Genomic DNA, 288,358 nt, shown 5'->3' on the forward strand with positions numbered 1-288,358 from the left:
AGTTCTGCAGATATGGCCCAGGGCTGTGCTTTCTCCAGGTTTCTGCCCCTACGCTGGGCCCTGGGTCAGGCTTAGTATAGGCTGAGGCTGAGGTACCCAGAAGCTGTGGGCATAGATGGGTACAGGAGGGAGCAAGGCCATTTCCCAGCTGGAGGTGAGGTCTAGAGGTAAGGGACTCTGTATTTCCTGCAGGACCCTGGCATCCAGCACAGTGCTAACCCCTGTGGTTGCTCAAGAGATGTCAATTTACTACAAAGTAAAAGTAACAAAGATTCTAAACATGGGAAAGCATAGAATTGAAGGCTGAACCCCTGAGGGGCAGGGAGAACCAGGGAGACCAGCGCCTGCTTCCTGCAGCGGGGAGAATGGGCACAGCCCAGGGCAGCCAGAGGAGACCACACAAGGCAAGTCTGTACGCGTTCCAGCACGCACAGCTGCAGGTGTGTGTGTACCTGTGTGTACAGATGAGGAGAGTGGCCCCATCTCACTTAGTCAGAGAGGGAGACAGCCAGAGCCAGGGCCAGAGCGGGGCAGGGGAGTCAGGGCAAAGACTGGAGAGATGCTGAAGAGATGGGACCCCATACTAGTCAGAACAAAGGTCGGGGAACAGTAACTAAGATCTGTCAGGGCCACGAGAGAAACAAGCAAGAGGTAACTATGCAGCTGCCTTCAGAGAAGTAAGGCAGGGGTTCGCCTGAACAGTACGTGCATTGGAGAATAATAGCAGTTTAGACGGTCTGCGCGGCTTTGGAGGAGTGAGGAGGCAGGGGGTGTGGTTTGCACGTGTCCTTAAGAAATAAGGCCAAAGGAAGGTTCACGTGTGAGATCGCTGGAGAAACAAGGCCACTGGATGACTCTGGAGGAACGCTGAGGTGGAATGGTCTGTGTGTCACGTCCATAAGAAAGAAGGCCGCGGGAAGGTTCATCTATCGTGTCATTGGAGAAATAAGGCTGCGGGATGATGGGAATTAAGTCCATCGGAGAAATAAGGCTGTGGGTGGCCTGTGTACCACATCCTTTGAAGCATGGGTAGATCTGCAGAGCAGGACCCATTCCTTGGGGGCGGGGCTCACGTTGAGGCTCCACATAGCCACAGAGTGGGTCCCCAACCTGGAAAGGGCAGCATCTCCCAGTCAGGCTATTTCTTGTCCATCATCTGCATTTCATAGTAGGATGAAAGGAAAAGGGGGGTAGGGGGAAATGCATTAGAGGCTAGAATATCTACTCCTGGGGTATTATATCAGAAATCACATATCCAGTTGGGAGTGTGCACCCTAATAATCATAGTGACCCTGGAGGCTAATATGTACACAGGACATGTAGAGCTAAGGAGTGTGACTCCTTACACTGCTATCCCAGAGGCCAATGTGCACATAGGAGCCAGGTGGGAGAGTGAGTCCTCTCACCCTACACACTCCCTCCTGCTGGCCTACTTGGTCCATCTGACTCACCCTTCAAGGCCTGGCCCAATTCCGGCCTCTGGCAGGGTGCCCCTTCCCACTCTTACGACCTGAAGAGTCACGCTGCAGGAAACCCTCTCCCTCTGACTTTGCCTCCCTACTGAAGAACATCCAAATCTGACACCCTTGGCCCTGCTCCATGTCCCAGCTTTGCACTAGCAGTTTAGAAGGCCTTGGACATGTGTGGCCCTGCTCTTCTCTTCTCCCTTGGGTTCTGTCTGCCCTCAGGAAAGGAGCTGTCATAGCCCGCCTCTGTAGTCATCTATCTTGGACACAGAGTAGAGGACAGGATGCCTCTCTGGGGAGCAGGGAAGCCCAGTGCATCCCCTATAGAGCTACATACAACTCCCTTCGGACACCCAGCTGACATTTTTCATCAGCGGGGCGTCATTCTCCAGTGCTTACTGCTTGCCAACGACTGACTGCCGACTGCGACTGACTGACCAGCCACCTCCTATGAAAGCTACCTTCCTAGCCTCAGCCTGAGGAACAGGTCACATGACTAGGTTCTGCCCAATGGGATGTATCTAAAGTGACAGGAGCTATTCTTGGCCAAGCCCTAGAAAGATGTTCCGTGCCCTCCTTCTCATCCCTTGCCTCTGGAGGGGGCATGGCAGCCACAGCCACCCCTTGGACCCAGGGATGGCGTGGCAGGGAACAGAATCCAGGCTCCAGGCTCCCTGCAGCTTTAAGACTATCAGACGGGAGAGGTAGAAATGCCTGGCGCGGGTGAGCCTGGGTAGGACATCTGGGTCCTATTGGAGCAGCTGGAACCCAGGCTCCTCGACCATCTCACCTGGAGGTGAGCGGACACTGACACAGGTCAGCAGCAGGAGGGTGATGGCAGCCTCCCACCCCACCCCCAGCTTCCTATACAGACACACAAAGACACACACATCCCATTTCAGGCAATACATACATACATACATACATACGTACATCTTTACCTTCTTTGTTTTCAGAGTGTTTCAGAGGCCGCAGAGCTGGGAAAAAAAAAAAAAAAAAGGAAGTGTTTGATAAGAGAAGACCCCTAGGGAGGCAGGCAGAGGGAGAAGGAAGGGTGGGGATGCAGAGGGATGAGTGGGGATGGGCAGTGCCAGGGGAGATGTCCCAGAGCTATCCCAAGCCTCATTTCACAAGTCCCACCTCCACCCCCTCTGAATAAGTCCCATGTGTCTCCTTCTCTGAATCTCAGGTTCCTATTACTATAGAACGGGGACAAGGACCTGTCCCTAAACAAGCTGGCAACACGGCAGCACACACAGCCCAGGCCACAAATGAGGACCGAGGGGGAGGGGGCTGGCATGGTTGCAGAGGCCCCCAGAGGCCCAGGATCACGTGGCCTAGAGGCTGACTGACTCTCCAGGGCACCCTCCCACCCTCCCTCCCTCCGACATCTGCCTCTGAGAATGAGAAATGAGGCCTGATCCCAGCCCCATCTCCATGCCGGCCACACAGGCACCAACAGGTGGAGAGTTAATTGGCATGATTTATAGCAGTCCCCAGGCTTCAGTCTCCTGCTCTTCCTTCTGTGGGGGTGGGGAGGGAGCTGTTGTCAACTGGAACAGTCCAACAGGGCTCCTGGGAAACCTGCCTTTCTCAGCCTGGTCACTCTTGGTCCTGCCACTGTGGGACACCAGGACCTCAGCACACACCCTAAGACCGGATCTCAGCAACTGCTTTCCTAGGCTCTGGAGAGGGCTCCAGAACAGCCCTCAGGTACCGTTAATGGCATTTCACAGGTGAGACACGGAAGCCCAGAGGCGCAAAGCGCTTGGCCAATGTCACACAGGCTCTAAGGGGAGCAGGACTAACCATAGTTGTCTGCTCTGTGACAACAGCTGCCACCGTAAGCTCTCCCCACCCAACCCCTGCCCCACCCCAAGACAGGGTTTCTCTGTGTACCCTTGGCTGTCCTAGACTCACTTTGTAGACCAGGCTGGCCTCAAACTCACAGCAATCTGCCTGACTCTGCCTCCCAAGTGCTGGGATTAAAGGCCTGCGCCACCATGCCCAGCGCCACCATAAGCTCTTAAGTAGACACCAAGCACAGAACTGTCCTCTATATAGACTCATTTAACCCAGCGCAGAAAGACCTAGAAACCTGTTGTTCTCACACCCATTTACATATGTGTGTGTGTGTGTGTGTGTGTGTGTGTGTGTGTGTGTGTGTGTGTATGGGAAAATAGGCCAAAGAGACACAGGTATTTGCCGAAGGTTCCTTTGTTTATAAGAGACTTCCTCTCTCCAGAAGCCCTCCTCCCACCCCTGGGAAGCCCTCAGTTGGTACAGTCCTGATGGACAGCTCAAGATAGACTCCTGAGTGGTAGTCTGGGATCTGCCTCCAGACCCTGGGTTGGGGACTTCCATCAGAGGGTACTTCATTCAAACCTCAGAGCATGACGTCTTGTCTCCTGGACCACACTCACCTGTCTTGGCTCCTTCTCCATCCCCATCCTGGTCCTCAGCGCCTAGAAGAGGAACAACAGACTTCATCAGTGCTTCCAGTCCTGCCCTTCCGCCCTTGCTGGCTGAACAGATTCCACTTCTGGTCTGAATGCTGGATTCAAGGCTGGAGCCTGAGACCAGAGCGGAGTCAAACCTGGGATATAATGGGAGGGCTGCAGCAGGAAGCCCAACTCTTACCTGTCCAGGGCCCACTCACCCCCACTTTCCACCCAGCCTGTAACTCCACACACCCACTCACTCACAACCCAGTCAACATCACCACATCTGGACCACATGTGTGTGTGTGTGTGTGTGTGTATGTGTGTGTGTGTGTGTTGTGGGTATGTGCATGTGTGTGTGCATGCAGATGAAAGTCAGATGATGACATCAGGTATCTTCTTCAATTGACTCTCCACTTTATTGGAGACAGGGCTCCTCACCGAACATGGAGCTCACCGATTCAGCTAGAGTGGCTGGCCAGTGAACTTTAGGGATCTTTCTGTCTCCTTAAACCCCAGTGTGACAGAAGCAAGCTGCCACACCAGGCTTTACACGGGTGCTGGAGATCTAAACTCAAGTCCTCATCTTTGCACAGCAGCCCCTTTACCGACAGTCATCTCCCCAGTCCCTCTGTACCCCCACGTCAGCCTGTTCACCAATTCCCTACCAACCCACTTAACCATCTATGACAAATCATCACTTACCCACAATCCCCAAACTCTCCTCACTTCTTCCTCATACCTAGCCATCTTCCAGCCTCCATTGCCTGTCTGCTCTCGTACCTCAGTTTACCCATGTGACTCCCACCAAGGTGGACTCACCCATCTACCATCACCAATACCAACCAATCCCCACAACCACCAGATGATGTCATTGTGAGGCTCTGCACACTCCGCATGCCAAGGAAGGCACACAGTCTTTCCAGTGACACACAAACTAAATGTTCACAAGGATTCAAGGCTGGAGCCTGAGACCAGAGCGGAGCTGAACCTAGGATATAATGGGAGGGCTACAGCAGGAAGCCCAACACTTACCTGGCCAGGCTCACTTATCCAGACACACTCATGAGACTTACACGTTCAGGTTCACACTTGTGTCCACAGACACTCATTCCTTGTAGCCTTATACGCCCACCACCTTTATGACACATTACACTCTCGTTTACACCCATTTGCCATGCTCACACACCGACAGGCAGGTCCACACATAGGACGTTAGTTAGCCCTGAGGTCTAAGGCTGGGCCCCTCTGTGTATACCAGCTCCTCCCGTTCACTCTGTCACAGACACAGCACCTGCCGTGTTTGAATGTCTCTTCCCTCTCAGATGCACACTGAAATTAGCTGTCACCAAACAGTGTCAAAGGGTGGGACTTCTGGGCTGGAAAGATGGCTCGGTAGTTAAAGAGCACTGTCTGCTCTTGCAGAAAAACAAGGCAGTAGGAAGCCTCAGTATCCACAAGGCGACTAATAATCATCTGTAACTCCAGTTCCAGACACACATGCAGGCAAAACATCCATTCACAGAACTTTAATTTGAAACTAAAAATTTAAATTTTAATTTTAAATTTTAAAATAATTTTTTTCTTTCTTTCTTCTTTTCTTTTTTTGTTTTTTGTTGTTGTTATTGTTTATTTTTTTGTTTTGTTTTGTTTTCTGAGACAGAGTTTCTCTGTGTAGTCCTGGCTGACCTGGACTCACTTTACAGACCAGGTTGGCCTCAAACTCACAGCGATCCACCTTCCTCTGCCTCCTGAGTGCGGGGATTAAAGGTGTGCACCACCATGCCGGCTTAATTTTTTTTTTCTAAAGAGGTGACACTTCTAAGGGGTGGTTAGGCTCTGAGAGCTCCACCCTTGCAGATGGCGCTGTGGCCTTCTGCCCTTTGACTTCCCACCATCTAAAGATGAGCAAAGCCTCCTCAGATGCTGATGCCCGGATATGGCACTGCCTTATTTGTTTTGTGCATATGTCTGAATGTGTGGCATTCGTGCGAGTGCGCATGCCTGCTTACATGTGTGTGGGTGCACTTGTATGTAGAGGCCCGAGGCTGATGTCATCAGTCCTCCTTGGACACTCTCCATGTTATTCATTAACGCAAGGTCTCTCGGTTCAGCCCGGGGCTCACTGATGCGCCTAGTCTAACCGATCAGTTTGTTCTGGGGAAGGTTTCCTCCTTCTATGAGTTGAAATCGCAGAGAAGCCTGCCAAGCCTACAAGGCATCTCTGTGGATGCTGGAGCCCCAAACTCCAGCCTTCATTCTTCTGTGGCTAGTGTTTTCTCTGCCAGCCCTGCTGCTTAGGTATGGTTCTTCCAGTTTGAAAAGCACAAGCTTCTTTACATGACCCTGCCTCAGGTAGTCTCCTCAACTGCACTAAGTAAACTAAAACAGTGGCATGCCCCAGGATGTATGTACAACACACACACACACACACACACACACACACACACACACACACACACACGCAGAGTCACTGTCACTCACCCGCATTCTCCTCCTCACAGCTCTGCTTGATCTTTCTCCAGCACACGAAGGCCAAGGCCACCAGCAGTACCACAAGACAGACAGAGAGCCCCACAGTCACCCACAGAGCCTCCGGGGGGAAGGTCATGGGCTGCCCTAGAAGAAAAATAAAGAAGAATGAGACCATCTTGTTCCAAGGTGTGAACAGGGGCTCCCGGTCTCACTGTGCCCCGCCGAGATGAATGAAGCTCACTCAGGCCCCCATGGCCATAGCTCATTCATCCCATCAAACCCTTCCATTGTGGCTATGGGTGACAGAGGCGGTGCAGTGCGTCAGAAGGGAGTGGGAGGAGCTAAGAAGCCAAGGGTGACTAACAATCATGGGTAGGGCCTCATGGCCTCGGAGAATCTTTCTGTCTTCTAAGAGTGGCTCAAGATCTCTAAGCTGACCCAGCTTCTAGCCTCCCAGCTTTTCTGTCTAATGTCACCGCAGGAAGTCCCATTTCAGTCATTCTCTACAGAGGCCCTGTCTCCTTCCAGGCTCTACACTGTCACTGTCATTTTCCCTTCCTAGTAGGGTCTCCCAAATTTCCCCGCCTATCTTAGGAGTCACCTCTCCAGAGGCCTCCCTGATGGTTCCACTCCCACCTGGTTTACATCAGCTAGCTACAGCCTGTGAGCCACATTGTGGCCAGTTTTTACAACCCATGAGCTAGTATTAGCTCTTATTTCTGTAAAGGGCTACAAAAAGAAAGGAGAAAAAGAAAAGAAGGAAAGAACATGAAGAAAAGCTACAGTACTCTGGAGATGTAACTCAGTAGGCAGACCAACTGTCTAGAGCACATGAAGTTCTGGGTTCGATTCCCGGCACCAGATGAACTAGGCATCCCACACCACTGTGATCCCAGAACTAAGGAGGCTGAGATGGAAGGATAGAAAACTCAAGGCCATCTTCATTACAAAATGAGTTCAAGGTCAACTGAGACCAAGAGCTGCCAGCAGAGAGACGGCACGTGGCCCACAACATAGCTATTCTCTGTCTCTTCACAGAAAGTGTGCCTTAGTTCTAACTAAACACAGACGAGGGCCTGGAGTGGGCGTCTAAGTCTCTCAGGGATTCATGCAGATCTGGGGGAGCCTCACAGTGGGAACGATCACGTGCAACCCCGAGGCTCCACCTGTTAGATACCTCAAGTCAAAAGGGTGAGGGGATGTTGAGGAGCTCAAGGCGGGCTTGAAGCCAGCAGCTGTTCTGAGCACACCCGCCACATGGCTCCAGCACAGACACCACCCTCAGCCTAGTGCTACACTGGGTCCAGGGCAGAGCCTTGGAGGAGGTAAAGGAAAACACACACACACACACACACACACACACACACACACACACACACACATACATACACACACACACACACACACACACACACACACACACGATTCCTTCCACTCTCTAGAGACAACATGCAGCCAGGGCGGCAGCAGCCTCTATGGAATACATAGGTAGCAGGCCCAGCATCCTGCACCCTGCAGAGGCCCAGGCTCAGGGAACTGGGATAGTTCCTTGCAGTAGATATGCTTTCCACGGGCACACTGCCGCTCTGGACCCTGGAATCAGAAGAAGCCAGCATAGGAGCAGAAGGCCACAGCTGAGGTAGTGGCTAGATGGTCAGTCTGGGACACATGGAAGAGGCCTCTGGAAATTTCTAAGATGGGGCTTGCGAAGCAGTGGACAGGGCAGAACAGAAGAAATACTCAAGGGACTCCAACCCGCCCTGAGGAACTACAGGCAGCTAATGCTTGCTAGGGGAAGGAGAGACATTCTCTTCAGGGATATGGTCACTTGACAAAATGCCCAGGCTCCTGTAATCGGCCCCTCACTTGCGCTCCTATAAGCCGTCCTAATGAAAGCCACTGTGTCACAAAAAAATAAAGAGACATTAAATGGGAGGGGGACCCCAAGATGAATCCACTGGTAAAAGACTCTGTAGCCTGAATTCCAGCCCCAGAGCCTATGGTGGAAAGAGAACCAACTCCTGAAAGTTGTCCTCTCACCTGTGTGTACACACACACACACACACACACACGGTTTTAAAATAATGAAAATAGGAGGGGACTATTTGGGCAGAGGAAGGGGATCAGCAGAAATGATATGGGGACATGAAAGTGGTATTAGGGCTAAATATGATCAAAATGCATTATATACATATATAAAATATCACAATGAATCTATTTGATGTAAATTAATATAAGCTAATTAAAAAAAAAAACTCAAAAAGAAATACTCAAAGGGAAAGACTCCCTGTGTTCGCCCCGATGCTGCGCCTGAAACACAGTCAGACTTCCTTCATTCTCCCGGCAAAGGACACAGTCGGCTGGGGCTCAGCCCTCTATCTCCAGCTTTTCTTCTAGAAAGCTCTCTCCACAGAGGCCTGGCACAGCACACGCAACATCACTAACCCCCATCAGGTGGAGGGGGACCAGAGGACTGAGCATCGAAATCCCAGAATGCTGTACAAAGCAGATCTGCCCGAAGCAAACTGCAGGCCAAGGGCTCCAAGGTAAGCCAGCTCTCCTCTAATGAAAACAGGAGGCCAGCCTGCGGGGAGGAGGGAAAGTGGGCTAAGAGGCCAAGGCTGGATTCAGCTCCTGGTTCATCTGCTTGCTGCAGAATGCGGCAGAAGGGTTCCGGGCATCCTCAGATAGAGTTTAGAGAAGCTGGGAACCGTCTAAGCTATAGCTATGGTCAAGCCATTGCCTTTATCACTTGTCAAGTTTCAAAGTAGTGCCTGGCCCTGAAAACATCTGGAGCTGCTGCATTAGCCTGCAGTCTTGGGGGAGTCACTTTTCACTAGAGCCTCGGTCTCTTCTCTGAACTATGCTTGACAACACTGGCCCAAACGAAATCCCTTTCCGTCAGTGCTGGCTCCTGAGGCATAAAGAATGTTCTCTGACGTGGGGCAAATGTTCTTTCCACATACAAGCCCTTGCTTCACAGCGTCAGTACTACAGATGTCCCAGCCCATCTGGTACAGGATGGCCGTGAGCCCTCTGTCCTCCCTGCCAACCTCCACACCTCTGTCCATCTCAACCCACATCCCTTGGTCGTATTTGTAAAAAGACTGCTTTTCCTTTTTTAGAAAGAGATTTGTTGTGTGTATTTGCACATGTATGTGAGAGTACCCACAGGGGCCAGCAGAGGGCATCAGATCCCTTGGAGATGAAATCATAGGTGGTTGCAAGCCACCTGACATGGCTGCTGGAATGTGAACTCTGGTCTTCATGATGAAGCAGCAATTCTTAATCACTGAGCCATCTCTCCAGCGCCAGTGAACCATGGCTTTCCTACGGGGCTCTCTGCAAGATCACAGTGGTACCTCAGAACACGCGAGAGCCGAGGAAAAGGCTCCCTTAGAGGAGGCATGGACCGGCTCTCCACAGAGAAGGTACGTACAGTCTTGGGGAGGTCTGGGCGATGCCTTGAAGACAGGCAAGCATGAATAGTGAACACTGTCCTGAGTTAGTCCACCATGAGGGAAGACCACATAAGGCCCAGTGGGAGAGGTAGGCTGCAGGGAAGTGTAAGAGCTACACAGAAACTGGCAACCACTGGAAGTAGAAAGTGGAGAGGGTTGGGGGATGTCAGGCTGACTTTGTGGAAAGAGAAAAGACAAGGCCCAACATCAGACAACTTGCTGTCCTGATCTCAGAGACGGAGGAGGCCCCTGGGAAAGTGTGCATACAACCCAGAGCTAGGCACTGGGAAACTAAACCTAGCACACGGGCCTCCCAAAGGACTGAACAGAGACATGTCAAGGCCAAACACAGAGGGCGGCTTTCTGCCTTGGCATAAACATGAGCCTGTGCCCTCTTTACACCCTCAAGTATTGAAGGTGCCTACTGGGTCTAGTGGTGACCTGGAAACCAGAGATTAAGTGATTACTCACGTAAGAGATGCAATCTACTATTTGACCACATGGGGGCAGTAGAGACAATCCTGGCCAATGCAACTGCGGTGCTCTAGTCTGCGTGGAGAAGCACTGCCCTCCACCGATGTGAGTGGGATCCACCCGCGAGCATCCCAGGGCTTCACAGTTGGACAAGGCAACTCCTTCACACCAAAGAGGTCCCCACTGGGAAGCACCCCTTCATTCACCAAGTCTCTTAGCAAGCCTTGTGTCTGCCCCAGAATTCTACCCACCCCTCTAAGATTCCAGGAAGGTACTTTGTGGTCCCTGTAAGAGCTATAAAGTACTATGGAAAGCAAATATTACAAATGATTTGTCAGCTCAAGAAAAAAAAAGTCCCGGGGCTGGAGAGATGGCTCAGAGGTTAAGAGCACTAGCTGCTCTTCCAAAGGTCCTGAGTTCAATTCCCAGCAACCATATGGTGGCTCACAACCATCTATAGTGAGATCTTCTGGTGTGGAGGTGTACACACAGGCAAAACATTATAAACATAACAAATAAATAAATCTTTGGGGAAAAAAGTCCCTTAAAAACTTCCCACTGGGGAGGCTCTGGAGTGCATGAAATCTATATGAAAAGGAGTGTTTTTATTCGGCTATTCCAGTTTAGGCGGTATCTGCTCCCTTATGCCTTCTTCAGCTGACCATCTCCCCTTACCTGTGATGGTGACTGAGCCATGAGCATCTTGCTGCAATACCGGGTTGCGTACCAAGCAGCTATAGGTGCCATTAGCACCCAGCACCACCCTCAGCACGCTGTGAACATCAAACAAGCCCCGTTCGTTGGCCATCTGGGATGTTGTCACATTGTCAGTCAAGGGCAATCCCTGTCCATCCTTCCAGAAGACCTCAGCTTCGGGATAGCCCTGGTAGCTGGAGCACGTGATGGTCAGCCTGTCCCCTGGACGCAGGTCCTTGTTGGGCTCCAGAGTCATGCTGGGCTTCGAGTAGGGGGCTGAAGGGTGGCAGAGGGCAGAGATCAGTGACAGCCAGCACAGCAGATACAGTGGAAGAAAGGATACATGAGGCTAAGAGTTGGGAGTCAGCTACAGGCCTTTCTTTGACAGTGAGATCGGCAGTGGGACACTGGATGGGCTGCATGCAGTCTGGGCCAGGAGGGGAAAATGTTCCCACCTGTAATTCAACTGCCACCTGCAGGCTGGCAGCAGCACTGCAAAAGCCCCGGATGCTCACAAAGCCAGTGACTACAGAAGGCACTGCCCTGTGCCAGGTGGGCAGGGTAGAGTGCTGTGCTGCTGATATGGCCCTGCCCTGGTCCCAGCCCTCGAGGAAGCTGCACACCAGCTATTTGGTGTCTATCAATTGCCAGATGAAGTTAAACTGTGTCAGGCTGAAGCCAGGTTTGGGAGAGGAGCAGCATAGGGTGGTGTCTCTGTCCACCGGGGTCACCACAGGGTCTTCAGAGACCTGGATCTCCATGCTTCCTGGGTCAGGATCATAGAGACAAAGAGAAGGACAGAGTGTCTGTAGCTGCTCCACAGGCTCTTCTCCCATCAAAACGCAGGCCTTGCTCCTTCTCTTTCTCTCTAAGACACACTGAGTCTCAAATCTGATTTTCACAGTGGGCTGGTCTTGTCTGATGAGAGCCGTCCCTAAGGTCAAGGCTTAGGGCAATAGGATGGTCAAGAGCTCCCGCAAGAACAAACCCCTTCCCCAGCAGAGCTCCTCTCCGACTCCCACCCTGGCTTTCCTGCTGACTCAGATGCATCTCCATCTTTCCAGAAGATGTCTATAGCCTTGGGGTCTGGGGAGTCAGAGATTCCACACTACCTGGAGTCCCCTGTCCCGTCACTGTCTTATCACTATCAAGCATCTCACTTGTCTGGGAGACTAAAGATAGAGAGCTTTAACTTCAAGTGCAACTGATAGAATGGTAACCTTCCCTGTATAGTGCCATTTAAGAGTCAAAAATAAATAAATAAATAAAAATAAAAACCCGTGGGGCTTCTGTGGGCTGTGATGGTGATTGAGCCATGCACATCCTACTGAGTGCCAGGCATCTGTAGGTGCCATTAGCACCCTGGACCACCCTAAGCATGCTGTGCACACCAAGCAAGCCCTGCTCCTTGGCCTTATAAGATGTGGTCACATGGCCAGTCAAGGGTGAGCCTTGCCAGAACACTGAAGCCACAGGGTAGCCCTGGAAGCTGAAGCACATGATGTCACCTTGTCCCCAGGTGGTCGTTGGGCTCCAGGGTCATGCCAGGCTTTGAGTAGAAGGCTGGAGGGTGGCAGAGGACAGGGGTCACCAACACCATCAGTGAAGGAAAGAGTGGAAGAGAGGACACATGTGGCTGTTAGTGCAGGAGTCGCCTTTCTCCATGGTGCAGCAGTGCGTGAGAGGCCGCAGGCAGAAGGGGAGAAGCAGAGGGTGACTCTCTCCACACTCACCGGCCACCTGCAGGCTAACCGCAGCGCTGCCAAAGTCCCGGATGCTCACAAAGCAGGTGTAGCTGCCTTCGTCAGTTACTCGGACACGCTGCAGCCTCAAGGATGCGTTGCCCTGCACCAATAAGTCGGGGAAGAGTGCTGTGCGGTTGGCATAGGCACTGCCTTGGTCCCGGCCCTCAGTGAAGCTGTGAACCAGCTGTTTGGTGTCTGTCAGCTGCCAGATGAGGTTGAGCTGTGCCAGACTGAAGCCAGGCTCTAGGGAAAAGGAGCAGCGTAGGGTGGCATCGGTGTCCACCAGGGCTACCACAGGGTCTTCAGAGACCTGGACCTCCACAGCTCCTGGGGGTGAGTCGGAGGGGGCAGGGTAGTTAGGACAGGTGGGGTTTTTCAGGGTCTCTCTCCCTCCCCAGTTACCTCTAGGCTCTGCACCCTTCCTTTGGTGTCTGGGGCTCAAAGTAAATTCCTATCTATCTGTGCTGCTCATTGAGAGTAGCTTTGTGCCACCATGAATTAGGAATGCAACAAGGGCAAGGAGATGCCCTAGAGCTCATTAACATCACAATGGAAGACAGAGGCAGTTTGTGATGAACAGGGCTGCTCATGAGCTTGTGATTAGACTGTGGGAGAGAAAAACAGGCCGCGGATGTGGCTCTGTGTTAGAGCACTGGCCCAGCTTTGGGTCCACTCTGGTCCAAAAAAATGAGAAAGAGAAGGAGAGAAGGAGGGAAGAGGAAAGAGGAGGAGGAGGAAGTGGAGGAAGAAGAGGAGGAGGAGAAAGGGGAAATTACTATGAAAGAAAAGGAAGGAAGGAAGGGAGAGAGAGAAAAAGCAAGCAAGCAAAAGAAGCCAGTGACTCTAAAGCAAAGAGGCAGCTTTCAAGCCTGGCAGGTATTCTCCACCTACCAGGTCATTTGCATTTTCCCACAAATACACACTATTTGTATAATTAGGAAGGGGTGCCCACAAAAAGTATGTGCCCAATGTTCATAGTGATTTTCTTTGAGTGAGGGAACCTCATGGGTGCTTTTTCTTTCCTTCTCTTCCTAAATAATCATTAACTCCTATACAAGAAAGAATGCCCATGCCTATAAATAAGGTGTGAGGCATGAGCCCCATGAAACGGAAAGCCCCATAAATGGGTGTGCCCGGGAGAGGGCCCAGCAGGTAGAAAGGCTCTGAGGCAAGGGCCAGTGAAAGCAAATGGGACAGTAACCCAGTGGGAAACTCCCCTGGAAGTGAGCCAGACAGGGCTTTAAAAGGTGCTGGAAGAAACCTGGGTTTCCCACCTTTGTGGGGACGTCATTAAGGAGAGCACTAATTATTAGACGTAATCTGGGTAGCAAGGCATGAAGTTCACCTTGGCACCTCTATAAAGGGAGACTGTATTGTACAGGAGTAAGAGGGCGAGTAGTTGGAAGTCCTTGTAAGACGTGATGGTGAGACAGCAGAGGAAAGGACATTGAGGCCATTAGCACAGGAGTCAGGTTTTAATCCCAGCACTCAGAAGACAAGAGGCAGAAGGATCTCTGCATAAATTTGAAGCCAGCCTGGACAACATAGAAAGTCTAGGCCAGCCAGGGCTACATAGTGAGACCCTGTCCAAAGAAAGAAAAGGAGAAGAAGAAGAAGAAGAAGAAGAAGAAGAAGAAGAAGAAGAAGAAGAAGAAGAAGAAGAAGAAGAAAGTGAAGAGTAGCTGTAGAGATTAAAAGAACCAGCCAGATCTGAGATGCACTCAGGAGAATTATCAGTTTGCTGATTGATGAGCAGGAAGGGATGTATGGTGGTTTGAATCAGAAAGCTCCTCATAGACTCATATGTTTGAATGCTTCGTCCCAAGTTGGTGAAACTATTTGGGAAGGATTAGGAGGTGTGGCCTTGTTAGAGAAGATGTGTCATTGGGGTGGGCTTTGAGGTTTCAAAAGCCCATGTCCCCCCTAACACACACACACACACACACACACACACACACACACACACACACCTATCTCTGCTTTGTGCTTGTGGATCAGATATAAGCTCTCAGCTGCTGTTCCAGTGCCATGCCTACCTACCTGCTGTCACATTCCCCACTGTGATGGTCAAGAACTCACCCTCTGACACTGTAAGCACCCCCCCCCCAATAAAATGCTTTCTTTTTTTATAAGTTATAAGAAAGGAGGCCCTGGAACAGGGTCCTCTGCTGCCATCTGTGCCCTCTATCCAATGAACTTCCTGGCAGCCTCCCTGCCACCTCTGCCTGCACTTCATCTTTCCATCAAAATCTCTGAACAGTCAGGAAGGGTTTGGGGAGTCTGCTGTGCTTGGTCACAGTGATTAAGTGAGAGAGCTACTAGGCACCAGCACAGACAGGAGGTACACTCAAAATAGGTAAATCAGTCTCTAAATGAAGCTAACTGAATACAGCACCCACAGGTGGCTTAGAAAACTGTTTTGTGGTTTTACTGTGAATTCTATACAGATTCTTTCTAAGTATGTGATGTCTAAAGGCTGAAGCTGGTCCTGGATGTCTTTCAATAATCCCATGAAAACTCAGACCAGTTCTCATCTTTGCCAACTATACTGGGGACATCTAGGATATGGAACTTAGTCACCCAAAGTCCTTCTTTCTAAAGACGTTAGAACCAGGTCGGTGTGCTGGCACAGATCTTTAATCCCACTACTCAGGAGGCAGAGACAGTTGGATCTCTGTGAGTTTGAGGCCAGCCTGTCTACATAGTGAGTTCCAGGACAGCCAGAGGTGCATAGTGAGAGCCTGTCTCAAGCAAACACAGAGAGAGAGAGAGAGAGAGAGAGAGAAAGGGGAGAGAAGAGGAGGAAGGGAGAGGGAGGGAGGGAGGGAGGGAGGAGGGAGAGAGAGAGGAGAGAGAGAGAGAGAGAGAGAAGAGGAGAGGAGAGAGAGAGAGAGAGAGAGAGAGAGAGAGAGAGAGAGAGAGAGAGAGAGAGGCAGGCAGGCAGAGACAGAGAAAGACAGAGACAGAGACAGAGACAGAGACAGAGAAGTCAGAAGCCCATCAGTAGAGATGGTATTGCCTGTGGTGACCACTAGATGGCACCAGACACTCGGCTTTGCTTTCTCCACGGGGTGGCTGACTATCCAAACAGGAAGTTTATTTAGCAGCGCTAAGTGGAAAGGACCTCCATTTATCCATCATGAGGATTGAGCACTGACTACATAGCAAGCATCCATCTTGTCTCTGAGGATAGACAGCCCCCTCCCATCTTCAGCAGGCAATAAACAAAGGAACCCTATGTCAAGTGAAGGTAACTGCTAGGAAGAACCCAGAGCAGCTGGAGGATGGGGAGGGAAGAGGCGAGCTATGCTGTTTTCTACAAAGTAGCCAAGGAAGCATGCTGAGGAGCTGCCATTTGGACAAAGGCTTGCAACAAAATAAAAAGTTGAATCCTGCGTGTGTCTGAGGACAGGAAGTTCTGCCAGGGTCCTGAGGAGGGTTCACACAGTATGCTCAGGAACCTGCATTATCATCCTACACATTTGCTGAAGTCCCATTTTACAGATGGGTTGCCTGTGGAGCCCAGAGATGGAGACCAATATGACTCTTCAAGACAGAAGCAGCCTGACAGGAGCCCAAGAAGGAGTAGGCAGCCCCACACACCACCATGACCACGACACTTCCCTCACCTGTAAGGCAGAGGCAAAGCAGTCCCAGCGCCATGTGCCAACACACACCCACACCGGGGCCGCCCCATCGGCAGTGCAGCATCTTCCTGTGAGGCAGCTGACAGCTGGGCTCTCCGTGGCGGAAGGCTGCTCCTGCCTGTGGAAGAGGAAGCGGGACCTTTGTCTCCAAAGTTCCTCCTAAATCCTCAGGACAGGAAGAGGCGGGGTAGCCAGACAGGCAAGGCTGATGAGCTTGGAGTCCAGGCTGTGCCCAGGTCGTGTTGGCTGATGGGAGAGTAGAAAGGCAGGCTGTAGGCAGACTCAGGGTTTGGCTTGAAAAGTATACTCTACCCGCCGGGCATAGTGGCACATGCCTTTAATCCCAGCACTCAGGAGGCAGAGGCAGGCGGATCGCTATGAGTTCCAGGCCAGCCTGGTCTACAAAGGGAGTCCAGGACAGCCAAAGTTACACAGAGAAACATGTCTCAAAAAACAAAAAGAAAGAAAAATGAAAAGAAAAGTATACTCTACCCTAAAGGTAGCCGAGAGCCATGGAGAGTTTTGGGATAAAGAAACAGCATTGTCAGGAATTGAACTCAGGACCTTTGGAAAAGCAGCTGGTGCTCTTAACCTCTGAGCCATTCCCAGCAACCACATGGTGGCTCACAACCATCTATCATGAGATCTGGTGCTCTCTTCTGATGTGCAGGTGTGCATGCAGGCAGAACATTGTATACATAATAAATAAATAAATCTTTAAAAAAAAAAAAAAGAAAAGAAAAGAAACAGCATTGTCAGGGCTAATTTGATTGCATCTGCAGAATAAACAAGAGAAGCCAGCCAAGTGACAAAACAGGTGTGGGTAAGAGTGACAGCATTTGAAAGTGTAGGAAATGAAGGAGGGAACATTCAGGGCAGTTAGTTCTGAGCCCTGGTCACTGGGGCAGGAAATGTGGAACATGTGGTCTAAGGCATGTTAGGTTATAGGCTTGTGTGAAGAAACCCCAGGGCATAGTTCTAGAAGCAGGCGAATATAAGAATGTGGAGTTTGGGAGAGACATCTGCTAGTTTAATATGTGTGTACCAAGCTACCAAGACCCAGCAGAAAGAAATAAAAGAGTCCAGAAGAAACAGAGTTGGTGTCAGCATCAGACCTGAACAGGGTTGGATCTGCTGCAACATATGGGCCAGAGGGGTCCCAGACTTCCCTGGGTTCAGCCTGCAGTCTGGCTTCAGACTGCATACACTACTTGTGTCCCTCGCTATTGCCTGCTCAAGCCATGTGATGACCCCATGTCCATCTGTCCTACCTAACAATGATTAGCAAGGATGTGAACATTTCATATCCTCACGACCACCCCCAGAGACAGATTGTATGTCTTGGTCACATTTAGCAGGAGAAACAAATACATAAACAAACCCAAACACAAGAGTGTCTTAATGGTACGTCATTTTCACTGAGCAGAGCTGAAAAGAGCCCAATTGGACAGCAATCCCTTTCGACCCTTATGGAGCAAAATCCTACCTACAGCCAACCACTTTATCTAGTGTCAGGTACCCAGGGCAGCCCTTCCACCCTTTTCCCCACCCCCTATGCCAGGCAGCTGTACAGAGGGAGTCCCTCAGGCAAACCCTGCATTCTGGCCAGCCACCCATTTCCCTGGCTGTGGGAAGCCATGGCTCACTGTGGGGAAGCCCTGGGCAGCCACTTCCTTTCCAGATGCTTCCGGTCCAAAGTCTGGTGGCCGCAAAGTCTCGCTGTCTGGGTGCTGAGTCAGCAGTTCCAATTCATAGAGGCATCCTTGGGGGACACCACTTCCTGCCCAACAAGGGCATCGTCAGCCTGCAGGAAAACCTAGCAGGCAGCTGCCTGTACTACTGGCTGTGTGCCACAGGAAGCTAAAGCCCACAGAGCTGCCAGCTTCTAAATCTTCTGTCCTCTTTTACCCCTAGACAGAAGCAACGCCTGGGAGCTGGGAGACGGCTCAGTTGGTAGAGGGCTCGTCTAGCAAGTACGGAGCTCCGGTTCAACCTCTAGCCCCTCATAAGCCAGGGGTGGTGGTACATGCCAGTAATCTGAGCACTCCCGGGTGGAGGCAAGAAGATCGGGAGGTTCAGGGTCATCCTTAGCTACATAGTGAGTGCAAGGCCAGCCTGGGCTACAAGAGACCCTGTCTCTTGTGCAGGTGCCCAGAGTCTAGAAGAGGATGTCAGATCCCCTGAAGGGGTGCTGCAGACAGCTGCGAGCCACAATATGGGTGCTGGAAACCAAACTCGAGGTTACCGACAAGAGCAAAGCATGCTCCTAACCACAGAACCATCTCTCCATCCCCACCTCATAGTCTACCGCACACCTCCTGACCTCCCACCAAAAGGACTAAGGTGAGAGAGTCACAGAGCTCTGAGAAATATCAGCTAAGTTCCTGAATCCAGATATGCCTGGTGCAAGATGCAAACCCAGAAGGGCCAATCTTTTTCCAGCTAAGTATCTGCCATGCGCAACTGAAGGAGTCCTTGCATACGGTAGATTCATCTGTGTGCTGGACAATTCCTTTAACAATTCACAGAATACCTGGAGGGGAGGCCATGGGGACAAAGGTGACTAATCCGTGTGCATGTTCTCAAGTAGCAGACCCCAGTACAGAAGGTAGATATAACTCCAATTCCTCTGACCATTCTAAATGCCAATGGGCCCAACTAGGTAACGCCAAGCTGACCTTGAGTTCCCTATCAGGCTCCGGGTTATGTATAGGTAAAGTTATTCCCTCCTATCAACATCTTTGTAAGATAACCATCACAGAGATATCTTCCCTTTCTGACTATATCCTTCCCAGTAATAACACCTGGTGGGCCTCTAACAATGGCCTCACTCCCCACATATACTCCCCCCATTTAAAAGCCAGTAAGACCACTTTTTGTATCCTTATTCAATTAGTTCCCCACTTAATTTATTATACTGAGAAACAGTTTTCTCACTACTGGGATCCTGTTACGGATCAAGCCCTGCTTAAAATCAAACATGAACCTATAACTGCAATTACCTTGGCTGTCCTTGGGTTGGGAGCTACGGGTACTGAGGTGGGCATAACCTCTCTTGTTCTTTCCAACAAATATTATTCAGATATCCACCTGTCAATTAATGAAAACTTGGAATGAATGGAAACTGCCATATCCCACCTTGAAAAATCCTTGTCCTCCCTCGCCAAGGTCATTCTACAAAATAGGAGAGGTCTAGACTTGCTGCATCTTCAGCAAAGGGGACTCTGTGCTGCCCTCAAAGAAGAGTGCTGCTTTTATATGGACCACTCTGTGATGGTCAAAAATAACATCACCAAAGTTAGAGAAGGCTTTAAAAAAAAAAAAAAAAAAAAAACAAGAACAGGAACAGAGTTGGTTCCGTAACTTGTTCTCCACCTTCCCTTGGCTTACTACCTTGTTGCCCTCCATTCTGGGCCCCCTGGTAGGATTTCTCCTCCTTATCTCTTTTGGCCCCTGGGCTTTTAGACGCCTCACTGCCTTTGTAAAACAACAGCTAAATGTTCAAGCAATACAGGCGCATTATCGTAGACTTGACTTGGCAGACCAAGGCCATGATGAGCTTGAACACTGATGTGTTTCTGTTCTCCCTTCCTTGGCATGGTGAGAATAGCATATACTCAGATATTGCCTGCCATAAGGCATGGGCACCTGCAAGGGATATGGGACAAGGTACCACAGGGGAAAGACCCGATCATCCAACTCTGAATTCCATGAGAAGTAAACCTGATTACCTAGAGGTTGATGTCAAAAAACTGTCTTGTTCACTGTATGTTGGAGATGCCCACAGACAACAGATCAGGAGCTCGCTCTCCTCCTCAAAAAGACATCTTGACAGGCCAATCTGGCCCTAGGAGGATCAGGTCAATGCTTCCCCCCTCTAGTTAATGCCTGCTCTCTCAGGGGACCAACGCTCTCCATATATAATAGATCCATCTACCTCCTCTTTTAATAAAGAAAGGGAGAAGGTTGACCCTCATAGGCTCATAGTTGAGAACTTGGTCTCCAGCTAGTGGCTGTTCAGGAAGATTAGCAGGTGTGGCTCTGTTGGAGGAGAGGAGTCACTAAGGGCAGGCTTGAAGTTTCAAAAGATTGAGACCATTCCCAGTGTGCTCTCTGCCTCCTGCTTGCAGCTCAAGATGCAAGCTCTCAGCCAAATCTTCACTCTGTCATCATGGACTTTAAACCCCTGGAACTGTAAGCCCAATTAAACTCTTTCTTTTATAGGTCGCCTTGGTCATGGTGTTTTATCATAATAATAATAATAAAAACAATGACAACCCCCACCTTTCTTTTAAAAACAAAACACAGGCCTGGAGAGGTGGTTCAGTGGTTAAGCACACTTGCTGCTCTTGTAGGAGACCCAGGCTCTGTTCCCGGCACCCATATGGTGGGTCACAATCATCCATAACTCCTGTTCCAGGAGATCTTTCCCCCTTCTTCTGGCTTCCTCTGATACCAGAACACACATGATGCACATACATACATGCAGGCAAAACATTCATACACATAAAATAAATGAATCCTTTAAAAAAATTGTAATTATTTGCATCCATTTATTGTGTGCATTTAAGTGCATGGCATAGCACATGTACGGAGGTGAGAGGACAACTTGTATGAGTCAGTTCTCTTCTTTCACCACGTGGGTCCTGGAGATTGAACTCAGGTCATCAGGCTGAGAAACAGGCACCTTGCCTGCTCACCTTCCTCTAAGTTCAGTGTTTCTAGAAGAAAAACTGTGCCAAATCTAATGGCCCTCCTTCAATATTTTAATCCTTATGGTGTACTATCACATAAGTCACATTGAAATGCATACAGCCATGTTACCACAGAAGCCGCCAATTGTTCCCTTAAATCTGTTCTCTCCTTCTGCAGCGTTATTAGTCAGGCATGGGGCTACTCTGCTAAAAACTACAGATCCCAGACTCCCTTTCAGCTGGGTGTGGCCACATGATCATTTTCTGGCTAATAAGATTTCAAAGGAACTAAAATGTACAGTTTCTGGGTCATGTCCTTAACAATGGAGGGCACAGTCTTTTTCCCCTCCCCCCTTCCAACGCATGGAGCCCAGATGTAAGAAGCCTTGTAGGACCACAATGCCAGGACAACACCCTAAGCATTGCAAAGCAGCAAGTCAGAGGATCCCTGGGGCTAGGGCTTCAGCCCTGTATATAGCCAGATGGTCACATGGGTGAGAAATAAGCATCTGTTCTAGCATAAGTCACTGTTATTTTGGTCTTTCTTACAGCATCCGAATGAACTAATTTAGGGAGCCATCCTTCTCTGCTCGTCTCTTCCTTCTCTCTCCACCCTAGGAAAATTGCTAGTGCTCAGAGCCACAGAAGAAACCATCTAAAATAGGCTTCTCAAAATTTGAGCTATAGACAGTCTCAACAATCACCAGTGGATGACAGAGGCCAGCTAGGAGATGTTTCAAGGATGGAAAAGACCCAGGGATTGAATACAAGGAGAAGAGAGTGCTACTTAGAGCAAACGGGTGAATGTGGGGCCACAGAATAGGATGCGGAGATGAGGGAAAGAAGAAAAAAATTATACTGAAATTAAGCCAGGTTCATCCACGCAGAGTGAGAGACAGGGGAAGTCTTTCACACAAAGGTGACCACAGAAACCAAAGAGCTGGGATCCCTGGGGGACACCAACAGAAAATGAGAAGACGCCCCAAGGCAAATTCTGGAGCAACTGCAGAAGCAGATAGCTAAGTGTCAGGACAGGACACCTTCCGCTGGCCTCACTTACCAGCCTGTATACTCTCTGAGAACGAGAAGCAGCTCTCCCCACCCCAGGCAATCTGCTGGCTTTGAGGCAGATCATTGGTGGAAAATGCTTCCTTACCCTGTGCTAAAATCTGTCTCCCAGGACAGCCTATATTGGTCCTCATAAAATCCCTACAATTACACAAAAAGCACTTGCCCTTTCTCATGGCCGTGCAAGTATTTGCCCTTCCTTGACAAGGTCATCAGTGGGCGACTGTGTCACGCAGTTCAACAAAACAATAGATCATCAAATCCGTGGCTCAAAACCGTAAGCCCTTGAACTCAGTGCCACCTTCCCATGCCTAGGTTCCCTGTTTAGCCCTGACAGTTCACTGGGCCCATCCAAGTCCATCCCTCCAACTTCGTGATCGACTAGACCACCTCACCCAGTGCTGAGATGTAGGGTACATCCGTACCTGGCTTTTACTTGGGTTGTGGAGACTCAAACTCAGGTCCTCACGTTTGTAAAGCAAGCACTTAGCCACCTCCTCAGGCCCTAAAGTGCCACATTTTCATAATAAATACAGGGGAAAGGCTTGGGGAACAAATGGATAATCAAAGTATAATACGGCCAGTCTTTTGGTACAGGTGCATACTGGTAATATAAGGATGGTGGATTAGCAATTCCTTGACAACTCTCAGGAAGGCTTAGGAAGGACAGCTCAGAGAGGGGGACATGCCTGCGTCTGGGAGAGGAGGTGGCGGAAAAGATGATGGAGGAGTGAAGGAGTGAACGTCACAGCATATTCTGGGAACACGGCACTCTGGGAGAGAGATGCTGTGGGAAGATGAGGCAGGGGTCACTTAAGGATTCCACGTCGCTTCTGTGCAGTAGGGAGCTGGGGTGCTGGGGCCCACACCCCTACCTCCTCTTCCCGTGTTCTACCCCAGACGGTTTTTGAAATATCCCTGACAGCTACTTGGAGATAGTGACTCTAAGTTGCTCAGCATAAGGACAGCCAATCCCAGAGGCCAGATGCAATTAAAACAGACCACCACTTTCTCACCCGATTTGTTCAGTTCCTCCTGGACATCTGTGCTTTCCCTCCTTGGCAATGGAGCAAAACATGTGCATACACACACACACACACACACACACACACACACACACACACACACACACACACCCCTAAGGGGCTAGCTAGTCTCCACATGGATGCTTATATTCTCCACAATCCTTAATGAACTCCTCTTTCACTCTCAATGGCGTCTTCTGATGCCAGGGATCAGCCTCCTTGTAGGAAATCCACCCATAGGATGCAGGGAGGCCGTGGCTCAACCTCAGGCCTGGGCTTGTGACCAGATCTGACTCAGGGAAGAACCCTTACCCACCCCCAGCTCAGGGATGGGAAGTGGGCCAAGCCATAACCAATGAGAGTCTTTCCCTCAGCTTTTCAGCCGGAACTCTCAGTAAAGCCTTTTTTTTTTAACTGGGAAGGATATGGTCTGGGCTATTAGTAACGAATTTGTCAGCTGTCAGCAATCTAAAGGAACTGAATCGGGGGCCAGGACGATGGCTTAGTGGATAAAGTGAGTGACAGACAAGCGTGAGGCTCTGAGCTTAGAGCCCCCAGCACCTACACCAGTGGTTCTCAATCCGTGGGCCTCGATTCCACGGAGCTACAGATCAGACATTTACATTTTACATTACGATTCCTCCTTTTTCTTTTTTTGGTTTTTCAAGACAAGGTTTCACTGTGTAGCCTTGGTTGTCTTGGACTCGCTTTGTAGATCAAGCTGGCCTCGAACTCACAGCAATCTGCCTGCCTCTGCCTCCCGAGTGCTGGGATTAAAGGTGTGTGCCACCATGCCCAACTACATTATGAGTCCTAACGGTAGCAGAATTATAGCTATGAAGTAGCAATTAAAGAATTTTGTGGCTGGGGGTCACAACAGGAGGACCTGTATTAGGAAGGGTGAGAACCGCTGAACTACATAAAAGCAGGGCATCATGGGATGCCTATGATCCCAGTGCTAGGACAGGGCTAACAGGTGGATTCCCGGGGCTCCCTGGCCAGCCAGACTTACCAAATCAGTGAACTCCAAGGTCAGTAAGAGCTGTCTCAAAAAGGAAGGTGGACCAACCAAGAAAGCCTCCCCTCCTTAGACTTCTGGCTTCCACTTACACACACACACACACACACACACACACACACACACACACACACACTTGTACCTATATGGACACACTCAGGTATGTAGACACACACTCAAAACATGCACTGCATCCAGTCACCCACTTCCTTGGGGAACCCACGCCTGCTCATCCATTTGGAATAACAGCTCAGCTCCCAGGGAGCCCTGTCTGACCTGGCTCCGCCCGCCTCCCCACATTCACTTCCTCTCACTTGGCCCTCATTGCAGGGAGCGGCTGCCAGCTTCTACAGCACAAGAGCCTCTTTCCTAGCTCACAAGGGATATAGATAGGTAGATAGATAGATAGATAGATAGATAGATAGAGATAGAGAGAGAGATATATAGCCACTATAGTCCCTTATTCTGAGAGAACATGGGTAATAATGCCTCTTTACCCTGAAGGTACACTTGACAGCAAAGTCGGAACAAAGTCTGCCACTTGAAAGAGGTCCTTGCTATTCACTGCACCTTGCCTGATGCCTCAGAACCTCCCTGAGTAGCAACCGTTTGTACATGTGTGCTTCCATTAACTCTCACATCCTTAATCCTAGCAAAGGCTTGAGCTCAGTGCTCCCTGCTCCCTGGTGGATGAATGAATGGATAGATGAATGTACCTGTGCTTGGGTAGAGATACGGACAGATGCTTACAAAGGAAGGAAGGATCTAGAAGCTTGATGGTGAGCCCACCCCAGGAACGTGGGAATGAGGGACAAGCCTACTTTCGTCTTCTACTTGATACATTCTGGTGTGTGTGTATGTGTGTGTGTGTGTGTGTGTGTGTGTGTGTGTGTTGGTTTTTGTTTTGTTGTTGTTGTTGTTGTTTACAATGAATGCACAATTCTTTTGCAATAAACAAACAAAAAAGAGAAAATGGCAATACCAAAGATGCATGGCCTTTATATTCCTGGCTCCACTGTTTATGTGCTGGGCCTTTATTCTTACTCCCTAAGAAGGACCTAGGCTGAGAGTATATTTTAGCATACATCCTGACCACTCCTGAGATTATAATGGCATGCTGGGCTGGCCACATCTCTGAAGGGCTGGTGGAAGTGGGCCTTCATGTCTAAGAAGGTAGCTTTGGAGTTGGAGATTCAAATCCACACTCTGCTGTTCCCAAAGTCATGTGGTTTAGGGATAGATGCTGGTCCTCAGTTTGCTCACTCATGCGATGGGACCAGCAAGCCCTGTCCTCCCAGGGGCTGCCCAAGAAAGACAATCTGAATTGACCTAACAAACACTAGGTGCTCTGCAGCAGCTGAGGGACCTGGGCAAGGGAAGAGAAGTCTCTAGAATCTATTCCTTGGGACAGTGCCTCCAAGATGGCTTTCTTTGCCTGACAGCCTGAGTCAGTTCAGGCCTTTTGTGTCTGCGGTTACCCACTTACCCAGCCCTGTGATTCCACCCAACAGAGCAGCCTGACTTCCTCTCAAAAGGACTGTGTGAGTCAGGACTGTGGTAAGGCATCAGAACTGCCTGCAGAGACTGCAGAGTAGCCCAAGGTCTTCCCAGCATCCTCAGGCTATCCCACCCCCACCACCCCCCATGCCTGCAGGAAGCACACAGAAGAGGAAGACAGAACCCAGGAGAGGGTGACTGGCCTCCCACACAGAGGTCAAGGCTCCAAGCGCAAAGGAGGCAAACCACAGGCCTTGGTGGCACGTGAGGCGTGCATGGTGAGGCATGTGCTACGAGGTGCCCCTCTTTTCTCACTCCCTTCTGCTCAGGGAGAGGCCCTCCAGTGAATGAGCATCTTCTAGGGTGCTAGCCGCTAGCAGCCACTTAAAGCAGCACGATGCCATCTTGAACTCAGAGTCACCTGCAGAGGTGAGAAGCTGACCTGGGCACACACAAGGGAACATACACATACATGCACACACACACACACACACACACACACACACACACACACACACACACACCACACACCACACACCATCAGAGGCTCGGGGAGGGTCAGGCAGAATGAACAGAAAGGAAAGGCCAGGAGCATAAGAGCCTAAATCAGAGGGCACGTCCCAGACCAGATGCTGGCAGACCATGAAACGTACACCTGAATTCTCTCAACATCTGTTGAGCTCTGCCAGGTGTCCATTTAAACATGCCTGGACATACCAGCCCAGCCAGAAGTCATGCCAGTCTCCAGCAAGGTCCACTTGCTGAGTCAAAGGCATTCTATTCACTGTTTTCTCTGCCTCTAAACCTTTACTGCTTCTGTCCTGAAAAGAGGCTCTGCCTAACAGAAAATTCCCTCTCTCTCTCTCTCTCTCTCTCTCTCTCTCTCTCTCTCTCTCTCTCTCTCTCTCTTAGGAACATGTCCCATTGGCTCTATGAGGGACAGATCTCAGCAGTGTAACAGGCTCTGCCAGTCCTCAGAGCTGAAATACACCTGGCCTTGGGCCCATGGCCAGGTTCCTGTAAGAATGTGAGCCCAGAAGAGACAGTGCTGCCCTAAGGGCCCACAGCCACCCATCACCAGCAAAAGGTGAGACTAATGAGTTCCACAACTGGCTCATGAACGCCTCCCAGGCCTGGAATTTGCCAGGCTGTTTTAACTGCCCAGGGCACAGCAGAGGCTCAGGAGCAACGCTGGCTTAAAGTCCTGACAGAAACTCTGCTAGAAGCCGGGCATGGTGGCACACGCCTTTAATCCTAGCACTCAGGAGACAAAGGCAGGTGGATCTCTGCGAGTTCAAGGCCATCCTGGTCTACAAAGGGAGCCCAGGATAGCCAAGGCTACGCAGAGAAACCCTGTCTCAGAAAACAAAAAAAAAAAACAAAAGAAGCTCTGCTAGAGCCAGGTGTGGTGGCGCATGCCTTTAATCCCAGCACTCAGGAGTCAAAGATAGGTAGACCTCTGTGAGTTCAAGGTTAGCCTGTTCTACAAAGAGAGTCTAGAACAGCCAGGGCTGTTACACAGAGAAACCTTGTCTCGACAAACCTAAAAAAGAAAGAAACTCTGCTAGAATCACAACCAAATGCCAACAACTATGCCTACCTACTTGAGACTCTCCTATAAAACCAGAGTGACTCCTAACCTACAAAGCTGCTATGAGAAAAACGACAACCAAGATCAATTGAAGTGTCTGATACCAAACCAAAAAAGAGTTCCAGTCCCTGCTGCCCCACTGCCGTCACCCCCAGGTCAGGGCCTCTTCACAAGCAAACAGTCCGTGTTTGCCCAGGAAGGTGCATGTCCAAGGTTATGAAGATTTTGAGGTATCTTTCCCAGAACCATAGAGAAACTGAGGAGCAGGCGGCTGCCAACTAGAGAACTAGTCAGAACTGGAGAGCATAGGAGGCTCTCCTCTCTGGGAGTGGAGAGTACCACACGACAAAGACTAGGCCTCTGGCAGCCCAAGGATGTTCTATCAGGGACCACAAGTCTCTGTGGTCAGGCCTGCCCTCTCCAAGGGCACTGATGGCACATTTGCCAGGGTCCAAACTGAGAAGTCAAACCTAACGCTGCCTCTGGAGTGGCAGAAAGAGCCAGTTCTGAAGGCAGATGATAGAATGCCCTCACCATTTGCCCTTTCTGTGCCTCTGGGTATGTGACCTACCCAGCATGCTCATCCAGCATAACCCCACCCCACGTCCTGATAAATCCAGTGCTCCTATCCCGAACCCTGCAGGAAGGGCTGGTAATCTACAGGTAACGGCAAAGGCTGTAATAACAGACTATGTGGCTCTCTCCCAATGTGTGGTCTATGCGGAGCCCCTCCCCCTAACCAAGGCCCTCCCCCTTTGCTGGTAGATTTCCCTGCTGCTCCAGCCCCAGGGGAAAAGGACTGCAATGAGAAGTCCCCACCCACTCAAAGGATGAGCTTCTGGGCAGTGACATCATCGTCCTTGCCTCTCTTCCATCTTTCCCAGCCCTATGACTCAGACCCACAGCTCAACAGCCCCCATGTGCTCATAATCTCAGAGGATTTGGGGTGTTTTTTTCTGTACACAGCACAACCGAGAAGCATCCGGCTATAGGTCAGACACTCACTCAGGGCTTTCTAGGAGTCTCTGCGAGGATGCAGGAGGCCAACTCACAGCTCTGGGATCCCACTACATCCCAAACTGGATTTCTCACCTTGGTGTCCAACCCAAATCCCACCAAAAAGAGTGAAGGCTTCCTCCTGGAGGTCAGCATTGGAGGAGGGTGGGTCCTGTAGAAAGCTTCATGAGTAGCCTCTCCAGAATAAGAACGCTGGCTCCCCAGAGGACTGTTCTGAAAGGCCACCACTTCTATAACCGTCCTGAAGACAGACATTAAAGCATCCAGCCCAGCTGCCAGGCACCCAGCTGCCAGGCATCTGAGCATCTTGGATATTCAACTGCCCTGTCCCCATCAGGTGCCTGGAGAGAGCTTAAGGGGGACAGGGATAGGAAAGCAAACTGGGACAAAAATCCCAACTCTCCTCTCAAAATAGGCTTCTTCCCTCACAGGATGCAGGGTCTGCCCTCTCGTCCCACAAGTCTGGAGTGCATGAGCAGCACTTTGCAAGCAGGAAGAAGCCACCATGGATGCCAGACAGCACAGAACTCTGTAGACCAGTCATAGGACCAATAAAGTCACCACTGGGGCTACTCTGTTCATGACCCAACATGCTCTCCTCTCTCTCTCTCTCTCTCTCTCTCTCTCTCTCTCTCTCTCTCTCTCTCTCTCTCTCTCCTGTTACCTTGCCTCATGACACTTTGGTAGCAAAACTGATGTTCACAGGCTAACCTAAAGCCATGATGTAATGAAAGCTTTCTTTTTTCCTCTTGACAGACAGAGTCTCTTGTATCCCAGGAGAGCTTTGGATTACACACCCTAGGACGACTTCTATTCCTCCCGCTTCTACCCACAAGCACTGAGGGTACAGGCATGAGCCACTACAGCCAGTGTATATGCATTGCTGGTTGCTGGGGCTCTAACGCAGACTTCACACATGCCAGGCAAGCACTCTACTAACTGAGCCATATGCTAGCCACATGATGAAAATTTCAGTGACATCAGGACACACTGTGTCAGCTACCTGTGATGTATTTGTAACAGCGTGGGGGAGGGACACAATTAGCCAAGTGTTGGTGGCACTCGAGAACTCTAGCTACCAGGAAAATACACACATCCAAAATATTCCCACTGGGCGTGGTGGCGCACATGCCTTTAATCCCAGCACTTGGGAGGCAGAGGCAGGCGGATCACTGTGAATTCAAGGCCAGCCTGGTCTACAAAGTGAGTCCACGACAGCCAAGACAACACAGAGAAACCCTGACTCGAGAAAAACAAAACAAAACAAAAAATCAGGCTGGAGAGATGGCTCAGTGGTTAAGAGCACCACCTGCTCTTCCAGGGTCCTGAGTTCAATTCCCAGCAACCACATGGTGGCTCACAACCATCTGTAATGTGATCTGATGCCCTCTTCTGCAGATAAGGCACTCATATACAAGAAAGAAAGAAAGAAAGAAAGAAAGAAAGAAAGAAAGAAAGAAAGAAAGAAAGAACAAACAAAAAACCCAACAAAATATTCCCATACCCCAGCAAGGTGGAAATATAGGCCACCAGCCACATAAGCTCCCCAACCCTCCACACTTGCTTGTCACTCAATCATCCCAGCCCATAAGGCAGGTTTAGGTTTCAACTTCAAGTACAGACTTCAGATTCACACCCTATTTGCAGGTCCCCAAACTACTCAAAATGCTCTTGCTCAACAGCAGGAGTCCTGGAGATTTCTGAGAGGTCAGAGGAATGAGAAAAGAGGCTCAATTAAATAACTAACTCTCACATAGCGCAAAGAGCTCCGTTAGTTTCTCAAACTGTAAGCAGCTGCTACACACACTTAAAAGAAAAGGATTTGAGCCTGGCATGGTGGTGCGTACCTTTATCCCAGCATTTGGGAGACAGAGGCAGGTGAATTCTATTCAGTGAGACCCTATCTCAAATAAATAAATAAACAACAAACAAACAAATAAGGATTCAGGTTTTAATTTAATCAATACTCATTTATAGGGGCTGGAGAGATGGCTCAGTGGTTAAGAGCACTGGCTGCTCTTCCAGGGTTCCTGAGTTCAATTCGCAGCAACCACATGGTGGCTCACAACCATCTGTAATGGAATCTGATGCCCTCTTCTGGTGTATACAAAAACAGAGCATTCATATACATAAAACAAACAAATAAATCTTTAAAAAACTACTCATTTATGATCATCCACAACCAATTTGAAGAGAAATCGTTTTTTCACAATTAAGTAGGTGTCTTCCCAACACACACACACACACACACACACACACACAAACACACACATACGAACTTCTGATTTAATATTTGCTTAATATTTGGCTTCCATGTTCAGTTTTCAGGTCTGAGTCATCCATCATGCATTACTCATTAGGGCAGGTTTGGCTTACAAATAAAACCCCCTTTCTGCCAGTTCACTGCCTTCAGCTCCCAAATCTGCAATTGGTAGGCTGGGCCGTCGTGAGGAAGCCCCCCCCCCCCCCCGGAACTGGATTCAGTCTTCTATCCGCTGTGTCCCACCCTGGGCCTCCAGCTTCTCCCCCACTTCCTTCGGGTCTCCTCTTCATCCACCTCCACCGAGCTAAGACAGCTCAAACTACCCCATCTCTGTTTCCTCTTCAATCTTCAATTTGGTGTGTGTGTTGGGGGGTGGGGGGGGTAAGGAGGTAGTCTTTAAAGCTGTTCCCAGATCCTGTTCTCTCGTGCTTTTCTGCAGCTTGTAGAAATCCCCCAGAAAAACAGGGGACCACCTAACCTCTTGCTCCCCTCCCCCGCAGCTTCCCCTCTCAAAGCTGGCATTCATAGTGTTTTCCTCCTCAAAGTCGGGAGACTATTTCCCTCCCAATCTTGGCTAGCAACTTCCTTAAGCTTCAAGAACCATCAACGCAGTGACCTACCTGCCTGCATGCCCACTCCACACCCAAGGCCTGAACAATCAGTCGCCCACCCTGATTCCGGCCCCACAAGTCCCAGACACCCGGTGTCTTCAGCTCCCACAGATCCCAACGGGTCTCCACTCCCAAGGAAAGAGCGGATAATCAGGGGTGCTCCCAGCTCTTCCTGGTCCTAGAGCCCTAGCGGTGTCCGAGGATCTGGGTACTGGTGCCCCGCGAGAAAGGGCCGCGGGTTCCAGCTCCATGCGCCCGGCTCCTGAGCGCGTGCGGTCCAGGCGCGGCTACACACAAAGGCGGCCCCAGCCCCTGCCGCCCTGCGCCACGCAAGTACTCACCGCGCCGCGCCGACTCCCAGGACTCAGGGACGCGGCGGGGCGCAGCCCAATCGCTGTCACTGTAGGTGCCGCCGCCGCGAGGCCCGGCCAGACTGGGGCGGGAGGTGGGAGTGCGAGGGGCGGGACGGCCGGAGGAAGCTGCGGCCCGGAAAGGCCGTCCCGGTGCGCCCTTAAGGCTGGATTGGCCCCGCGGCGGAGATCCGAGGACGAAGCCTGAGCCCGCCTGCTGGGCAGGGCCCCGAGCCTGGACCCGCCCCCGACCCGGACCCTAGTTCGACCCCGGAGCTGGAAGACCGGGTACGTCCCAGAGGACTGGGTGTTGGCTACTCGCTGCCCATCCCCCACACGGATCCTCACACTTCCAAGATCCGAAGTTTCTTTTTCGGCGAGAGAGGACAGGTGACCGCCCATTGACCACTCCCACCCTCCGAGCTGCTGGCGCCAAGCCCTGCAGCAATATCCAGCTGTCCCATCCTAGTCCTGAATTTCTCCCCTCGACACTAGGCCGGCACCGAGGCTCAGAAAGGGTTAACTCGACAGCGAAGAATTCCGAGCTGCTGAGAGCTCTCTATAAATACAGTGTCGTGGGCGCCTGAGCCAACCGCAGGGCAATTTCCACTGAGATGGTTTTCCTCTTTTTCTTACACCCACAGCAACCGGACTAACCCTGCCTCCAGCCCCATGCCATCTGTTTGGTCAGCCCAGGTTCCGAATGGAAGAAGAGTAAGGCTGGCTGCCCCCAACCCCGACCCCTTTCTTTGCCACCTATCTATTCCCACCCCCTTGGACTATGTCCTTAAAAGATCTAGCTCCTGCCTGCGACAAGAGGACAGCAGAGGGGTGTTTAAGCCTGTCTGGAATTTGCCAACATCACTACACCTGTGCTTGTGTCTGTCCACCATCACAGACAGGAAACAGCGGCAGCGTACAAGGGCCTTCTGTGGGCTCAAGTCTAGGTAGAACGCCTTCCACGCTGGCCTCCATAGATCTTCTCAAGGGTCCCACCGGCAAGATATTACTTCTATTTTGCAGATTAAAAAAAAAAAACAACAACAACTGAGACTCAAGGGATGAAGGGACTGCAACTTTGTACTGCTGTCAGACTTAGCACTAAGTGACAGCAGCTATCAGAGAGGGCTTAGGAAATATGCATGAATCCATGTGGGTCTCTGCTTGTGTCAGCTACTATTTTAAGCTCTTCACAATTTATCTCTTTTAATCCTCAAAATTCAGTGAAGTGAACGCTGTTATTCTCATTTTTTCAGAAAAAACAATTCAGATGCAAAGAGATTGTATAGTAACTCACCTGAGGACATCCACCCAGTAAGGGAAAAGCCAGTTATTTTACATTCTTGAATTTGTGTGCTGAGGTCAAACATAGCTATGTCTATACTTCTAAATATAAATTTGGCATTTTAAAAAAGTGTGTGCATGCGACTGCCTGTGTGCCCAGCTCCCGTGTGGAGGTCAGAGGATGACCTTGGGTATGAGTCCCTGACTTCCATCTTGCTTAAAACAGCATTGCTTTGCTTTGCCTTGCTGCTTTTTCTTCTTCTTTTTCTTCTTCTTCTTCTTCTTCTTCTTCTTCTTCTTCTTCTTTTTCTTTTTCTTCTTCTTCTTTTCCTTTCTGCTATGTGCACTAGGCTAGCTGGTCCATGAGCTTCCCAACTCAGCCATGCTAGGTGGTAAAGGAACATTTTATACAGGGGAGACTTTTCTTACCCTTGCTCAAGAGCACAATCCAAGAGGGAAGAAAATAATTAGCATTGGTTCTCAGTTCAAGGAGCTCTGATACCCTCAGGAAAGGGAAACAGCTTGAACAAGGCATAGACAGTGTGTCTAAAGGACCATTCAGCTGAGATTCAGTCCCTTGGCTACTGACATAGAAAGCTAGGGTGACCATTCTAGCACACAAGAGCCTCTTAGTTTAGAAGATGTTGGTCTGGTATTTCTGGGAAGTTGACAGTGGGGACGTTTTTTTCAGCAGAGTCCCATCTGAAGCAGAGGTGTTGGGAATGGAGGTGTTGGGGATGGAGGGTGTTCCCCACATGTTCTGTCTGGACAAGGGTCTTCCCACTCCTCTCCTCTGTTTCCTGGACCAGAATTGTGGTAGTTTAAATGAGACTTGCCCCTACTGCTCACGTGTTTGGATGCTTGGTCCCAGATTAGTGAAATTGTTTGGGAAGGGATTAGGCGATGTGGTTGGCTGGTTGGTCTTTTTGAGACAGTGTCTCAAATAGCCCAAGCTGGCCTCAAACTTGCTATGTAGCCAACGATGGCTGTTAATTTCTGGTCCTTCTGAAGGCTAGGATTACAGGCATGTGCCACCATGCCCAGTTTTATTCAGAGCTAGAGATCAAACCTAGGGCTTTGTGCATGCAGGAAAAGCACATACATCCCAACCCCAAAACAGCTCATCTTTAGAAAGCATCTCAGAGACATTGGATGCCTCACTTGAGAACAATACTCAAAATCTGTTCATTTTATCTGCTTGGATAAGAAAGAAAAATCAGGCCTTGGTAATGCCAGAAAACAAAGCACAGTTTGGGGATTTTTCTAGAGAATCACTGATACTTAGCCAATACCTTGGCACTGGCCTCCAAGCTCGGCCTGGAGCTGTTTACATTTTCAGGCCCCACGTCCTTGGAGTTTTGGCAAGGGCCACCACCCCACGCTGCCCACTCATTTAGGGTTCACAGGCCTGCCATCCAACATCCAACCCAGACTGAGGCAACTGCGTTTCCCCAAATGGCCAGGACCAATGCAGGGCTGGAAACAGTAAGTGGTGGCCACTTCAGGCTCCTTCTTTCTGGCTTCCCATTCCTGGAAATTGAGTCTTGGAACAGGCAGGCTTTGTGTATCTACATCCAAATGTTTCCAGCTGAAAGCAGCTGGAAGGCAGAATAGCAGAAGCAACCTCAAGAACGAACTGATCACCCAAAGAGACTCCTCTGAGAGGCTGCACTCCTCCTCAGCACGTACACTCACAACAAACTATAACCCAGCTGTACAGCTACCTGCCTTCATCTGACCCACTATCTCTTGTTCTTCCTCCATCACCCTCTTCCACATCTGTCCCCCTTCCCATCCTTGATGAAACCATTTGGTCCCCTCTTTCTTCCCCACAAGAGCTTTCTGGAGCCCAGGCTGACAACATTCCACATACCAGGAATCTAATTTAGACTTCTTTTTTTTGGGGGGGGGGTGCGGTTTGGCCACTGGAGGTTTATGGCATCCTCCAAATCAGAGGCCAAAGACAGTTTTTAAAAAGCAAAAGAACAGGGGTTGGGGAGATGGCTCATCTGGCTCAGTTTGCTGTGCAAACACTAAGATTTGGGCTCAATCCCCAGCACCTACATAAAATTCAGGGACAACACTGTATACCTGTAACCTCAGTGATGAGGAGGTAGAAACAGAAGGACCCCTGGGGCATGGTGAGCATCCAATCTAGCCTAATCACCGAGCTCCAGATTAAACAGGAGGCTCAGTTTCAAAATACAAAGTTGGAAGCCAGACAAGGTGGAACACTCCTTTAAACCCAGCATTGGAAAAGCACGGGCAAGCAGATCTCTGTGAGATCAAGACCACCCTGGTCTACATAGTGAATTCCCAACCAGCTAAGGCTATATAGTGAGACCCTATCTCAGAATAACAATAGAAAGATACTGATATTGATCCTTGGTCTCCACAGGCATGCGCACAGCCACATGTACAAGCATACGTATGCAAACATGTACACACACAAATACAACCAGAACAAATGAAGTCCATACTCTGGTGCAAGGGTGAAGCTTCCATCTTCCTATTGTCAGTTTCTATTAGCTTCCATGTGTGAATACTGAGTTTCTCACTTGTGCTGTCCTGAGAGTGAGCGCCTTCCTTGATTTTGCATTCTGTGGGGGGTGGGGGGGGGGGTGCCCCACTTCACAGTAGTCCTGACCTTTCTCTTAGGTTTGCTCCATGACAGGATCCAAGAAGACAGCACAATACAAGACAAGACTAAGAACAAGTGGCCTGGAGAACAGAGCTCTAGTATGTGATATCTGCAGTGGTGACCCTCTTACTGAGGTCAGTGGATAAATCACAAGAAATTCGGAAATCCTGACCTCCAGCCAGGTGCTGAAGCTAATATTTACAGAGTCACAAGGTCCCTTTCTGTGAGTTGCTTCCTGATAGGTGTGGGATACAGTGCTGGGGCATCTTTGGGCATCTCACCACAGCCTTGACCCTCAAAGGAAGGTACCAGGCTGTCCCAACAGGGACACTATTCCTAGTCCTCCTGGAACACTCCTAACGTTGCCAGTCCTCACACACTCCCCACCCCCCCCAGCCACCACAAGTGGGGCTCTCTGCCCATTGGCCACCGTTACCGGAAGTCACCGCAATAGATGTGGTGCCTTATTGCCTCACAGCTCCTCCCACTTTTGTGGTTAGCAGCTGATAGTGAAGACAATCTTGTGCTTATTTTCTTAAAGCAGAGCTTTCAGCACATTAATGGACTTGGCACGTCTTCCTCTTCCCCCATCCCATGAGGTCATCACAAGCATTCCTTCTAAAGAAAGTCTCACAGTCAGTCTCTCCGAAGAAGCACAGCACTCCTTAGGTGAGCACGGTGCCTCTACCCTCCTAGGGGGAACTTTAACTGGGGCGGACCTTTCTCCACAGTTAAAAATCTCTAAACATCCCCCAATTAGGGAGAAAGGGATGCAGCCTAGCTGGAGGATGGCTCGCATGAAGGCCTGGGTTCAATCCCAAGTACTGGTTAAACAAGAGGGTTAGCACACCTGTAACTTTAGCACTTGGCAGGAGGATCAAAGTTCAGGTCATCCTCAGCTACAAAGCAAATTCAAGGCCAACCCCTTTCATTTAAAAAAACAAAATCTCAGCCGGTCGTGGTGGCGCACGCCTTTAATCCCACCACTCAGGAGGCAGAAGCAGGCGGACTGCTGTGAGTTCGAGGCCAGCTTGGTCTACAAAGCCAGTCCAGGACAGCCAAGGCTAACACAGAGAAACCCTGTCTCGAAAAACAAAGAAACAAAACAAACAAACAAACAAAAAGCCCCTAGTCAGTCCCTCTTGGAGTCGGTATCGCTATCACAATGTGGCTTCTCCATTACCCCTCAACACTCCGACCACACCATAAATAGCACAGTCCACTTCCTCTCCCCAAAGTGAGGAAGTCTATCATTGATAGACTCACTAGTGGGGTAAATCCACTCCCCTCCCAGTCATCAGGGAACAGGTGCTGTCTTAGCTGCTTTTCCATTGCTGTGACAAAACACCAGAACTAACGCAGCTCGTAAAAGAAAGTACTGCACTGGACTTACAGTTTCAGAGGGTTCAGTCCATGATGGCGGAGTAAAGGCATGCTGTAGGAACAGCCCAGAGCTCACATCTTGATCTTTAAGCCAAAGGCAGCAGTCAGGGATGGGGGGAGCACCTCAAAGCCCAACCCCAGCGACACCTCCTCCAACAAGGCCATACCCCCTAATCCTTGCCAAACAGTTCCACCAATTTCATACTCAACACTGAAAGATAGGAGCCTATGGGAGCTGTTCTCATTCAAGCCACCACAGCTGCCAACTTTACCCCTGCTCTGTTCAGGCATGTATTGCCCAGGGTTCTCTGTTCTGTGCTATTCATGTGACTTACCTTTCAGCATTTGTGGGGGGGGGGGGGGAAGGGCAGGGTCGGTGTATATATAGCTCAAGCTGATCTTGAACTCACTAAGTACCCTGAGCTGGCCTCAAACTCACAGTGATCTTACTGCCTCTGACTTTTGAGCACTGGGCTTACAGGCATGTGCCAATATGCCTTTGGGCATCTTAATAATCTCCTGAGGGAACTGGGGCTGGCAGGATGGTTTGGCAGGTAAAGGTGCTTGACTTCAAGACTGACAAGCTGAGTCTGATCTCCTGCTGGATCCACATGGTGTGAGGAAAGAACTGACCCTGGAAAAGTTGTCTTTTGACCACCATATGTGTCATGGCGCGCGCACACACACACACACGCACGCACGCACACTAGTGTACATGCTCAGATCCAAACATGCACACACACACACCACACACTGATAAATACATAAATATTAAGAGAATGAAAACAATTCCCTGAAGGCAGGAACTCTGGCTCATCTCTTCCATGCCCCACACTCCTCCCCCACGGCAGCTGCTCTACCCCTACCTGGTGGAAATGGCATGGAAGGGTGGGTAGTTCAACCAGCTGCAGACAGAGCTGTGAGGCCCCAGCCCCTGCTCTGGAGGAGCTATATGGCCAGGAGAAAGACGTGGCTTGACTGCACTGGGCCCCTGTCTCCTTTTCTTTTGTGCATCTTCCCCAGACTTGCCTGCAGCCTGGTTAGCCACCGACTGTTCCTCTCCAAGAGCACTAGAAGGGTCATTTCCTTGGCCCCATAGCAGAGTACCCAAGAGGCAGGGTAGTGCAGTGGGCAGGCAGCCTTTAAGGACAGGAAGATACTAAGAGTTTGCTTCCAACTTTGCCCCGATGTTCTTGCCAGGGTTGACCAGGGCGCTTGCTCTCGTCAGTTCTCTTGTGGTGACAGGTGGAAACGCAGCTGAAGAGGTTTGTTTTGTTGTTGTTGTTGTCATTTGTTTGTTTTTCTCCCTTGCTTTTCTTTTTTTTTTTTTTTTTTGGTTTTTTGAGACAGGGTTTCTCTGTGTAGCCTTCGCCATCCTGGACTCACTTTGTAGACCAGGCTGGCCTCGAACTCACAGCGATCCGCCTGCCTCTGCCTCCCGAGTGCTGGGATTAAAGGCGTGCGCCACCATGCCCGGCTCTCCCTTGCTTTTCCATTCACCTCAGTGGTGGTTCCTTCTAGTTCCCATGCTGAACCTTTTCTCTCCATAGGCCCTTAATGTTGGAGAAAACCTAGGACTGAGCACTCAGATTTCTTTCCTTGTGGGGTTTTGCCCGCCCTTCTGTCCTCTCGCCGTCTGATGGCTTTGACTGAAACCCATGCTATGGGACTCCTCTAAGGAAAATCTCCAGCTAAGACCAAGCCCTTGAGATTTGCACAGCCAAAGGCTTACTTACAGCCACACTTAACTTTTGTCTCCCAGAACTTTCACAACCCCAACCACAAAACAAAATGAGCCATTTACATAGAGTCTTCCCTGCTGGGTGATGGCAACCCCAATTCTTCCCGCAGCTCAGTCCACTCTGTGCTTACCACTGCTTTTTCTCTTTCTTGGCAACCCCACACTTGCCACTCTCCTGTAGGACTCTTAATAGAGAAAGGGTGTGATGATTAGATATAGGTCATGACCTAGGGCTGGGGAGAACCACTCCTTACATGGGCTAGAGGGAAGGATAGAAGATGGGTGATAGAATGTGAAAAGGGAAATTGATGGATACAACTGGTAATTTCTTTCTTTCTTTCTTTCTTTCTTTCTTTCTTTCTTTCTTTCTTTCTTTCTTTTTTCTCCCCTATTACATACATGGCAAGATAATCATCTATTGGGAGGAAAGAAAACATAGGTTGAGATTGGGAAAACATGAAGATTTTGGGTATTGGTTCTAAGAAGTGGAAGAAATTGACTTCCTGTTACACATAGCAAGTTTGTTTTGTTTTTCTGAGACAGGATCTTACAGTGTAGCCAAGGCTGGCCTCAAATTTACCATTCCCCCACCCAAGTCTTCCAAGTAGCTAGGTTGATAGGCATGTGCCACTGTCCCATCTCATGGCATGGGTGGTTAATTTTTTTTTTCTAGACAGGGTTTCTCTGGGTAGCCTTGGCTGTCCTGGACTTCCTTTTGTAGACCAAGCTGGCCTCGAACTCACAGAGATCTGCCTGCCTCTGCCTCCCAGGTACTGGGATTAAAGACGTGCGCCACCGTGCCCAGCAAAAAAATGTTTTATATGTATGGGTATTTTTCACCACACATTGTGCCTAAGATGGCCTGATTGCTTGCCTAGCATTCAAGGTATGTAATGCCTTGGACTCTGTCTCAGTATTAAAGGAGATGATGGGAGTGGGGGACACTTTGTAATATATGAAGACAAAAAAAAAATACTAGTAATGATAACGAAAAAGGAACATTGTAGGCTGAAACTTGATGACTGCAAGCAGAAGATTAATAGAATTCAGTGCAGCTGAAGTCTGCAAAAGCAAAAACCAATTAGCGGAGATGGCACTGATAAAGATGCATTCACATGCTAAACAGATACAACAGAAGCTTTAAGTTAGACACTCTTTTCTTTGTTCTTAGACTTATTTGTTTTGTATGTCTGAATGTGTTTGCCTGTGTGTGTGCCTGTGCCTGGTACCCATGGAGGTATGAAAACGTCATTAGATTCTCTGGAACTGGGCTTATAGATGGTTGTAAGCTGCCATGTGGGTGCTGGGAAGCTTAGCTGGGTCCTCTGCTGAGCCATTCCACCAGCCCAGATTTCCCTCCCCTCCCCCTATCCCACCCCAAAGAACTTCAAATATCAGTAAAGGCCAGAACCAGGACTAGAACCCTGAGTCATTAATCAGAGATCCACTCTGAAGAGCGGGCCAGCCATCCTCTCTCCTGCCCCTCAGTCTGGTAGCCAGTTGCAAAGTGTGACCAACATCACAGGACCCAGGTATGATTGGCAGTCTCTACTCAGAGTGGAGAATCTGCCTGACTGGCAGTCTCCATCAGCTCCTGAGATCAAAGAAGTTGATCAGGCCTGAGACAATTCCAGGATTTCAAAACATAAGTGGAGGAAAGGGGGAGGGAGGGTGAGAGAGAGAGAGAGAGAGAGAGAGAGAGAGAGAGAGAGAGAGAGAGAGAGAGAGGGAATGAATGACTGGACATTAACTATGAGCCTGGTCTGACACTCATGAAACATATGGGCAAGGACCAGTAAGGAGCTGGTGTGATCATGGCTGTCATTTAGTACCTGGTGAAGCTGAGACAAGTAGATTGACCCAAGTTTGAGACCAGCTTGAATTGCACTGTGAGTTCCAAGGTGTCCTAGGCTACAGTGTAAGGTCCTGTCTCAGAACAACAAAACAAACGAACAAAGAGCAGCAAATAGTTTAAGGTAACCAACAGTCTAAGTGAGAAGAGCCAAGCTGGACAAGTAGGGTGCTTAACCTAGAAAGACCCAGGGAACACAAGAACTTTAAAAGCCATTGTTTTAAAGCTGAGGTTGAAGGTGTAGTTGGCAGACACCTGCTTATCTTGCATGAAGCTTCAGTTTCTAGCAGCAAATAAACCAGATGCAATGGCAGATGCCTGCAATGCCAGCGTTTGGTAGGTAGTCACAGGAGCGTGAGAAGTTCAAGGTCATCCTCAGCTACATATTAAATATGACGTCAACACGATAAACATGAGACTTTGACCTTTAAAAAAAAGTATTTTTAAGAGAATCCGTGTCTTTGCAGAGAGTCAGAGGAGCTTGTTGTTATGAAAAGGTTAGTCATAGGAAAACAGAAGAAATATTGACATTTATAAAATAAATGGCATATTCCTGTAATACCAGAACTTGGGAGGCAGAAAGAGTAGCAGCCAGTCCACACAGCAAGCTACAGACTAGCCAGGACTACATGGTAAGTCTCTTTCAACTCCTTCACCCCCTACAAGTAATTAGTAAAATTTAAGGTTAAATATGAGAGGTCAGTAGTATAATAAGAAGCAGGGCTTGGTGGGGCATACCTATAATCCCACCCAGACTTTGAGAGGTGGAGGCTGTAGATTAGGAATTTCAGGCCAAAACCAACAGATTACAAACAAGCAAGGCAACTGGGCATGGGTTGTAGGCCAATTAAGTGTCTGATGGTAAAACCAAGACATTTGTCAGACAAAGGTCCTGAGTGGCTGGGGAGATGGCTCAGCAGGTAAAGAGCTTCTTACCCAAGCACGAGGCCCTCTCGCAGGCCACACCCTGTTGTTTGTTTGCTTTACATATAAACAATGGAGTTTTATTCAACAATAATGAAGAACAAAATTATGCCATTTTGGGGAGATGGGTGAAACTGGAGATTATCATATTAAATGAAACAACCCAGCCTCAGATACTCAGATATCACATGTTCTCACTGATTTGTGAAATTTAGATTACATATGTGTACATACGCTTTTTTACACACATGTATATGTAAAACTTTTCAAGGCTGATAATGTGTTAGTTCTCACAATGTCATACCATAAAAATGAAAAACAAATCAAACTCAAAATACCCTCTAATTTTATCATATTGTTTTATGAACTATGAGGTATATTTTTTGCTAATGGATATATATGCATACATACATATATAAATAAAGCATATAAATCAATATATATATATATATATACATTTAATGTAAAGATTGGCACGCACCCTTTTTGAGATTTTATTTTTATGTGTATGAGTGTTTTGCCTGCATGCATGTCTGTGCATCATGTGCATCCAATGCCTGAGGAGACCAGAAGAGACTGATGTACGTGCCTAATCTACCACTTATGAGAAGGAAACAGAAACACCAGGAGTTTAAGATTATCTTTGGCTATGTAGCCAGTTTGAGGCCAGACTGCTCTAAATAGTGAGTACCAGCCTAGCTGAGGCTACAAATTAAGATCCTATGTCAAGGGGCTAGGGAGATGGCTCAGCAGTTACTAGTGCTGGCTGCTGTTGCGGAGGACTGGGATTCAATTCCCAACACCAAATATAATGGCTCACAACTGTCTGTAACTCCAGTTCCAGAGGTTCCAATGCCCTCTTCTTGCCTCTGTGGGCTCCAAGCACACACATGGAACACAGATACACATAAAATTAAATTTAAAAAAAGAAAATAATCCATCTCAAAAATAGAAGTCAAGAAAGAGAAAGGGAGGGAAGAAGGAAAAAGAAGAGGAAAAACTCCAAAGAACTGTGTATTCTTTGTTTGTCCCACCCTCCTCCCATTACTCCTCAAGTCCATGAAGTATTATAGGCAAATATTTTCATGACTTCAAAAAAGCAGATAATCAGCCAGGCGTGGTGGCACACCCCTTTAATCCCAGCACTCGGGAGGCAGAGGCAGGCGGATCGCTGTGAGTTCGAGGCCAGCCTGGTCTACAAAGTGAGTCCAGGATGGCCAAGGCTACACAGAGAAACCCTGTCTCGAAAAACCAAAAAAAAAAAAAAAAAAAAAAAAAAAAAAAAAAAGGAGATAATCCCTATACTAATGACTTCCAAACTCAACTACACACCTGATTTATCTGATTGATTCACTGTTTAATTTTTGGTGCTAGGGCTTAAACTCAGAGCTTCTGTATGCTAAGGCATATATATATTCTACCACCTTTTTCTTTTTCTTTTTTCTTTTTTGGTTTTTCGAGACAGGGTTTCTCTGTGTAGCCTTGGCCATCCTGGACTCACTTTGTAGACCAGGCTGGCCTCGAACTCACAGCGATCCGCCTGCCTCTGCCTCCCGAGTGCTGGGATTAAAGGAGTGCACCACCACGCCCGGCTCTACCACCTTTTTCCTAGAAAATGTTTTAAATATATATCTATTTCTTGGCTTCTCAAACTCAGTGAACTAAAAATCTCCAAATGTTGGCCTGGGGATCTTTACCACAGGAGCTTTTATTTTCATTTCAGAAGTTAAATTTAGTGATTACTTTAAAAAAAATTAAACAATGTGAGCTGAGTGGGGGTGGCAAATGCTTTTAATCCCAGCACTAAGGAGGCAGAATAAATTAGATCTTTGAGTTCTGAGTTCAAGGATAGCCTGGTGTACAGGGCAAGTTCCAGAACAGCTAGGGCTATGCAAAGAAACCCTGCTTCAGAAAACCAAAGGGGGGTGGGACAGGGAAGAAAAAATAACAATATGGGTATACACACACACACACACACACACACACACACACACACACACACACAAAGTAAATCCATTTTCTCTCTAATCTCTCTGCTTCTAAGGCATACTGTGTCAATGTTTGTGTAAATGTGTCAATTTATACCTATCCTTTCATATTTGTCCTGTGATTGTACAAAGATGAATGGAATCTATACTTGAAAGATTATTCCCAGATGGCTGTAATGCAATCCTTTCTTGGTCTACTGCTCTGATAACTTTAAGCTATCCCAAAGCCCAAGAAAACATGGAATAAAAGCTAATTCTTCTGTAAGGCTACTATAACCCTGATCTCAAAACCAACAAAAGACTACCATAAAGACTCGGGAGGCAGAGGCAGGCGGATCGCTGTGAGTCCGAGGCCAGCCTGGTCTACAAAGTGACTCCAGGGCAGCCAAGGCTAACACCGAGAGACCTTGTCTTGGAAAAATAAATAAATAAAGTCCACAGAACACTCTAATTTTAAAAGACATATAAAAATTACAAACAAAATATTAACAAATGATGTTGGAGAGATGGCTCAGTCCTTAAGAGCTCCTGCTGCTCTTTCAGAGAAACTGTATTCAGTTCTGAGAACATATGTAGGGTGGGTCACACCTGCCTGTAATTCCAGCTACAGGGGATCCTTCAGTCTCTTCTGGTCACTGCAGGAACCTGCGCTCAGCTGTGTAGTGAGGATTTGTTTTAAACATAAAAATGTTACATGAATATGTTCTTTGTTTTACTCTTAGTTGTGGAATATGAAGCTGCTTCAGATTGTCCCAGCAGCTAACTATGATTTGTCTCATGCTCTGGCAGGGACATGATTTTGTGAGCTGTATATAGTTTACATCTACAGAAGAGTCTAGGGTATATAAATGCCAGAGCCCCAAGAGGGGCAGCTGCTGCTGCTGCTCCTGCCCCTGCTGCATCTGCTGTTATTGCTGGTTGCTGTTTGTTCCTGCTGCTGTTTTTGGTTGCTGGATTGCTGTTTGCTGGTTAGAGACATCCTGACGACAAAGATCAAACACCCCACAAGGAACTTGATGCCCCTAATCAGAGGAAGCAGTCTAACTATATCAACAACTCCTTTCCTCTCTAACTTCTTTTCTCTCCTACATAGTGTTGGAGGGTTGGAAGGTATAGGGATGGTGTAGGGAGCTAGGAGAAAGAACCCAATAAAGCAACCAAAAGTCTGGCTACACAGGTACACACACACACACACACACACACACACACACACACACACACACACACGTACTTGAGAAATAAAAATAATTCTACAGCCAGGAATAGTAGTGCATGCCTTTAATCCCAATACTTGGGAGGCGGAGGCAGGTAGATATCCATGACTTCAAGGCCAGCCCAGTGTCCATAGTGGGCTCCAGCTACAACCGAAGCTACACAGTGAGACCCTGTCTCAAAAAATAAAATAAAATAATAAAAAGAAATCTTTTTAAAAAATAGGAACAAGGGGCTGGAGAGATGGCTCAGAGGTTAAGAGCATTGTCTGCTCTTCCAAAGGTCCTGAGTTCAATTCCCAGCAACCACATGGTGTCTCACAACCATCTATAATGAAATCTAGTGCCCTCTTCTGGTGTGCAGGTGTACATGCATGCAAAACACTGTATGCTTAATAAATGAATAAAAATTTTTCAAAGAAATAAGAACAATTAGGAAAAGGAGGGGGTGGGAGGGAAAAAGAAAAAACAATGGTAAAGAAGGCACAAGTGCTTGTCTCTTCTTTCTTCTGAAACTGCATTAGCATGATAATAAAGTGAATGAACTTAGCACCACAAAGAGAATGCGAATGAAATTAGTATAGGAAGCTGAGAAGGAAGCTGGTACCTACCCACAAAGGCCACAAGTTTGCAGGTGAAGAGAGAGGAGGTACAAAGAGAGAAGAGAGGAAGTGAACATCTTTCCCTAAACATTTTCCTGAGATGTCCCCAGTGGCTGCTGGCCCTTGCTACCTCTTCTTACACAGAGCTCAAGCAGATGGCATTAAGAAAGAAAATCAAGGTCTCTAGGTGGGTGTCCTGGCTTCATTTCTGTTGCTGTGATACAATATCCAGTCAAAAAGCAATTCATGTGAAAAGGGGTTGGTTTGTTTCTTTTACAATCCCAGCTAATAGCCTATCATTGTAAGGAATTCAAGGCAGGAGGCTAATCATATAATATCCAAGAGCCAAAAGAGAATAAATGTATGCACACCCATTTACTTGCCTTCTTCTTTCTTTCTTTTTTCTTTTTCTTTTCTTTTCTTTTTCTTTTTTTCCCCAAGACAGGGTTTCTCTGTGTAGCCTTGGCTGTCCTGGACTCACTTTGTAGACCAGGCTGGCTTCGAACTCACATCGATCCGCCTGCCTCTGCCTCCCAAGTGATGGGATTAAAGGCATGCGCCACCACGCTCGGGCCATTTGCTCGCCTTCCTGTGCTCAGCTAGAATTCTCCACTTGTACACACTCCAGGACCCCTTGCCTAGCTAGGGTGCTGCTCACACCAGGCTGGGTCTTCCCACATCAGTTAGCTTCTCCTCCTGCCCGACAGACAGGCTAACCCAACATAGAAAACGAACACTGCCCATCACAATGGATAACTATACTTCAGAAAGAAGCCTCCTCCTTTATGAGGCATCCCCCGTGGGAAGTATAAGAGGAATGCAGTCTTTTCTTTCAAAGGGTTAGATAAAACAAAGTTCCATTTTAAACAATTGGAGCAGGCTGGAGAGATGGCTCAGGGGTTAATACTTGTTGCTCTTGCCAGGGATCTGATTCAGTTCTCAGCACCGGCATGGCAGCTCACAACTATCTGCACCTCCAGTTCTAGAGGATCAGATGCCCTCTTCTAGCCTTCATGGGCACCAGGCACACACACGGTGCAGATATATACACATAAAATAAAAATAAATAAAACTTCAATAATCTGTGAAGAAGCTACTTTGCAGAAATTCAGGTCTCTCCAGGTTCAGTTCTTCTTGGAATCAAAATGCATTTGCTTCTTTTTTCCCCCTAGAAACTTCACTGTGCTGCATTAGTCGATCACATATGAATGCAAGAATAAGACAAACTCTGACTACTCAATGAGGCACAGGGCAGTTCTCACTGGGAATAAAACCACAGAGGGACCTCTAAGGTGTTTTCTTGCTTGATGGAATGCGGCTGGAACCTTTCTTACACTATCACCATTCACCTCCACTCTCTAAAATACAGTGAACTGGACAGATGTCTCAGTGGTTAAGAGCATTGGCTGTTCTTCCAGAGATTCTGAGTTCAATTCCCTGAATCCACATGGTTGCTCACAACCATCTATAATGTGATCTGATGCCTTCTTCTGGTATACATGAAGACAGTGTATGCATATACATAACAAATAAATAGGTATATATTTTTTTTAAAAAAACAGCAAACCTTGTTCACAGAACCTCTGGCAGCCTTTTCTTTATGGTGACATAAGATAAAAAGAAAGAAAAAAAGAAAGAAAAGAAAAGAAAAATAGACCTTGACTCATAGAACATATAGGGAATGCATACCATTAACTCAGGCAAATCAATATGGTTTCTCTTTAATACATATAAATAGTAAAAGTAGAGACAAACAGAATGACATCATGTTGAAATATTTTTTAAAACTTTTAAGCCAGGCATGGTGGTGCACCCCTGTAATCCCAGCATTCAGGGAGGCAGAGGCAGGTGGATCTCTGAGTTTGAGGCCAGCCTGGTCCCTGGATAGCCAGGGAAATACAGAGAAACCCTGTCTTGGAAAACCAACCAACCGCCAGGTGGTGGTGCACATCTTTAATCCCAGAACTTGGGAGGCAGAGGCAGGCAAATTGCTGTGAGTTCAAGGCCAGCCTGATCTACAAAGTAAGTCCAGGACATCCAAGGCTACACAGAGAAACCTTTACACAGTCTATTTCTAGAAAGATTTTAAAGTGATAACACATCCACAAAATGGGACAAATTGTTCTGATAAAAGAACGGTAATGGAGTAAGAAATTGCTCTTCGAATTTTAAGTATAATTGTTGAAGTTAGAAATGTCAACGAAGAATCGGCAGATAAAGGAAATCTTTTAGAATAAATAAGAAATATGTTAGAGGGATGGGAATTGTGAGATAAAAGATAAAATAGAGAATAGATTCAGAAAATCAAACATTTCAGAAGGAGAACAAAGAACACAGAATGCTAGGATCCATCTTGAGTGTTAGACATTAATTTTCAGATTAAAAGATCCCAGCAGTATTGAGCAGAATAAACGAAAAGATCTGAAGGATAGTCAGGGTAATTTTACTGTTTTTTTGTTTGTTTGTTTGTTTTGTTTTGTTTTGACTTCCTGTGCCTAAGTCATATGTGCCCCAATGTGTGTGTGTGTGTGTGTGTGTGTGTGTGTGTGTAGGGCAGAGGAGAGCTTGCAGGATTTGGTCCTCTCCTCTCACCTTGTGAGTTCTAGAGAATGAGCCTAGGTCTTCAGATGGAGCAACAAGCGCTTTTATCCCCTCAGCCATCTCACTCAAGCAAATTTAAACTTAAAGCAGCTGGCTTCCAGGAAAGACAGAAGCTGCCTCCATGTGGCCCAGTACAGGAGACTTAGAATCATAATATATAAAATAAAGTTTATTCCAAAGAGAGAAAGTGAGGAACAGCTTTATAAATAGCCAAGGTGGTGGGATACCTGGAAAATATGGGAAAATCAGCAGGTGATACACCAAAACGATGTAAACTGAGTCACTTTCAACCCCAGCTGCACACCTCCACAGGGAGGGTGGGAAACAGAGCCTCCTCTGAAAAGTAAAGCCGGCTAGCCTCAGGGAAAAGGGACAGGAAGTCGTAATCACAGGGCAAGCCCACAGCTCTCACCAACCTTAGATCCAGGTTCTGTTCCAACAGGTGGATCGGAATCCTATTTAGTCTTGTTACTCAACATGTCCTGGAGGGTAGTGGTCACGGCCATCTTGCTGGGGAACCTGTTATTTAAAACTGAGCTAGGGGCTGGAGAGATGGCTTAGAGGTTGAGAGAATTGGCTGCTCTTCCAGAGGTCCTGAGTTCAATTCCCAGCGACCACGTGGTGGACACCAACTTATTCTTGCAGGGAAGGCTTGTGATCCCACACAAGGCCTGAGGATTGACTCTCAGCACCACACACCAAGCATGGTGCTCAAACCTGCAGTCCCAGCAACCCCAGCAGTATCAATGCCACTGAGAAACTTGTGGGTTGCCAGGCCCCATCTCACGCCAAGTAAACAGAAACTCAGGGAGTGGGGCCCAGAAATACATCTTTGAACAGTTTTCTATGTAATGCTACTGAAATGTCAAGCAACAGGGGCTGCGGCTGCTGCTCAGTGATAGAGCATTTTCCTAGCATGTGTAAAGCCCTGAGTTTGATCCTTAGCACTGTGTAATGTATTGAAATAATAATGCAAGTTCATTTGAACATCTATTTTCAAATTTGGCTATGGATTGGAGTCTATTAGAGTCCTAAAAAAATAAAAAAGATTTATTTATATATATGGGTGCTTTACTTGCATGTGTGTGCCTGGTACCCATGGAGGTCAAAAGAGGCCACTGAGTCCTCTAGAGCTGGAAGTACAGATGGCTTTGAGGCACCATGTGAATGCTGGGAACAGAACCCAAGTCTTCTGCAAGAGTAGCCAGTGCTCTTAATCACTGAGCCATCTCTCCAGCCACAATTTGGGAGATTTAACAATACACTTCTCTCCAAGGTTCTGATTTAAGGGCTGGAGAGATGGCTTAGAGGTTAAGAGCGCTGATGGCTCATCCAGAGGTCCTGAGTTCAATTCCCAGAAACCACGTGGTGGCTCATAACCATCTATAATGTGATCTAATGCCCTTTTCTGTCATGCAGGCAAGCACTGTATACATAATAAATAAGTAAATCTTGAAAAATATTTTTTAAAAAAGGTTCTGATTTAATTGATAAGGTCTAGGTGTTGAAAATTTTTTTAAGACACAGACACTATTTTATTTATTTGTTTGCTTGTGTTTGTGTGTATGGTATGTTTACATGTATGGTCATTTTCATGTGTGCATGTGCAAAAGCCAGAGGGAGATTTTGGGTGTCCTGTTCTATTACTCAGTCTTATTCCCCTAAGACAGAGTCTCTCACTGAAACTAGAGCTAGGTTGGCAGCAAAAAAGTCCCTCCCATCTCTGCCCCCAACAGGCTAGGGTTCCAGACACACATGCATCCAATGTCTGGCTTCTTGTGTGGATGCTGGGGATTTGAACTCAGATCCTCATGTTTGTGCAGCAAGCGTTCTCACCCACTGAGCTGCAGGCCCCTGTCCCAGGACTGAAATTGTTTAATAGTTCTCTGGTTGTTCTAAGGTGCAGCAAAGCTTGAAACGCAGAACATCTGCACTATAGCGCATTAGAGACTGTTATTTGTGTACGTAAACTGGACCCCACCCCAGACAATGGAATTGAAATCTCCTGAGCCTGAGATCTGAATGTTGGCGTGCCTATCTCTTTTAGTGCTGGCATTTAATTCATATTCCCCAGTTGATTCTAACGTGCAGCCACAGAGGCCTATTTCATTAATGTAATGTTCACAGCTTCTCTTTACTCACTTCTTTCCCTATGGGCTCTAGAGTGAGGTTTCTGGGGAGCCATTGTGGGAAGGAATTGAGCAAGTTTGAGACCTGGCACCCACAGAGGACAGGCAAGCATTTGTTTTTGCTCCTCCCTCAGGCCCTACGTTTCCAAGTAGTAATGGGAAACAGTGTTTTCACTCGCTGCTGGTGCCTGTGTCTGCACATACATGCTGCACTCGGGAGCAACTTGTTTCCAAATTCGTGTGGCTAGTAGACTCCTGGACGTTCTCCAATGTCACCTTTATAAGGGGGTTACCTTCATCTCTATAGGCATACTCATGCCTTTTGTTCAGTTATTTACAAATCTGAGCAGGGATTAACCCCTGAGATCCAACGCCAACTATGGAGAACCAAACTCAGCTGTTAGGTTGCTCTGCCTCATCCCTATGTTAGTCATCAAAGTAGATTGGTACCCAAAGCCTCTGCTAAAGTAATAAGAAGTACCCATGCTACTGCCAAGTGAGCAAGCCCTGTGGTAACCTTAGCAGATACTGCCAAGTGAGCAAGCCCTATGGTAACCTTAGCAGACCCTGAGTGGAGAGCTTGCCCAGGGATTGCTTTACTCAGAAGAGATTCATGCTGCGTGAAGGTCATTCACTGCAAGAGAGTGTCTTCCTCTAGATCAGTGGTTTGCAACCTGTGGGCTGCCTAAGACATCAGAAAAGAGATGTTTACGTTACGAGTCATAACAGTAGCAAAATTACAGTTATGAAGTAGCAACAGAATAAATCTACGGTTGGGGTAACCACAACATGAGGAACTGTATTGAAGAATTGCAGCACTGGGAAGGTGAACCACTGTTCTAGATGATGTCTCTGTTGTCTTCAGTATAATCCTTTTGGCTTCAAAAGGACGTTGATTCAAATTCTGCCTTGGTTGCTTGTCAGGTGGGAGTTGAGAAGTTATTCTCCTTTCTAAGCTCTGGTTGTCTTACGAAAATGGCCATTGTGATAACCACACGGGATAATGTGGGATTTTTTTTTTCCTTTTTTAAAGATTTATTATTAATTATTATGTATACAGTGCTCTGCATGCATGTACACCTGCAGGCCAGAAGAGGGCATCAGATCACATTATAGATGGCTGTGAACCATTATGTGGTCACTAGGAATTGAACTCAGGACCTCTGGAGGAGCAGTCAGTGCTCTTAACCTCTGGCTCTCACAAGCCTCATGGAAATGGTTTCTAAGTTGTGGAAAGGTGCAAGAGATAAGAGGTTGCTAGGGTAACCTTGGTGTTCTAGATGAAGAAGTGGGAATATGTAAAGCTGACCTATATCATTTGTAGCTTGGTACTAGTTTTCTACAGAAGAAGGAGGAAACGCTGAGGGCTGGTAACCTGCCAATCACTAACTTTTTTTTTTTTTTCGAGATAGGGTCTCTCTGTGTAGCCTTGACTGTCCTGGACTCACTTTGTAGACCAGACTGGCTTGGAACTCACAGCAATCTGCCTGCCTCTGCCTTCCAAGTGCTGGGATTAAAAGCGCATGCCACCACCGCCTGGCCCCAATCACTAACATCTTACGCGGAGGCAGGACCATACCTCCCTCCCCTCTGTACTTCATTCCCTGTCCCTGTAGAGACAGCAGCCCTTATATTATGGCCCCAGGAGAGGCGAAAACATGTCTTTTTATGTTTTTTTTTTTTTCAAGACAGGATCTCTCTGTGTAGCCTTGGCTGTCCTGGACTCACTTTGTAGACCAGGCTGGCTTCGAACTCACAGCAATCCGCCTGCCTCTGCCCCCCCACCCCACCCCCGAGTGCTGGGATTAAAGGTGTGCACCACCAAACCCAGCGTCTCTTTATGTTTTAACTCAAGAGACAAAGGTCCCTTCTCTCACTTCCTGGAGACTGAATCTGCAGGAGACAATGAAACAAAAAGCTATTGGGAGAGGCGAGTGGTACTGGAGAAGCACACCAGCTCAGGCTTTCGGAGAGCACATTGAGATTAGTGATGCTTTCTGTTGGGCAGTAGGAGAAGCAAGGCGGTTGGACCTTGGAACTCTGGATCCTAAACCTCCTGTACAGTGTGTCCTCTGTATGTTCTAGGCTGATGCCTTCTCTCACCTGAGACAGGAAGATGGTGACCACAAAGAAGACAGGCCAATCAGCTCCAGGCTGCAACTTACTATGCAATTGTTACATGAATGAGTTGCAGATCCCAGCTGGGAAGAGATAAAAGGGACAATGAGTATGTACATTAGTGGGGCTTAGCTCAGCTAGAGCGGCTGGAAAAGGCCTCTCTGGCTATTAGATTGTCTCATTTTCATTTTTAAAACTGGACACACACACACACACACACACACACACACACACACACACACACACGTCTCCAAGGTAGTTTTGTTAGGGTAGGCACACTATGTGTATAGGGAAGTTCTAGTTTCTGCACATCTCCAATATCACTTGGTATTGCCAGGTTTTAAAACAACTACGTGAATGTACATGACGCATAACCTCATCCAGCGCTAATTTTCATAATAGAAGGAATGACGTGAGGCATATACCTAAAGGATGAGAAGTAGATCAGCTGCTGAAGATGGTGTGGTGTGTCTTCTATGTGAAACAAAAATACAAAACAAAACAAAAAACAAAATACACCAGCAGTAGCCAAAGCTAACAGAAAAAGGAAACCTCAGGGCCAGAGAGGGCGTCGTCAGTGCTTTAGAGCAGTGCTGCCCTTCTACAGGGCCCAGCATGAAAGCCAGGGCCCACGAGGCAGCAGCTCTCAGGCAGCTGTCACTCCAGTCCCAGGAAATCCGATGCTCTTTCCTGGCCTCTGTGGATACTGAGTGCATATGGTGCATAGACATAAATTATGCAAATGGTCCCATATACACAAAATAAAAAGGTAAATGTCCTCTGGACTGCACAAAAGTCAAGGGATAAGCAGGAGTGGTGCTGCATGAATGTAACCCAGCACTTGGGAGGCTGAGACAGGAGGACTGAAAGTTTGAGAGCAGCCCTATGGTGAATTCCAGGCCAACCTGGCCTACAGAGCAAGACGGAATCTTAGAGCTGGGCTCGTGGCACACGCCTTTAATCCCAGCACTCGGGAAGCAGAGGCAGGTGGATCTTTGAGTTCGAGGTCAGCCTGGTCTACAGAATGAGTTCCACGACAGCCAAGGCTACACAGACAAACCGTGTCTCGAAAAACAAAACAAAACAAACCCCAAAACAAACAAACAAGACTGAATCTTAAACAACCAAAATCAAAACAAGACAAATCAAGCCAAACAAACAACAACAAACAACTGACAATTGTAATCCAATTAAACAACCAAATCAAACTAAAACCCAAGAATTTTCTGTTTATCCTGGGAAACAGGGACGAAGGCTCATAGTGACTAAAATATAATCTCTTGTCCACTCAGCAAGCAGATACTCAGAACTGATTATATTTGACTTGGAATGGGGTAGAAAAATAAAGCATTCCTCGCATGTGATCATTGTAGATGCAAATTCAGGCTACTGCATACAGAGTAGGCTTGGTGGAGGAGGGTAATTGCCCTTTGTAGGTATGAGATTGTCCATAGAAAATGAAGTCATTCAGGGTCTGGAAAACAGCTCATCCACTCAGGATACAGAGGTCCTCAGTTTGGTTCTCAGCACCACGTGTTGTTTGGCAATGGTCTATAATCCCAGTTCCCGAGGACCTGATGTCCTCTCCTGGCCTCCATGGGCAGTGCATGGGCTGGAGTGAGGCTCATGGGTTAAGAGCACTGACTGCGCTTCCAGAGGCCCTGAGTTCAATTCCCAGCAACCACATGGCGGCTCACAACAACCATCTGTAATGTGATCTGGTGCCCTCTTCTGGCCTGCAGTGTACATGCAGGCATAGCACTGTATGTGCAATAATAAATAAACCTAAAAAAAAAAAAAGGAACATGAAATCACATTCAGGTGAGGCATGCAACCTCATTCCAGACGTTAGGTTAGTTCTCAGTCAGGCTATGGTTGTCTCAGGAAACTCCTGGAGACTGAGGAGGAAGCGAGTGGCTGTAGTGATGAACCAAACTTGACCAAGAGAGAAAAGCAGAGTGGAACAAAGAGCACTTGCTACGACTGGTGTGCCAGCAGTCTCAACGAGGCTGAGGAATAGAGCAAGTGGGTGACTAGCACCTGGAAATGGAAGGGACTTTTTATTTTTTGGTTTCTGACACAGGGTTTCTCTGTGTAGCCCTGGCTGTTCTGGGCTCACTCTGTAGACCAGGCTGGCCTAGAACCCACAGAGATCCTCCTGAGTGCTGGGATTAAAGGCACGTGCTGCCACCGCTCGGCCCCTTTGAGAGTAGATTATTAAAGTCTTCAAGTCCAACCTTGATTGGTTCCAGTGAGAAGGTTGCTGGAAATGAAAGGAAAAAGAAGTGAGACACCAAAGTACTAAATAGATTGTCAGCGTGGTTGCTGAAATCATACACAGAGTTCAAAGTCAGTGCAAGGAGCTGGAAAGGCAAGGTAAAGAGTATATTGATTGAGAAGGTCAGATGACAGCAATCAAGATGAGTGGGGCAATATATATGAATCGAAAGAGCTTTCAGGTGCAGAGTTCTTTGCAGGATAAAGAGAGAAAAACCATTAGGAAGCTCAAGGTCATCTCTAGGACCCCTACAATTGTATTATTTTGACCAACCTTACAACAGCCAAGTGAACCCTGAACCAGTTCTCATCAAACCTTTTCGTTTGGAATTACAGGCCTTACCACCAGGGGGCGCTATCAACACTGCAAAGAAACCCTCCAAGGGATTCCCAGGAGGCCAGGAAAGTGTGTCAGTCTGAGTTCTGAGGACCCCTAGGGCTCTTCTGATTTATTACAAGACCCTTAACAATCCTTGGGCACATCTGCAGCTGTAATTTTCTTACTGTGCATAAATAATAATTGGTTTTGTTTTAAGACAGGATTTCACTCTCTTGTAGCCTAGGCTCATGACCTGAATCTCACTATGTAGTCTAGCCTGACCTTGAACTTGCAGTGATCCTCTTGACTCAGCGTTGGTGTGAGCTACTACGTCTGGTAAGCCATAAACAACAAAACACCTATATTTCTAAATCCCTTTAACGAAGTTACTGCATCTATAGGAGATTTTAGTTGTGTGTTTTAGCAGCAGGAGGAAACCAACAGTGCTGCCACTGTCATGTGGGACCTGCCGTCATTTTCTCCTAGGTAAAAGAGTTCTTCATAACTGAGTGTTTTGAGAGTTGGATGGTAACAGCACAGTTAAAAAGGTTGTTCCTGACTCTTTTTTTTTTTGGTAATCATGACTTGTACCATTGGGGAGGGCATTGTAGGCTGGAGTCTGAGTTCTGTTTAACGCTGCCCACATACTCACCCAGTTTTTCTTCTTACAGTCCTTTGAGGTTGCAATGACCACTGTCCCTATCTCACAGATAACGTCAGGAGCAATGATTAGGTTGGTTGGTCAAAGATGCACCGATGCTAGCGATATGGTTGGTGTGGATTTGGGTTTCACCATCCCTGATCTAAAGCTAACCAACCAGCGATGGGTGAAGAGGCAGCTCGGCGGCTAAGAACACTTACCTGCTCTTGCAGAGCACCCAGGATCAGTTCCCACTTACCTGCTCTTGCAGAGGACCAAGGATCAGCTCCCAACACCCACATGGAAGCTCACAACCGTTTACAGCTCCAGTCCCAGGAGTCCCAGCATTCCCTTGTGGACTTTACAGGTGTTGCAACACACACAGTGCACATACATACACGCAAGGAGAACATTCATACACAGAAAACGAACATTTCTAAAAGGGGAAAAGAACAAATATCCTTGAATCTCAGCAGATTGACTCAAGAGATGTTATCTGTTCTGTATGGGTGGACTGGAGGGTTCAGTTTCTCATGCTAACTCAAGGATCCGAGTGGTCATATATTTCCTGTTGACAGGTATCATCACTACCATAATCATTACTCATTATTATCAAGGCAAAACAGTTTGAAACCCTAAATAATTGAAAAAAAAAGTATGCATGTCACTTTCCAAACTTCATTGGCTGAGTCTGTCATGCGCCACTCTCAACTTCAAGAGGGCAAGGGGATATACTTCTAAAATAAGCCTAGAAGCAAGTGAACCAGACTGGCATCAGCAACTATGCTTGGAGATGCTGGATAAAACATGCCATCTTCCAGCCTCAGTTTCCCCTTCTACAAATGACAATTTTATAAGGATCCCTCACTGCAAGGATAAAATAGCTATGTTTGTTATGGTTTCTAGGAGGCAGAAGGGTTGCATTCAATTAAAGCTTTCATCAGCTGAGGATGTAGGCAGCCAGGTAGCTGTCCTTGCAGGACGTCGTCAGAATGGCCTTTGTTCAGACAAAAATTCCTCCCAGTCCTTTTAGCACACATACACATTTGGGGTTTCGAACAGCTTTTCCTCTGTGAACATAGGCCAGTTATATCCCTAGAACTTGCTGGAAAGCTCAGTCTGTAGCCATTGGTTGTCTAGTTCCTGGAAAAGCCGGAGAGATTCTCCAAAGTCTCAAAACCCTTTGAATATAGTCAGGTCACCAGGTCAGTTTACTGTTTCTCATTTTCAAGCTGCGGACGGACCCGAAGATGTCTGTTGTTGACTCAGGAGTGAGCTAAGTCACAGGAAACTCCCCTTTGTAAGTGCTAGAGGGGTTACATGAAAAATAAACCAACTTCCCCAAACCCGTGTTTGTGTGTGAGACGGTCGGGCATGCACTTGGAAGGCAGAAGTCAACTCTGGGTATCTCTCTTAACTACCCTCCATTTTAGTTTTTGAGGCAGGGTTTCTCACTGAGCCTGGGGCTCACGGTTTGACTAGGCTGGCTAGCTAGCAAGCTCCAGGTCAGTGGCCCTGGTGGCCATCTTTTTTCTTTTGTGCCGAGGACCTCAGGTCTTCATGCTTGCAAGCATTATTTATGAGCCATGGCATCTCTCCATTACCCACGCCCTGCAAAAGGGGGCATTTCTCACGTTTCCACACAAACACGGCTAACCTCCTTTTTGCCTTTCCTATGGGTCATCTGACTCGTTCGCCATCTCTGATAAAAGACTAGGCTGAACTGTGAACTGAGTGGAAACTATTTTCTTACGGGTTTCTTCTACCAAAGGTTCCATCGTTGGGCACACAGCGACTTCCTGATAGAATTTTATCTATGGCCCCGCAATTAGGCTAGTTAACTTCAGGCCCTCAGAGCCTGTGAAGCTAAAATAAGGCCAAAGGGGGGTGGGGAGGGCATAGGTAGAGAGGAAAAGGAGGACACTCGAAGGCTGAGGGAACAGATGTCCGTGCAGGAAGGCACAGCGAGTGTAACACTGCCTGGGAGGAAAAAACCATCAGGCAGGGAGGCTGTGGCCAGATACCTCTAGCGGTCTCTGGTCAAAGTCCAGAAGGAAAAGAAGAACAGGTTTTTTGATAAGGAACAATGACAGGAAGCTAATAAGCGGGCGTATATCCATTTCTGAACCTTAGAGCGGCAACGCATGAAAGGCAGGATGGGTGGAGGGGAGACATTGTTTTCTCAACGCTTCCTCTAATTTATGAGCGCTAGGACTCCACAGAAGGCAAAGCTGTACTCTCCCGTCCTCCCCCGTGCGAGAGCGAGAGGGTGGAGTCCACGCCTCGGCCCATCACGTGGCCATAAGCGCCCTTTGCACGTGACCGCCCTTGTGCTAGGCCAATCAGTCTCCGCAGGGGCGGGGACTTCGAGCCAGGGCCTCTTCTCGCGAGCCTTGCCACCGGCGCTCCTGGACCGCCCACGGCCGCCCAGCGGAGGTCTCGCGAGGCTTGGGCGCTGCGGCGGTAGGAGGAGGACGGAGAAGGACGGAGCTCGGCCGCGGCTGCCTCCCTCGCTCACTCCCTCGCGCGCTCGCCCGCCCCCTCCCTCCCTCCCCTCCCTTCCCCGGCCCGGGCTCCGGCCCATTCGCTGCGCGTTCTCCGGCTAGGGAGGATGTCGGGCTCGTCGCTCCCCAGCGCCCTGGCCCTCTCGCTCTTGCTGGTCTCTGGCTCGCTCTTCCCAGGGCCAGGCGCTGCTCAGAACGGTAAGCCAAGGGGCCGGGGGCGGGTCGGGCGGGGGCGCCGGGCTCAGGCCTGAGGGGGCTGCGGGAGCCGGGAGCCGGCGGCCCCGCTGAGGCGAAGAGGCGCTTCGTTGAGAGGTGGAGGCGTCGTTGTGGTGCGAGCCCGGGGCGCTGTAGACAGGTCCGCGGCGTGGGGCTCTTCGCGCACCGGGAGCTGGAGTAGCGGGGGCGGCTCTGGAGAAGGCGGCGGGAGACAGGCGTTCGAGTTCGAGCCGGCGGAGGGATGGTGTCGGCGAGAGAACCGGGCTCCGCGGGCGCTGACACCCGGGATTCTACTGGGGCCCCGGAACCCTAGTGACATTCTGCAAAATGGGAGGAGGGAGATGCTGGGGTCAGAAGGATCCTGAGAAACACCTAGGGGGGAGCCGACTACTTGGCGTTTCTAAGGAGAGGGGAACCTTGGATTTGGGGGTAGAGGGAAGGTGGGCGGAAAGATGATGGAGTGGGTTGACTGCAGTAGGGGGACCTGGAAAAGAGAAGCAGCGGAGTCTCCAAACGAGCTGGGGGAAGAGGGCTGGGTTTTGCCAAAGAGGGTGGAGTGCTGGGCATTCTAGGGTAGCGGTTGGGAAAGCAAAAGGGAGTTTCTAAATAAGGAGAGGAAAATGAGCAGAGGATGGGGGCAAAGCATTAAAATTGAGGTAGAGGAAATAATCAGAGAAGTAAAGGGCATAGAAATGGGAGTCGGGGAAAGACGGAAAATAAGGGAAGGGAGTAAAATGCAGGAAGTCGGGGGTGTAATGTTACTTTGCAGCGTGGCAGATACATCAGGGAGGGGAAGAGTTGTGGCAAATGCCGTATGATGTTAGTTCGGCCTTTGGGGAGGGCTGGGACACAGCCACATCTGCAGTGGGGGGATTGAGGGCAGTGAGTGATGATGGCAGGGAGATGGAAGAAGTGGGCTTTTAGAACTAAAAGCTTCAAGACTGCAAAGATGTTATTTATGAGGAATATGAATGTGGCCTCTGGGTCGTGTTTAAGGTACAGTGGAAGTGAAAGAATTGAGTTTTGAACTGAAGCTTTTTAGAAACGATGGTGAAAGATAATAGGCACGGGGGAGCTAAACATGACAGATTTTGCTTGACGGCGTTGGCACAGTCTGTTGTTGAACTGATCTTTCAGAAACCTAAATGGATAATGAACCTATTTCAGCTATTGTGAAAACAACTATTAAGAGGCTTAAAGGCTTGTTTTTTTTTTTTTTTAATATGAAAAAATTATGAGAAATCGGTTAGGGAGCCATACATTAGTTTTAATCTCCGTATTTTTTCATTGCTATGCTAAACAATTAAAATAGCTCTCGTCTGAAATTAAAATGGTTTTCATTAAAACAAAATCAGTCAGAGCCAGTGGAGTTCAGTATTCTGAAGAGAAACTGAGCTTAAAATGCTAGAGGTTACAGTGAAATGTATCAGTGTTGAAAAAAAATCACTTTAAGTATCGAATTGTACTAAGGGAATTTTATGCCCTATGGCTTTATTATTGCGTGGGTCAGAAAGGAAACATTTTTGTTTCTTACGTTGAATATCCTAAGGATGTGGGCACTTTTTTTTTTCTAAGTATGAAGTTATGGAAGGGAAAGGTAGAGTTAGCCTGATTTGCTAGCTCTATCATGTATGTGGTAACAATATAAGTTAAGTCTAATTCTGATTTCACTTATTTGTGGAAACAACACAGTTTCATTTTGCACTATAGGTGAGAGATTCTTGGTCTTAGATGTTTAATCTCTGCTGGCATAACTTGTTTCTGATGATTTATAATATGGTAAATTGCAGTTTCTTAGCAACTAAGGCAAGGTTTTTGGATAGGCCTACAAAGACTCATCTGGCTGCTCTTAGTGATAATATGTTCTAAATACAGCATAGTACAGCCTTTCCCTTGAAATGAGCTTGGATTTAGTCATGTCACATGACTAGTAAAATGATGGGGAGTCCATAGTTGACCTAAATGAATGTAAATTGAATTCAAGAAAAAAATGGTTACTTCTGAGTATATATGGTTAAGAATGCCATTTCAAAGCTTTCTGTAACACGTCTCAGTGATAATATTTAAGCTTTGTGTTGATTATAATCCTGTAATAGTCTGATTTTATGTCTTAAAGGTTTTTTACTTTTTATACAGTGACTCAGAGATACCATGTTCCATGTAGTATTGAAATCTTAGACATACAAGATTATAAAAGTAATGTTTTGGAAAATCAGTAATAGAGTCACTATTTCTGGATTGAGAATGTGGCAGTTTAGATTAGGCAAGTAGAAGTTTTTGAAAAGGCTTCTGTTTTCATTATTCATTAAGTGAAGAACTTGGTCTAGATGACCCACATTATTTCTTTAACTCCAAAAGGAATCTGACTCATTACCATAGGGATTCTAGTAGATTTTATTTTCCATATAAATATGTAAGATCTGTTTCAGGTGAATAATTTTTAAGAATCCCTGTTTTTTGCGGGGGGGGGGGGCTTGGATGTATCACCAACCAGCAATTTAAAACAATTAAGATATTCAAAAGTTTTAAGTTAAAATTGAACATTAAACCAAGCAGTATAATGTGATCTAGACTTGGGACACACTTGGGACACAGACAGAACGGGTGTTTTGTTTTTTGGTGTATGTGTGTGTGTGTTAGTTACTAGGGCTCAAACCTTTGTACATAGGAGGCAAGCTTGCTACTATTGAGCTATGTTTTCCCAAGAACTGGGTTTGAATTCTAATTCTCTTCAACTGAGTGACCTTGAGTAAGGCAAATCTTAGTTTGATCTGTGAAATGGGGATTACAGTGTTAGTCCCATAGGGATGTAAGGATTAAATGAGGTAATGAGGCTAGTTGGATTTCATTCTGGCAATATTGCAAGTCTCAGTGTTAGTTTACCATTACTATTATCCTTTAAAAAAAAGCATGTTAAGGCTTCTGTCATCATGAATACAAGTAAATAGGCCAGTTGAAGTTCCCTTACAGAGATTTGTGCCAACCATGTTGCTGCAATTGAAATTCTGGTGAGGAAATTCATATTTCTATTTTTTTTTTTTGAGACAGGGTTTCTCTGTGTAGCCTTGGCCATCCTGGACTCACTTTGTAGACCAGGCTGGCCTCGAACTCACAGCGATCTGCCTGCCTCTGCCTCCCGAGTGCTGGGATTAAAGGTGTGTGCCACCACGCCTGGCTGAAATTCATATTTCTCATTTGATTGTTTAGAGATTTCATGATATTCATTTCTCCTGGCCACTCCAGCAATGAACACATTTTCTTTTTTTCTTTTTTGTTTTTTTGAGACAGGGTTTCTCTGTGTATCCTTAGCTGTCCTGGACTTGCTTTGTAGACCAGGCTGGCCTCGAACTCTCAGTGATCCACCTGCCTCTGCCTCCTGAGTGCTGGGATTAAAGGCATGTGCCACCATGCCCAGCTCCACATTTTCGTAAGGATCAGGCTTTGTAGAATTGGGAAGATACTCAAGAGTTTTACAGATGTTACCTGAGTGAATGAATGTGGATGGAGTGTAAAAATGTAATATGTTCACCTTGAAACATATCAAATTATTGTGGGGGCAAATAGAATATAATGCATTTTATTGTTAACTGCTTCGTTTTTGCTTAGGTGATTCCAGACAGCTGTGAACATTATGCTCGCAACAATGCCAGTATCTGCACTAGGTGATTCATGAGTCTCTTTGTCAAGTACTGTTTGCTTCAGTTGTTTGGCAGTTTACTATTGGCTGTCTTCCTACTTGAGGTGAACTAAAATGAACAGCAGAAAGTTAAAACCTTATCGGTGGTAGTCATGGCACAAATGATATGACAAATGTCAAGCAACAAATTTAAACATAATTAAGTTATTATTTGACCAGATAAGGAACCTGCCTTTGAATAAAGTCTTTCCTAAGGAGACTGTATGTCTTTAATCTCTTCAGTGACTGAATGGAGCACCAGGCACAAATTTGCAAGGGGTCTTGAAGGGCTATGTGACTACATTAGAACTTATTTCTTGGCTTGTTTTGTAGTTAGAGACCATATTAGAAAGAGAGACAGATTTTATTTTATTTTTTGTATATATGTTGGCAAACACAGAGCTTAACCTATGAGTATGCCAAAGTTTAACAGACAATGAAAGAAAAATTCTTTTTCTTTCTGGTTTTTTTTTTTTCCCCCCCTTTCTTTCTTTTTCTTCTTTTTTGGTTTTTTGAGACAAGGTCTCTCTGTGTAGCCTTGGCTGTCCTAGACTCACTTTGTAGACCAGGCTGGCCTTGAACTCACAGCCATCCACCTGCCTCTGCCTACTGAGTGCTGGGATTGAAAGAAAAATTCTTAAATATAGATATGCTCCACAGTTAATTTACTTGCCACAAATTAAGATTTAATTTCATTGTAGATCAGATTTTACAAGTTGTATATTCTTGAGAAATTAGACTATTACAAGATTTTATTTTTAAAAAAGATTTACTTATTTATTATGTATACAGTATTCTGCTTGCAGGTCAGAAGAGGGCATTGGATCTCATTATAGATGTTTGTGAGCCACCATGTGGTTGCTGGGAATTGAACTCCAGACCTTTGGAAGAGCAGTCAGTGTTGCTAACCTTTGAGCCATCTCTCCAGCCCTTTTTTTGCTTTTTTTTTTTTTTGAGACAGGGTTTCTCTGTGTAGCCTTGGCTGTCCTGGATTCGCTTTGTAGACCAGGCTGGCCTCGAACTCACAGCGATCCGCCTGCCTCTGCCTCCCAAGTGCTGGGATTAAAGGCGTGCGCTACCACGCCCGGCTCCTTTTTTTGCTTTTTAAAGTATAGTTTTGCTATAAAATATTTCCTTGTAGGCTCTAAGGCAGTGGTTTTTGGGTCACAACCCTTTTGGGAGGGGATTAAATGACCCTTTTGTAGGAGTCACATACTATCTTGCATATCAGATATTTACATTGTAATTCATAACAGTAAAATTACAGTTATGAAGTAAAAACAAAAATCATTTTATGGTTGGGTCACTACAACATGAGGAACTGTATTAAAGGGTTGCAGCATTAAGGAAGGTTGGGAACCACTACTATTATTTTAACTTACGAATTTTTTTACAGTGCCGAGATTAAATTTAAGGCGTCTCACATGTTAGGCAAATGCCCTATCATTGAGCTATATCCTTAAACCCTTGGCCTTATTTGTTACTTCTATGTGTATTTTTGTATATGTGAGTGGGTGTTCATTCTTTGGTATGCCTATGTACTTCAGAGGGCCCCTCAGTTTGTTTTCTTCTCCCATGTAGATCTTAGGGGATTGAACTCAGGTTGTCAGGCCTGGTGGTTTGGTGGCAATGTCTTTTACCCTCTGAGTCATTCCTTCAGCCCACTTTTATTTATTTGTTTGTTTGGTGTTTTGGTTTTTGGAGACAGGGTTTCTTTGTATAGCCTTGGCTATTATGGAGTAGGTTAGCCTCCAACGCACAGATACCTGCCTGGCTCTGCCTCCTGAGTGCTGGGATTATAGGTGTGCGCCACCCTGCCTGGCTCTGATTATATTTTTAAAATAAGAATTTAACTAGACCTCAAAGATGACCACATGTGCCTTTTGAAAGTGCTCTGGGGGCTTGTATGTTTTTTTCCCCCACAAATAGGACATTTTATTTGTCACTATTAAAAACCTGGAAATTAAACAAATTCCTGGACTGGTGGTTCATATCCATCAGCTCGTTCGACCTTAGCACCAGTCTCGTCACCAGTTGTTTTTCCAGAACTACCGCCTTCACCATGGAGCTCCATTAGTTTTCCCAATTCAAACTTGGGCTTCTTCAGCATTTTTACTTTTCTAACGAAGATGTCATGAAGAGGGTAGATGGACTGGCAAGCCTTTTCTATGTCTTTTCCAATGCTGTCTGGAATCAACTTATTAACCACTTCCTTCAAGTCATTTGTCTGCACTTCTCGGGTCATGATTTCCATCATCTTCTTCCGGATCTGGCGGACCTGTTGGTGCTGCGCATATGATGTCTTTCGTATTTGGTTGTTGCGTTTTTTTGTGACTCCAACACAGAAAAGACAAGCAAATAACCATTGGTAGTCTTGACATCAACATGAGCTTCAATCATGGTCTGCCACTTTTTGACCATGCAGCACATTTTGTCCCGGGTAAGATCCATGCCGTGGAAGTTAGTCAGACAGTTTTTGCCCTGAACGTCCTCAGTAATTAGCTTGAATTTCCTAAAGGCAACTTCGTCATTCTGCAGATTGGCAAGGCTCACTTCAAACACACGACCCTTGAGGCCATCAGATGCAATTTTGGTTCCTTGAGTCCTCGTGACTAGTGTTTTCCCAATGTTTCTAATATTGAACATGGCTGGAGCTTTGACATCGTACCAGTCTTTCTTGGAAAATGGATCAACCACTTTCTTCTTGGCTCCCTTCTTGCCGCCCTTTATCAGCCGCTTGTTCTTGCCAACCGCCATGGTGCCGCTCCGAGAGCCAAAAGGGCGGCTTGTATGTTGTTAAAGTGCTCTTTGGGATTGGGAGCTATGTAAAATGCTTGTTTTCCCCTTTGTTTCATTTTACTTTTTGAGATAGGTTCTCGCTGAGCAATTCCTGACCTTGAACTTAGTTCTTCATATTTCACCCTCCTAAGTGCTAGGGTGTGTAAAGCCTTTTTCCATATAAAGTGCTATTACCTGTTAAAATGAAATGTATTAAGTGATTGTTTAATAGTTTGATAATAAAATTACACAGAGAAGCTTTAGAAAATGAATTTTGTGCAATAGTTTCTGATGTTTAACTCATTCTGTGTAACTCGTAGTTTACAATGAGCACAATCTGGACAGGATCAAACAACGCATGAGGTTTTGAGAGAACGGGAAAGCCAGAAGATTTCAGTAGGACAAGGACAAAAGTTGGACGTATGAGTAAGGAATGGCTGGATCTTCATTTGGGAAATATCTGGAGGGTCGAAGCTGCTGGAAAGAATAGTAGGATAGGGGCTAGAGGAAATCACTCAGGTGGTTAAGAATGCACACTGCTCTTCCGGAGGACTCTGTAGCTCCCAACTACTTCTGACTCCAGCTCTAGAGGATCCCAAAACCTTTGGTTTCTATGGGCACTTGTAGTTGTGTGCATATACACATATAGACACATAATTAAAAATATAAGGATAATTTTTTAAGAGAATAGTGACTTTTAGTAAATTGACAAATCAGAATTGTAAAAATGGAGCAAGAGTACTTCCTCTGAACAACTTGACTTTGAGAATGACTGAACAAAAACATTTACATATTTGCAAAATGACATTGATACTATAGAGTTTAATTCTAACAATCTTAGATAATACATTTTAAAAATCATTTGTGAGGTCTTTGAAGACTTTTTTGTTTTAAAGATTTGCTTATGTATACAGTGTTCTGCCTGTTTGTACCCCTGCCTGCCAGAAGAGAACATCAGATGGTTGTGAGCCACCATGTGGTTGCAGAGAATTGAACTCAGGACCTCTGGAAGAGCAATCACTGCTCTTAACCTCTGAGCCATCTCTCCAGCCCCCCCCCCCTTGGTTTTTTTAAGACTGGGTTTCCCTGTGTAGCCCTGCCTGTCCTGGACTTGTTTTGCACCAGTCTGGCCTCAAAACTCACAGACAAGATAAACTGTATCTTAAACCTTATTAATTAGAAGTTATTTGAACTGATTGCTCAGGACTTTCAATTGATCTGTGTGGAAATGAAGTTTCCTAATGTTTAAAGAATTTCCCAAGTGTCCACCTTTTTGTCAATTTCATAAGTTAAGGAACAATATTTATTTATGTTCCTTAGATACCTGATGGCTTTTTTCTTTCTTTGTTTACTTTTAAAACTAAAAAAAAAAAGAAGGTCACCGGGTGTGGTGGTGCATGCCTTTAATCCCAGCACTCGGGAGGCAGAGGAAAGTGGATCTCTGTAGGTTGGTCTACAGAGTGAGTCCAGGACTGCCAAGGCTACACAGAGAAACCCTGTCTTGAAACAAACAAACAAACAAAAAACAACAAAAAAACCCCAGAAGGGTCATATCTGGCTTGTTATTTAAAACAGAATATGATTGACTTGATGGTAATGTCCTGTGCTATTCTTTATACTAACAAATACTAAGTGGTATCTTTGTATTTTTGAAACTAATTGTATGTTTTAAAGCTAAACCTTACTGCATAATGTTAATTATTAGTGCTTTATATTTTTCTCAAGACATATATCAATTTGGATATGATTTGCTTTCCTTTGTATAAAATGCCATTTCAAATCATATGAGATGATGTGAAATTATTGTATGTTATATAAGACTATATTATAAACCATTAAGCATCAGATTACACCAACAGTTGTAATCATATCCAAAGTTTTTTTCTTACTTTAAAAATAGTAAACATAAAATGCATCTCAAAACCTCAAGGCCTTTCCTGATAGAATGCTGACCAGGTCAGTGCTGCTCATGCAGGAGAGTTACAAGTAAAACAGAATGCCGTATATTTGGGTTATTGTTATTGACTCTTCTTTCTTTTCCTGTCATATTTTAGATTGGTGGATTTGATGATATTTCAGCTGTCTTCCAGTTCTATAAATGATTTAGTTCTTTGATTTTACAGTATAAGTTCTGCCTCCAGTAGGTTTTTATAAGCTTCTATTTTTATAAACTTTTAGAAACTTATTTTAGGGAACATGATAAATATTAAGATATGTACTGTTTTGAAATTTGACTTTCTCTGAGTATACTTCAAATAGTACTTGCAGTTCTTGTTTTAAGTAAGGCAGAACAGTATCTGTTACAGAGATTGCAGCTCAGTGCCGAGATTGCCAGTATGAATTAGAAACAATTAAGAAATGAACATTTGAGCTGGGCGTGGTGGTGCACACCTTTAATTCTAGCACTTGGGAGGCGGAGGCAGGTGGATCACTGTGAGTTTGAGGCCAGCCTGGTCTACAAAGTGAGTCCAGAACAGTCAAGGCTACACAGAGAGACCCTGTCTCGAAAAACCAGGACTGGGGGAAAAAAAAAAAAAGAAATGAATATTCTTGCCAGGTAGGTATTTTGTATTCTTTTTTGTTGTTGAAGAGACAGTGAAATAACACTTTTTTGTTTTACTTTGTTTTGTTTTTGTTAGACAGTTTCTCTGTGTGTAGCTTTGGCTGTCCTGGAAATTACTTTGTATACTAAGCTGGCCTTAAATTCAGGGAGATCACCCATTTCTGCCTCCTAAGTGCTGGGATTAAAGGTGTATGCCACCACTGCCTGGCAACTATTGTTACTTTTTTAATGTTAACCTTTGAGGAAATCTGTTTTTGTATGTGACTTACTTTCATCAATTATATATCTAAAATAGACTCCAAAACTCTTCGTGGGTGAAGAAGGCAAACCAAATATTACCTGAATTAAATTTGAGGACGTTCCTAAGTTAATACCCCCTAGAAACAACAATTAAAACTAAAAAATTTATTTAGTGTGCATGTACATATGTATATATGTATAATGTGCATGTGTAGGAACTCATGTGTCTCTGTATTTCTTTTGAGGTCAGAGAACAACTTACAGGAATAGAGAAGGAGAGATCCTTTCAGTTCCCAGGTTTGAATTCAGATTGTCAGGCTTGGAACAAGTACATTTACCCATTGATACATCTAACCTGTCCAAATCAAATTTAAAGGACACAATTTATCAGCTTATTTATCATGCTTGTTGGGTCCATTTCTTCTTTTTCATTTTTGTTAGAATAGCATATATACAGTAAATAAACTACATGTGGTAGCACATGCCTGTAACCCTACCAATTGGGAAATGGAGGCAAGAAGATCAGGAGTCTAAAGTTATCCTTGGCTACTACATAATAAGTTAGAGACCAGCCTGGGCTCAAAAAACCAAAATTAAGCCAACAAACAAACCAAAACCAAAAGAAATCATACAATTTCCTATGTACTCATCATCTAGTTTTCAGTAATTGTCAACCACATTTTTGTTGTTTATTAACTGAAAATAACCTAAGAAATGCAATTTTGTGTTACAAACTAGAAATTTTCATTACCTGAAATATAGTTCAAAGAACTTAATTTGTAGTGCAACAGTGTATTTGACTCACAAGATGTTGAAATAACTTTAAGATTATAAGAATTACTGTTGGCAGGCATGTTGGTGTATGTGTGTAATCCTAGAACCTAGGAGGATAAGACAGAAAGGAAAAGAGTTTGAGACTAGCCTAGGTTACATAGCAATACTCTGCCTCCAGAGAGAGAGAGAGAGAGAGAGAGAGAGAGAGAGAGTGTGTGTGTGTGTGTGTGTGTGTGTGTGTGTGTGAGAGTGTGAGAGAGAGAGAGACTGACTCAGATACAATAGTTTATTAGGCCAATGAGATGACTTGATGGGTAAAGTTGCTTGCTACCAAGTCTGGTAACGTGAGTTCAGTTCCCAGAACCAACCTCCTGCAATTTGTTCTCTGACCTCCACATAATGTGCACTGTGGCACACATGCCTCCTCTCTACATGCCTGGACCCACACAAATAGTATAATGCAATATATTTAGCGTTTGGTGTATCAGTATCTTTTAAGAAATTATAGTGACCACTTCAGTTGATTTAACAGTTCATTATCAGGCTGTGATAGTTTGAACATTATCTTTTCAGTAGAAATAGTGACTGCTTGAATATTGTATTTACTTGTACTCTCTCAACACATCAAGATTCCTAATATATTTTAGATTATAATAAAACACAGATGTGAGTTGTATTTAATGAATATTGTATTTGTATCTGTGCATATTAGTTAAAAATCTATAAAGTTCCTGTCTCAAAAAACAAAACAAAAACAAACACAAATCTATAAGGTTTCTAGGGCATTGACTAGATCTTAAGCATTTTTCTAAAATATTTACACAATTATAAATATGATCATCATCATTTCTTTATAATATAAAGAAGTCATAATGAACTGTTCCCAATTAATAGTGGTAGAAGGGTAAACATGCATTTTAAAGACTGTAGACTACATTTTTTTATTGTACCTGTAAAAAAAAAAAAAAAAAAAAAAGAAAAAAAAAAGAAAACTGAAGAGGATTCTAAATATATAGGGTATATGTGCTTTCTCTTCCCTTTTAGAGATTCTCTTCTGAATTCCTTGAAGGAATTTTCTAGAATCTTAGTCTAACCTATTAACAAATGTAGGAGTCCTTTTCCACCTTGAACACTTGCAGTGACTACTTCACAACAGTACATTCACTGTTGAGCAGCTCTGTTAGGAAGGTCTCCCTAATGGAGTTGAAGTCTCCCTCCTGGTAACTTCTGTCCTTGGGGCCAGCTCTGTCCTCTAAGAGAGTGTTGGATTGGCTTCTCTTTCACAAATGTTGACTCCTTTGCTGAACATATTTCCAGAAGGATTCATTAGACACATTTTCTCCACATCTAATGGAAATCTAAGGTGTAGCTATAAAGTATAACAAACTCATCTTTTAATTTATCCTCATGTATGTAGAGAAGGTAGGTCCTGCATCACTATATAAATGAATCTATAACTGAAAGCATTCTTGAGGGGGTTTGTGTGGTTGCTGGCTGACTAGGAAAGCTGTTTCTTTGCTTTGTGGTTGGTTGTTGGTGGCTTGAGCACTCTTTGATGTGCATCTGAAGAAGGAAATTCTGAAGTCTGTCCCCAAAAGGGTTGACCAGTACCAGTATTTGGAATAAATACAGGAGGAAAGCACAACATAAGTTACTTTATAGTTACATACACCTAGTATGGGAAAAGCACTGGAGCTGGTTCTGTGGTAGTTTTATCTTTGCACAGAAGAGTAAAGCCTGTCAGCCTTTAACTTCTACATGAAAAGTGACATCTGAGATACATGTTTTACAGTAATGTCAGCTTTTGCTAAAAAAACAACTTTGGGAAAATAGGTGACCTAGAACAATGTCATTTAGTTCAGGAGATCTCTAAATGTAGCTGTAAATTTGGGGTTAATTTGACTTCCACATTGGATCTTTTAAATTAGCAGTTCACAACCTGTGGGTTGAATATCAGATCTTCTGCATATCATATTTACATTACAATTCATAACAGTAGCAAAATTATAGTTTTGAAATAGCAATTAAATAATCTTATGGTTAGAGGTCACCACAACATGAGGAACTGTATTAAAAACCACTGTTTTAAATAAAGTAAAGTTTTGTTTTTGTTTTTCAAGACAGGGTTTCTCTGTGTAGTCTTGCTGTCCAGGAACTCACTCTGTAGACCAGGCTGGCCTTGACTCACAGAGATCGCCTGCCTTTGCCTCCTGAGTGCTGGGATCAAAGGCGTGCGCTACCACGCCCACCACTGCCCGACTTGAAATAACGTTTTTTTAATAAAAAAAGAAAAGAAAAGTATGTTCAGGTATGGAGTCATTTTAGAATTTATTTACTTATTTTTGAGGCCCTCTCCCCTCCCCTGGTATTTTAGTCTGGCTTGGAACCTTTTATCTTTCTCCTTCCTCACTTCTTTACCTCTCTGCTGGAATTATGCTGCCTTACTCGGCTTTGTGAGTTGGTGGCTTGTTTTGCTTTTTTGTTTTTTCAGACAGCAGGCAGGATGTTGCTGTGTAACCTAGGCTGGCCTCAGACATACAGTGGTCCTTCTGCATTAGCTTCCTGAATGCTAGGATTACATAGGTATCCCTTCATACCTTTATTTATTTTTAAAGATCTTTTATTTCTATTTCATGTGTATATGTATTTTACTTGCATGTATGTCTGTGTATTGTGTTCATGTCTGGTACCCAAAAGAGCGAATTCCCTGGACCTCAAGTAACTGACAGTTGTGAGCTGCCATGTGGATGCTGGGGTCCTCTGCAAGAGCAGTAAGTGCTCTTAACTACTGAGCCATCATCCCAACCTATTTTTATTTTTTGTATGCCATTTTAGTATTGAACAATCTGATGATTTTCACAAGGCATTTATCAGTTCTGTTACTGGTATGTTACTGGCAAAGTCTAGAATTTTAGTGGGGCATGGTGGCCCACACCTTTAAAAAAATTATTATTATTATTATGGTTTTTCGAGACAAGGTTTCTCTGTGTAGCCCTGGCTGTCTTAGACTCACTTTGTAGACCAGGCTGGCCTAGAACTCATAGTGATCCACCTGCCTCTGCTTCCCAAGTGCTGGGATTAAAGGTGTGCGCCACCACGCCCATCCCTTATTTTTTTTTTATTATTTTTTAAAAAGAATTATTTATTTATTATGTACACAGTGTTCTGCCTGCATGCACACTTGTACACCAGAAGAGGGTACCAGATCTCATTATAGATGGTTGTGAGCCACTATGTGGTTGCTGGGAATTGAACTCAGGACCTTTGGGAGAGCAGCCAGTGCTCTTAACCTCTGAGCTATCTGTCCAGTCCAAAGTATAGGGTTTTCACCCTCCTTTCTTTGAACTTTGGATTGAGAGGGTAGTTGTAAAGTGAAGCCACGATACTTCGAGTATTGTCATGAAAACTTTTCTTCTAGTATGTTTAATTGTCCTTAAATTAGGGATTGTGTTCCTTGTTCTCTAGCCCCCCTGCTTTTTTGTTAGTGATTGAGTGCTGCTATCTTCTGAGCTGTGTGCACACTGGGCTGCTGCTGGAGGAAAGGGAGGCCCTTTCAGTTGTCATTGGAGAATCATCTTTTATAAAAGGTCTTTGGTTTTGGTTTTTTGAGACAGAGTTTCTCTGTGTAGACTTGGATGTCCTTGGATTTGCTTTGTAGACCGGGCTGGCCTTGAACTCATAGCGATCCGCCTGCCTCTGCTTCTTGAGTGCTGCGATTAAAGGCCTGCGCCACCATGACCGGACATGAAAGGCCTTTTAAGTACAGGATTGTTTTCATTTTGGGCATTGCTACCTGTAGGGGGAAATACTGTAAGATGTTTTTCCTTTTGTTGGCAGCTGTCAGCAAAATGCTTTTCAATATATAGTTTGAAGGAATATGTTAGCTTTAACTTCATGTTTTAAAATTATACAAGTTTAACAAGTTTGGGGACCATTATAGGGCAGCAGGAAAAAAATAGCACAGCAGTTTCAGCATTGAAATTATATTCATTAATGCTGTATTTCAAGTCTTTCACCAAGGGAGATGAGTAAATGGCCTTAATGCAAACCAGGAAACTGCTACCTGGAAGAGAGCAAGTACAAAGAGGTTTCAAATAGCTGGTGGTGAACTGTCATTGAATTACCCTTAGACAAGCAATATAGTGACCACATAACAAAATGAAGGTACAATATTTTTATCTTATTAAGATTGAACTACAAATAATAAGAATACCTTCTAGCCACATTTAGGAGAGAGTGTGCATAATTCTGCATTGATGGTAGTTTAAGATTCAGGAGCTAAACTTAGGAAAAGGGAGCACTAGGGGGATGTGGTTGTCTATTAATACCTTGAAGGTAGCAGTGTAAATGAAGTAAGGGAATTAGGCAGTCTCCAAAGATGGATGGGCTGCATGAAAGAGCAAAGGCCTAGAGCTTGGGGAAGAAAAACAGAGGTTTAGTATTTGATGGTTTTTTTTTTTTTAAAATGAAACTAGCATAATAGAATTATTTGCCCTTACTGTTGTCATAAGTAGGGCAAAGAGCTGCTTGAAGGGGGCAAAACAAAACAAATATCCCTGTTGCAGGTAGTAGTTGCTTTGGCGCTCAGCAGGAGAACAATAAAAATAAAAGCTATTAATATGAAATTAGCTTTTCCAAAGGGTCAGAAATCATTTCAAATTTTAAAGTTCTACAGCTTTGAAAACTTTATTAGTTGATAGGAAATTGGTAGTAAATAAAACAGGATTTTGTTTAACTATAACCTTAATAAGCAACTTTTTTTTTTCAGTTATGAAGAAACACTAAACTGTTAAATGCACAGAGTGCACAGTAGCATAATCAGTTCACTGGACCTCAGTTGGGAACTACTAACATTTTCTTTTCTTTTTTTAAAAAAATTATTTATTTATTTTTATTTCATGTACATTTGTGTTTTGCCTGTATGTATGTCTGTGTGAGGGTGTAGATTTTGAAGTTACAAACAGTTGTGAACTGCCATGTGGGTGTTGGGAATTGAGCCTGGATCCTCTGAAAGAGAAGTCAGTGCTCTCAACCACTGAGCCATCCCTCCAGCCCCTTACTAACATTTTCTTTCACTGTTAGGAATTAGGTCTTTGTTTTTGTTTGGTAAATATATGCTATTAAGAAAGCTGTACCTGCCGGGCGTGGTGGCGCACGCCTTTAATCCCAGCACTCGGGAGGCAGAGGCAGGCGGATCGCTGTGAGTTCGAGGCCAGCCTGGTCTACAAAGTGAGTCCAGGATGGCCAAGGCTACACAGAGAAACCCTGTCTCGAAAAACCAAAAAAAAAAAAAAAAGAAAGCTGTACCTCTCCACCGTTGAGTGGAGAGTGAGATCTGACTCTCACACGAACTCTGGTGCCCCTTTTCTGACCATGTCCCCCAGATGGGGAGACCTGGTGGCACTCAGAGGAAGGATAGCTAGTTACCAAGAAGAGACTTGATATTCTGAGAGCATATATAGGGGGAGGAGGTCTCCCTCGGTCACGGACATAGGGGAGGGGAGAAGGGGAGAAATGGGAGGGAGGGAAGAATGGGAGGAAACAGGGGAAGGGCTAACAATCAAGATGTAATATGAATAAATTAATAAAAAAAGATGAAAAAAAATTAAAAATGTAAAAGAAAAAAAGAAAAAAAAAAGCTGTACCTACCTGGGCGTGGTGGCGCACGCCTTTAATCCCAGCACTCGAGGCAGAGGCAGATGGATCACTGTGAGTTTGAGGCCAGCCTGGTCTACAAAGTGAGTCTAGGACAGCCAAGGCTACACAGAGAATCCCTGTGTCGGGTGGGAGGGGGAGGATGGGGGAGAGAGAAAACCTAGTAGACTCACCAAAATAGGAACTGTGTATTCTTGAAGGTTGCCAAATACAAATAGCCAAAACATTATGAATGTAACATTAATATAACTCTTGATTGTTTCGTGGTTCTTCTTGTTATATAGAGTTTATTTTATAAATAATATATAATATATTTATCATATATGACATATACTATTACATTATGTAATTATAATATATATCATATAAATATATATGTAAAAAAATAAAATAAAAAAGAAAAGAAAGTAAAGCTGTACCACCAGCAAGGAGAACTTTCATTTTCCTCATAAAACTTTTTTTTTTTTTTTTTTCCCCTCATAAAACTTTTATTAGTCAAAGTCCTGCTGGGTTCTAGCCCCAGCCTGCACTTTAGAAGTAAGTGCTGATGTAACTTTGGGAAGGATAGACACTTACTTGTTGGAGTGGAAGATTGCCAGATAAAATGTTGGATATGATTTTCAGAGAAACAGTGAAGAGTTTGTATTAGCTAAATGTGGTAAGCCTGTTTTTGTTTGTTTGTTTCAGGAGAGGAGTGTGGGCCCAGTCTTACTGTGTAGCCCCGGCTAGCACTGAACTTCTAGCAGTGAGCAAACAAGAAAAACATACAAGACAGACAGAGAGGTAGAGAATGAGCATATGAATATTTTGGTGTTTCCATTTAGTACTTTAAATACATAGAGGCTTGGAGAGGGGGGGCGGAGGGGACAGATGCGCTCTGTAGTCTCAGCAGTTGTAAGGTGGGAACAGGATGATTAGAAGATCAAGGCCGGGCTGCAGAGATGGCTCAGAGGTTAAGAGCACTGGCTGTTCTTTCAGAGGTCCTGAGTTCAATTCCCAGTAACCACAAGGTGACTCACGGCCATCTATAATGAGATCTGGTGACCTCTTCTGGCTTACAGGTGTACATGCAGGCAGAACACTGTGTATGTAATAAATAAATAAATCTTTAAAAAATCAAGGCCATCCTCAATTACATATGTGGAGTTAGAGGCCAGCCTGGTTTACCTGAGGCTCTCAAACAAAATAAAACCAATACAGAAAGCCTTTTAAAGTAGATTAATATGGGCAAAATTATGTTACATTGTATGCTTTGTGTAAGAAAGTACAGCTTAGATGTCATGTGGATTTGAATGAACATGACTGATCACACCCTTTTCCTTCTAATGAGTAATTTTTACTTGATGAAATATACCTCTCTGATCTAAAGAATCAGAGAAAGTACAGCTAGCTCTTGAAAGACCAGGGATGATAAGCTCTTTACAGTTAATCAACAATAAGAGAAACCTTGGTTTCTGAGGGGTTTTGTAGTACTAGGCGTTGAGATTAAGTTCTTATACATGCTGTGCGATGCTGTAAGATTGTTTTCCTGCTGAACTGTATCTCCAGCCCTTAAGAGTTTGGTTAATAAGGTCTTTTGAATAGTGGCATATCACTGTATGTTAGTAATTCAGTTTAGGAGATCTACTCTCCTACGATTCTTCTGGGAGCCAGGGAAAAGATGGTGTGTATAGGAATAAGTAATATAACTTTCCAGGAAGAGTGGAATTAAGTGGAACATGAAGCATAAATCACAGCCGAACTTAACACATTTCTTTTTGGAATCTATTTAATGCAGTTTTAACTATTTAGCTAACGTAGTGCTTTTATGAAACTGGGAAATTACAGTCTAAATTTGTTGTCTAAACTCAGTTGGAGACAGTGTTATAGAATAAATGAATTGATACACTCCATGACCATGAGTAAGAGATCTGTTAAGAAGGATCAACCTGTGAGGCGGTGAGCTTGAGTAGAAAAGGCACCCGGCTTGGTACTTGGTAGGAGTCTGAAAATTTCTTCTTCTACTTTAGTTCCTATGCCAATTAAAAAAATTAGTCTAGCCAGGCGTGGTGGCATATGCCTTAATCCCAGCATGTGGGACACAGAGGCAGGCGATCGCTCTGAGTTCAAGGCCAGCCTAGTCTACAAAGTGAGTCTAGGACAGCTAAGGTTATACAAAGAAACCCTGTCTCAAAAAACCAGAAAAAAAAAAAAAAGGTCTAATTGCTTAGTCTATAAATTTTTGTGAGCGTAAACAATAACATATAGAAAGATACTTAAGCTGGGCATGGTGGCACCCGCCTTTAATCCCAGCACTCGGGAGGCAGAGGCAAGGGGATCACTGTGAGTTTGAGGCCAGCCTGGTCTACACTGTGAGTCCAGGACATCCAAAGTCTTGAAAAACAAAAACAAAAACAAAAAAGAAAGAAAGAAACTCAAACTGCTCTGTGTTGTGAAATGGCATATGTTTCAGGGCCTGGTAGTTATAGCTTTCCCTGAAGTTCACTGCAACACTGATAGTTCAGCAAAAATAGTATATTAATGAAAAGGCCAGATTATTTCATTGTTTTGAGATTGGGTCTCACTATGCTGACCAGGCTGGCCTCAGACTTGCATCTGTTCTGCCTTTGCTGTAGTTAATAGGTATACTCCACCACATCTCTCTCTTTTTTTTTCTTAACCAAATGATGATAGTATAAGGATACACATTTTAGATGGTTGTGAATAGACTAACTTTTTAATTGGATTATCATGAGCTAAGAAAGGTTCTTTGGATTTTAGTTTGTCTTTGAGACAAGATCTCCCTACATAGCTCTGGCTGTTCTGATAATCCCTTTGTAGACCAGGCTGTCCTTGAACTCAGTCTGACTCCCACGTGTTGGGATTAAAGATGTATAGCACCTTGACCCATATGAATTTCTGTAATTTTAAAAGTATGTCTGTTGCTCTTATTTTTGTTATTTTTCTCCCCATATTCCTCTGTCTCCCAGGTATGGATAAGTCAAGCCTCAGGTATTTCTCATTTATCTCTTTTTTAATGGCCAGTTTGTGTATAATTTCCTTTTATTATCATGAAGTGAAATTCATAAATGTTTTATTATACCTATTGATTAAAAGCTCCAAACTATATAAGGGACAATGCTTAAAATATTTAGATCAGTCCTACTTAAATACATATATAGAAAACCAAGATTGTGATAGCAGATGCATCTTAAGTGGTACAGTTGTGCTGTGTGGTGACTTACATTCTACAGGTAGCATTATTGTTAACAGTGTGATTTTTTTTTTTTTTCCCTTTTTTCTTTTTAAAGACAAGATGAGTAGTCCAGGGTAACAGCCAATCCTGCTCTCACGTCACACAGGAGTTTTGTTCCTGGAGAATTGAATGATTATTAAAACCAAGTAAGAATACTTGTGTTTTAAACAGTTAGATTCTAGACCCCAGCAAGTTTTTTGTCGTCTTGTGCTTTCATTGAAGGTTGTCTATAGCTCTTTGCTGTGTAAGACTCTTTGCTGTTTATGCCCCCTTTGTGGCATATTGAAAAATTCTTGAGGACAATTAAAAAAACTAAACAAAACAAAACACCACAAATTTCCAAAATGCCCTATAAAAGGTAGAGTGGTTCTCATCTAGAATAACTATTTTTTCCCTCCATTTCTAAGTATCTGCATATATAAAATCACTGCACTTCGTCCTCTGCACTTCCACTTGTCAGAGCTACACATTTTGTAGGAACAGAAAGACAAGGATAGTTACTTGTCTTTATTCTCTTGGTAAACTGCAGTGAAGTAGGGATTGCAAATTTATTTGCCTTAGGGTCAAAACATAAATGCAATTTGATAGATTTGAAAATGCTTGCTTTGACTCAAACATATTGGTTAGTCCTGATTTTTGACAAATCTCCTAATCTCTTTCAGCTCATTTTCTGTTAAATTTATTAGGCATAATGTACACTTTTATAGGATGGTAAAAATAATATTGTATACATAAAGTACCTGCCACAGTGTTCAACACAAAATGTGCTTGATAGAGTTTCTCTTTGCCACTGACAACACTTTTTTATTTTAATGTTTTAAATGCTGTGTTTTATAGAAATTAAGAAAAATTGAAATTTTAATATAGGGGCTGCTAGTCCTCTTTCCGTTTCAAAAACTAAATTTAGGAGACTTGCTTTTGTAGACATTGTGTTTAAAATTAACAGCAGAATTTTTTCTTATTTTTTTAAAAAGATTTATTTATTTATGTTGTATACAATGCTCTGTCTGCATGTACACCTGCAGGCCAGAAGAGAGCATCAGGTCACGCTATAGCTGGCTGTAAGTCACCATGTGGTTGCTGGGAATTGAACTCAGGACCTCTGAAAGGGCAGTGCTCTTAACCTCTGAGCCATCTCTCCAGCCCAGGTATCTTTTTTTCAAGACAGGGTTTTTTTGGAACTTTTGGTTGTCCTGGATTTGCTTTGTAGACCAAGCTGGCCTTGAACTCAGTGATCTCCCAGCCTCTGCCTCCTGAGTGCTGGGATTAAAGGCGTGGGACACCACACCTGGCCTTTTTCTTATTTTTATTTTAATAAGTAAGACAATGAAATAAATATTAAAAACAATAAAAACTTTTATATTCGTCTTCTTCCACAGTATGAGTTTTGAGCCCTATTAAGGACTTCTCTGTGCCTTAGTTATATGTATATCTTGTTTTTAAAAGCTATTTATTTACTTTATGTATATGGATACTTTGTCTACATGCACTTCTGCACACCAGAAGTCAGCATTAGACAGTTGTGAGCTGTCATGTGGGTGCTGGGAATTGAACTTAGGACCTTCAGAAGAGCAGTGAGTGCTCTTAACCACCACACCCCCATGTATTTCTTATATATATATTTTTTGTTTGTTTGTTTGTTTTTTGAGACAGGGTTTCTCTGTGTAGCCTTGGCTGTCCTAGACTCACTTTGTAGACCAGGCTGGCCTCCAACTCACAGAGATCCACCTGCCTCTGCCTCCTGAGTGCTGGGATTATAGGCGTGCTCTACCACGCCCTGCTATAATGTGTTTTTCAATTTTGATTTTCATACGTAAGTGGTTCTTTTCTGTTATCTTCAGTTCTAGGTAAGCACTTGGAGTTAAACATTTATTTTATTTTTGATTGTTTTAGCTAGAAGGTGACATTGTATTACACTTGTAGCAAATATTTAGTTTACATCTTTGGATGTTTTGAGTAGAAGATGACATTGTATACTTGTAACAAGTGTTTAGTTTACATCATTGGGTGTTTTGAACAGGAATGTTTGGGCATTGGGACTTCACTATATTTTCTATTTTCTAAGGGGTTTTTAATGGTTTATGTTTTTGGTAGATATTTTTCTAACATGCTTTTTAAGTCTTTTAATTCCCACAGGTTCATAATGTTCATATTTCTCATAAACTGTTCAGCTACTGTTCGAGCAGAAACGTAAGAACATCAAGGCAGAAAGAATTCCAGGCACGCTGCTAGAAGTGAATGTTGATTGTGAGCTTTGAGGTCCTTGCTGTGGGCTGGTCAATTTTAGGGTTTTCCTGTAAGGTTGTTAAATGCTGTGCCTGTTAACTCTCTGCATTGGAACATATAGTTGCTCTCTGTGGCAGGCAAATATAAAAATTCAATTATGGGATGGGGTGATACTAGGGAGTAACCCAGTTTTACAGCTGGATGAAGAAAAGGGCAAATTCTGCTTTGTATTAGAGGAAAGAAAAATCCACTTGAGTATACAGAGTGGTACTTCTTGTACAAATAACCAGAGCTAAGAGTTTCTTAGCATTTGTATTTCAGCAGCAAGGATGTGCATTTTAGCTTCTTTTCAAAGCCAGAATGGAAGACTGTATGGGATGTGTTTTAGTGAGGTGTCACTTACTCTTCTGTAACATAATATCTGTTTGTCACTGAAAGAGCTCAAGAACTGTATCAAGTCTTAAACTCTTAAAATAACACCACTGGAAAAACTTGACAAGCTTGGCAGCACTAGATGAGCTTTAGGTAACCAGATACACATGCTTGTCATTAATTTCAGTGCAACTTAAGGGTTTCATCAGGCTTAACTTTTAGAGTAGATGGAACTGGAAATATTAGCAGACAGCAAGGATGAACCCTTTTGCATTGAGTAGTGGTGAAACAAACTTTCAACATGGAATTATTTTTCTTTTCACAACAAAGGGGAGACGTTATTGTATTTCTAAAAATTATTAATGTAAACATGAAAAATTGATCATGGAATTTAACAGGGAGACTTCAGGTGCTTTAAAGTGAAATAACTGAGCTGGGCGTGGTGATGCACACCTTTAATCCCAGCACTCCGGAGTCAGAGGCTGGTGGATCGCTGTGAGTTTGAGGCCAGCCTGGTCTACAAAGTGAGGACAGCCAAGGCTACACAGAGAGACCCTATCTAGAAAAACAAAACAAAACAAAAAATTAATGTCGTCCCTCTCCCTTCCATGAAAATAAACCCTTTTAGTTTGTTGTGTATGCTTTCAAAGCTTGTTCTGTGTAGAAATATGATTTATTTACTGGGATACTTTATATTTGGTAGTATTAGCTATGATACAGTTCATACTGTTATACATAATCTAAGTAGAGAATTGGAGTGACATTTTCATTTATATAAAGTTAGGGTAGCTCTAAAATACATTTGTTATTGTCACTGAAGGGAATATGTTGATAAGTGGATTCTTATACTGAAATTGGCCTACTGACAGGGCCTTTGGTACCCTAAGTAGGAAGGCTTCATTTAGTGGGAAGAACAATGTAGTGCTCTGGGTTTTATTCTTAGTTGTACTTTGAAGCAGAGAATTTGGATGTTCATCCACACATCTAACAGCTTAACTATGTGAATAATTTCTGGGGTATCTGCTAGTTTTTAGCAAAAGCATTCTAGTGTCCATTTTGCTGTCCCTTTTCAAGAGAAACAGTGATATTTTGTTCATACAAATAATATTGGTCAAAAGTTCCTTGGTATTTGTACTTTAGTAGCAAGTATGTGTATATTTTAGCATATCTGGGACACTAGGCAAGTAATAAAACTTGACCCTCCACCTCATTAGAGGTAGATTTTCTGTGTGTGGTGATGAAGTAATGAAGGCCCAAAACAACTGCAAATAAGTAATTATGAAAGAAATTTAGTTGGCTTAGTTTGAGGATTCTCAAAGGGATTGAGGAGGCAGCAGCATGCTTAGTACATTTAGAATATTAGTGAACAAAAGTATTTAGATGCCAGGTAGGGATTTACAGCTAAGCTAGAACCTGAGGACTAAGTTTTCTCTAAACGCTAAACTGTCAGAATGAAAAGTGGTTTTTCTTCTTGATATGAAGTGGAATTATACTTTGTTAATTGGATAAAATTTTAGAGTGAAAAGTTTTTCTTTGTAATACTAAGCAGAATTTTACTTTTATTAAGTAGATAAAAGTATATATGAGGCATTATAGTATTAAAATGTGAGGAGTTGGGTTTTTAAAATAACTTATTTTTATTTTATGTACATTGGTGTTTTGACTGCATGTATGACTGTGTGAGGGTGTCAGATTCCCTGGAACAGGAGTTACAGACAATTGTGGGCCAGCCCGCCAGAAGAGGGCATCCAATCTCATTATAGATGGTTGTGAGCCACTGTGTGGTTGCTGGGAATTGAACCCAGGACCTCTATAAGAGCAGGTGGTGCTCTTAACCTCTGAGCCATCTCTCCAGCCTCAGAAGTCAGATTTTTAAATTGTAGAGATAGACATCAACTTTGGACAAGAATGTTTTGTACCTTTGGTTCTTGATCTGCTCAGTCAGTTTTGATGTCGTTATGGACAGGGCCTTAGGCATATATTTGCAAAATTAGTGATTAAAATGCTTATGTTAATGGATGCACTGAGAACAAAAGGATATGACAAACCCTTTCAAGCTAAGGCAGAATCTGTAAAATAGTATAAAATAATCTCATGTAAATTACTTCTGTACATTTTGTTTTAAATTTTGGTGGTACTGTAAATTTAATTTGAGGCCTTGTACATGCTAGGCAAATACTCCTATACTGCCCTATATACCCCTGCTCCCCCTTTGTGTTTTTTTTTTTTTTTTTTTTTTAAACTTTAAAAACTATTTGGAATGTAAGTTCTTGCTTGAACTTGAACATATGGAAGTCAGAGGCAACCCTATGGATATCTCACTCCTTCCATCTTATTGTGGGTTCTAGGTATTGCATGGTAAGTGATTCTCCCTACTGGGCCACCTATCTGGCTGGCCTTTTTTCTGTTAAGATTGTTTTATACGTATGAAAGTTCTGCTGCATGTATGTATATGCACTGCATATGTGCATTGCTTGAAGAGTGCAGGAGAGGGTGTTGGGTCTCCAGGAACTAAGGAGTGAAAAACAGTTGTAAGCTGCCATGTGGGTGCTAGAATACATTGCCTGTAACTGCTGAGCCATCATTCCAGCCATATTTGTTTTTGAAACAGGACCTCATTTTTAGCCCAGGCTGGTCCCAAATTTACTTTGTATCCCACATTGATGCCTTTGTGTCCTAAGTGCTGGTACTATATGTGTGAGCTATCATGATCATTCTCAGTCCCTATTTTGCCTATTTTTGAGAAAAGGTCTTGGTTAACTACTCAGGCAGGCCTTGACTTTGCTGCCTTTGGCTCCCAAGTAGTTAAGATTTCAGGCCTTTGTTATAGGATTGACCAATATAAATACATGCCATTATAAAGCTTGTCATCCTCTTTATGGGAAAGAACTTACTTGTCTTACCCTGACTTTGAAATCTAAGAATAGCCACATGATTAGAGACTACAGAAGCATACTAATTAGTAAGTCTCTGCTTGGGAAGGGGAAGAAATAATTATTTTTATCCCTTCCTAATGGGAAGAATATCTTTGCCAGTGTAGTTTTAGTTACCTCCTGGGAGATACACCAATAAGAACTAGATGGAGAGCTAACAAGTTTCTAGTTTACTGGCTAGGAGCACTAGTTCAAGAAAATTAGAAATAATCTGTCATGCTAAGTACTCTTTAAACTCTCTGCTTGCATAAGATTTCTGTGTGGAGGCAACCAAGATAGTACTGGATGATGTGTATGGTTCTGAAAAGGAAGCAGTGTACACATGCCAGTTATTCCAAGATTTGGATTTAACCTCTGATAGTTGAATACTATTTAGTTCTAGTTGTCCACAGTAAATACATCATTGCTATCAATCAGGCTAGTATTTGTAAACTCTAGAATTAGACTGTGAGGTTGATCATCCTATCTCTGTAGTATAAGAAAGTACTGTCTTCTGTGCTTCAGTCAGGAACACAAGATGGACATTCTCGGCTTGTCTGAGGAGAATCAGTTCTATTGCTTTAAAACTGGGTTTTCATGTTTCATTTTGTTTATTTGAATTTAATCAGCATACTCTTAAATACAAGTATTTTTTAATTCATGCTTCTTAATTAAAAATATACATTTTTAAAAGAAAGATTTTAGGTTCACAACAAATTGAGAAGGTATACACAATGGCTCTTCCCACCCTTGTTCCTTTACACTAATTGTCTTTCTTACTACAATGTCTCCCAGTAGGTAGGTACATTTATTACAGTTGAGGAATCTCAGTTCATTATCATTAAAAGTTCATAATTGATCTTGGGGTTCATTTAAGTGTTTTGTTTGCTATGGGCTTTTGACATAATTTTTTAAAAAATATTTTATTTTTCAATCTCTCTCTCTCTCTCTCTTTTTCTCTCTCCCTCTTTCTCTCTCTCTCTCTCTCTCTGTGTGTGTGTGTGTGTGTGTGTGTGTGTGTGTGTATGTGCGCCTGTGCCTGTGCCTGTGCCTGTGCCTGTGCCTGTGCCTATGCCTATGCCTATGTGCCATATCTATGTAGGTGCCTGCAGAGGCCAGAAGGTGGCATCTCAACCCTTGGAGCTAGAATTATAGGCAGTTGTGAACTGCCCAGAGTGAGTCTGGGAACCAAACTTCAGTCTTCTTGAAGAGCAGCAAGTTCCCTTAACCATTTAGCCAGCCCCAACATAATGTTTTTAAACGTTAAAACAAAAATTACAGAGATATGTAGTTGCTTCATTCCTGTAACTCCAGAACTCAAGAGGCACAGGCAGGAAGATGATCAGAAGTTCAAGACCAGCCTGGTCTACATCATGAATTTAGGCTCACTAAACTATGTAATAAGGTGTCTTAAATTAAAAAGGGCAGAAAATTAATGAGGGATGGAGAGATAGCTAAGACAGTAAAATGTTTGTCAAGCAAGCATGGGGACCTGAGTTTGAATTACCAGTGATCAGGTGTGTGGCAGCATGCCTCTGTAATCTCAGATTTAGCTCATTTGCCAGTCATCCTAGCTGAATTTAACAGTTCCAGGTTTAGGGAGAGACCCTGTCTCAAATGTTTAAGGGAGAGTGATTGGGACCGGCATCCAGTGTTGACCCCAGGTCTGTATATACATGCACACTTACATATTCACATGTGTATACACCACAAACAAAATAATTAATGAAGACTGTAGCAGTGACATAATTTTTGTTATAATATATTACTGTATATAAAATATATATACTGATTATATATGTATCCGTGTGTGTGTGTCCCTGTCTGTCCAGTATTAGAGTAACAGAGTGCAGGTTCATGGCTCGAAGTCTTCTATACTTTATCTGCATACCTCCCTTCTATTTACCTCTTAGCAGCCTCTCACCTTTTTACTGTCCACATATGTTCATAGTGTCATATAATTGAAATCATTCTGGGTAACAGCCTTTTCAGACTGGCTTCTTCCAGTTAACAGTACACATTTAAGATTTCTCCACGTCTTTTCATGACTTGGTAGCTCATTTCTATTTTGCTAAATAATATTTAATTTTCTATAAGTGTGTTTAATTTGTTTTGTTTTTCAAGACTGGGTTTCTCTGTGTAGCTTTGGCTGTTCTGGACTCCCTTTGTAGACCAGACTGGCCTTGAGCTCACAGAGATCTGTCTGTCTCTGCCTCCCTGAGTGCTGGGATTGCATGCATGTGCAAACATGCCCAGCTGCAAGTGTGTTTAATTTTAAGGAAGTGTTACTGATTGATTTTAGATTTGAATAATAAATTTTGCATGTAGGATCTGTTTAATTCTTTTAACAGTGAGATGAATATATGATAAATTCACGTTTAATGAGGATGAAATTGCTTTATTCAAGCATGACTTACCATGTTACTGAATAGACTGCAATTATATAAATTACTGAGAGTTTGGGAAGAAACACAGCTTTTTATAAATAGTGTACTATACCAAATATTTCTTGGAATCTTGCTTAATTTCACTGTCTAAAAATTGTTGCACTATTACAACTTAAGTTGGTAAAATTTGATATTTTGATATAATTATTAATTTGGTCTTATACATAAAGGAGACACCTTATTTTATAATATTATATTTTATTATGTATTATATTGTGTTTAGAGAAGTCACATGTGTGGAGGTCATAAGACAGCTTTGTTGAGTTGGTTCTTTTCTTTCACCATGGATGATTGAACTTAGGTAGCCAGGCTTGAGTAGTAACCACCTGCCTATATCTGCTGTACCATCTTACTGGCCCATTATAACTTACTTTTAAATGTTCAGAGTAAGCCAGACTAATAATTCCAGCTGAGGCAGGAGGATAGCAATTTCAAGGAAAGGCTGGCCTGCAGAATAAATTTGTGGCCAGGCCAGCCAGGGCAATTTAGTGAGACCCTGCATGAACTTTTTTAAAAAAAGAAGTAACAGGCCTAAGGATTTATACTCCAGTAGCACAGTACTTAACAATGTATGTATGAGGACTTAGCTCCTATCTCCAGTACTATAGTCAGTTAGTATATTAATCATTTTCAAAGTAAAACGTGGTAAAGTCCTGTTACATAGCCTCGGTTTTTAAAATTGAGAGACCATGGGAACCCAGGAGGGGAAAGGAAACTCTTCATTCTGTATTACTGAAATGGAGAGTCTCCTGTTTTCAGTTGTTTGTTTTTTGTCTGGGATGTGTGTTATGCATGTTATGTGTGTGGGGTACACACACACACACACACACACATACATACATATGCAGGTGCATGTGTTTATGCATGCATGTGGAGTCTAGAGGACAACTTGAGGTGTCATTCCTCAGCCACCTTCCATTTAGTTACCTTTTTTTTTTTTTAAAGTCAGAGTCTCCACTAGTTTGGGACTTGCCAAGTAGGATAGGCTGGCTGGTTAGTAAGCCCTAGACATTGACTTGTCTCTATCTTTACAAAGCTAATATTCCAAGCATGTCCCAGCACTCTGTCTTTGTTTTGCTCTTTTGTTTTTTTCTTTAAACATGGATACTGGTTATGAAACTTGGGTCCTCATGATTTCGTAGCATTCAGTTATTTCACCATAACAATTAAGTCATCTCTCCAATTTTCTTTACTTTTGAGATAGAGTTTGTCTAGTCTAGGGTGGCCTTAAACTTGAGATCACCTCTGTCTCTTGAATGCTGGGGTTCCAGGTATGTACCACCATCCCAGCATATCCTGTATTTTTCAAAATCAGATTTAGTCAATCTTTGCAGAAAATGGATGAAGCCAAGAAGGTAGGGAAAAACATAAATATTACAATATCTGATGATATTGATAATAAGTTTATTATTGCAATATAAGATAGAATTTACTGTTTCTCTAGATATTTTTCCCTAGAAATGTCTGGAATATTGTTTCTTTTTAAATACTCTTTACTTCAGAGTGTAGGAAAGAATTTGTTTAGTCTTTGGCTTTAGGCTGAGATTCTATACTTCTTTGTTCTTATAAGTTGAAAAGATTTGCCAGGCATGGTAGCCCATGTCTTGAATCTCAACACTGAGGAAGCAAGAGGCAGGATGATGTCTGTGACTTGAAGGCCGTCATAGTCTATAGCAAGCTCCAGGCCTGCAAGGGCTACATAGCGAGGTTCTATCTTTAAAAAATAAAAAAAGCATTTCCAGAAAGGAAATGGTTTTCTCATTCAGTGTTGTTTCCAGTGTGGTTAATATGTCCTATATCTAAGTCAAGGCACCAGGTACATGAAAAGCAGAAGAAAAAATTTAACTGATGTTCTTAAAAGTGTTGTCTAGAAAGGTAACTCCCAGGTTGAGGCATTTATTTTAGTATAAGTACTTTGTACTTAGTGGTGAGTCTTTGTTTTGGAAAGAATAGTTATATAAAAAGCTCCATTCTCTATGCCTTTATTCCATTTGTTATATTCTACTCGATGACCATCAGGTTCATTTGATTCTGTCTTGTAAACATTTCTCACATTTCTTACCCTTTTTACACCTCCACAGCCACTCTTCACTAGTTGAGACTCATTTTTTTTTTTCATTTGGATTATTGAAGGAGATTCAAAACTTTCCTGACATTCTTTATGTTGCTACCATTCAGTTCAGAATCTTTATTCATAGGAAAGAAACTCTGACTGCTTTTTATAGTCCATAGGATGCTCTTCATTCTTATTTTTCTGAGTAACACCAGCAACTAACAAACAGTTGGGATATAATAGCACTTAACAAATAATGACCCTTTTCCACTTTTATTTAGAACTGCACATCCTTGACTCTTTTTAACACTGCTCATACTGTTATCTCTCTTCAAGATAATTTTACCTTTTCTGACAGGGAAGGCTCCACTCAGATTTTATTACATTTAAAAATTTTAAATCTCATTTTTAATGTATACACTTGTTCTAAAAATGTTCATTGTCATTTGTATTATATTTTGATGAGTACTGTGAAGGTTTTTTTAGTTACTTCACAATTTCATAGATGTGTACAATGTATCTTAATCATATATACCACTAACTCACCTTTTCTACCCTCCTAGCATTGCCCATGTCCTCCTCCTACCTTTATGCTCTTCCCTTTCTTTAAACAATCCTCTAAGTCCAGTTAGTGCTGTCTGCTGGAATGTGGACTAATCTTCTTGGCTTGATTGTGTGGATATGACCAGTGAGTTCATGAATGCAATGGCCATATCATGTCCAGAAGACAGTATTTCTCAGCATTTCTCCTGTCCTCCAACTCAGCCTTTCCATCTTCTCTTCTACAATAGTCTCTGAGAATTTGTGGGTCGTGATAAAGATGTCCCGAGTGAGTTGTGAATCTCATTATTAACTGCTGCTGTTCACTGCAGAGAGAGGATTCTCTGGCCAGTTTAGAGCTTGGCACTAATCTGTGGGTATAAACATAAATATTTAAACGACAGTTTGGCAATATGTCTATTTAGCAAAACAACAGTAGTAGGTACCCTCTGTTCAGAGCCTATGGTCTCTCAGCCATGGGATGTCCAGGTTTACAGTATCAGGTATGAATTCCTTCTTGCGGAGCAGGTTTCAAATTCAATCAGAAGTCAGTTGTTTTCTTCTATAACCTTGTAGCATGCAAGGTTCACCATTGATGGCTTTTCTCCCCCAGCTGCCTGCATAACTCCTAGCACTATGAAAGCTAGTCAGCAGGAAGCAAAATTTCAGGTGAGTTCCAGCTAGATTTCTTTATGTTCTGCAACCAAAGTGTGTTGTGTCTTTAGCAGAAGGATCTTAACCTATCTAGTTTCGGTAAATAACCGAGAACAGTAATAATAATAGCCTGTGTTGTTTTGGAGGCCTCTGGTACCCCATGGTCCTTACCTTGTAGGGTGGTCTTTCACACCTGGCACCGTGATTTCATTTGATGCCTATGTCTATCCATGCAAGGTATTTGTGTTCAAACTCTTTTAAAAGGAAGTGTGTGTGTGTGTGTGTGTGTGTGTGTAATACAATTGTATATTATATATGAATACATTACTGTATATATATATTTAGGTAGTTTGCAAAGTAATAGGCATCCGTAGGATTTTTTCATAGCACCTCCTAGCACTATGAAAATTAGTCAGTAGGGCTGAAACTTCCAGGTAAGTACCAATGTGATTTCTCAAAGTTCTCTTATTCAAGTATCTTCAGCAGTAAGTAGGGTCTTACTATCAGATTCTTGGGTAGCCAAGAGCATTGACATACTCTGTAATGATGAACATTTTTAAGTGTTTCTTAGCCATTTTAAAATATTTATTTTTGAGTTGTTTATTTTTTTTTTGATATTTGGTTTGACTTTTTTTTGTATATTTTAGATACTAATCCTCTGTTCAATATAAAGCTGGCAGAGATTTTTCTCTCATTCTGTAGATTGTCTCTTCACTTGATTGGCCGTTGTCTTTGCTCTACAAAAACATTTTAATTTCATAGTATCCTAATTGTTGATTACTGGCCTTATTTCCTAAGTGGTGTAAGTCATATTCCTAAAGTTCTTACCTGTGCCTGTGTCTTGAAGTGCACTCTCTACTTTTTTTCTTCCTCTAGCAGTGCCAGAGTTTCAGGTCATATGTTGAAGTCCTTGATTCCTTTGGAGTTGACTTTGTGTAAGGTGAGAGAGTTAAGGATTTAATTTCATTCATCTACATGTAGATATTCAGTTTTCCTGGTAACTTTGCCAAAAATCAGGAGGCTGTTGCTGTGTGGCCTTATATCTAGGTTCTTTATTCCATTGATCCATGTGTTTGTGCCTGTACCATGGTATGTCTCTGTAGTAAAACTTGAAATCAGGCATAGTGATATGACCAACAAAATTCTTGCTCAGAATTGCTTTGGCTATCCTGGGTCTCCTGTTTTTTATATGAATTTTAAGATTGATTTCTTTTTCTGTTTTGGTAAGAAAAAGTCACTGGAATTTTGATTAGGATTCTATTGAATCTGTAGATTACTTTTGCTAAAATAGCCATTTTCATATTCTTAATCTGTGATCATGCGAGATCTTTTATTTTTAGAGTCTTCCTCAGTTTTTTTTTTTTTTTTTCAGTGTTTTCATTACAGAGCCTTTCAGATTTTTAGTTAGGTTTATTCCACAACAATTCCACAGTTGTCATCGTTACTGCTTTGGAGGCCATTATGAGTGGATTATTATTATTATTTTTTTTTTTTGGTTTTTCGAGACAGGGTTTCTCTGTGTAGCCTTGGCTGTCCTGGACTCGCATTGTAGACCAGGCTGGCCTTGAACTCACAGGGATCCACCTGCCTCTGCCTCCCGAGTGCTGGGATTAAAGGCATGCGCCACCACTGCCTGGCAAATGGAATATTTTTAAATATAGTTTGTCATTAGTATATAAGAAGGCTACTGATTTTTGTTTGTTAATTTTGTGTCCTGCTTTGTTGTGCAATGTGTTACCAGTTTAATAGTTTTGAGTCTTTAGAATCTCATATGTATGGAATCATACCATCTGCAAATAGAGATGCCCTGATTTTTTTTTCCTTTCCTGTCTGTATCCCTATTGTTTGCTTCTCTTTGTTTGCTATTCCAGCTTAGACTTTCAGAGTGGAGAAAGTAGACATCTGTGCTTTCTTCCTGATTTTAGTGGAAATGCTTTGCGTTTTTCCCCATTTAGTGAAACATTGTCTATAGTCTTGACTTGTATAGCCTTCATTACATCGAAATGTCTTCCTTCTATTCTGAGTTTTTTCAGGACACCCCCACCCCCACCCCATCTGAGACAGGATCTCATTACTTTCCCCTCCTACCCTACCCCCCGCCACCATCCAAGACAGGGTCTCACTATGAGACTCTGTCTGTCTTGGCTCACTATGTAGACCAGCCTGGCCTCAAATTCAGAAATCTGCTTCCCTAGTGCTCGCTGGGATTAATGGTGTATACTACTACACCAGCCTTTTTAGGACTTTGAACAGGATGGAATGCTAGTTTTTGTTGTCCTCCCCGCCCCCCAAATTTTTTTTTCCTGAACATGTCAAGATGCTGTATCTCAGATTGTGAGGAACCAAGTTTAACTGTTCCTATGCACAGTACTTGAAAATAGTTCAGTAAACAAATTAGATTGAAGGTATGTTTCCAGCTTATAGATTAATAAATTGAATAGACAAGACAAACTAGGGAATGGTAGCATTTATTTATAATCCTAGCACTCAGAAGTTTGGGGGAAGAAAATCAGGCTGATGCTGGCTAGATAGGGAGTCTGAGGACCACTTGAGGTGCCTCAGACCCTGCATCAAAACCAACTAAACAAAAAAGTAAAAATACAAAGCAAAAGTCATGGTTTTGCAATATAGTTCACTTTTGACCTTGCAATATAAATTCACCTGCTGAAAGAATCTTTATATGGTTTTAAAAATAACTGGCTATTACTCTCTTAACTTCTGTTTGAAAAACTTGGACACGGACATGGGCCAGGTGTGATGGTATATACCTTTAATCCCAGCACCTAGAGGATCTCTGTGAGTTCCAGGACAGCCAGGGCTATACAGAGAAACCCTGTCTTGAAAAACAAAGCAAAACAAACAAACGAATGAAAAGAAAAAGAAAAATTCGACATGTAGCAGTTTTAGGGTATCTTGGGCATTAGTTGTCAAAGTGTGGTCCCTGGACCAGATTTATTAGCATAGGTATTTGGACACATTCCCAGCAGTCTGTTTTAGTAAGCTTTTCAAATGATTTTGATACATGAAAATGTCCGAGAATCACTGCTTGCAGGTTTTATCATCTAAGGAAAGTTTTGCCTTTGATAATAATTAAATTCCTGCTTTGGAGATAATTCAATAGCTGAAAAGATAACTAATATCATCTAACATTCTGGAATGTGAATAATAAATTTCCCATTGTGCAGTGTAGTTAACTGGTGAATGTTAAAAACAAAACAAAACACAAAAACCAGAGAGAGCATTTAATTCTAGCATTCCAGAGACAGAGGTAGGTGAATCTCTACAAAGCAAGTTCCAGGACATCCAGGGCTTTACATAGAGAGAGACTGTCTCAAAAAACCCCACAAAAACAAAAATTAAAAAAACAAAACCCAACAAACAACAACAGCAAAAACACAGAGAAGGGCATTTGCTACCTCATTGAACTAAAATATTTTCTAGGCTATATTTAAATGATCAGCTTAAAGAACTTGTCTTATGCTCATGGGATATGTCATAATGGAAGAATGAGGTGAATTATGGTATTGGTTGGGTTTTTAAATTGAATTTATTTTTGGTTTTTCAAGACAGGGTTTCTCTTCTACTCCTGGCTGCCCTGGACTTGCTTTAGACCAGGCTGGCCTTGAACTCACAGAGATCTGCTCGCCTCTGCCTCCCTAGTGCTGGGATTAAAGGCATGTGCCACCACATCCAGCTTGTTTTATTTTTGAGGTAAGGTCTCTGTAGCTCCAGCTGGCCTCACAGCAGTCATTCTACCTCAGTCAGCAGAATTCTGGAATTTTAAGTGTAAACCATCAAGCCAATCATAAACTGTTCTTTTTCCTACTTAATTTCCATTGTGAGATAGTGAGTGTATCAGAAGCTACATTGTAGATGGTCATGCTACACAGAAAAGGTAGGTAGAGATTAGCTTTTGTTTTTAATTACTCATAGTCTCTGAGAAATGGTTTTTATTTAATTTAGGGGAAAATTATCTGGTGATATTTGTTGAAGTATGATAAAGAAGATTTGTTCATATAGGAAATGTAGGGACTGCTTCAGTGGCACTTTACTCTAAACAGAGGGTTAAGTTCCACCCTGAATGCAACAGAAACAGGCAGGACTTTATAGCTGAGGTGAAGGATGACGTCAGTGAATGAATGATTCTGGTCAAACCAACCTAACAGACTTTCTTCCCCTGCCTCACCCCCTCTGCCCCAGGGTTTATGTAGCCTCAACTGTTCTGGAACTAGCTCTGTAGACCAGGTTGGCCTTGAATTCAAAGATATGCCACCCTGCCCAGCGTATAACAGAATTCTCATGGGAGGCAGACCAGAGTGATGAGACCTTACTTGCCTGGTAGAGGATACCTGATCATATACTGCAGATACTGAAAATTGGTGAATTTTTGTTAAACTGATTTAGCAGAATTCTTTGCTGAAAGTGAATTTTACAAGGACACACACAGATGAGCTTAGAAAGAGCAGAAACATGAATTAATTTTAGCCAAGCAAACAAATTGTCAGATTGGTATATCCAGCCTTTATAGCATATCATTCACATTTTGCTTTTAATAAAACCTAACCACAAGGCCAGCTGAAGCACATATCTAAAGTGCTCATCTACAGTTTTTTTGTTTTGTTTTAAAATTGCTTTTTTACTCAAAGAGCACCATTTTGGTCCATAGCTATATTTGGTGGTCTTTTTGAATAAAAATGCTTTTATAAGCATTTGCATAAATATTGTGATTGTTTCTACGTTTTGACCCAAAACATCCTTGGCTTACAAACAGATCACAAAACAAGCTCTGCTGGGCCCAGCTTGAGTACTATTTGCTGAATTTAAAAATGAATCACTTTTCTGCCAGATGTACCCACACCTATACTCCTCCCATTCAGCAGGCAGTAAGGATGGTGAGGTCAAGGCCAGTCTGGGCTACATAAAGCAAAACCTAAGAAAGTGGGTTATTTGAAGTGTCCAAAGAAAATTAGCTTGACAACTGTTGTGGCTGCTGCATTTTCCCACCTGGTACTTGTTTTAAAAGGTCAAGCTCAAAGTCAAATAGGGCCTAATTTATATTTGGTCTCCCTTTCTTTGTTCTAATTATTTTGCTCTCTATGTTAAAGAAGAAATGTTTCTTGTCTCTAGGTGTATATTTAATGATGAAACTGTTTACTCGAAAACTGTAAAGGCCTAGACTAAGTGTCTTTGCTGTTTTGATAACTTTTTAGGGAGAGCTGTCTACCTCTTAGAGCCCACACCAAGGCTACTGGATATTGAGGTAGCCCTTGGACTTGCAGTTGTAAGAAAAATATAAGAACTTGCCCCAAGTTTCTGATTCTTTCTTTTGTTATTAAAATCTTCCAGATCAACTAGGTGTAAAACATGCCTTCAATCTCTGTACTTGGGAGGCAGGGGCAGGTGGATTTTTGTGTGTTCAAAATCAGCCAGTATAGCCAGAGTTACATAGAGACCCTGCCTCAGAAAAACAAACAAACAACACAACAGAAACCAAACTAATTCAGTCTGTTTCTTAGATTTGGTGTCAAGTTCTATATTAAGACACATTTATTTTAAAAAGTTTTGCTTGTTTGTTTATTTAGTATACAATGTTATGTGTGCATGTACACCTGCAGGCCAGAAGACATCCAGGGCTTGTGAGATACCATATGATTGCTGGAAATTGAACTCAGGACCTCTGAAAGAGCAGCCAGTGATCTTAACCTCTGCCTTCCTCCCCATTTTAAGACATTTTATTTTATGTATACTAGTGTTTTTTTAATTTTTTTTATTAATTTATTCTTGTTACATCTCAATGTTTATCCCATCCCTTGTATCCTCCCACCCCACCCCCCCCCATTTTCCCATTATTCCCCTCCCCTATGACTGTTCCTGAGGGGGATTACGTCCCCCTATATATTCTCATAGGGTATCAAGTCTCTTCTTGGCTACCTGCTGTCCTTCCTCTGAGTGCCACCAGGTCTCCCCCTCCAGGGGACATGTCAAATGTGAGGCACCATAGTATGTGAGAAAGTCATATCACACTCTCCACTCAACTGTGGAGAATATTCTGACCATTGGCTAGATCTGGGAAGGGGTTTAAAGTTTACCTCCTGTATTGTCCTTGGCTGGTGCCTTAGTTTGAGCGGGACTCCTGGGCCCAAATCTGCCTATCATATTGTTCTACTTGTAGATTTCTAGGACCCTCTGTAAAAACTGTGTAGCCCAGGCTGGCCTCGAACTCGTGATCCTCCTGCCTCTGCCTCCTTCAGCAAATCCTACCGGCGTGTGCCACCACTACCGGCTATACTAGTGTTTTTGCCTCCATGGTTTTCTGTGTGCCTAGTGTCTGTGGAGGTCAGAATTGGGTGTTGGATTTCTTAGAACTGGAGTTATATAGTGTCCAGATGGGCTCTGGAGAATTGAAACAGAGTCCTGGAAGGTCAACCAGCGCTCTTAGCCACAGAGCTATCTCTTCAGCCCTACAAGAACATTTTTTAAAAAAAAAAAGCCAGAATTGATTATAACTTGTTTTTATTTTTACTTACAATTTTTATTTAATGCTGGTCAGTTTCTGTTTGAAACATGTTGGAATTCTTTGTGCTGGTGGCTTTTAATGCTCTTTTGGGAAAATGAAAAATCAGATAGTCAGGCCACTGGGATGGCCCAGCAAGTACATTTGCCACCCAAGCCTAGCAACCCAAATTTGATTCCCAGAGCTGCACAGCTGAAGGAGAGACCTGACCAGTAAAAGTGGTATCTGGCTTCCACACATCAAGGTGTTCACATTCTCAAACACAAAATGAATAAAAGTTAAAAACATTCAAAGCTAGGCACGTTGGTGCATGCCTTTATCTCAGCATGCAGTAGACAGATGGCTCTCTTGAATGATTTTGAGTCCAGTCTTGTAGATACAGTAACCTCCAGGCCAGCTGGGTATAGGGGTGGGGTTAGGGTGGGGAATGCACAGTGAGGATCCTCCAAGGAACAGACTCAGATAGTCTAGATAAATTTTCCCCATCCCCCAATGAATGAGTCTCCTGAATCAAGACTGAATTTTTCCAGCTTCTTTTAAAGTATCTCCACAGAACACTTAGGACTGGTTTGGACTATAAGTTATAGAGAAGAAAGTTTGTATAATATGTATTTTATAATACTGTATTTGTAGCTTCACAGGTTACAGGTATTTTATATACATGGTTCATATGAACGGTACTTTACCATCATGGTTAAGATAGAAATTGTTAACATTTTCCAGATGAGGAGTTTGAGATTGAATAAATGGGAGACTCCCATCTATTTCCTTATAAGGTGAGCTCTTGGCTTTATAGAGAGACTCTTAGATGTCCATTTATCTAACAGTACAGTAGTACAGTGTAGACTGAGGGCGTTAAGCCTTTAATCTGCAACACTACAGAGTACAGGATGGCCTTTTAATCATACTTCTAACTTTTTCTTTGTTAATGGCTTTTAAAAATTAATTTTGACTAAAGGTCTACTGTGTACCCTGGTTGGCCTAGAACTCATTATATAGACCAGATTGGCCTAAGACTTACAGATCTGCTTGCTTTTGTCTTCTTGGTGTTGGATACAGGCCTGCACCAGGCCTGGTTGGTCAATGACCTTTTTTAAGCCCAGAGAGCTCAGAAGATTATGCTTGCTTTGTCAGTGGGAATTGACAGCAAAACTGAAATCAGAATGCTTGTTGAAGATCACTTCTCCCCAGTACTTTTTTTTTTTTTTTTTTCTTTCTTTCCTGGAGTTATTTAACATGTGTATTGCCCTTTACAGTTTAACAGAACTTCCACACATGTTATGTCATCTTTATAGCATCATTCCTGTTTGAAAAAACTATGGTTAAGTGAAGAGAAGTTGTGGAGATACTGACTTAAAGTGTCACACTGTTTTCATGCTGAAGTTAAACTAATTTGACCTGAATAAAAACCCTACAACTCTAATTTTATCTCCCTATTTTTGTGAATGTACAGTTGGCCTAACCAGTATCCAGTGTTTTCCTGTATCTCTATTGTTAAGCCAACTTGTAATTAATAGCCTTGTTCTGAGTTGGTCAGTATGTAAAGGCACTTGCTTCCAGGTCTGATGACCTGAGTTTTAATCCCTGGGACCTACCTTGTAGAAGGACAGAATTGACTGATGCAACTTGTCCTCTGACCTATCACGGCATGTGGCCACTAGTGTGCTCTCTCTCTCCCTCTCTCCTTCCTTCTCCCTTTCTCCCTCTCTCCCTCCCTCCCTCCTCCTTGCTCGTTCTCTCTCTCTCTCACACACAGATAGATAGATAGATAGATAGATAGATAGATAGATAGATGAGGAGGGAGGGGAGGAGGAGACTTTACAAAGTAGACCTATTCTTTCTTTGTAAGAAAATGTACTGCCTCTTTTGTTTTGTTTGTTGTTTTTGAGTCAGGTTTTTATTTGTAGTCTGGGCTGGTCTAGAGTGTTGTACTACCTCTATTTTTGGACTTCCCCCATTGTTCATAATCTCAGTTCAGTGGTGGTTTACAACTCTTAGCAACTGCCAATATCTTGTGTCAACATAAGTGTATCTGTTGTTACTACTCTATCATGTCTAGTTTTCTTTAAAAATTGGAAGAAATGAAGAATTCCCTTGGCATTGTCATGTTATCATTGCTGCAGTGGTCCTCATTTTATTTGAAAAGTTACAGTTAATTTTTTTTTTTTTTTGGTTATCTTTTTAAACTTTGATTCTAAGTTAAACTTATTTTATGTGTGAAGTTCTGTTTCCCAGGCTGTTGTAAAGCAATGCCAAGGGGCGCTGTATGTGGTGTGTTTAACATTTATTTCTGTGGAGACATACAATAATAGGTAACATTATTGAGTGCTTAGTATGTGCCATATGGTGTTTTAACCTCTGTTGTTTTATAGAATGGTGACAATAACCCTCTAAGGAAATTGCTATTATTAGCTCCTTTTTACAGGTTAAGCAGATAAGGCTTAGAGAGGTTAGACCACTTGCCTAAGGTCATGCACTTAGTAGTAGAACCTCATGTGAACCCCAGCAATCTGATTTTATTGTTCATTAAATTTAATCACTAAACTATGCAGACTCTTTTTTTTTTTTTTTAACCTTTTGGCCATTAACTAGATTTCTCTTTTTTCCAAAGCAGAAAATCTAGTTAATTTAAGTTAATCAAAATCCTATTGTTATTTTGGATGGTGAAATTTCAGAATCAAGGGTGGGCTTTGATTTATAATGATACTATTACCCCCACTTTTGATGTGTTTGTTTGATTGAAAGGAGTAGGCTTGAATTTGGAAAATTATTTGCCATGCTGCCATCTCTACCTAGCAGTAGTGATCAGAATAGTCCAGTAGTTCAGCATCATCATCACCCCACCTCCTACCCCTAGCATCTTCTGCTGCTGAGAATATGGTTGCCCAATTTCTACTACCACCAGATTTTCACTACTTTACTTGTGGTTGGTGTTCACTATGGTATTAAAATGTCATCTGTGGACTTTTGACCAGTTTTGATATTTAAGTGATACTACTACTACATGGTCTGTTTAGGTGACAGAAGATAGAGCTATCAGTAGGTCTTGTTTAGTCTTTATTTTTAAGGTAGATGATTTGAATTTGTTTATGTGTGTGTGAGAAAGAGAACAGACATTTTCTTCCATCTTTTGCTGTCATTTCTTTATTTTGAGATATGAAGGAGAGAACAGGATGAGCCCCCTACAGGCTTGAAAGGAGGCCCCCCCCCCCCCCCCCCCCCGTTTCTGTCTCTTTTCTGACTTTGCCAGTAGTCAGCTGAGGAGAGAAGTTAATGTTACTTGTGGTTGCCTTGAAGGCAAGTGAGAATTTGGTGGTAAAAATTCTTTTCCTTAGGGCGTATGTGGAGATAGTTTTCTTGCATTGGGTCCAACTTGCTCTTCTGAGTTCCTCTTTGCACTCTTCATATCTCTTTACACTCTTTTCATATCTACATATCCGTTTTTCCTGCCAGAGAATTCCTCATTTTCCCTGCTGCTAGTTGTCCTCTTCACTTTCCATCCCCTAAACTGAGCTTTGCAATTTTCATTACATTTTTCTGGGTTTTGCTGCCTCCATTTTCACCCTCCTGCACCACCAGTTTCTATTCCCTGCCTCCCCTAAATGTCCTATTATCATTGTTCAAATAAGTACTTCTGGTGGTTCCTAACTTCAATTAGTTGTGTACTTTCATGTCGAGGGCACAGTTTGTTAGAATACCCTTGGTGGTAAAAGGCAGGGCAGTGACTCAGGTTCTAAGCTGCTTCTGAGAGGTGGTTCTTCTGAATTGGAGCTAATTTTGGGTAGATAATGAGGCGGACGATTGCTAATAACCTTCCCTGGCTACTTGTGATTTATTTCACAGTGCTGTATAGAGTCATTCTTTCCCCGATTGGAGGGGAAATGGATCTATTTACATGCTTTTTTTTTTTTTAAATGAGTGTTCAGCTAACAAGAAATTTCAGTTTCTGTAGAGACAGTACAGTTTGTGAGAAAGAGCCTCAAATAAGAATTAAAGACACTTTAGTCCCAAGTACACTCAGGCTTAGACACTTAAGTGATCTTTGTTAAGTTATTATAGTGGAAGATACCTAATGTTTTGTGTCTAAGAATTACCACTTAATTGACTAAATTAAATGATAGCAAAGTATATCTTTAATTTACTTCTAAATGATTATGGTAATTTTTCTAGCCTTGTAAAACACATTGACTGCAGTTGTGGACAGCGTTAAGAGTCCATACTTTGGCTTTGGGTATATTTTGGCTCTAGGATAGACTCTTATGATGATGGACAAAATATCCTTCCACAACTCTCAGTGCTAGGGATTCAAACCCAAGCAAGGGCTTGTGGATATTAGGCAAGCACTCTTAACATTGAGCTACATCCCCAGCTTGTAATACTAGGATTTGTAGCAATAAAGAAGTATTGGGAATGATATATAAAATGCCTGCAATACTGCCTTGGAGATCCTGAGCCTCCATCCCTGGCTGAGGAGCTTTTCAAAGTTAATGACTTCTGGAGAAGAGAGAACTCTTTGAGTTTTTTGTTTGTTTGTTTTAAGAGTGTGGCCCCTGGTTAGCTGGACCACACTGCATTGAATGGCTCAAAGTAGCCTCTCTAAGTTATTTTTAAAAAAGGTAGGGGTGAATCTGGGAGATTTAGGAGATATAGTGAGGAGGGGTAAATATGACTAAAATTCATTGTATAAAAATTTTTAAAAACTAATAAACTATTAAAGGAAACATTGCCTATTAATATGTCAATAAGTTATGATAATAGTAGCTTTAGAATGTAGAATGATATCCCTGTCTATTTTAAGATAGTTTTAGTCCTTTAAAAAATATTTACTTTATGTGTATGGATGGTGTTGCCTGCATGTCTGTACAATATGAATGTGTAGTTCCTGAAGAGGCCAAAATGGGGGAATCAGATTCTTTGGAGTCTCTGGAACTCTAGACCCTTTGGTTCTGAGTTTAAAACACAGGTCTTCTACAAGAACCACTGTGCTCAGAACCATTGAGCAAACTTTCCAATTTCTTTAGTTTTATTTTATTAAGTTTAAATTTGCATCTTCTAATTTACCAATTCAAATAATTTTGGCTTGGTCTTAATTTCATTGATACAGGTAGGTCTTTTTGTTTGTTTTGTTTTGTTTTTTCCTGGGACAGAGTTTCTCTCTGTAGCCCTGGCTGTCTGAAACTAGCTCTGTAGACCACGCTGGCCTCTAACTCCACCTGCCCCTGTCCCCCAAATGCTGGAGTTAAAGGTGTGTGTCTGGCCTAAGCCTGACCTACAGGTGGGCATTTTAACAGAATCAGAATAATGTTTTTTTCCTCTTTGATAGGAAGTCTTGCCTGGGGTGGCAGAACCAGGCTGAGTAATTTTTGTTGTTGTAGTATGCAGTGGGAATCATGTTTAGACCCATTTCTTGATTCCTTTGAGTTGTGTAATAATTGGAATTTGAGGTTGTGCTGGAATTCTGTGGGTTCTGGTTTGGAACATCTTTTTTATATTAGCATGGTCAACAGATTTGTAGGCAAGCTTTTAGTCCAGTAACTACTATCCAGAAAAAAGTAGTAAATAACAAAAGTCCAACTAATGGGATACTAGGACATTGTCAAATTCATAATTATACCATCTGACGGATATAAGCGCCCTACCTTCATGGACAGTATCAGAGTAAAATGTGATTTCTGTTAAGTGGTCAAGAATATGATTAAAACAATCTTCTCAGTGTTTCAAGAATTTACTGATAATTAGTTTTCCCTGGTGATAACACTGATAATCAAAACCAGCTTCCTTAATCTACTATTTCTAAGTGCTGACTTCTTGGCAGTTGGTAGCAGTTTATGTGACTGAGACATGGCCCTTTAGGTCAGCATTTTATTTAGCAGCAAGTTCAGCTCTAAACAGGACCTTGGGGACTCTTTCTGTATTTATTAAACAATTTCTGTGTCTGAGATAGACATTTGTTTGGCTGGTTGGGCTTTGTATTAAATAGTTTCTTACAGGGAATAAATGCTAAATCCAAAGGGGGAAGTTTCAAATAGTATATATTTAAAGTACAACATTTAGTCTAAGCCTGTCGATTACTGTATTTCTTTACTATTCACTCTGAAAGCTAGTTCAAAGGCCAGTGTGAATTTAGAGGTCTTGACCTGTACTTAATATAATAGTCAGTACCTCCTTAGTATTCTTAGATCACAGTGTGGGATTTGTCTCCAAAGGCAGACACCGCTATAGTTATAAACAGGACAATTTCTACTTAGCAATCTCCATTTTCAGTTAGCTAATTACATTTTTGGCTTCTAGACTATAGAAAAACTTGCATCTTGTTCTCCTGTTCTCTGGAGTGTTGTTAAGTTTAATATTGGCAGATTCTGACCTGATAATCTGTTCGCTTTAGGTGAACAGGCTTGATTCATGAGCCAAGCCACTCAGAGTGCCTTCCTTTAAAATCTTGCCTTACACTTCAGGGCATTGCCTAATTAGTAGAAATTTGAAAAAAACCTGGGGAATGAATGAGTAGATGCTTGCACTGTAGTGTCTTTCCCAGTATAGACTTTACTCCAGGTTTTAAAATAAGTCTGGACAGTGATAATTTTTTAAAAAACTCTTTCTGCCATACTGCCTTGCCTTATAGAAACCAAGTTATGGGCAGGTAGAAGTAGGCATCAGCTTTAGTTCTGAGCAGTGCCTAGAATGCAAGTTGAGGCATAACCTTCACCTTGCAGTTTAGTTTAATTAATCAATGTATATTTTTCATCCTCTTTGAATTGACTGCTAATACCCAGGCAATTATTTTTTGTAGGGAGAGCTTGTTAGGAGCTACAATTATTTCAAAGACTGGCTTTAAATGAGATTTTACTAGTAGAATTTATAGGATCATGAAGAACATTGTCTTTTCACTGGCATTGATTGGTTGCTGTTAGTTTTTTTTGTTCAGCTCCTGAGCTAAGCTCAGTAGTTCTCACTATGGTGTCAAGTACAGACTGTGCCTTATTTTTCTGTTCCTGAGGGTCTGTAGTCAGATAAATGCATAGGCAGCTGGGCTGTTTGTTTGCTATGGGCCGAGGGAAGATTAGGAGATCGAAAAGTCTAAACTAAGGATAGTATCCTGCATGTGAGAATTTTGCTGCCCTTCAGCTGAAATTTGTACTGTGAATAACAAGAGAAGGTACCAGTAGATCAGTTAATATTTCGTGTTGAGGCTTAGGAAAGGTACTGCATCTCTAATGAAATACTCACCCATTCAAAAAGATCCTGACTTGGTGTAAAAACCCATTACCACTTCCTGTTATCTTCCATCATTTGCCTGAGTTTGGGAAGGTAATGGTTTTGTGCTCTATGGAAGGATGCTCTTCCCAAGACCAAGGCTTTCTCATTCCTACCAGCTGGGCCCGTTGCTAAAATGCTTTCCAGTGGGCTTGCTTCTGCCTGGCCAGCACCTGGGCTGCCCCAGCTTGTAATTGGCCTGCCTTGCTTCATAAGCTTTCCAGGGTGGTTCTTCTTCTAAAAGCTTGTATGAATTGCTATTACTGTCTCTTTATAGTTTAAAAATGAATCCTTTTTTTGTTCTCTGCAACTCATTTGCTTTTGTCTTTTCTTTTCTTTCCTTTAAATTATTAACACCTGTTGATTCTTTTTTTTTTTTCTGGTTGGCCTGTCACTGCATTCCTGCTCCCCCTCCCTCTAGCTGGGTTTGTCAAGTCGCCCATGTCAGAAACTAAGCTCACGGGGGACGCCTTTGAGCTGTACTGTGACGTGGTCGGGAGCCCCACGCCAGAGATCCAGTGGTGGTACGCAGAAGTCAACCGGGCAGAGTCTTTCAGACAGCTGTGGGACGGTGCTCGGAAGCGCCGTGTCACCGTAAACACCGCCTACGGGTCAAACGGCGTGAGTGTGCTGAGAATAACCCGGCTCACCTTGGAGGACTCTGGGACTTACGAGTGCAGGGCCAGCAACGACCCCAAGAGGAATGACTTGAGGCAAAACCCTTCCATAACATGGATTCGAGCCCAGGCCACCATAAGCGTCCTTCAGAGTGAGTCCAGCACCCTACAGTAGTAGTACTGTAGTCTTTAGAGGTGGCCCAATGACCCTTCCCTCTGCTTCCTTTCCCTCTACCCTAGTATGATCGCTTACCCCACCCCCTTGTCTTTGTTTTTTCAAATCCATGACCCTTATGGTTGTAATGTATGAAAACATTTGTGGCAACTTTTTAAAATTTTTTTTTAATTTGCCGTCCTTTCTATTTCCCTTATCTCCCAACCCTTCTCTGTGTCTTTCTCCTCAGGAACAAAGAACTTGAGGAAATCCATGGCTGCCCAAAGTCAGCTGTGCTGGGAAGAGGTGGGGAGGGAGAACTGGGGAAGGGGAGAAAAAAAAAAAAAAAAAGAATTAAAAGTACAAATGCCAGGCAGCCCTATGAGGTAGTGTTGAAACTGTTTCTTTCCCTCCTCTTTAATTTTGTAGTAGGTTTCCTGCTATCCTTTTGCTGATTGCTTCTCTGGTGCCTTCCTATTTTTGTTTTTCTCCCCACTCTAACTACTTTTTATTTCCCCTGTTCATCTGTTGGAAGCTCTCTGAATATAGCTAGCTGCCTTCACCTCTGTGGTTTTAAGTTTGTGTCTGCCCAGCCTTTTCCCTCACTGTGACTTGGTGTCATCCTGTTCTGTTGATGGGAATGTTGCCATGGTGCAGTGTGGTAGTGTGTGTTCTGTTGGGTGGCACAAAGCTTGGATATTTCCATAGCTCCAGTTCTTTTTCTTTTCTAAAACAGTGGCATGTGCTTCTCTGACAGCAGCCCTCCAATGCAACAGCACAGTTCTTACTGGACCTGTTTTCCTAAAAGCAGCTGCCTGAGATTCTCTCCCTTAGTCTTGCTATCAGGAGCTAAGTGGCCTGAAGCTTAAAATTATGTTGTTTTTAAAACTATCATGCAGCCAGGTATGGTGGTGCACGCATGTAATCCCAGCACTCAGGAGGCAGAGGCGGGTGAATCTCTGTGAGTTCGAGACCAGCCTGGTCTACAATGTGAGTCCAGGACAGCCAAGGCTACACAGAGAAACCCTGTCACAAACCAACCAACCAACCAACCAAAAATTCACACATACAAAAAACTATAACGCTATCATAAAAGTCAGAATTACAAGTTGGTTTTTTTGTTTTTGTTTTTTTATTGTGTATACAATGTTCTGCCAGAATGTATGCCTACACGCCAGAAGAGGGCACCAGCTGTCATTATAAATGGTTGTGAGCCACGATGTGGTTGCTGGGACTTGAACTCAGGACCTTTAGAAGAGCAACCAGTGCTCTTAAGCTCTTAACCCCTGACCTATCTCTCCAGCCCACAACTTGTTTTTATTCATAGACAGCTTGACTTTTATGTTTTCACAAAGTTCCTTATCCTGGTGGATGATAAACTCCAAATTAGTTTGGAAACTATTCACACTGGTTGCTGCTGCTGCTGCTTCCTCCTCCTCCTCCTCCTCCTCCTCCTCCTCCTCTTCTTCTTCTTCTTCTTCTTCTTCTAAAAGATTTATTTATTTATTTTATATAAAAGAGTGCTTTATCTGTGTGTACACCGGCACACCAGAAGAGGGCACCAGATCTCATTATAGATGGTTGTGAGCCGCCATGTGGTTGCTGGGAATTGAACTCAGGACTGCTAGAAGAGGAGACAGTGCTCTTAACCTCTGACCCATCTCTCCAGCCCTGTTTCTTTTTCTTTAAAAGAAAAGAGGGAGGGGGGGGGGAGGAGAAAGTTAAATCCCAATCCTCTTGAGTCCTTTGCCTGTTGTATAAGTTAGGTTTGGGTGACGAGTTCTCTTTTTGAAATCTGTTTGGCAGGAAAGAGCCCACAGCAAATCAATACTCTCACCAGGAAGGGTTCTAGTCCTGCACTGGACTTGGTTATGACTGAGGGACATTCTCAACTTAATGGAGGGGCCTCTTACACTGTTGTATGATTTTGAGTGGATCAGTGAGAGACCTGAGTCATTTAGGAGAATAAAGTTTAAGTAGTAAAATATACTATTTTTGTGAGCAGTTTGGTGATAACACAGTAATTAATGTAAGAGGGACTCTAAATATATATATATATATATATATATATATATATATATATATATATATATATATATATATATATACTTAATGGAAAAATATCAAATTAGTATTTGTTTTGTATCCACTTGGAAAACTTGGGCAGGGGTGTGAAAGGGAGAGGGGAGAGGCTGTTGCAGTTGGCACTGCTGACTCAGAGAACCTGCTTCTGTGAAGGGGAAAAGAAAACCTGTCTATGTGAAAATGGGGAACATTAACCCAGCAATTTTTCTTTCTTTTAACAGTTTTTTTCCCTTGCACGCTTCCTTCTCCTGCCCCCTTGCTCCTTTCCTTAAACAGAAAGCAGAATTATCCAAATGGCCACAAAGGTCTCTAGAAGTTCATAGTCATAGACTGGGCATTTGGTAGCTTTACTTCCAAGCACCTAAACTTTTTAGCTAAAAAGACCATGTCTAGAAAGTATAAGAATTGGGCCTTGGGGTTACCTATGCATCAGTTCCTATGTGCATATAGTACTTCCCCAATTGGCTTAGAAATAAGTTTCTTAAGGGTAGCTGCATGTACTTGAGCTACAGCCTGGCTGGTCAGTCTTTCCCTGGATAGCCACTTCAGTTGGTTAACACAAGGTAGTTGTAATGCCCTGAATTTAACTTTAATTGAATTGTTTTGTGATCTTAGATCTCCCTAGAAACACTGCCTCCATAGGGAGGTGAATTCCTCTAAGAATGACACACCAGTACTTTTCTCCAAAGCTCTTTGAATAATGTAAACCAGAAGAGAAATAGGTCCAGTTATTAGGCTTTCTTATGTTCTTTACATACACATGGTGGTTAGGGTAAGGTCCTACCTGTTGCTTCTAAGTTGAAGTGAGTAATAAGTAAAAATATCTGCATTTCTAAATGTTCATCTCTCTTGGACTTTCACTGGGTAACACTGGGCCACAGAAATAAATGTCTCACCTTCATCCTGGTGTAGAATACAAATGTAGTGCTGCAGGCAAAGAGCTCAGCCTAGCAATAGTTTCATATACAGCAATTACAGGAGTCAGGTTACCCCACACTAGAGTCCTCCTATGGTACAGAATCATATTGAAACCTAATCAACTTACTCCCAGCTTACTTACTCTTTCCTGGATCCTTAATATTTAAGGGAAAAAGTACTTTCTTTTGCCTTCTAAGATTTCTTGGCAGAAAGTCTACCAGATTGCTTTCATCACCTTCTTAATCTCCCTGAGCTGCAATGATCATTTGCATCGTCACAGGTAAGAGTAGCTTTTACTTTGCCTCCTTGTGTATAAACATCTGGAAACTCTTGGCCTCATTCTCAGAGTTCACCCTTTCTCAGTGCAATCTGAGAGGAAGAACCGGGAGATTCCCAAGTGGGACAGAAAATGAAATTGGACAATAAAAATTTAGTGAAAACTTGAAAGTGTGTTTGGGTTTAATGTTGCTTTTGGTATATTTTTAATTTCTCTTCTGTGGAGTACTGGTTTTATCTTTTTCCTCTTCTGTTTTTGCTTGGTTTTAATTTTTCTTGGAATTGTGATGCTTTCTGCTGATGGTGTATGTGCGCCTTCCATTGCAGGGTTTGCAGCTGTTCTGCTCGACTTCTTAAAGCCCAGGGATTTGGCTTCTGTCCAGTGTGTCTTAAAACCATGGGACACTAATGCGCTAACGTGTTTACATGCATCTGCTTTTGTCTTAGTGGCTGCTATGCCTCCATTATTTGTATATAAAGACCCTGTTTGGTGTTACTAAATAGGACCAGTACTGAATGGAAAATAACCATTATCCTGTTGTCAGAATTGGAGATAAATTAGAACCAGTTTGTTAATTGAGGCAATTTCAAGATTTGCTTTATCATAAGATTATAAAGATACTAACTGTATAAGCAGAAATTTTACACTGGTTAGGAAGTCATTAATTCTTTACATTTTCCAAGTATCTCATGACTTCTCCATTCTCTTCCCTTCTCTGAACTAGCAGTGTCAGAAGAGGGAGACTGTTCTATCCTCAGGAATTAGAACTATTCTTCATGAAATGATGAGGGGAACTGCTGTGGAAATATACATTAGAAGTAGCCAGATACAGGGAAGTGGGAAATCAGTCATGGGTGTCTGAGAAGGGGGGTGGGAAGGAGGTACATACCTCACAGTGTGGATGGGGAAAGGTGATTTGGTTGAGACTTCACCTGAAAGAAAACATTTTATCCAAAGTAGAAGACTAAACCTGGCAAAAGATAAAACACAAGCAACATAGTCCTGATTGTAATACGGAAATGAAAATTTAAAGTTCCTTTAAGATAACCCTTCCAGAAATGATTCAATGTGATTTATAATTTTCTGCTTAATGGGTTCTGTTTAGCAAATTGTAGGTTATTTTTGTAGACAAATCCTATCTTAAGTTATCCAAACCCTGATTAGAACCAGAAAGAAAAGTCTTTACCTTATGTTAAGGTGAAAGTTTTTGAGGGCTAGGAGGTGTTTGGAGTTGGGGGGAACAGAGATAGACAATTCAGTGAGTTGTATTTTATAGGGCCATTTTTGCCACTGATAGTAATTTTACCCTTGTACTTCTCATTTCACTTTTCTAGCCCAAAGAAAAGTGTAAACTCTAAGGGCCTTGCAGTTTCTAAGTTTCTAGGAGCCCATATGACAAGACATGTTACACTCTAGTATAATTGTATTGTCTTGCAGTGGAATGTGTTTTAAAGTGCAATTCTGAAAAGGTTGTTTTGGGAATAAATATGGGCTGGAGGAAAAAAAATCAGTGGTTGTTTAAGAAGTTACCCTTCTCAGAATTTTAAAGAATTCAACAGACTTCCAATGGGAAGTTTACTTTTAAATCTAGTACCTTTTCTATATGATGGCAATGGTTGGTTTGCTCTAGGTTTAGCAGATTCTGTTGGGGGAACAACTATACGTGCATGTATTATATGCTGCTTTTCCAAGGCCCAGTTTGCATTTAGAACTGCAAGGCAGAGCTCCATTTTCTTATAGATGCTGAATTGGCTGGTGGTTCTTACTTCATAAAATTGTGGTATTCGGCACTTAGGTGGATTGTTGCCAGTGTAAGCACATGTAATACTCCCATTCTTTCACGTCTAGACCAACTGGTCTTTAGGCTGTTGTCTGCGCTAGTGGTCATTTGCTTATAATCATTGTTTTTCCTTTTTTAACTTCCTCCAAAGTGGTAAAGTGAAAGTCCTAATGTAGTCCTGTCTACCTTCCCTCTTCTTCTAAGTCTCCCCATCCTACCCCATTTAACTCTCAGGCCAGGGCTTCAAACAATGGGAAACTATGGCACTCTGTCATTGTATACTCTAATTACAGAGCCAAGAATTGTCACCAGTGAAGAGGTCATTATTCGAGACAACCTCCTTCCTATCACCCTGCAATGTAACCTCACCTCCAGTTCTCACACCCTTACATACAGCTACTGGACAAGGAATGGAGTAGAGCTCACTGCCACCCGTAAGAATGCCAGCAACATGGAATACAGGTGAGAGGAACAAGGGAGAGAGAATGGATAAGATTACTTGTTTATAGTCCTTATATGTTAACAGTTTACATTTATATAATGTAATTATGAGTATGAAAATGCTACTTAAAGGATACATTGTGGAACTGGTGAGCTGGCTCAGCAGGTAAAAGATGCTTGCCACCAGGCCTGATAACCCAAGTTTAGTCTCTGAAATCGACATTTAAGAACTACCAACTCTGGCAAGTTGTCGTGTGTGTGTGTGTGTGTGTGTGTGTGTGTGTGTGTGTGTGTGTGTGAGAGAGAGAGAGAGAGAGAGAGAGACACACACACACAGAGAGAGATATTTTGACTGATTTATATAGTCTGTAATCATGGTGTCCTGGTACTCTCTGTGTGTTTTCTGTTTAGGCTGAGTCCAGTCTTACACAGACCCTCCTGCCTTCTGCCTCCTGAGTACTGAGTCTCTCCTGGCTAGTCTAGTCTAGTATATCTGAGGCAAGGCCTAGGATTCTGTCAAAGATTGCTAATTGATTCTAGTGGGCAGTCATGTTTGAGAGCCATAGATGAACCTCTAACTGTGATAATTAAGACACTGAGAACAAGAACAAGAGGGAATTATTTGCTCAAGGACTCGGTATTAGTTAATTGCTGAGTCACAGAATGCAGGCCTTTTGACTTACATCAGTAGTTTGAGAAGCAAATTAAAGTCAGCTTTGAAACCTGGGACAAAAGCTCTTTCCTGTGGGTAGATGTCATAACGAATTGTCTTCTAGGAGTAACATCACCATAACCCGATCAATCAGGACGAGTTAGTTGATACAGTGATCTTTAATGATCAGGGGTGAGGTTGGTAGCCTAGAAATACCCTCTGAATAAAGGAGGATATTTGCTGTTCTGAGTTACCTGGAACCCCAATTGACATGGTGCCTTTTAGAGTGTTGAAAACATTTGTCACCTCATCTTTTAGAAAAGTTTGTTTTTGGGTTGCAAAGTGATCAAAGGATCAGCTAATCCTGCTTAGCAGGATAATACAATATAAAGAAATAGTACTGAAAGGAGACCAGGAAAGCCTGTGGACATAGCAGCAAGGACATTCTTCAGTAGGTCACATAACTTAGATTTTTGTGCTCCATATTTAATTGATCTACATGAGTTTGTAAGTCTTCGTCCCCCCCCCCCCCCCTTTTTTTTTTTCAGATGAAGAAGCTAAGGCTTAGCAGTAGGTCTTGGCTGCCTTTAAGGTCAAATACTACAGCATATTTCAGAACTAGTATTAGATCTCACATCTACTTAGAATTGTTTCTGGAATACTTTCCTTCCCAATTGTACCTTATCACTTAGTGGCAACTTAATCTGTTTCCACTGTGGTTTCTTCTGATGCTAACTTGAGAATGTAGCCTCAGCTGTATTTTCAGTTTGGAAAGTGTTAACTAGTTGGAACTGTTGGGTGGTATTTATTTTTACTTCTAGTCTATCCATTCATGTAATAGATTAAAAAAAAAATATATATGTATATGTGACACACACACCCTTTTCAAGAAAGCAGTACATGCACACACATACACACCCTTTTCAAGAAAGCAGGTTCTGGTGGTTTTTGTTGCCCACAGAGCTGTCAGATATAAGTAAATGAAGTTTTTGCCTGACTTTATCAACTGTGTCTTTGCCATTGCTCCCTTTTTGCTTAAATTTACCCGATGGTCTCCAGGCCATGGATTAGAGTTTAGATCTTCTTGGGCTGCTCAGGTAGTCAACCATTGAACCAGCTTCAGAAGCCTGTTCTTCCTTCCCTGTAGGAAATATTTGCTTGCTTCAGTTTCCTTCCCAATAATTAGTCCAAGGGAATGGTTTTGGGAGAAAGTAAACATATAGGCATGTCCTTGAGCTTGGGGTTCCTTTTTTCCCCAAATAAGTTATGACTCTAAGCTATGGGACTTAGAGTCAGCCAAATACTGAAGGTATGGCTGTCACTCATTCCTCAAATTCAGGAATAGCTGATTTGTGTGTTTTGTTTTTGAAAGCATAGATTCAAGGTGGTGGAATATTTGTGTCAAGTTGAGAAGACATCTTGACTGCTTCCTTTAGAATATTATGCTGACATAGATAATGCCAAGTCAGTTCTTATTAGTGGTTTCTTAACTTGTATGTGTGGTTTGTTTGTTTCTTTGTTTTTTGGGTAAATTCATTGGGCCAGTAAGTGGTTAAGCCTAAGAGTTTTTATTAAACTTTAATTTTTACAGTGGAAGTTTAGTTATCTTTTAAATGATGTTTAGAAATATATTTTGAACCCAGCCCTGTATTAGTAGTTATCCTCTAATCTAGGGGCAGTTGAGATTTTGTTTTTGCAGTTGAATGTTTGTCTGTCGCTGCCCCCCCCCCCCCCTAAGTGTGTGTATAAGATGGAGTATATTGAGGCTGTATGAAGTAAGCATCAGCTGTAAGACTTGAGAGGAATTAATGTTTTGGCCACACATTCTTTTTACAATAAGTTTTTAACTTGTGTTGGTCTGTCCATAGTTGTTCGCTCTGACTTTGTATTTGTACATTTATTCACTTGTTTACTCATTTCTTTACTACAGTATGTGTACCAGGTGAGGGCTGAGTGTAGAATTGTGTACCAATTAAACAGTGCCTCCCTGCATAGAACTTGGTCTGTTGCAGAGGCAGATGTCAAACAATATGGTAAATACATGATTGCGCACTGTGGCAAGTGCTATGAGGAACCACAGTGTGAGAGTGAAGGTATGGCGGAAGAAGGCACATGGGGCGGAAGTGAGGTTTGAGTCCAGATCTAACAGAAAGAGACTCAAGTATGCTGAGTGAAAAACAGCAAAACAGGGCTGGAGAGGTGGCTCAGCGGTTAAAGAGCACTGACTGCTCTTCCAGAGGTCCTGAGTTCAGTATCCAGCAACCACATGGTGGCTCACACCATCTACAATGAGATCTGGTGCCCTTTCTGTCCTTTCTGGTGCAAGCAGAGCACTATATACATAATAAATAAATAAATGAATGAATGAATGAATGAATGAATGAATCTTTTTTTTTTTTTTTAAAAGAAAAACAGTAGATTTTGAGATAGAAACAAGTTTGGCACATTGAAACCCTGCAAAGTGCCTAATAGAATTAGAAAATAACATGACTTTTTTTTTTTCTTAAGAAAAAGAAAAGAAAGAAAAGCTAGATCTATGTGGATTAGTGCTCTGTTGGTAGGTTTGGTTGTTTACCTTTTTAAAAGAAAAAAAAACTATGCTTGGGCCTCTTCATGTGCTGGCTTCCTAAAAGGCTGCTACTAAATCAGAACTTCAAAAAAGCTCAGAAAGGCTTGTGAAACACCCCATTCCCTCTGTGTGTCTGGAACCTCCAAGAGAGAAAATTTTAGTTGATGGTTCTTCTATATTTTAATATAAATTGTGCTTGGTGAAGCCCTCTATTTTTGATTGCTAATTTTATAGTTTGTTTTTTCCCCAGTAAACAATAGCATCATAAAATTGAGGAATAGAAGCCCATTCCATTTCTGTTACTGTACCCAGCAGGTATAAGGCATTAATATTTGAGAATATATAAAAGAATGCTTTTAGTGAGGAAGAGGTGAGTTACAACAAAGAGCAGGATTTGGAAAGTATGGTCCCTTCTTGTTGCCTGTTTGATTTGCCTTCTGTTATATTTTGTCCATTCCCAGTTACCTCATTTCATTTTTCTTATCTCTGCAGGATCAATAAGCCAAGAGCTGAGGATTCAGGCGAATACCACTGTGTGTATCATTTTGTCAGCGCTCCTAAAGCAAACGCCACCATTGAAGTAAAAGGTACAGCCTGTCAAAGGCTTCAGTGTTTGTGCCTGCTCCTTCTCAGCGACTACCTTACTCTTCAAAAATGCTTATTTCCATTTGAGAAGCAATGTGATTTATGGCTAAGTTCAGGGGATTACAAGCTTGGCTTCCTGGTTTTAAATCCAAACTCCATTATGTCGTAACTGTATAACTAGGCAAGCTCCTGACTTCTATGCTTCAATCCTTCCCCTTATTTGTAAAGACATCAATAGCACTTACTACATTTGATAGGGGCACTAATTATAGTAGGCTAACTATATGAAATTACTGTTTCACATGTCAAAATGTTTAAGTAGTAACATCTTATATGACCCAGCATTGTGCAAATTATTTTATCATTGTGATTACATAGGTGAAAAGTGGGCCTGGCCACATTTGTGAAAGTACATTGTGAAAGGTTATTATAAAGCTATTTGTTTTAAAGGAAATCTTGTGGGTGAATAGTATCTTAAAGATGAAGCTATAGCAGAGAGTTTCATGAGCAAATAGAACTATACAAGCTACCTAATACTAATTTTAGTTTTTGTGCATTGTTTATAAGGAGAGGCTGAGACTGCCAAAAGTAAAATCATTGTGTCCCTGTAATGAATTTGTGTCAGAACTAGCCAGTGCAGTATTTTTCATTTTGTTTGATGTCTAAGAAGAGGCAGAACAATTGTTTAAGGTCCTACTTATAATTTTAATTTTATTTTGTTGAGAACTATAGAAAGACAAACTTGTGCAGGAAGGACAGATTTGGGAAAAAGAAAGGCCCAAACAGTTACTTAGCTCTTCCTTAAAATATTTAGAAGATAAAAAATGCACATTAAGGGGGCTGGAGAGATGGCTCAGAGGTGAAGAGCACTGCTTGTTCTTCCAAAGGTCCTGAGTTCCATTCCCAGCAACCACATGGTGGCTCATGACCATCTGTAATGAGATCTGGTGCCCTCTTCTGGCCTGCAGACTTACATGCAGGCCAAATGCTGTATAAATAATAAATAAATCTTGTTGCTTAATTTCCTTCTGCTTTCGAAGAGCTCATTCCTGCTGAGCTCTTGGTACTATCCCAAGGGCTGTGGGAAATAATAGGTTTATTTACTTATTTGGGATAATTACACTGAATCACTGCAATTTTTATGTGTTTGGCAGTTGCAATTTATAAGAAACACTTTAAGAATGAAAAAAAATTCCTCTTTGTTTAGCTATCTTAGTTGAAGGGTTCAGGGCTGGTGAGATGACTGAGTAGATAGAAGTGCTTGTTGGGCAAAGCTAGTGGCCTGGTTCAATCCTCAGAACCCACATAAAGTTAGAACACCAGCTCCATGATTATTCTCTGACCTCCACATGCTCACCGTGCTCCCAGTGTTCTGCTGTTTTGAGAAGATGAGGCTCAGTAGTCCCAGAGGAATCCTTCATATTTCCTTCATAGCAGATATGAAGCAGTAGTAAAGAAGGGCAGAATATAGAGGGCCTCTAGTTTAGTTTTTTAGACAGGAGTTACAACTTGTATATTTTGGGGGAGTGGTTCAGTGAAGTGCTTGCTATTACAAGCATGAAGATCTGAGTTTGAGACATGAAAAATAGGCACATGCCCCTGCAGTCCCAGGTCTACAGAGGCAGAAGAGGAGGATCCCTGGGCTTTGATCCTGTCTCAAAAAATAATGTGGAGAACAATTGATGAAGATACCCAATATTGACTTATAGCCTTCACTTGTATGCACACACTTGTATCTGCATGTTATTTCATGTGCTATCATATCATGTTCAAGTTGTTTACTGCACTGTTAACTTTTTTACTGTATTATATCCCTGCAAGGAAAACAGGAACAAATAGTGGTATCCTGGTTTGAATGTCAGAGAAATTCTGTTATACAAAATCCTGAGTCATCATCTGTTATTCTCTTGGCCAGAAAAATGTATAACATATAGTCTATCAGAATTCCTAAGGAGTTTGAGCTTTTGTATTCTCTCCCTTACCATGTGGATAGAAAACAGAGCATGTAATTATCTTGAATCTTTAAGGTTGTTGAAAGTTTGGTCTGGTAAAGATTAAAAACAATGAACTTTTCTATGTTAAGTTCAGAAAACTTTGAATACACCCAGCATCATATTCTAAGATAGCTTCAAGTTGTGGTTGGGTGTGAAAACTGACTTAAATTTAGAGGGAAGTGTGTTCTAAATCTAAGCCACTGTCATGTACAGTATACTACTTCATCAGTGACTTTAGGGTAGAGATAGAGACTGTTGCCATGTTATAGCTGCAGAGATGTGAAAATCTACTTGAAAACTAACAATTTGGGAGAACATAAGTGACCTCTTTGACAGAATCTCCAAGGTTCTTCCTCATGTATAGATTTAACTGAACCAGCTCTTTGGAACATGGAATTCATAAATATTTGTTTACTGAGGTCTATAGTTCCTTTTTGTCACAATAAGAAAGGACAGATGGCAGCTGTCCCAAGCGCTCAGGAGGTAGAGGCAGAGGCAGGTGGATCACTGAGTTCAAGGCCAGCCTGTTCTACAAAATGAGTCCAGGACAACAGCCAAGGCTACACAGAGAAACTCTGGGGGTTGGGGTACAGAAAGAAAGGACATGTGTTTGGGTGACTGTGCTTTCATTCTAGCCTGCAGACTGCTTTTAAGTAACCTGGGCCTGAAATATGCTCAGTGGGTAAGGTGCTTGCTGCGTAAGCACGAGGACCTGAATTTGGATCCCTAAGTACTCACATAAAAAGCTGGGTATGGTAATGTGGACCTGTAACCCTAACACTGGGGGATGGAGACAGAAAAATCCCTTACAACTGGCAATTCTAGCCAGCCAGTGAGCTCTAGATTTAATGAAACACATCCTGCCTCAAAAAAGTGAGGTAGAGTTATAGAAGACAATACTCAGTGCTGACCTCTGAGCACCACACACACATGCTCTTGTGGACATATATTCATGCATAGACATACATTCATACATACGTCCCCCCAAATAATACTTGTTTTCTTCATCCTCCTCTTTTAGGATTTATAACCCAAACTGGCCTTGTGATCCTCCTACCTCAGAATCCCACCACATACCTTTATTTTACAAGCAACCTTAGCATCTGTGGGGACAGAAGAAGGAACAAGACTGGCCAGGAGAGGGGAAAGAGTTGTGATAATGTCCTGAAGCCTTCCCTGAGATTTGCCGAGTTCATTCAGAGGAGAGCACATTTCTCCAGCTTCTTTACTCTAGAGACTTGTGGCTTCCAGGGACTGTACATACAGAGGACTCATTGATACTCTAATAGACACTGAAGTTTTTTTCTTCATAGTTCCTCAGTCCTTTGCCCCTTTCTGTTTTTGACCTACCTTACTTTTCTAATCTGATGTTGTTCTGTCTTTCCTGCTTAGCTTTCGTTACATGTGAATATTTTTTTTAGGATGAAATCCCAGGATTTCTGGAAGAACATGCTCTGCTTCCAGCTGGACAAGATACTGTGTGGTGATGATGATTGTCATTATTGAAAGGAGTAAAGTAACATCATCTCACATTTGTATAGCACCTTGAACAAAAGCAGCATTTTCATGATCATTCATTCAGGAGGCTTCCCAGAAGCATCCTTTAGGCTGCAGCTGATGGTTTTGACTCCAAGTTGGTTTCTACATGAGAAGGCTTTGGAAGCACAATCATAGTATCTCGGGAGCATTAATAAGCGTTATCTTCAGCTCAAATAACTATTCCTTTTATAATAAGAATGGCTAAAATTATATACTTATTGTATACTAGGCTGTGTTTGTTACCTTTAGTCTTCACACATGTATGGAGTAAATATAATTATATCTACTAGTCAGATGAGAATATAGAGGTCTTGTGGGATTAAATGACAGATCTAGTGGAGCCAGATTTTCATCCAGGCACTCTAGCACCATGCTGCAGTGTTCATCACAGGACAAAAGACCTTTGAGAGTAAAATGGATTCTAATCTTGTTCTGTAATTAAGCTTACCATAAGCTTGACCAGTCTACTTTTTGCCTCTGGGCCCCTTTCATTTAGTGTCAGATGATGTAAAATTAAGACAGTAATCCTTAATGTTCCTGTATAGCTCTTAGTCTGTGTTGGACACAGGGGAGAGTTTAACACTGAAAGAATTAGTCTTATTTTTCTCTTGGCAACAACCAGCTTCTCAGGATGGTAAACACTACCTCAGTGTATCTTAGACCTTTACCTGTGTAATTAATGGTTCTTTCTTGCAGTTCCCAATTTCTAACACTGGTTCCAGAAATGGTTTTGTTTTTATTTAATTATTAACTAGGGTGGTAATGGACAGAGTCTCATGTATCCCACACTGGCTTCTAACTTACTGTCTAGTGAAATACAAACTTGAACTTCTGATTCTCCTGCCTCTACCTCCCAAAGTGCTTAGATTACAGGTATGCATCACTGTATCTGGTTTTAGTGTGCTGGCGATTGAATCTAAGAGAGCTTTATGCGTGTGGAACAAGCAGTCTACTGAGCAGTAACTTTATTTTTGGTTTTCTGAGACAAGGTTTTTCTGTGTTGTAGCCTTGCATGCCCTGGGGTCACTTTGTGGACCAGGCTGGCCTCGAACTCAGAGATCCATCTGTCTCTGCCTCTTAAGTGCTGGAGTGAAAGGCCTGTGCTACCACTACCTGGTGGAGTAACTGTTAATAATGGATAGTTAGTGTTCTAAAACTTAATTTAGTTCCTCTGAAATACCTGAACATCAGGCCTTCAAAATCCCACTAAGAAGCGAGTCATAGTAGCACATGGAATCTCAGCTACTTGGAGGCTCAGATAAGAGAGTCACTCAAGTTTACAAGTTTGAGAATATGCTGGGCAACATATTAGACAGTATCTTTAAAAGGAAAAAGAAAAAAGGAAAGGACAAGAAAAAGAAACCAGCTCCCAGAAAACCTAGCACTCAGGTGGTTCTAGTCTATGGCCAAGGTTAGAAATCACTGTCTTGAGTGTGCTATCTCAGTGGTGTCACAGAAGGCCCCTGACTGGTCTGAGTCTTCATACCAATAGTGAGTCTAGTGTAGAAAAGGCTGGTAGGAACATAAAGCCTACATCTTTGCTTCCCTGGAGCCAGTCTCATATTCCTTTTGGGGCTTAGTTATTAGTCTTAAGTTAAAGCTTAACTTTTCCCCTGCCTTCAGACAAGTTTTTATTTGCTTGTGGCTGAGATGGCTCTGTGATTGGATAGGTTGCATAAAGGAAGCAGAAAGATTGTGTAGAAAGAATGTGTTTACTTGGAAACAACTCACTCGTTGACAACATTTAAGAATAGATTTTCTTTGAAAATGAGTTCTTGGTAGGTTAAAAGTTTGTTTTGAAAGGTAAACACCAAAAGGTCCCACATGTGAAGTCTTATACCTTTCTCAGGTCCATTCTGTTAGTTAATGTGCATCTCATTTGAACAATGTTTTCCTTGTCTGAATTGACACTTCTCTAGCCTGCACCCTGACAGAGAAGCTGGTTGTCTTGTTCTAAGAACAGGCAGGTTGGGCAGCAGAAAGTGTGGAGAATGGTGTTGTTAGAGGGCTGAGGCAATAAAATCATGTCAAGTACTCTTGGGGTAAGTAAGTTACTTTTGGAACCCAGTAAGTAGTATGTGATTAGAACATGTGTCTAAGAAGGCAGAGAGCAAGCTAGTTGCTAAGTTGGGTCAGAAAGCTCTTCTAAGGGAGTCTTTGTTGCTTTTTTTCTCCTGATTCTTGCCACTCAATTGTTCTCCCCTGAGGAGGGAAGGGGCTCTTGCTCTGTCACCATATGAAGGTTTAATCAATGCCTCAGACCAACAGGAACTAATTAAGTATTATTAAATGGCAAGCCCATATAAAGTAAGATATTACAATAGGTCATTAATCAATGTAGTTTGTCATTTTCTGTCCCCAGTAAGCTTTAATAGAGCTATAGTGAACGTCCTGTTTATATGAGCAGGTAAAGAGAACACATAAAAACTAGCATTTCATTCTTGCTACTAATAACTTGAAGTCTAAGGCTTGGCTCTTTCCTTCCTGAAATGATAGTCTAACTGATTTTTTTTTTCTGTTGCTTTTTGGTTTTTGTTTATGGAGGCAGTCTCATTATGTACCTTAGTAGCTTGCATCTTACTATGGGACTAGTAAGTACAGTTCTCTTGCATCTGCCTCCCAAGTTTTGTGATTATAGGCATGCACTGTGCCTATCCTTAGTGTTTATTTCTGACTGAGTTCTCACCTTCTGTTAAATTAGTATGGAGATGTGGTTTAATCTTTTTAAGGCCTTTATGAAACAATGTATAGATATTGGTTCCATTTCATAGGAGGCAACACTAAAATTCAAAAGATTTTATTTTGTATTTTTTAATTTTTTAATTCTTCTCTCATATATTACATCCCAACTGCAGTTTTCCCTCCCAGTCTGTCCCTGCTCCACTTCTTTTCTGTTTCTCTTCAGAAAAAGGCAGGGTTCCTATGGATATCAACCAAACATGGCATATCAAATTGCAGTAACACTAGGTACTTCCACTTGCATTAAGGCTGGATGAGGCAACCTAGTAGGAGGAAAAGGGTCCTCAAAAGCAGGCAAAAGAGTCAGAACAGCCTCTGCTTCCATTGTTAGGAGTCCCACAAGAAGATTGAGACACACAACTGTAACATATTGCAGAAGGACTAGGTCAGTCCCATACAGGCTCCCTGGTTGTCAGTTCAGTCTCTTTGAGCCCCTAAGGACACAGGTTAGTTGATCGTGTGGGTTATCTTTTAGTGTCCTTTACCCCTCTGGCTCCTACAACCTTTCCTCCCCCTCTTCTACAGGATTTCCCAAGTTCTGCCTAATTTGTGGCTTTGGGTCTCTGCATCTGTTTTCATCAGTTGCTAGATGAAGTCTCTCTGATGACAACTGGGTAAGATGCCAATTTATGAATATAGCAGAATATCATTAGGAACCATTTCATTGTTGTCGTCTGTGCCGTGCGCGCCCCCCCCCCCCCCAATGGTGTTTGGTTCTATGCTAGGTCTCTGGGTTATCCATCCTTTGGTTCTTGGCCCTCCATGTGGTGTCAGGGGTGAGCTCCCTCTTGTGGCATGGGTCTCAAGCTGGACTAGTCATTGGTTGGCCCCTCCCACACTTTCTGTGTTAACCTTTATACCAAAGCACATCTTGCTGGCAGGACAAATTGTAGGTCAAAGGCATTGCGATTGGGTTGGTGTCCCAATCCTTCCACTGGAAGTCTTACCTGGTTAGAGGAGATGGCCAGTTCAGGTTTCATATCCCAGTTACTAGAAGTCTTAGCTGGGGCCACCCCTATAGATTCCTGGGAGTTTCTATTGTACTAAGTCTCTGTGATACCCTCAATTCCAGTTGTCTCTCCCAGTACTCTTTCCCTCCATCTTCCCCCTCCCCATCCTTCCTCTTCCCATCCCACCCACCTATGACCTGCAGTATCTATTCTATTTCTCCTTCCCAGGGAGATTTCATGTGTTCCCTCTTGAGCCATTCTTGTTACTTAGCTTCTTTGAGTCAGTGATTGTAGCAATCTTTATTTTACAGCTAATAGCAACTTAGAAGAAAGTACAATACCATGTTTGTCTTTCTGGGTCTGGGTTACTCTACTGAGAATGATATTTTTTGTTGTTACATCTATTTGCCTGAAATTTTCATGATTTTTTTTTTTTTAAACAGATGAGTAATACTTCATTGTATAAATCTACCACATTTTCTTCATCCATTCTTTAGTTGGGGGACATCTAGATTGTTTCCAGTTTCTGGCTATTATAAACAAAGCTGTTATAATCATAGCAGAACAAGTGTCCTTGTGGTAGGACAGAACATCCTTTAGATATATGCCCAAGGGTAGTATAGCTGGGTCTTTTTTCTTGTTTTGTTTTTGTGGGTTTTTTGTTTGTTTGTTTGTTTTGTTTTGTTTTTTTGAGACAGGGTTCTCTGTGTAGCCTGGCCTTGTAGACCATGCTGGCTTCTAGCTTGCAACCATCTGTCTAACTCTGCCTCTTTAATGCTGGGCTTAAAGGTGTGTGCCACCATGCCTAGCCTGGCTGGATCTTGAGGTAGATTAATTCTCAGTTTTCTGAGATACTGCCATATTGATTTCTAAAGTGGCTGTACAAGTTTGCACTCCCATCAGGAGCTTGCTCCACATCCTCACCAGCATAAGCTGTTGCTTGAGTTTTTGATCTTAGCCATTCTGATAGGTCATTTTGATTTGCATTTCCCTGATGGCTAAGGATGTTGAACATTTCTTTAAGTGCTTCTTGGCCATTTGAATTTTCTCTGTTGAGAATTCTCTGTTTACATCTGTCCTGCATTTTTAAAATAGATTATTTGGTTTGTTGACATAATTTCTTCCTGGGTGTGGTGGTATACGCCTTTAATCCCAGCACTGGGGAGGCAGAGGCAGAGGCAGGATCTCTGTGATTTTGAGGACAGCCTGGTCTACAAAGAGAGCCCAGGACAGCCAGATCTATTACACAGAGAAACCCTGTCTTAAAAAACCCAAACAAAAAACAAAACATAATTTCTTGAATTCTCTATATATTTTGGGAATTAGCACGGTCATCTCATTAGATGCTAAAAAAGCCTTTGACAGAATCAAACACCCCTTCATAATAAAAGTCTTGGATAGATCAGGGATACAAGGGGCATACCTGAACATAATAAAGGTAATATCTAGCAAGCTGATACCTAACATCAAATTTAATGGAGAGAAACTCAAAGCAATTCCACTAAAATCAGGAACAGGACAAGGCTGCCTACTTTTCTCCATATCAATTCAGTATAGTACTTGAAGTTCTAGCTAGAGTAATAATATAATTGATAGAGATCAAGGGGCTTAAAATTAGAAGGGAATATATATCCAAAGTATCACTATATAGTATATATAAATGACCCCAAAAATTCTACCAGGGAATAAACATCTTCAGTGAAGTGACTGGGTACAAGATTAACTTAAAATAAAACAAAATAGTAGCCCTTCTATATACAAATGATAAATGGGCTGAGAAAGAAATCAGGGGAACAGCACACATCACAAAAACTATAAAACACCTTGGTGTAACTCTAATCAAGCAATTAAAAAACCTGTATGGCAACAACTTTGAAGTAATTGAAGATATTAGAAGATGGAAAGATCTTCCACGCTCATGCATCAGTAGGATTAACATAGTAAAAATGGCCATCTTACCAAAAGCAATCCACAGACTCAGTACAATCCCCATCAAAATTCCAACACGATTCTCGACAGACCTTTAAAGAACAATACTCAATTTCATATGGAAAAAGAAAAAAAAAACCTGGATACATAAAATAAAATTGTATAATAAAAGAACGTCCAGAGGTATCACCATCCCTGATTTCAAGCTGCCACATACCTATAGTAATAAAAATGGCATGGTATTGGCATAAAAACTGACAAGTTGATCAATGTAATTGAATCAAAGACCCAGACATAAATTTACACACCTATGGACACATGATTTTTTCCAAAGAAACCAAAATTATATAATGGGGAAAAAGAAAGCATCTTCAACAAATGGTGCAAGTGGATGTCAGCATGTAGAAGAATGCAAATATGTCTATATATCTATTGCCCTGCACAAAACTCAAGTCCAAATGGATTAAAGACTTCAACATGAAACTAGATAGAACCTGATAGCTGAGAAAGTGGGGTATAGCCTTGAACACTTTGATATAGGAGACAGCTTTCTGAACAGAACACCAAATTGCACAGCATTAAGATTGACAATTAATACATGGGACTTCATGAAACTGAAAGGCTTTTTAAGGCAAAGGACACCACCAATAGTACAAAACTGCACCCCACAGAATGGGAAAAGGATTTAAATGACTGGTGTTAGGTTGCTCAGTTAGTTGATAAACTAATAGAGGCTTGATAGCATGTAGGTATCTTTGATTTCCAAATTCAAAAATTTGCTTTTTATATTATGTGGCATAGTTAAACTCTGAGAGGTTAATAAGTTTAACTTTATGTTTAGAGTATTCCAGCACATACACAAATAAGAATTATGTGTGAGAAATTGGTTTTGCGCTTTTCACTTATTCTGTGCATTTTGCAATGTTTACTATATTGTATATTATAAATGTTTGTACTCTGTTCTGGTTTTTCCCTCAGTAAAGTACAAAATGCATGATCTCTGGAGTCAGTCATGAGTTAGATCCCATCTTTGTCTTTTACTAGCAGCATAATTTGAGACATCAAATAATTTCCAGACTTGCCTTTTCCAATTCATAAAAATGGGGCAATGTATGCTTATTAGTGTAGTTGTTATCTGTTACTTGTTCTGGAGTCACCTGAAGGTCTCACTAAATAAGACTTAAAGATCTGTTCACACAATGTCTCACTGACATTTATTTTCACAGGCCCTCTTCTGAGGGCCACTACACGTGAATGCTCCTCATTATGGCATCACATATACACCCCAAGCATGGCGCTTTTATAAGTAGTTTAATAGAATTTTCTAGTTTTACTTGGTTAGAAGGGAGTCATTAAATCCAGTCCAGCTCAGCAGAAGGGAAATGAAGTTTCATCTCTTGAATGGAAACATCTGAGAACTTGTTTGGGCCTAAAGAGGCTCCTACTGATGCTCTCACTGAGGACTTGTGTATCTTGCTGTAGGTGTATTGTCCTGCCCAACAGGTGAAGCTGTTGAGCTGCTACTATAAAAGATAAAATCTTTTTATTTTAAGATCTGTGTTTTGATCCAAGGCTAAAATGATAATTATCAAAGTAATCGTCTTCAGGGATAGGATAGCTTAGCTTGGATTGTCTTTCTTTCTGCCTAGTGTAGTAGTGATGCTTCTACTCTCCAAAGGATGAATAACCAGGGTCTAATTCTTTGGAATACATTTCTATGCAGTAGTCTTTGATATGATGAGGAGAAAGCAACAGTTGGTCTAACCATTGAACAGTCTTTTTAGTAGGCTTATATTTATAAACATGACCAGTAAAGCATAGTTGGGGTTAACTAAGCTAGTAGTAGCCTTTAAGGTCATGTTTCCATATGTAAATAGAAGCCTCTGTAGAATGCCTTTATTACCAGGTGAATGAAACAGTACAGACTCATTGTACTGAGTCTGGCAGGAGTGAAGACCATTTCTATCCTTTTCTGATGGGACCATATAAGTTTGAGTCCTTTTAGAATCTAAGAGGCCATGGAGCTATATATCAAATCAAATCAACTTTTATCCTTCTAGGTCAGCATTTCCTGCCTAGGATCCCCTTTGGGGATCAAAAGACCCTTACATAGGATTGCATATCATATATCCCACATATCATATTTACATTACTATTCATAATAGTAGCAAAATTACAGTTATGAACTAGCAACAAAAAAAATTTTATTGTTGGGGTTCCACAACATGAGGAACTGTATTGAAGGATCACAGCATTAGGAAGTTGGAGAACCACAGGTCTAGGTGATTTTGACACATACTTTAGAAATGAATTTCTGTGTTAGTTGTTTTTGTGTGGCTGTAACTAGAATATCAGACAAAAACAATGTAAGGGAGGAAGGGTTTATTTTGCTTGTATTTTCAGAGGAATTTCAGTGCATCATGGCAGGGAAATTGGGACAGAATGGTTCTGTCAAGGTTTTTCAAGCTTAAGGTAGAGGCTTGTTCACCTATGACAGACAGGAAACAGTATGTAAGGCCAGAATCATGAGTTGGTAAGTGGGTAAGCCCCACTGCTAGTGACCCATTTCCTTCAGCAGTATGTCCTAAAGGCCCTATAGCCTTCAAAACAGTGTCACAAGCTGGGGACTGAGCATTCAAAACATGGACAACATGGGAATAATTCAGATTCAAACCACAGCAAGCTGAATCACTGAATTCACATAGCTAATGGCATCAGGCAATAATGGTCCAGTGAGGAGGCGAAGTTGAAGAAGAAAAACGAGAAAATGTGTATCCTGATTTCTGACATTTGTCTTAGATCATTCCCATAAGTACAAGAGAAGCCTGCCTGATAACTCAACTTGGATGATATCTATCTTTTAAACACTTTTTATTCTTGAAATCATGGTTTTCATTATCACTGTTGCTTTCTTCCCCAACAGAGCAGCAAACAAGAACAAGTTTTCTATGGACTTCCTAACCATAATAACTGGCAGCTACCTTCTTGGAGTTACTCAGGGTAGAGAGCTTGGAGTCATCCCTGAAGCCTTTTTTCTGATGTCCCATGCCCAGTTATTAACAAAAATATGAACTCAACATATAAACTAAATTAGAGTCTCCTGCCTCTCCTCACTTCATCATGTGAATCCTACTCTTCTTGTCTGGAGGCTGAGTACCCTTCTGATTAGTCATACATGTTCTTGTTTACTCTAAGTTGTAAACTCTTATATGAAACAAGTGCGGACCTGCCTCCGGACCTTTGTCTTTCTCCTGTAGTGTTTTTCCTATAAGATAACTTATGACCTATTCCCCCAATTTTTTTCACAAGTGAGCTAAAATATGCCTAAGCAGAAAGGTCTTGACTTTTGTAAGACATGCCTTGGGCGTGCAGGAGGTACTTAAGTGTGTTGAGTCTGTAAAACACAATTGGAGAAGATGGTAGCTCTTCTGTTCCTTATATATTTTGGTCTCTCTGGTAATATCTTGATTGACCATATATCATATATCTGTAGAACCTTGCATGCCTTGAAATGCTTAACGTTTTTTTCGGGGGGGGGGGGGCAGGAAGGTGGTGGTGGTTGAGACAGAATTTCTCTGTGTAGGTAGCCTTGGCTGTCTTGGACTCACATTGAAGACCAGGCTAGCTTCAAACTCAGAGATCTACCTGTCTTTCCCTCCCGGAATGCTGAGATTACAGCATACGCCACTGGCTTAGATTGTAATTTAATTAAAATATTTCTCCCTTCCCTCCCTTCAAACTCTTCCACATACCCCTCCTTATTTTCCTTCAGATTTATGGTCTCTTTTTTTTTTAATTGATTGTTATTGAAAGCATATATTTATTTGTGTATGGATATATTCCTAAGTAAAACCTGTTTAGTCCACATATTGTTAATTGTATATGTGTTTTTAGGGCTGACACTTTAGCTTTATAAACTCAGTTGCCTGTGGGTCTTTGTGTAGGGTTGAAGCCTTGTGGACTTTTCCCTATCCAATTTGGCATGTTTGCTGGCACCATTTTTGTCCAGTTTGGGCAGTCATGTAGATGAGACTTTACAGTTACAGTTTCTGATGTTACTACAGACTCTCGCAGCCAATTCCCTGACCCTCTGGCTCATTGAATCTTTCCACCCCCTCTTCTACAATGTTCCCTGAACCTTAGGTGTGGGAGTGTTTTTATAGATAGATCGTTTGGAGTTGGGCTCCACAACTCTGTATTTTGATTGGTTGTGGTTTTCTGTAGTACTCTCTGTTGATGGCAAAAAGAGGTTTCCTTGATGAGGGGTGAAGACTACACTTATCAGGCTGTATTCTAGAGGGGTAGATATGTGGGAAGTCTGGGTATGGAGTTGGGGAGTAAAGGCAGCACAATGGGTCTTGTGGGTGGGTGCAAGTCCCTGGGTTTTTTTTTTGTTTTTGTTTTTTTTGACTGAAGACATATCTGAGAAAAAGTGATCAGTAGATCAGAGTAATGGCAGAGTAACTATAGAAAAGTTGCTTTTATGGGAGCAGTAGAGGCAGCTTGATACTCCTTGAGTAGTAAAGAACTTTCCATGTAAAAGCAAAAAGACATTTCCTTAGTAATGTTGAGCCTAGAAAGCTTTTCACAGAGAGGTACTAAAGCAGCCTTGGGTTTGACAGGAACTGATTTAATGTAGCTTGGAGCCCTACCCATTCCATTTCTATCCTAGGTGCTTCTGGCAATTGCTTGCAAGTCTAGTCTGCCTGGGAAGTAGTCTGTTGATTGTAGGACTTTGGATTGTTTTTAGCCAAAGAAGTCAAGTAATTCAAAGGTGGTATGTAGTATCAGACCATGATTTGATACTCTTCTTCAGGATTTTACAGTTTGAGAGAATGTTTGGGCATCTTGCCTACTTATTTAAGAACACTGGCAACTAGGCAGGTGCAAAAATTATCTCCATTTGACACCATGTATAGATCAAAGCACAGAAGAAAGCTCCACTTCAACTGGAATTTGGACCAGTGTCTTTTGATTCTCTTTCCTACCCTGGCCAACAAAGAGATACCTGGCCTATTTTGCATTTCATTGCTTTCAGATGTCTTGTCAAGCCTTAGTGGAAAATATAATTAGGATAAAAGAAGCTTAAATTCAAAGAATTAGCTCCACACCAGGCTTCTTTGATCCTTAAAGTTGTTCTGAAGCAGGCATTGTTTATATCTTAACTGACCCCTAAAAGTGGAGAATAATAGTGTCTAGCATATCTATATCTCGCAATTCTACAATATTGGGCTCTCAGGATTGCCATAAATTGGTTGTATGTGGAAGAGTCATCTCTTTTGTTTGTTTGTTTTGTTTTTGGGTTTTTGTTTTGTTTTTATTTTTTTGAGATGGGGTTTCTCTGTTGTACAGAACCTTGTCTGTCCTGAACTCTCTTTGTAGACCAGACTGGCCTTGATGCCTCTGCCTCCCCAGTGCTGGGATTAAAAGCACGCACCATCATGCCTAGCTTTTTTTTTTTTAAAAAAATTTCCATTTCCCTAATGTGCTCTCATGTAGTTGGGGCTGGCTTCATATCCTTTTTGTCTTTTTTTCCTCCTCTACCTCCTAAATGCTAAGGTTGCAGGCATGAACCATTGGCCCCAGCATTTCCCTCTTTCCTTTCCTTTCTCCAACCAGCCTTCCTTGCTTTCTTTCAAATTCATGCCCTCTTTTTTCATTAATTGTTGTTATATACATGTATGTATGTATACGTGTACATATATACATTCATGTACATATATATATCCTATTCGGTCTGTATAATGTTACCTGTAATATGTTTTCAATCCTGACCATTTGGTTTAACCAGTTGATGTATTTTTCCTGAGAAGGCTATTTCTCTCACTGTCATCATTCCTTAGTTGCCTTTAGTTCTTTGTGTGAGCTTGAGGACTTGGTGGTTATATCTTTTGTTGTCCTCATTCAGCTCATATTTATACGGCCTTGTGGGTGAGACTTTATGGGTAAAGCTTCTGGCATTACTAGGAGATGGAGTCTCAGCAAACTCCCTGATCTTTTGCTCTTGGAATTTTCTGCTTTCTTTTCTGCAACGATTCCTAAGCCTTCAGTGCATGGGTATTTTGTAGATGGGTACCCATTGGTACTGGGCTTCACAGCTTTGCAGTCTCATCAATTGTAGTTTTCTGTAATGGTTTCTATATGTTGCAAAGAGAAGTTTCCTTGATGAGAGGTGAGAACTGCATTTATCTGTAGATAGAAGATCATATATTTAGAGCGTAGTTAGGGCTTATGCTTGTTTAGTAAAATGGTGGTTGTAGGTTCTCCAAGACCCGTGACTTAACTTGCGCTGGGTGGTTGGGCTAGGTTTCTAATTCCAAGTGTGGTGTATATTGTTGAGCGGTTCTTAAGTCTAATCAAAGAGTTTTTGGTTACTGCTTAGTGGTATGTTGTGTGCCACTACTGCACCTACAGTTATCATGCCATTCTGGTGGTTGTTGTGTGTCATTCCCTAGTGGAAAAAAAAAAAAAAAGTCCACAGAATGGGAGCAAATCTACCTAAGCTATACGTCTGGCAAAATTAATATCCAAAATATACTTGAAACAAAAGACTCATTCAAAAAGGGCCTCTGGCCTTGTGTATGAAGTACATGGTATCTTCAGCAACAGTCACATGACTTGTACTTTAGCAGGGCAACCAAGGACAATAGCAATAGCCTGTGTGTTTTGGGAGTCTCTTGAACAACCATAACCAACAAACTCATGTGATAGATGGTCTTTGGCTTTTTGAGGGAGCATTATTCTTAGTTTGAGAATTTGCCACACTGATTTCCAGAGTGACTGCACTATGTTTGTAATCACAACTGTGAATGGGGGCTCCCTCTTTCCCCGACCTCCCCTTCAGAATTTGTTGTAGGTTCGTTTTGCTTATTTTTACCATTCTGACTGGGGTGGAATAAAATTGGAAAGTTGTTTTGATTTGCATTTCCCTAATTGTTAGAGATGGTGAGTATTTTTTGAGCTATTTCTTAGCTGTTTTGTTTTGAGAACTTTCTGTTAGGTCCCAGGTCCATTTTTTGAATGAGTCTTTTGTTTTTGTTTCAAGTATATTTTGGATATTAATTCTACCAGATGTATAGCTGGTAGATTTGCTCTCATTCTGTGGACATCTTTTTCACTAGGTTATTGCTTCTTTAGTTGTGGAGAAACCTTTTTTTTTTTTTTTTTTTAATTTTAGGAATGACCCAAACTTGTCGACTGTTGCCCTTGTTAGGCAAATGGAGTCCTAGTCACAAAGTCCTTTCTTGTCCTGTATCGTGTGTGTGTGTGTGTGTGTGTGTGTGTGTGTGTGTGTGTGTGTGTGTTTATATATCCTGTATCATAAAAAGTATGTTTATATTTTCTTCTAGCAGTTTCAGTGTTTAGGTCTTTGATCCATCGGAGTTAGTTTTTGTTTAAGGTGATAGATGCAGGCCTGACTTCATTCTTCTGCATTCATTTTCACAACTTCATTTGTTGAAGATGCTTTCTTTTCTCTGGCTTATGTTTTAGGTATCTTTACCAATTATTAAATGCCTGAAGTTATATGTACTCTTGGCTCTTCAGTTTTCTTGCATTGGTCTGCATGTCTGTTTTGTGCCAGTACCATATTGCTTTTATTACTATATAATAATTATTAATATATCTTAAGAACTGGATGGAAGCCAGGAGCAGTGGCACACACCTGTAATTCCAGCACTCAAGGAGGCAGAGGTAGGCAGATCACTTTTGAGTTTAAGGCCAGCCTGGTCTACAAAGGGAGTCCAGGACAGCCAAGGCTACGTAGAAACCTTGTCTTGAAAAACAAAACAAAACAAAACAACATAAACAAAAAGATCTGGGATGGCAATTCCTCCAGCGTTCTTTTTGTTTAGGATTATTTTTGCCATCTAGGGTCTTTTGTGGTTCCATATGAGTGGATTTTTTTTTTTTTTTTAAGTGTATGTGTAGGTTGAGGGACAATGTGTGTGCGTTTTATTGTGTGGGTTGCAAGAATCCAGCTGTCAGGCTTGGCAGCCTTGTTTCCTTTTTGGAGATAGGGTCTTGCTGTGTAGTCCTAGGCTGCCCTTGAAATCTCCATTTACTAGTGTCTTCTTTCCAGTAGACATGCCTACACACCTATCTCAAGTTAAGTTTTTGTTTTGTTTTGTTTAAGGCGAGGTTTCTCTTTGTAGCCCTGACTGTCCTGCAACTTTCTCTGTAAACCAGGCTAGCCTCAGACTTACAGAGAACCACCTACCTCTGCCTCCTGAAGGCTTAGATTAAAGGTATGCACCACCACCACCAGGCTTCGAGTCAGGTCTTTATTTTACTTACAAAACCCTTGGGGATGTTAAGTTTGAGATCCCTCCCTGATGATTATTTTCCTCATTGTTAAGCCCAATGGGCTTGATGTTGGTTTTTCTAGAACAACTCTGGCCCTTGGTTTTCAATCAGTAGCTCTTAAAGCATGCATCCATTTTCATATATCTTTTAATAGGCTTGATTTTATGTATCAAGAAACTTTCATTTCTTTGAGAAAATACATGCCATTTGACATGACGCATAGTTATTGAAGGTGTTTGAAGAAAACACCTTGGGACTATGTAAGTGAAGATGCTTCTCTGCGCATGTTTCCTGAGGAAGGTATTTGGGCAGTTAGGACAGTTGAGCTTGTGTGTTTTTTCAGTAGGTTCTACATTAGTAGAAATTCTTATATTAATAACCCTGGTTATTTTCTTGATGCTTTGGTAAGTAAAGGGTAGGGAGTGAAATTGGTCCCTTCCCCTATTCTCACCCACAGGGTTCTTTAGACACGCCTTCATAGTCAGCTTCGATAAAGACTGACAGCATCAGAAGCCAGGCCCTGAGCCCTAGGCCTTTGGTATCCTACTCAGGTGGTAACAGTTTAAAAACCTTTTCACAGCTGCTCCTGACATCACTGGCCATAAACGGAGTGAAAACAAAAATGAAGGGCAGGATGCCATGATGTACTGCAAGTCAGTTGGCTACCCCCATCCAGAATGGATATGGCGCAAGAAGGAGAAGAATGGTGTGTTCCAGGTGAGTAGGAGGTCGCCTTGAACTCAATCCTAGACTCCTGTGCTTACTGGATTTTTCCTGAGGAGGTCCAGACATCTGGACCAGTTACCGCAACATCATTTCTTGTGTAGGCATGGCTTGGCTGTTGTGGAGTGAGTTACAGTTTACACTATGAACATAGAGTTAGTCTCTATTCAGCATTGACTGTGTGTCTATCTGGTAAGGGAGTAGATTGGTTGCCTTCTCAGTAGAGCACAGAGCTAAAGCTAATCTAAATGTTTTGCTATGATTCTGGAATTGGTGGTTTTGTTTGTTCTTCAGAAGGGACCAAAGATAGTATAAGTATATTCCTAGAATTCAGAAAATACTGAACAAAGAGCAGCCATAAGCATTTGTAGTCTGACAATGTTTCCTTTTAAAAAGTCAAAGAACTTTAAAAAAAAAATTTATATTTTTATTGGTGTGTGTTAGTTTGCACATTTGTGTGAAGAGGGAGTCAGATCACTTGGAGGGGGCTACATGTAGTTGTGAGCTGCCCGTTGTGGGTGCTGGGAACTGCATTTCAGTCCTCTGCAAGAGCAGCAAGTTTGAGTAACTGCTGAACCATCTCTGCAGCCCAGAATGATTCTTAAGCTTTATTTTTGTGGGTGTTGGGGTCACCCACCAATGCATATTTGTGGAGGTCAAAGGGGGTGTTAGGTATTGTTCTCAATCAGCGTCCACATATTAGGCAGTGCTTTTCCTTGAGCCTGGGGCTCATGTTTTCTTGGCTAGGCTGGAAGCCAATAGTCCTCCCTTCTTTACCCCTTCTCAGAGCTGGGGTTACAGTTGTGTGTGTGTTCAGAATGCCTAGCTTTTTACATATGCACTGGCATCAGAATTTTAGTTCTCATAATTGCACAGCAAGTGTCTGTAACTGCTGAGCCATCTTCTAGCTCCTGTGGAGCTGTCCTTGGATGGTGTTTAAATAGCACCTTGAAGTTTTTTATTCTCTGACTCGGTTTTCTTTTCTGACAGGGAATTTTCATACATCTGATTCAGCTTTTATGCCCAGGTTATACTTTATAGACACCCATTTTCATTACCAGCCCTCAGAATCTGCAGGACCCCACAGGTCATGTCATCCAGCTTCTTTGGAAGAGTAACATACTAACCAACATAAATTAGTGGCAGAACCAAGGATAATAGTAGTTTTCTTTCTCAGCCTATATATTTTTCACTTTATGACATCTTGACAGCAAAAATAGTTGACTATTAATGACTCTGGTGTCAATAGTGATTTTAGAAATACATTAGTAAAGAGGATCAGGATGAAGAGCTGGGAGGTAAAGATGCTGACCTAAGTGTATTTAGGGAAAGCCATTGTGTTTTCTAAGGTGCTAGGAAGGAATATGTTTCTCTACTAGTCATTAGAAAGGAAGTCCCTGGCTTTCCCCAAAACTGATTGAAATTATTTGGCATTTTCATCTCTTGAGAGATGAAAGTTGGAATTTCACTGTGAAGGCTAAGGTTCCCATTTCAACTGTGTAGCCAAACTCAAATTGCACACATGCTGTGATTGGGATAATGTGAAGGATAGTCTTTTTCTCTCTTCTGCTATTCTTGTATATTGTTTGTTGGTGCTGGCATAGGGTTCAGAGGCAATGTTCCACACACACTTCCTACCCATGTCCCTTTAAAACAGTGCACAGTTCGTTCCTGCTTATGTGCTGTTATGCTTCTGCTTTACAGACATGCACTGCTTAGAGTACTCAGACCTGCCACAGCTACCCTTTCTCCTCGACCCTGTGCTAAGGCTTGCTCCTTGAAGCTCTTTTTGGCTTTCTTATATGGTTCCTCAATACCTCACAATTCTCCATCTTGTACTGGTTTTTGCCCCCCCTCCAAAAAAAAAAAAAACCCCACATTCCGAAGTCAGTCATCCCTATGGCTGTCTGTCCCATTTTCTCATACCATTATACACATACTGAGGTTAGAGGACAACTTTTGGGAGCCTCTTCTCTCTTGCCATCTAGGTTCCAAGGACAGAACTCAGGTTGCCAGCCTTGCATAACAAGTCCGTTTGTCTATGGAGCTCTCTCTTCTCCTTAAGCCAGATTCCTTGTATATATATATATATATATATATATTTTTTTTTTTTTTTCCCTTGTATATTTTGTGTCACGGTTTTATCTTAACTTCTCTTTAGTAGGATATAGGATGTATAGGTGTATATTAATTAGTAGATTTGGTTGGTTGAATAGTCTTTTTTTTAATCCAATAGTTCTGGAAGGGAAGTTAGGGTTTTCTCCTTGCTCCCTCCTAAGAGCAGCTTTTTAGCATTGCTTCTGAGAGAAGTTTAAAGATGTGTCAGGACTGATCAAATGAAGAAGTAAATGTGCTGACTCTGAAGTGAAGCTCCAGACAGGCCTGAGATTCTCAGACATGCCCAACAATGGTTATCTTGCTTCTCAGCTTTTTACTATGTTTGTCCATCTGTTTGCCCAGCCCCTCACACACACTCGTCCTTGACGTAGCATTTGTTAATTTGTCTGTGGGAGTCTACAAGCAACAAGCCTCCACTCAGTCTGGAAGTTGGAGAAGTCCATAGGATCAGCAATAATGGAAACTTGTACCCTATTCTACAAGAAGTGTATTGAACATTGAAGGGAAGTTATTAGTTAAGTGCTCAGAATCCTTTGAACAAAGATGGTATCTTATTCCAGCCAGTATCCTGATAAGAATGGAGGACAGTTTTCACCCTCCCTTGGGTAGCTCATCTACTCTGACCTGCCTTTTTTTCTCCCCCCAGGACATTTCCAATAGCTCTGGTCGCTTCTTCATCATCAACAAAGAGAATTACACTGAATTGAATATTATAAATCTCCAGATCACAGAAGACCCCGGCGAGTATGAATGTAATGCCACCAACTCCATTGGCTCTACCTCCGTTTTCACCGTCCTCAGGGTACGGAGCCACCTTGCCCCACTTTGGCCTTTCTTGGGAATTCTGGCTGAAATCATCATCCTTGTGGTGATCATTGTTGTGTATGAGAAGAGGAAGAGGCCAGATGAGGTTCCTGATGGTAAGAGCATCCCAACAAAACAGTGAAGTTGGGGTTGGTTCCTTGGGTAGTTTCCAAGTGCTGAAAGAGGAATATAAGGACTGTGATTAAGTACCAAAAGAAAAGAAAGAAAACTTTCATACTGGTTACTAATCTGTGCTCCCCACTCCCTACAGTTTTTTGTATTAGCCACCTAGAGGTATAATTAGCTCTCTCCCTGTTTAGGTGTTCTCCAAACCCTAGGCCTTGTCCTTCAGGCCATGTGGTGAATGGGCAGCTGTCAAACTCTTTGTTCAGCTCTGTCCTCCTTCAATACAGATCATCAGGCAGATTGAGCTTGAGGAGAATCCAAGTCAAGCCTAGAAGCCACCCCAAGATCACAGGCCACCTGTCCTTTCAGGCAGATTTAAGGTATCTAATTGGTTGTCACATGATTACCTGGCATAGTCCCTGTAGGTAACTGCCCCAGCCCAGTTTAGACTGTGCTCAGAAAGCCATTGGAAGAAGCCAGACTTCAGTTCCTTTGGTTGGTCTCTTTGATAGGTTTCAAGGGTCTCTTACCTTCTGGTTTTTCTGTCTGTGTCTCACAGACAAGAATGGTAGGGAGGATGTAGCTTACTTTCTAGGTTTAAAAGAGCTAAGTACTAGCACCTCAGCCTACACTCTAGGGCATGTCCCACAGCTGGCCTAGAGTTACAGAAGACATAATGGGAGTAGAACTACCTTCAAACCATTATTACAAAGTATAGTAAGACCGGAACTCTTACTTGCAGGATATGCTAAAATCAGGAAAGCTTTGTGGTTATAGATTTTAATTTCTAGCCCTGTGAATAGAACAGAGAACCTACTTATAGAAGCTTGTATCACTAATATTTCAGATTCCTAAAAAGCCCCTCATCTTTATCCCTATGGCTATACTACTGTATCAGGAAATAGAAACTGATTGGTCAACCAGCCATGAGATCCTTGCCTTGCACTGACGAGCCCTAAACTCAGTGCAGACTGCCTGAGGCAATGCTAGGGCTGGCTGCCACCTGCATTTGTGGTACAGTGTTTTCCCCAAGAGTTGATGGCTCCATATGGCTGAGGAATAGGCCTGCAGTGTGTTGCACTGTCTCCACAACATACCACATCTGTCAGTGGACAGCACTGAGGTCTTGTACTCCCTTGGAAAGAGAAAGCCTCAAAGGCGTAGCCTGGCGTTAGACTCTGAAAGGGCATGTTTGAGAGCAACAGCCACTTTTATTTTCTTTTCCTTTTGTCTCAGCAACTCTTAAATCTCTTGCCTGCACTAAATAGAGTCTTAGAGTACTGAGATTGGTGACATTGATCTCTGTGGGATGACCTGGTGGGCTCCCTTCCAGATGGACTTTTCCTCAGTGAACTGGATGGAAAGACCGGGAGGCTTGAGCTGGGTATTTGGGAACAGCTACATTTCAGGGCCATTATCCCCTCAGAATGTTTTAAACCTTGCCAATTAGGAGCCTATGGGCTTAGATTTAGGTCAGAATTAGAGCATAAAATGTGGAGTTTTTTCCTGGAGAGGGAAAAAAGATTCAAAAAGCCCAGAGAGAATCTGAGACAGATACCACACTAGCTGTGCCAAATGCCACCTTCAATTTTTATAAAGCCCAGGAGGCAAAAAGTCAGCTAAGAAGAGGCAAAGATGGGCTTCAGAGCCTGGTTTGTAAATTTAAAACAGGGGTGGTTGCCATTTTCACAGCAATTATACATTGCCTTAGTCTGTCCCCATCAGAGGTCCCAGCCTTACAGAGCCACTTGTGTTAATGTATCTGTCCTAGCATGTTTCAAGTTAGACTTTAGAATGGTTAGAGGTATTTCTTCTTGTCTGATAAGCAGGCACCTGCTCATGGAGGCAGCTGTCCTCTAAAAAGTTCCTCAGTGGTTAAACAGAAATAGGGGGTGGAGGCCCAGAGCCAGTTTTCTGAACAGATTCCTGGATGTATTGAAAATAATAAGCTAAATTACTATGTACAGTGAATGAATTCTACGTAAAACAGATGACTACAGGGTAAGTGCAAAGTAAAACCTCCTTGCACTGACTGGTCTCTTGGGAGAATGTTATCATGCAAGCAGCTTTTACTTCTTTGTTGTTGGATTGGGTGAAAACCTGGGATTCTGGAATGATTGCAGTTCACCGTCTCTCCGTTCCTGACAGTGTTGTCCAGGGTCCATTTCCCATCTCCACAACCCTGCCCCACTTCAGCATTCTCAGGTTTCTCCCTGCTTCCATCTCCCTCTTGAGTTTTTGGCTTCTCTTCCGGAAGAGGGGTGTGTGTGTTGATCTTTGTTGATTTTTTTTTTTTCCTTACGTTTTATCTATAATCAAGTCTGTTGGCCTATTTATGCCACCATGAAAATGGGAAGGTTTTGTAGGTCTGGTGTGCATTTTCTTTACCAAATAGGCAGTTTATTACCAATATCTATGGTTATTTGAGGCTCAATGAACTCTCTAAATAGGGACTCATGCATTTATATTTTCAGTAGTCTTAAGTAGAAAAGAATTCAGTGAACAACACAACAATATAAAAGAAGACAAATAAAGAGTTTAATTAGAAAAGCATGCATTTCTTTAGATTTCTCACACTGAAAGTGTATATGTTGAAGTGAAATGCTTTCTTTGAAAGCATTGGTCCTTTTATCTCCTGAGTACTCAGGCCATTTCACAGAGGAAATCCAAGTCTTTTAGTCTTCTGTTAGATCTTTTTGAGGATCAGTACCACATAAGTTATCTCATAAGTAGATCATTTACACACCCACTTTTATTTTTAGTGTTCTTAGTAACAAATTAGTAATAGAGTCACATAAGAGCTGTGCCTTTTCATTGAGAGCAGTCCCCACAACAGTGTTAAGTATTGTCTCCTTTTGTTACAGCTGGACTCATACTTGGAGCCACATTTGTATTAGTCCCTGTGACTAAGCTCAGCGCAGTTAGTGTGTCCCAGGATTCCTTCTGTCCCCTGGGAGGCTGCGGTAAATGTGCTCAGTCCTGGGGCCTTCAGTTCTACCAGATAGTCGCAGGCACTGAATTAAAACAGCTCATTTAAGAATGAAAATGCTCACCATTGAGTGGAGAGTGAGATCTGACTCTCACACGAACTCTGGTGCCCCTTTTCTGACCACATCCCCTGGATGGGGAGACCTGGCGGCACTCAGAGGAAGGATAGCAAGTTACCAAGAAGAGACTCAATATTCTAAGAGCATAGATAGGGGGAGGAGGTCTCCCTCAATCACAGACATAGGGGAGGGGAGAAGGGGGGAAGTGGGAGGGAGGGAAGAATGGGAGGAAACAGGGGAAGGGCTAACAAACGAGATGTAATATGAATAAATTAATAAAATTAATAAAAAATAATAAATCTTAAAAAAAATGAAAATGCTAACATCTGAGAATCTTGTTTTCACACTGGGATAATTTTGTAAGTTGATCAAAGGATTTTTCCTTAAGTTGCTGGCAGAGAAGGTACTTGCAAGTTCGGAGAGCAGAGGAGGGAGAGTACTGTTTAGTAACTGTGATCTGAGTTCTTTTAGACGCACTGAACTGAAGACTTGTTCTGATAGACCAAAATCTATTAGTTGATAATGCAGTTGGTGGCATATGGATTGTCACAGCAAGCCAGAGGTGTTAAAGTGACACCTAGACCACATTCAGTGTGCTTAACTAGGGTCAGTCACAGCACCTTACGGGGAAATACAGTTAGGTGAAACAAGGAGAAATGATGGTAAGAACCATAACAATTTTTCTTGGGTTTAGCATTAACCCTGCTGAGATCAAGCAAAATGTAAGTGGGTTTAATAACTACAATAAATTCTAGCACTTGGGAGGTTAAGGCAGGAGGATTGTGAGTTCGATGCCATCCTAGGCTAGATAGCAGTTCCTTTTTGGAGAGAGGAGGAGAGGAGAGGAGAGGAGGTAGCTTACTTGGTAGGGGGCTTGCCTGGCATGCATAGTCCAAATTTGATCCTCAGCAACCGTGGCATCCATGGCAGTGTATGCCACCTAGGAAGTAAAGGCAGGACTACAAGTTCAAGGCCACCATCAGTGATGTAGAGAGTTAAGCCAGTCTGGGATATAGGATCCTATAACTCCACCCACCCCCACAAAAAAGGGGTGGGGGTGGGGTGGGGCACACAAAGATCTCAGTGAGGTGATTGCAGTGGCATAGGGGCTTTGACCAGAACCAGCTCTTGGCTGTTTTGAATCTAATGCCATCACTTTATGTTGTATAGTGGGCACAGTATGTTACTTATTAGGCATCTCAGAGTGACCTCCATAGATGATGAGATGTGTGTCAGGGTGGGGAGGCCTCAAGGCAGCCATACTTGCAGTGAGGACAGAGCATACAGGCAAATCAGTGTATGCACCACTCCACCAGGAACTTCACACTCACTAGATGGATTCCAGAAGCCTCTTGTTTCATTCTCCCCTTAATCCTCTTCCTCTCATCTAGCCAGTGGCTGTGAGTAATCCCCAGGTGGAGAGAACAGTCTCTGTTTAAGGCTGCTTTAGCCTGAGGGTTTGGGGGTATGTTGATATTTGTCGGTTACTGTGACTTCTTTTTTTTCCCCCCTTCAATTGCATCAAACCCTTAAAACATGGTGGTAAGTGAGCGATATGCATGCTTTTGGAGTTTGTTTAATCTCCGCTTCAGTCTATACAATGCACAGTTCATAATGTTAACACTTTTCTTCAAGTTTACTTCATTCACTTTCACAACTAATTTGGATTTTTAGTTTGCTGTTTAGTCCTCATTTACTTTATTTTGTGCCTTTCTCTGTAGCTCTGTTCTTCTCTCTTGACCTTCCTGTGGAGGTCAAGTTGTTCTTTTGTCTGGCCTGTATGGGAGAGTGATGCTGCAGACAGTGGCTCAGTGCAGGAGAGGATGGGGGTGGGTGTCCTCCTCCTCTTTGTGGTGTCCAGGTGGATTCGGGAATTAAGGTTCCTGGGATTTAGAGCCAGTATGAGTTGAGTCACAGCTGCTCCCACTTTCAGGCATGGCCGCTACACCAGAAACACTGTTGCTTATATACTCTGTAAATCCTTGCATGTAGCCAGCTTTCTAGGTTGAAAAGAGACATTTCTAATAAGACACCAGGGTACACCCCCATGCCAAAAGAAAGGTCTACGGTATGCTTGGATTAGTCTAGTGCCCTGCTAGGAAAAGACTCACCTTGCTGTTGTGATTCTTCTCTTTCCTGTTTTTTAAAGTTGGGGTTCTTGCTTTAGAGTTTTATATTTTAGGGTGCACACCAAAATTAATCGGTTTGTTCCTGTGTCTTCTAATTCCCAAGGTGCTTAGCTTCTAGCATGTTACCTGATTTGCTTGCCCCAGGTGCTGAACTGTAGGCTGTGGTGAGGGGAGGATTCAGGCTGGGCTTGTGTGTCTTAGTGCCCTGATATGTCCTCTTATCTTTCCACTGCATACACAGCAAACAGTTGTCTTGGGTGTCCTGAGTCCTAGTTTGTTCTCTGTACATGTTTTAATAGTACTGTTGTTAGTAGTGGACTCTGTGGACACTGGTATGTTGCTAGCCTATTGTTTTGCTGATGAGTCATTGGTTTGTGGTTAGTTTTTTTTTTGTTGTTGTTTGTTTGTTTTTTGTTTTTAAATCCTGTTTTGCTCCAGTCACTGTGTGCTGGCGGTGGCTTTGCCTCTCCGTTGCCTGAAAGGAACAGGTGGAGCAATGTCTCCCTGACAGACATTACTCCTGACATGTGCTCCTGCAGATGCCTACACCAAGATTGTAATCTCCATAACTGCTTCATGTGCACCAAGCCCCCTTGTGGAATCCTGCTGAGTTTTTCTAGATGCCTTTAGTGAAATCAAACTGTTTAAGAAAAAAAAATTTCTAGTTCACCCAACTTTTGTACTGTTAAAAACAAAGGGTGCTTACTTGTTTCCCTTCCCTTCCCTTGTGGATTTTTTAAAATAACATTTTTCTCGATGTATGCATATCTAATAAGAGACCAAGTTGTCAGAATTATGAAATACTAATAAAGCTAAGCATAAATAACAAGAACTTTTTAATTAAAGCAACCAACTATATTATGGCCCTTGTTGTTCTGGCCAGGGCACAATAATGAGGCCATCTTCTGTGTGGAGTCTTTAGAGGGGTGTCACTGCTCAGCTCTCCTAAGACATCATACAACATCCTCTGCCTTCTCATGTGTCTTGCTGGCCCAGTTGAGCATGGGTAGCCAAGGATTAGGTTGAACTATTATTATGGCTTCCTCTTCCTTAGTCTCATTCTTCAGATTAATGAGCTCATAAAGATTATAAAACAGCAGGAAAAAGAGTGCCCTCTGGGGAAGTGAGGATGTGTGGTAAATGTATAGAATGTACACATCCATTTCCATTCATGACTACATACATTCTCCACAGGAAAACAAGCAGCAGGATTTTACAACTGAAATGTTGGTTTGTCTTCTCATCTACTTAAGAGTGAACCACTGGAACTTGGGGACAAGATGAGTACAATGATATTACAGCCTATCTGTCCGCTACAGTTGCAGTTTTTCATGATGAGCATTCAAAGTGTTAACTAAAACCATTGAAACGGCGTTATCTGTCATTAAACTGAATCTAGAAATAACTTCATGAGTGTTTTGCACCTCCAGATGGAATGGCCTTTAATAAACGCTATCAATAGCCATGTTGCTACTTGGAGTTTACTTTCCTGCTCATTTTTAGTCAGAATCTAATGGCTTTCTCCTTTCTTCTCTTACATCTCATGGATTATTAAAACCACCACCTCGTTTAGATGATGAGCCAGCTGGGCCAATGTGAGTACTTCATTGGACATAATTTTACAGTTTGATTGAATTGTGTTGTGTTTGCAGTTACAATTCCCTCTCAATGAAAATTGCAATGTACACTTTTTAAGCATGAAGTAATTCTGACTGGTAACCTCTTGGTTCTTAGGCCAAGTCTTGTTTTTAGCCATACAAGTGAATAGTATGCAAAAGAATTTGAAAAAAAGTTTATGCATTTGGCATGCTTAAGCTGATAATATAGGAGAAGCAGGCAGTATAACCAAGTTAACTTCAAACTGAACTATTAATTAAATAAACTGTCCAGTTCCATTAACAATGGCCAACATCCAAGAGAGATAAAGCTGTAAACATGGAATGTGTCCAAGGCTGCCAGGTTTCCTAGAGGTTGAAATAGTATGCAGCAAGTGGGGTAATTGGTAATTGGCAGGTTAATGGCCAGAGGGCTCAGCATGGCTAGTTGCTGGTCATCTTTCATCAGTCAAGAAATTAGTGTTCAGTTAGGCGTGGTGGTTGCAGGCCTTTAATCCCAGCACTTGGGGAAGCTGAGGCAGGTGGATCTCTGTGAGCTTGAGGCTAGCCTGGTTTACAAAAGTGAGTCCAGGACAGCCAAAGCTACACAGAGAAACCTTGTCTCAAAGAACTTTAAGCCTAAAAAAGAAGTTGTTATTCAAAGGAGTAAGTCTCTTACTTTTGTAAGTAGTTATAGTTTAGGAATCTAAGGGAAAGTTACCTGTCTATTGTGTGCCTGGGGATATGAAGGATCTAGTAATTGAAAGTAGGGGGTACTTATGTAAAGAATATATACTACTGTTAGTAGTTTGCTGCTACCCAGGGATGGATGGAAGTGATGAGTCTCTGTTTCCATGTGTTGCACTTTTTAATGATCTGACTAGATGAGCTCACAGTGCAATTTTTCCTCCAAAGGAAAACCAACTCCACCAACAATCACAAAGATAAAAACTTGCGCCAGAGAAACACAAATTAAGTACGGCTTATAATGTAAGTATGGCCTTCAAGTGAACTGTGCACCCTTCAGTAGTTGGTGTTATAAGATTTATAGTTAATTTCAGAATAGCTGAAACTCATGCAGCAAATACTTTCTGTTCGCAGCAGTAGATGGAAAGCAATGTCTTTCAGTTTGAATTGTGTTGGCCCACATATTTATATTAACTTCACTTCACATTCAATACTTTGCATTGCAGTCTACTTACGTATTTTTAAAAAGTAGTGAGAAGGAGTAAGTTGTTACCTTACTAGGCAGATTATCCCCAAAGGCCGTCAGTACCTTGTATGGTCTCTGCTGAAGGCAGGACATTGACAGTGGCCGTAAGGCAGCAGGGCGAGCACGCTTAGGCACATGGAGACTAGAATTTCATACCACATCCCTGGAGCATGCTGTTTGAACCAAAGCTTTATTTGATGTGGCACTGACACAGTTTTAAGTGACAGTACATACTCTTTTCATTTCCATTTTTTCTCTCTCTCTCTTTATAGCTCTTTAGGTTCCTGAAAAATGGTGGCAACATGACCTGCTAAGTTTTCTGCTTGGACCTCTTTGGTCTCTCCCTTTCAAGTGAGCAACACCACAATGACCGTCTAAAGCATGCCTTATTTAGCCTCTCCTATAAGGGTGACCTAGCCAGGTATATTTTAAACAATGCTTCAGTGTAGAAGGTGTAAACTATTTTGGGCTTGATGTGCTGTGAATGTTGCTTTCCCTACCTTTGTTAAAATATTTAAATAGAAGTGAAAAGGTCCTCTGAGGATCAGATCATGCATGCGCCATTTTTTACTTATGCAGCTGTTAAATTGGCAAAGCTCTAAATGCACTGCTGCCCTCTAGTGATCATTTTGTAAAGTACAGCAAAACCTACAGATATATACAGTATATAAATATATATATATATTTATATTTTTGGGGGTGGGAGAATTCCAAAATAAATGCTTGTTTCATTTTTAAGCTGCTGACATTCATTCCTTATTGTCTGTCGTCAGATGAGGAAGCTGCAGTTCTGGTACATATAGATGAAAGTATAAACTTAAGTCTGTCATTCTAAGGGCTTACCCTACAACTTTAAGAACCTGGAACAGTACACTGAACAGCTATAATGAATTGCAGTATATATGTATGATTGCTTTTTAAGTGACTATTTTTCCTTTTGTCAAATCATGTAAATTCTGAAAACCTTTTGCACTGATGTGTCGAACCTTATTCTTGTACATTCGATCAAGGCAACTTTTATAATTTCCCTTTTGTTTTCAATGACCCTGAAATGTTAATAGCATGGTGATATTCTATGCAACTCTAGTTATACTTTTTGGTTTGACACTGAATTTTTCACATTGATTTAATGACTGATGATAGATTTTTATAACCTGACTGGGTTCTTAATGCGGTACTAACTGTAGATGCATGTACTTGTGTTCTGTGTAATTACTGAAGTGCAATGGTGTACAATAAAGTGGACTCACCTGTTTTTAACAATAAACCATTGATGAAAGATGCTTGAATCATACTCTTTATTCAAATACCTTCAGTTCTTTAATTGCATATGTGTGCAGGGCTTTAGTTTCGCAACCCTGTGATCTTCTTAAGCTCCTTCTCCACCTCTTCCACAAATGCTGGGAAGTTTTGATCCATGAGGCATAAGCGTAGAAAGGGGCCCAATTCTTCTGCTCCCCATGAAGACTGTTGATAGGTTAGGTTCAGCTTCTCCGATGCCAGGATAGACTACAGGGGTGCCAAAGACAGGGGCTGACTGCAGGTGGGAACATGATCCCAGATAATACACCATACAAAACATTGTCTAAACTATAGAGAAACATGAATTGTTACTGGCTTTACAGAAATCCTTTCATACTTTTAGGCTTCACACTTATAATTCTTTGCCTACATTTCTTTTCTTCCTCCATCCCAGTCTGGAGTGCTGTATTTCCCCCTGCCTCCTCCTCCCTCCTTCTGTCTCTGCCTTGACCTCCATTAAAAACAACAACAAAAACAGGGTCTCACTGTATCACCCAGGCTGATGTTAAATCCACGGTCCCTCTGCATCCCAAATGCCTGGATTGTAGGCAGAGACTACTTAGCGGGACCAGCTCTACATTTTCTGGATATACACAGAAGTGAGATGGTGTACCTAAGTTTGAGGTCCGGGTAACAGTACTATACTAATAACATTCTTCAGGTGAAAGCTGGATTCTCAATGGAAGAAATAGGTTGTCTACTTGGGGATGTAACTTAGTGACTCAACACTTGTATAACATGGATAAATGCAGAGTTTGATCCTTAGCATCACTAAAACACAGAGTGAGGTAGCAGGAGGTGCTCTTGGTGAACTGACCACCCAAGGGACAAAGGACATGCTTTTTTTGTTTTTGGTTGGTGGCCATCTGAGTAATTTAACGGTGACATGAAACCCACAATTAAAACACAAGATGTCTGATGTCCTAAAAATCTTGTGCTGATGATTATAGTCAAATTCTTAAGGCTGGATAGCTCTGAATCTCTTTTCAAACCTTCACTTTGTTTTTTTTCAAAAATGTCATAGTCTATACAATAAATCATAGTGCAAACAGTCCCTTTTTTAATGAATCAGTCCCTTGATTTCTTGACTTGACAATGAAATAAAGTAGTGTGTATTTGGTAGAAATTGCACTTGAGCATTTCGCCTTTCCTTGGGCAGCAACACGAGAACTCTACTCTCTGGTGATGCTGGCAGCGTGATGAGCTCTGGCTTCCCATCATAGGTATGAAGGCCAACAGCCTGCATTCCACCTGTGTGCTGCTAAGCTACAGTGTCCTAGGTTAGGTGGTTTTAAACATTTTAAACATTTCATCTTAGAATGATTTGTACAAATTTAGCTACACTGTAAGCTGAGAAGCATCTGTACCTTTGGCTGTTTTCACTTGATATGAGTTATTATTAAGATCTAATTCTTTTCCTTTTTGAAATTAAATACTCAGTTGTTCAGATGTACCATAGTTAATGTATTCTCCTTCAGTTGCCCTGGCTTGTTTTCTGTTGCTATAAATGTTCAGGTTTGTTTACTTTGAGATGGGATCTCACTATAGCCTAGACAGTTTTCTCTGACTCACAACCCTCCTGTGTTCATCTCCTAAGTACTGGGATTACCGGCATGTGTTACTGTGTCTCCTTAAATTAGTTTCATTTTATTAAAGTAGGCAAATACATAGGAGTGACATGGCTGGGTTATATAGTAAGTATATCTAATGTACGACAAACTGCTAGGGCCTTATCATTTGCACTTGGGAAGTCCAGCACTCCTGGTACTGCAGTTTTCTTTTTATTGTGATTGTATGAAAAATGTACATTTCCACAATGTACATAGAAAGGTAAAAGCCCAACTTTAGCAGTCAGTTTTTCCTGCCACTTTGTTGAGATGGGATCTTACTGTTTCTGGTCATCAAGCTTTGGGTGACATTCTTTTATCTCTGCTTCCCATCTTGCCATACGAGTGCTGGGATTTTAGGGTTCCCAGGACTGAACTTGGGTTATCAGAATGCCTGGCAAAGTACTTTTACCCACTGAACAATCTTACTGGGCCTGTGAGTTTAATTTTAGCCATTCTAATAAACATGCAGGTCTGTCTCATTGTAGTTTTGATTTGCATTTCCCTAATCAGAAATAATACTGAACATCATTTCATGTGCTTAGGGTAACCTGCAGCATTTCAAAACCAATTCAGGAGCTGGGGAGATTAGCTCAGTTGGCAAAGTGCCTGATCGGTGAGCAAAGGACCCAAGTTTGAGTTTGATTGCCAGAACCCATGTGAAAAAAAAGTAGTGTGGTAGACTTAAGATTCCTGGCACAGGGTGGGATGATCTCAAACCCTTTAGGTTACTGAGTGTGTGAGCAGAACCTAGGGGTTTATGTATGCCTACACCACCAACCCTGGATAAATTACCAGCATTTAAATGTTAAGGGTTCAAACTGAACTTTGCCTGTCCTTGACAGTCTAGAAGATGTGTCCTTTGACCGACATGGAGTAGTGAGATTGCGCACTATTGGGATCCACTTAGTTTTGGCTCTTCGGCTCATGTGTGTGGCAAACTCTTCACACTAATGCTGTCAGGTAGATAACTCACGTCAGCAAGTTAACTCTCTTCCTATGGATGTACTGCATGGCTTAATGCAGGAGTATTTATCTAAGAACAACATGTATGGATAACAGAAATTTATCTTTCTGAATTTAAATTGAGTTTTCAGATTCTGCCTAAAAGAAATAAAGAGAAAACAAAAATAATATGCAGTCATGTTCTCCATTAAGAGCCACTGTTAAATGCAGCAGTGTATATTCTTCCGAATTTAGTAATTATAAAAATGGGGTGGTGCTATTTTATAGCTTAGAAAAAAAGTCAATGTACCGTGAATATTTCTCCATGCCTTGACTAACATTAGTTTAATCTGCTTGTTGCTAGGGGAGATTGGGGGAAGCTGCCATGACACATATGGAGGTCAGAGTGATAACTTGCTGGAATCATCAGTTCCTTTCTTCTACCTCATGGGTCCCAGGAATCAAACTAAGGTCACTAGGCTTGGCAATAAGCATCTTTAGCCACTGAACCACCTTGCTGGCCCTAACAACAGTTCTAATCTATGCGTAGTAATACTGTACTGTAGCCACTCAGGATAGTGAGCATTTATATTGATTCTGTTCTTAATTGTAAACAGTATTGTGATAAAAATTCTTCTATGTATACCTGTATAGCTGAAATACAGTTTTAAGAAAATAGAATACTAAACTTGGTTTATATTGGTTATCTTCTAAGAAGTTTATCCAAACTTTGTATTCATAGGATGATCTGCCCAAAAGGTCATTTCTGGTCTGTAAATCAGTTGCTGGGACACCACTGACAGCAGTGTTCTTTTTGCCAAAAAACAGCACTTCCCCTACTCAATCACTCGTGTGTGTGTGTGTGTGTGTGTGTGTGTGTGTGTGTGTGTGTGTGTCTGTCTGCCTCCTGCTGGACAAGATTTTTTACTTAGAGTTGCTGTGCTTTGTCTTTCTTTTCTGTAGGTGCAGTTTGGGGATTGAACCCATGATAAGCATTTGCTTTTCTGCCTTCTCTTCAGTTCCTTATCTGTAACTGTCCCATTTTTAGTAGTAAGCCAGATAACCCCTTATTATCTTTATGTACCACTATTTACACAGTTTAATAGATGCTATTTAAATAAAAAGAAGACGCCTCATACTTGCACACTGAAGAATATGCAGGTTCTGTGGAAAGCACGAGCCTTTGCCTGGTACAGCCAGGACACAGTGAACCAAAGAATGCTCAGTGAACTACTGCTGAGGGAATAGCCGGCAGCCTTAAGTGTTAATGAGCTATTAGTGGGCAGGAGCTGCTTGCAAGGAGGTCTGAGTTGCAAGGCAACTGAGAAAAGTCAGCAAGCAAAAGATTCTGAAGGGCCTTGCAATATATTTTTTAAAGGGCTGGGTAGGCTCCCTGGGGTCAGGCAGACTTAACCAAGCTCACCACATAGCCAGTGGAATTTGTTTTTGAGCTGTGACTCCATGGATTTAAAGAATTGGTGAAGATGTGAGACTCTAGGCACAGGCAGCTCATATACCAACTTTTACTCTCTGTCCTTGGAGCTGAGCTGAGGTGTTCATGATAGGTGTTCTGGAATTGGTTCCAGGGCCATTGTTAGTGTCTAGATTTGGTTTTGGTATGTTTTAGAATAGTTTATAAATCTTGATTCCAAAATAAAATTGAATTCTTTCGTTCTTTTGGGGAGGTAGTAATGTAAGTTCTGCATAGCACATGTAGCTGGTCTCCTGTTCACCTCCTCATTCAGCCAGTCTACACATGCCACCCGTGTGATCTCAGAGCAGTAACCTGTCCCTGACCTGAGCTCATATTCTGTTTAACAAAACTTCAGGCTTATTTTCTAGAACTAGGATAAGAATCTAGGAGTACAAATTTTTGTGGATTGCCATTTTTAGGGACAAAACCTAGTACAGAAATACCTGAGCTAGGTGGATCACTGAAGTCCTTCCCTCCAAAGCTCCAGTGCCAGCTGCCATACACACCTGTTGTTGCAGAAGAACATGGCGTTAGAAGAGGAAGGGCTAGAGACTGAGCTCAGTGCTGCTAGCTTACTCTTGAGTCCTCAGCTCCACGGCTTCACCTTCAAGACAGCCAAGTACGTCAAGAAAAGTCGTTACTAATCACACTTAGGACAGTCCTTTGAGGGCTTGTTCTACCAGAGCACAGTCCCTACCTGGTGGTCTCAGCTGATAGGCAGTTAGGGCCATGTTAACTACCACGGCACACTTCTGTCTAGGAGATCCATGCATGACTCGGGCCTGTCATCCCAGGACAGGAGTTCCCTGCACTGCCCTGTGTGTGTATGTAACCCCTTAGACTTACTTGCATTTATCACAGAAATGCAAAACAGCAAACTCCTGATAACCGAGGCAACATACTAGCAACAGTAGATGTTTAAGAATCTCATTAGGAACAGTGTACAGTTCTGAGTTTTTGTTAAACAAAATTTCTTAGATAGTTCTAGCAACTGCTTGTATGTGTTTTATACCAGACACTGGATGATAAAAGCTTGGGCATTGGATTTCTAGAACTCTTTTAGCATGATGAGAACCAAGCAGAAGTGTGCTTAGCCAAGTGCCAACTTTACCAAGGAGCTCGTCTCCTTGTACATCCAGGGCATGGTGAATGCTCTGGAACTCGTGGCCACACTGCTACTGTACTGCTACTGCTAGGGGGAACTGAGGGTGTAATAAAGAAAAAAAAAATTCCTCTCTGAAGGCTCCTCTTGCCTGTCAGAAATGAGTCTGTCTGCTGGGAGCAGAGGTTGCTCAAACCTGCCTTCTGTCCAACTTTACAACCTAAAGTCAGTAGGTTGCAGAAAAGTAGACTTCAAAGTACTCCCTGCTCCTGCCTCTACCTCCCAAATAGAGATGGACATACAGTGAGAACTAGTGGATACTAAAATCATAGTAAGAAAAAGGTTAAGGCAGGGGTGGGGTATGAAACATGACTATATTTATAAGTTCAGTTTCAACAGTTTCTCATACAGAAGTCAAACTCTGGTGCGATCTCTGCTATCAGTGCTTTCCTGGGATACCTATCAGCTCAGCTCACACTGCACCAGTGAGAACGGTGTCAGGCAAAGTATAGCAACCCCCCCCCACACACACACACTGAACAGCAGCTGAGGTGGCCACACTTCTGGGTCTGGTAGGCTCTTGGACTAGGTGGTTCACCCTCGCAGAGAGGAGTGAAGGCTTTGTACACATAGTAAGACTAAATCATTGCTCAAGAAAAGGTCATAGAACTACCACCCTACTTCCTGTCTTTGTCCCTGCTTCTGACCAGCCCTCAGGGTTGGGTGGTTTGCCTCAAGAGAAGGCCTCAGGCTGAGAAACACCTGGTGAGGTTACATTTAACAAAAGTACAAGGCTGAGGAAAAATAAAACATAAGCCGAAAAATGTCTCAAGAACCTTAATTACTCCTATCTGGAAAGAAGGGAGCAACTACTTGACTAAAAAGACACGGTACTGGAAAATGAGACACCTGAATCCAGCACGCTGACTTGAACTTCGCCATGCCTCAACTTTTAAACTAAGAACATGTATCCAGATTTGTGTGCCAGAAGTCATGCGTCAACTTGGGGAGTGTCTGGTCTAAGACAGGATAGCTCCCGGCTGTGCTTGGGCTCCGTCTGCTCTACCATGTCAGTGAGTCCTGCTGGGCTCTGGAGGGTCTAGCTTCTGCTCACAGGAGGAAAGGCAGCAGCGGCTGTGATGGAGTATGGTTTCTGTCTTGTTTTCCAGGCTGTTCAGTGTTCTTCCCCAGTATTTCTCATTCATCACTTCGCAGAGGAGGCTCATGACTTGCATGAGATCACACTCTACTACAAAACGGGCCAGGACTCTTAGCTGTTCAGATACCAGAGCTGTGGCCTTTGCATAACATTAGGCTCTCACACCTATCCAGAATGCCAAATTACAGAGAATAGCCCCTGAAAATAGACTCTACTTTTAGGATGTTTCTACCTAGACAGCCTAGGACCAACCTTTAAAGTCAGCACACAGGGGCCTTCACCTGCCGTGGTAGCTCGCAGCCCCTGTCTGCATGTGTTCCCAAACGGTGCAGCTGTACATGGTATACTTGTTACTATGTGCATAGGCAGGCAGCATAGACTGAACCGTAGCAGTGAACACCGGGGCCACTGTTCTAGTTTGCACTTAGATAGTTTTCTCTCAGCCACTTAGAATCTTTAGGCACCATGCACTGGTCAACCTATAGATACTGTCCAGTAAGCTACATAACTTCTAGGTGTTAACACATTCTGTCACTTGTTCATAAAGGATAAATACCATTTACCTATGGAAGCTCAAAAAAGCCTTGGGTCAGGAAGGTCTGACACTTGTGTGGAAGACACAAGTTTTCCAAGACTAACTTCAACTTATATTTTAGGCCCAGCACAGTGGTACAAACCTATAATCCTAGCATCTGGAGGCTGGGGCAGGAGGACTGCGGGTTAAGAGGGCAGAGCCTATCTACCTTCTGTTACTGTCAGTAAGTAATGTCCATTGTTATCTGGGATGAAGAGCCTCGCTTCCCTTTAAAATGCTTGTTGAAAGCGTCACTGCTGCGGGCTACCCATGGCTCTGTGAGGGCAGAGGTAGTGTCTTGCTCAGGTGCTTTTCAGAAATAACCAGCACATGTCCAGTGTGGACCCCTTTACTCTGCATGCCTTGTGAAGGAAGGGTGTGGTAGCTGGCAGTTGGGTCCACTGCTTGTAGTGTCAGGAGCCTGACCCACAAGTCTATTCTGTTGTTGTTTTGTTTGTTTTTTGGTTTGGTTTGGTTTTTTGTTTTTCCAGACAGCGTTTCTCTGCGTAACCTTGGCTGTCCTGCCCTCCTTTTGTAGACCAGGCTGGCCTCAAACTCATAGCAATCCATCTACCTCTGCCTCCCAAGTGCTGGGATTAAAGGCGTGCACCACCATGCCCGGTGACCCACAAGTCTTTTGGTCCCACCAAAGCAGATAATAAAAGTGGTACATAATGTTTTACTGTAATGAAAATCGTCTTGACCTTGAGGGTCCCAGGGATACACTTTGAGAAGCCCTGTTCTGTGATGACATTAGAATGGAGATGGGGCTCCCTGTTTTATTTCTTGGCCTTTAAGCAGCTAGATTCAAAGTATAAACCTTGAATTTAAAAGATCACTCAATATTAGATACTTTTAAAAATCACATTAGTTTGGCCCTGTGTGCTCGCATGTGCGTGCATGGGAGTGAGGAAGCTGGAAGAGGATTTTGGGTCTCCTGGGCTGGGGTCACCAGTGGCTGTGAGCAGCCTGGTGGACCCGAGAGCCCCACCATGGTCCTCACAGTGTACTCCATCATTAGTTTCTTGTGTGGCCAGCACATCAGCACTCACCCGCTGCTGCAGTGGGTCCTTCCCTTGGCTTTTTCCTGCCTCCTGTGGGCCTGGGCCCTGCGGAAGCTCCTGCGTGATGCTGTCAGGAGGTACCTCAACAGTGACATACTGGGTCAGGGTCTGCACACAGCTGCAGCAGTGCTCCAGCGCCTCCTCCTTCGACTCCCCACTAAACTGTACACGAAACATGCGGCTCTTGTTCTGTGAGAAAAATCAGAAGTCACCAGTGAGCATTGTTCACTGTGGGGTCTGTCAGTGAACACTTTCTTGCTTGTTGGGGCAGGTACAGAGAAGCCAAGAACTTGTTTCTCTGCCTTTTTAGATGCCCCTCGTGCTGGAATTCATTTCCCACAGGCAACTAAACTAAACCCTAACACTAGATGCCAGCAGACTAGGTGGTCACTCCACTGAGTGGAAGGCAGGCATTTCATCTTGTTTTCAGTAACAGATTTTACAGCTGATATTTTTAATTCTTAATACATTTTTAGGTAGCATACAAAATGGTAAGTGTCACAGCATCTAATTCCTTACATAGAAAAATCTGAAAATGTTTCTGAATGAATAAAGGGAAGAGCAAACCGGGCTGGAGTGATGGCTCTGTAAGTAAAGTGCTTGCTGTGCCGATGTGAAGCCCTGCACTGCACCCCACACTCATGTAGAGCCAGGCACTGCACTTCTGCCTGTAACCCCTGCACTGGGGAGTAGAGGACCCCAGGGTCTCAGTGGCTACACAGCTAGCTGAAAAAGTAGGTTCTGAGTTCAGTGAGAGAACCTGTCTCAAAAAATAAGGTGGAGAGTGACTGAGGAAGACTGAGCTCTGATCTCCACAAACATCCTATATACATGAAGGAACGGAAAGGTAGCTGACAGTCATAGTCAATGAGATGTGACCTTAAACACCTGGGAAGGAGCGCACAGGCAGGTGTTCACGGCATGTGCACTTCGTAATAATCTCTAGTACCCTTTATCCTTAGGACACTTGACTGCTCAGTGAGTCACATAGGGGAGATGCCTTTAGCTTCCTGTATGAGTTACATCCTTGGGCAAATTGTTAAATGTGGGACAGGGCCAACTAAAAAAAAGAAAGAAAGAAAAGAAACAAAACAACAGCAACAACAAAACCCCTACATGTGGCAATCAATCAGTTACTTGATTCTAAGCTTAAAAACAGGCCTGGGCTGTAATAACAACATGAAACCATCAGTTTAGTAAGTTTATTTCCAATCTAATATTCTGTCGAGGTGAGTCAACCTACATAAGCTTCTGAAGCTACAGTGAATGCGTTGGTTCAGTTTTTTCCCATGAAGAAAGCAGATTGGTGTATAGATCACCGTTTTTACTAGATGTGTAAACCACACATGCCAGTGTGGAAACATTCCTGACCTCAGCAAAGTTCTAAAAATTCCTATAAGCTGCTCACTTGATTCTGTTTCCCCACTCAGTTGATTCTGCTTACAGAAAACTCATCAAACAGCCCAACACTAGGGAGTGTGTAGTGTATGCCCCCCCTTTGCATTTCCAGTCACTCAGCTTTCTGAGTGTGAATTTATTGTCATCAAACCCTTGAACAATCTTGTGTGTCTCGATCTGTTAGAAGTCACCTTAGAGCTCCTCATACAATACATAAAATATAGGCTGTATTTTGTACATAGTTTCAAGCTACAGTGCTGTAGCCTAATTTTCTAGTCAGTGGGTGTATAAAAATAGAAGTATAGCTCATTACTTCTAAAAGCGAGGCACATCCCTATTAACTGGCCCCCTACTGACAAATATTCAGGTTGCCCCAGCCTTTCCCTTTTATAAACCACAGAGAAAACATCTTGGTATTAAAAACACCTAGATGCAGACTTGCCCGTGTGCCGTTACCTGTGCGTTCCAGCAGACATGTTCACTCGTTTTCATTCTGTCACATTCTAGGTAAACAGATTTTCAAATGTATTTCTCTGGTTATAACTGAGCTTGAAGAGTTTTCTCAAACTTCATAGATAATTAATCTGTATTTTTCTTTTGTGTGTGCTTGTTACTGCCGTTAGCACTTGAGCCCTTTGGATGAATAATTCCCAAATTATCAAGTGAGGAAAAGGATAACAGAGGCCAGAGAGCGTCAGATTTCTGGAGCTGCAGTTACAGGCAGCTGGGAGTGAGCAGCCTGGGGCGGGTGCTAGGAACAGAACTCTGGCCCTCTCCGAGAGGAGTTAAGTGTGCCTATCCACTGAGCCATCTCTGTAGCTCCAAGGGAAACATTTTCAAATTCACAAACTGTCCAGACAGTTTGAGTCACCTAAGCCGTCAGTCAGCACGGCTGTCAATCACCTCAAAAATAGAATATTTTAAGAAGTGGTTCTGACATTACATAGATACTTAATTTCAAGATAGGTAACTTTCAGGAAACTCCACCTCCCCAGACCTCTTAAGGCTGAGTGCTGCTGGCCTCTGCACTGTTTGCCCATACAGCAAAGCAGAAGCTGCTCTTCCCAGGAGGGAGCAGGCTTGCCAACTGCTGACGCGCTGAGGTGCTTAAGCCACTCTGCAGATGCTGTCACCCTGCCCTGAAAGATGCCCCAGTGCCACACAGAGCCAGGGAGGCATCAGAGACCTCAAGTACCCATTGTGTTTTCTGTTAGCTTCAGATTACCTCGGTCCTAAGGAATTTAACACCACTGTCAAGACTCCACCTGACTGAATTTCTGGACTATTGGAAGGAGCAGAAGTGCAGACAAAAGCCTCCATGCAGAGGGATCATCTGTTTAAACTGCACCTCAGTCTTGAGGCCCAAGAGGACAGACACTAATCCAGGAGTGTTGAGAGGCCAGGCCCTTAGGAGGACATTAGGATTTACAAAAGGTCAATCGGCAGAGCCCCAGTGACTGAATCTTGGGTGACACATGCTTACTCCCTGGTTCTTGCTGTGAGATGTCCTGTACCACTCTGAGACTATGTCAGCAAGAAGGCCCTCAACAGGTGCCACCTCCTTGAGCCTCCAAGACTGCAGGCTATCTAAACGGTTTTCTTCACAAAGTAAAATAACCTAGCCTGCTAATCATTATAGAATTGGAAAACTGACTAATATACTCAGAGAACAAATTTCAGTGTATTTGCTTTGAAACCAAGAGGTAATCCTCAAAGCCCAGGCTGGACAAAATGAACAACATTTCTTTAGTTGCTGCTGGATGAGAAAGAAGATGCTGGTTAGATTCACTCCTTTCACCCAAAGCACCTTTTGGACAGGAAGTAAATGTCTGCTGCTAGCCAGCTGGCTCACTAGTGATCAGTAAGTACTGTTTAAAGGAAGGAGACCCACCTTACAAGCCTATTCAGTCTGCATATCCTGCTTGAAAAGAAAAAATAGGATGTTTGCTATCTGTAGAGTCTAAATTATGTTATATTTCTGCTACAGGAATGCACACTTTACCTCTATTTGTCAATTTAAACAATAGCATATGTCATATAGTACTCAGGAATTAAAGTGACCCAAAGCCAGAAGCCAGCTAAGACAGAAGGCAGAGGCTGACAGTTCTGTTAGTTCGTGACATCAAGGCAGCAGAGAGGAGGAAAAGAAACACGATTTTGCTAAGTGTCAGAAGTATTTGATGGACCTGCAAGATGGCTCAGGGTAAAGGCACTTGCTCTAACTCTGATGACCTGAGTGGGACCCACTCTGACCTGGCACTCTCATGCCACCACACACAAAAATAGTTTTCTTTAAGAAGCACTTGATGGAATGCATTGTGCAACCCTGATAAAAGTCTTAGTAAATAAACTACAACTGAAGCAATACCTCCTTGATATAGTGAGGGCCTGAGTAGCAGCTAGAGGTGCATTTACCACCGCATAACCTGTGCAGTCAGGGGGAGGCCAGGATGCTGGCACAGCCACAGTGGGCCAGGGCCCAGTACAGAGGCAAGTTAGTGCTGCTGTGACAAGTACCTGACTGAGAGCAGTTGGAGAAAAGGAGGGTTTACACTGGCTCAGAGCTTCCTGAGGTCCGCTCACTGTGGAGAAGGTGTGGGCAGGCTGAGGTGCTGGTCACGTGCCAGCTGCACAGATGATCAGGTGCTCACTAGACTTTCAGTCTGGGCACCTAATCCACAGTTAGCGTGTGTCTTGTCTCCTCACTAAACCTCTCTAGAGATGCCAGCGCAGACATGCCTAGAGAGGTCTTTCCTAGGTCATTCTGAAAACAAGTCAAATTGTTTTTATTTCATTTCACAATGAAGAATAACCATCACAGGTGGGGAAAGTGCTACTAGAAACCTAAATATTAACATGTTATTGTTAATAAAAGTTCAGTAAGAAGATTAAATTTAAATTGGCTCAAAAAATCAGTATTAACTAGCTATAAATAAGTTGTGGTGAAGAATATCATTTATATAACCGCAAGCAAACTGTTTCTGGTTTTAATTAAAAAAAAAAAAAAAGTTTAGGGGCTGGAGAGATGGCTCAGAGGTTAAGAGCACGTCCTGCTTTTCCAAAGGTCTAGACTTCAATTCCCAGCAACCACATGGTGGCTCACAACCATTTATAATGCGATCTAGTGCCCTCTTCTAGTGTGCAGGCATGCATGTAGGCAGAATACTATATAAATAATAAATAAATAAATCTTTTTAAAAATGTCTATAGGCTGGAGAGATGACTCAGCAGTTAAGAGCACTTACTGCTCCTGGAGAGGACCTAAGCCCAGCACCCATGTTGGGCTGCTCACAGCCACCTGTAAACCCCCCCCCCCGGGGGGTACCCAGGGGATCAGAAGCCTTTTCCCTCCAGGGGCATGCACATATGCATTTAAATATTACAAATAAATCTCTGAAAAGTCTAATTATGACATATACATGTATTAAATCTTATGTAATTTTAAATGATTCCCCCCACACAAAATGTCTAAATGCTTTGAAGCAAAGTCAGTGTAAATGAAGTATACTATGGTTTACAGGAGATACACACATTTGCCGACATTAGCATGCCCATGATGTTGCCACTGTTCCAGTCTTGCTTATGCAGCCATTTTCTAGGATAGACAGCTTCACAACAGACTTGCTGGTATTCTGGCTCTTTCAGTCTTTCTGCCCCCTCTTCTCCAATGTTCCCTGAACCGAAGATGCAGGTCACCTGTTGGAGCTGGGGTGGATCTGCTAATCTCTGCATTGTGTCCACTTGTGGTCCAGGAAAGCAATTCTCCTGGTGAGTTGTTACATTATTAGACACTGCCTGTGAACTGCTATCATACGCCTTCTTGTAAACGTATAGTAAAGGGGTAAATGCCAGGGCTGTAGCCATCATGAGAGCAGAAATGGCGTCTAAGATCAACAACTACACTGTGACAGGGACGTAGCTGTGGGTCCACTGTGACAAGTTCCACACTACTGCAGTTTGTCACCCACATCCATAGCAGAGAGAGCTGACAAGTTCAAGCTGGAGGTCACTGAAGCTCCCTGTAGGTTCACAGACCCTTGAACTCCAAGGCTTTGAGATTTATGCTGTAGGCTATGATCCACGCACCGGATGCTCCTGAGCTCTCCTTCAATTCCTAAGGTCTGTGAGTTACTTAAAAATTACTATCTTTCCCCAGTTTTCATCATTATTGCTCAATGAATGTTAAGAGATTGGATTTTTGGTTTTGGTTTTGGTTCTTCCTGACAGGGTTTTCCTATGTTTCCCTGGCTGTCCTGGAACTCACTCTGTAGACCAGGCTGGTCTTGAATGCAGAGATCGGCCTGCCTCGGCCTCCCATGTGCTGGGACGACAGGCGTGCACTACCACCGCCAGCTCCATGTGGTTTTTTTGAGGGGCATCATGTAGGTGAAGAGTTTGCATGGTTCTTTGATGAAGATCATCCTTACTGCTCAACACAGCTAGCAAACAATGTTTTTAAAGATTTACTTGCTTTATTTATTTAGTCTGTATAAGTGTATGTCTACCCACACAGGTTAGAAGAGCTGGAGTTACAGGTGTCTGTGTCCTGTCCAAAGTACCATCCCATGAAGGTCAGATGACAGCTTATGGGAATGAGTTCTCTTTATTTTCTGGGTCTCAGAGACTGAGCACAGGTCAGCAGGCTTGGCATCGAGCACCTTTACCCACCCACTAGACAATCTTACTGGCCAGGGATTTCTTTTTCTTTTGTTTGTTTTTTGAGACTATATAGACCAGGCTGGTCATGAAGTACAGAGATCTGCCCGCCTCTGCCTCCTGAGTGCTGGGATTAAAAGTGTGTGCCACCATTTCTAGCTTCTGTCTTTAAATATTACAATGAGAAAAAAATGAAAATATATATTCAATGGAACTGTCAAAAATACCCTTTTAAACATCTAACTAAAGAGACACATAGTGCTGGCCGAGCTGCTTCCAGGGCTCAGGGCAGGGAAGCTGCACAGCCCCGTACTGACCGGCAGCCTGCTGCAGGAGCAGCTCCTGCTTGCTTGGGGTTTTGCTTACTAAGCAAAGCTTCCTTCAACACATGTTCTTCCCAGCCCTGACCCCCTCCCCAGGGGCTCCCCACACCCCCACCCTGCCACATACACAGCAATGGGAAGAGTGGGGCATTAGTGTAAACGTGGCCAGCCACGTGGCTCTGCAGCATCTTGCCTTTAGTGTTGTTCCAAAGAGAAGACAGTCCATGCGTCTTACAATCTTCAACCAGCTCTTGCTGCCAATGAGCGAAAACCCTTCCTGAAAGAGCAATTAGGTAGGATTAGCGACAGGAGCAGAAAGGGACAAGTGCCTCTTCTTACTTCACACCATGAATGTAATGCCACCAAAATGCCAAGGCGAACACCTCGCCACTGTCAAGTCCTGGCACTCATTTAAAAAACAGTTCTCAGCGTTTGTATTAAAATGAAGAACAAGAAGACAGTACACATCACACTCACACTTGTTGGCAAGCACACGTCTAGGTTCTGAGATTTGGCCAAACCACCTTCTGTTCTGAGAGACGGACTTCATTGTTCTCAGTTATGAGTTATCAGACCTACTGCTAACTGCATGGTGAGATTCCGTGTCACAAGAACCTTATTTTCTTAATAATGGAAAAATGTGGGGCCTTTTGGGTTTGTGAGTATTCCACTCTTTATTTACATCTGACAGAGAAAAGGAAAAAGTCATCAGTAAGAGCAGTAGAGGGCACACAAGTCTCAAAAGAGCTAAGAGGGCCCAGCGCTGTCTGCAGGATGGCCTAGAGCTCTTCAGTTGCCTGCATGCTGCCGGGGCTGCAGTCAGAGCTGGAATGTGTTCAGCCCCATCACCCACCATGGGCAGGGACTCTGTGAGGAAAGCCTCTTCACCCAGGAAGATCAAGGACTCTGAAGACAAAAGAAAATGCCTTTGGCCATTCCAGCCTCCCCAGTTTGTTCTTCCTAAATCCCTAGTGATACTTGTCAACTTCCATGACAATTCATGGAAAAGAATAGTTTCTTTTTAAAAACAGAACAAGAAACCAGGCAAAGCCTTTATGGCTTCTTAAAACTTTCTCTGTGTTGGGCATGGTGGTGCTGGGCACAGTGGTGCTCGGCATGGTGGAGCTGGGCACGGTGGAGCTGGGCACGGTGGAGCTGGGCACGGTGGTGCTGGGCATGGTGGAGCTGGGCATGGTGGTGCTGGGCACGGTGGTGCTGGGCACGGTGGTGCTGGGCATGGTGGAGCTGGGCACGGTGGTGCTGGGCATGGTGGTGCTGGGCATGGTGGAGCTGGGCACGGTAGTGCTGGGCACGGTGGTGCTGGGCATGGTGGAGCTGGGCATGGTGGTGCTGGGCATGGTGGTGCATACCTGAAATAATTAGGAGCACTGAGTCAGGAGGACAGCCACAAGCTTGAGGCCTGCCCACGTTTCATAATGAGACTTGATCTCAGATTCAAATAAAACAAAAACTCTCAGATTAGTAAGAAGAAATGCATAATTATGACATCCCCAAATTGGCCGTTGTTTCTGGTGGCAGGCTGTGGGGAAGACACGGAGTACACCTAGTGCTGTGCTTATGGACAATTTGGTTATGCTGGCAATACAAATGTATTTATCCTTTGACCTAACAGCCCAAGGGCTCGGGATGCAATATCCAGAGCAACCTGTACTCATCCTGATGTGACGTGCAGCCAAGGTAGGCATCAATGTGTTAAATTTACTGCATTTGTTTATTTGGCAAGAGGAAGAAGGTAGAGGGGTACCATCATGCAAGTGTGCAGGTCAGAGGGCAACCTGTAGGGATCAATGCTCTCCTTCACCATGTCGGTCTGGGGCTGGAACTCATGTTGTTGGGCATGGTGATAGGCACCCTTACCCAGTGGTGTGTCTCACCAGCCCCTGCTGCACTTAAAAAATATTTTATGTGTATGAGTGTTTTGCCCGTATGTATGTATGTATGTATGTATGTATGTATGTATGTATGTATGTCAGTCACATGCCTGCAGTGCCTGCAGAGTCCAGAAGAGGGCATCAGATCCCTTGGAACAGGAGTTTCTGTCAGTTGAGCCATGTTGAGTGCTGCAAACCAAACCTGAGGTTTCTGCCAGAGATAAGTGCTCTTAACTGCTGTGCCACCCTCTAGGCTCCTTCCTCACCTGCATTTTTAAAAAGTGAGAAACAACTCAAGTGTACATCAAAGATGGACAGAATAAATTGTGGCTGCTGCGCAAGGCAATATCATACAGCTATAAACCAATGCAAACTTCATCAGTGTTGTCCAGGGGACACAGAATTGAGCCACATATGTAAATTAAAACTGTCTGGTTATTTATTTAAAGCGATACTATTTAAAATACTATTATTTAAGAGTGGTAAAAGTCATTTTAATATTTTATATTAATTGTAACTTACTATATTCTATATAGTTTATATATAATTTTATGTTATAATATATAATTTTGTGTTTATATATAATTTATATTTCTATATTATATATTATATACAAATTACTTATTTAATCTAATATATGAAAATACAAGCCGGATGGTGGTGGCGCATGCCTTTAATCCCAGCACTCGGGAGGCAGAGGCAGGTGGATCACACTGTGAGTTCAAGGCCAGCCTGGCCTACAGAGTGAGTCCAGGACAGTCAAGGATACACAGAGAAACCCTGTCTCAAAAAGACAAAACAAAAAAAAGAAAAGAAAATACATCAATATATAGACAAGGTAAGCAGGCAGGTAGTATTTTTAAGATAATTAAAGCTAGTCTGTGAAATCCAGCATGTTTTACACTTACTGTTGGTGCTACATGTTTTCTTGCTGTTACTGGTGTGTGTGCCCACATGCAGGGACTCACATGCCATGGTGCACATGTGGAGGTCGAAGGACAACATGCAGACAACATGCAGGACTATTTCCTCTCCTTCCTCCTTTTACAAAGCTCCCAGGGTTAGGTCAGGTGGTCAGGCTTATGCAGCAAGCACTCCCACCTGCTGAGCTGCCTCACAGCCCTAGAGGAATGCTGGGGTTTGCTAGTTAATGTGAACTGTAATCCTAAGAAAAAGTAGAGTTTATTATTAAATATTTTGTATCACTTCCACTTTCAAAAATATATATTAAAATTAAATAATATTTGAAATTTTGGTTATTGGTATTCAGTGTGTTTTTTTGTTTGTTTCGCACTTCATATCCAGCCTGTCTGTACCACAAATGGAGGAGCCGATCTCTGGCCTGTGCCTGGGCCTCCCCTTTCTTCCTTTGACCACCTTTATTTTGCTGGGTTGGGCAGAGAATCCTGGAAGCCCTGTGGCTAGAATGACATTGGATTCCAAGGGCCCTGCAGTGCATGTGTCTCTGAGGGCAGCTGCACACAGAGTTTTCCTGCATTACAACCACCGTGCAGCTCATTTCCAGAGTCTCATCACCAGGTGGTCCTTCACCCTCACAATCACACCTCCTAAAGCTTGCCATGGTGGCTCATGTCTATAATCCCAATACCAGGGAAGCTGAGGCAGGAGGACTGCCATAAGCTCAAGGCCAGCCGGAGCTACATAGTGAGGTCCAGAGAGAGACCCAATGTCCAAAAATTAACAACCACCACCACAACAAACATCTCCATAACAAAGAGGAAGACGGCAAGAGGTGGAGCAAGGTATACAGGGAGGGGAGGTCCCCCTCAGTCACAGTCATAGGGGAGGGGAGTAAGGGGAAAATGGGAGGGAGAGAGAAATAGGGGGATACAAGGGATGGGATAACAATTGAGATGTAATATGAATAAATCAATAACATATATTAAAAAAAAAAAAAGAGAGATGGAGCAAGGATACAAATGACCCAGGTGCTGAGTGAGCTATGAACAAGCATGGCCTCACCTTCCAGGTCTCTTTCCCTCATGACCTGTTTCTTTAGGGGCTCCGATGCACTTGCCCTGACCACTTTCCAGGGTCTTCCTAGGTAGCTCATGCTGGCCCCTAGCTCATGGTGTCCTCCTGCCTTAGCCCCACAAATGCTGAGATTACAGGCCTGCATCTCCACACTTGGTCTCAGATGTCTCCTGGTTCCAACTCTGCTGTCCAGTGTAAGCCAGCTGCTACTCAGGAGGATGTCACAGTGGGTAGGGTCACTGGTACTGAGCAAGATAAATCAGCTTTAAACCTGGGCCAAGCGTGACTTCATAAGCTTTGAGGTGAACAGGGCACTTAGCTTTCAAGACAATGAGAAGCATTCCCACCTGCTGTGCAGACCCTGAATCCGAGGGAAGGAGCCCAGGAGACAAGGGCTACACAAATAGCTGGATGACTAACTCTGATAAGCCTCTCAGGCCTAAGCTCTGGGTGCCAAAGGCTTCCTGAAGAATGGGAGCGGGCACTTAGGTGCCAAGTGATGATTATTTAAGACAAGAACCTGCATGAAACTGCAGGGCTGTTTCCACTGACTTCTGAAGCTCTGGGTTTATGAGGTTCTAATTATACTGAAAACAGGAAAAATATCCACAATAGTAGAGTCTCTGCAGGACACAACATGGGGGAAGAAAGAAGCAGCATGAAGAATTAAGTGTCCTAAAATGTGCACTTTCAAGGGTTATAACCAATGGTTAAGTTAATAAAAAAGAGCAACGAGAAGCCAGGCATGGTGGCACATGCCTTTAATCCCAGCACTTGGGAGGCAGAGGCAGGCGGATCGCTGTGAGTTTGAGGCTAACCTGTCTACAAAGTGAGTCCAGGACAACCAAGGCTACACAGAGAAACCCTGTCTTGAAAAACAAACAACATAGAAAAAGAGCAATGAGATAGGCAACAAAAATAATTTATACCTGGGTCAGGATTAAATTTTAGCCTAAGACTTGAATGTGAGTATTTCTACTTCATTAAAAAAAAATCTACCAAGTTATGACAGAGAAGAAACAATGGTCTAATTCCCAAGGGGCCACCTCACACTTCCCACAAAAATACACATCAGATCTCAGACTGATGATCACAGCCCAAGCTGAGACACTACACAGTAATTTCCTGGGTTTGTATGCTGTACCTTCCTGGTATACACCAGAAACACAACCAGGTGGTCTCATAACGGGCAACTCGACAATAAGGCAAATGCACAATAAACAGCAACCACAGTAACGACCACTATGGCAGTCACTACACCAGGCATTCCTGCCAATCACTGGATCAGAGTCAAGAGGCTGCGTCACAAATACCTGCTGCAGGATCAGCCCCACATGCTCACCCCAACAAAAACACCTGCAAGGACTCTGTGACTGGCCACACACAGTGACTGCAGGCTGAGGCAATCAGCTCTCTCAGCCTCTCCACAGGGCTCTGTGCCCAAGACTTTCAAAGTACCTTACAAAGCTTATGCTTCCTAATAAAACCTTCAGACACACCGGGGGTCCCTTGGACTGTGAGGGTTTCCCAGACTACAATCTTATTCCTTGTATTCCCAAATGAAATCTTTTTCTTGGCGATCTATTGTCTATTTTAATTTTTTAAGACATGGTCTCATCACACAGTTCAGATTGACCTAAAACTTTCAACCTTCCTGGCTCCACCACAAATTCTTTTTTTTTTTTTTATTCTGTAATGTAAATTTTGAAACATACAGGGAATGCTTACAGAAACATACAGACAATACGCACAGGAGTAGAGAAAAACAGCACAATGACGTGATCTTCTGGCTGCGAATGTCACCATTCAGCCCATCTTTCATTTACACCCACTTAGCAGCCACCTACTCCCTGGATCATCCTGAAGCGAAGACAGGTATCTAAATATCACAGGATGAATTTCTTCACAGCTAAGTTCTCTTAAACATAACCGCAAGCCTCTGTGTGCAGTGTGTGGGGGGAGGCCTGGACGGGCTGCAGAGGGTAGGCACATGAAGCTGCACATGCAGCCCACCAGCTCTCTGGTGCCCTTCCACCAGGGCCAGCTCTCCCATTTGTCTCACGATATCCTCTGAGCCAATTACCTGCCCTATGTAGCAGCAGCGGCAGCGGCACCAAGACACACAACCTGCACACTACAAACAGAAAGCCACTCACAGCCCATTGTTTGTCACTTCCCCTAGACTTCCCCTCACTAAACTCTGTCCTTGTAGCTCCATGGATGTTTTTCATATGTATCCTGTCTCCTGTATTCCTTATAGATGAAGACATTTGATCAAATTCTGGCCTGTCATCTTTCTTTGGATTTGTTAGACCATTGATGTGACTACTCCAGGCACGTCATTTTTATTCACTGTTTATGAACCTGAGTATGAAGAAGGGCATCAGCCTAGAATGGTGGCACACACCCTCCCTTCCCCACAGATCACTCGCTTTGCTGTTTCACGGACTTGGTTTTAAAGGGGGGAACTAGAAGAAATTAAAAGGCTATCCTGTCATTTCTGCCTAAGAGGGACTAAGAGGGTCACCAATTCTCCTCCTGTTATAAACAAGTCACACTGAACAGCTGCTGGAGCACTATGGCACAGAGAAGAACAAGTGCAGGAGGACCGTGGGGCCTGACAACAGGGCGCAAGCAGAGTGAGCCCATGGCCACCGAGGCTTTGTGTTTGGAATCAGTTTCCAGACCGAAGCCAGGCTCGCTGGCGCATTCGCAATGCCAGCACTGGGGAGGAAGGAAGGTCAGAGTTCATGGTCATTCTTGGCTGCTTATTAACTTCCAGGCCAGCCTGGGCTACATAAGATCTGTCGCAAACATTTTTTTAAAAAAGATTTATAGATTTTATTTTATGTGTATGAGTGTTTTGCCTGCATGTGTATATGTGTATTGTGTGCCTTGTGTGATACCCAGAGGTGAAAAGAGGGTGTCAGATCCCCTGAAACTGGAGTTACAGATGGTTGTGAGCCACCATGTGGGTGCTGGGAATCAAACCAAGATTCTCTGCAAGAGAAACAAGTGCCCTAAACTCTCTGAGCCATCTCTCCCCACACACCCTCATCTCAGAACCCTTTATAAATTAGTTTTAAGAAATTCAGACCGACAGAGAAGGAGAACCTACTGAGCTTACAGCCTTAATGAGTCAAGAAGAAAGAGATGGAAGAAGACCGGAGTGGCTGGTGCTGCCGCAGGACTGCTGGGAGAGTGGCTGCTCTCTGGCAGAGCTTTGGAAACCAGCCTCAAGGGTCCTGAAGCCTCTGGCTGACCTGCAGTCTGAGCACTGCTGATATGACACCAACCCTGTTCAAGAGCAACCTCTGGAATGAGAAACAGCACTGGGGAAATGGCCCAGCAGTCCCAGAATCCCACAGGCGACAGGTGTTTCTGCATCTAGAGTTGAGAGCCTTCCCTGAATGCAGAGGCTGCTCGGGACGTAGCACACCTCAGAATGCTGCGGAATCCGCTGCAGGGTAAAGGCCACTCGGCCCCACCCTGGACACTGTCAAAACAAGTTTCCAAAGGGTCAAGCTCATGATAAGTACTTTAACTACTTACTTAAAATCCCCAAAACTCTTTTAAGGAGCACAGAAAGAACTAGTGCTTTACAATGTAAAGATCATGTCTGATCAGAAGTCACTAATAATATGAACTATTAGACAGCTTACAGGCTAATGTCATTATTCAGCCTCAAGAAAAGTGATTCAACAACAAACTGAAATTGCAGTGCTCATCCCACAGACAGGGAAGGATGTTTTAAAAAGCTGTATGCATCCAAGCATTAAAAAAACACAAAGACAAAAACAAACAAAACAAAACCAAAAACGATCATGGTAAAGCATGCAACAAAATGTAAGAAGACATAACTGATGTTTTTTCTGGCCCCCTAACTTGGGAAGGGTTCTCTCTGAGGGTCAATGTTATTTATATTGATGGTGGGGGTGGAGGGCACCCAGATGACTCTCAGTATATGGAAGTTAGACCTCACTAAAGGGAAGCTGCCAACATCTTCCCAAAATTGTACACTGTCACTTAAAAGGCAAGTGTAAGGTCCTGGGTAGGAAAGCAGGTGGTGCAGTGTGGGTGAAGCCAGAGATGAGAAGACAGATGTGCCTGAGGAAGTAGGGAGCATCCTGCACATGGCTGGAGGGCTGTGGGCAGGCTCCACACACTGGCAGAGTTTCTAAAATAAGGCCTTCATGCTGTGCTAAAGGGTTTTAGTTATCAAAATGACAGCATATTTCTACCTTCTGACAGTGAGATACAATAGTTTGAGTTTTAAATACTAAGCTCATTGGCCCAAATTGATCTTCAGGATTAGTTGTCATCAGCTCTAGAAACGAGTAGCAGGACACACGGCAAGGTTAAGTACAGCCTTTGCGAGCATAAGAACCAGCCCCAGTGCTCACAGGAGGTACCACAGCAACAGAACCACGTTTCCTTTGCCCCAACGGAGACTGTGCAGAGCCCATGCAAGTGCTCACATGCACTGGACCAAAGCCTTCTTTTCATAACAAACTAACATCTGTTAGTCTTGCCTGGGTAGCATTCACTCTTCTTTATGGGAACATCTTTATTTTCCTTTGGGAAACTAGCTGGCCCCATTCACAGGGTCCAGACAAGGCTGGTTTCTCACCTGCCCTTGCTCCAGAGGTAGACAGGTGACCATCAGCATATGTAACTGCTTCTGACCACTGTGCTGGGTTTATGACTACACGTATAAGCTGGTAACAACTCTATAAATGTGGGGAGCTTTGCTACACTGTGAAGAGAGGCTCTTTGCATTAGTGTTGTTTGTCTGAAAAACAAGTCCATTGCTGAGACTCCTCTGGAGCAAGGAAAGCAGAGCTGGGAGGCAGAGGGAGCTGGTGATGGTATGTGAGCCCCTGGGTCCACTGCTTTGAAAACCACCCTCATTTCTGTTCATGGCAATTTTGTGAGGCAGTAAGTCTTACTCATTACAAGAACATAAGATGGGCTTGTGTTACTTGCAACTCAGTTTATAGCTGAAGAAGCACAAGAGCCAAACTGATTCACGTTCACTGATCAAATACCCAAAATTTCCTGCCCAACTGTCACCGTGTTTTCAAAATTCCACATCTTGTCATTTAACAGTCTAGCAACTGCTTTTAAAAATGGTGCTCAATACCACGGCAGCAGCACGGCTGACCTCGCCCTTCCTTCTCACAGCACTTCTGTCTCAGCTTCTGTGACTCTTTTGCTGCCTTACTCAGAGTTCTCTGTCCTCAGCACAGCTCAGGCGCAGTCACACAGTGGGTCTCCAGCGGCACAGAGTGTTCTAAGACCTTCAAAGAAGCCAGAGGCCAATGGCAAAGAGCAAAGGCCTGATGGGACAGACATCCTGCTTGAGTGGCTCGGACACCGCCAACTCCTACAGCCAGGCCTTGGGCACCACACACACCTACTTCCAGCCCTAGCTCTTGCCTGGATTCCTAACTCAGAGAATGGGGGAGGAAGGCCGCCTTCAGAAGGCTGAAGAGAGCAGGATTCTTCACACCGTTCCTGCCTCAGGCTCATTTCTTCATTGTTGCTTTCCCTTTGCCCGCAGCAATTCCATCAAGCTTGTTCACCTGCGCCAACACGGCCACCTTTTCTTGTCTAAAACAGCCTCTGTCTCTTAAAGCAGCCACAGGTCTCTGTCCCTCCTGCCCACCCTCCTATGCCCACCCTCCTATGGCCACCCTCCTATGCCCACCCTCCTATGCCCACTCTCCTATGCCCACACGACGGCAAGAGCTTATGCTTCTATCTAAAATGTAACGGGCTGTCACTCACGGCCTTAGAATCTGTTGACAGTTTCCTCCTTTTCTTGATAAAAATAAAAAATCTCTTCTATGACCTGCAAGGGGATACACAGAAGAACATAGAAGATAAATCTTGCACACCTGACTGATAAACAGGAGATAGGAGATCATAAACTTCCATGAAGTCCTAGGAGCCTTTAACCCTGCAGCTTCATAAGACAAGGAAGGGCCGAGGTCACAGAACAGTGTGTCTAAGTGCTCTTCTGAGCTTCCAGAAGGAAAGATAATCTGAGAGGTAGTCTCATAAAATAGCAGGGTGTTGGCTGCCAACATCTTCCAGCACATTCTCTGAGGAGACTTCCCTGGTTTTAAGCTCCCCATCTGCACGTTCTCTAATGCTCTGTGTGCTGACCTTAGTTCACTTTCTCTGGAGCATCAGCCTGGGAGCATTCTAACCTCCTTGGGAGACCTTTCCATATCTTGGCTTTGATTTTTGTGGTTTAGCACTCCCAGGGAAATCTAGATTTGTTCCAGACTTCTAAGATCATAAAAGTTTGTGCTGGGTTGTTTTTAGGCTGTTTGTGGGTCTCTCTAAAGCCCTCAGGTACCCAGAACGCCAATTCTGTTGGTAGCTTACAGCTACAGAAAGCCGTCTTTATGTCCAATTACTTCTTAGTAAAGTAGATTGTGGGAGCTGGAAAGATACCCAGTCAGTAAGTTCTTGCTGGGTAAACAAGATATGAGTTTAGGTACCAAGTACCCATGTCAAAAAACAAAACAAAACAAAAAGTCAGCCATGGCAGCACACATCTGTAATCCTAGCCCTGGGAAACAAAGCAGCAGGGACTCTAGGACTTGTGCCACACAGACAAACAGTGTTGACGCCAGAGACCCTGCGTCAAAAAGTCCCCAAAGCATCCGTCCCAGAATGTGGCCTTCAAAATCTGGGACATAAATTCACATTAAAAGACAACCAATATTCTAACTCCACATGTCCAGGTCTCATAGCAAAAATACAAACAGTCGGATAAAACAAGGCAACACGTCCCTACAGTCGGATAAAACAAGGCAAACACGTCCCTACAGTCGGATAAAACAAGGCAACACGTCCCTACAGTCGGATAAAATAAGGCGACGTGTCCCTACAGTCGGATAAAACAAGGCGATGCGTCCCTACAGTCGGATAAAACAAAGCAACACATCCCTACCAAAATCATCAGGCCCACAGTAGCGTTCCTCAGGGAGAACAACTCAGACAAAACTCAAGACACGTAATTCAAACGAACAATTGTAAACACGCTCAGCTCATTCAAAGCATTCAAAGAGGGCACAGATAGCAGAATTAATTTGAAAAGGACAGGAGTAAAGTGACTACAGTCCAAGAGAATGAAAATAAACAGCTGAGTGAGGTACTAAGCACAATCCGACATTTTAAATCAAATTCAATAAAGAGAAGACTAAAGCACATGCAAACTGGAATGGAGGAAGAAGTGGAGAAGTCAGTAGCTCTAATGAAAAACTCAGTGGAAAGTCTCAGCAACAGAACAGAGTTTGTGGAAGGCAGAATATCAGGGTTTGAAGGCAGGGTCTAGGAACTGAAGCACTCCATCAAAGAAAACGACCACTTCTTTCAAATTCATCAACACAATATGCAAGAACTTGGCAGTACTATGAAAAGACCAACTTATGAACTACAGGCATAAAAGGAGGAAAGAATTCCCGGCCAAAGGCATAATTAGTATTTCAAATAAAATCATGGAAGAAAATTTCCCAATTCTACAGGAAGAGATACCCATTTAGGTAGAAAAGGCCCACATATCACCAAATTGACAGGATAAGAAAACAAATTTCCACAATATATTATAGTTAAAATACTAAAATTGCTGACTAAAGAGAGAGTACTGAAAGTCTCAAGGGAGAAGGGCCAAGTTACAAATGAAACAGACTCCAGAACAACTGAGAATGTAATGGAAACTTTTAAAGCCCTTCTGCCTGGAAGGATGTATTCCGAGTTCTAACAGATCACCACTACCAACCCAGACTCTTATACCTTGTAAAACGATCCATTAAAACTGAAGTGGAATAATGCCAGATGTGTGGAAGACCCCACCCCTAAGCCCACATTCAGTAACCTAGTGACAGCAGGACATGTCACCACCAGCCGCCAAGACAGGACACATTGCTCTGTCAGCCTGAGTTGCTACCCTCCCTATGCGCATGCTCTATCCCATTATGAACGGCCAGGGCCTCCTCTCCCTGCCCTCTTTCCCTTCCACCATCACTCAGAGGCAGCCTCTGAATACTCCGCCTCTCAGTAAACCTTTCAAATGAGATCTACTGCATGGTGTGATGTTATGGTGTCCACTGAATAAATCAGTACAAGTTGTGGTGGTGCAAATCTTTAATCCTAGCATTCAGGAGGCAGAGGCGTGCAGCTCTCTGTGAGTTCAATACAAGCCTGGTCTACACAGTGAGTTGCTAGGCATCTGGGGGTATGTGGTGAGACTCTATGAGGAGCCAAGAAAGCTCTAGGTAAATGTGTATTGTTGATATTGGGGGGGGGGCGCAAGACCATGTCCGTGACCCAATCCTTCACACCCAAGGAAATGGCAGCGCCTTCCCCAGGGTGAGGTTCAGGGACATGGTGTCTTAGTTCTTTCCTATTGCTCTGACTGAACGCCATGACCAAGGCTACTTATAAAAGAAAGTATTTAATACTGGGCTTAGAGGTCAAAGGGTTAGAGTCCATGGTGGAGGAGCAAAGGCATGGTGGCAGGAACAGCTGAGAACTCTCAGTCTTAATCTGTAAGGAGGTATATAAAAAGAGAATTCAAATTGGCACGAATCTTTTGAAATCGCAAAGCTGCCCTCAGTGACATACATACTTCCTGCAGCAAGGCCATACCACCTGATCCTCCCCAAACAGCCACCAACTGGAGACCAAGTATTCAACCTCTGGAGCCATCACACCACCACAGATGACAAAGCCTTCCTGGGGTTCGAATTCAAATGTTGGCAGGTGTGTGTAAACACCAGCAGCCACAGCTGCCTCTTCCCAGATGACTGAAACCTGAGACTGCTCGCTAAATGGGGGTGGGGGGGAATGGGGGGGTGGTCACATGAACTGCTGAGGTTCCATGTTTTTGTTTCTTAGTTGGTCATGCTCCATCAGAGCCAGAATAACCCACCCAATCCCAGCATTTCTGTATCTCTGTGCTGTCCTTTCTTCATTCCCTCACCACCCTAGGCAGGTTTCCAGGACTAAGCAGTGCAGGACACAACAAGACCCTGTCTCAAAATAAACAAAAAACAACAACAAATAACTAAAGGAGAAGTAAGGATTTGCCATGATTAAAAAAAAATTGGCTGAATTTATATGACAACTACATATACCCTCTGCAGAGGATTTAGGGATAAATTCTTCAGACTAAAGAGAAGGATAAATGATAAATATAACCAAGAGACCACAATGCAAAAATAAGCATTGCCAGGACAGTTAAACAAAAAAGGTCTAAGAAAAACACCACAAAATTTACAGAACAAGAATTAATACGTCTCCTTTTCACATTGTGTGTGTGTGTGTGTGTGTGTGTGTGTGTGTTGAAGGGGGAGAGGGAGGACAGAGAGAGGGAGAGAGAGATGAGAGAGCGCAGCATGTATGTAGAGTCTGAGACAACTTGTAGGAGTTGGGTTTTGCCTTCCGTTACATGGGTCCTATGAACCAAACTCAGGTTTCCAGGCTTGTCAACATGTGCCCCTCATCTGCTGAGCCACCTCACTGGCCCATTACATATCTTTAAATAGTAACTCTGAATTTTTTTTTTTTCAAGACAGGGTATCTCTGTGTAGCCCTGGCTATCCTGGAACTCCACTCTGTAGATCAGGCTGGCCTCGAACTCACAGCAATCCACCTGCTTCTGCCTCCCGAGTGCTGAGATTAAAGGTATGTGACACCACCACCCAGCTTGTAACTCTGAATATTAATGGTCCCAATTCTCCAAATAAAATGAGAGAAACTAGCAGACTGATTAGTAAATAAGACCTGTATTTAGGCTGCCTCTAAGATAGATACTACCTCAGGATAATAGGATGGAAACAAGGTATTCCAAGCAAATGGAACTAGGAAACAGGCATGGGCATTCTAATACCTGAAAAAATTGACTTCAGAATAAAAGTAGTCCGAAGAGATTTTTTTAAAAGGTCACTCATACTCATTAAAAAAGCAGCCCATCAAGAGGATATTGCAATTCTTACGAGCCAAACAGATACAGCCCATTTCATGAAACAAATACTAGTAGATCTAGAACCACAGTTTAACCTCAACAGGGTAAACAATAGATTTCAATACTCCACTCTTACAATACACAGGTCGGCTAGACCAATAAACAACAACAACAAAAAAAATTAGAGTTAAATAAAATTATAAAGCAAATGAACCTAACAGAGATCTATGGAAAATTCCTTAAAACATTAAAGAATACACAAACATTAAATAATTTTCAGCAGATCATGAAAGCTTCTCCATATGGATCATGTGTTAGGATACAAAAAGCAAGCATCAACAAATATAGGAACATCAAAATAATATCCAGTACTCTATGTGAGCTCAGCTGAATAAAGCTAGATACTAAACTAAGAGAGATTACAGAAAGTCCACAAACTCTTACAGATTAACAATGAATTCACAGAACAATGAATAGGTCACTGAAGAAACTAAGGAAATAAAAATGAACTCCTAGAATTTGGATGAAAATAAAAATACAGAATACCAAAATTCAGAGCATCTAATGAAAGCAGTTCTGAGAAGACAGTTCATCGCACTAAGTGCCTACATTAAAAAAGTGATCTCAAATGACAAGCTTTATGATGCACCTTAAGGCCATAGGAAACCAACAACAAATCAAACCCAAAGCAGGAAATAAGGAGAATTAAGATCAGAATAGAGATTGATAAAATAAAAATAGAAAAAACAACAATACAAAAAATTGCTAAAACAAAGAGTTTGGTTTTTTGAAAAGATAAGGGAGACTGACAAACTCTTAACCAAATTAACCAAAAGGGAGAGAAAATGCAAGTAAGTAAAATCAGAGATGAAAAGGGAGACATTACAACAGACATTACTGAGATTAAAAATTAGTAGAGATCATACCTTGAAAACCTGTATTCCACTAAATGGGGGAAAAATTCCAAAAGAAATGTATGTATTTTTAGATGCATATGACCTAACAAATTAAACCAAGACAACATAACTTAACAGGTCTATAACAATAGATTACCAGGATGAAGTAGTAATAAAAAATACTGAAAAAAAGCAAGGGCCTCTGGGTGTGATGGTGCACACCTTTAATCCCAGCACTCTGGAGGCAGAGGCGGACTGATGTGAGTTTGAGGCCAGCCTGGTCTACAAAGGGAGTCCAGGATAGCTAGGGCTACACAGAGAAACCCTGTCTTGAAAAACCAAAAAGAACAACAACAAAAAACAAACAAGCAAACAAAAAGCAAGGGCCAAGATCTACTGCAGAATTCTACCAGATCCTCAAAGAAGAACTAGCACTATCTACTCACATTATTTCATAAAATAGAGAAGGAAGGAATGCTTCCCGACTCTTGATGAAGACAGAATTACACTAATTCAACTAGAAAAAGATACAACTGAAAAAAGAAAATTATACACAGGTATCCCTGTTGAACATAAATGAAAAAAAAATTGTCAATAAAATACTTGTCAACTTGCTGGGCACAGTGGCACACTGCTGTAATCTCAGCACTTGGGGAGGCAGAGGCAGGTGGATCTCTGAGTTTGAGGCCAGCCTATTCTAAAAAAATGAGTCCAGGACAGCCAAGGCTACACAGAGAAACCCTGTCTCAAAAAACCAAAAACCAAACCAAAACAACAATGTGTAAACTAAATTCAAAATTATCAAAAAGGCCATTCACCAAGATCAAATTGGCGTTAGTCCAGAGAGGGTTTAACATATGTACATAAATGCAAGCTGTTACATAAGTGGTGGAGTCAAAGACAGAAATCACAGTATCTCAACAGAAAAGGGCTTTGACAAAATCTGGTATCTTCATGATAAAAGTCATGCAGAGGCTAGGAAAGGAGGGAGCACACCTTCACATACTAAAGGCTACACAACAAGCCTATAGCCAACATGGCAATAATTAGAGCAAAACTCAACGCATTCCCACTTATATGAGAGACAAGACAAGGCTGTCCAGTCACTCCGCTCCTCTTCAATATAGTGCTTAAAGTCTTAGCTAGAGCAATAAAAACAAGAGATGGAAATAAAGACACATAGAAAAACCACTGTCCAAGTATCCCTAACTGCAGATAATACTATTTTATACGCAACACTATAAAGACTCCACCAAAAAACTCCTAGAAAGTGTGAGATACACAAAATCAACAGACAGGTCAGCAGTTTCCCCATAGACCAATGGTAAACAAAATGAAGAAAAAAAAAAAAGAATCAGGTAAAATCCCATATATAACACTGGAGAAGAGAAGAAGGGGAAAAGAAGGCAGAGGATGAGGAAGTGAGGAAGAAGGAAGGAAGGAGAAAGAGGAAGAAGAAGAACAATGAAAGAACACCAACCTCAGAACAAACCTAAACAAGACAAGAAAGGATTCTACAATGAAAATGTCAGAACATCAAAGATATAGGGGAAAAACCAGCAGAGGCGAAGACCTTCCGTGTTCACAGATAGGAAGGGCTAATATTGGAAAATGTCCAGCCTAGCAAATGCACTCTACAGAGTTAATTCTGATTCAGACAAACATTCCAGTGCCATTCTTCACAGATACAGAAAAACCAATCTTAAGATTTATAAAGAAGTGCAGAAGACCAAGGGTAGCCAAAGCAGTTTTGGACAAAAAGATTACTGCATGAGGCATTACCATACCTGACTTCAAGTTACACTGTGGGGCCACAGTAAACAAACAACAAACAAAACCCATGAAAAGACAGCATCATTTGGGCACAAAAGTAGTTACATAGATCAATGGAGTAGAACAGAGAGATGTAAGTCCACACAACTACAAGCTACCTGATTTTGACAAAGATGCCAAAAATACAAGCTGGAGAAAAGATAGCATCTTCAACAAATGGCGATGCCCAAGATGTTAGGAATATGCAACAATTGAGGGCTCGACACCAAAGAAGACACACCACCCCATCGAAGACCCAGAGAACACTAAGCAGAGGAGGCAATTAAATACATAAAAGCTCCAAAAGGACACTGAAGTACGTAAGAGCCAAAAGACAAGGTGTAGGGCTATAAAATGCCATTCTTGAGACTTTACAGCCAGTGCAGTCAAACTTAGCAACTGCAGTTACCTGCAGTGGGCCCACGCAAGACTGGCCCTGCCATGGATGGGTGAGGAGCTCATGAGGCCCCGCCCTTTAATACTGCAGAACTAGTGGTTACGGCCAGATTCTAGGAGAAGGGGAGTCATTGTCTTAGTTTGTGTACTCACAGCTCAGCCCACTATGCTCCCGACAGAGAGTGCTACAGTCACACAGGTGGACCTTGTTAAACTCAGCGGGACACGAAAATAAAATAGATCCAAGTATGATAAAGAGATTCAGAGGAAATGGACAGAGGCAGGAGATGGGGGAGGGGGTGTGTGAGAGTAATCGGTTTGCATTGTGTACATGTATAAAATTGTCAAGGAACAAATTTAAGTAATAAAATTTTTGGAAGTTTTTTTTTTTAAGAGGAAAATACTGGTAGCCTAGTAGCTGCCACCCAAGTGCCACCCCCACTCCCAAGATAGAATCTTGTTAGGTAGCCCAGGCTGGCCTTGAACTCAACAGTTTCTCAGGTGCACCACTTTGCCCAACCATACGAAGTTAAAACTTACATAATGTGAAAGCTACCATAAACTAGCTGAAAAGCCAACTACAGGCTAGGGAAGGATTCTGACCAAGGCAGAAGCTAGCAGACCGGGCACAAAATCAAAAGAGAACAAAACATGGTTTAGGGGTGAGGAAACATAGACAGACAATACGAAAAGATATTAAATGATCTTTAGGTAATTATAATTGGAAAAACAAAATGGAAAAACATGATAGTCCATTTAAAACCAAACACCCTAACAGGGCCCTGCGAGCTCGTAGGGAAGCACACCCACAGCCCTGTGCCCTGCCCAGCATTCCCAGAGGGCTCATCTTAGCTCTACTGCGTAACTCTTTTTTATTTTTCTTCCATTTTTCTTTTACTTTTGTCTTTTCAAGACAGGGTTTCTCTGTGTAGCCTTGGCTGTCCTGGACTCATTTTGTAGACCAGGCTGGCCTCAAACTCAGAGATCTCCCTGCCTCTGCCTCCCGAGTGCTGGGATTATAGGAATGTGCCACCACTCCTGGCTTACTGGGTAATTCTAAATGAACACAAAACATCAGTGTGTTACTTCATATTCATTCTCCCCTCCCCCTTCCTCTTTCCCATCTCTTCTCTCCTCTCCTCTCCCCTTCTCTATGTGGGTATGTGTGTGCCTATGTGTGAATGTTTTCATTATATCTTTAAAAAAATTAAGTCAGAAGTCAGACTTACCAAGGAAGAATTTATACACAGTAAAATTCACTTTAGTATACAGTTCTAAGTTTGACAAACAACTATAGTTTATGCATCCAAAACCGTCAAGACAGCATGCTCATCATCTCTCCAAATTACCTGCTCAGACCCGGTAATCAACCTCCACACTGCTCCTCCCTGCTGCCGACCATCTATTTTCCTGCCTACAGTTCCCCCTCTTCAGAATGTCAGCTAGATGGCATGGCACCCTTCCTGCTCCAGCAGTCTGGCTTCTTTCGTTTGCAGATACGAATGGGAGTCACCTGTACTGTGTTATTAGTAATCCGCCAACACTGCTGGGCAGGACAGCAAACTGGGCCATAGCTCTCTTTATCGCTTTATTGTGCTACAGATTTGGGGGGATCACACAACTACAGCCTTTGAGAAGCAACACTTGTGTGAAAATGCATTTTGGTTTCTTTCGAATAAATACATAAGAGCCTTTCCTGCTAAGAACATTATTTAACTTTAGAACTGCTAGACTTTTTGCCAAAGTAGTCATACTATTTTGTGTTTCTAACAGCTAAACTGACTGACATCCTTGCAAACTGGATTGTAGTTCTGTCGGATCCTGGCCACTCTAATGATCTATACTGGTGAAATTCAGCAACATTGAAAAGCACTGAATAATATTAAAGAAATGTCAAAGCTGAGTAGTAGACAAGATGGCCTTTTTTTTTCTTTTTCTTTTTCTTTTTCTGTTTGAAATAAGTTTGTAATAAAATATCTTTAGCCTTTAAGTCTTCTTTTGTAGTTTCTTATAAATGTCTACAAAAGGTTATTTAACTTCAATCCCAATACTAGTCATGAATGGTTTTGGGGGTGGGAACTATATTCTGAAGAACGGGCTGGAATTTCACAGTCATAAAATTTCAAATGTTTATGCCATGATAAAATTTTAACCAATAAAATTTAGTCAAATAAAATGTAAAACTAATTAGAATGCTAAGGTAGAAATTTAACTGTCAGCTTTGACATTTTCATTATTTTCTATTTTATTTGCTATTTAATGACATGGAGAATGCAAGGTGGGCAAGTGTTGCATTCTTTGCAGACTAAATCACTGGCTCTCCTGGCTAAGGCCTTTGCCCTTATCAGCTTGAGTATGTTGCAGTGATACAATGCTTACCAATGCATGTTTGGGGCTGTCTCTTTACTTCAAGCAGTACATTTTTTCCCACATAATCATACCTTCTTCACATGAGACATATGTCTAGTGTATTTGTCACTGTAATGAAATACTAAATGGAAACAAACTGAGAGGGGAAAAGTAATCTTCTGGCCCACAGTTTCAGACAGGTTAGTCTGTGGCTACTGGGCCCATGTACGTCAGCAGAGTATCACAGAGGCAGGAGTGTGTGCAGTAAATTGACAAAAGCAAATACGAGAAAAGGAAGGACAAGAGTTAGCCCCCACAACACACCCATGTGACCTACTTCCTCTGCCTAGGACCCACCTTCTTCTACTTTTTTAACACTCCAATAATGCCACCATTATGAACCATCAAAGGATTCATGCACTCAGTAGACTCGTGTCTTAGGGGAACAGGGGGCAATTATTAACCCCTAGGCATTTCCCAATCTAATCAAGTTGAAAATTAAGATTAACCATCCTATTTAGGAAGGAACAATTACTGGGCGTTACTTAAAGCCTAATGTAACCCCATTAGTAATGTTAACTCATTGCCTTTCCAAATATAACTTGAGTGCGGCACTGTGACAACTGTACACAAGAAAGCAGTAAGGCAGTTAGTTGACTTCCTCTCCCAATTCTTAAAACCAGCAGACAGCTGACACAATGTGAGCTGTCCACAGGCTGGTCTGTACTCAGAGGACAGAGGTGCTGCACATAAAAAGGAGAGGATTATAAAATGGACTCATAAATTGAGAGGAGTGAGTGTGGAGAGAATACGCCAACTCCAGTTTTAAAATTTCAGTAATAATTAAAAAAAAAAAGATAACACAAGGGAACAAATGAGTAACTAAAGAAAGCCTGGGGGAAAAGCTTAGAGAAAACTGAGATGCAGCTTATACACAGTGTACATAAATCTGAAGATGGCTCTGTGGTTAAGAAAGCACTTGCCTTGCTGAGGAGCCCTCAACAGGGACATTCACCATACAACGACTCCCTTGTAACAGCTTCAGTACCTCCATTTAGTTACACACACACACACACACACCCCACTGAGACAAATGGCTTTCTAATTGTATTAGGGAACAAAATAGCCTAGATCCATTCATATAATCATTTCCTGTGGAATTTTTTCTCACTCTAGTTTCATGCCTTTACTCATTAAAACGAAATTAAAAAAAAAAAAAAAAACCATACTACAGTGTGAAAGCTGTTTCCTCAGTTACAAATGTTGAATAAAGTGGAGACTCATTACTCTCCTTGGGTATTTGAAGTCCAAGTGCACTGTTTCTACTCCCTGTTCCTGTCACTGACAACTGAAGTCAGGAGACCTTGCTAGGATTTGCCACCTCATGGTCGGAAGGCCGACCTACTTAGCAGCTTAGGTGACTATTTTTTGCCTGGTTGTTGTGACAGGAAGAAATAAAACCTTCTTTGCCAAAGACAGGCAGAAGAGAAAAACAACCCAACTTAAGTTACAAATTTAGTGTTCAGTAGATCCTCTAAATACCTACAGCAAAAAGGATGGAGGCATATGACCTTAGTCACAAGGATATATGTATTGATTTGGAAACTTAATGACAAAAAGTCACATCAAGGACTTGTAACACAGAGTGTTGTCACAGGTACCTAAAAAGACTCACAAACAAAACTGGGAAAAATGCAAATAACAACCACATTCACAACATCTATGGCTTTGTGTGCCTCACAAATCCTTAATAAAGTACACCAGATGTAATATTTCAAACCAAGCAACTGTTTAAGAGGCAGGGAAGAGTCAAGCTGGGGGCTGGGGACCAGGGCTCAGTGCAGTGCTAGTAGGCAAGCACGAGGCCCTGGGTTTGAACACTTAGCATCCACTTAAAAGGCTGAGCTTGGAGGTGTGACTCCATAACGCCAGCACCGGAAAGGGCAGACACAGCCGGTTTTCACTGGGTGGCCAACCTAGGCAACAGATGAGCGCTAAAGTAAGAGACCCTGTCTCAAAAACACAGTGGAAAGAGATGAAGGAGGACACATGACTTCAACATCTGGCCTCTTGCATATGCACCTGCATGCACACACACACATGCGTGCGCGCTCTCTCTCTCTCTCTCTCTCTCTCTCTCTCTCTCTCTCTCTCTCTCTCTCTCTCTCTCTCTCTCACACACACACACACACACACACACACACAGACACACACACACACATAGCATACTGTCCATACACGGTATTTTTAAAACTTTGTATTCTCATAAACCACATTCGGATTGGCAATTTATTTTTATATAAAACAAAGGACTTTTCAAAACTAACATCCAAAGAAACGGATTACTGCATGATATCCTAGGGAATTCAGAAATAAGTTTTACAGAAAACTGTGAGAATGTATTTTGCTCTATGTCTGTGACTTACTTGGGCTTCCCTCTGCCTCTGACCTTTATACACCTGGTTCTCCTTGATCAGGGCCCTCTATGTAGGAGATGAAAGCAGGAAGCAGAATGTCAAAAGTCGAAACTATCACCTTTGTGGGCACTCAGTACCTTTGTAAAAGTACTGTCGCAAAGCTACAACTTACTTTAGAGAGGAAAGATAAGGAGAAGAAAAGAAACAGTCAAAACTACTGCTCCCGCTCTTAAGATTTTCATACTAAACACAAAATAGAAAAAAATTACAGTCCCTAAGGAAAAGAGGACCAGAAGTACATATAAAGGTCCAGATGAGCGTGCAACCGAACACACACACAATCACAGCCTTAAAAGTAGAGTGGGCGGTAAGGCCCTGCACCCCCTATCAGAGCCATCACCCCATCAGTGAAGCTGGACACAGACACTTTCTGTGCACAGAACACTTAGCATAACAAGGCATGGGTCAAAGGCCACTGTTTCAGCTACCCAATTAGAGTGCCTCTGTTATCTGACTACAGTGAGTGAATTGTTGACATCTTCATAAATGCTCTTGGTTGTATTGATTATATATACTCCAGCCCACTCACATTAGATTGCCCATTTAAACAAACAAGTCATACGCAATACCATGAATGACTAAACCTCGCAGAAAGTTATACAACTTTTGTCGGTTAGTTACCCTACAATGAGAAAAGAGATATTAATACTTAAAATTATTTTAAGGACTAGGGAGACAGCACAGTTGGTGGAGACCGCTGCACAAGCATGGGGTACCAGCTTAATCCCCAAGCCTCACATAAAAAAGAAGGGTGAGATAGCACAGTCTGTAATTCCAGTGCTCACAAGTGGAGGATAGGTGGCTTCCTGGGGCTTCCCACTAGCCTGCCTAGCCTACTTGCAAACTCTAAACCAACGAGAGATTCTGACTGATGACCCACAAGGAATGACACCTGAGGCTGTCCTCTGGCCCCCACACATACAAACTCATGAATATGCAAATGGCATGTGTGCCTCCAATCACACACAGATGAACAAAAGTGTTTTAGTTAAAAAAAAAAAAAAAAAGGAAGGAAATAGAAAAAAAACTAAATGTTTTAGACTCCCAAGTATGAAGACATCTTAAAGGGTGCGGGAATCAGATCAGTAAGTGTCTGCCATGTAAGCACGAGGTCTGAGTTTGGACCCTCAGCCGTCAAAGCACGAGGTCTGAGTTTGGTAAAGGCCAGCGGCAGAGGAGCGCCTCTGTAACTGTGGTATGTGAGAAGATAGATGCCTGGATCTTGCTGACCAGCCAGTCTAGCTGAATCAGGAAGCTCCAGGCTCAGTGAGAAATCCAGTCCCCCAAAATAGAGATCTCAGCGCTTGGGAAGCAGAGACAAGTGGAGTTCAAGTCCAGCCTGGTCTACAAGTGAGCTCCAGGATAGTCAGGGCTACACAGAGAAACCCTGTCTCAAAAAAAACCTAAATAAATAAATAGATAGATAGATAGATAGATAGATAGATAGATAGATAGGAGAATGACTGAGGAAGACATAACACTACAACACAGAAAAGAAAAAACAAAAACACCAAAACTACCTTAAACAGTATTTCTCCTTAGAAAATTAACATGTTAAAACAAATGTAAAAAAGAAGATTACATCAACGTTACGAACTGATTTCATTCATGTGACAGAACTGTTGAAAAATTTATGGAAGATATGGTAAGACAGATCTAGATGCAGAAAGGATGTCGAGTCCACATGACTTGGCTTTGGGGGAAGGCAGGGGCATGGGGAAAGAAAGCAGCTCTCCATTTGTGCCAGCAGTTACCTGTTGCATTACTGTCAATCATGAACATTTGAAACAATATGTCCTAGGATGAGAGTCTGCATGAGAAACAATGGGCAGGGCTGGCTCAGAGGTTAAGAGCACTGACTGCTCTTCCAGAGGTCCTGAGTTCAATTCCCAGCAACCACATGGTGGCTCACAACCATTTATAATGTGATCTGATGCCCTCTTCTGTCATGTTGGCAGAGCACTGTATACAAAACAAATAAATAATAAAAAAAAAAAAAATAAAGAAACAAACACTGGTCAGACACACTAGGAACGTGGATGAAGACCTACATTGTGCAACGGGCTTCATGGCTAGAAAATATTGATTCTTTACAGAAGGAATTAAGATTGACAATTCTCTGCTCTGACAAGCTCTCAGTCCATTCCTGAGGCTTCTGGGTTGGTGCAGAGCATAAATTTATATTAGCAGTGTCTCTTTTGTAATATTTGAAAGCAAACTCTGTAAGTGTCCAAGGGCAGTGAGCTTACTCTCTCTCTACTTATGATGTTCCATGGTAAGGATGAATGAAGATGTGAAAGGGACGAATGGGGAAAGAACTGAATGCAAGAGCACAAAGAGGAGGGGAAATGCAAACTCAATGCAGGGGCTATGCTGAGAGTCTGAAACAGAAATGGAAAAGAAAACCTAAGTTTAGCTTTCTCATTTTTTTTTCTTCTTCCAGTGCTAAGGACCAAATCCAGGACCTTAACACTGGGTAAACTGCTACCTCCAAGGCTCAGTTTAAAAAAAAAACAGGTAATGGAGGTAAATTTTAATTAAGATTATACTTTATGAAATTAAATAAATCTGTAAAGGCAGCGATTTATTGAAGATGTAGATAAAGCAGACCCTGAGCAACAGAGTAAAGAAGAGATGGAAAATTAAGAAAAAATAGCAGAAGTACAAACTGCACCAGATAGAACCTGACAGAAGAATAATTACTGAAAGATTTCACACAAAGAGAAAGTTGACTTTGCTGGTCTATAAACAGAAGTACTCATTCAACTCCTCTTAGTCTATTTTCTGTGGTTATAACAGACTACTGAGGTCAGCAACATGCGCAGAGTACAAGTTTGTTTTGGCACATGATAGAGGCTGGGCAGGAGAAACCATGGCACAGGGTCTTCCTTGTTTCTGGAGAGGACCCTGTGCGGCTTCTTTTTGTGGCAGAAATGTGAGGAGGCCAAACTCACTTTACAAATGCCACACCTGCTGGACCCAATACAGGCCTGAGAGAGCAACTCCTCCAGGATGACATTAATCCAACCAGAGTTCTACCCCAAGACTGAACAGCTCCCACAAGGCCCTGCACCCAGAGTTTTCAAGGTAAAAGCCTGGGCTCCAGAAGCCAGAACAAGCTAGGCCCAGTCACTGCCCAGTATGCCACCTTAAGGGAAAGCAATGATGAAAGGCAGACAGGAGACTATTCCATATGGCTACACCAGAAAGAGGTGCAACTGCAGGAGACCCAGGGCCCCACATCTATCCTACGGCAGTAACATGAGGTTTAGCTTTAAACAGGAGAAGAACTCGGGTAAGGAGAAGAGCTGTGCCAGTGCGGTCTGGTGGGTCGTTAGCTCACTTTTGGTTCTGTGAGGCAGTCTGAGGAACTAAGCAGTATGGTCCTCAGGAGATGACAACTTTGATTTCTGACTGCAGCATCCCCATCGTGGACAACTGCCCTCATCTGGGGGTCCTGCTGTTTCTAGGGTCCAAGGTGACTGGTAGGTTTAAGGTAACAAATTGTCCCTGAGACTCTTCAGCTTTGAAGAGGAATGAGATTGTTTGCCAGAAACTCCACAGTGACTGACAGGCCTATGTGTAAGTAAATAGGTAACCAACAGAGACAACACCAGACTTTTATCCCGAATGCTTTCCTCATGGACCCAAGTGAAGAATCAACGCTTTTCAGCAGAAGTAGCTTCGACTGAACGCCTGTTTCAGTTCCACCCCACAACTCTGCCATGGGGACCAAGACTTGGTGTGTTTTGGTGGGGACAAACCAGATTCAAATGATAGTGACCTTACTGATTAGCTATGATATGAATTACAACCATAAGGAGGAATCACAACGTAGCTACCAAAATGGCTAAAATAAAAGCAGAAAATTTCAGGACTGGATTGCCAAGAGTCTCCCTGTGATTCACAGTAATGTGAATCAGGCACAATACTTGGGAAGCTTCTTTAGTAGTATCTACCAACGCAAAAAACAAGTGTCTACCACCTTGTCAGCCGGTGGGCTCTATTGTTCAAACCTGCTGGCTCACATTCAGCATGCTTTTAAATACGTGTGTGTGTGTGTGTGTGTGTGTGTGTGTGTGTGAGAGAGAGAGAGAGAGAGAGAGAGAGAGAGAGAGAGAGAGAGAGAATGTGGAATGTGGGTGTGTGGTGACTACAGTATTAATGTGGGGGGTCAGAGGACAACTTTCAGGAGTTGGTCATCACCTTCCTCTTTTCTGTGGCAGTCTCTCTCTGCTGTTTCTGCTGCCACTGTGTACTACAGGCTATCATCACCGTGTGCTACAGGCTATCATCACCGTGTGCTACAGGCTATCATCACCGTGAACTATAGGCTATCACCGTGAACTATAGGCTATCACCGTGTACTGTAGGCTATCACCGTGAACTATAGGCTATCACCGTGTACTGTAGGCTATCACCGTGTACTGTAGGCTATCACCGTGTACTATAGGCTATCACCGTGTCCTATAGGCTATCCCTGTGTACTACGGGCTATCACCGTGTACTATAGGCTATCACTGTGTACTGTAGGCTATCACCGTGTATTATAGGCTATCACTGTGTCCTATAGGCTATCCCTGTGTACTACGGACTATCACCGTGTACTGTAGGCTATCACTGTGTACTATAGGTTATCACTGTATATTGTAGGCTATCACCGTGTACTACGGGCTATCACCGCGTACTATAGGCTATCACCGTGTACTATAGGTTATCACCGTGTACTGTAGGCTATCACCGTGTACTGTAGGCTATCACCGTGTACTGTAGGCTATCACCGTGTACTATAGGCTATCACCGTGTACTATAGGTTATCACCGTGTACTGTAGGCTATCACCGTGTACTGTAGGCTATCACCGTGTACTGTAGGCTATCACTGTGTACTATAGGCTATCACTGTGTACTATAGGCTATCACTGTGTACTGTAGGCTATCACTGTGTACTATAGGCTATCACTGTGTACTATAGGCTATCACTGTGTACTATAGGCTATCACTGTGTACTATAGGCTATCACTGTGTACTATAGGGTAACTGGCCAGCAAGTGTTAGGGTCAAGTTTTCTCTTTCTACCTATGTTGCTACAGGAGTATGGGCGTTTCAGATGTGTACCACCACACACAGCTACTCTCCCCCCACCATATTTTTATGGATGTTTTGCCTGCATGTATTCGTGTGCACCATGCACCCAAAGATGTCAGAAGAGGGCACCAGGTCCCACGTGACTAGAGTTATAGACAGTTGTGAGCTGCCATGTGGGTGCTGGGAATCCAACCCTGGCCTCTGCAAGAGTAGCCAGCGCTCTTAACCACTGAGAAATCTCTAAAGGTCCCACAGCCAGCTGTTTATGGAGGTTCTAGGATTAGAACTCAAGGCATCAAGATTGTATGGCTAGTGGCTTTATCTGCTGAGCCATCTCCTCAGCCCACAACCAGCATTTTAACAAAAGATCCAAATAGTCACTAAGAACTCCCTGAGAAGCCCTGTTCTGTAACTCAGTCATTTTTCTGTGAAGTCAGTCAGCTCATTCCTAGTTAGTATCAGGAAACAACATTCACCAAAAGACACATATTGAACTGTTTATAATAGCACTACTTGATATTTAGAAACCAGAAATTACCCAAATTCCCACAACACAAAGGGCCAGCCACTGTGACAGATTCACAGAAGTCACTAACTGTGCTCATCAATTTAGTGGAGCTCCATAAAACCAGTAAGGGGTGAAAGCTCAGACACAATGGGTTCTATACTATCCCCTGCATATAAAGTACAGACACAAGGAAAACTAATCTTTGTTAGAAGCCACATTGCCAGCTGGCCTCTGGGGAGCCAGCAGCCGTCACTGAGAGGAAGACAAGAAAGGCTTCTGGGAGACACAATCGGTAAGGCTAGCCAACATCCATATGAACAATGTGCTTCACCAGCCATCCAGGAAGAGAGAATTACAGCAATAGCATGGCAGAGAGCAACTGAAACTACAAAGACTGACACTATGACTTAAGCAAGCATTCCTGAGGGGAGAGCCAAATCCTCCAGTCGCCTTTACAACAGCACAGAAGTTTCTTGTGATGTTAAGTACTCACTTACTATTTGATCCGTAGGTATTAGGGATTAAGGTAACCCTGGAAACTTGTATGTAAATGCACACAGTACTGGCCAGGCAGAGGAGGGACACACGCTTACGTCCAGCACTTGGAAAGCAGAGGCAGGCAGATCTCTGAGAGTTCGAGGCCCCCCTGATCCACAGAGTGAGTTCCAGGACAGCCAGGACTACATAGAGAAACTTTGTCTCAAAAACAACCACCACCAACAAAAACTGCTCACAGTATATTTACTCATAATTGTCCCAAGTTAGAAATAATCCAAACGTCCACCCACAGGGAACAGGGTGGACAAACTGTGGTATACCTACCCAAACAGTGAGGGGCAGCAAACAATAAAGAACAGGCCACACGCAACAACGTAAGCAAGTCTCAACACATGGTGAATTGCGGAAGCTAGACACAAAAGTAACATTTTGTTTGTTTGTTTGTTTGTTTGTTTTTTAAGACAGGGTTTCTCTGTGTAACCTTGGCTGCCCCCGGACTCTGTAGACCAGGCTGGCCTCGAACTCAAAGCAATCCACCTGCCTCTGCCTCCCGAGTGCTAGGATTAAAGGAGTGCGCCACCATGCCCAGCCTAAAGGGAACAATTTTAATTTATTTTATTTTATTAATAAAAAACATTTTTGTTTTATTTTATAGTGAAATCAATCATTTATACTCAGAAAAGGAAATAATTGGGAAATTTGCCAACTTCAAAAGTCTTACAAACTATATATATATATGAGATATCAGGTGTCTACCCATTTCTCACTCAAAACATTTAAACCCCTGTGCAACTAGCACAATGATATCCTGAGCATCTTTCTGTTTGCTTTGAATGATGTACTAATTTCATTGCCCATGAGTTCTTCAATTTCTACTAAACATGGCTATGCTAACAAAACATTGAAACATGAACACAGAAATGCAACTCTCATAGTCATCCAGATGTTCCAAGAGCTCAGCACAAAATTCAGGTCTCAGCTAAAATGTCTGAGTGGTATATTTACACTTATACTTAATTAGTGAGGTTTCATCCATTAAACAAAAAGAAGGACGAGCTAGTCATAAAATCCACTTCAGGGACAATAAAGCAAAGTGCTAGATATTCTTCTGTGACTCAAATATTTGGCTGTAATATAAAAAAATAATTTAACTTGTAGGTAAATATACTGTATTCTTCTCCAAAGTCAACCATGAGTAAATATATACTTTCTTTAACCTACCATTATATAGGGAACTAAAGTAGAAGGAGGCTTAAAACTATTACATCAGCAGATATAATGACCCAATGATACTAGGTTTACAAAGTATTGTGAAAAGTCCCCCACAAAGGCTCATGGGCCATCAATGAAGAAGAGACAGAAAGATTGTAATAGCTAGAGGTAGTATAAATCAGCAGTGAAACTGTGTTTGAAGATAGGACTTTTTATCAGAAAAAAAAAAAAAGGTATGACAGTGCTGCATATAGGAACTCACAGTGTTTGTGAGTGACTGCATGGATAAGAGCATCGCAAGATCAGCCAGAATCTCAGAATGTGTTTGACTCTTTATGTTTGTGGCTTCAGTCTCTGTGAGCCCATGTAAGCCCTGTTTAGTTGAGTTTTGTTCTCTTGTCCTCCATCCTCTCTGTGTCTTGGAGGCCCATTCATTTTTTAAATTAATTCATTCATATTACATCTCGATTGTTAGCCCTTCCCCTGTTTCCTCCCATTCTTCCCTCCCTCCCATTTCTCCCCTTCTCCCCTCCCCTATGTCTGTGACTGAGGGAGAACTCCTCCCCCTATATATGCTCTCAGAATATCAAGTCTCTTCTTGGTAACTTGCTATCCTTCTTCTGAGTGCCACCAGGTCTCCCCATCCGGGGGACATGGTCAGAAAAGGGGCACCAGAGTTCGTGTGAGAGTCAGATCTCACTCTCCACTCAACGGTGGAGAATATCATGTTCGTCGGCTAGGTCTTGGTAGGGGTTCGAAGCTTACTGCCTATATTCTCGTTGGCTGGTGCCTTAGTTTGAGGAGGACCACAGGATCCAGATCTGCCTGTCATAAAATTTTTCTTATAGGTTTCCACGACCCTGTGGGTCCTACTATTTCCTCTTTCTTCCATGCTACTCTTGCCTAAAGTCTCAATCGGATGTCCTCTCCTCTGACCCACTTTCTTGGTAAGTAAAGATTTTCATGGTATGTATCCCTTGGACTAGTGTTTTGATATAAGTGAGTATATACCGTTTGTCTCTTTTTGTTTCTGGGTGAACTCACTCATTATGATAATTTCTAGATCAATCCATTTGTCCACAAATTTCAGGAATTCCTCGTTTTTAATAGCTGAGTAGTATTCCATCGTGTAAATATACCACAGTTTCTTAGTCCATTCTTCTACTGAGGGACACTTAGGCTGTTTCCATGTTCTGGCTATTATGTATAGAGCAGCTATGAACATGTTTGAGCATATGTCCCTGTTATGTGGTAGGGCATTTTCTGGATATATTCCAAGGAGTGGGATGGCTGGGTCTTGAGGAAGCCCTATTCCCATTTTTCTGAGGAAAGCGCCAGATAGCTTTCCAAAGTGGTTTGTACTAGTTTGCATTCCCACCAGCAATGAAGGAGTGTTCCTCTCTCTCCACATCCTCGCCAACATGTGGTGTCATTTGAGTTTTTGATCTTAGCCATTCTGATGGTGTAAGATGGAATCTCAGTGTCGTTTTGATTTGCATTTCTCTGATGACTAATGAGGATGAGCATTTCTTTAAGTGTTTCTCGGCCATTTGATATCCTCTGTTGAGAATTCTCTGTTAAGTTCCAAGCCCCATTTCGCAATTGGGTTGTTTGGTTTTGTGGTGTTTAATTTCTTGAGTTCTTTATATATTTTGGATATTAAACCTTTGTCAGATGAAGGGTTGGTGAAGATCTTTTCCCAGTCTGTAGGCTGTCGTTTTGTTCTCTTGACAGTGTCTCCTGCCTTACAGAAGAAGCTTCTCAGCCTCATGAGGTCCCATTTATTAATTGTTGACATTAAGGCCTGGGCTGTTGGTGTACTGTTCAGGAAGTTGTTTCCTGTGCCTATGGGGAACATTTTTTATTAAGCCAAACAAATCTACACCACCAGAAAGGGGAGCAGGGAGGGTGTTTTGCCACAGCAACAGAAATAGCAACTAATGCAGTGGGTACAAGGGAACACTCCACAGCACACTGGATGATTACCACACCTCAGTGAACTCAGCTCCTATACACTAATCCCAATAAAATTCACTAAGTCAATTAGAGATCTAGAAAAAAATATTTTAAAGATTTAATATTTTTTTACTCTAATATAGAGAAAATGCCAATAATACCAATGACAGAAGTCTCAGTAGTAACTGCATGGAAAACATAAAGGACACTGAGTTCTAGAACACTGGGAAGTTTGATTCGGATAGCTGAGCACTGATGGTTTCTATCACAAAGTAATGCAATGGAAACCAAATGCTTATAAACATTCTCTTAATTAGAAGATGACTGTAGGATAAGGCCCTCTTGAATGAAGAATAAATTCTGATTTAAAGGGCTGTGGTCCAGCAAAGAGTCTCTCCAAGACTTAGCAATAATTTGTGAAATCAGAGAATAAAACTCAGAATTCTAGCCCGGGATAGTCACCTCTCTTCTATTGAGATGGCTTCCTTGCACTGAAAAAGGAGCTTTATCCCAATTCCAGGGCACCGAGTGTATTTTCTCCTTCTATCCTGAAATCCCAGTCAGCATCCAGGAGTGCCACCAGCAGGCAAGCCATCATCCTCATCATCAGTTTGGAAGAACTGGTGGGCTGGCAAGTAGAGATTGGTCTGAGGATAGCTGGGTGCTGGAGATTGGTGACTGGGGCAGTTAAGTGGGGTATTCTGTTTTTCCTGGGTTCATGGATTATATCTCTCTGCTATGATCAGATTTTGTGTCCATTAATATCTTGAACTATGTCTCCAACATGACAGTAGAAGCAGGTGATCCTCAAAAAGGGATTTAAGGCTCTTCTGAATGAGTTTAGGATCCACAAAGAAAGACTTCAGGAAGTGGGTTCTGTCCTATTATTACAGCAGTACACTGGCTCCTCACTAAAGAGCTAAGAATGATCTCAGACCCCAAAGGGGAGGACAGGAGAGAAACGGCACAGGGCCCTGAGCTCATCATACGCCTCCCAGGCAAACAGCTAGAACGTCTTAGGTATGCACTGCCTATCATCTAACGCATATTTGCATGTGGGAAAGTATAAATGTAAAACAGTAATATGTTTTTGCTCTTGCTAACACAATTCTCTCTTAATTGATGCCAATGATTTTAATGTGTGAAAGGGTAATGCTATGGAGAATTTTGTTTCCAGTGTGGTGACACACGTAGCACTGAGGCAGGAGGATGGTGAGTTTAAGGCTAGTCTGGATTACATAGTGAGACTTTGTCAGAAGAAAGAGGTGAGGGAGGGAAGGAGGGGAACTGGCATTAATTTAAAGAGTTTAACTGTTGACTAACTTAACTTCAAAATGTTGTGCTAAATCTTCTTTCTTAGAAAATTCTTAGGTTGAGATAGGGGATCATTTAAAAAAAAAAACTAACTGGATTAAAACAGTGTTTGAAGGTTAGAGGGTTCACTTAAATAGGAATGTAATATTTCTTGATGGTAAACAGAGAGATGATTTCTTTCTGAAGCATAGTAACACTGGGTGTGAAAAACAAAAAGGAGATGAAAGCAAAACAGCATGAACTCCATCATTTCCAGGATGACCTAGGCTTCCAAAGAAAACAGGATTAAAATTGCCTCCAAATTACTTCACTTCTGAGTCTCAGGCAGGACAGCATTTAGGTGAAGACAAACAACCTGGGTCAGAACTGAAATAAAAAGGAGTGGCTGGAAACAGTGGCCAAAGTCTTGGGAAATAGTTTCCCCACTGACTATTTCTAGAATGTTGGCTTGAGGCTTTGGCTTCGTGACTTCTAGGTGGAGCGGGATATGAACACGGTGTGTTTTTAAATTTGGAGACACATCCCAAACCAGGCACAAATGGCCCCATTTATTTTAGATTCATTTTTATTTTTTGTGTATGAGTGTTTTGCCTGCTAGATGTATGTGTACTGTATATGTACCTAGTGTCCACAGAGCTCAGAAGAGGATGTCAGAGCCCCTGGAGTTGAAGTCACAAATGGTTGTGAGACACACTGTGGGTGCTGGGAACTGAACCCAAGTCCTTTGCAAGAGCAGCCAGTACTAAACCATCTCTCTGACCTATACCTTACTTTAAAAAAAATATGAGTTTGTAATACAGGAAAAGATTACAGTTCACTAAAGAGATCATCACTGTTGTTAGGATCTCTGCACCAGGCGGAAGGAAGCCAAGCAGGACTGAGCAGACAGCAAGTGGGTGGCAGGAGTAATCCTTACTTAAGTGTGACTGCAAGGGGCACAGCACTGCACAGAGCCCATCCCAGAAAGCCGCATTCACAAGCATCTCCAATAAAAAAGGGCTGTTGGTGCTCAGCCAATCTACACCTTGTCTGTCTTGCAAGAACAGACAAGTAGAAGAGACCTAAGGAAAAAAGGATCTGTGTGCTGTGAGTGTACCTGTATTTCTGCACGCGCATTGTGGGTGAAGGGGGAAAGGTCAATCCTGAAGTTCAACAGCACCACCAAAGTTCCAACCAGAAGCCAAGCAGACATCTCTCTAAAGAAAACCTATAAATGGCCAACAAACAGAGATCAAACTGAGAGCCTCATGAGGGCTGGGTAAGCGCTGTCACTAAGCTAGACATCCCCACTCTGAAGGAACAAAATCAAGTACTGGTGAAGACACCAAGAGGCTGGGACATCGTAACTGCTAGAAAGAACTTAACATGGTACAGCCACTGTGGAAAACAACTGGACAGTTCCTTAGAAAGGTAAACCCAGAATTACCAGGATTTAGTGTGTCAGACATTTTTGTTGCTGTGACAAAACACCTGAGGAAAGAATTAACCCGGGAAAGGTCTATTTTGGTGCAGCGCACAGTTGCAGTCCTTAGCAGCCTGGCTCCCCTTCATAAGCTATGTCCTCAGAAGGCATACTCCTAGTAACCTGCTTCTTCCCATGATGCCCTACTTTCCACAGTGCCACCAGCTTGCAATGTCTGTTCAAATGTTTAAACCACCAAGGGCTTAGGCCATTGATGTGAGGTCTCATGAAGGTCAGAGCCCTCATGATGTAGCGATTCTGGTAAGGCTCGGACAGGCATACAGGAAAGTGTGCTTTATTAAGCTCCTGCATGTCTTTCAACCCAATCAAACTGACAGTAAAGATTAAGCACCGCAATCAGCAGTTATTGTGAGTATGCACCCAAACCAACTGAAAGCAGAGTTCCAGAGAGCACAGCAAGTATTATTTACAGTAGGAAAAGGTGGATGCAGCATGTAAGCACAAGGGAGTGTTGTCCAGTCTTATGAAGGAAAAGACTATGACACATGCTACAACATGCATGGACCTGAAAGACACTGTGCTAAGTGAAATTAGCCAGTCTCAAAAGGACAAAGCTGCATGGTTCCACTTATATGAAATAATCTTGAGTAATCAAACTCTCATAAGGCGAAGTGAGGGGATGGGGAGGGATGTTACTAATTAGTGGATTCAGAATTGCAACTGTGCAAGATGAAGAGAGTTCTGGAAATGGATGGTGGTGATGTGTCCATACAATAGAAGTGTGTTTACTGTCAATGACATGGCATGTAAAAAATAGTTAAGACAGTAAATTTTATGTGTGGTTATTATGATTTAAAAAATTAAAAGCCCAAGTATGCAAGGGAGAATCTATTTTAAAAGCCCGGACTGGAGATGGAATCCATTTGAGGCCAAGTACACAGTAGAATGAAAACAGGGCTAAGATCTTGGTTTTCCAGCTCTAGCGACCCTTTGACATAAGTGACAACAGAACGGCCTGGGTAGATCTGCAAGGATGCTCCAGCACACTGGGTTAATACAGCTGCCAAATGTACATCAGCAGTGTGGAAACCTGCAGAACAAGCAAGCAGCACCCATACAACTTTACCTGAAGCAGTATTTCCCTGGGTCTCACAGAGGATAGCAATAAGAGGCCTAGGAGTTTAAGGAAAATTAAGTTTAAATGACTATTTAGGGAAACATAGAAAACCCACAGCCTTGCTGACCTGTTTGAATTTCTAGGAAAGCAGACACAGTACTGTTTTGAGTTACAGCCATCAATTTCCCTGAAAGACCTGACTTGTGGTGGGGTACTGGTCAGCTTCCACAAAAATCTGATTATAAACATAGCACATTTTCATTCATGCCAACAGCTAGATTTCATTCTAAGACAGAAGTGACCAAAACTTTCCACAGATGCCCCATCCCTACCTTTTATGAGAAAAATTATAAAATTATAACACAACTTAATTAGTATACAGGCAGGGGGTGTTTAATTGTAATGGCACCATTACAACTTAAATATGTTATAATCCAAATGTGTTTGTTATTTTATGTTCTTTTTATTTTTTTTATTTTATGTTCTTATTCTGTGGCTATGTAAAAAGTACTATGTATAAATTGACAAAAATTATTCCTAAAGGAGTAAATATTCTTTAAATATGTGTCCCTAGCTTTACCACACTTACACATGCATTTAACTTTTGAAAGTCAAATGCTTTTTATTCAGTATTAAAAATCAGCACCCACAGCAGAGGAAGCAATCGATGAAAAGGCAACGTGCAGAATGGACGCAAACATCTACAAATCACAGACCTGACAAGATGCACAGAAACTCAATGTAACAGCAGTTCTACAAGAGAGACTCAGAAAGAACTGAATGCTTTTCCTTTACTTTTGCATATTGAGGCAGGGTCTCTCTCTGTAGCCATGCTGTCTTAGAACTCACTATGTAGAACAGACTGGCCTCAAACTCACAGAGACCCTCTGAGTCTGCTTCCCGAGTGCTGGAATTAAAAGTGTGGACTTCAAAGCCCAGCAAAGTTATTTAAGTATTATTACATTAACAGAATTTTTTTAAAGGACCATCTTAACAGGTGCCATAAAGTATTCAACAAAACTCAACTCATATTCAGGATTAAAAACTCAGCAACCACAGCAGAAGCAGCAATTAAAAAAATTAATAGGCAATGTGCACAGTGGAAGTAAGTGTTTGCAAACCATAAATCTGACAAGCGGCTAATATCCAAAATATATAAGAAAATTAATGTAATAGCAAAAGCTAAATATCCCTTTCAAAAACAGGCAGAAGGGGGCTGTAGAAATGGCTCCATGGTTAAGAGCATTGATTGCTATTCCAAAGGTCCTAAGTTCAATTCCCTGATGGCCTCTTTTGTCATTCAGGCATACGTGTAATGTATAAATAAATAAATCGTTTTTACAGTAAAAAAAGTGTGTCTTTAGAATTAGCCAGCTGGACTCAGTTGAGATGATCCCAATCTTGTCGGCAACACCCAGAGCCTCATAACCGGGAGACAGCCGCACACCCGCCGCCTTCTCTGTCGGGCCTTACCAGGGTGTTGGCTTTGGCCACATCAGTGTCATGGAGTTTCTTCACGGCCTGTTTGACCTGGTGCTTGTTAGCCTTGACATCCACAATGAACACAGTGTGTTGCTGTCCTCTATTTTCTTCTTGGCTGACCCAGTGATCAGGGGAAATGTGATGTCAGCCCAGTGGTCAGGCTTGTTTCTCCTGGGTGCGCTCCTGCAAAGGTATTTGGCCTGCCTCAGGAGCCACAGGGTATTGGGCTGCCGGAAGGTGGGTGATGTGCAATTCTTCTTCTTCTTGTGGCTGTGGATGCCTTTCAGCATTGCCTTCTTAGCTTTCAAGGCCTTCACTTTGGCTTCAGCTTTGGGAGGGGCAGGAGCTTCCTTCTTCACTTTTGGTACCATTTTGGCAAAAAGAATAAGTAAATCTTAAAAAAACAAAACAAAAAATGGGCCAAGGACCTCGTGTCAGTCAGATCCATCATTGGCAAATGCCTGAGGCGATCGGTTGAAGGAAGAAAATGTTTGTCTCCCTCCTTTACTGGTTCTAGTCTCTCTGATCAGTTGCTATCACTGCTTTGAGCACTAATAGTGGAGGCCCTCAGAGGGACAAAACTGCTCGTCTGTGCCTAAGAAACCAAAAAAGCAAGAGGAAAGGGCTGGACTTCTCAGCCTTCCAGGGCATTCCTTCAGTGACTTGCCGACTTCCAAGCTCCACCTTGTAGAATTCACAGCTTCCTTCCTAGTAATAGTACCTTGGTAAAGCCTTTAGCTCACAGGTGTTTGGAAGGTCCAAGCAAATCCTAACAAAGCTGATACAGTTTCCCACAGACAGACTGACAGCCAGCATGTGGATGAAAGGAGTGCAGCACAATTAATCACCCAAAATAAGAAGGAGTCACCATCCCAAGCTCTTTTAAAAATTTCTCTTAAACAAAATCATTCACGTTCTCTCTCCCTTCCCCTCTCTCTGTGTATGCGTGTGCTGGGAGCTGAACTTGGGTCCTCTGCAAGAGCGGTATGCACTCTTAATCACTGAGCCATCTCTCCAGCCCCACTCTATACTTCTTAATATATGTATTATAAAAAGGGTAAAAAAAAAAAAGTTACTGAGAATACAGAGAAAAAGCAACCCTTAGACACTGTTAGTGGGACTGGAAACATGTTGTCATAATAGAAAATAGCACGAAGGGTCCTCAAAATTTAAAGAACTAAGTATGATCCAGCAATCATTTCCAGTTCTGCACACATGGCCAAAAAAGTGAAATCACCACTTGGAAGAGAGACCTGCACTCTCATGTTTATTGTAGCATTGTTCATGACAGCAAAGAAGTGGGAACACCCTAAGTGTCCATGCGTGGCTAAGCAGATGAAGGAACTGTGACATATACACATGGAATGTTACTCAGAGGAATCCTGCCATCTTTAACAATATGAATGAACCTAGAGTCCATTATACTAAGTGAAATAATCAAGGCACACAAAGAAAAGCATTTCAGGCCTAGAAGGATAAATGTCACATTTTCTCTCTCATGTGGATCACAGCTTTAAATTTTTAGATTTATGTATTTAACTTGGAATGTTTACAGCAACCAGGAAGCTATAAAAGGGCTATGGCAGGGCTAAGAGGGAAGTATGAAAGGACTGGAACACACGCAAACACAGAGGGAATCTGAAGGTAGTAAGGTGTCAATGGAAGGGGTCACACGGGAGAGGGAGAGGGTTGATTAAAACTAAATATATGTGAAGAAGTGAAGGGGAACCCTACTACTCTACAGGCTAATTTTAAAGACACATCTTTTTAAAGGTTGAACAGAAATACCCGACATGGGTGGATAACGCCAATCCCAGAAGACATGGGTGATCAAATGAAAATCCCAGTGCCAGGGGCACATACCTTCTATGTGAGTTGTTGGTCAGGATGGTTCCAGAGACCTCTCAAAACACAGGCTACTGCCATTGCTCTTCATCGCCTTGTTGTCTCTGGAACAGGGGCTTGCCTGTTACGACACCACCTAGAACTGAATGGAAGCTTCCTCCCTGATGACTAGCTATGCAGGCGGCTGGGAGGGAAAAGTCATTGAGGACCTTACTCTGTGATGAACCTTGGGTACCAGGCAAGGTCCTGCTTGAGCATACTGGTGTAACAGTGGCACGACTCCTATGGGAGTAACCAATCACTTTCTGCTTGGCTTTTGGACCTGCTCCTAGGAGAATTCATTTCTGATACAGTAAACCTGAGAAAAAAATCCCATGGCTGGGGACACCATAAGCTATAGGGAGGGGATTTACCAGTTGTGGGTTTTTTTGTTTGTTTGTTTTTTGTTTTAACAAATGGATGTGGTACTAACTGGCTTTTGTATTAAGGTTCTCTAGAGGAACAGAACTAATAGAATAAAAATACACCAGAAGGTGGTGGTGCTCCTCTTTAGTCCCAGCACTTGGGAGGCAGAGGCAGGCAGATCTCTAAGATTGAGGCCAGCCTGGTCTACAGAGTCAGTTCCAGGACAGTTACACAGAGAAAAACCCTGGCTCAAAAAACGTGTGTGTGTGTGTGTGTGTGTGTGTGTGTGTGTGTGTGTGTGTGTGTGTCTAAATATATATTTAATTAATTTATATATTTAAATATATAAAAGGACTTTATTGAAATGACTTAAGGGCTGGTCCAGCTACTCTACCAATGGAAGGTCCAGGAGTCCAACAGTTGTTCCATCCACAAGGTTGGATGTCTCAGCTGGTCCTCAGTATATGCTGGAATTCTGAGAAAGTCGGCTCCAATGTGAAGAAATAGACTCGCCATGGAGAGCAAGGAGGCAAAGAAAGCAAGCTCCCTTTATCCATTTCCGGCCCAGATTAAAGGTTTATCTTCCCAATTCAAAAGATCTGGATTAAAGGTGTATCTTCCCACCTCAAACACCTGGATTAGAAGTGGGTCTTCCCATTTAAATTATTTAATGAAGGAAACATTCCCTCATAGGTGTGCCCATCCATTTGGGTTTTAGTTAATTAATTCCAGGTATAGTCAAGTTGACAACGAAGAGTAGCCATCTTCCCTCCTAAATATTTGTGTTTAGAAAAGTTTTGCTCTCTGCCTTGATTAGAACACCACCCCCCAACAAATAGCAGTCACTACAGACATAGAGCCCCTCAAGGTGCTGAGGGTAAGAGACTGGTTAGTGCCCAGCCCTTAACAAAACATCTGTACCACCTCTCCCAGAGCTCAGGGAGTCAGGTGACAGGGAGGAGGGAGGGCATGACAGATGCAGCCATTGCAAGCTTGAGCTCACAGCACTGGGCCTACTCAAGACTGGGCATGTCAGCATTCAGGAACAGATGGTGGAAGGAGCTCCTTAGGCCAGATTCCTCCCTGAGGACCTACTGGCTCTTGACAGATGCTAGGGAAAGGACCAGCCAGTGTCTTCAGTGATGTGGCCAATGGTTAGCCTTTCCTGCTCCAGGGGACAGCTCCACATCATAATGTCCATGTCCAGACTCAGTAGGTCACAAACCAAACCAAACCAAAACAGAGAAATGTCAAAGTGGGAGGGGCTTGTAGGGAGAGAAGATGACGGAAGTATGAAGTAGCTAAGAGAGGGTCAGGAGTTAGTATAATCAGAGTGCATTATATGCACAGATTAAATGTCAAAGAATGTACTTAATAAAAAGACAAATATTATCTATCTCACTTACATGTAAAACATTTAAAATAATTTTATGTAATAGAAGTTTTGGTTTCTTTGCCAACTCAGTTATGTTATGTAAATCCCCAAGTGTGGGATTTTAGTTTGGGCTTTCATTTGCCCACAGCTGATAATTGTCTCGCGTGAGGCATGGTCTTTGCCAGCTGGAAATGGCCTGCCTCATGCCGTACAGAGAGGGGCAGGGGCTAGGACTCTGAGGAAAATAGAAGGAGACCCAGGAGAAAGAAAGCATGGCTTATGGTGATGGCATGTGGCACGCAGTAGTTTGGAAAGACAGAAGGAGAGAAATCTCTCAATGCGGCAGCAGCCTGGAGGGGCCTGCTTGCTGCATTTGCTATTGATAGAGACTGTACTGCCCCAAAAGAACCCAACTGACCCTAAACAGCCAGGAGAAGTAAAGGGGTCTCTGGCCTCTCCCCACTAACATTCTTTCTCATACCCCAGGTTAAGGGCTTGGTGGAAGGGAGGTAGAGGCTTCAGTACCCCAAATAAAATAGTTTTAAAAAGAGTGTCAACAATTTTATGTGTATTGTGGTTTGCCTGCATATATGTCTAGGTAGCACATGCACACCAGGGGAGGCCAGAGGAACAGTATTATACACCAAGGAACTGGAATTACATTTGATTGTGAGCCACAATGTGTGTGAAGAGAATCAAACTCAGGTCCTCTGAAGAGCATCTCTCTAGCTCTATATGCAGAACCTTAAAAGGTGGAATTTAAGCCAGCATAGTGGCTCTTGTCTGTCATCCCAGCACTTGAGAGACTGAGGAAAGAAGACTCAAATCCAGCCTGGGATGAGAGAGAAAAACATAAAAATAAACAAGAAAAAAAAAATTCACAGAAGCAGAGAGTAGGTGTAGGTAGCTACAGCAGGTGAGGGAAGGACATGGACACAATGGGAGATGTTGAGCTAACGGTACAAAACTTCAGCTACACAGAATGGTCAGGTCCTAGACACGTAAGGGATAGCATGCGACGAGTTAGACACCTGAACTCTGCTAAGAGAGCATATCTGTCTTTCTTTGTGGATGTAAGTGCACACTTGCACATGCAGGCACATACTTCTATCACTTTCTACCTTATTTTTTTGAAACATGGTCTCTCAGCAAACCTAAGTCTCACCCTTTAAGCTAGGCTAGCTGGCTAACTACTGAGCTTCCAGGCTCTGCCCATCTCCACCTGCCAATGCTGGGGGGACAGGCACAGAGAGATTGACTCAGGTCCCCTTGCTTTCACAGCAAGTGCTTTTGCCTATGACGTCATCCTCCGAGGCACAGAGTGTTAACAGGTCTTGAATGCTGAGCTAGACGGGTGGGACACACTCTCTCTCTGGGGCACTGAACAGGTGCAAGCATTGTTAGAAACACTGTTAGACACTATACAAATCTACTTTAATGTTAATAATGTTATTATAAATACTCCTTCGATTCTTTTTTTTTTTTTTTTTAAGATTTATTTATTATGTATACAGTGTGCATTAGATCACGTTATAGATGGTTGTGAGCCACCATGTGGTTGCTGGGGATTGAACTCAGGGCCCCTGGAAGAGCAGACAGTGCTCTTATCCATTGAGCCATCTCTCCAGCCCCCACTCCTTCAATTCTTATTTCCTGTAAATAAGCAAGCCCACTGCAAGCGAGAGGATTTGATTTCTAGTTGGCAGCTATTTGGTTCTCTCTTGCTGCCCTAGCTCCCTTGAAGAAAAGGACTGTCAGTGGAGCAGACTGTCAAACCACTCTTATTCCAGAGCCAGTTACTCTGAACATTTGAATGTCTCCAGGAAGCTACATGACAATCACAGCTGCTTGTTCCAGCTCCTGAGGGTGCAGTCCAGCCAGGACTGTGTCAAGAACATTGCTCAGGACTGTCCATGTAATGATGTCCGCCCAATCCAGAGGCAGACCCCTTTCCCAGTGCCCTAGCAGAAGGACAGCTGTAACTGCTACAAGACAAGCTGTTCAGCCAACTGGTGGGACAGCCTCCTCTACAGCTCCCCAACCTACCCCATTATTACAAGGTTAAGCTCAACCAACCCTCCTTTGGTTTTCAGAGATAGGGTTTCTCTATGGAACCCTGGCTGTCCTGGAACTCACCCTGTAGACCAGGCTGGCCTTGAACTTAATAGAGCTCTGCCTGCCTCTGCCTCCCAAGTGTTGGACTTAAAGGTGTGTGCACCACCCCCTGGCCAAGAGTCTTCTATTTAGTGGCCTTTCTTGCCTACTTTTTCTGAAACAGGCTGAACTAGTAACACAAAAAGAAGCAGCAGCTGTGACCAAAGCAGAGGTAGTTGTGACAGCAAAGTGGCTGGCAGCCATGTTGCCCAAGAAGTGAAAAACCAGTTACAGGGATAGCCACACTTGAGGTGAGGCCTCAAGGCCACTAGCTATCAGTGGTAGAGGGAGCAACAGCAGAATTCCAATACCTAGATCCAGAAGCCACTGGCCAAAGCTGAGGAGTCCTGGCGTCCTGGGCCTACACAAAGCTTGTCCAGGTTTAAAGGTACCAGTACCAGAGCCCTACACAAGAACTCTAACACTAGAGGGCGCTACCTGCTGCTGCTCCCACCTGTAAGCTGCGGCAGCTTGTTGCCATCAAACACTGGGATACAAAAGCGTGCCAGAGGTCAACAATGGAAGGGCCTTTTATTTAAGCAAGATTTGTATTCCCATAGAATAAAAGAGTAACTTTAAATGTGCATGCACACACACACACACACACACACACACACACACTCTAGCTATTATAAGACACTGCTGGGAGAAATTAAAGCAGATATAAATAAATAGTTAAAATGTGCCCAGGGGTTGGAAGACTCAATAGTAACAAGTAAATTCTTCCTAAATTGATTTACAGATTCAAAGCAGGTCCAAACAAAACCCAGCAGGCTTTCTGGTACGGAAGCTCATTTTAAGAGTGACATGAAAATGCAAATAACAAAACAGTCAAAACAACTTTGGAAAAAATTGAAGAATTAAAAATACGATTGAAATTATATATGTATTACTGTGGCTGGCATCAAATAATTGCAGGGCTAGAGCTCTTACATTTCTTAGCATGAGTTGTTTGGAATTTGGTGAGCTTGGTTTTATAACTTCAGTCAAAAAGAAAGCACTCCACACATGACACAAAGAAACCTTGACTAGTTTTTAACAACGCTGTAAAACGTCAGAAGAACAGAAAGCAAACATGAGACGGTGCTTTACATCTAAGGAAATCACACTGCATTGGTGCCACCACTCAGCAAGATCGGTGACTCTGACAGGGAGAGGTAGCCAGATGTCTCTCAGAAGCAAGGCTACCATCCAGAGTAGTCTTTCCAGGGCTGCGCTATGGATGCTAGCCCTTAGGGGAGCAGGTAGAGCAGAAACAAGGCAACTCACACGGTGGCTTTTAAAGGCACAAAGAATGCAAAGCTGTCCGCTGGTCTCACATCACTGCTGACACTGTATTTAAGTGGGAAAATGAACCATTCTAACTCACATATGTGAGGCCCTGCCATCATCTTAGAACAAAGCCTGGAAGGGAATATGTCCAAGTTAAGGGTTAAAGTCTTTATATGTCCCTGGCTTGTTCACTGGAGTAGAACTCGATGATGATGGGGGATTTTGCTTATGCTGTGTACTTGATATCCCCAGTTTCCTCCGACAACAAAAAAGTAAATGAACTGCTCAACAAATATTTGTTAAATGAATAAATCATGCTCATGTGGGCATTTAGTGAATATCTGTTATATGACTTTATGACATTTATATAGACACTATACCCAGGAAATGATGTAATAATCTCATATAACCTGCTCTTTCTAGGACCATTTCTTTGATTAGATTACAAGTTAATTGTCTTCTCTTTATTCACACTGTTCATACTAAACAGAAACTGAACTTCCCAGCAAAACGATCTGATTGGATGATTCTCTTCCCTCTACCCTCTCTGTGCTCTCATTGGTGTCTAACTTTCTAATGTAGACTAGCCCTCAGGTTGCCCTTAAACCTACAGTAATTCTCCTGCCTCTGCCTCCTGCACATAGGAGTTACAGGCACGTGGCACTGCATCCAGGCAGTGTATTTCTTTATTCTACAGTTTCCTAAAATGTATGCATACACAGGATAAAAAGGACAAGTGTTTCTTTGTAAAGTCAGCGTCTTACAGAGCCTTTATCAATGAAATATAGCACACTTGGCTTTCTTTTAGCTGTTTCTTTGTCTTTTCTCTTTCCCTCTCCATTTCCCTCCCACTACCTAGAAAAAGCCACGAGGCTTCTCTACACACTAGCCTGTATTCAAACTTTGCAATTAAGAATCCTTTCTCATTCTGGCTAACTGCAATCTTCTGATCTACTTTGATCACTAGATCCAAAACTTCCCGAGGCAGGAAATAATCAGTATGTTTCTGAATTTCCCACTGTTAAAACACACTAGAAAGTCCTTACTTAGCTGAAGTTAATGATTTTCAGAAAGCCTGAAGAAGCCAGAAGACATACACACACACACACCCATAACACACACACAATGACAAAGCTACAAAGAAAAAGAGAGTGTAGACTGAACTGCAGTACAACTTACCAGCAGCGTCTGCCCTTGGGAAATGAAGAAGTGACCTGATATCACGATGGTGAGAACAAGACATCCAGTTTCTTCGCTGGAGTCAAAAACCTTGAAGAAATAAAAGTGTGAGAAGTATCTCTGTGATATACAGGAAACAGTTCTGAAAGCAGGTTCTCTCTCACACCGATCCACCGATCTGAACTGCTTTTTCATTTACTGTTTTCTTGTGTTGTCAAGCTTCCTTCATATATATATATATATATATATATGTGAAAGATGTACTTTTAAGAAATAAAATTAAAACCAGAAAGAAGACAGGATTAACAAAGAGAGGTGGGTCTTGAGCTCTACTCTTCAGCTGTATTTTAATAAGGGATCTCTTTCAGGGGTCGAAGTCTCCTGCCTTTCCAGAGTCGCTGAGAGGCCGCCAGAGCCCCAGCTTCTTCAGCCAAGCGATCTACTTCAACGGCCCACAAACCAGCCGCCTTCCTTCCTGACCTCTAGCGCACTGATGCCATGTAAAGCTGCAGCTCTAGCTTCCCACAGCTCTGCAGCTCTCGGCTTGCAGCAGCCAGCAGCTTACATTAACCTTCTCAGGGGTGGTCCCACTGAAGAGTTTGACCTGAAATCAATAAAGCATCCTAAAACTCACCACCTGCGTTGGTAACTCTCTATTTTCCCTTTCTTTATCTTGAGCCTAAAAAAAGGCCTTCATATATTTCCATGGTGTTCTATTTTGTTAGCTTTACTTGGTATACTGTTCCAGTCTAGTGAGTTATGGGGAGAAAACTGAGGCATGTAAGCCAAGGTGTCAGGGAAACACCACCAAACACATCCTAGAGAGAGAATCGGGTCTTAAGGGACTGGATGATCAAAACAAAACAAAAAAACAAATAGCATTGTAAGGTAAACAACTTTACAGCTTAAACAATCAACATACAAATAGCTCTAGTTAGGAATATTTCTTTAAGGTCCAAACAATCTCTACCTTACAGTTTCTTATGCAGGTTTTAGAATTTTAGTTACATAATTAAATTCACAATTTCCTGCATTTTAATTCATTTTAAATTTCAAAGTTCAAAAGCAGACATCTCAGATGTCGAGAGGGATGCTATAAACCTGCCCCAGGTCCTTCAGGTGCTGCTTCTGCTTTTCTCCACATTGGACCCTGGTTATTTACAGAACGTGCTGCCCAGCAGTTTGCATGGCCAGTTTCATGTGCTATGATGACTTAGAAAGAGAGCACAGCTTTCAAAACTAGACAATAAGGTATTTAGATAGCAAAACTTTAAATGTGACAATTTACTTCTAAATGATTTTATGTGTATCCGTTTTAGCCTGCATGTATGTCTATACAACACTTGTGTGCCTGATGTCCATGGAGGCCAGACAATGGTATCAGACACTTTGGAACTGGAGTTAGTGGTAACTGTAATGTGCCTTGTGGGTCCTGGGAATCAAACCCAGGTCCTTGGGGAAAAGCAACTTGGGCCCTCAGAAAAAAAGCTATTGAGCTAGCTCTCCAGCCCCTTAACTTTGACATCGAAAGTATCCAAAATGTTAATTTATAGCTATGTCCTCTCCCAAATAATCTCCATCCTGACCTTCAACAACAGGCATTTTTTGTTTTTTTGAGACAGGGGTTCACTATATAGCTCTGGCTATCCTGACTATGTAGACCAGGCTGGCCTTAAACTGGCAAAGAGCTGCCTGCCTCTGCCTCTTGAGTGCTGGAATTAAAGACATACACCACCACACTTGGTTCCAACAGCACAGTAATAAAAAAAATATGGATATGGGTATGCACACATCTGTTTGGTACCCACAGAGGCTAGAAGGCAGCATCCAATCCCCTGGAGCTGGAGTTATAGGTAGTTTTGTGCCACTTAACATGGACATGGACTTGGGTCCCTGGAAGTGTAGTAAGTGCTTCTAACCACTAAGCCATCTCTTGAGCCCTGACTTACATAATTTTTGTTTGGCTTCAGCAATGTTGTGGCATGTGCACACAGGGAAATGGCTGTGAGTAGAGTATCACTACAACTATGCCTTTTTTTTTTTTTCATTTCTGTTAGGGACCCCCCCCCCCCCGGTATAGCTTTCATGCAAAGTACACTGTTATGAATATTCTAGTTAGTCTTGGAATGTTCATTTCAAAGATGCCATTTCCTTCTAAATTACTTTTCCAAGTGATGACTATGAATTCTAGGAAGGTCTGTTTAGATCTTCCTTTGCTCTTCAACTTGTAGCCCACAACTGCCCGGGCAGCAAGCATCTCTATATGAAGTGTCAGACATCTCGAATTGAATAGCCCAACACTTGAGCACCTTACCTTCTCCTACACTGATTCACTGACTGGCAGTTTTCCTACCTTATAAAACAAATTATCATTCTAGCTCTCTTGGGGAGAACCAGAGAGTTATCCACATCTCCTTTTGAAATATCCAAATCCAATCCATCAGCAAATTCTTCATGACAAAATATACAGAACCAGACAATTCTCCTCAGGCCTGGCTGTTTCTCTTTATCCTTATCATTGGCAGCTGGGCTACTAGAGTGACCTCCTGACTGGCTTCATTTCTGATCCTGCTTCCTTTTCCAGTACGGCTTATTTCCATCTGATGAAGTAGCAAGAACGATCCTGTAAAGTCAAACCTGGACACTGCCAGCCCAGAGCCTTCCAACGGCTCCCTCCCTCCAAAGAACCACCACCCTCTGCTTTTCTGTCAGCTCTCTGTCCCCACTGTGGCTCCTTGCTGTTTCCTGAACCTGCTGGGTTGTGCCAGCTGGGAGTCCCGCCTAGAGCACCGCTCTCCTCTCTAGCTCTGTGATTCAGTGTTACTTACCTTTCAGCTGAGACGCCCATCCTCTCCCTCAGCTTTATTTCTCTCCATACCTCTTACTGTTTTTCCCCTACTTTGTCACTTATTGTTAGTTGTCTGCCCAGAGCAGATTCTAATCTCCAGAAAGACTGAGATGGATCACTGCTATATATCCTATATATGCTAATGTCTCAGATAGCGCCTGACACTTAGCACATACACAATGTCTTTACTGGATAAATGAGTTTGAAATTCCAATGAAGGCACTATATTAAAACGCATCATTTTCAAAGGAAACAAATATGTTTTCAGAAGGAATTCATCATTAGGAGAACTATACTGAGGGGAGGGAAAGTTAAAAGTTGTCCTTCAGGCAGAACAATAAGATCAGATGAAAACTGAGATCTCCATAAAGAAGTGCAGAATACTGGAAATAGTAATCACCTGGGTGACTATATGGGAATTCTTTATGCACATATCATTAAAAGTTAATAACTGACATTATAAATAATACTCAATCCAAATGAAGGAAGAATAAATAGAAAAAAAGGAGACTGTGGGATGGCTCAGCAGGTAAAGGCACTTGCAGCCAAGACTGAAGACACCCGACCAACATGACGGGAAGAGAGAACTGACTCCTGCAAGGTGTTCCCTGACCGCCACACTCACAGTGTGGCACAACCTCCCCAGTGCCTCCATCCCAAGCAAGCTCGTAAATAAATATAATGAAAATAAATTCTAGATGCCTGGCCGTCCGAGCCCAGATCCAGAGGTTTGAGTTAGCCTACCCCAACATACACTCCATCTACAGGCTGCTGGGGCCATTAGAGCAGGTCCCAGCTAGCCAGCCAGCCTGCTCTCAGCATGGAGTCATGGTGGCTGCAGTGGGTGCTGCTTGCCCTGCCGAGCAAAGGAGAATGCGAAGCAGTGTCACTACCCACAAGCCACAAACACAAAGGGTGGTCCTGCCGAGCTGACGTCCATGGCAGGAGCTGAGGCCAGAGACCACGTGGGTGTCCTATAGTCTGTGCTGTTGCAAGAACCCCTGTGGAGGTCCATGACCCATGCTCCTGCTGGTTGTAAAGGGCAAGGAAACTAATTTCGCAGTCATAGTGATGACTGTCGACTCCCAGATAAGGAAGAGGGACATAAAGGCTTCGGTGACAACCCCTACCCCTACACCCAAAAAAGTAATAGTCTAGACAGAAAGCAACCGAAGAGAACTCTTAAAAAACTGTGATAAAGATGCTGAAGTGTAGCTCTCCACAACTGATGGCTTCTGGCAGGGACCTGGGGTGGGGTGGGTAAGGACTCGGTTTTCTTTAAAGGGCTGGCTACTGGGAGTTTGACCATGCCTCAGTGAGTATATGGGCAACACAAGTTGGACTTTCTTTCTTTCTTTCTCTTTCCTTCCTGCCTTCCCTCCTTCAGCTTTTACTGATTCTTTCTTATTTTCACATCATGGTTTTTGGGGACTTTTTTGGATTCGGTTTTTAGAGACAGGTTTTCTTTGTGTAGCCCTGGCTGTCCTGGAACTCACTCTGTAGACCAAGCTGGCCTCAAATTCACAGAGATCTGCCTGCCTCTGCCTCCTAAGTGTCAGGATTAAAGGCATATGCCACCACTGCCTGCCTCTTTCATTTTTTTTTTTAAATTGGGGAGTGAGATGTCACAGGGTGGTGTGCGTGTGCGTGTGTGCGCGAGAGAGAGAGAGAGAGAGAGAGAGAGAGAGAGAGAGAGAGAGAGAGAGAGAGAGAGAGAACCTGGGAGGACTGGGAAGTGAGTGTGATCAGGGCACACAATGTGAAATTCCTAACTAATCAATAAAAATATTACGTTGGGAAAAAGTTTGAAAATAACTAAGTCAAATTTAAATTTAAGCCAGGATTAGTGGTACATGTCTTTAATCCCAGCTCTTGGGAGGAAGAGACAGGCAGACCTCTGTGAGCCTGAAGACAGCCTAGACTACACACCTAGTCCAGGGGCCAACCAAGGCTACAGAATAATATCCTATCTCAAACAGTGACAACAAAACAAACAAACAAAAGGAATAGATGGATTAAATAAATACACAACAAATAGCAAATGACAAAGTTAAATTAACCCTATCAATGGTCATAATAAATGTAAAGATTCAAAAATCCCAATTAAAGACAGAAGCTGTCAGATTATATTAAAAACTTTTTTTCAGCTGGGTATGTGTGCATGGAGTCGGGGGAATGTGGCATACGCCTTTAATCCCAGCACTCCAGAGACAGAGGCAAGCTGAGTCCAAGGCCAGCTTGGTCTACAGATGGAGCTGCAGGGCAGCCAGGGCTACACAGAGAAACCTTGTCTCAAAAACAAAACAAACAAACAAACAAAAAACCCAACCACCACCAACAACAAAAGACTACTTTTTATACAATATATTTTGATTGTTTTCCACACCTTCAATTCCTCCCATCTCTCTACCCACCCAACTTTGTTTTTTATGCTCTCTCTCTTTCAAAAAACAAACAAACAAGAAACACAAAAATAAAAATAAACAAGCAAAAGACCATGTCTTAATTAAGGTCACTACTGTGATGAAACACCAAGACCAAAAGCAACTGAGGGAGGAAAGGGCTTATTGGGCTTAGGCTTCCACCTCACTGTTCCTCATCAGTGAAGTTAGGGCAGAAACCTGGAGGCAGGAGATGTTGCCGAAGCCATAGAGGTGTGGGTGCTACTTACAGGCTTACTCCCATGGTGTTCTTGGCGTGCTTTCTTATAGAACCAAGGACCACCAGCTCAGGGTTGGAACCACCCACAGTGGTTGGGCCCTCTCCTATCAATTACTAAGAAAATGCCCTACAGGGTTGCCCAGAGCCTGATCTAATGGAGGTAGTTTCTCAATTGAGGGTCCCTCCTCTCAGATGACTTTAGTGTGTGTCAAACTATCCAGCACAACTGACCCCTTATCAACTTGACACACAAACACATTACTGGTAAGCCACCTTTCTTTTCTGGTTCATGTCCAAGATCACACATTAATATCAACAGCACAGTATGTTTGTCTTTACAAACGTAGGTCCCACAGTCTTTACAAATTAAATTAGAATTCAATCTCTTTAAGAATCCAAAGTCTCTTTTAAAACCTAAACTAAACTGTGGGATCCTGTAAAATAAAAAATAAGTTAAATGCCTCCTTACTTCAGGAGGAAAGTACCAGTCACAGTCACAATCAGATCAAAGTAAAACCAAACTCCAACTGTAAATCATCCCACATCCAATGTCTGGGACTCACTCATGATCTACTGGCCTCTTCCAAGGGGTCTGGGTCACTTCTCTGGTTCTACCCTCTGCAACACACACAGCTTGTCTTGCAGGAGCTAGCAGGCTCCACTCCATGCATGATGCTGTCCTTGGTGGTCACCCCATGGTACTGGCATCTACAAAATGCTAGGGGGTCTCGCTGGAACTGCATCGCACTTTGACCAATAGCCTCTCCTGGGATTCTTCATGGCACCAAGCCTCACATCCTCACAGGGCTCCTTCAGTTCCAGGGCTTCAACTGATTATTGAAGCTGCACCTTCTCCAATGGCCTCCTGGCTCACACAGTGCAAAGCCTCAGCTGATTTTCATGTCCTGTCATGCCTTCGAAATCACTGTCACCTGGGTGACTCTTACACATTACCAAGTTTGGCTGTCTGTGTGAGGTACAACCTTGGCTGACTCGTGAGGAAACACTTCCCAAAAGATTTCACCTCAATGCTTGTCTCTTTTCCATCACCATTAACTTCTTAACTCCATCTGACCAGCATCAATTGTTTCAGTAAAGGAAAGGATTTATTTAAGTGCTTCTGGCCTCTTGTTAATCACAGCTGGTTCTTTAACCCCAGCAAACCACAACCACAGATTCTCAACTCAAATTAGAAAACACCCCTGATAAGAGCCTTTAAATAACTCTCAAACTTTCCTCTAGGGTCTAGAACTTCACAAGGCAGGCCTCATCACCTGCACTGCTTTCAACATTCTCATCCTCTAAGTTCCGACGGAAAAGCTCATCAAACTCTGAACACTCGATGCTTTTCTAGCCCAAAGTTCCAAAGTCCTTTCACAATCCTCCCCAAAACAACATGGTCAGGTCTGTCACAGCAATACCTCACTATCCTGGTACCAATTTGTCTTAGTTAGGGTTACAGTTACCGTGATGAAATGCCATAACCAAAAGCAACTTGGGGAGGGTGGGCTTAATTTGACTTACACTTTGGCATCACTGTTCATCATCAAGAAATTCAGGACAGGAACTCAAGCAGGGCAGGAACCTGGAGGCCATGGAGGGGTGCTGCTTACCGGGCTGCTCCTCATAGCTCTGCTCAGCCTGCTTTCTTATAGAATCCAGGACCACCAGCTCAGAGATGGCACCACCCACAATGGGCAGGGCCCTCACCATCAATCACTAATTTAAAAAATTGCTCACAGGCTTGCCTACAGCTCAACCTTATGGAGGCATTTTTCTCAAGTGCGGTTCCCTCCTCTCAGATGACCTTAGCTTGTGTGAAGTTGACATAAAACTATTCAGCATAGGGGCTGGAACAATGGCTCAGGGGTCAAGAGTACTGGGTGTTCTTAGAGATGTCTTGAGCTAAAGTCCCAGCAGGCTGGCCTTGAACTCACAGTGATCCACCTGCCTCTGCCTCCCAAGTGCTGGGATTAAAGGCATGTGCTATCATGCCTGGGCATAAATAAAGTCTTAAAATATTAAAAGCAAAACGAAACTATTCAGCATAGGCCACTAAGACAAAAAATGTCAAAACAAAGAAAAATGAAACATGGTGAACAGAAACTGAAGGCATTCATGTTCATACGTGGCATTATTAATGTTGTCTAGATGTCCACGCTCCCTAAATGACCTACAGATGCATCAAAGGCAAATCAAAACAACAAACCAAACCAAACTAAAAAGCAACTAACCTGATGTAAAAAGAACAAAGCTAGCAGCATCACACCGCCAGACCTCACAACACAGTAACATAAGCAGCATGGTGTAGCACCAAAACAGCTAAGGGGAAAAGTACAAGAGCACTGAGAAGCCTACACAATTATGGTCAATAGGTTTAACCACACGACCAGCAGCACTCAGTACAGAAAGGACAGTCTCTTCAGTAGAAAGTTAGTGCTCGCTATCCACAATGTTAGAAACACCCTAGCTGCCAGAAAAGACATATTAATAAGTCTAGCCAATTATACTGTTGGAAAAATAAAACTTTATTAAACAAAAGAAGGAATACAAAATGGATTAAAGTCTTAAATATAAGACCAACAACTATGAAACTATTAGGAGACAACATAGGAAATACTCTATGGTTCAGGGGATAAAAAGCATTTGCTGTCCAAGTATGAGGGCCTGGTTTCAAATCCTCAGAACCCATATAAAATCCAGGCATGGCTGGGCACACAACTATAACTCCTAGTTACAGGGCTGGAGGTAGAGGGGCTGAAAACCAGAGAACTGCTGGGGCCTGCAGGCTGTCAGGTACACACCCACACATGTATATGTAAGATCGATCTCTCTCTCTCTCTCTCTCTCTCTCTCTCTCTCTCTCTCTCTCTCTCTCTCTCTCTCTCCCCTCCCCCTCCCTCCCTGGTTATATCATGTATATTTACCAAGGTATCACACTATATCCCATTAAATGGAAATATGTCCAAATAAATCAAATAATATTCTCTGAGCGCAGTTAAGTGAAAAAATCAGTACCAGGGTGCTGAAAAATTGCTCAAATGTTTAGAATTAAGTAGCATTTCTAAATAGCATATGGACAAATAATAAAAGGGAAATAAGGAAGTGTTTTGAATTCCGTGCTGTATACCGAGCTAACGTGACAAAAATCTGTGTGGTCAATAAGTGAGACTGCGGAGAAGCATGGAATGCATCCCATCACCTGCTTCTGATTCTAAAATCCAGAAAGGCAAAAATGAGATGGAACTTTCCAGATGACAGGGCTTGTGTGTGAAACTGACAGTTAACAGGACACTTCATGCTGACAAGCATCTCTCAAGAAACAAGATGAGAAATCTATTCTTTGCATTGGTCAATATTCTTTACCGGGGAGTTGTGCTAACTGAAAAGGCAAGAAACAAAAACCACTTGGACTGTAAAGGAATAATTAAAGCCACATCTGATTACAGACAATGATGGTCTGTGCAGAAAATCTATTCAACTTTACTAAAATAAGTGAATTTTGAAAAGCTGTATTTACAAAGCCAGGCAGTGGTGGCACACATCTTTAATCCCAGCACTTGGAAGGCAGAGGCAGAAAGATCTCTGTGAGTTCAAGGCCAGCCTGGTTTAAAGAGTGAGTTCCAGGACTGCCAGGGCTACATAGAGAAACCCTATCTCAAAAAAAAAAAAAAAAAAAAAGTTGCATTTACAAGATAACATATGCAAACAAATTATATTCATATACACCAGGTGGTCTGGATGTAAGCTATCTCCCATAGTCACATTTGGTTGCATATCTGTGGTCTCCAACTGGTAGTGCTGGAAGAGACGGGTCCCTGAGCACAGGCCTTGAGACCCACTTCTTGTCTGTTCTCTGGCTCCTCACTGTGAACACGGTTGACCAGTCACTCCAGACTGTCCTAACCCACCCTCCTTGCCACAGTGAACTGTAGCCCCTGGAACTGTGTAGCCAAAATAAGCCCTCTTTCTCTTGAATTGGTTCTTGTCATCTGGTCACAGAAAGCAGGGATATACTAGAAAGAAAGCATCAAAATTTATAATATCATCAAAAATACAAACTACTTAGGAATAAATGACAAACTATGTGGAAGAGTGGTACATTACAAGTTGAGATAAACTTAAATCATAAACACATAGAGCGCTGCTCATGGTCAGGAAGATTTCGTATTAATAAAGTGCTGGTAAGCTAATAGCTAACAGTGTCTGTGTCCTAATACCTGGAGCCTGTGGACGCTATCTTACAGAGCAAAAGGGACTTGCTAATGTGATTAAGGGCCCTGAGATAGGGAGATTATCCTGGATTATCCACATGGGCCCAGTGCAGTCATGCGCATCATTAAGGGAAAGGGTGCCAGCCAGAGAAGGAACGTGACTGCTGATGTGGAGGTGGAGGCCAGGCACAGACAGTGCTGGCACAGTGTGGATCCCTTCTTGAGCCTCTGCAAAGAATTCAGTCTCCCTCGCATTAAGTTAGCACCATAAAATACCACCCTAGATTTCTGACCTGCAGAAACGTGAGCTATAGGATGCTGTCCTAGGCCATTAAGCTTGTGGTCGTTTGCTGGAGCCAAGATAGGAAGCTAGGTCAGGTCTCAGATCCTCCAGCCAATCCAAATCAAAGTTCTGAGACTGTGAAATGGTTCAGCAGGTGGAAGCACTTGCTGCACAAGCCAGATGAACTGAGTTTGATCCCCAGAACCCATGTAAAGGTGGAAGGAAAAACTGAGTCCTCCCCAAAACTGTCCTCTGTCCCCTTTGTGGGACAACACTGTTCTCACACATATATACAGACAACACACAATAATAATCAATATAAATTTTAAAATAATTGCTAATTTGTAGAAATTTCACTAATCCTAAAATTTATATAGACATGTAATTGTCTAAAAGCACAAAGAATATATCTCAAGAATTTAACAATGTTTAAATATTTATTTCATGTCTACGTGTGTATACGTGAGTGTAAAAAATATGTGCACATGTGTGTATGATCCCGCAGAGGTCAGAAGAGGCTGTTTGAAAGTAGAGTGGCAGGTGGTTGTGAGCCACCATGTGAACGCTGAGAAGTAACCTGGGTCCTCTGAAGGAGCAGTAGGCACTCGTGTTACAGGACCATCTCTCTGGCCCCATCCAAGCACTTAAACAAACCAGTTAGCATTAATAATTACCCTCCCCGTACACGCCCTTCTTACAAGTGACAGGGAAAGGAAAACACAGGAAAGCCCCTGGCCTTAAGCTTCATTCATCCATCTGTTCATTCAACAAATATTGCTGGAAACCCACTAGGTGCCAAGCATTGTTCAGGATGGGGAACATCACTGAACAAAGCAAACACCCTGCCTTCCTGGAGCTCTGTGGCCACACCTATACAGCAAGCGACAAACAGTGGTAAGTGCAGCGTGTAACTGGGGACATGCTAAGGGTGGCTAGGGGAGCAGTCCATCCCAGGTGCAAGCAACAGGGCAGGCTTTGTCTGAAGCTAACTGATAAATACTCAAACTGAGCCATCTATCTGCTTTTCAGTACTTCTCTCAGCCACCAATTCTTATCCATCCCGCACCGGTCTAACTCCTAAATGCTGTTAGCCTTTGAATGAGGGACAGGGGACGTTAGAGGGGCCTTCCGCCTGCACTTTCTTTATCCTCCTTACTGCCATCCTCTGGGCCTGTCCCTTTGTGGTAAGGAGTGGCCTGGAGAACACCTGCTCTAACACCTACTGTGCCCTGTACTGTGCCTGTCAGCAGCCTACCTCACTTTCGCCTGCCCAAGGGGGTTGCAATACTGTGACTAACTCTCTCAGGGTCTTGACAACTGGCGAGGTGGGGACTTTACTTAAACAAGGGTGAAGTTGTTGGCCTGGCCTTGAAAATGCACAGAGTCCTTCATTTTTCTCCATATCTGGTAATCCCGCTCAACTATGTAGAAGACCCCTGTATGGATAACATCAGCAATGGCCATGGTCTGCTGCAAGTTCATTGTCGGAAGAACAGCTCCATTACGGCCTGTCTCAGTTGCTGCTTCCACACCTTTCTCTCCCTCAGCAGTACCAAACTCCAGCCTCTCTGTCTCCTGGGCTGTTAAAGTACTTCCTGGGGCTACTCTTTATGTCAGTCTGGTGTACAGATGAATCTTCCTGGTGTCCTTCCCATGGATGAAACCGTATCCACTTCCCACACTGAGCCGTTTTACCATTCCCCATGGCTGGCTTGCCTCTGCACACAGGCTGATATGAGGCCACTGCTGCTTGCTCTGCATGCAGAACCAAGGTTGACGTGGTCCTGCCAGGAGCAGCTGCTGGGTTTCAGGAGAGGTGAAGGCGACTGTGCTGGTAGTGAGCTGCTCAGCCCTCTCTTGACTCCTGCTCTTGGCTTCTGATTGAACTCTCCTTGTGACTTCTAAGTCCTTCAAACTTAACTTCTGCCAGCCCACATTGACTAGAATCCTTGCCCGCCCGTGGCACAGTTGAATAAAACATATTTTGTAAGCCACGCACTGCGTTTATGTGGGACAACTTGAGAAATCATTTCTTACTGAGAAAATCATATTTCTCATGTGAAAAAATGTGTGGGAACTGACACATCACATTTATTGTGATAGGCAATTTCCTGACAGATGGACTGCTCACACAGAGATGCTCAGCACCGCACTGTGTTTAAAGTGGATGCTGGTGGTACCTGAGCTCACTGCACAAGCAGCAGGAGGGAGCTGCAGAACCACGGCAGTCCAGGTCAGTGCGGCTCCTTTTAGACTGTTCTGATTTCGTGCTGCATCCTTACACTTCTCTCCACCAGGAATGGTGTCATGTATACTCTGTTTATGTTTTAACTAATCATTTTTATTTTTTAAAAAGTTGTTTATATACATGTAATTTTACTTATGTGTGTCTTTGTATGTGCTTGCCCACGAGGCCAGAAGAGGGTGTCAGACCCCTGGAGCTGTAGTTACAGGCTGATGAGCAGCCTGATGTGGGTGCTCAGAACTGAGTTCAGGTCTTAGGCATGAAAACCAAGTGCTCTTAACTGCTGAGCCATTCTCCAACCCCAGCATTTGTAACTTTTATTATAGGTTTCATGTTTTAAGATGGTAAAAGATGACTAACCTATTATACATGTATAATTTATATATATAAAATATACCAAACTTTTTGGTTTAATTTTTTGCTAGGTTTGTAGTTAGCCCACGAATTTTTCCAACTCTTCATCTAACTGCACCTAGGACCTTCAAGGGTCAACTATGGTTTCTGCAGTAGTTACTAACATGTGGTCTGACTGAGAAATGAGCTCTGCAGTCTACAGCATTAAACACTTGGTCCCCCTCAGTGCTGCTGTTTGGGAGGTTCAGGTGCTCCAGCCTTGCTGAGGAAGCGCCTCACTGGAAACAGGCTTTGAGATGTAAAAGGCCTTGCCTACTTGCATTTGCTCTCTTTATCTTGTGCTTACAGTTCCAGACATAAGCTCTCAGCGCCCTGCTCTCATCACACCAGCCACTGCTGTCCCCACCATTACCAACTCTAGCCTTCTGGAGCAGCCATAGGTCCAAATAGGCCCCTTCTTATATAAGTTGCCTTGGTCATAGAGTTTTATCATAGCAACAGAAAAGAAACTGATACAAACGTTTAAATAGTATGTATGTAAGCATCAAATTATCAGATTTTATTATTTATCCTTAAACTGTTTTCTATATTCAGGTTTGTTTGGGGGTTCTCAATGACAGCCGGCCCCATACACACAGACCTAGCCATGCATACTTGCTTCATTAATACTTCAAATGCTGCTATATCAAGGCTACTTAACATGAAGCTCTTCCCAGGCTTTTTCTACCCATTCTGCTCCCTCTCCAGCCCTGTGGTACTCACTACTCATATGTGCAGTTGAAAGGCAGTCTCACAGCCAACAAAGATAGCACAATGATTGTCAAATTCTCATTTTAGTGGACCCTTTAGTATTTGTATTTGTGTTTGAAATTCAATATAAATTAAATATAAATATTGAGATGTAACATCTTTGGTTAAATATAATTTGCAATTCGTGCTCAAAATACTTTTACTAAACTTGATATTATCTTTAATGCTGAAATAAATATATCTCATTCTATAGACCAGGTTGGTTTCAAACCCATAGCTCTCCTCCTGCCCCTCCACCCTCCAAGATTGTAGGTATGAGCCACCACGCCCAAAGAAATATATTCTTTAAAAAACACTAATTATTGGGCCACCAAGACTGCTCAGGGAGAAAGGAATCTGTCACAAAAGTTTAATCCCTGGAACCCAGAAAAAAAGTGGCTGGAGAGAATGGGCTCCACAAAACTGTCCTCTGACTTGTGCAAACACATCATGGTTGTACATTTGCTCACATTTGGGGGTATACGTGTGCACACACAAACACACACTTTTTTTTTTAGACAAATGCGTCTTTTAATAGAAAAACAAACATAAAACAAACCCAAAAACCACATGTGCTACAATAGCAACACACTTTTTTTTTTCCAGTTCTAGATAGCTCCAAGTTTGACACACACACTCTTTAAAATTGCTATTGGTTTTTAAACTAAATAAAGAAAAATAGTGTTTTTTTTAGTAGTTGCCTGAATTGTATCTTTTACAGACATACAGTTTTACTAAAAACAATTCTATTCATTAACAATCAAATAATTATGTAAAATGTATCAGCCTGTAACCAGGGATCAGAGTTCAAATGATTGACCACAAGGACAAAGCCACTGCCCACCTGGTTGTGAAATGTTTACTACCTTATTCTGTAACGTGCACTTTCTATTTATTTAACTAGCATTACTATAACAAAACTAAAAGTCTTCAGCTGGCATAATAAATGAATATTCAATTAATTTCATAATCATTTCTGAAAATAATTTTATCCCTTGGGGAAAGACACTGTCAAAATTTATACATTTTGGGTGTCAAATACTCTAGGTACAATACTGAACACAGTAAATAACTGTCTAGTTTGTAAGAGAAATAGAGAAAATGAAAGAAGACAAGAAAGGACACAGTGTCAGTATGAATAGAAGCTGAAAGGTCCTTCAAGTTGGATTCCTAGAGAACAAACACACACACACACACACACACACACACACACACACACACACACACACACACACGAGAGTGGGAGCTTCTTTGAGAAGGTAAGTTGAGCAAATACCCGAAGGCATGGGAGAGTTAGCCAGGTGCCAGAAGAGGGTGCCAAGCTGGCCTCAAATCCACAGCAACCCTATTACCCCAGCTTCCCAACTGCTAGAATTGCAGGTGTGAGCCTGTAATTTTTCAGGCTACAACCTCTCACTTAAAAGCTGTACATAATAAGTTCATACAGTTTTAAAATGTCAAATTTAAGAACTTCTAAGGGATTAAAAAAAAAATGTAACTGGACTCTTCCTGTGCTTTTCCCTTTCCCAATGCAATCCAAATACCAATTACCTTCCTGAAGCATGATTAAGATCAGCATTCAGGTGGCTCTAAGGAGTGGGCTGAGGCCTCAGGGGCCAGATAAAGGAGCAGGCAAAACGTTTTCCCCTCTAGCAGAGAAGCGGTGAAGCTCTGAGCATGGAACCCTGGGGAAGGACACACTGCAGTGCCTGGGCAAGCCTTTCCCTAAAGAGGAACAGACACTGGACCGTGTGCTCCACAGAGTGCTCCCTACCTGCAGGAGGATGAGAGCCGTCATTTTTGTACAGTTAATATATTGGGGGGGGAGGGCAGGCCCAGAATAAGGACAACCTACAGGATCAAAACTGTTCAAGGAGACTGATGGCCTGAACAAAAGTAATTATTACTAATAACATTTAAAATAGAGGCTTGGAGTTAAAACTACATTTTATGAAAGTAAACACTCAATAGGCAATTGACTGCTACTCAGGCCAAATTAATGGTCAAAAAATAGAAATGCTTAGAGCTGCAGGGAAAATATATAGAAGACATCACAAGTGACAGTATAAGATACAGGGGACAAAGACTCAGCGTCAGGAGAACAAATGTTGATGACAGGGGTGGAAAACAGACCAAGGGAGGACACCAATGAAACAGAAGAAGCACCCCAGAGAGACATGAGACTGGATGAAGACAGAAAAGGACACATTACAGACATCAAAAAGGTAAAAGCCACGCTAAGCACACTGGAGCGAAATTCCTAAGTTCTAGGCAAAGAGAAAGAACTTCAAAGCTCCCAGTTAAACGCAAAAACAATTTAGCACTCAAGGCTTCTAAGGAACTGATTTTTTAAAGTGGCAAATTAAAAGAATCAAGCACAGATAATTCTTGTGCTCTGTAATATAAAAATGGGGTTATTTAAGGCAAGTGTGAGGGCAGGGTTGGGTAGAGGGCAGTCCAAAAAATAAAATTAGAACAATAAAATTACTATATCAGAATTTTACAAACCCTAGTTTATGTGTGTAGACCTCATATATCAAGAGCAACAGCATAAAGAGAGTTAGGCAAATCCTCCTGGCAGAGCAGAGCCGCTACGTGCGTCCAGTGACAGCACCTTGAGTTTGATCGACCTGTAGTTTGAACTTTATTTATTTGATTTTTAAGTTCTGTGAAAAATAAGTTCAGTATTTTGGTGGTGACTACACTGAATCTGTAGATCACCTTCAATAATATGGCATTTTTACTAAATTAACTCTGGTACTTTCTCTTTTGTCTCTTTAAATTTCTTTTTATAGTGTTTTACAGTTTTTATTATAGAAGTTTTTCTGCCCTCACAATTAGGTTAGGAATGTTATCATTTCTTGAGGCAACGGTGAATAAGAGTGTGCTCCTGACCTCTTCCTCAGCTGTTGCTGGTACACACAAAGGCTACTGGCTTTCTCTGTGTGTCAACGTTGTGTCCTGCTACTTTGCAGTATTTGCTTATCAGGTCTACAATTCTTCTGGTACAGTCATTAGGTTTTCCTAAGGACAGGAAATAGATGGGTGGCTCAGTATATACACTGCCTGATGCACAAATGTTAAGGACCTGAGTTTGGTCTCAAATGAAAGCCAGGGTATAGTGGCACACTTACAACCCCGAGCACTGGTGGGGACGAGGATGGAAAGATGAGCTCCTGAAGCCACAGGCTGGCTGGCACAGCCAAAGCCACACCCTGCACGTCAGAAGGAGACGGATTCAAAAAATAAAGGCAGAGAGTGTTAAGATGATGGCAACCTCTGGTCTCCTCTAACACACACACACACACACACACACACACACACACACACACACACACACACACACACACACACACACACACCCCACAGAGCATTACAAGAGGTTTCCATATTCCTTGATAACTAAGGAAATCAAGGCTAAGGAAGGCACACATCTTATTATACAGGTCAATGACACAATGTTTAAGATTTTGCAGAGAAATTCCAATGTCATAACACTTACCATAATTTATATATGAGGTAGGCTGCTCAGTTCTCACTCTTTGAAAATATCCTTAATGGCTGATAATTAAGCATTTTACTGGAATGTTCAAGTTAACACAATATGGAAAGTTCAAAGAAAATGCTCAAGATCAAGTCATAACAAAAAATATTTATTGTTAAGGTGTTGAGAGAACAAGGATTGCTGTACCATCAACATTAAGCCGTATGCTGAGAACTGAGTCTGCTTATCACAAGCTTATGTATGTGACATAATCAGAGGGCTGCTTACACACTGATTAATACAGACTCTTTTCATAATTGAATACATACAATGATATAATCTTCAAAAGAGAAATATAAAATGAAGTAGAAAAAAGTCAAAAGAACTACGTGAAAATATTTTAAAATTTTCAAATGTACTTTTTCTAAATTATATTTACCTGAAGGATGAAATAAATTAATCTTCAGATTTGTGATGAATTAAATTATGTTCCTGATTAAAGATTATGTTTGTCCACTGCTGACTTATACATTATAAAATACAAACCCAGTGAAAATATGCTAAGTAGACTACAAACTCACCACTACCACCACCACCACCACCACTGACTGTTGATGGCTAGAGCCTCCTAAATCATTTCTACCGAGTTCTAGAGTATACTAGGCTCAAGAGCATGGTCCTGCCACATACTAAATAGTACAATCTGGCTTCTCATTTTACAGAAATACAATTTTAACAATAAAAACAATTATAAGAACAATAATTCTGCTTGGTGCTATGGTGCACGCTTTTAATCCCAGCACTTAAGGAGGCAGAGGCAGGCAGATATCTGTAAGTTCGAGGCCAGCCTGGTCTACAGAGTGAGTCCAGAACAGCAAGGGCTACACAGAAAAACCCTGTCTCCAAAAATCAACAACAACAACAAAAAACAAAACCCAGTCACCCCAAGACCTTGTGATGGGCAGACTCAGTTCTCAGCGAACGGCTTAATGTTGATGGTACAGCAATGATTTATGTAAGTTATTTTTTCTTTTTGAGCTTATAAAACAAATCAAGTACACCATGGCATGAGATATAACTCTCTGTCTTTGCCACATACTCCTAAGAATAAGGTCATGGAAGTACCCAGGGCTATAGGCCTGGCCTTTGGACTTAACTTAGACCACATCCACTGTGTTCTAAGTTAGAGAAGCAGGAACTCAAGGTCATCTTTGGCTACACCATATGTCTGACCCTAACAATAACAACAACAAAAAGAAAAAAAATTGAAATTCCCCAGACTGAGCTGGGGACAGTGACTGCTGTGCAAACAAAGACCAGAGTTCAGATCCCCGGAACCCACGATGGAGCTGAGAATGCTTGGCAATGCACCTATAATCCAGAGCATAAAAGAACGTTGCAGGGACTCATCAAAGGAAGCTGGTTAGTCTGTGCAAGCAGAGTTGGCAAGCTCCATAGTCAGCTACCTCAGTACATGGCAAGTCTTCCTTGATCCCTCATGTGAATGCATACATGAACACATGCCACAAACACATATAAGAAACTCTGCATAGACTAATAAACCCCACAAAAGGAAATATAAGGCTGCAGGCATATAATCACAATACTTGGGAAGCTGAGGCAGGAGGATCAAGAGTTAGAGGCCAGCTTGTATTACGTAATGAGACTCTGTCTCAGAAAAAAAAAATTTTTTTTCAGAACATCAACAAAACCAACTAGATTTAGATCTTGGTAACTCACAGTCTCCTTTAGTGTCTTCTATCCATTCACAAAGCCAGGGAAACACCTAGCAGTTCCAATAGCCAAATATATTTCTAGGTGGGAGTTAAAGATTTTAAAGCTGGTCCCGGAGCAGGGCTGTCACTGGGGAACTGAGAAGATCCCTGCATTCCACACAATCAGGCAGCTGGGCTCACTGGCCAGCCCTCTCAGTGTGGCAGCCTTAGCCATCTCCAACAGAGCCTTACAGTGTCTGGAAATGGTGGGTAGGGGAAAAATCCTAGAAATTGATTAGGTTTTAGTATTTGTGGGCCTCACTGTAAATTATAACCTCCTAAACTCCTTAACTGCTAAGCTATAGCACTCTTCTCCACCAAATCTGTCCAGATAAATTCCACTTTAAATCGTTCCACCTTAAACCATGTTGTGCAAACAAGCCATGCCTCCATGGAAACAGTGTCTGTTGTACAAAATTGAGCTTTTGTTTCTGAAAAAAAGAGAACGGAGTCTGACCCCAAGGTAGAAATATGTATTTATAAATTAGCTTTTTTTTTTTTGAACAAGTAATGATTTTGTCATAAGAAAAAAAATGTTAGAACACCACTTACAAGGATCTTTTTCAAAGTCTGAGGTAACCTATAACGTGTGTAACATATGATCCAATTAAACGTCGCTGCGAGCATGAAAGACTTCCGTGCCAGCCGGTGTGTGCTAGAGCACACTGTAGGCACTGGCACCCCAAAGCCGTGCTCCTCCCTCACTGCCCACCAATCCTTTCTGCTCTCTTGCCCCATCGCACACTACCTGCCACTCTTACTACAGCGCCAGTAAGGGTGCCAGAGGAAAGAGCAAGGCCCAGCATGCACCGGCTCTTTGAGCTCCCACTTTATTGCCCCAAGTCTTTTGCCTATTAGGCAGGTGTAACTCACACAGGCCAGGTGAGATCATAGGCTATTTGGATAGCGTCAACAACTACCCCTTTATAAATGACATTATTCGAGTCAGGTAGATCTAGAATGAAGCCTCAGTCTTACCACTTAGAAGGATAATTCATTTTCTCATCTATAAGATAGAGATAGTACTAACTACCTTACAAACTTTTGCATAGCTTGTTAAACTGCGGGTCGTGATCCCATAACTGAATACAGAGGTCGTGAAAAGTCTAGCAGGAGTGAAGTGTTTCTGCTCACCAACAGCACAGCGAATCTGAAGTTCTGGCAGCACGAGCCCATGTTGCATGACCGACTTCACTCATCCTTATTAGTGGAACCACAGCATGTGCACTTTGCCCTCTACATATGCCACACACCAATGACTAGCACTTGAATACCTGTAGGATTTGACTGCAGTGTGTTTACTGCTAATACAAAGTCTCCTGTTCTTATGGAAACATCATGAGTTAGTAATGGGAAACAGTTACTTTTAGTATTTTTTCCTGTCAGTCCTCAACATGTGAGTATCAAATCAGTGTACCTCTAGCTTATATTGTTAGAATGTTTGATTTTTTTTTTAATTGCTGTTTGATGGGAAGCCAGAGGTAGGTGGACCTCTATGAGGTAAAGGCCAACCTGGTCTATACAGCAAGTTCCAGAGCAAACCAGAGCTACATTAAGAGGCTATGAAGTGGTCTGGAAGAGAATGCCCCATAGTCTCCCATTTGAATGCTGGCCCCCAGTTGGTGGAACTGTTGAGGAAGGAGTAGGAGGTGTGGTCTGTCACTGCAGATGGGCTCTGAGGTTTCGAAAGCCCATACCAGACCCAGCATCATTCTCTTTCTGCCTCCATCTTGTGGGTCAGATGTAAGCTCTCAACTGCTACTCCAGTGCTACGCTGGCCTGCCTGACACCATGCTTCTGGCCATGATGGTCATGTGCTAACCCTCTGAAACTGTAGGCAAGGCCCCAGTTACCAGTTAAATGCTTTCTTTTCTTTCATAACTTGCCTTGGTCATGATGTCTCATCATGGCAATAAAACAGTAACTAGGACAAAGGCTGCCTTTAAAAAATGCTGTTTGAGGGGCTAGAGAGATGAGTTTGGCTCCCAGGAACCACATCAGATAGCTCATAACTGCCTACAGATGGACACCTAGCTCTACAGAGATGGGCACCTACACTTACTTGCACATACCCACAGACATGCACACTTGCACACATACATGTAATTTAAATATTGTTGTTTGAGGGATGGAAAGGTGGCTTAGTAGTTAAGAGCACTGGCTGCTCTTACAGAGGACCTGGGTTTGATTGCCAGCAACCACATGGCAGCTCACAACCATCTGTAACTCTAGCTCCAGTGGATCTGATGCCCTCTGGCCTCCATAGGCACTACATTCACATAATACACATGCATACATGCAGAAACACACATATACATAAAATAAATAAATCTTTAAAATTTGATGTTTGAGATGCTGGCTTGGGTTCCATAAAAATTTTTGTTAAAGAAAAAGTTCACTTATGAATTTTGGTTTAGGATTAGAACAGAATTTCCAACAAGTTTTGAAATGGCCTTAAACATACTTTTGCCATCTTGTGCTACTTATTGAAGGAAAGCAGCATTTTTGTCACCAACAATTATAAAATCAAAGCCAATTCTGAAAAACACTGTCAATGTTCTTATCCTCCAATTAAAAAATCTGGTAGCATTTACTTCTATGTGTAAAATTAAGCAAGTACAACCAAAGAGTTGTTTAAAATAAATGATTTATGATTTACTGAGTAAATATTTGATTTCTCTATCTATTTTATATATGTACACACCCAAAGTTGCACAAAAATTACTTGGGCACAACCAGTTGTGAGTAGAAAAGGCTTAAGAAGCCCTGCTTATAGGATTAAATGATAATTGAGGTCATATGCTCACCAAAACGCTTGGCTTTCATTTACCCATTCAGTAAAACTTCTTGGGCCATCAGCCAGGAATGAACATACAATGTTTATACACTAAGTAACAGTTAATTTTGTTACTTCTACTAATCCATTTTCTGTTGGTATAATGAAAGTCCTGAGACTGTGTATTTTAAAAATTGGCTCTTTTAGCTCATGGTTTTGGAGACTCAAAGTCCAAGATTAAGTGGCTCTAAGATTAAGTCTGGGCTCTGATGAGGCTCCCGTGGTCACAGTGTAACCCAGTGCCGATGCACAAAGGAAACATGGCTGAGTATAGGAGGTACCAGTTACACAGGGTGACGACCTTCAGTTTTCATGAGAATTAATCTACGCTGTGAGACCAGCATTAATCTCTTCTGATTGTGGTGCTGCACTAGGCCTCCAGCACAGCAGAGACAAGGGTCCTGAACAACAATCTGTGAAGGGACACATGTAAATCACAATACTGTCCTTAAAAACACCTTCTGAGTTCCAACCGAGAACTCAGAAATAAGTGTGTGTGGTAAGCTGCCGACTAACATCAGATATCCATTTCTCCTTGTACATGGTAAGAGGACACATGACCTTGTGGCATACATGTGTCTTCCGTGGGGGCTTAAGCTCTGTCTACCGTGTTGTGAGGCAAAGCATCACATGGTGGCTACAGAAGCTCCTGAGGAGCCCATACACATGCACTCTGCCTACTTCATCCCTTCTTCAAGCTCTTAGAACACTGGTTCCTTCTCAGACTGATCATGGTGTCTTAGTTTCTTTTCCTGTTGCTGTGATAAAATACCCTGAGACAAATGCAACTTCAGGAAGAGAAGGTTTATGGTGGCTCCCAGTTTAAGGGAAGTCATAGGGACATGAGCTTGTGGTAGATGGTCATGCCGTGGCCACAGTCAGGAAGTTGAGAGCTGTGAATGTCACCCAGGACTCTAGCTCATGGAACTCTGTGGCCTGCAGCTAACCTAAGGGAGAAAATCCCTCACAACTATACTCACCCAGAGGCTAGCCCGACCTAGTAACCCCACAAGTGTGCCCAGAAGCTTGTCTCAAGGGTAACCCTATGTGCTGTAAGCTGACAGTATGAACCATCACAACAGTCATGCATGGCAGAAAAACAAACGCCTCAAAGAAACCTCAGTTCCTGACACTGGAGTGCTGTCACTGCAGCCCTGGACTTAAGATGACAATTAAGTTTTCATCTTCTGCCCCTCAGAGCTAACCTTAATCTTAATACAAGATGTAACCTAACTTAAAAAAAAATGGCTGCTTCTTAAGAGGAGTGTTAACTCTTGACAACATTCCACATCTTCAGGAGAAAAGACAAACACAGGAAACAGCAGCATGTGGCAGGATAAGATCAGTGCTTTCGAGTCTATTTTCCACCTCCTGTGTCAACTTTGGCAAACAGTTTAGCCAGGCCTCAGACCCAAACGGTTGTGAGAAGCACGTGGAATGCATATGGAAGGCCTCTGGCGAAGGCCGTCCGCCTGTCTTGGGGAATGTGGCTCCAGGGGCTCACTGTACCTCTTCTAATTCAGCACCAGACTAACTATGGCTACAGTTCCAGTCAAAACCAAGCCCCAGGGCCACATACACAACAGTGGTCCCCTAAAACAGTAACATTTAACGGTATGGCTTGTCCAGCTATATATGTTAGTAGAACAACAAAACTGTCTAATGATGTAGCTCTCAGAACGTAACTCTATGGTTAAGGGTGACATGACTGTAGTTTAAGACTGTGTGAGGCCAGGCATGGTAGACACCCTTTAATCTCAGCATTGGAGAAGCGGAAGCCGGACACTGAGATCACCCAACCCCACGTGGTTAACAAACGACAAAATGACTGAGTGAATCCCAAGGACAGCGCCACAGCATGCCCAGTGCCTAGCCGAATGCTAAGAACCCAGGAAACAATTACTGGTGAGCAGATGACCTACAGTGGAGAAAGAGACGGGAAGCAACCCAAAGGGCCAACTAAGGACTTCCTTTTCAGGCTAGCATGAAGTGGATCAAATCTACTCTCCTGCCTAGAACAACTAAAACACAGTAAATTAGAGAGAGTATCCATTTCAAGTTCTTGGGTACAGGAAATGAGGGTTAGGATTTCCGAGAAATTGCAAGAATGAAGTGAGCTCTCCTACTAGTGCCTCAAAGAGTTGTAAAATGTAAGTAATAAGTGAGAAAAACACAAATTATAAAGTATCAAAATAAATAAATAAAGTATCATACAGACATCAATGATGTCTTCTCTCACTGCTTGGAGAATCTCCATAGTAAAGTGCAAGAAAAAACAAAACAAAACAAAACAAAACAGCCCAAGCAGGGTCTGGGGTTGGTCTCCATTAGTTTAAGAGACGAAGCCGTATGTCCAAAGAGCTCAGAGAGCACAAATACACAGGACAGAGCATATGCCCAGAGTGAACACCAGTTACTTCCAAAGTCTGCCCTTCAGGACAGCTCTGCTCAACACATATGGCTGGGGAAAGAACCACATGTGAGCATTTAAGGAAGCATTACCTAGACCCATCCAGAGCAGCCAGAGTAGAGGACACTTCATTTATGGGGCACTGGGTAGTGTTCTCTCAAGAATTTTCCCTCTGCAGTTGGGGGTTGAGGCATAGTCCTAAACCAAGTGTTTTGCTGATCTCCATATGATTTAAAAACAGACTTGAAAGGATGCAATTGCTTCCAAGTAACTTATCCTGGGGGGGGGGGGGGGGGAGGCCGGGTTTGAATGAAAATGGCCCATAGGCTCATAGGAAGTGGCACCATCAGGAGGTGTGGCCTTATTGGAAGAAGTGTCACTGGAGGGTGGGCTTTGAGGTTTCAGAAACTCAAGCCAAACCTAGTGGCCCGCTGTCTCTTCCTGTTGCCTACAGATCCAGATGCAGAGCTCTCGGCTACCTGTCCTGAGTCATGTTTGCCTGCATGCCGCCATGCCACCAGCCATGACAATGATGGACTAAGCCCTGAACTGTAAGCCAGCAACAATGAAATGTTTCCCTTTATAAGAGCTGCGGTGGTCAAGGTGTCTCTTCATTGGCAACAGAAACCCCAAATAAGATGGGGGTAGGGAGCTGAAGTAGTTGTAGGAATACAAAAATTTCCTGGACCTAAGTTAAATTCACAACAATAAGGATCTACTAAAAATTGTCCAGCATACAAAGAAGAACTGCTATTTTGCTATTTTTTAAAAATAATTTTCTTGAAGTTTTACTGAAAATTAAATTGTCCTTAACACATGAACAAAATCATCTTAATCGTTTTCACCTTGTATGCTAATTTGACAAACTCCTGAAATGCTAACATTCCTAAGGCAAGCAGCACTGTAATTAAAAGCACAAGCTTCAGAGGCAGGAGAACCAGTGTCTGAGGCACTCCCAGCTTCTCTCTACATTCTTAGAAAAGCCACAGAGCATCTCTCAGTTTTAGCTGATTCACCCATAACCAGAGATAATGTTTGCTTCATAGGGCTGCTGTAAGTCCCCTCCCCAAGTAGAGCCAGGCGTAGTGTCGTAAGCCTTTGATCCCAGCACTTGGGAGGCAGAGACAGGCAGGACTCTGTGAGTTCAAGGCCAGTTTGGTCTACACATTACGTATGCAGTGAGACCCTGTATCAAAAAATTAGAAAAAACAAGTAGCCGTGCCGCACATTCAGCCAAACATTATTAAGGATTTATCACATGGTGTGGAGAACAGAGGCGCTAGAAATACAGAAGAAATGGGCCTCAAAGTATACTCAACATTGAACCCACATTAAAAGCTCATCAACTACAAACTTCATATTCCATTTCTTAATTTCTAAGTAGGACAATTATTTTAAGGTCTTCCTACAAAAATTAAAAGATCATTTTTTTCTTTGAAAAAAAACCTAAGAAGTTGTCAGGTTCAACCAATTAAGGTATGTCTGGGAAATATTTAAAAGCTGAAAAATATGGTAAAACCCTAATTTAAAAGCAACCTGCAATTAACATCACCTTTCAAATTTCTCAAATTAACAGACTAAATTATATACAGGCATAAAATGGACCAATCTGTTATTATGATAATTTCTGTCAGAAAGGCTGGGCCAATAGATACAAGGAACTAAAATCAAGTTCAAGTTTCTATTTCATTTGCTCATTCCACTTAGATGATAACAGATGGCTTAAATATTAACCCTATTAATAAAAGTTTGCATATTCATTTTTAATCCAACTTAGTCATACCTCTATGAATTCATTTTAATAATTGGACTACATAGCTGCGCACTTCACTCAAGGTCCTCCAAACCCCTCTTCTCAAAGCTTAGTCCCCAAACCAACACCAGTGTCACCTGGGAGCTTACTGTGATGACAGAATCTCATTTCCCATAACAATCTATTCTGATTAAGGAAGAATTTGCATTTTAACAAAATCCCTATAGGACAACTATGAACACTGTGTTGAGCTTGGGGTTTTGTTTGTTTTTTCCACTGTTACAATTTACTTCCAAATTAATTGTGTGACATGTAATAACAATTCATAGACTCAGCATGTTGGACACTCTCTCTGTTTATAACAATCTATCTTCATGTCACATAACTTGACCTTACCTCTCACCTGGGACCTGTTCTCTGAGAAGTCTTGCACTACTCGTCTTTCTCTTGGAAAGACAGTTTTGTCAATATGTGGCCTCTGAAATGTGCATCTTTTGGGGGGCAAAATATCTACATATATGGAACCAAGAGAGCAGAGTCTCTCCATAATTTGGGGGGGATTAAAAAAATCAAAATGGGTTTATCTACATTCAATTTGGAACATTCCATGTGGGGAAAAAAATGATTACCTACCAGAATGTCTTTATTGTAATAAATTTCTGTGTTTCACCTAACACGTAATTTAATGGTAGGTGCCAAGCGTTTTTTAAAAGAAATTCACATAGGACTTAGAGAATGTTATTATTACTATCATACAATAGTCACAGTGCCTATAAAATAGAACAAATCTTATTTCTCTTTCATTTAAAAAACTATATGACAGACCGAGGTTGAAACTGATCACAGCAGGCAGGATAGCTGGGCACAGATTCAAAGCAAGGTACAAATGTCCAGTTTTTAAAAGCCCTGCAAATGCCAACCTCATCTCTTGTCACTATGGCCATGGTGTTATGTCAAACATCTGAAAACCACTGAAAAGTGCTGTTCCTTATGAGCAATTATGAAGAGCTTTGCAAAGAGAAAATAAGAGTTGTAATAATAGTCGACATCTTAAAATGGTCAAAATGCCCATGCCCTCCGAGTTGCAGTATAAGAGTTACCTGGCTGAATCTGAGCCAATGCGTGCAGAAAAGGATTGAAAGGGATTAAAGAGCTGTTAGGAGAAATTATCAAGGAGCCTACTGGAGCAGTCTTGGGAGTTAAATATGTCCTTTAACAGCCTGGCCTTTTATAAAATCCAATTGTAGGCCCGTCACCCTTGCATTCGACTCCTCCTCACTCCGCACTTGGCATTTTTTTGGCCTCTGTCTTCTTTTAGGATACAGAGTTCCACAAGAGCACAGCAAGGTATTTAATGATTTTTTTTTTTTTAAATGGGCCTAAATCTACTGATTTCAGGTTTTAGAGCACCCTTTACTCTAATATTCCAGAATGTCATGAATAATTCACGATGCCCTATTTCTATTCACATTCCTAGCCAAGGCTCTCAAAACTGTGCCCTCGGCTTTATTTATTCAATCCCCCTCTGCTTCTCCACCCTTCACTCACTCAAACTCCTCTTTGTAACGGCCATGACTAACCTTCCTGCGGCTCAATGCGATGGCCACCGTCCTTACTTCCCTTTACGTGACGGCATCATTCAACCAAGTTAAGCAAGCATTCCCTCCCTCTCGAGAGAACGCTCTTCTAGCACAGGGAACTGTCATTCTCCAGGGTACTTTGTAGCTCTCTGGCCCCTGTCAATCTGCGAGGGCCTGACACCTCGACCTGACCTACAGTAGCTGCACTACCTTGGGACCAGGCCCTGGAATCCCCACTGACCTCTTGACTGGCTCACCATCATGACGCTGACTCACACCTTCACCTCTCCAGCCAAGCCCGGCCTCTGAGCCCATGACAGTACACTCAGCCGAGTGAACTGGCATTTATTTCACCGAGCACAGCAAGCTCATCACTCCCATATCTGACGTCTCATTCTCCTATAGTTGCTTCTGCCAGAAACCGCGTCCCTGCACCCTCACCACTCACACTCAACCGCCAAGCCCGTTCATTTCTAACCTCCAAGTTCTATGTCCCATTTCCCCCATCTCTACTGTCACCGCCCCTTCTCAGGCCTGAGGTGTTATTATCTTCTGTCTTCCTGAATTCACTGAGACTGTCCTCTGATTCTATCTACAAAGACAGAGTGATTTGTCAAAGGAGAAAATGATTAAAACCCTTCCTGTGGCTTCCCTCATGGGCCTCTAAAATAATATTCACATGGCACCTGTCTTTGTCCCCGGACACCCCCACCACTTACCAGCCTCCCCTTGGTTCCTTAGGCACCAATCTTTTTGGTTTCTCTCTACAGATATTAGACTTGCTAAGGTTTTCTCAGCCGTGGAGCCTTTCACATGTTACACCTCGGTTTCTCTTTTTTAATCTGACCCACGGCTATCCAAAACCACTTAAACAGTACAGTGTACATGCACCCATGTTCCATGAAGTAAGACTGTTATTTTTGCTCCTGCTTTGTCTCTACCATACGTATTTAAATATAACATAAAGGTATTCTTTCTATTTTACGATAAATAACGTTCAGAGAGGCTAAGCAGCTTAACCAAGAGCATGGAAAGTCAGCATCAAAACCAGATTTCAGGGGCTGGCAGTGTAGCCCAGTGGTAAAGCACATGATTAGCAGACATGAGGCCTTGGTCCAAGGCCCAGCACCGAAAATAAAAACAGCTAGGATCTAACTTTAGTTTGGGGTAGGTGTCTGACTACCTACCAAAAGGCCCAAGAATTTAGCCTAATCATCTTTGCCACAAGTTACATATAGCTATATGGGTAAATACTATGTCCTCAGGAAACATGGCAGTGCATCGAGAGACTGGGCTCAGAGACGGGCACTTAGATCCCCGGTACCATAAGAGAGTAAACAAAGCCACTCACGAGAGCACGGACCATTTACACCTTGCTCCATGCTACATCGCTGCGATACTAACCTGTGTCTAGCACGCAACCCACCGTCCAATCAATATTTGTTGAATATACGAATGTTTACTTCACCTTTGCAAAATTATTTTGAAAACGAAATGAGTTTACAACTACGCCTCTTATTCCTACTCAGGCGCAAGTTTCGTATGTTAGCAGTCTGCCCCTCTGGTCTTCATAGAGGTGTGAGGGCGGGGCCCAGGCCCCAGTGGCTGCTTGCCAGGGTCCTCCCTCCCTCCCTCCCTCCCTCCCTCCTTCCCTGGGGATTCTTCCCAGGGTCCTTACTGCCCCCCCGGGCCTTACCTTCCACGTGGGGGAGGGCCCTGCAGCAGCTTCCAAGCTAGGCTCAGGCGACTCCCCAGTGTCCGAAAGCATGAAGCGGCCATAGCGCTTCAGAGGCCACTGGGAAACGTCTCCTGGAAGCCCGAGGCCCGAGGCCACATTTCCCGCCTCGGCCATGCCTGCCTACCGCCCTGGAAAGCCTGCCTCCACGTGAGGCCTGACGGACAATCAGCTAGCCAATCAGGAAGCGAGGTGCCCTCCTCCCTTCCTCCCCCGCCCCCGGAAGCTGAGGATGCCACTACCGGAAGTGTAGTCTTCACTAGCGGTTTTTGTTTTTGTTTTGTTTTTTTGTTTTCGTTTTGGTTTGACGATGGGTGCTCGAGATTGTCTCGATTCTGCTATTATTGAGGTTATTATGCTCACAATTTGGAAGATTTCGGCGGCAGCATGGGAGCCTTCACCTTCCCTTAAGGCAGCCCATGTCATCGTTCATCAGCCCGGAGCCTTGAGAGATTTCTCAAACTGACTGACTTCCTCAGAAGCACTAAACCCTGGCACTAGGCTGGCTCTCAAGGGTGTCTCCAACCCCACAATAGTCTCGCAGATGATGGCATCTCTTCACATCCTACCTCAAATCCACCACAACAAAAACAGGCCTTTCAGTAATCATGGCTGCTTTCTCTCATCAACCTGTACCTCTGGGCACACTCCCTTCTTTTCTTCACCAGAAGACAAGAGCAGATGGGTAGGGGGCGGCCAAGCAGCAAAAGGTGTGCCTCCATCAAACAGCAAGCAAATGACATTTCTGGGTGATTTATAGCCAGCGAAACGTTTCCACATCTGTTAGCTCATTTATCCTCCCAACAACCTTGTGGTGAGTTTAAAGAAACATAACAGGCATTATTGCCCATTCCCAGAACTGACGGTGGCAAAATAAGACATGGTTAGCAGACATGATTCATCAATGGACACAGCCAGTGAATGGCAGAGCCAAAGAAGGACTGTGGACCCCGCAGTCTCTTTATATGTCAGCCCCACGTACAAAGAGTTTAAATATTTAAGTATCTAATTATTTATTTATTTATTTATTTTTATTATTTATAATATATAGCAAGCAATTTAAGTATTTATTCAGTCTGTGTCAATTCAGAACACTGTATGTAGAATATGGAGGCTATGTTAACCAAACACATAAAGTAAATCTAAAATGAAAACTTTTAAGGTTTAAAAATTTTTTTTTTTCCTTTATGTTTTGAGACAGGACTTCATTCTGCAGCGTAGGATCTCCTGAAACTTGTGGTCGGTCTGCCTCAGCCTCCTGAATGTTGGGATCATAGCCAAGAGCCACCAAAGCTGGCTCAATGCAAACAGCTTTTAAACTACACAGTTAGTATGTACAGAGTGGCTGGGAAGGTGGCAATTGGTTCACTACAAAGCATCAACTATCTGCAGTGGGCAAAAAAACCTATGCTCGTCAGCAACTGGTTACAGAAATGGTTACCTGTTTCTTAAGATGCACGTCTAGCCTCTGGGGCCTCAGGACCGAATACGGAAGATGAAGCAAGGTGCAAGCAAACTCATTTCTGCAAGGTTACATGCCCAGTGAACAGCAGAGCCACTAAAGATCTATGGGTTCCACGATGCCTCCAGTTGGCAGCCCCACTCACACACACAAAAATTTAACTTATAAGACTGGGCCAAGTCAGGAGCTTGATACACACAACTGACAGGTAATGCTGTGTCATCTCAGAGTCCTAAGTCTACTAGCAGAAAAGAGGTGGTGGGTTTGATTTAGGGCTTGAAAGGTGAAAGTTTCCTAAGGAAGGACAAGGAAACTGTCATCCTATGGGGTGGGACAGAACGTGAGGACCAAAGATACAGAGGTGGTGGTATAGCTGCTAGGAAGTAAAGCCCTGTTTTAAGGAAACGGGGTGTTTGGGGCAGAAGAGCACACAACAGCCACGGAGAAGTGTGGATTTTCCTTGGCAGGTGGTAAGGAATGTGGAAATTTTGCATAAGCAAGTGAAGCTGCCCTGGTGGTGGTCTAGGAAGATAAATCTCTCAGAGGTAAATGAAATAAATTGGATTAAAGGCAAGGAAATTTTGTTGCTTACCGTTTTGTTCATTTAGTAAAGCTTGCTGAAAGAGTCAGATTTCAGAAACTGCACCTGAAGGTCCTTAAATGACAAGGCAGTGATGTGCTTCCTGTGGCCATAAATAGTTAAAAGCTTACTCTGGATCCCAGGGTTATGGCTTGCCGGCTGTGTGACCTTGGGGAAACCACTCAACCTCTGAGTTAAATAGGGTCATTAACAACTACCTTACGAGAGCAAGACAAAAATGAAACAAAAGCACTTGATAAATTGTAAAGTGGTGCACGTGTTGATCCTTTTGTTTGCAGGGTTAAAGTGACTTTTCATGGGCCTGCTACAGGGAGGGAGAATGGGGACAGAGGCCTGACATTGGGTCTCAGGGGCACTCACCTTTCTGGTCCAGGGCTGCAGCTGCTGTCAGACACCCTTCACAGGAACAGATGGTGCTCACAGTTGGGACCCTGTCAGTGCCCAAGGACACCCAGAGTCCTGCTGAGTTGCCACCTGCAAGCTCCCTTCCTAGACAATACACCTGCAACCAGCTTCTGGGCCACCGGTATCTGCCAAGAGCGGGCCATGCCTGCAGAAGGAGATGCATGATACAGCCACGGCCTGGTGCACGGAAGCCTGCACAGACTGCGAGTATTAATGAGAGCTGCTGGAACACCCAGGAGATCAGCGCTGTAGGACGTGCTTGAGATACAGTACAGAGTAAAACCCACCAGGCTTCTACCTTCTTCTAAGGCTTGCACTAGTCGGGGTCAGAACATTGAGCAAAACCACTTAACAGCCTAAGTATCTCCTTTTTTTTTTTTTTTTTAAAGATACAGGTGAGATGTTTATTAAGGTACAGCATTATATATCAAAAAAAAGCACAGATCTCTGATGTTTAAGCAAGTCTGTGTTTTGTGTTCTGTGTTTGTTTTTGAGATGGGGGTCTTACTAGGCAGCCCTGCCTGTCTTGGAACTGACTACTACTCCCTATTGTAGACCAGGCTAGCCTGAAACCCTCTCAGATCTACCTGTCTCGGCTTCCTGAATGCTGCTGGGATGAAAGATGTGCACCATAGCCGGGCGTGGTGACACACGGCTTTAACCCCAGCACTTGGGAGGCAGAGGCAAGCGGATCTCTGTGAGTTCGAGGCCAGACTGGTCTACACAGCAAGTCCAGGACAGCCAAAGCTACACAGAGAAACCCTGTCTTGAAAAACAAACAAAAAATAAAAAATGATGTGCACCATGACACCCAGCCAATTAGTTGAGTTTTAACACACGTGTAATTCTGTAACTACCTAAAACAAGATACGAAACATTTTGGAAACTCCTAAATTCCTTTTTCTTCCCAGTTAATGTCCACCTCACAAAATAAACAGCTGGTCTGGTCTAAGTTTTATCACCGTAGCTTGGCTTTCCTCTCCCAGGACTCCACATACATGAGAGTATACACGATGAAGCCATTAAGGCTACTGTTATTTTTTCTTTTCTGAGATAGAAGCTCATGTAGCCCAGGCTGACCTCTTCCAAAAATGACCTTGAACTCCTAATCCTACTGCCCCCACCTCCCAAAGGCTGGTGGTATTACAGACATGCATGGCCAACCCCCCTGGCTGATATCTGCTTCTTTTGTTCTGTATAATTTCATTTCAGGTTCTATCAATAATTTACTCATTTTAAGCACCAAATAGCATACTATTGTATAGCTAGTTCACAGTTTGCTTTTTAAAAAAATGTATCCAGTGCCGTGGGGATGAAAGCCAGGACCTCGCGCATACTTGGGAAGGTCTACTGCTGTCTTGCATGCCTTGCCCACACCTTGTTTATTATTCACCAGGTGGGTTGTTTTCCAATAGGATTTTTTCTTAGTTGTTACGAATAGTCTCACATAAGTCTTTCTTATAGCATAATGCTGTCATTAATCTATCTCTAAACATAAAAAGAAGAGTGACTGAAAGACACCTGACATCAACTTCGACCCTCCATGTACATGAGCCCCCACACGAGTGTGCCCATACACATATATACACATACACACACACACACACAAATATAAGTGTGGGCACACACATGCATATGCAAAAAAAAAAAAAAAAGATTTATTTCTCATGTAAGATAGGGATAAGTGGCCAGTTCATCTTTGGGATGATCAAGTGCCCAGAGCTAGAGAGTTTTGACCCTGAGATAAGAGGGCGAAGTAGGGCATAAGGAGTTAAGGCATGGCACGGCCTGTACATTGTGGACAAGACGGGGTTTTGCTTTTACTTTTAGAAAGTAATAAGTTATTGATTATGTCCCAAGAATCTATTTGTCTCTTATCCTCTTCACTCCTCGGGTGGGATAATGCTGAGATTCCTGTAATGCCCTATTTCCCAGCATTCCCTAGTGGGGCTCAGCTCTAGTTGTTAATGATTCTTTTACGTCTAACTCCCTTCCCCCTTCTCCCCTCCCTCTCAGTGTTTTCTGAGATCATCTCTCAAATAAATTATTTGTACTTAAATCTTTGTCCCAGGATCTGCTTCTGACACAAACTAAGATGGCAAGGAACAAGACTGAGAGAGCTTCAGATTTAGTTTTAATATAGCTGCAGGCAAGCAATTGGTGCAAGAGGTGTTTAGGGGAGGAAAGCATCGTTCTCAGATCGGAACGCCCTCCCATGCCTAAGTAACTGGCTGCAGCCACAGTAGAACCTGTGGCCTAAAACACTACTGAATGGCAGGTGACATCAACCTGATGCATGAACTCTTTGCAGGGGGGTGGAGGGAGGTGGAGTATAAACAAAGCCTGCTCCCTCTAAGACACCAGTGACAGACCAAAGTTTGAGTTGGTAAGCCAATGATTTCACTGTGCTTTCTTGCAGAGTATGGACGAGGGGAGATTTACAGAAATGTGGGTGGTCCCAAAGCAGCCACACCACTGCAAAGTCGCACCCCGATCACCCCGCGATGGATGACAACTTCCCCATGGCTGCAGAGATGGAGACCTCTCTCCAGTTACCTTTCCATAGTTTCTGACTCCCTACACTTCCAGACCATGGGACCAAATGCAATCAGGACAGAGTTACAGCCAGCTAGCTGGGAGGTGCAGAAAGGAGTGACTGAGAAAACAGGTGAGGGGTTAACATCCCTTCCTGTGGGATCTCAATCTACCAGCTCCCTTTCCAGAGCTGCCTGTGGAAGGTCACAGCTGCTCTGACAAAGATAATGGCTAATTTGCTTTGGGGGCTAGCTCTCTACAGCACCCCCTCTTCTGAGACTGTTACCAGACAGAAAAGTTAAATATCAGAAACTGAAAAAAACATTATTTCATTAAACCTCTCTTTTATCCTTTTTATGTGTAACTATTTTGTAAGACATGTCCTAGCTGCGTGAGTAGTTGGCATTGTTGGCTAAGGTGTGCTGCAAAACCGGTTGTAGAGGACTGTGTGTGTGGCTTGGTGGAGGGCTCGCCAACCATGCTCAAAGCCCTGGGTTGGGTTCCCCAGCCCCATATAAACTGACTGCACATGGTGGCGCATGCTGTAACTTCAGCACTCAGGAGTTGGAGGCTTCAGTGTCCTCAAGTCCCTTGCATTGCAGGATGACAAAGACATATGCACTTCTGCTCAGCCTGCTGGGTCCCTTGGCTGCAGCACACAGAGTGTTTGAGAAATGCAGAGCACGGTCCGGTCCGTGGCCGTGGGTGGAGGGTGGGGGGGTGGGAGGGGCGGGCTTTCCAGAAAACCCCTGCTCTCATCACTAGAGCCAGATGATCTGTCTCCATAATGTCAGACCCCAGGTGGCTGTATGGGGGTGGGGGGGTATATTCCTGTGGACCTTCATGCTCACAGCTAGAAAGCAATTATGTTCATTTCTACTCTATCCTTCACGTACAAAGACCAGCTGTCCTAGCGCAGGTAATTGAAGGGACTTCAATGTGACACAGACAATCCCAACTTGTTCACAGCCTGCAGCTCATTGGCACAACATGAAAAGAGATTAACACTGACTTTTCCCATTCATTAGAAGTCCCCAGAATAACAGGCTAGTTAAAAACATGTTTGCCAGCTGGTAAATTTAGGAACGTGCTCTGCAAGGCCGTGTTAGAAAGAGGAACTGAAAACAAACCCTACAGAAAAACTACAGACTCACACCTTGAAAAGAAAGACTGTCTTTTGTTATTATTGAAATCAGAGTCCCTGGCATGGGTTTCCTTTTTATGAAGGCGCTGCAGATATTAATATGGATAGAATGGATGACTTAAATAATTTTGAATGTACAAAGGGCTAGCCCAGGGGAAATGGCCAGCACTCCTTTCCTATCCTGGTATCCATATGTAACGGAGCAAACAGGAAAGTAGAAATTGAACATCTCAAAAATCTTATCCTGGTAGCTGTTCTATTTGGGACATTTCTAACTGTGACACCTGCCACGACATCAGCAAATAGAGGAGTATAGACCCCTCTAGAAATCTATTCCAATTTGATACATCACTTCTTTCATCCTTGTTTGCCCACCTCTGTAGACTGGAGCGGCAAGATCTGCAATTCACACCTCAGAGACAGACGAAAGCATGACAAAGAAAATGCTTTGTGTTGGGCAGTGACTCAGCAAACGCATTCTGAGCTTTGTCACCATTGAGATAATTTGAATAATTTAGCCTGCAGCTACTGAAGGCACACCTCCAGCAGATGTTAGGCTAGGACTGGACCAAGCCAGGAGGTCAGTTTTAGGGGAGCCTCTGGGAATGACCAGGGACACCCACACTCTTTACCTAAACCGAACATTTTGTCTTTGAGGGAAGGGCATCACAATACACTTTAGAGTAAAAACCCTTTCTTTAGGGAAAATTCTTTCTATATATTTTAAATTATACTTGTTACATGCACATATGCGCCATATGTGCTTTTGGAGGTCAGAGGACAATTTTCCTGGCACATTATCATTGTAATATTTAAACTAATGAATCTCATGCTGTGTGAGTTTTATCACAGGAAATAAGGATATCACAAGATATTCATAAGGATATCATGTGAAGCAGCCTCTGTCTCACAAGCCCTCTGCTGCCACACAGGGACATGCACTCCCAGAGTTTACAAGAGACAGGTCCTGGGTGCTGCTCATGTAGCCATGCTTGTCCTCAGTCAGCCCTGGATGTGTGCCTTCCTGCAAACAGTCACAGCAGATAGCAGGTAGGCATCTTTTAATCCCCTTCAAGGAGGCTGTACAGTCACCTAGAAAGGTCAGACAGAGGATTTTACCTGCATTTTGTAAACGTGTTTCTGTTTTACAGTATGTTTACTGCTATGTTTGGGTGGATTGTTTTTACTTTTTTTTTTTTTTTTTTTTTTTAATAAAGAATTCACTATTTAAAACAGACCTTGTGCATGGAACCAGAGTGTCTTAACTGTAATACTAGGGTGTATCTTATAGAAAAAAAAATGTGTGCCGGTTAAACTTCATTGAGGTATGTATTATACTAAGTTCAGGTCAATAAAAACTTTATTACACAAGATATAATTAAATAGAAATACACATGAAACAAGATGACCAGTATTAGCTGGTTGGTGAGAGGGGCTTGCAGTAGCCCATCCCTACATTTCCCCCAGGAGCAGCAGCTCAGTGTTCACTGGTCCAGTAGGCATGGTATGCACAGAATCTAAAGCGGGCCGTAGCATTTGTATTCTGTGTATGTTACACTGCAAAAAAAAAAAAAAAAAAAAAAATAACTTGTGCATTTGGGGAGAATGGCTCAGTCAGTAAAGTATTGGCCTTGCAAGCACAAGGACTGAATTAGAACACCAGCATCTACTTACAAAGCTGTGCATAGTGACACATGTCTTCTCACAGACCTGAGCCAATGTTTTAAGATAGCAAGCTAGGACAGAAAAACATGGAGTTGGGGGCATGGTTCAGTCAGAAAAGTGCTTGCTTTGCAAGTAGTCAGAAGCTGAATTTGGATGCCCACATTGCACATTCACAAAAACAAAACAATAACAAAACCCCATCTGGGTTCAGTAGCTTGTGCTTTTAATCTGGGGAGGCAGAGACAGATCAGTCTCTGGGGCTCACTGGCCAGTCTGATTTAATTGATGAGCTTCAAGCCAACGAGAGATCATCTCAAATGAGGCAGATGGCACTCCTGAGGGTAACACCTAAGGTTATCTTTTGGCCTCACTCTCTACTCATGGGTACAGGAAAACACACACACAGATACAAATAAACGAGAGAAAAGAAAACAATGTTTTTTAAACGCATGTACAGACTTTTCTTGTCATCATTCCATAAACAATATAGTAGCACAATTATTTACATAATCTTTTCATTGCATTAGATATAACTAACCTAGAGATGGTTAAAAGTATACCAGAGGATTTGCATATGCAAATAATTTTAGCAGTTTCTCTAAGGGGCTGAGCCTAGAGCTGGCCTCTGCAGGGGAACCACAAAACACCAGAAATGCTGCTTTGTTCTTTTACTTAGGTTTCTTTATGCCGATGAGTGAGTTATTCCCTGGTATGAATCTAAAGGGAGAGCTGCTGAGTCATGCCTGCTCACCTTTCATCTTATTTGAAATCGCCAAGCTACTTTTCCATTTAAGTAACGCTACTCAACACTTGTCCACAGTGGAGACTTTCTGACATTAGTGACCTGTGGTAATCTGGATGAGAATGGTCCCATAGGGTCATGTTTAAAATGCTTAGTCACCAGTTAGAGGAACTGTTTGGGAGGATTAGGAGGTGTGGCCTTGCCACCTCTCTCTACTGTCTGCAGATCAGCATGTAAAACTCTCAGAAACTGCTCCTAGGCCATGCCTGTCTGCTTCCTGCCATGATGGTCATAGACTGACAATAAAATGCTTTCTTTTATAAGAGTTACCTTGGTCATAGTGTTGCCTCACAGCAATAGAGCGGGAAGTAAGAGATGATCCATTATTACTTTTGACATGTCTCCTCTTAACCACTATCTCAGTTAAACACTGTGTTACAGGTTCATCGCTTTGTGTGTTGTGCCCATCCCCACCCCGCCACCGTGTGAACTGCTTATTCATTCCTTTCACTCATTTTCTACTGGTTCTGTATTTTGATATTTGCTTATAGTACCATTCCATACATTCTAGATACTACTTAAGTACCTATTAATTATATTGCAAATATTTTTACTTCTCCCAGTGTTTTATTTTTCTCATTTTTCTACAATCTCAGATCTGCCAAACCATTTCTTTGACAGCTGCAGGCATGTATGTGCTCTCTGGAGCCTCTCTAGTCTCAGCTCCCCCCTCCCACCGCCCCAGATGAGCCTTCCATGCCCTTTCCCAGCCCCATGCTTCTTCCTTCAATTTAACCCACTCAATTCAGTAAGTGCTGTATGTATGTCTGCGTTCATGGAGCCTGTTGGTTCACTCTTGTGCAGATAAGCATACGTTTTAGTGCGTTCATGAGTGGAACAGCCCTGCCGTGTCCTGAAGACAGCATCTCACAGAACCCCCTCCCCACCTTCCAAGTCTTACAATCTCCTCAGATATCTTTTATTTTTAATGCAGTCAAGCTTTTTGCCTCTATTGTGACCTTTGTGCACGTGTGCCTGTGTATGTGTGCCTGTGTGTGGGTACACAGATCAGAGGACGGCTCTAGGTGTTGTCCTTTATCAATTGGCACCATGTGCCTGTGAGGCAGGGTCTCTCAGTGAACTTGGAGCTTACATGGTTTTGGCTAGGCTGGCAACTGGAGAGCTCCAGTACTCCTGTCTTTGCCCACTTCAGTGCTGGGTTTACAGGTGTGCGTGGTACATAGCCAGCCCGTTACCTGTGTGCTGATATCCGAACTGCAATCCTCATGCTTGCACTGCAAGGTCTTAACTGCTGGGACATCGTTCCAGCCCTTATTGTGATTTTTAAAAATATCTTAGGAACTCTCTTCTATAGAGAGTTGTCATAATTTTGACTATTTTCATTTTTTATAGCCTTGAATTTCAGATTGACATTTAAGTCTTCACTACAGTCTTCATTTATTTCCAAACATGGTACAAGACAGAGCTGTTTTCTAGCTAGCAAGCACTGAGAAGAAGCTTTTCTTTGCATTAAAATATGCTTCTTGGGTGATATCTTAGCATTTTGCTTAATTACATTTTTCAGCCCTTGAAATGGCAGAATGGAAAAAAAAAAAAAGAAATAAGACAAGATGGTAGAGGAATTTCACATTTCATTCAAAATGTACAGACCTAATTTGGGCAAAGCAATCATACAAAACTTTGAAAAGTTTGCCATGGGTCTCGACTGCCCACAGGTGGCACATTGGTGAGTGGCTTTGGATCCCCTCACTGCCTTTAGCCTGTTGGAGTAGGCTCTGGGAAGTTGCCAAAACTGCTAAAAAGGAAAAAAAATAGCTTCAGTCTGAGGCGGCACAATGAGAAAGGAAGGCCCGTGGTAAGACAACGACATTTCAAAGTCCAAGCTATAGCCGTGGGGATGCTCTGCTGCTCCAGAATAGCTACTTGCCCTGCATCCCTTTATTATATGCTGGGACCCAGCTCTGTTCCAAGAACCATCCTGGGAGGATGCAAACTATAAAATGGGTGAGACCTTCAAGTCCTTGCCTGCTCCTTTCTAGGCAAAAAGACATAAGGAAATGAATCTCTTCTCTCTGGGATAAACATGAAAGAGGTCACTGTATGCTTCTCAGACTTAACTCAAAGCTGGAGGAATAAGTAACTGACAGGTATAGGGGCAGACGGTCTAGGAGTTGCTCCGGGGAAGTCAACATTTGAAGATCTAAATCAGTAGGGGACCAGAGAGATGAAGTAGTGGGTATGGGTGCCTTCAAAGGACATTTCAGTCAGAGGGAGCAGAGAAATCAGACATGTGAGAGAGTGATGCCCCTAGACGGGAGGGAGGGAAAGCCACTGCAAATCAATTTCTCTTGATAGTCTTATCAATACTTGGCTGTTGCTGTGATAAAACACTCTGACCAAAAGCCACCTGAGAAGGAAAGGATTTACTTGACTTATACTTCCAGGCCTCGATCCATCTCTGAGGGAAATCAGGACAGGAACTCGAGGCAGGAACCACTGTGGAACACTGCCTAATGCCTGGTTCCCTGGCTTATGCCCAGCAACCTGTCTTCCACAGGACAGGACCACCTGCCTAGGGATGGCACCGCCCATGGTGGGCTGGGCCTTCACACATCAATCATCAATCAAGACAATTTCTCTGAGACTTGCCCACAGGCCAGGGTGATTGATGCAATTCTTCAGTGGAGGCTTCCTCTTGCCAGGTGACTTCTATGTTATGTCAAACTGACAACAAACACTAACAAACACACTCTTTAATTTGAATTTGTCTAAGCTCTGGAAAGGAATCACTTGTAACAAAGAAACACAGGCAAGCTGACATCTGTCATCTTTTAGATATGTAGCTAAGTGGTTTTTAATCATCTGGTAAACAACTTTTGTTAGGCATTCAGTATGTGGCAGATGCTAGAGACAGTGAAGGAACTCCTGTGGAAAGAAAGGCAGAAGCACAGGGATTAGTAGGAGGATTTAAGAAATTAGGCAGCAACCAGACCCACCCCCAACAACCAGCTCAGCTACAAAGAAAGCAAAGCTAGCTTTTAAAGGATGGTGGCTGCTGATTGGATGAGAGTTTTCCTCCTCAAAGTCAATGGCCTATAAAATAGCCAGACAGAAAGGGGCTTTACCCAATTATGAAGCATTGAAAAATAGATTTAGCCAATCAGAATGCCAGCCCTCCACCCCCGCCGAGAGTTTAGAAAATGAAAATTAGTTTGTCTACTCTTCAGAGTAGAAAGGTGATAAAGTCGACATTCAAAATGAAGGAGGGCACTGCTTGCAGTGCTGGTGCCAGGGTTCTCTTGAGCCCTGGGCAGCTCTGTGATACAGGATCCTGCCTCTGTGTGTTTCTCAATAAGGCTCTTTTCATCTCCAGCAGCCAAGGCCGGCATCCCCTGACCCCTCTCCCCCCCCCCCCCACACACACACATACAGCATACACACAACAGAGGCTTGAGCAGCTTCTGACTTCAGGTCACTTGCAGACATTTTGGGCAGTTCTGGGTCAAATGGAAGAAAGTCTAAAGAGTTAACATTTACAGAGTGATTACCACATACCAGGAGCCAGTCTACTCTAAGTGCTTCACAAGTACAAATTCGTCTCATTAAAAAAAAAAAAAAAAGATTTATTTATTATTATGTATACAGTGCTCTGCCTGCATGTACACCTGCACGCCAGAAGAGGGCGTTAGATCACATTAGAGATGGTTGTGAGCCACCATGTGGTTGCTGGGAATTGAACTTAGGGTCTCTGGAAGAGCAGTCAGTGCTCTTAACCTCTGAGCCATCTCTCCAGTCCCTCATCTCATTTTTAAAAGAACCCCTATGAAGTAGTACCAGGCCCACATTATCATTAATAAAACCCATGCCCAGGGAGAGGAAGGAACATCCTGCAGCTGGTAAGTGAGAAAGGATTTGCACTCGGTTGGGTTCCAGACTCCTCACTCGGCGCCCCCGCCCCCCCCCCCCCCTGCCCCCCCCCCCCGTTTTTCTTCTGTAAGGTCAGAGACAGTGCTGTGGAACTGGGGAGATGGTTCAGTTGATAAAGCATTCACCTCAAGTAAGCATAAGGACCTGAGTCCTAGAGCCCAGGTTTGAGGGGTGGTGGAATGTGGGGGAGAGGGAAGCCAGGCGAGGTGACTATGCCAGTACCAGGGAAGCAGAAACCGGAACTCACTGGCTGGCTGGCCTCTGCTTGGTGAGGTCCAGACCGATAAGAGAACAAAAGTTGAAGTTGCCTCTAGCCTCCACACACATGAGCATCCCCACGCTTATGCACCTATACTAATGAATGAACACACACACACACACACACACACACACACACACACACACACGAGATGTTTTGTGGAGGACTGTGGAAAACCCTCACCTGCCTTCCAAAGGAGTCTGTACCCGTTCAGCTCCGCGCAACAGTTCCTCAGCTATCTGCTGCACGTGTGGTATTTCTGTCTGAAGATTTCATTGAGATACAGGGCTCTGCTTCCAGAACCGCTAGAACAGCAGCAACTGAGGAATTTTGAGACAGGGAGTGAGTGACATGGTCTGTTGTGCCTTTCAGGAAGAGCATGCTGGCGGTGGTGTGGACAGTGATCTGGCCACATCTGCACCTAGAGACAGGACTGCTTCAGTGGCCCGGATGAGAGAGACCGAGGTTTGATACAGAAGGGAAGGAGGGCGGGAGTGGGCGTGAGGTGCGTTTAGGAGGAAAGAGGAGCAGAAGTGAAGAGACTGGATACGGTACGGGTCCTGGGCGGCTCGGCCCTCGCACTTCTAAGGGCATACCTCATATTCCACATTCATTGGCACACACATGCTACACACAGAGGGAGAGTTACAAGCTGGATGGGAGTTCACATCCTCAGACCAGCAAATGTGTTTCCACACTTAGGGACGTCACACTAGGTCACCTTGGCAAATTTTCTCCTCTTATTCTCTGAGAGACGGTTTGATCTAAGTAGTTCTTAACCCAGGGTGTGCTGCCCTACTCCCCACATATCCTAAGCTGAACTCACAACCCTCCTGCCTTCATACCAGAGGGCTGGAATTCCAGACATGAACCACCACACCCTGCCAGACAGGTTTAATTGTTATAGTGACCCAGACCTGCAATTGACCTTTACTGCTCAGGGACCAGAGATGCTAAACATTATTCAATTTTTTAAAATGTTTTGCTTCCAACACTAACAGTATCATTTCTGAGAAATACTGGCAGAACTTTGTAGCTGAAACTCCTAAGTTTGAACCCAGCTGGGGCAGTCAGTACCTTTGAGCCTTAGTTTCATCGTTTGCAAGAAGTACCTACTTCCTTTAAAAAGCAAAACAAAACAAAACAAATATTCTCTGTCTCTGTCTCTCCCTTGTGTGTTTATGGGTGTATGTGTGTGACTCCTGCTGAATGCTACCTGAGTGTCCTCCATCCCCCCCCATGTGTCTATGGGTGCATGCTCATACATGTGACCACTGCTGCGTGTATATGATGGTGTCATGTAAAACTCTCCGGGGGTTCGTCCCCACCTTCCACGCTGTTCATGACAGAGTCTGACTTCTGCCTAGGAGCTTCCATGAGTCTCTCACAGGAGTGCTGGATTACACTTCTCAAAGCCACCTTCACAGAGGGTCTGGGAAGTCACCACCGAGCCATATCCCCAGCCCTTGTCACTTGATGTCTCAGTCAGGGTCATCACTGTATGACGAATCAAGTTGAGGAGAAAGCAGTTTATTTCAGTTACACTTCCCTATTGTAATTCATCATCAAAGCCAGTCAGGGCAGAAACAAGGCAAGAGGACCCAGAGACAGGAGCTATTGCAAAGCCATGGAGAAATTCTGCTTACTGGCTTGCTCAGCCTGCTTTCTTATAGCACTCAAGACCACCAGCCCAGGGGTGTCTCCACCCACAATGGGCTGGGCCTGCTTCCATCAATTACTAATTAAGGAAGTGCCCTACAGACCTACCTATAAACCCAATCTTACACAGGCATTTTCTCGAACGAGATTCCCTTCTCTCAGACGACTCTAGCTTGTGTCAAGCTGACATAAAAACTAGCTGTCACATTCTCCCCCTTGAATGGATGGACGGATTCAGCAAGGTTGCACAGTGCCTGGCATATATCAGGGTGTTGGGTTTTGGATGGAGACAGAGGTTCGAGAGGACACTAGAATGGATCTCTGGGGGAATAGAGCTATTAGCACCACGGACAGACAGACAGAGAAGCAACAGTATGCCTGAGATTCTGAGATGAGCTCAGGCCTCAGCACTAGAGACAGCACGGTAGGGTCTCTGAAACAAGGAGTCAGAGTCCACAGATGGATGAGAGGGTTGACTGCTCTTATTGTTCTTTGAGGATGGGGCTTTCCAGCAGGAGCCTACAGTCAGCTCTGAATCCCAGTCAGGAAGCAGGGAAGGGGGTGCTGAGAAGGATGTATGCTTCGGTGTGAACTCCCTTCCTAGCTGAGATGGGATGTAAACTCAGATGGCTTTACTCTTGGGCCATCCCCCAGACTTGTTGCCTGCCCTCTGGCTGGGAGGCAGCTCACTGCCTGCCACACATAGGGTTCTTGATAAGAATAGCTTCCACCCTCCCTCCCCCCCCCCCCCCCCCCCCCCCCCCCCCCCGGCCTAGTGGCAATTTCTTTTCTCAGCTTCCTTTCGTGGGTCGCGAACCAGTGTGCTAATTTCCAAGAAACAAATGTTGTTTCCGCCCTTTTGTGATCCCCGGCGCAAGCCTAGCCTATGCAGTCTACTTGAGGGCTGTGTGATTGACAGCAAAATGCCCCTTGAAATAACTCATGAACAGCTTGTAGAGGCTGGGCTGTCGAAACCCCAGCTCAGAAAGAGCTGTTGCCAGCATCAGTGGCTGTCAGCTAGTTATATTTAGAGATGGGGCAGTGTGGATGAGTGAACAGTTCAAGCCCAAAATGGGGGTGACATGGTTGATGGTGAGGCCAGTGGCTCTTTCCATATTCCAGAAATCAGAGATCTGATCACCCTTTGGAGACATCTATAAGCTCTTCAGTTGTCTGAGGTTCCCCCCCCCCCCACCTCCCGTGGTCTCTTGAGACAATGGTAAGTGATCCTCAAGTGCCTCCCACTTTGTGCCAAGTCCTGGGCTAGACACCATATCAACACTCTTGAGCTACAGTTTAAGTGTGGCTTGTTCTAGGGGGTTCGGATTTGGTATTCTAGTGGGGTGTGGTTAAGTCACTGAGGCAGCATCCTCAGAAGGGATGCAGGTGTTTTTCATGGGCCCTCGGCTAACTTTTGAGACCATGAGTTGTAGCAGAAGAGTGAGTCCGATCTCTAGCTCCCTTTTTTGTCATATAACCCCTCCCTTTCACATGTCCTCCAGCTATGATGCCATCCCTGTCATATGACACAGCCAAGGAAACTCCTCACCAGAAACTAAAGAAGGCCACTTGATCTTGGATCCTAAATATGAGCTAGTGGAATCTACTTATCTATTAGCCTCTGGTATTTTGATAAGGCAAGGGAAAACAGACTAATATACTCTAGTAAGTTTTCACAACTGACTTTAGAGGCAATTCTAAATTTATTTTATAGATGTGAACACTGAAGACTGGCAAGGTGGGTCCATAAAACAATGAAGCTCATGTTGATTCTAATTTGTCCTGTCTCCAGTGCAGCCAAACTTCACTAAAAGCCGCAGAGGACCATGGAGGGTTTGAGTGGACTTTATTTTTACTTTCTTGCACCCATGCTTCTTTTAGTATTTGATAGCAGCGCTGTCCCTCAAACCTCTGCGCCTGGTGGCGGAACCTATGTTCTGACACGCTGATAGGCTAAGGATGCTGATAGGCTAAGGATGCTGATAGGCTAAGGATGCTGATAGGCTAAGGATGCTGATAGGCTAAGGATGCTGATAGGCTAAGGATGCTGATAGGCTAAGGATGCTGATAGGCTAAGGATGCTGATAGGCTAAGGATGCTGATAGGCTAAGATTTACATGATGCTCTGAGCTGATGGTGACTTAGTAATAATGGTTGTGACCCTGGCTCAAGTCACCAGTACAGTGCGACGGTAAGTTACTCACTAAGCATTTTTATATCACCCTAGTTGATCATACAACTGAAACTGATTTCAGAATGTTGGCTTTGTTCTACAAATAACTAGTATGATAAAAGACCAGTAAAGGCAGTTTTTGCTTTTTTTTTTTTTTTTTTTTTGTTTAAGATTTATTTATTATTTGTACACCTGCAGGCCAGAAGAGGACATCAGATCACATTATAGATGGTTGTGAGCCACCATGTGGTTGCTGGAAATTGAACTTGGGACCTTTGGAAGAGCAGGCGGTGCTCTTAACCCCTGAGCCATCTCTCTAGCCCCTATTTCTTAACTAATTAAATGATTGATATTTCTGTGTGTGACCATATGCACACCACAGCACACGTGTACAGGTGCAAAGACTCTGTAGGAGTCAGTTCTTCCCTTCTACCCCCTACATGGTAGGTAGGGGTCACACTTAGGCCTTCAGCCTCGGCGGCCCGTGCCTTGAGTGGGCTGTGCTTGGACTGAGGTTCATCAGGATGACGAATGAGATGGAAGCCAGACACGACATGGGCAAGGAGACTCAAGGATCCACTGTCTGGGGCTCATTAAGACAAGGGTCGGTATGGTGTGATGACACTTGGCACTGCTGCTGCCCAGCTGTCACCATGAACGAACCAGCCTCGGAAGTCAAGCTGGGGCCACGGAGGAAGAATAGAAGGAGGCACCTACAGGTCCCTGAAGGCCACATCTGACCTGAATCAACCCTAAGCTCACCTCATCTCTGCCCTTTTCAGTTACATGAGCCAAAAAAATACTCCCTTATTTTTTTTTTGAGTGAGTTCAAACTAAGCTTTCCACTTCTCAAACTGAAATCCTAAGGGATAGATTACTAACACAGGTTTAGAAAAATAAAGTTCATCACCCATAATTCTCCAACCAGTTTTGTCAGTATTTTAATGTGTTTTCCCAAACCTTTCCTTTCCACTGTAGCAAGAGCGCTTTCTCACAGACGAGATGAGATGGTTTATAAAATGCCGCATCTGCCTCTTCCTCCCTAGCATCCTGACACAAGCGCTCTCCTTGCTCTTCAATTTTCTCTGTATCTTTGTAATAAAGGATATAGGACACGAAACTTACCTTTTTAGCCATTTTTAAGTGCATAGTTCAATAATGCCAGGGACATACACATAATGTGAGCTGCCAGAACTTTTCCATCTTGCAAAACTGAAGGTCTACACCTATTAAACACTCACCCGTCTTCTTTTCCATGGGTGCTCTGGCTCTGCAAACCATTTTAATGGCATTATGTTATTCCTAGACAGGCATGGACACATATGCCTTTAATCCCAGTATTTGGGAGGCAGAGGCAGGCAGATCTCTGTGAGTCAGCCTGGTCTACATAGAGTTCCAGGACAGCCATGTCTACAGAGAGACCCTGGTCTTTGAAAAGAAAGCCATTGCCGCCCGCCACTCCACCCCCATCTTAGTTCCTTTTATCTTGTTGCTGTGACAAAATACCTTTACAAAAGCAATTTAAGGAAGGGCTTGTTTGGCTCACAGTCTGAGTGTGCAGCCTGTCACGGCAGGAAGGGCATGTGGCAGGAATATGAGGCAGCAGGTCACTGCAGCCTGGAAACAGAGAGATGACCGCTGGCGATCACATCAGATCAATTGTTCCTGCTATTCAGTTCAAGGCCACAGGCCACAGGATGTCATTCGCATACAAGATGGGTCTTCCCTTTTCAGTTGGACTTTTCTAGAAATACCCTCAAAGATGTGTTTCTAGGGTGCTTCTAAATCCGATCAAATTGACAAGATTAAACACAAAACCTCTTTAGTTGGGTATCTGAAGTTGTGTGAAGTCCTTTTTATTGCCCTGAGTGCTTCTGCTGAGCATCCCATAAGCCTGAGGCAAATTTTATGCTGATTTCTGAGTTTGGGTTTCTGGACTATTAAGGAGAATAAATTCAAGCAGCAGGCTCAATGTCAGGTACAAACAGATAGTTAGAGATTCTAAAGGGAGGGCTGGAGAGATGGCTCAGAGGTTAAGAACACTGTCTGCTCTTCCAGAGGTCCTGAGTTCAATTCCCAGCAACCACATGGTGGCTCACAACCATCTATACCCTCTAACACCTTCTTCTGGTGGACAGGTGGACATGCAGATAGAGCACTCATATACATAAAATAAATAAATAAAATCTAAAAAAAAAAATAAATAAAATTCTAAAGGGATAATTCTCCCAAGTAAGGAAAGGCAAGCTTCCTCAAGAGACCTTCCTTTGAGTTGGGGTGGGGTCGGGTGGGGGAAAAGAGCTTCCTTGACTCCTTCCTTGGGGGGTGGAGGCTAGGGCAGGGAAGGGGTGGAGGATTTTAACCTAGTCAATGCACATGCACTGTCAAGGACACACTCACCAGGATCACACCCACTATCGGTGCCCCCGTGAATACCTGTGACTCACAGGTGTTTTTATGAGTGAGCTGAGCTGGAAGTTCTGGGAGCAGGGAAGGCCCTTTGTGAACACCTGTGACTCACAGGTGTTTTTATGAGTGAGCTGAGCTGGGAGTTCTGGGAGCAGGGAAGGCCCTTTGAAGCAATTCTTTGCCAGTGATGAATGGGGGCCGAGGGCTTGGCTCCTTCCCTTCCTTGTCTCTCTTCACTTTCTCTACCCTCCTGAAGTTTGCTGAAGTCTGAGAATACTGTCAAATAAGCTATTCATTCACAAATTCCTTTTTCACTTTAAGAAAACTGGTGCTAAAAATGATCCAAGGAACAGACCTTCATTATGGGACCCTCAGATTGTATCATCTGCTAACCCAAGGGCAGCTAGAGGTACACAGGGTGGTAAGACCAGCTGCTACGCTAGCCTAAGTAAAGTAAAGCGCTGACCTGTAGACTGGATAGGGAGACAGAGAGGAGATGCTGTGCTTATCCAATAACTCTAGCATCTGAAAGATACTGGATCAGTGGTAACCATAGGGACGGCTGAGTCGGTTGTCTATTGTCACCCTACCTTAGAAACCTAAAAGGAAAGAAGTAGCAAGCTTTTATATCAGCCAAGTATCACATCGAGATCACTGTGAAAGCCACAGGGCCTGCCGAGCAATGCTTAAAGAGGTCCTCATCATCTGCAGCTGGAGGACAAATTGTGCTCAAAAATCAGGCCGAACTTTGATTGCAAGAGTGGTAAAAATTACCAAGGAAGATGAGGACTGGGTGTATCTCAGAAGGAGAGTACTCGCCTGTGTGAGGACCTAAGACAGATACTCCCCCCACTCCATGCATCCATATAGTGTGTACACACACACACACACACACACACACACACACACACACACACACACACACACCAAACAAGCAAGCAAGCAAACCAACCAACCTAGGGGCAACAAAGGAAGAAGGATCCATAGCCTTAAAGTAATGAGTTCCCTAAGCCCCAGTGCCAGCATCCTGGTATGATGAAATCAGGACCTGGCAGTGGGTGGGGCTATTTGTTTAAGCCTTTAAGAATCTGAATCCAGGCTGGTGGGGTAGCCCAGTAGTTAAGAGCACACTGGCTGCTCTTGCGGAGGACCCAGGTTCAGTTTCTAGCACCTACGTGGTGACTCCAGTCCAGGAGATCCGACACCCTCTTTTGACCTCCACTGGCACCAGGCATACATGTGGTGCACAGACATACATGCAGGCAAAACACCTGCACTTTCTTTTTTTAAAAAATCTTTTTGATTTTTAAGAGAAACAAACAACAGCAACAACAACAAAAAAACAAAAAACAAAACAAAAAAAAACCTGGCTTCCTCTGAGCCAGCAGATGTGCCCTCTCTCCCACACAACTATCTGTTAGGAGAGCAACTTCCCTCTACAACCTCTCCTTGCTTCTAGACTGATAGCTAGGGTCAGGCTTCAGCATGGCTTCAGTGGGGCCAAGACTGGAATAAAAAGAATCATTAACAAAAAAAAAAAAAAAGCTGCAGGACATGACTCACAGGGGAAAACATTCGTGGGCATGGCTTCTGAGATTACTGGACCAAGGAGGGTGGACCTTAGGCTAGATACGGAGGATTTAATAATATGGAGATGCCCTGTTTTGGCCAGGGCTCTCTAGAGAAACAAAACTGATGGAGGGAATATATACTGTATAATTTGCTTCATTGACTCATACAGCAGTAGGGCGGTGAATAGAGCAGCAATGGCTGCATGCTGGAGAGGTTGTGAATTTACAAAGCCGGACACCTCAGTGCCAGTCTGGAGCTGAATGCCTGGAAGATTCTGGTAGAGTCACTGGAATATGTGGTTGAACCCGAAGAAGCTGGAGTGTGGCGCCAATAAAGAACGGCTGCTGCTGGGGCTGCTGAGATGGCTCAGCGGTTAAGAGCGCTGCTCTTCCAGAGGACCCCGGTTCAAATCCCAGCACCCACATGTTGGTTCCCAACTGTCTAAAACTCCATTATTGGGGATGAGGCACCTTCTTCTGTCACTGTACACACGGGAAACACAGACATAACACACAGGCAAAACACTAATACACATAAAATTAAAATAAATAAATGTCTAAAACAAGGATCCTGCAGGAAGGGGTTCAAGCAAGAGAAGGAAAGAACTCCGCTTTCTCCTCAGCCCTCTTCATATCCACTGCCTGAAGGCACTGCCCACTCTGGAGGAAGGTCTTCCTGCCCAGAAGTGTAGGCCCCAGAGATGTTTCTCTTAGTTGCTTTTGGGTCTGAGCTGATAATCAAGATTAGCTCTTGATGATCACGTACCCCTGTGGTTTTGGATTTAACATCCTGGGGGGCTAGCTGGACTGATTCTAATGTGGACTAGCTCCTTGAAGCTTGGCACCTTGATGGCTTGGGGGAGAAAAAAGTGGAGGTATCTTAGCAGAGGACTGAGAAGGCGGTCAAAAGACTCAGAGTGCGAAGCCTGCCAGAGCGAATGCATTATATAAAACCAGAGAACCCTCCAGCTGATTATGTTTCCTGGGACATTTCAACAGACATTTTCCTCATTATAAAGTAACAAGGAATGTGCTGGCGAGGTTGCTCAGTGGAGGCTGCCTTTGGTCCGGGGTTAATGGCAAGAGATGTTCTGCAAAATTAGGGTCCCTAGTGTCAGCGAGATGATAGAATTCTAGAACAGCACAAATCAAGGGACAGTACCTCACCTGTCACAGTCTGGGTAGGTGTAATTACCACAACAAGACCACAAGGAAATCAAAGGCCTGAAGCCTCAGGGATCCAGAGCAGTCAGAGCAGTGCTGTTTCTAGGGGTGAGAGGCGTGGATGGCCAATGAGGACGCTGCTTTACTTGTGTGATCAAAAGTAACCAAGGGAAGGTAAGCAGAAGGTTGATTACAATGGGAAATGTGTCGTGACTTCACACCAAATTTCCAGGCCTGCCCGGGTTCCAGGGGCTTGGTTTGAGGAAAGCATGCGACTTAAAGGAGAGCCTTACAGTGGAAGCTTATGCAGCAGGTTTCCTCACCCCTTCCTCAAAGGGACATGGTGTCTTTGCCCCTTCCTCAAAGGGACCTGGGGTCCTCACCCCTTCCTCAGAGGGACCTCGTGGCCTTATTCCTTCCCCCAAAGGGACCTAGAGACATTTATTAGGGTGACCTCCATCAGGGGAACATGCAGGTATTTTAAGGGCTGTTGGATATGGGTCTGAGCTGCCATCAATACCATAGGACACAAAATACCGTCATGGCCCCCAAGCTTAGAATGGGGGAGCTTTATAGAAGGCAAGTGTTACATGGAGTCTGACTTCATTTTTCCAGTTTTTGGGGTTTTGTTTTTGTTTTTGTTTTTTAAGATTCACTAATTTATTATTTATACAGTATTCTGCCTGCATGTGAGCCAGGAGAGGGCACTAGATCTCATTATAGATGGTTATGAGGCACCACCATGTGGTTGCTGGGAATTGAACTTAGGACCTTTGGAAGAACAGCTAGTGTTCGTAACCTCTGAGCCATCTCTCCAGCCCCCATTTTTCCAAGATGGAGCTACTTAGTAGTAGGTTTCCTGGCTTGTGAGCTAAGCGCTGTTGCGAAAATGGAAGCCCCTTGTGGTACTTCCCATCCAAATAGGGGGTGAGACTGCATCCTGGGTAGAGTTGTAGAGATTTGTACCACTGCATCCTGGGTAGAGTTAGAGAGACTTGTAACACTCTTACGAGCTCAAAAATCAGTCAGTGGATTGATGTAAGTTCCAGAAGGTGCTAGCTGCAATCCCAGCTGTCGTGCCAAACCAAGTATTTAATTTTTTTGATGCATTGATTTTTATCTTATGAATGTTTTGCCAGCATGTATGTAAGTGCCCTGTGAGGTCAGAAGAGGGTGGTGGGTCCCTCTGAGTCACAGATTGTGTGCAATGATGTGGATGCTGGTAACCCTCCCCAGGTCTTCTGCAAGAGCAGCAAGTGCTCTTAGCAACTAAGCCATCTCTGCAGCCTCAAACTTCATGTTTTTGCTGAACAGATCAACACAACCTTCGGCAACTGGCGGAACCTTTGAGCTAGTCAGTGTGTTATTTTCAGCCTGTTAACAAAGCAGGCCGATAGCAGTTTGTATTTGCCCAGGGTCAACAGCAGTGCTCATCTCTTGCTCCACAGCCAGAGAAACTCTCCTGTTTCCTGTCAGTATACCCTGCCACAAAAAATATATCTTCTCAATATTCTGGAGAAAAGTACGCTTGTCCACCATATGGATAAAGCCACATTAATCAGACCGAGAAGGAGAAGAGGCTGACAAACAATCTGGAAGATACTGGAGCCAGAGAGTAGATGAAAACTCCTACAAAAAAAAAAAAAAAAAAAAAAAAAAAAAAAAAAAAGAAAAAAAAAATCAAGAAGCCGCCCACACCAATGAAGTAATATTTCAGCTGCCCAACCATGTGGGACATGCTGGAATATTCTCACCAAGTAAATGGGGAAATGATTGTGTCTTATTAGCCCTAGCACTAAAATAGGAACCTAGTTACAGTTGGAAGGTCTCTGCGCTCTGGAGACGGCACAGACCACAGTTGTAATATTGTTTAGTTCTGTTTATCAGATGAATTGGCAGGCTGCTGGTTTCAAGCTAAGCCTAGAGTAAGAGTGGGCTACTCAGCCGGCCCAGGCTACCCTAAGGCAGTGCTGTCCCTGGCCTCACATAAATGGGGTTAGAGGTGGTGGATAAGGATGCTGCAAAGAACCTGATTAGTCCTTTTAGGACTGTAGTGTGCACTTGCACATGTGCACAAACACACACACACACAAACACACACACTTACACACACCAGGTGCTGAGGAAGGACTGTTATCTATAGCAGAGACGGCCTTCATTCCAGCAGCAGCTCTTGGTGAAGAATGAGACTGAGAGCATGGCCGTGGAGCATCTGGGACTGTGTGACTGGAGATGACCTTACAAGTTGGATCTTGTCACTTCCATCAAATCATAACAGTGAGAGCCACAAGCAACAGTCCACCCTAACCTAGAGCCAATGCATTTGAAATTGTGTCCAAATAAAACTAGGGAGCTCAAACTAGTAGGCGTCCCAATGCCACCTACCTCAGTTATACCAAGGAGGCAGTCTGTATGACCAGGAAACGCGAGCATAAAACACTCTGGTTTATGAACGGGGTGCCTTGATTAGTTAAGGTGAGAAAAAAAAAAAAAAAAAAAAAAGGCCTACTGTGCCATACAACTCAGTCGAGGCTGTAATTTTCCTAGAAGGCTAAGCTCTCTGCAGAACACCTGCTCATTGACATCTGTGACGAGAAAAGGTGGCCCGAGATAAGAGCACTATAGTGTTATAAATAACAAAGGATGCTACAAGCTCTCAGAAAAGGAAGGTGGTATGAACTACGCTTCAGGTGAACCTTAACAGGAGAGCTACAGCAGCAAGGAAGAGCTGCCTTAGGCGAGACAGCCATCGTGGGCAGCGTGACAGGAGTACTAAACTGAGAGAGCCCTCAGTTACTCTCAGTTCTCAGAAAACAGGAGAGTTAAGAGTGCCACACCATGGACAACATGATGAGGCCTTGAGGGGACAGGGAGCCTTCGATCCATACACAAAGGTAGGTTCTGATTCTTAGGGTGCTTTTTATTTTTCGTTGTTTGTTTGTTTGTTTGTTTGTTTTTACAAGAGCATGGGAGTCTAAGTCTCATTCTACGAGACCGAGCCTATATGACATTACTTAGGACAGAGACAGGTGCTAGGCAAGAGTCACAGTCCAAGGTTGTCTTGGGTCTAGGTATCAGGAGGCTAGGCTGTACCACGGTTGCAAAGGGGAGGGAAATGTCTCAAGTCTTTGTGAGAGTTTCAAGGTGATAGCAACTCTCTGCAGTTAGGGAAGGGGGAGGGAAAGAGGAGAGGAGAGAGACCGCAGGAGGTGGAGTGGCCGCGTTAGGGGAGAAAGCAGAGGATACAGGATGTGCAAACTAACTATTAGTATGCTGTTGTATGGCCATACTCACTCCATTTATCTGCCTGTCAGTCAACAGGCACTTGTGTTGTCCCACTTTCTGACAGCAACATACAATGCTGCTATAAACATTCGTGTATACCTTTTTGTCTGAACGTATGTTTTCAGATTTCTTGGCTGCAGTGGCTATGCCGCATGGTAATTCTGCTTAACCTTTTGAAAGCCTGCCGACTTTTTCCCTGTTTGCTGTTTTGTTTTATGCTCTAACAAGTAATGTACTCATCTCCGTGGCTATGAAGTGATATCTCATTTGGGTTTTAATTTTAATTTCCCTAGTGGCTCGTGAGAGGTTCAGTTGTCTTACTTGTAAGCTTAAGCACACATTTAAAATCATATTTGTTATATATTTTATGTTTAGATATTGTAGTGGGCACACCCAGAATATACTTTTCCATTCTCTATGACCACGCTCTGGTTAGAATATTTCCTTCAGAATTCATGCCTTGGAAACTTAGTATACAAATTCATACATTAGAGGTATTTGGAGGGACGGCCTGCAGGAGGTTACTGGGTCAATGTATAAATAGATCAATGAAGGGTCTCATAAATAAAACGGTATACTGGCCACTTTGTATTGTCAACTTGGTACACATTAGAGTCATCTGGGAAGAGGGAACCTCAGTTGAAAAATTCCCTAGGTCAGATTGGCCCATGGCTATGATCTGTGGGGAAGTGTCTTTCTTGATTGTTGATTGATGGGAGAGGCCTCAGGTCACTGTGGGTAGTGCCACCCCTGGCAGGTGGCCCTGGACTGTCTAAGGAAGCAGGCTGAGCCCAAGCCAGAAGGAACAGTAAGTAGCTTTCCTCTATTGCCCCTTCCTTCCTCCCCCAGCTCCCCCCCACCCCCCGAGCCCGGAGATAGATGAGTTGGTAGTATAGGCTGAAACAAACACTTTCCTCCCCAAGCTACCTGCGGCCATGATGTTTACCACAGTAGCAGACAGCAAACTAGGACAAGGCTCTTGGGAGATGGCTCAGTCACCAAAGTGCTTGCCGGGAAAGCATGAGGCCCTGAGTCTGGATCCCTAACACCCACCAAAACATCAGGTAGACTGTCACGTGTCTGTAAGCCTGGTGTTGGGGCGAGGGACAGAGCCAGGTGGGTTCTGGAGCATCGAGCACCCAGCATCGGGAGCAGTGGCAGCCACAGGATGGATGGTGCCCGAAAGTCAGAACCAGACCCTCCTGCTAATCTCATGTTATGCCCGTAACTGGAACTGAATAGCCCCCAAGTGGTCCTGCTCCTCTGCCTTCTTTTAGTTTCCACTCTCAGATAGGAGAGTGGCTTCTTCGAGGCCGCCCCCATGGTCCCCTCAGAATGCAATTAGAATGATCCAGCTGGAGACTGTCCGGTGTGTACTTTCACAAAGAGACAATCTGGATTTAATTAGGGAGAGGATTCCATTAACCCATCACTCAATCAATTGAAAGGCTCTCTAACCTGAAATTTTGGAAATGCAAATGAAGGCAGATGCAGTCGGAGTGATTCTTAATATCTAAGTGTCCAAGGGCCAGAGTGCGGCTCACTCCACACACACAGTTAATTCTCTCCCAGCCTTTTCCCAGTAATTACTGTAAAAGGCTTTGAGATACCTTGAGCATAATCATGGTTCCAGGAAAACACATTAGACAGCACATTAATTACATTGGTTGCTGAAAATATGGGGGGGCAGGGGCGGGGCAAACAACCCCATAAGGGTTAGGGCTGCGGGACAGCCTGGATGCAATAATGTACTTCTGTCTGTAAAAAAAAAAAAAAAAAATTTGCAAAAGCAGGGCATCTAGGAGAACCATCACCTAAAACCCAGATGGTCACGGGAGAACACTGCTGATGTGGGCATGGCGGTCACAGGGGGGTTCAGCAAAAGCTGCTGAGCACAGCCTGACCCTGCAGGAGGCTCTGCTGTGACGGGGGTGAAGCGAGCCATAAAAAGATTCCTGCCAAGCTAGGGATAGAGTTGGAAAAGTACCTGCAGTGTAAGCAAGGGAGCCTGAGGTTCAGACCCCCTACCTCCCACACAAAAAGCCTGGCTTGGCAGGGTGCTGAAGGCAGATCCCTGGAGCCCCAGGTGTAGTAGGAAACTGTGTTTTTAAAAAAGATAAATAAAGTGTTGAGCAATTAGGGAAAACACCCCACATCAGCCTTTGCTCCCCACATGCAGACTCACCTCAAACACCTCGAGGCGCATAGCCACGTGATCATATCCACCCACCGCAAGCACAGACACAAAGCTTCAGGGAGTTTTAAGACAAGCCTCACAAAATGTCATCAGAAAGGGAGCCTGAGGGTGGTGAGATAGCTAATCAGGTAAAGGTGCTTGCAGACAAGTCCAAGGACTTGAGTTCGATCCCCAGATCTACACAATAGAAGGAGAAAACCATCTCCTGCAAATAGTCCTCTGGTTTCCGTATGTGTCATGAGCACCCAAATAATTAATAAGTAAGTAAGTAAGTAAATAAATAAATAAATGTATTTTTTAAAGAGAGAGTTTTGATATACTTGCACACGAACCGTGTGCTGAGACCTGTCCTTCTCACCAGCCAGAAATTTCCCCACAATACTACCACGGGCTATGTTTTGCTGGAAAATCTTCCATTCCTTTTCCACTTATTAATTCCCGTATGTCATTCAAGACTCAGCTTAGGTGTGATCTCTCTCACGGAGCAGCTAGCCTACATTGAGATCTCCCTCCCCAGCAATCTGTGATTTACAAAGGCCAAGTGCTGACCATGGAGCCCCTGGCGGAAGAAACAAGACCATATTTAGTACCAGCTGTCCCTGTTTCATCCTTACCTGCATCTTCCTCAAAAGCCCTCTTAGAGTCAACAAGTGACCAGTTACAGCTCTTTACACTGCCTGAACCATCAGGCTGGGCTAGGGCCCTAGAAAAGGACGTTCCAGCCTTGCCTGTCTTCACGATCACCTAGGCTGTGTGTCCATCATGGGGCGTCACTTGTAGGGAGCGAGCTAGTGGCTGTGCTGGGAGAAATGTAAAGCAGGTTGGAAAGAAGCATTTATGACTGGTAGGAGATCTGGACTCTATCCGGAGCCTGATTATTACCACTGACTGCTGGGGACAAGCCATTTAAATATCTTCAACTTCCCCTTCTGGAAAAGGAGATGAAAGACTTCTGATCTGCTAGATGGAGCGGACCTGCGTCAGAGGGCTTCTGGGATCCCGTTCCAAACCTAGTATGTATGGCTTTATGCAACACCACAAGGACGAGCAGAGTGTGAACCTGGGTAACCAGTGAGGCTCAGGGGCAACAGTATCTCTAGCTCTGCTGAAGCAAACTCACGCACCTTTCATATTCACAGCCCTGTTTCCTCCCTAACAGGCGTACACTACCTGGGTAATGGTGGTGCTCACATCCTCTGAATGAAGTGTGTGTGTTGGTTTAGACTCAGTAGCTTGGCTTGATAGTCTTCAGAACAGAGGGAATCATGTAGAATATATTCATCTGAGCATGGCTTATTTTGTTTAAGACTGTGTTTGTGGGATTTAGCTGAGTTCACTTTGTTGCTGTATACTGTTCCACTGTATGAACACACCACAGTTTCTACAGTTTGCTATTGAGGGCATGATCAAGGATATGGTAGGCAATCCTGTTGTTGGCGCTTTGGCCTTCATACATTCTTCTAAGGAAGTTCTCGATCGTTGAAGATGCATGACTTCAGCTTCACAAGCAAATACCAGTTATCCAAAGTGGTAGTGCCAAGTCACACTCCCATCCACAGTGCAAGGGAATCCCCTTTTACCACACACTGCCCAATGCCAAGGGCCGCCAGGCTTTTAAAAGCTTCATTCATCTGATGGCTAGAATCCAACTGTGACTTCTCCTTGATTAAAAGATTGGATCTGTCTCTTTAAATATACATTTTTTTTGGACTTTGTGATACTCCTGGTTTTCTTCTTTTAAAAAGCATATAATCAATCTTCCTCTCCAAACTTCCTTCCCCCCACTCATTGCTTTATCCTAGCCCCCAACTCCAGCAGGCACTCACTGGGAACCCACAGAGTATTCAAGATCTGGCTATGCCACTTTTCGGCATATACCCAAAGGACACTTTATCCTACCATGGAGACACTTGCTTAACCATTTGCACTGATGCTCTGTTCATATTAGCTAGAAATCATAAACAGCTTAGATGTCTTAACAGAAGAACATATAAAGTAAATGTGGTACAGTGAAATGATGGAGTATTATTCAGGCATGAAAAACTGAAATATGAAGCCGGGCGTGGTGGCACACACCTTTAATCCCAGCACTCGGGAGGCAGAGGCAGGTGGATCACTGTGAGTTCGAGGCCAGCCTGGTCTACAAAGTGAGTCTAAGACAGCCAAGGCTACACAGAGAAACCCTGTCTCAAAATACCAAAAACAAACAAACAAAACAAAACAAAACCTCTGAGATATGAAATTCACAGGTAAATGGATAGAATGAGAAAAAAAAATCATCCTGAGTGAGGTAACCCAGACCCAGAAGGACAAATATGGAATGAATTTGCCAATATGTGGATACTAGATATTCACTCAATGACAGCCAAGCTACAGTATGTAGAACTGCAGAGGTTAAGTACAGAGTACGGGGACTTAGTGGGGGGGGGGCAGATAGATCTGCCTAGGAAAAAGAAATAGAACAGATAGATATAGGAAAGGGGGCTGGAATGGGAGGAGCAAGTGAGGAGGGGAAGGGGAGAGAGGGAGGGAATATGGGGCAAGAAATAACTAAAACTAAGCACGCCATTTGAGGTATAGTAATACAGTGAACGTTTTATAAGATATATACATATATGAAGGTGATTTAAATGAAATTGCCATAGCAAAGGGGAGACAGAGCCCCACTGGCCATCTCTCATCACCAGATGAGGCTTCCAATACTGGAATTGTGTTAACATCTAATTGAGTTGTTGGCCAAAGGGGTTCCAATGAGAGTCCTCCAACAACCCAAGCTGTTGCCAAGATGATAGGTTGCTCTCCACAAACTGACAGCAAGTGCTGAAGACAACACTTACATAACACATTGAACGTGGAGATGTCAAGCTGGTGCCTACATGGAGCCTTCACTCCTACACTCTAGAGCTTTGGTACAGGAAGGTACTCTGCACTCTACCAAAGGAGAAACGTAAACACCAACCCAGCCGCAAACCCTCTGATCTACAATGGTGTCCCACCTGAAAGATATGCTAGTGCAATGGTGGCACAGAGCTTGTGGGAGTAACCAACCAATACTTGACTTGACTGATGGCCCACACCACAAGAAGAACCCATATCTGCCACTGCTTGGGTGACCAAGACCTTGAGACGAGATAGCCCAGGGACCAATGGTTAAAACCAAATAATACTGGTCTAAAAAACGTTGTGATAAAATGATTCCTAATGACATTCTGCTATACTCACAGATCAGTGCCTTGCTCAGTCTTCACCAGAAAAGCTTCCTCCTGCAGCAGGTGGGAACAAAGACAGAGACTCCCAACCAGACATTAACGCAGAGAGTGAGAACACTTAGACCACTCAGCCCTAAATGGAAGGTCTCCAACAAATCCCTTCCCTCAGGGCTGAGGAAACGCAGGTTGAAAGAGTGTAAAAGCCAGGGGTGAGGGAGGACACCAAGAAAACAAAGTCCTCTAAATCGATGTGACCGGTGCACACATGAAGGCATAGAGACCAAAGCTGCATGCACAGGGCTACAGCAGCTGGGGCCCTAGAGCAGAAAGGCTAGGTGAACACACCCCATCCCTACCCCAGAAGCTAGCTCCAGTCAACAACTACTAGCAAATAAAAATTTAGTTTCTTTAGGGGAGTCTCCCTGAGGAAACAAACTACCCTCAGGGTAGGCTGCCTGTCCTGCAGTGAATGGCCAGCAGAAAACAGAGTCAGGGACATCTTTGGAGGTTCCTTGTCTCACAATGTTATGTCAGGGCTTTTCTTTCTTTCTTCTTGTTTTTTTAAAAATCTTTTTAATTTAATTTATTTTATTTTACTTTACTTATATAGTTTTTCTTCTCTCTTTTTACCCTATAGGTCCTTTGTACCTATATTATGGCATCTGGTTTAGTGGTTTTACAGGATTCCTGAGTGTGCAAATGAGTGGGTCTCTGTTTCTTGTGCTTTCTCTTGAGTTCTTTTCCTTCTGTTTGTTGTCCAATTCCAATGTGTTAGGTTTTTTTTTATTATTATTATATTTTATTATCCTTTTTTGTTGTTGTTTTTGTTTTTCAAGACAGGGTCTCTCCGTGTATCCTTGGCTGTCCTGGACTCGCTTTGTAGACCAGGCTGGCCTTGAACTCACAGCGATCCACCTGCCTCTGCCTCCCGAGTGCTGGGATTAAAGGCATGTGCCACCACGCCCGGCTTTTATTATTATTCTTAGAAACCCATTTTAAAAGATTTATTTTATTATGTACACAGTATTCTGCTCACATGTGAGCCTGTATGGCAGAAGAGAGCACCGGATCTTATTATAGATGGTTGTGAGCCACCATGTGGTTGCTGGGAATTGACCTCAAGACCTTTGAACCTCTGAATCATCTCTCCAACCCCACCCATTTATTTTGTGTGTGTTTGTTAGTTCATCTTTGTTTGTTTATTTTTTAATTTTTGGAGATAGGGCTTCTCTGTGTAGCCCTGGCTGTCCTGAAATTCACTCTGTAGATAGGCTGGCCATGAACCCACCAAGATCCGAGATCCGAGATCCGTCGGCTTCTGCCTCTGGAGTGCAGGGATTAAAGGCTGCGCCACTATTGCTTGGTGCCCATTTGTTTTCTAATGAGAGACAGAGAGGAGGTGGATGCAGATGGGAGGGGAGGTGGGGAGGGACTGGGAGGAGCAGAGTGAGGGGAAACCAGAAGCCGGATGTAGTTTCTTACTTGTTTGTAAGGGTTACTGTGAGAGCAATGTGCACATACACTGTGTCCTTGCTGTGGCTCATCTGTCTGCATCTGTACCACTGTCTTCTGAAGGGCAAAGATCTTCATGGAGAACAGTCTTTTAGAGTTAGTTCTGTTTTGTAGCTTATGAAATCTTTCTGCTCTAAGATCACAAAAGCAGTCTCCTAAATTATCTTTTAAAGTCTTTATTGGGGCTGGAGAGATGGCCCAGAGGTTAAGAGCACTGACTGTTCTTCCGAAGGTCCTGAGTTCAATTCCCAGCAACCACATGGTGGCTTTCGACCATCTATAAAGTGATCTGATGCCCTCTTCTGGCATGCAGGTGTACAGTCAGATGGAACACTGTATACATAATAAATAAATAAATCTTTTAAAAAGTCTTTATTGATTGTCTTTAATTTGTAGGATTCCAACTGTTGAGAATTTCCCAGTAAATCTGAAATTTCTTTTCTTTTCTTTTTTTTTTTTTTTTCTTTTAAGTTTTTCAAGACAGGGCTTTTTCTGTGTTAACTTGGCAGTCCTAGACTCACTTTGTAGACCAGGCTGGCCTCAAACTCTCAGAGATCCACCTGCGTCTGCCTCCCGAGTTCTGGGACTAAAGGGGTGCACCACCACACCCGTCTGAAATTTATTTTTGTCAAGCAACATGGGGACATGTTTCTTCATGGATGCCTCTTACTAGAAATGTGATCTAGAGTATTCTATGCAGCCATCCTTAGAAGTTAAATACTTTCTATTCCATTGGTTCAAGTCCCAGTCCTTACATGAATACTGTGTTGTCTTAACAATCACAACTAGCTTCACAGAAAATATTTTTAAAAATATTTTTAGATTTACTTTATGTGTATATTTTTTCTGTATATACATTTGTGTACCACATGCATGTAGTACCCACAGGGGCCAAAAGAGGGAATCAGAGCCCCTGAAACTTGGGAGATTCGGTTGTGAGCCACATTGTGGATACAAGGAACCAAACCCACGAGAGAAACAACTGCTTTTAACCACTGAGCCATCCATCTTTCCAGCCCCAATCTTGACCTTTTCTAGGAGAAGTCCTCTTAATTTTTTTTTTTTTTTGGATTCAAACCCAGAGGCTTGGACATGCTAGGTAAGCATTCTATCAGCAAGCCACACACCTATCCCTTAACTGCTCTTTTATCAATGCCTTGGAAAAATTACCTTTTACATTTATATACAAAGTTTAGGATCCAGCGTAAACTACTTCACGAAAAACTACTGTGGTTCCAGTTGAGTTTGTACTGAACTTCTTTATTACCTTAGGAAATTTTTATATTGTTTCGATATTGGCTTTCAATCCATGAATATAGAATATTGTTTCATTATCATCATCATCATCATCACTATTATTATCATCATTATTATTATGGTTTTGCCTTTTAAAAATATCTCACTCAAGTTGTAAAAACTTGACATCTTGTGATAAAGCATGTACAGTGGCCCTGGGACTATCTCAGTGCTCTGTGATGCTACCAGTTCCTAAGTCCCTCTGTCCACAGCTACATCCTCCCTGCAAGCTTAAGCCGACGAATCCAACACAGCAAAGAACCTTCCTCTATTTAAACCTTTCCCAGGCACCTACCTGCTCTTTCCTACTTCTTTTCTGAACTATCCCAAACAGCCACCACACATATCATCTCAGCAGCGGTTCCATAGTCCCCTTCATGGTCCCTGGAAAGCGACCTTAATGACTGGGTGGGACTCTCGTCACAGTTGTATAGCACAGAGTAATGCTTCGGCTCCAGGAGGGCCACTTACATGATAGGGTAAGCTCCTCAATCTCCAGGTTTAGTGATGCCAATGACTTTACAACTTCCTTGAACCTACACTTCCTGTCTGTTTTACGCCCTGGCTAGTTTTAATGCCAGCCTGACACGCTAGAGTTATTTGGAAAGAAGGAACCTCAATAGAGAAACTGTTCCCACCGGACTGGCCCGTGGGCCATTTTCTTGATTGATGAATGATGTGGGAGGGCATAGTCCACTTTGGTGGTCCAGAGCCCTATAAGAAAACTAACTAAGGGGCTGGAGAGATGGCTTAGTGGTTAAGAGCACTGACTGCTTTTCCAGAGGTCCTGAGTTCAATTCCCAGTAACCACATGGTGGCTCACAACCATCTATAATGTGATCTGGTGCCCTCGTCTGGCCAGCAGGGGTACAAGCAGGCAGAGCACTGTATACATAATAAATAAATAAATCTTAAAAAAAAAAAAAAGAAAAGAAAAGAAAAAGAAAAAAGAAAGAAAACTAGCTAAGCCAGCCACAAGGAACAATCCAGTAAGCAGCACTCCTCCGTGGCCTCTGTTTCAGTCCCTGCGTTCAGGTTCCTGCCTTGAGTTCATGCCCTGATTTCCCCTTATGATAGACTACAATCGTAAGCTGAAATAACCTCTTCCATCCCCAAGTTGCTTTTGGCCCTGGTGTTTTATCATAGCAATAGAAACTCTAAGACACTGAAGTCTAGGAGGGCTACAAGAGGTATTGAGACCAAGCAGCCTAGAATGGACATGGATAAACGTCACCTCTCTTCATGCAAAGCATGTTTTGCATGAACAGAATAACATGTTATCTAGGCCTACAAATGAGTCAGTTAAATCTAGGCATATACTATCTGTCTTCTCTCAGTCTGAGATTGTTCATTTGGGATAACACTTTTCCTGGCAGATAGTACAGATCAGCTGATTTAGCAGCTGTTTTAACCATATTGTCTCCTACCTTACTCTAAAACAAAATATACCAAGTGATGTTCTGTGTGTGTGTGGGGGCGGGGATGAGTATGTGTGTGGTGGGTGTGCTTGCCTGTGTATGCACGTGGAGGCCACAGGTCAATATCAGGTGTCTTTCTCTTTTGCTTCCCACCTCTTTTTTTTTTTTTTTTTGAGACAGGCTCTCTGTGACCTTAGAACTTATCAGAAAGCACCAAGGATCCTCCCCAGCACTGAGATTGCAGCGAGGCACCACGCTCGTCCTCTATGTGGGTACATGGGATCTGAACTCAGTTCCTCGTGCTTGCAAGCAGGTGCTTCACTCACTAAGCCACCTCTCCAGCCCACAGTGACATTCTTACCTCCCCACTCCACCTTGCAGAGACATGGAGCCAGGAGATGACATAGGTCTGGTAATGGATGCGGACATTAGACCAGAAGGGGACTGTTCTTTCCTGAGTCCAAGGACAATGCATGAAAAGGATCAGACTACTGCCAATGCGTGAAAGGGACCAGACTACTGCCAATGTGTGACAGGGACCAGACTACTGCCCTTTACTGCTTGCCTGTTGTTTCCCTCAACCTCCCTTCTTTCTGTCTACGACTTAGTTGGGTTGCCTAGAGGTGCAGAATCTATTCTGCTCAATTTAAGTAACACACACAGGTGCACACACAACACACACGTACACATGTAGGTGAGGTGACTAGCTACAAGAAGCACAGTTCCTCATAGGCTTTGATCAACTGTATAGTCCTGAATTTCCCAACATGAACATCTGTTCTTTTTTGTGTCATTTTGCAGCACTGATGATTAAAGCCAGGCCTTTCATATGCTGGGTAAGCACTCCATCTCTGAGCTACATCCCTAGCCCCCATACCACATCTAATGCTATAACCAAGCATTCCACGGTCTGTGACGTAGTAGGGATTCAATACCCAGAACCCTATAAACTCATGGTGAATTTCTGTAATCCAGGCACTCCAGAGGTAGAGGAAAAAGGATTAGAAATTCAAGGTCATCAAATGGTTACATAATGAATTGAAAGCCAGATTGGGATATACAAGGTCTTATCTCAATAGGTGACAGACAGACAGACAGACAGACAAGCAGATAATACCCGTAATACATTTCACTATTGGGTTGTGATCAGAAATACATTGGTTTCAATTTCCCATTAGGTTAGTAATCACCTAATAAATAGCATATAGTATTACAGACCTCTGCTGTGAATTCATGCATGCAAAAAGTCTAGGAACTACTAAAGACAGGACCTGAAAAAGTGGTAAACTGGGCACAGAGTGGGCTTAGTACAGGCCGAGTTTAACTAACCCACACTGGATATTCTACCAGAGGATGCATAAATCAATCTGTTCAGGGTGGACCAAAGAAACTATTTTATGCAGAAATGGACTTAAAACAAAGAATGAGTGCAGTGTTAGATTCCATGGTACGGAAGCAAGGGTTCTGTTACCAGGCTAATGACTAAATGACCACATCACTAAAGTTGTCACCGCCCTGTCACTGCTATCATGACAGCTGACACCATAACGGACTCTCATCCTACAAGCCCACACCAGCCATCAGAGCTCCCACATGGAGCCCCAACTTCTAGACATTCTCAACCTTGATCACCAGAAACAACAGTAAGACAGCCCTCCCCTCACTTCTTACTTCCAAATAATATTCGAGTGCATGGGTGTGGTAAAACCTACATCGAAGACAGCAGTCTACATGCAAAGGAGTCTGAGACTTTCTAATGTCCCTAGCTAGAAGGATGATGGGAGCCAGGTGTGGTGGCGCACACCTTTAATCCCAGAACTGGGGAGGCAGAGGCAGGTGGATCACTGTGAGTTCAAAGCCAACCTGGTCTACAAAGCGAGTCCAAGACAGCCAAGGCTACAGAAAAATTCTGTCGGGGGTGGGATGGGGTGGGGTGGGGTAGGGTGGGGTGGGGCGGGGGAAAATGGAGGAAGCAGAAGAGTGTAGAGGGGAAACAAGATGAGAGAAAGCAGGAGGTGTGTGTGTGTGTGTGTGTGTGTGTGTGTGTGTGTGTGTGTAATGTGTGCAATTCAGACATTTCCTGTGGTGTTTTTTTTTCCAGTGAGGAACGGGGACCAACAAATGAGTATTTTCTAATTCCTGATGGTTTTGCAAGAGTCAGTTCTGACAGGCGAGCTGACAGCTCGTGGGGGAAGGAAAAAGGCAGACCACATGTCCACATGTGTCTCATTCTCTTAGAGAAACACAGGTTGCTGTGGATGAACTAGAAGGAGATGAACTAAGTGGGCAGAGGTCAAAATCAGATGTCTTCCCCATTGGTCTCCACCTCACCATTTGGGACAGCATCTCTCACTGAACTTGGAGCTGATGGATTCAGCAAGACTAGGTAGGCAGTGAACTCCAGGGCTCCTCCTGTCTCTCCCTCCCCAATGCTAGGATTACAGGCATGTACCCCCACACCCAACTTTTTTTTTTAAAAACATGGGTGCTAGGGACCCAAACTTATACATGTGTGATAAGCACTTTACTGGCTGAGCCAGCTACCCAGTCCCATAATTTTAAAACAGTTGTCAAAATAGCAAAACAAGACAAAATTAGAAGGCAAGGTTAACCCAACTGAACCCTGTCCAACTTTTGGGGAGAACATTTAATAGAAATAATTGCATAACATCATTGAAGTAATTTTAAGAACAAGTGGAGAATGGAAAGATGGCAGTTATCCTAAAGATAATATATTAAATCATTGCTAGTCTATGCAATAGGGTTTTCTGTAGAAAACAACAATGTGATTCTAACATTTTTGTGAAATAGCAAAGTATCAGAAACAGCCAAGACCCCCTGAGCAGCACCACGATGTCAGGCAAAAACAGGTGTCTTAAAGGGGGTGAGAGGCAGTAAGGCAGTCCAGGTCAACCCCCTTAAGAAGGAGTAGGGCTGGAGTGATGGCTCGGTGGCCTGGGTTCAATCCGGCAACCCATATACAAATCCAGAGGTAGTAATACACATCTGTGATCCTAGTAGTCCTATGGTGAGGTGGGGGAGGGGAGAGAAGACCACAGAAGCTCACAAGCCTGGAGTATACAATGTAGCAGAAGCTATAGCAGACGCCCTGCCTCAAAAGCAAAGTAGAAAAAGAGAGTAACTCTCAAAAGATGTCCTCTGACATCACACATGTTCCATGCCTGCTTACCCTGCCCCAATACTACTACTATTACTAACAACAACAACAACAACAACAACACACCAAATAAAATTAATTAACATTTAAAACAGAGATACTATCATTAAAAATAATATACCTAAAGTGTATACCTCACAACAATAAATTCCAGATAGGCTAAAGAACTAATTGTGAAAGTGAAAAAAAATTTTAAACTTTAGAAAGTTACTGTCTGGGAGGCAGCTTGTGCGACCATGAAGTTTATGAAGGATCGGTAAGCAGAATATATAAAGAACTTGTAAGGATTACTGAGAAAAGGCCCAACAATGAAAGGGGGGCGGTGGTAATTTGAATAAGAAAGGCTCTCATAGGCTCCGAGATTTGAATGCTTGGTTACCAGCGAGTGGTACTACTTGGGAGGGATTAGGAGGTGTGGCCTCACTGGAGAAAGTGTGCCACTGGGGTGGGTTTTGAGACTTCAGAAGGCCAAGCCAGCACCAATGTCTCTTTTCCTGTTTCTCACAGATGCAGATGCAGGGCTGTCAGCTACTTCCCCAGTGCTGTGTCTGCCTGCCTGACGCCACACTCCCCATCATGATAATGAACTAAACCTCTGAAACTCTAAGCCAGCCCCAATTAAATGGTTTCTTTTGTAAGAGCTGCTGTGGTCAGGGTGTCTCTTCACAGCAACAGAACACAAGCTACACTACAGGGCATGAGGGAGTCAAACAGGGAGCCCACAGAAAAGTAAAATTCAAATGGCCAGCAGAAAAGAAAAGGATAAATGGTTCACAAGTAATCAAAGGTAGGCAAAATTAAAGGAGCATGGCACAGTATTTCACACCTAGCAGATGGGCAGAGAAAACAGAACACGGTGTGGCAGGAAGTTGCATATAATCACTTTTAGAAAAGCTGCCAAACATGGTATATGCATATTCTAGAAATCATTCTACTAGCAACTAAAGAGAAACTCTCATACATGTACTTGGAAAAACAGGCACAAAATTTTTCATTTGTGGGGCTGAAGAGATGGTTCAACAGTTAAGAGTACCTGCCATTCTTGCAAAGACCCTGGTTCCATTCCCACATGGCAGCTCACAGCCCTCTGTAACTTCAGTTCCAGGGGATATGAACCCCTCTTCTGGCCTCTGTGGGCACTGAACACACATGGTGCACAGACATACATGCAGGCAAAACATCCTTATACATAAAATTAAAAAAAAAATAAGTATTTTTTTAAAAAAGAAAGAACAAGGTAGGTCTGACATAAACAAGACCAAATGTTACATTTTGAGGAAATGATACATCTCCGGATGTTTGCTAAATTGTTATTGTTTTCATTTTTTAGACTTCTTTTGGCACCTAAACTACCTCTTGACTTTAGGTTAGGACTGAGATTGTAAAACAAAACAAAACAAAGAAACAAACACACACCAAACCAAACCAACTAACAGACCAATCAAAAACCCCATGAGGTCAGGCTTCTGTTTGAAGAACTCACCTGTCATCCTAGGCAGGTTTCTCTGTGGAAGGGAGGGCAGGCAATAAAGAATGTTGCCGATCAAAGTGCCATGCTGTTGGCTAATGCTGTGTACAGCTAGAATCTGGGAGATTTAATCAGGCCTTCACTTCAGGTCCACGAGGTTATCATTCCATTTTGTAGGCTCAATTTTCTTAACCAATATATTTTATTAACAACTTAGTGACTGAGCATACGTCACTTAGAACCCAACTAACCAAAACAATAGGAAATGAGGATTAATGGACACAATAACAAAACCGTAAGGATATCAGTTCAAAGGAATAATTCTCCTGGCACAATCTGCAGGATTTTTTCTCCTGGAACCTAGAGTAACCAGAACCCAGAACCTCAGCAGGAGCCAGAGCCCCGAAACCTTCCCTCAGCGGTTCTCTCTAGGAGTGTCTCAAAGTGCAGCGATGAACAGCCAAAACTATCCCAAGTCTCCAAAAAGCCCTGCCTCCAGTTCTGGGCTCATTTATATATCTCTTCCCATAGTCTGTTCATGGGATCTTTTCAGCTGGCAACAATTAAGCTCCTGCACGAGGTGGTTGCTCTTCTAGTGGATTAACCTCACGTGTTCTCTCACGAGACCGTTCCGATCTCACACTTTGGAATCGTAAAAAACAGGTTTATCTCTCCTTCACCATTTTGTGTTTATGCATGCACGCTTGCATGAAAGCCAACCTCGGGCTAGGCTGGCTGGGCAGCGAGCCTCATGGGTCACCCATGTCTGTCCCCCAGCACAGGACTACAAGTGCACGCCATCACACCCAGATCTCTATATGGGCTTGAGATATCTGAACTCTCCCCAGCCTGATAGCATAACTTTTTAATACAGCCTGTAGCTCATAAAGGTCCTTGCACTGCGGTTCCAGAGCCCTTGAGTGTCCTGTGTTTCTCCTTGACTCTCAGGGAGAAGCAAGTCAGGAAGCATCTCTCAATTCTCTCCTCACTTGCTGGGCCTCCCTTTATCCTGCAAACTTTCTGTCTGTGTTCATTTCATTATTTTTAACTTTATATTTTATGAAACACTTGAGACACAAAATGTAGAAAGAATGGTTAAAGGAACTCCCATAAATCATCGCCTATTTCAACAATTATGAATATTAAATACTTGCCAATCTGATCTCATAAATCTCCCTGATGCTTTTTTTTTTTGCTGCAGTATTATAAAGCAAATTCAAGACATCATTTTATCTTAACCATAAATACTTCAGCATCAGCAGATGACTTTTTAAAATGGCTATAACATCATTATCCCACCTGAGAGAGTGAATAACAACCCCTCAATATCTCCTAATGCAATAGTATAGGCTGGCTTTCAGACCCGAGCTAAAATGCAGTAGTATAGGCTGGCTTTTAGACCTGAGCTAAACCGCAGCCCTGCTACAACACTTCATGGCTTAACATCCTCTCTGTGACTAATGACGCTCCAGTCCCAGAGAATTGCTTCTCTGCTCTTCTTACCCTCCGGCTGTCCAAGAAAAGGTATCTCCATCCAAATGCTGAGTAGACATTAGAGCTGGGCAGCTCCAAGGGCAGAGAGGGTCCATTGCCCCGAGCCTGTGGATCTTAGCAGCAGAGCACTTAAGTAGAGAAAGACAAATTAATTAACTTGTCAAACCTTTCAGAGAATGTGAATGCAGTATTTCCTTGCATAATGAAGTGTCTGCCTAAGCAGTGTCAAAAGACCATTTTTTCTTGCTTCTCTTTATATTCTAGTTCATGGTTTTAGAGACATCAATGAATTAACAGAGTGCGACCGTACGTGGTGACTGAAAAATGTTTTACAAAACCAAGCACCTCATGTTACTCTCTAACATGCCAGAGTTAGAAGTAATGTCAATGATGCGTGATGCTGATTTTTACTTATATTGGCAAACGCTGTACATCAGAAATTGGTATACAGTTGTATGTCTGTGCATATGCGGGTGCACATGTGTGTTGAGGTCAGGGGTTGATATCAGCGCTCTCGCTTGCTCACTTGCGCTCTCTCTCTCTCTCTCTCTCTCTCTCTCTCTCTCTCTCTCTCTCTCTCCCTCCCTCCCCTCCCTCCCTCTCCCTCTCCCTCTCCCTTGTCCTCCACATTATTTTTTCAGACAAGATTTTTCAGTGAGCCTGGAGGTCACTGACTCAGCTACACAGGCTGGTTGGCCAGCTTCAGGCGTCCTGTCACTGCCTTCCCAGTGGTGCGAGTACATATATATGCTCTTGTGCCTGGTTTCTTACATGGTAACTGGGGATCTGAACTCAGGTCCTTATGCCTGCAGAGAAAGCATTTTAACAATCAAGCAACCTTCTTGGCCCCAAATTGTGATTATTTTTAATAAGACGATTTCAAGTATAACTAAAAATTAAAAAATTTTCAGCATTATCTAAATAATTTAAACTTTTGATACTAATTTACTGTGATTATGATTGTTGTTTTTCTTTTCAGCTCAGTAGATAAAGCTGGGCCAGCACTTGGGATTTTCAGTGAAGAGCTACATAGTAAAGTGCTGAGGCTTGGGGCCTCACATGGCACGCAGAACCTAGAGGTTTGTGTTTGATTTTACAGTCTTTCCAAGATGTAAATGTCAACCACTGTAAGGTTTACCTGTCATGATGACAAAGATGCCGAAAGAAAGGAAGGCAGACAATAAGTGTTAGCAAGAATGTAGGGAAGTGAAAATGTCCAGGACAATATAAAATGTACAGCCTCTTCGGAACACTGGCAGTTCCTCACCAGGGGAAACACGTGAGTGAGCAATTCCACTCCCAGTTCTATACCCAAGGGACCCGAAAGTGTATGTTCACACAAAAACGGGTCTGGGCATACTTGTAATACCAAAAAGAAAAAAGAGAAAAACAGGGACAACTCAACTGCTCATCAACCCGTGAATGGATTTCAAAATGTGGTTGGTATATATGAACAGTGAGGACATCCATTTGGTTTTCACCCTTAGTTTCTAAAAACTTTAGAATGTCTCAGGTGTGAGGAATATCTTTGTCATTTGTAAGACATCTCTTTAATCGCACTTGCATTTGTGGTAATGACTCAAAGTGGGTCCCCCTAAGCAGTCTTGGGATGAAGTGTGGTAACCAGAAAGGTGAAAACTGTGATTGGGACCCGTCAGCATCTTCTCCCCTAGTCCCCACCTCTTCTAGGTGAAGAGGGCTAGAGACTGAATAAAAACAAGAACCCACTAACAGGAAGCCTGGGGCATCCAGCTTGGTTAGTATGTCAAGGTGCAGGAAGTATGGCGTACCCAGACAGCACGGAAGCTTTGTGCCACACCGATGAATCGCTTTCTTTTGCTTTATTATATACCAGCAAATGTAAATATTTTCCTGAGTTCTACAAATTGTTCTAGCACACATCTGAGGAAGGGGTTGTGAGGGGACCCCCAAATTTTTAATTGAATGGAAATGTGAGTAGTGTGGGTACCCACTTATGGCTGGCATCTAAAGTGGAGGCCGTCTCATTGGGACTAAGCCCTTAAACTGTGGGGTTTACACTAGTCTTGGATAACTGGTGAGAATTCAGTTGTTGTAGTATCAAGAATTGACTGGTGGTGGTGTGTAAAAAGGCAAGCATTTGGTCCCAGAGGGTTGGGGGGGGGGGAAGCACACTTGATTTCAGAATTGGTATTAGAAAAGGACACATATGTACTTTGGCATGTTATTTCCATATGATTATCCATGCTTCAACATGAATAATTCTTGAAAATGTTATGTTTAATGAAAACAACTCTGACTTAACAGGTAGCAGGCTATACTATCAAATCGGCATAAAGCTTCCAAAATAGAGATCCCTGAATCCAGAGAGTAGAGTGGAAGATTTTAAGAACGTGGCCTGACGTAGTGAGTGATGGGAGCAACTGCTCAAAGGCCGTCTGCTCAGTCTGCTATTGCTGCAGTAAAGACCATGACCAAGAAGAGCATCCCAGGAGGACAGGGTTCAGTTTGTCTTACCACTCTCAGGTCACACCCCATCACAGAGGGAAGTTGGGGCAGGGGCTCCAGGGGGACCCTGAGGCTGAAATTGAAGAAGACACAATGAGGGCATGCTACTTTTCGGCTTGCTGCTCACGGCTTGCTCATCTTGTTTTATACAACTCAGGACTGCCTGTCTCGCACCCACAGGGAGCTGGGGCCGGTCCACATCAATCATCAATCAAGAAAACGCCCCGCAGATGCGCCTACAGGGCAATTGCCCCGCAGATGTGCCTACAGGGCAATCGGATGGAGACATTTTTCTCACTTGAGGTTCCCTCTTCTCAGATGACCCTAGACTGTGTCAAGCTGACAAAGTACTCAGCAGCTCACCAGCTTTGTGCAGGGGTGACGGAAACATTCCAGAACGTTATCCAACTTGATGGCTGCTCTAAAACCCTGGGCTAAATTATAGCCTTTAAAAGAGTGAATTTTGTGAAAAAAAAAAAAAAAAAACTTATACCATAATAAAGCTGTTATTTAAAGTCCATAAAAACTATTTTCAAGTCCAGGGCTGGATTTAATCTGCAGGTGTGTTTGTCAGCTCCTACTTTAGATGGCAAAACTGCTCTTTGGAAACAAGCAAACAACATGGGTTTCTACTCTTTGCCCGATCTCTGTTCACACAAGGAGCCATTCTGAGGTAGCTAATATCTAACTCACCCTCATGTCTATCAGATTTCTAAAAAAAAAAAAAAAAAAGTCTCCTAATAAATGTGTGTTGCCCTTTTCTCTGAGGATGGCGGATGAGGGATAGAGGAAGAGATCCTCCTGCATCGGGGTCACACACCTAACCTGCAAGTAGGTCTTTATCTCTATGATGGCTCAAGAGCAGAAACCCCACACTTCCAATGCAATCATACCATTTGGGTGACAATGACAAAAGAGGTACCAGTGATTATGGCTGGTAATGGTGGAGGAAGAGGCCAGCCCCCCCCCCCCCCCCCGCTTCCATGCACAATGAAATGAGCAAAAGGGAGAAGTTTGAGAAAGAACCCCCATTTTTTTTTGTTAGCAATTAATGTTATTTTCCCTTATTCTTGAGTTAGCCTAGAAAACGAGTTTCCACCAGGATCTGGGCAAGCAGGAGACTGCAGTAATATTTAGAGTTCTATTTTGTGATTTTTTTTTTTTTTTTTTTTTTTGTGGAACCGCTGAAAAGGTCAAAAACATTTCTTTAAATGTCAATGGCCTGAGGGTCCAATTACCCAGGGGAGGACATTCTTGGAAGAGGAGCTTTGTAAGGTAAAATGAATGGTGTGGGAAGAGCTCAGGGAGCCGGAAGCCAAGGGGTGGCCCCAAGCTTCCAGGAGACAGCGCCCTAAGCAGACCCAGAGTTCTACAGACACTGTTGGTGCTGTCTTCCCTGAAGGAGAAGGCCCAGTAGCGCACTCTTCCTCAGACATGGCTTGATGGCCCATCTGCCCCTTCCTGAGAGACTGGCTGGTGTAAACTCCAGACTGGGATCCCAGAGTCCTCTGTACAAAACTGTGGGACTGACTGGAGAGAACACAGTATGGCGGTCAAGGTTAACTGTCAACATGGCACAGCCCAGGATCACCTGGGAGGGAGAGGCTGAGGGATTAATTAGCTAGGTCAGGAGGGCCTGTGGGCAGCTTGTGGGCAGCCTGTCTTGATTACCTTAGCTGATGTAAGAAGGGCCAGCCTGGAAGTACACAGCATCTTTTTCCTGTCTGCGGGGCCTGGTGTGTGTAAGGATAGAACACAGTGTGAGTCCTAAGCTTTCACTGTCTGCTTCTGACTGTGGATGTAACGTGACCAGCAGCCTCAAGTTCCTGCCCTGCAGTGAAGGGCTGTACTCTGGATTGTGAGCTAAACTAAGCCCTTTCTCTGGTAAGTTGCCTTTGTCAGGATATTTTTTTTATCACAGCAACAGATACGAAACTTGGAAACTCAGTGTCTGCCTCCTAGCCTATATGGGAAACCCCCATGAACAGGTGTTGGCAAATTTCCCGCGTGGAGGTATTTTCTAGAGTACAAGTGGAAATATAGATTATCAAGTCACCCGCTACAGCAATGTGGTATCAAAGATTTTTAAATCAATGACTTTTTTTTAATAATGGGGAAGGAAGCCATTTTCAAGGGAGAAAGGCGGTTTGCTAAAATGTACATTCCTCAACTTTTGGAGAAACAGTGCATGGGGAGGGGAGGATGCCCAAGCCCTGGCCCCCTCAGGAATTTGCCCACACATGTGACTTTGAGGATAATTCTCTCATGGCCTCGCTATGAAAATCAGAGCACTTGCTGGGAGAGTCTTGTGTCCCCTGCAAATCTCTCCTTGGAAAGCTGAGTCCATTTTACTACCCACATGGGCAGCTGAGCAGGTTTTTGAAACGAGAAGACCAAACTCAGGAAGTTAGCAGGCTCAGTTATGGTTATTTGGCTATGGGAGGTGTCAGGTAGGGCCTCTGGTCCAGACCGTCTGTTTCCCTCTGCACCTGGGGACAGCTCGAGTGTGTCTGAGCATGTGCTTAAATATGTGTCCTCCTTATGGCCCTGGGTCAGCACCATAATTATTATACCACCGACCTGTAGTTCAGGGGTGCTGACCCAAATAAGGAGAAGGGGAAGCTGAGACAGACTTGCTGATACGTGGTCATGGCTGGCTCCTCAGAAAGAACAGCTGGTGCTGACACAGATGCAGGCCATAGCCCCCTCCAGCCCTGTCTTCAGATTTCCCCTATATGGCCCTGAAACACTGAAACGCTGGTGCTAGCACAGGGTGGATAAGGCTGGAGCTCTTCCCCTGATGCCACTGGGTGGCCATCTCTCTCCTAAGGGACAACGGTGGCTCTTCAAGCTTTCACCAGCGTCTTCCCATTCTCCCAGGGAGCAGAGGGTCCCCAGAGTCACCTCAAGAGGCATGTGTGGGCTTAGCTTGGGAGAGAACAGAGATCCCCTTCACTAGCCCACAGCTGGGGGACAGCCCTCACTCAGCACCCTTGTCTAACTTGTTATAAATAGCTCCTGACTAGTGATCTTACTGCTTGAAAAGGGGGCCAAGAAGACTCTACATTTGATGTAATGTTTTCAAGTAAGGTGCCAGTGTCGGTGCCATGTTACAGAGAGGAAACAGGACTTGTAAATGAGCATCTGATACAAACCCAGCTATACACGGCTCCAAACGCTGGCATCTTATCTTTGGGCTTTGCGATGAGTAATCCTGGCGGTCAGCATGGCCACCTCTGGAGTCGACTAAAACCCGAGCACAGCTGGGCAACATCTGGAGTCGACTAAAACCCGAGCACAGCTGGGCACATCTGTGAGAATTTATTGACTGAATCATTTTAGGTGGGACGGCCCATTCTAAACCTGAGCCACATCTTCTGGCGGCAGCCTGTGTGGAGGACACGGAGCAGGGACACCTTTGCTGAGTGCCTGCTTGCCTTCATGCCTACTGGCAGCTTATCCATCCTGCTGCTGAGGAATTCCATCCCTGGCATTAGAATCTACTTTGGGATTCCAATGTGGGACTTCCTGGGAGGTGGGGTAATCCAGGACTTCTCTGGTTGTGGCAGCACCAGGCTGGGACAGCTGAGACACACAGTCTCTTGTACTGAACAACCACTGGATTCTCAGCCTTTCTGTGGGGTTGGGGTACAGCCACTGTTGTGCTACCTGGACCACAACTTGTAAGGCACTTTAATAAATCCTGTTCTATCAGTTCTGGTCCCTTAGCGAACTATGACTAACGCAGGCTCCACCTCAACCACTTAAGTAAAGCTACCAAGACGAAAGGATGCTGGAAGAAGATGGCGGATGTGGGTTGCCAGAGCCAGCCACTGAGGCAACACTGAGAACAACCCCTGAGTGGGGGCGATGAGCCAGAACTTCAGCTGAGGGAGGAAAGATGTACCGTTGTGTATGTCCCAGCGAGCCACACCTGATGGAGGAGAAAACGAATAACCATGGGCTTCTCAGAAACGACTGGCAAGGCAACCTCTCAGTCCCCTCAGAGGGACAGCAAAGGACACAGACAACCACCTATCAGCCGTCCAACACTCTACTCAGGTACACATAGATCCTGCCCTGCCCAGTTCTCTTCTCTCCCTGCTTCCCACCTATCAGTTGTGGAAACAGCTATTTTGTTTTATCGTTGGGTTAGTGTTTGTGACTTGTGGTGTCAGGGAATCAAGCCCAGGGCCTTACATACACGAGACAAGAACTCAGGCACTGAACTGCGGCCTCGGCCCCTGTTGCTATTATTATTATAATTATTATTTTGTTGTTGTTGTTGTTGTTGTTTGAGACAGGGTTTCTCTGTGTAGCCTTGGCTGTCCTGGACTCGCTTTGTAGACCAGGCTAGCCTCGAACTCACAGCGATCCACCTGCCTCTGCCTCCCAAGTGCTGAGATGACAGGCGTGTGCCACCACTGCCCGGCCTGCTATTATTATTTTTTTGAGACACGGCCTTACCATATAGTCCAGGCAAGTCCTGAGTTGGAGACCCTCCTGCCTCAGTGTTTGCCACCACAGTCAACTGGAAACAGTCGTTATATTATTCCATTCTCTGATTATAGTTGACAGATCCAAAGTGGGGGGACTTAGCTGACCCAATATGACTTATTTTCTAGGGCTTTCTTTTGACTTGGTGCAGAGATAGAGCCCACCTCTCTTTAGGGATTCAGGTTGTGAGGGAGGCCACTTTTTAGTTAGACGCAGAGACAGGAGGAAGAAGACAGGTTCTTTGCAGCAGTCAAGAGGCATTCGTGTGGCCCAGCAGTAACGCTTTGTCCCCCAGGTTGATGGTTCAGCCTCGCAGAGGCACTTTTACACTCTGCATGATAGAGACACAGTTGTACTCCGTGTTGTGAAAAGCAACTGGCACATTCATGTCATCACTGTAACATCTTAGCGTGTACACACTGGCCATGTTTCGCTTGCTCTGGGTTCACCTCCTCCTGGTCTAGATAAGTATACAAAGTTGATACCAGCAGCAGCTAACTTGGCTCAGCATTTCAGGATGTGCCTGCGCCTTTCAAACATCCACAGAACGAGAGGAGAGTGCAAGGGCTGAGAAGGAGGGAAGCGGAGACATCCCAAGCCTCAGAACACACGGCTGACCCTCTGACCAGAGGGGAAAGCCTGAGCTCCAGACTGACTGACTGCCTTCGCCCCTCCCCCTCTATAATCTCCTGGCTGGAGATGAAACAGAAGACAGGTTTTTAGGATATTAATCCACTGTCTTCTCGGAATGCCGGCTGTCTGAATCAAGAATAATTTTGTGGACTGAATGTCTCCCTTTGTTCATCAGCCTCTGAAAGCACGCGTGAGCTCCGGCATTCTGCTATGGACTCCTCATTTGGTTGGGGTATGTTTGCAGTGTTCCATGCCTAGCCGCCCAAAAACGACAGCCTAGTACCCTGCCGCCCCCCATCTATCCACGCTGACCTATTCTGTACTTGGTTTTGTCCCTTGTCACCAAGAGACTGAACAGACCACCTCTTCCTCTAGCACTGCTCCATGTGGAAGAGACAATCTGCATGTTCCAGAAAGGTGAGGCAGTGGAGCCAACTGGGAGAGTTCCAGGGGCCTGAAGGTGACACGGTGTCAAGTGTGGGCATCTGAGGCCTGAAACAGCTGGCTGCAGAGCTGCAGAGCATGGTCAGCAGCCAGGCCAGGCTGACTCCAAAACAGGAAACCAAAGAGGTGGGTTGGGATGGGAGGTAGTGCTGCTAATCATTCCAGTGTCAAAGCCGGGAACAACACTGTCCAGCCTTGATCTCCAGGCTCACTCTGAAAATATCTGCACTTTCCCTAGAAGGCCAACTTGAGGCAGAGGTCCTCGGAGCCAACAGCGACCAAGGAGGGAAGAAAGGAGCTGGACCGGAGAGGGAGAGTGCGCTTGGAGACAGTGACCAGAGCCTGCAGAAAGATCTATCTTTTTTTGTTTGCTTCTAAGACAACAGCTCCCTATGCAGCCCAGGCTGGCCTCAAACTCACAACCCTCCTCTCTACAAAGCCCTTCCTGCTCAGAGGGAAGCTGATGGCAGATAACCAGACTGTAGAGCTCCTGGACAGCCCTTCTGGGTCTTGGCTGCTTCCTAGAAGCTTCTCTGACATGAGAGAGGCTCTACAAGCATATCCATTTTAGGATGGAGAGAGCTGGGCCCCGAGTCTCTGCAGCTCGCTCTGCTGTCCTTCTGGAGACACAGCTGAGGACTGGCCTCTGTTTGCTGACTGAAAAATGAAAGTGCAGTGGCGAATGGGGCCCAACAGCTGTTGTGTTAAGAGGCTCCTGATAGGGGGAAGTCGCAGTAGGAATGAACTGCCTTCTCCCAACATGCACTACCAACTACTATCTCTCTTGGGTTCACAATGCATTTTCCCTTATGCCATCTCATGGGAGGGTCACAGGAGTCCCTGGAGGAAGGGCCAGTAATACCATCCATGTCTATAATCCCAGAGGGCTGAGAACTGAAGTCAGTGACTCACCCACTCAGAATCCACAGCAAAACCGGTAGACTTAACTTCTGTCCATCACACGACTTTCCCTTCCCTTGGTCCTTGGCCTTCCCTCCATCCCTCACTGCTCCCCACATAGGCTGGCCTCTCCCAGGCTCTCCTGACTCTTTTCTCTGTGGCTGAAGTGACATGGCAAAAGCCCAAGGGTGTTTAAGTACTTCCCTGTCATCGTCCCCCTCTTCCCGTACCCCTTTTACCCCATCTTGGGGACCAGCTCCCGCCTTGGGCATGCAGTGCCAGTCTGAAGTGTTAGGGGAGATACAGGCTTTCCTGTGAGGTTGCAGTACTTAGGAAGTTGCTCAGACTCCATTCTAGTCCCCGCAGTCCCCTCTCCCTAGATTTCGGCCTCCCTAGACACCCCTAAGGGTTCCAGAGCTCGATAACCCCAGAGTGTATGGTGGGAGGATGTTCGCTAAAATTCACTTTGAGAAAAGGAACTAATCAGAGCCATATAAGTTGGTTAATTGGTTCTAAACTTAAGAAAGAATTCTAAGAATTCTTATTAGCCTGGGGGAGATCTTTAAAGTTCAGCCAACTGAGAAAGGAAGAATGGGGTCAGAGGAGAAACCCCATTACCCGACCAGCTTCCTTCTACCCTCTGGCTGGACAGAGCCCATCCTATGGTCCCTACACTGAACATAAGAGCCAACTTTGGATACTTCTTTTTTTTTCCTCCAATGTCTCTCTTTCAGGATGCCTAAGGCTATAGTCACAATCCATATTTTCTCCCATGATCTAGTCCCTAAGAGGACTGCACCAAGGTAGGCTGTAGGGCAATTAGCTCAGGAGGGTAGCACTATCATGATCTGGATTGGAGTCCTCATAAAGAGGTCTGAGGAAGCTTGCCTGTTCCCCTCTCCCATGTGAAGATGCAGGTAGAAATGGTCAGTGTGCACTCTAAAAGGGGACCCCCTACCCCAGAGCTTGGCCATTCCGGCACCTGATCTTCAGCTTCCCAGCTTCTAGACTATGACAAATAGACTTTTGTTATTTGCAAGTCACAAGCCGGTGTATGGCGATTCGTTATAGCTGCCCAATCAGAGTCGTACTTGTCCCAACCATCCCATACGGATGGCTCCTAAGCACGAGCTTCTTCTGCACTGGCGGTAAGCACCACACAAACTGGGTACCGCTTGGAGTATGCCAGTGTACTTCCAACCTGAGAGCTGTGGCTTCCTCCCTGCTCATCTCTTTCCCTTTCCTTCCTTTCTCGGCCTCCCCTCTTCCTGGTCCTTTCCTCCTTTCTCTTCCTTAGCCTCCTCCCAGCATCCACTTAGCCCTTCCTTGTGGAGAAGGGATCTTCCATAGCCAACTGTCCCTATGGCTAAAGCAAGCATCTGACCAGTGGATGACACCAAGGGATGCTGAAGACAGCTTCTCCCCCCCTCCCCCCACCTCATATTGTCACTCACAGTCAACTGCTAATCCTCAGGTCCAGCTTCGGGGCACACTGCTGTTCTCTGCAGGGGAGTAGAGGAACAGGGGGCCAGGAACCCATTTTATGCAGAGATGAAGAACCAAAAGAGCTTAACTTGAAGAGAGAAGGAGTGGAGAGGTCACAGTGACACTTCCTATTCCTGTGAATGATGGTGACTCAGCTGAGGGAACAGCCTCGGCCTGTGCAGGCCTGTGAACTAAAGGCTGTCCAGAGAAGCTGGCTGAATAGAAACTAGTCACTGGTTCTGTTTGCTTCTAGAAAAAGCATCCATCTCATAAGGAAACCTAACGCCACCCCCCCACATGGCTCCCAAAAGGGCAACCACTCCTAGGCTACTATTTCCTATTCTTTGGTTACAAGACATGACCCAGCCAATCCTAACTGCCCATATAGCCCTGCTCACAGTGATTGGCTCAAAAATGAGCATGTGATGCAATGCCTGCTCTGTCTCAGTCCTTTCCTGGGGATCCATGTGTGGTCACCAGGAGAAAGAAGCTGTTTCTTCTAGTATACCATTTACCATAATGTTGGGAGTTGCTGGCTGCCTCACCCCAATCTCACAGAGAAGCAGACTTGCAGAAGACAGAGACCCATAGACAGAGAGAGTGCACTGACAACATTGGCTCCCTGAGTCCTTGCCGTCACCTCCCTTCTCTTTCCTGGTGAGCCAGTGTGCCAAGTTCCTGTCACTTCAACTCAAAGAGCATCTAGTTGACATAAGAACTTTCTCCTGGCCATCATGGCCACATGGGGGCTTGGTCACCTCAGGAGGTGGCAGCTCCCCAGGAAGAGCTGGAAACCTCCTGCCAGGGACACCACAGAGGAAACTTCTGGATCCGATTGTGCCAGATAACAGCTAACATTCAAGTGCCTGGTGTTTTATAACCATTATCTTGGCTGGTTTTCACCATAGCCCTGGAAGGAAGGTATTAATGTCTCCATTTTATAGCTGAAGCAACAGTCTTACAGTCTTAGGGAGGTCTGATACCTAGTCAAGGCAGGAGAGACCAGGGTGGGGCATCTGTTTGACCATGGAGCCCATGCTCCACAGACATGAAGATTTGGAAGCCCTTGGCCACCTCCGGAGGGGCAAGTGCAGATCTGCTTTCTGCAGTCTGCTCGGCAGTTCCTAAATAGGGCAGTCGATAGACACAGCAGCGCCGTGCCCAGGTGAGCAGAGAGGCACATGGCCCCAGCTGGCTCTGGGGACAGGCTGCCTTCAGACGCACAGGAGTGGAAGAAACCCAGAGAGTGGAGGGGACCTCCAGGAAGGGCACGTGAACACTGGCCGCTTCTTGTCCCAGTGTCCTGGAGGAGGGGCTCTGTGCCTTTCTGTGTGGCCAAATGCTTCAGAGAATTTGATGGGGGGGGGGGTCTGTGGACTTTCTAGAAACAAGGCCGTGTTTAAATGCAGGAGGCTTTGCACACATTTCAGGCATGTCTAAGACCCTCCTGGAACCATGCTTGGAATCCCAGTTGCTGAATTACGACGTCCTTGAGAAAGTGCATAGTGCATAGTGGCCTGCCCCAGCTCAAGGAGCCATGCCAACAAAACCGTAGAGAGCTCTGCCAGACCTCTGTCACCAAATTATTTTACCCAGCCATGTCCAGCTGGGGAAGCTGGTGGCATTGCCTTAACCCTTGGAGCGGTGTGCTGACCCAGGACTGTCCTGCCTTCATTCCTTGCAGGGCCCCTGACTTGCATGTAGTCCCTGTCTATGGTAGGCCAACTGGAATGCTTGAATGAGGAGGAGCAGGAAGGGGAGGGCTATGGTTAGTCCTCTCTCCATTTTTCTCTCTCTACACCCCACACCTCAGAAGAGAGCAAGTGTCACAAGCTAGCAATCCAATCAAGAAGGGTGGGAGCTGGGCCTCAGGGTGGCCTGATGACGAAGGAGGTGGAGGTAACAAAGAGGCAGAGGGAGGTGGACAGATGGCACTCATGAAGGTGCTTGGTGAAGCCCTGGCTTCACAACAGGCTGAGGTAGGCCTGAAGCTCAGGCCCACAGCTGAGTCCTCCACAGTTGCCCGGTCCTTTCCTTTCTAGGGCTTTCAAACCCCACGCCTGAGGCCCCCTCCCTCTGAGCAGCCTGCCTTAAATCTCTGACTCCTCGGCCTCTGAAGTGTGACTCTTATCTGGAGAGCAGGGCACTCATAGCAAGTAGGAGACAGATCGGTCCAGAATGCTTGTGGGAGAAATACTGATGTGCCTGGGAGAACTCCAAGACGGGTATGTGAGATGTCTGCTTCCAATCTCAAGCACCCCCCACGTGACCCTTCGCCCCCCGTGCTTTCTCTGGACTTCCAAAGCTGGGTGCCCTTTCCTCACTGGGCTTGCTTGCTTAATTGCCTGTCTGCTTCCCTGTCAAGTCTGTACACGGTCCACAGTGATATCTCCAGTACTTAGCATGCTGCTTGGCATATAGCAAGCACACCCTATCTAGAAGATGCCTCACCAACATTTGTTTATAAGAACAACTGGTCACATTCCATGTGGAGTGGCATGGGTGTGGGAAAGCCCTACAGAATGGTAAGATGAGATGCCTGAAGACCGCTTTAATTGCCTGCCCGCTTTGGATACCTTCTCTTTCTGGAATATATACATGTATGTTATTATTTTTGTCTGAAACTTGGACTTGGTTAGACTTACCAACCTGTGATTCTAGCACCAACAAAAGATTTTTTTTAAGTATCATGATTAATACACAAGAATCTTGACTCACCACCACAAATATTGGCAACTTACCCTTTCTTTTCTACTTGTGGCCTGGCACCATGGGTATTTTTATCTGTTATGTTCCTGGTCTAAAAAGAGCCCATCTCCTCATCCAGCCATAAAAGGGCTCCGTGCTCGCAAAACTAGCTAATTAATCAATATGTTCACTCATTTGTTCATCACAAATATTTACGGAATGCCGACCGTGAGTCAGAGATAAATCATATCTCCTTCACTGTCTTTGGCTTAAGGAGAGCTGGTAGGTTACCAAGGATGAGATGCATCCTGAGTGGTCCCCCCGTCCTCACGTGCTTCATGTCACCCCCACTTCTGTTAGCAAAAGTACTGCTCTCCCAAGGCCTCCTCTTAGGGCATACTTATAGACACTGGAAGGAGAGACCACCAGTCTAGAACTGTTTCTGGAGTTGAGGTCAGAGGCTGGGCCCAGGCTGCACCCACACGCCCGGCTGCTTGTCCTCAACGGCCAGTTAAGCAAGCAAGAGCAAAAGGCAAATCTGATTTACTTGATGTGGTCACGCCGGGGAGAAGGACAAGAGAGCCAGCGACTGCCCAGGTCTTCTGAGTCTTCATGTGATGTTTAGGTTTAAAGAAAGACCACGGGGCCATCTGCAACTAAACAATGCTAGTTGAGGTGTGGTCCCACCCCATTTCCTCTCCAGGAGCGCCTGCAAAATGGTCTGACAAGTTGTCAAACTGTGTGAAAATCTCCTTCTGGGAGACAAGCTCCCTCTCTGGCAGGCACCGAGGTTCAGCCTGTTCCCTCTCCTAGTTTCTCTGGGGGAAACTCCAATTTCTTAGGGGCTGTTGATTCAATAGTCTGGTAGGCCAAGGGAGGGTACAGCATTTCTTTACAACAGCTGCAACTCCTGCCAGGAAAGGGACAGCGAGGCGACTGTGCTGACGATCCAGCCTGAGGTTGGGTGCTGTCTGGGATTCCCCATGGACCTTGACCCTTCTGCTGAGTGGTGAGCACTGGTCTAAGAACATGCGTTTGCCCTAGTGTCTGAATGAGTAGCCGTGTCCACGCCGGTACAGCCATAGCAAGCAGAGCATCCATTGACACGCAGCCAGAGCAACAGCCAGGTCCTCCATGCAACGACCCCTGGAGTCAGCCTTACGAAACTCTTTCTTCTTCCTTTGGTCTGGGGTACAGATGGGGGTCAGGATATTGGTGCACAGGATCCAGAGAAGGGGTGACCTTCTTTGGTGTCCTCCAGATCAGCTCCTAGCTGGGGTGGTCTGCAGAGCCCTAGAGAGGGGAGTGTGGCGGAGCTTTCCCCTGGCTGTACCCTAGGGGTGACTTCTGAACCATGCTGGGCTGGGTGTAGGCCTAAGTTTGGCCACCTGCTTCACCTTCTGCCTTCTCAGCAATGAGCTATCCCTGCTGAGGACCCCCAACCTTGAGCACTGACTTCAAAGAGTCCCTTACCACCAGCAGCTGGGGTCTCCTCACTGCATGATAACCCTTATGAAAAGTAAAACAAGCAAACAAACTGTTACTGAACTTCCTAAAAGCAATACGCATACTGTTGAAAAAATTAGAAAATTTAGTTTAAAAAACAAACAACAACCTGCCATTGCTCGCTCATATACATCGCACAGTCTTATATAGAGCAATGCTATCTATCTGGACAGATATCAGATTATTACAATTATATTAGTTATTGTTTATTTTTGCCTTTTGAGGCCTGCTCGCATCTAATCCCCGGGTAATCCTGAACTTTCTATAATAGCTGAAGATAACCCTGAACTTTTGATCCTCCTGCTGAGATTACAACTGTGTGCCACCATTCCTGGTTTTTATACAGTGCTGGGGATTGAACTCGGGGCTCTGTGCACGAGAGGCAAGTGCTCTACCAAGTGAGCTACATCGCTAACTACTCATATTAGGCTTTGAGTGAATATATTCCTAAATCATTCTTTCATATCTGATACTGGCTTCTCCCGTCCTCTAGCTCCTCTCGTTCTTTCTCCCTGGGCATTGGGGATTCAAAGTAGAGCCTTGGGCTTTGTGGGTAAACTTCTAAAAACAACAGACTGGGCCAGAGGGTGCAGGGGGTGGTCAAGTGCTTGCCCAGCATGCTCAAAGTCCTACTTTGAATCCCCAATACTCAAGGAAACATCATCATCACCATCGTCATCATCACCATCGTCATCATCATCAACCACAACAACAAAACAGTCTGCTCTAGCTGTCTTAAGTCTTCAACTCATGCTGTCTAAACACCCTGGTCTTCCTTCCACTGAGACCACCTCTTAGAGGTCACCTCTACCTGGGGACACACATGTCTTGTATGACAGGAGTCATCTCAGGGTCACCTGCACACCGAGTCTTCCTTTGTGATGAGACTGTGGCTACTTCACCTCTCACAGGCGGCAGCCAAGCCTGTGGCAGCTATCCCACAGTGACTCTCACACCTTCCAGCCATCAGTAAAGTCTACTGATTGCAGCTGCCCTGGAATGCTCTCCTTCCTTCCCCCGGCTGGTTCCTCGCTGTCCCCTTTCTGCAAGCCTTCTCTCATCCACAGTCATGTAAGCCTCGCCACTTTGTTAAGTTCTGTTGCTCTCTTTTAGCGTTTAGCCTCCTCTGGATTTCACCCACACCCACAGTTTCAGCTCATCATCCCCGCCCTCACCCTCAAGTCAGGGCACGATCTAAAGACTTCTGGGAATCATGGTGGCTTAAATGCAGGTTTACAAAACTACCCTCCCCAAACTTGACAGAAATGAACAAAAAAGAAGCAGAAAGGAGAGAAAAGGCTGCACCAGGGCTGAGACCGTGGTACAGTTCTTCCTGAACACAAAAGGAGATTTAAATAGAGGCAGGCCTTCCTCTAGGAGGGGAAGATGCCAGGATATGAGGACCAACAGAAATGAGCTGATAAACTCAATGGAATCCTGATCAAAAATACTATTGTAATTTTTTTCATTTATTTATTAATTTAATCTCTTTGCAGACTTTTGTGGATTGTTTTTTTGTTGTTGTTGTTTTGTTTTTTTTTTAAAACACAATCAAGTCATTTTAATGAGGTAGTTACCTTGGTAAGAAATCTTGGCAAATTCTGAAAGAAATGGACAGTAGTAGGTTTCGGAGAGCGTTAAAGATAACAGCATCAAAGTGACTGAAGAAACGCCATTTTGTCCTGCTCATACCCTAACTCCACATTGTGTCTGCTCAGGTGCTTTCCAGCCCTCACAATCATGTCTGCCTTGGTGGCACATTCGGAACTTTCCATGACTCTGACCATGTCCCAAAATATCTGCAGAGAGGATAGCCCAAACAGTTTCACCCTGACCCACACCCATCACTGATCTCATTGTGGGTTCTGCCTTTAAGAATGCCGTGTCCCTGAGCTTCGCCTATCCCTTGCAAGATCAATAAAGGACTTTAATTTTGTCTTTTATGTATGGTAGTCTGTAACTTTCTCAGCTGGACCACAGCACTATGTCATAATGATTTAGGGGAAAGTAGTGTAAGGAGCAAGCATATAGAAGTCAGTCAAAGGATCTGATACAGAATCCAGAAATACATATCCACATACATATAAAAGGGCAGTATGTGAGAATGGGGGCATTGCAAATTAATGGTGGAAAGATGGGTTGTATCCATACATGAAAATTGATTTATACAAAAAAAAAAAAAAAAAAAAAAAAAAAGAAAATTGATTTATACAATGAAAACCCAAGTGGATATTTTGCTGTTTGCTTGTATCTTTGTGTGTGTGTGTGTGTGTGTGGTGCTGGGGTGGGACTTTGGGCTTCATGCATGCTAATGAGCACCCTACCACTGACCTCCTCCCCTTATCCTCCATGGGAGTATCTCTGTTGTGAGGCAGAGCTGTTTCAGTGTGAAATCTAAGTCAGAGATCATCACAGAAAAGGCTGGTATGGAAAACTCTGTATGGTGGACAGCGCATAATGAAAGCAGTGGCCACTGGGAGGAAACGCGGGGGGAAGGGGGGCTTGCAGCAATGGATGACCGGGAAAGAGACGACATAGAATGTGCTCCCACACCTCAACAAGAACAAGATAAAAACTG

At 43.6% G+C, this 288,358-nt stretch overlaps 4 protein-coding genes across 4 annotated transcripts; 1 reads left to right on the forward strand and 3 right to left on the reverse strand.

Annotated features, from left to right (window-relative positions):
• Window positions 1–776: 776 nt before the first annotated feature.
• On the reverse strand, window positions 777–32,003 carry Cd276 (CD276 molecule). The gene is made up of 8 exons (XM_051155739.1): window positions 31,890–32,003; window positions 31,531–31,798; window positions 12,747–13,085; window positions 10,993–11,289; window positions 6,392–6,526; window positions 3,890–3,931; window positions 2,408–2,443; window positions 777–1,156 (listed from the first exon to the last, which is right to left on the reverse strand). Exons 1-8 carry the CDS (start codon window positions 32,001–32,003, stop codon window positions 1,134–1,136), a joined length of 1,254 nt encoding a protein of 417 aa, XP_051011696.1. The 3' UTR covers window positions 777–1,133.
• Window positions 32,004–57,784: 25,781 nt separating this feature from the next.
• On the forward strand, window positions 57,785–142,431 carry Nptn (neuroplastin). Its single transcript, XM_051156565.1, has 9 exons — window positions 57,785–57,951; window positions 102,284–102,631; window positions 107,987–108,155; window positions 111,848–111,942; window positions 129,976–130,112; window positions 132,883–133,156; window positions 139,916–139,937; window positions 140,853–140,927; window positions 141,423–142,431. Exons 1-8 carry the CDS (start codon window positions 57,861–57,863, stop codon window positions 140,911–140,913), a joined length of 1,197 nt encoding a protein of 398 aa, XP_051012522.1. The 5' UTR covers window positions 57,785–57,860; the 3' UTR covers window positions 140,914–140,927; window positions 141,423–142,431.
• On the reverse strand, window positions 63,572–64,424 carry LOC127198562 (40S ribosomal protein S3a-like). The gene is given in 2 exon segments (XM_051156566.1): window positions 63,572–63,997; window positions 64,000–64,424. Coding segments are annotated over 2 exon segments (792 nt in total). The 5' UTR covers window positions 64,403–64,424; the 3' UTR covers window positions 63,572–63,608.
• Window positions 142,432–142,441: 10 nt separating the features above from the next.
• Rec114 (REC114 meiotic recombination protein) lies at window positions 142,442–230,485 on the reverse strand. The gene is given in 6 exon segments (XM_051156567.1): window positions 142,442–142,659; window positions 146,922–147,023; window positions 150,366–150,566; window positions 156,882–157,031; window positions 201,380–201,469; window positions 230,308–230,485. Coding segments are annotated over 6 exon segments (864 nt in total). The 5' UTR covers window positions 230,464–230,485; the 3' UTR covers window positions 142,442–142,494.
• Between the last annotated feature and the right edge of the window lie 57,873 nt (window positions 230,486–288,358).

The sequence above is a fragment of the Acomys russatus genome, chromosome 14 (genome assembly GCF_903995435.1).
Source record: "Acomys russatus chromosome 14, mAcoRus1.1, whole genome shotgun sequence".
NCBI classification, from domain to species: domain Eukaryota; kingdom Metazoa; phylum Chordata; class Mammalia; order Rodentia; family Muridae; genus Acomys; species Acomys russatus.

Excerpts from the sequence above, each read along its gene's own strand:
- Cd276 (XM_051155739.1), bottom strand. The coding sequence starts at position 32,003 with ATGGGACAGCTGGATATTGCTGCAGGGCTTGGCGCCAGCAGCTCGGAG. Across the intron at positions 3,932-6,391 it reads CTGTGAGGAGGAGAATGCGG|GCGCTGAGGACCAGGATGGG; the intron begins GTGAGTGACAGT and ends TTCCTCTTCTAG. Across the intron at positions 2,444-3,889 it reads TGGAGAAGGAGCCAAGACAG|CTCTGCGGCCTCTGAAACAC; the intron begins GTGAGTGTGGTC and ends TTTTTTTCCCAG.
- Nptn (XM_051156565.1), top strand. The coding sequence starts at position 57,861 with ATGTCGGGCTCGTCGCTCCCCAGCGCCCTGGCCCTCTCGCTCTTGCTG. Across the intron at positions 57,952-102,283 it reads GCCAGGCGCTGCTCAGAACG|CTGGGTTTGTCAAGTCGCCC; the intron begins GTAAGCCAAGGG and ends CCCTCCCTCTAG. Across the intron at positions 130,113-132,882 it reads AGAAGAATGGTGTGTTCCAG|GACATTTCCAATAGCTCTGG; the intron begins GTGAGTAGGAGG and ends TTCTCCCCCCAG.